This window comes from Filicampus tigris, chromosome 8 (assembly GCF_054856515.1).
Source record: "Filicampus tigris isolate MCC_2025a chromosome 8, RoL_Ftig_1.0, whole genome shotgun sequence".
NCBI lineage: Eukaryota > Metazoa > Chordata > Actinopteri > Syngnathiformes > Syngnathidae > Filicampus > Filicampus tigris.
In genome coordinates, this window is record NC_141224.1 from 20,265,216 (window position 1) to 20,492,557 (window position 227,342).

General features: G+C 40.7%; 4 protein-coding genes across 10 annotated transcripts in view; 3 read left to right on the forward strand and 1 right to left on the reverse strand.

The window, feature by feature from the left end:
• The first annotated feature begins 868 nt into the window (after positions 1-868).
• Positions 869-24,712, forward strand: LOC147144023 (uncharacterized). The gene is made up of 11 exons (XM_086038470.1): positions 869-1,018; positions 3,595-3,757; positions 3,882-3,953; positions 4,055-4,131; positions 4,650-4,750; positions 6,963-7,079; positions 7,635-7,709; positions 20,279-20,414; positions 21,868-21,950; positions 22,148-22,244; positions 22,360-24,712. Exons 1-11 carry the CDS (start codon positions 977-979, stop codon positions 22,525-22,527), a joined length of 1,131 nt encoding a protein of 376 aa, XP_085894596.1. The 5' UTR covers positions 869-976; the 3' UTR covers positions 22,528-24,712.
• Positions 24,713-24,714: 2 nt separating this feature from the next.
• Positions 24,715-148,268, reverse strand: zfpm2a (zinc finger protein, FOG family member 2a). Of its 4 annotated transcripts, none has more exons than XM_086038466.1 (8): positions 147,848-148,268; positions 113,538-113,696; positions 106,262-106,363; positions 88,068-88,192; positions 67,279-67,387; positions 29,451-29,657; positions 28,634-28,861; positions 24,715-28,338 (listed from the first exon to the last, which is right to left on the reverse strand). In XM_086038466.1, the coding sequence occupies exons 1-8, from the start codon at positions 147,885-147,887 to the stop codon at positions 25,751-25,753; spliced, it is 3,558 nt and encodes a 1,185-aa protein (XP_085894592.1). In that variant the 5' UTR covers positions 147,888-148,268; the 3' UTR covers positions 24,715-25,750. The 4 variants fall into 4 exon arrangements, with proteins under 4 accessions (XP_085894592.1, XP_085894591.1, XP_085894593.1 ...); XM_086038465.1 differs by having other exon boundaries at positions 67,279-67,390; XM_086038467.1 differs by lacking the exon at positions 147,848-148,268 and adding an exon at positions 137,094-137,268 and having other exon boundaries at positions 67,279-67,390.
• Positions 148,269-160,627: 12,359 nt separating this feature from the next.
• LOC147144025 (uncharacterized) lies at positions 160,628-200,575 on the forward strand. Its single transcript, XM_086037798.1, has 5 exons — positions 160,628-160,787; positions 193,376-193,606; positions 193,792-194,698; positions 194,809-195,320; positions 198,701-200,575. Exons 1-5 carry the CDS (start codon positions 160,628-160,630, stop codon positions 200,476-200,478), a joined length of 3,588 nt encoding a protein of 1,195 aa, XP_085893924.1. The 3' UTR covers positions 200,479-200,575.
• Positions 200,576-217,232: 16,657 nt separating this feature from the next.
• dpys (dihydropyrimidinase) overlaps positions 217,233-227,342 on the forward strand; it is a 14,502-nt gene continuing 4,392 nt past the window's right edge. The window contains exons 1-9 of one of the 4 annotated variants that reach the window (XM_086038340.1): positions 217,233-217,535; positions 217,903-217,988; positions 218,053-218,177; positions 220,271-220,429; positions 222,446-222,625; positions 223,716-223,905; positions 224,102-224,258; positions 224,739-224,880; positions 226,658-226,800. In XM_086038340.1, coding sequence (XP_085894466.1) covers positions 218,091-218,177; positions 220,271-220,429; positions 222,446-222,625; positions 223,716-223,905; positions 224,102-224,258; positions 224,739-224,880; positions 226,658-226,800 — 1,058 coding nt within the window. In that variant the 5' untranslated portion in view covers positions 217,233-217,535; positions 217,903-217,988; positions 218,053-218,090. Of the gene's footprint in view, positions 217,536-217,902; positions 218,178-219,007; positions 219,330-220,270; positions 220,430-222,445; positions 222,626-223,715; positions 223,906-224,101; positions 224,259-224,738; positions 224,881-226,657; positions 226,801-227,342 lie in introns of those variants that run through there. The other 3 variants (XM_086038339.1, XM_086038341.1, XM_086038342.1) reach the window with 3 other exon arrangements.

Sequence of the window (227,342 nt, forward strand, 5' to 3'; positions counted from 1 at the left end):
CTATTTGGTGCATCACACATGAATGCATAAAATAGATTTGGAGAGACTTTTTTCTTGGAACAGCTGTCTTGGCCACTATTAATGCACAAAGACAATTTGACTGGATGGGGCGGCAGTTTCTCATCTGTAAACGACTTGGGCTTTTTCAGCCAGAGTTCTGACAAATGTAAAAATGGCAACTAGTTGTGGGAGAGATGCAAGGCTGCTACCTGACTACTGATGAGGTGCCCTTGAGCAAGGCACTGTACCCACAACCCACAAGCTCAAAAGAGCAGAACCCTTTGTGCAATCTTTTCACTCTGACATCTCTCGTTGGATGCCTGCTGTGCGAAGTTGAATTCCCGCTTGAGGAATTACAATGAGTATAATAATAATAAAACGCAACTTCTAGTTGTCATTATATTCATAGTTATTCTGGAGGAGGACATTTTCCCTATCTGCAGTGACTCATGGCTAAATCCTTGTAAAGAATGAGAGCTGTTCAAGTTAATGGCATTTTTGCATGGTGATGATTCACGTTGTAGTCTACATAATGTTAACAATGCTGTTCTACAGTACTGCCTTTTCTGGCTCAAAGTAGCTTGAGTTTGTGGAATATAGCGACCCCCGAAGGCCAAAATGCCAACCTGTGTAATGTACTGTTTTCCTGAGCCTCAGTAAGGTAGGGAATATTAGCGTGAAAAGAGAAACTTACAGTATACGATACTAATGATAAAACTACTACTAAAATCCAATTTGTGATGTTTTTTTGCTATAGGTTTGCATTGAGTATTAATTTGCAAACAGCATATGATATTAATATCAACCAAATGGTTCATTTTCCGTTACTCGGCAACCAAGCAACGCATTGACTTGTGTTGCTTGTACATCGTCGGCTTCCGTCCCACAACCAGGAAACGACCGGTTCCTTACCACTACGACCAAGAACTCATTTTCTCCACTTCATTACCTGTGGTCTGTTATATTGCAAATCAAAATGAAGAGAAGACCTGAAGCTAAATCTGGTGCTGCTAGAAAGGTAATATCACGCAGAACCCAATTAGCCAAATACCTTCTAGAGTGGACGAGTGAACTTCTAAACGTCAGGAATCATATGATACCTATGTCGAAGCATGTGCAAATGTCATTTTACCGCCCCATACGGAAAAGTCAGACTAGAACAAAATACATGATACCAATGGTTATGAATGTGTCTTGAATTATGTGGATAGTTTTTAATTAATAGCTATTAATTTGGTAAACGGCCAGTAATGCAGTATCCACACTAATGTCAACGTGCACCTTTTTATTCCAGAAATATTCTGCCAACATTTTGAAGTATAATCTAGCTCTTGTCTTTCACAGGCAATTTCTTAAATCAAAATTACCTATTACATTAAAATTACATTTGCCGGTCATACTGTATCCAGAGTGTAGGCATACTCCTGTTAAAATAGTTTAATATACATCACTTGTATACTTTATTTTAAAATAACGTTGCCATCACCATGCATGTTGTTGGTTTTCAGGCAAATGCTTCTTGGAATTATGGTCAAACAGTTTATTCTTGATTTGTGTAGACCGTGATGATACCCACGTTGAGGCATTGGTGTTGACAACGTCATGCTTTGGGCATTGGTCAAGGTGGAGGAACAGGGTCATGAACAGTTAAAAAACTCAAGACTAATTTCAGCATGACAATGTTACCAATTATACACCTAAATTGTCAAAAGAAGGTCTGAAAAGAGGAACAACCTTTTGGAATGGCTTAACGGCAGCCGAGATCCTGCTGATGGATTTGGAGTGCTTTTGGAAGGGATATTGCAAAAATGTGGATGCCCTCTAGCCCCCATAAAAGAGTGATACAATTTAAATGAAAATAAATAAATAAAACTCTAATCTTCTGTATTAAACTATCCTGTTTAATGATTTCAGGTCCTTTGTCCGAAGTTAAATTGCAGCATTATTGGTAGGAATCTTTAGTGTTCTCATTGCGTTTTTTAAGTGGTACCTACCAGGATAGACCCGCTTTGGTCAAATTATCTAGAATGTCGAAGATATTGGACCTTTAGTGTCTACCAATGTGTCTTAAACATGTGAGTGAGTTGTTATAACTGGCCTAGCCTAGTTAGGGTAAACAGCACATAATGTGGAATGGTGGTCCACTTTTTCCCTACTTACAAGACCAAGGCAACATCAAATGCACTCCACAAGAGATGATTTATTTATAGATAATGTGTTGATCACATGATCGGTATTTGCTTGTCTGCTATGTTGGAGGTCCAGATAGGGAGGGTAAGGTAATATTGAAAAAAATAATTGAACAATCAACATAAGCTATGCAATATTGATATTTGACGAATTTTTACTTAAAAGGTGCAGTGTGTAAAATGCACTTGTCATCCAGTGGTGAACTAATAGAATACAAAGACCTTAGTTTGACACGGTGCATTTTGAAGCATCGTAGTGCACGTGCTACCACCAATTTTTTCAGCAGAGGTGCAAGCAAAAAGTCATCGCAAACAACTTGTAGTGTTTCCTCAAGCGACAGAAATCAGAGAATATATACCGGTAGTGTTAAGGTGCTGAATTTGGGCAGTTTTAATTTAAACATGTTTAACTAACTCTAAACGTATAATCAGTGACCAAAATATTTGTTCATTAATTGATCAATTGTAGTTCCGGTAAATGGTGAAATAAGACGTTGTCCTTCTCGCCTGTATTGTAAGGACCATTTGGATTGTTATCATTGCCAAGTTGAAAAGTCAGCATCTGTGATTTATGGGGTTGTGGTAATACCCATGGCATGGGTAACTTGCACATCTGTGAATGTGAAGGCACCAATATTGCTGAAAGATACATACAGGTTTTGGAGAAACATTGGCTGCCATTCAAACAATGTCTTTTTCAGGGACATCCCTGCCGAGACAATGCCAAGCCATATTTCGAACGTGTTAAAACAGTGTGGCTTCGTAGTAAACAAAAATGTGTGGCGCATTATGAAGTGCAAGATATGACAATGGAGACTTATGACTAAGGAGCAACACTTCAACAATTAGTTTCCTCAGTTCCAAAATTCTTATTGGGTGTTGTTAAAAGGAAGCGTGATGCAACACAGTGGTAAACTCAAATTGTCCCTGTGTTTTTGGAACATGTTGCAGGCATTAAATTCCAAATGGGTGAATATCCATCCAGCCATCCATTATCTGAGCTGCATAAACTACCACAAAAACAAATACAAACAGTAACAAGTATCAATTTGAACATTAAATATTTTTAATTAATTTCGTAATTGTTGTTAATTTTCATGTTAATGGGATGTCCGTAGCACGGAAACCATATTAACGTAAAAAAAAAAGAAAAAAATGGGCACATTTGTTTTTCACAGGACAGGGACGATCTTGTCTTTATCGTGTATTGAATTGACTATATCCACATTTTACAAATCCCAACATCACTAGATTTGGGGTTTGTAAGAACACAGGACTTGGTTATATTTTCGAATCATCTACATGATTACACCTAAGTGTTGTACTTAATGTGTTTCAACAAGTTATTCAACACTGACAGTGTTCAATTACTCCAACCCCCACCCCTCCCCCCTCTAAAATTTAGGAAGCAGAAGATGGACAACGCAGCAATGCTGAGGTCAAAAGCCAACTTTCTCACAGCTCATTGCTCATAAACATCGGGAAGTGTTTGCTTTTAATCATCATTATCCCTCCATTCCTCAACTATGCATCGCTGCAAAGAGAAGGACAGATGCTGCTGCCAAAAGGTTTTCAAAAAAATCCCCCCAATTCCTCCTCATTTGTAGTTTGCTTTGAGTTCCATCATATACAAATCCAGCCATCAAATCTCTCAGCATTTGTTTCATCTTTTTGGTTTGTGATCTTATCTAGAGGGCCAAATTGTTGACGTCGGCTTGGGTCAACGGATGCATCTGTTGTGTAAAGGACAGGGGAAACCAGTTGGTAATTGTTTTTGAATTAATAATACCAATCTGATACCATTTTATGGCATATGTCTGTATGTGGAATCCATGTGACATCAGGCTAACTCATCTCTCTTTTAGTTATACTAGATGCACCAACTGGAATGTCTTCAGACATTTGGTTTTATGTCCAAGAGAGCGTTGCTACATTAACAAAGGTGAGGAATTAATGGAGTATTGTTAAATTGATATCAGTTGTCATTTCATATAACAGGCATGTCCATTCCAACTGAATTCTTGAAATAAATATTCTAATTCAAAGTAAATCATGCGTTCACTTTGAGAGTGGGTTTACTTATTGTCATAAACTTGTTTTGTTTTTGTTCCAGAATTTTTTATTTTTTATTTTTTATTAGATGGCATTGCTATCATAGGATTGAATAAATTCACTGTGAAAATAGATATTTCGATAGAAGGAGCTACTATTTCTCAGGGCATGTTTTTTTCTTCCTTTTCTGTCGGGCCTCATAGGGAGGGTCCTCGCTGTGACTGCCTGATCGTCTCTGCTTCAATGAGCTCATTGCAGCAGAAATTTAGGGCTGACAGACTGCTCCATGTTATTTGTCTGAAATATGGTCAAAGTTAGGTCACAGGCTTGCTTGGTAGAATTTGATGACCTAGTTTTGAAGACTGCTGAAAAATCTACTTACCCATGTCTTCCTTGTACACTTTGTAGGTTTGTACCTATGACCGAATGGGGCTGGGATTTAGCAAGCGTCTGATGCAGAATGAAACCACAGGAACTGAGAAGGTTTGGGGGATTTCTACAACTGGACGGTGAGTATCTAAATTCTCCTTTGCAAGCAATGTGAATAAATCAATATCTACAATTTCAGATGGAAGATGGTTCATGTTCACAATGTTTGGACTTTTTATTGGGTCAAGTTATTATAGCAACCCTGAAGCAAACACAACAATTCTTGGTGGAAGGTTTTTTAAATTTTTGAATTTTGTAATAATTTAATGTACAGCACTGTGAACAAGTAATTGCCCTTCTCTCATTGCTGTTTTTTTTGTTTTGCATATTTATCACACTTCAATTTTTGGGTCATCAAGATCATTTTAATATCCCACAAAAAACGCCCAAGAAAATGCAAAGTCCAATTATTAAATGATGGTTTTATTTATGAAAGGAAAAATAAAATCCAAACCAATATGTCTCTCTATGAAAATATAATTTCCCCCCTTGATAAATCATGACTTTGCTTTTTTTCTCCACAGTTTTGGGAAGTCTGAATTCAAATTCACAGGCCTGTTTAAAGCCAGATTTGTTCATCAGAGTTAACTGTTATTTTTAAATTTTTGGAAATCTGAATTCAATTTCACAGATCTGATTACCACCAGATTTGTTGAATCAAGAAATCACTTCAGTGGTATGCATCAGACAAAGTGAATTAGGATACAAAATTGCAAAAAGAAACTCATGCCACAATTAAGGACGGATATGGATATTGACTTAATTCATCAAAACTACTACTCTTAACGATACTGCTCATCGATCCGGTGCCTTAACGATATTATTATCAGTACTTTTTTTGTTTAGAAAAAAATATTACAACTCACACTAATCGCAAATGCTTTATTTCAGTTATTCCTGCCAAGGGTGGCACAACCAATTGTTAGGATCAGGGGGCATTTACTTTTCACATAGGGCCAGAGAGGTTTGGATTTTTTTCATTTAAGAAATAAAATCATCTAAAAATGCATTTTACATTTACTTACTGACTGATCATCAAAAAAAAATCTGAATTAGAAAAGGGAGAAATACCTTTTCATGGCACCGTGTTGTGTTCTTTATCATTAGTTTATGGCAATCCATTTTTTTTATTTGGGCCTTGTGCTGAAACATACAGAAAAATACAGGACAGGACATCTATTTAAAAACACAGTCATAAAATGGGCAGGAGTGTCTAATGTGACAAATCAGTACATTTTCCTATCTAATACTGTTTGGCGCTCGATGCTCAATCATTTGGTCATGGCCACCGGAGCTCATTTGTTGATCTTTAAATCTGCCTATGGGTTGAGCACCAACAGCAGTCAGCAACCCTAGTTTACCTTGGCATTTGGCCCAACAAACAATTAATTTTCCAGGATTCAACATCTCAAGGGGTTTAATGACACCCTAACCTGAACCGTTGAGTGAGTTAGTCTTGTGAAACCTGACACCAAATGGGACACCCTGAGCTTGATGGATTACTGCGTTGTACCCAGAACAGAGATAAACTACCAGAGATAAGCTATTGCATCTCATCTAATAATTATTTCCTTGCTGTGGTATATTTGAGTTTATTTTGTTACCTTAATAATACAAGAATATGAAATGCAACATGAAATGTAACTGGTAATTGTACCTTTTATTTAGTTTAGTATTTTTAGGATCTCAAAGCTCATAGGCTACTTATATATATTGCACTCTGGAGTGGTGTTAATATACCTGTTCAAAAGATTGAGTGAAATTATATGAACTGTTTTCATATTTCCAATCGTCGCTCTTGGGTGGAATCTTCTCTCACATCTCTAAAACCTCTACTTTTCAAAGAAAAACCCTGCCAAAAAAACAAAACAAAAAACTGTCATATTGCTCGAGTTACCAAACACTAGTATGTGATCAAAGCTGGTATTATAACATACACTATTGATATTATAGACTGTGCCAATATCTACAAAACATCATCTAAACATCATCAAGTACCCAACAGAGTTAATAAATTTGCTTTCAAAGTACTTTTCTACTCTTAAAATTGGTTGGTAATTTGTAAAATGAATAAATACAGTAAACGACATGAGGAAACCGTCAGTATGGATTTGTGAAAAAATAAGAAATTGGCCGTATTTGGGCATTTAAGGTTTCTGCCCAACAGTGACGAAATGCATATGCAAGGTATTGCCTTGATTAACAAATCAACCTTCTAGTCCAGGATGCTTGTGATCTTATGTTATTTTTAACCACAGACATACTGTATGAGTTGTGTGTGTTGTCTTCAAGCATGGTGGATGACCTGCACCGACTGTTGCTGGCTGCTGAGATCAACATGCCGTTGATATTGGTTGGCTCGGAAATAGGCACACTCAACAGCAGGTTCTACAGTCACATACATAATGTGTAAGTTTCAAGATGGAAATTATCGATATTATGTAGAAGAATGCTTTAATCAATCCCACCAGGAATCTGCAGCAAAAAAGTGTTGATTCCGCGGAGAGCGATTATGATTTTCCGGAGAGAAAATCTTCATTCCACAGCTTGAAAGTTGATTTTCCGCGGGCATTAAAAAAAAGAACTAAAATGACCAGTTATAAAGAAAATGAATATATAATGAAGTAAGAATTATTTTAGGAAATTTGTAAAATGAAAACAGTGAAACACAGCAAAGGAGAAGTGCTCATGAATATAATTTAAACAGATATTTGACAATATTTCAGTGAAATAGGCCTTTTTTGTGCATAGAAAAAAAATCTAATCTTTTGAGTTCAGCTCATGAAAAATGGGAGCAAAACCCAAAAATTGTTTAGTAGAATTAAGGGGAACTCTGAGTCTGCACCTAAGATTTATAATTAAAGGAGAAACATCCTGTTTCATCTATTTAACTTTTGCAGATTACAATGACCTGGATGAAAATCGACATGGTTACACTTACATGTGTGTCCTCTTTGTTGTCAGGCAAGTGACAGACCTGGTGTTGATTGATCCTATACCAGAGGACATTTTTGAAGAGGAGCAGTGGAAAGACTACTGGTGAGTTTATTTCAATATATACCATGTAAATGTATGTTTTCAGCACATTGTAGTACATCAAGAGGTTTAAAGAAGAAACCACGAAGGGTTGTGGGAAAAGTGATTTTAAGTAAAGATTGAGATAAGAGGAAGAGACAGAATGGGGAGAGGAGCTCAAGGTCACTCAGCAGGTTTGAAGGACAGAAAAAAGTAGATACAAAGAAAGAGGCGGGGCTGAAGAGCAGAAAAAATAGTTATATCAAGAAAGAGGATTATGGGCAGGGGAGCTAGCTTTTCTCGAATCAACTTCCATACTCTTCCTTTATTAGCCTTTGTGGTAAGAATAGTTGATTATCTTTGCTGGGCGGACATCATTAGCTTGATTAAATGGAGACAAAAGAAAGTAATTTGCTATACTCAATCTTTTAGCGTGAAACAGATGAGTGGAGAGCAAGGGTTGTGATGTTAATACACACTGTATTAATGCATCATAAAACTGCTTCAATCCTGCATGTGAATATTACTTCATTCCATTTGGCTTGTCTTGGTTGTCTTTGTCACATCATTTATCTTAATAAAGTGTATGGGACACAATTTTTCCAAATGTTAATATTTTGTATTAAACAATATAATATCCATGCCACAGTAAACGGTTTCTCGAATTGACACAAATTTACCGTGTATTTCATGGATTTAGCATTATGCTTTGAAAATCTTCTGGACGGGGCAAAGCACCATGGCGAAATTGTGAGGAAGGCGGATACAATGTCATCGAGCCACATCGCTGACTTGTAGGCTGTGAAGTGTGCTCGTGGTTTTTCTTCTGATTCCGTTTAAAAAAAAAAAAATGTTTCTTATTCACTTGGATTATGCCGCCACGTAGTGTTACTGGGTTTTGTTTGAACCAACGGGAGGACAGCGTGATCCTGTTTCGGTTCCCCAAAGATGCTGTTTTACACGAAAAAGACAGAGACATGTAATGGCACCTGCTGGAAGCATCAATCGAAAGCCATTCAGAAAAGAGAAAGAAAAGAGGTAACAACTAAAATCTGGTAACAACACAGCCATCCCCACCCTACCGGTAGATGCCACCACCGCAACAGAGCCGCGATAAATCTAATCACAACATACAAATGAAAGTACTTGACTAAATCATGAGTACTAAATTGCACAGATGTATAACACATCATTATTATTTGTTGACATTTATTTTTCTGCATCAATGGATGCTATTACAGCAATAAAAACAATGTGAAATTGTATTTATATACATCAGTTTTCATTGTAGCCTTTGTAATGGGTGGAAATGCACTACTTATTTCGACACCATACAAGAAGAATTGTTTGATATATACGGGGGGTGCAAAAGTAGGTATACAATATTGAATGATTTTTTTTCGTTTCGTTTTCTTAGTAATCACAGTAAGTAGTGTATGAGTTATTTTTCTTTTTTTATAACTACCTACTTTTGCACCCCCTTGTATATTTACAGTAGATCTATTGCAATAATTTCAAGAGAAAAAATGTCATGGGGTATGCTGAACAGGTATGTTGATATTGCAGGAGCTGGGCTGTTTTGTTCAGAGAATGTAGAAGCTACAAAAGAAAATGAAAATAGTTGGTTAAACAATTGTTATATGATCACGAGTATGCACTAGAAATGGCTCTTTGAATAACCTGATGCACTGCTGACAAACTCCTTGTTGGGAAAGACACTGCTAACTATAATTTGACGCAAATAAAACCGTGACATTTCATACCCATTGTAGATTTCTATTATTATCCATACAAACAAGTAATTTACATGTACGGTATATACAAGACACTACTTAATAAAAAAAGTCCCCCTGTTGTTATGTTTATCACTTACATAACCTTTATAAAAATGGCAAAACACCAGTTTGTAGTTTGCTGTACTCTTTTACTGAACAGGTGCCAAACTACAATTTTTAATATCACTCCGCCGAGGCAACACACTGGGTGGTATCCTATAATGACAAAAAGTAGTCACCCTCACTCTACAATGGATTGTATGATTGCCTAGAGCAAATACATAACACCTGCCTACAAGCATAGTAATTAGCATTTGTACCACAAAAAAAAGAGGACAATGACACTCTCAATCAATAAAATGTTAGAAGGCGGTAAACCTCACTCCTCTTTCAATTTAAGATAGCTGGCAGTATAACACAATTGGACTGTGATCATCATGTCTACAAGATCGCTCAAATTACGAGGCACGTTTTGCGTGAATTTTCTGCATTAAACGCTACCCTGTCATTGGCTCTTTTTGTGCTGTGAGATTACTTTAATTAAACAATAAAAACGGAGCGACCAATACTTACAGACAGCCCATCATTGCCATCTTCAGAGTCTGGAGACGACCCCCGTTGGGGCGATGACACACATATGCACTGGGTCAAACTAGGTGGGGCGGCCAGGTCATGAAAATATTGCGTTTTCTCCATCTTTTTCAAAGACTTTTCATTACGCTTTTACAAAAGTAAACTTTGGAATCGTATTATTTGTACTTGTACTCTTTCTTCAAAAGGTTTTTAGGCCAACTTCATTTCGTGTCTCATACACTTTAATCTCATGGAACATGGATGTGAAAAGTACTCATTACACAGATGTTGTGATGTCAATTAAACACGGTTGATATAACACATGGGTGTCAAACTCATTTTTGTCGCATTGTAGGTACGGTTCCTCTCAGCGGGCCATTATAACTGTGGAACAATATAAGCGGGTTTGTGCGCCGTTACTCATTACTTGTGTGCAGATTATATCCGCATGACCCGAGTCTGATAAATAAATACCCCTGCAAATGTCATATTTACATGTGACCAAAAGTGGAGCAGCAGTATTTATAAGCTGTATGTGTCCAATTATGTTTTGATTAATATGCATCCATTGACATGAATAGTACATGGCGGTCCCGCCAGGATCCAATTACTGTATAGGGAGGCAATGTTAGAAGGAAATAAAGCAAAGACTTTATTTACGCAGACATTTCATCATTACTGTCCAATTTGCATGGTGGAGTTAAAAATGGAAACAGGAGTGGGATAAGCAGTAAAAAGATTCTAAGTAATGTAGTACAGATCTTTGCGTCACAGCATCACAGTGCCTTTGGCCTGGCATCAGCCAGCTTTATTTAATTCCTTTCTTTGTCTCTATAGCTCAGTGGAGTCTTCTTGTGGGTGTATATTTCTGTTCGGATATGGTTTTGTTTGCTGTTTGTCTCTATCCATAGATAAGGCGTGTATGCAATAGGGTGCAGGCCTGCACCTGAGAAGGAATCTGCGTAGACTAAATCAGTCTTGGAGAACTGGAGGATTTACACATTAAAGCTCTGTTCATTAACTGAGGCTCACTCACAAAATTAGTTTTGTTGCGTCCTACAAAATGAATCGCCACCATTTCCCAGAAATGGTATTTCTGTGTGTGGGTGTGCATTCGTGTGGGTTCACTTAAAAGGGGCAGCATTCTTATGTATAATTTTCTCAGCATGTTATTCATTTCCTTCCGGTCATGGATAATGCTTTTTGATGAGAAATAAGGCAGTGGATCTAGAATTGGAGATTAGTGCAAACCCCAGTGTGTGTCTTGACAAATTGCATTCGGGACAACACTGAGTGATTAGACTTAGTCAGTTATGTGGTAAATTTTTGTGCAGCAGAAGCCCTGGGGGCAGATGGGTTTTGATTTTGCTGCAGATTCCGTCATAGGATTGACCATTGCTCACAAAATCCTCACATGATCACAAACGGGATCCACAACCCTATCATCAACGCCTTTTCATCAGCTTCACTCCATCCCCTTTCCATCCTCCAGGTGTTTGTCCAGGTGTGTTGAGGAGGTGCGGCACACCTTGAAAGGCTGCAGTTGTTGCCCAGCGTGTCTGGGCTTTAACATATTCCCCTGTCCGATGCCCCCTCCCATTCCATATTTGAGTCGTTGGTGTTTCCTAGTGTTGGGCGATATGGAAAAAATATCACGATATAGGCTATTTCATGATAACGATATCCCATTATATATTTTTAGTTATTCTATAGAAAAATATACAGCATATAACTGATGACCTTTTCTCACGATATTTTAAAGCGACAAACTTTATGCTATAGCTTTTATTATATTATGAGAAATGCATTCAGTACTGGTGCTATGTAAAACTATCAAATGTAAACAGAAGCAAAAAGGCTAATGCTTCTGACAGAAATTGATTAAAAATGAAAAAAATAAATAACTACTGTAAGGTAACTTTGTGAACATTTATTGTGCAGATCTCAAAAGTCAAAATCAAAACTCTGGGCTGTATTGTGAAAACAAATCATATATGTACTCAATATACTGCATGCATCAATTTTCTCAATTGCTTATCCTCAGTATTAGTACTAAAGCCCGTTGCCATTCCAACCACCCACCGGTGGTTTTGCGGGTCGTGCACGCGGGACATTCACTAAATACTGAACAACTTCAAAGCATTCCTGGGCATGTTATGTATGGTTAGAAAACTGAGTTTCGGCAGATTCGAATGGTACCAAACATTGTAAGATACAATCATATCTGCAGGCTCGGCGAGCTTTTAAGTCAAAACAATGCTAACACACCAAAAATGTGCAACTCACCATTTCATCCTCAAATGTCCGACACAATTTCATAATCCATCATCAATGATCATATTAGATCCCGGCTCCGGCCTCCCTGTGTGGCGTTTGCATGTTCTCCCCGTGCCTGCGTGGGTTTTCCCCGGGAACTCCGGTTTCCTCCCACTTTCCAAAAACATGCATGGTAGGTTGATTGGACACTCTAAATTGCCCCAAGGTGTGATTGTGAGTGCGGATGGTTGTCTCTGTGTGCCCTGCGATTGGCTACCAATTCAGGGTGTCCCCCGCCTACTGCCCGAAGACAGCTGGGATAGGTAGTATAGTAGTATAGCTAGTATAGTATTCAACTAGCAGTAAGCATGTACTTAAATGTCTTTAACATTGTGGGAGCCACAGGCAGAATAACGTTTGCCACTGTGTTTAATTCACAATTCCCTGAAGTTTCTCTGTTATGTTAGGAGGCATTTTAAAAGTCGTTAGTTTTGTATTGATTTCTCCAAAACAAATTGATAACATTTAAAATTCAATGCTAATATAGTTTTCCTGATACAACAAAAATGACACAAATTGAGTTGATTGAAAAATAGACCATCCTGGCTGGATTATCCCTTTTTCTTGACAACAACCAAAATACAAGTTATTCCATAAATAGCTATGGGCTACCAAAAACGGTGCTTTTAGACATTCTACGTGTTTTTGTGTGTGTGTATCAGTTACTCACTTGACACCAGAAACCATCCATTAAAATGTACAAGAAATGAAGAAAAAATGGTGGTCCCTTAATTTTTTCCATGGCTGTGTATATATTCACATAACACATAAGGATAATTACAGTTGTTTTTACTGCTCCTTACCAATATACTGTAATTGGAGTTGGCCTTGTCCTTTCCCTGACTCACACAGGTTTCACAGCCCCCCCCATCTAGAAACAACCAGATGAGTCAGGAAATACACATAATTGTAGTCAGAGCCACACAAAGTTTAACAATTGCAGTTAGCATTCCTAATGAAGCTTGACTGTTGCAGCATGCATGTATTTACACCAGTTACAAGCTGTAACAATAATAATAATGGTCAATAGTGACGATAGATGAACGGCTGAGTCTTTATTTGGTTGTGGTGCAAGAAGGACACCTTGTGCTCATTAAAGGTATTACACATTTTCCTCCCTTAAAACACTTGTTTTTATCAAATATTTTTTTCGTCCTCGCTTCTCTGCTGTGTTCTCAGCCAAGTCTTCCATTCATTTCATAGATTCTGAATTATATTTTTGGACTATAATTGCTTTTGCACATGGGACGAGGGGTGTTGGATGGCCCAGGCAATGAGGTGTCAGAGACAGCAGGTGGGTGGGAGGATTCGTTGTTTTTGTTTCCTGCTCTGTGAATCATTTTGACTTGCTTTTTAAGTATGAAAGGTGCCAAGTAAAAAAATGATTGATTTCATAATTCATTCCTCTTATTAAAACGTTACAATTGACAGTTTCAAATCCTACAATTATGAATATACGGTAGTTAACTTTGTGCATTGTGCAATGACGAAGATTGTAATTTTAATTCTAAGTTAACTAGCTAATTAATGAATTTTTTGTTTCCTTTTGGATTGTTTGTGAAATAAATTCAATTGTGTAGTGCTTGATATCACATCAATAATGTAAATCCTCATATAATAGGCATGCTTCAAGTAACACCTTTCTAGTTCTTTAATGCTACACATTGTTTTTCTTAATACAAATTTATGACCGCTTCTAAGCCCTGCAATTTGTTGGCGACCAGTTCAGGGTGCTCTGGCCCAAAACTCAACTGGGATAGGCACTAGCATGCATGCAGCACTTGCGAGAATAAGCGGTTGAGAGAATGGATACATAGATGGACTGCTAAGAACTGAATGTATGGTGCAGCTCACCCATTACGTGTAGTTTTTTTTTGTCCACATAATAAAACGTCCTTCAGTGAGACAGTGATTCCCTTTTCCTTCCAAAAGACTTTGCAATAACCACTTTAGTATCACTCATGCATAATAGTTATTGATCCCATGTAATAGGCTATGTTTAAATGTTCTCTACTCATTGTAATAGTTGGCAGAGGCTCGTGTAATAGTTCGTGTTTTTTGCGCGAGCAGGCTCTCAGGTAATCGAGGCCCTGCATATGAAATGAGATGGTAATGAGGAGTGGGGTTGGGGGGGAGGGGGAAGGGAGGCTTATCACTACAGGGCCAAATTCCGACAGTGAATTGCGCAGTTGTAACAAAAGTAACAGAGCGTCCATTCAGCCTGCACTAATCCAGATGGGAAAGTCAAACAGCAGAAAGTCCACGGCACAAACTCATTTCATCACTTTATTAATTTAGATATTGCCTCCTCGGTCCTGTTGGGAGGGGAAAAAAGCCCATCTGAAATGACCAACAACGGCAAAGCGTTTGGCTCTACATTGCTCCCCCACTTCGTCTCCTCACGTTATCTGTTTAATTCATCCCGCCAATCTTGGCTGTCTTTACCCACTAAATTTCCCTTTGACACGCATGCCTTGCTTCGCATAATCCTCACTCCAGGGCAGAATTAAAAATGGGAGGGGGGAACATGAAGAAATTGGACAGGTGGCTGGAGAATCCTTGAAATAAGATTCAATGCCAGACCCTGGGATGATTGGACCAGATTTGAAATGGGGGGGCCGACAGAAGTTTTTCTTCCTTGTTATTTTTGGAATCAAGGGGTGAGAAAAGGGTGACAGGTGGAAAATGCTCAGCCACTTTAAACTCCCTTTAGAGTCAGGTCTAAATTGTACTGCCAGAATGACTTCAGGGAAAAACTGTGGCAAGGAAGATGAAAATGTCAACGTGTCATATTTCAGGGGTCTTATTCAAAAAGTTTTTCGGCAGTGAAAGATTGGAAATTACAGAAGTCAACTCGTTTCATTTCCTGCTTGTATGATTATTGAAATGATTGAGCGGGTTTGCTCCATCATGAATGGAACTGCTAAATTGTCTTCGGAAAAAGTTAGTTGCAGCAACTGAACGTCGGTTCTTTATCAGTCATATTTGATACATCTGTATTCTGTAAGAAACAAGTTCAATCCTATTTTACAAGTGGAGTGTTTGTGCTGCTGATAAGGACATGCCATGGATCAAACGTTAAAATCTATGCACCTGTCGAATGTTGTTCACTGTGGTGTATTTATTATTAACCCTTCAATAATTCAAACACAATCCGTTCTGACAAGCTGATTGACTTTTGTATTAATTATAGAAATAATAAAAGCTTAGCCTTTATGTGTGCATGTGAGTGAGTGCCAGCTAGTACAGCGGCAAGCAGCCTGACTGACAGAAGAGGCAACGAACGACCATTTATCAAGTCAGAAAAAACTATCATGTCCATTTTTTTCTCATCGAGCGATAAGTCATAATTATCGTGAGAGGCCTAATGTAAAGTTTATATTCAGACCAGCAGTGCAAATATTGTCACCAAATTTTGCACTCCGTACATGGGTGAATATCGAGAGCAGAATTTGCAGTTGACCTGAATTTGTCTTCGCCTGGCTTTGATGCTGGTTCAGTTCCCACTCAAAGTTTTGTAATTGTGAGAGTTAGCGGTTATCTGTCTCTATAAGTATATTTGCTCTGTGACTGACTCGCGAGCAGCCCAGGATTGTCTCATCTGTCACATTTAGAGAAAGTAGCAGTATACATTATAGAATAACAAATGCCATCACACTGCACGCACTGTTATGTCTGTCATAATACTTGTATGTATGTGTATATGTATATATATATATATATATACACACGCCAAACGGCCACGGCTCGGTGAAGTGTAGCTAATGTTGGTGAGTGACATTTTTGATCATTTCTTTTTAGTTTGGTCCCTGAAAGTATGTCTTTACATGAAAATGAAAAAAAATGTGTGCATGCCCATATGTGCAATGTTAAATTTGAGTGATTATTTCATATTTTGCATCTGTTACTGTATAGTTGCATTTATGGCTATGACTGTCTACTAGCCTCTCTAAGATTGAGGCATTGCAATTGCACATGAGGAAGCTGTGCCGTGATTGGTCGTTACCTGATCCCTGAGTAGTTGTGATGTCATTTTCAGTCGACAGAAGTGAAAAAATGGCCGCCCTTTGAGATGGCTAAAAAGTGGTGGATTTTGCTGTTTAACTCAGATTCCACAAATGCAATATTAATCAGAATGCTGTGTTTCTACTAGCGGGCCTGCTGGGAACATATTCTTGAAACGAAATATGTTTAGGTTGATTTTAATTTTAAAAAATTTAAAAAAAGGTCGCAATCGGCATTGGCCTCAAAAAATTAATATCGGTCCAGCGCTAGTTTATTTCTCTGAGATTGGCAGTCGATGCAGTCTTTTATACGCTATGCGTTGTCGCCGCCAGTCGTTTCTCCTGAGTAGAGTGGGCGTGTACAACCCCGAGGGGGCACTCACTTTAATAGTGAGTCATGATCCTACATCACAGCGGCGCCAAATTCAAATTCCCTTGTTTATGCACACTTTTGTCTTTCAAATTGTACTCGGCACAAAATTTACACGACACACAATATGTGAACTCCTGTGAAGCTTATATTGGGGGAAATCGTTTTTGATATATTTTCAGAGGTTGAAGTTTGGATAATGGATGGATGAAGTGGACGTGCATAGAGATGTGTATAAGACTTTTGATGACGATCGGTTGTAGTTTTCAGACATTTAACGACATTAAGCTTTTTTAGACTCCCTCGGCAGCCAGCCCGACAGCAAACTGGGCAGCGGCGAGCTGACCCACTGCATAAACATACCACCTATGACCCACTCACACCCACACACACACACACACACACACACACCCCATGTACCATCATATTTAACCGTGCAACCACTCACGTACAAGCGGTAAAATGCTATTTGGAGAGCGCAATTGTTTCCTCCTTCATAAATAGGCATAGAATTGTTAAAAACTTGGATCCAAAGTGTGGAAAGTCTGGCCCAGTTCAGGAATAAGACAGGGACTACTGTCCCCCGGTGCTTGGTGGATGATCTACGGTGTGTTGGCAGCATTTAGGGGCAGGCTGTGCTGCTTGGCACGGTGTTGGCGACAGAGAGCGCATGGCACTATTGACTGGGCTCCACCGGCTGAGACCAGCCAATTCAGAGCACCAGTGAGCTAAGACCGATTAGGTCTCCTGAGTTACAAAATTGCAGTGCTCTTCTTTCATCACCCAGAAAAAGAGGATTTTTCATTCCCCAGGCAAATGTTTTTTTTCCCTTTCAACTGAGAAACTTTTGCATTTTGGACTGAAAAACTCTTGTATGACTACTGCCTTCCCGTCAGAGAGACACTACCATGTCTCCTGTAATATTGCTTTGCGCGAATCACTCATACATGTTATGTTTCCGGTTTCTAATTACTTTTAACACTAGAGAGAAACAAACGACACAGACTGTCGCAGGATGGGTCAGTCTTAAAAAACTCATTTTTTCCATTCATCGGTACAGTTTTTAACTTCTAGCTTCAAAATTTGAATCAGAGTTGGTTGATTTATGGTTGATGGGTGATTTATGCTTTCATAGAAGTATTTTCAACAATGTCTTCACTTTTTTTGTAGCACATCAGGTTTTTGAGCTTTTCATTTTTTGTTTGACCTATACAAGCTTGCGCAATACGGATTCTACAATCCCTTGTAATTTATAGCTATGATGTTTCAGCAAAAAACGTCTGCCTGTTCCTGAACCTAAGCTTTAAATAATAAATAATTGATTAATCTGTTGATTGTTTTTCCAAATAAATTCCTTTGCTTTATTCAAAAACAGGACATTGTTTCCAGTCGACACTGCAGAACATTCACAAATTATTATTCAATTACTGGTTCGGTGCGTAACATCAGAAAACAGGCGAAAAGATTGATCATTGCTTTTCAAAGTAAAAGTGGATGTTTGTAAATGGATTATTTTGATTAAACACAAAAGGTAATTAGTCTGCTTTCATTGAGGACTGCATACATTTCAGAATATTTACTGTTGAAATTCTGAGGACTTGGACAATTTAAGTTGAACAATGGTTTCTAAATAATTAGCAATTGATTATCAAAATAGTTTATCAATTTGATAATTTTTTGTTGATACTGTATCAAGTATTTGTTGATTTATTAAATGTTGCAACTCCACTGTTTTTACAATTCGTATTTGAAGTGAAGCTAAAGCAAGCAACTAACAGACTAAACCTACTCATGCAATCTTCTTCAACCTGACAATTGATGTTTTGATAATTGCCCTGCAAAAAACAAACAAACAAACAAACAAACAAAACCGTAGGGATATCTTAAATAATATATGAATTCTTAAATTGATCATTGAGAATTCTATTGAATATGTGGATTTGATTGTAATCATGTCTTGAAGCAATTCTGAGTAAACAAACAAACAATCACACTCAAATATTCTTTTGAGCACAAAAAATAAACAGCAGTCCAATATGCTTTTTGCATATTGCTTATTGTGAACAACTAAATTCTAGAGGTCCCACGATTAATCAACAGTTAATCGATGAGCTGATTAATAGATTATTATTTCTGATAATCAATTGATTGTTTAGACACTTTAAATGTAATATTGTCCAAATGGTCAAAATGTCAGCTTCTCAACAGCAAATATCCTGTTCCTGTAATCCTCCATGAATGCAGACTGATTCATGCTATATAAATAAAACTGCCTTGCCTATCTTTCTGTTGAATCAAAATAAAACATTTGCTTTTATTTTGGAATACAACGACCAACATTTTGCTTATTTTCTGACATGTTACGAATCAAACCAGTAACCGAATCATTCATTTATGTTTGTTCATTTTCTGCATCAGCTTGAAATAATGTCATGATTTTGAATAAAAGGCTGCTAATCAAAACATGTTTGTTTTTTTCTCCGTCAATTAACTGACAAAATACTCTGCAGATGAATCAATTCTTAAAATAATCCTTAGCTGCCTTACAAATAACCAAAGTGAATTTTCATGCATGCAAGAAATGTAGTCAAAGTGACTACAGTGATGTATTTAATAGTGGTGGGACTAATTAAAACATTACCGGTAATTAATTTGTTACTTTGTAGTTAATTAATTTCAATTTTATAAGATATACATATTTGACATGATGAACATAAAAAAATTAAAAAAAAACATTTGCAACAGTCAATCAAAAGTTTATCATTTCTATCAGGCAACTACATTACACCAACCAATTAATGTAGTGCCATTTTTAACAAAGTGCAATAACAAGATGATATGATATCGAGCCGTATTTTGAGCCAACAATATTCAATGTGTGTACAATGCAAAGCTGAAAGTGAAAGCTAAAAGTTAAAAGCCTACACTTAGAATGAGGGGGTGAGCAAATCAGCCAATGACGGCTTTACACAAGCGCATTTCACTTCCGTTCTGACAGAGTGAACATCCTCCATCGTGATGAACACCAGAAAAAGTCGCTAGATATGTTGTTAGCTGCTGTTTTGTTTGAAGGGTCTGACATTCAACAACAGACTGAGAGTGAAAGAAGGGTGCAAACGATTCTGTAGCACTTGAGCTGGATGCCTTGCTCAAGGGCACCGTGACAATAGCCAGGAAGCAAACAAGCATCTCACTAACAACTTTTTTTTTTTTTTTTTTGTCCACAGCGGGTCTTGAACGCATGACCCTAAAGCGCTTCCCTTCTTCCAGGACCAAACCGAAGTCCTAACAAATCATATATATTATTTTTATTACAGATACACTTCTGCCACTCCCACTATGCTAAAGGTGGTTAAAACGAAAATTACAATTTGAAGCTGTATTGTAATATTTTTACCAGTAAACGTTTCATCCATGTTCATCAGATAAAAAAAACAAACATGTTTGCCAAAAACTTGTCTGTTCCAATACTGAGATTTGGAAATTTTCATGAGCTTCATGCAAACGTTCCAAGATTTTTATTTTTTTTATTTTTATTTTTTTTATGGTTTTAAGGTATGGTAAGCTGCTGCCATCCCTTCAAGCCAAGCAGTTTTCAGCAGCTTCCGGGCTGAGCCGCTTGCTGATTATCCTGGGAGCCATTGAACCAACTATCAAAGAAAATGTCTCAGAGGAGATCATCCAGAGGCAGGTCAGGCTAATGCACACTCTTGAACACACACTACAACACAAGCCACAGAAGAGCATTCCCCACAGGACATGATATTGATTATTCAAACTCAGGAAGAAAAGGCTGCAAAATAGATTACGGGGTGTTTTGGGAATGAATATGAAACTGAATGCCACATAAGTAGGAATGAATATGACACAGAACCGTGTCTTTGTCACCTCTACGTCGATTGTTTTTTGAGGTCTTTTTAGCCTAATCGAGGACAGGCAGGTGCGGTGTATTCAAGTGCTCCCATTCTGCCACAGGGTGGGGCTGTTGCAAGACTGATCGTTGCTTCGCCTCAGCAGCGGCTGATGCAAGGCAAGGGCCTTTTGTTTTCAAGCGCACAAAAAAAAAAAAAAAAAAAAAAAAGTGAATTTGGAGCGACGACAGTACCAGATGCCATTTTTAACAGCATGAGAATTGAACATGTTCCTGGAGACGCCACTAGCCACAAATGCAATGTCTCCTGATATGTTCTCGTTTAGTCAGCCGATGACATGTAGGCCTACCGTTTCTAAGGCAGTGGCAGTTAATAAACTGTCTTTGCTGGCAATGGCAAATTAGGTTTTATGCATGGGAAGGTTCGTATATTCAACTTGTTCAGAGAGCGGCTGCGTTTGCAAGACAAAAGCAGTGACATTTGCCCATTAATGAGTTCCTCAAGGCAATGCTTTCTGGTGTTAAACAGCAACAACCCTATATTAGCTTTTACTGTATGTTGTGCAGAGCAGAGCTACAACAATACAAACAAATATTAACATTTTTAAATGAACGTTGCTATGTGCCAACCATTCAACATCATTATTGTCTTTTCAAAGGAAGTGTTTATACTTCTCTTCCATTAGATAGGTGCAGTTGTACCACACACAATTTTTAGGTTACATTCAGTGGAATTACGGCAACTTGTGTATGGCATTTGTGAAATTTTCACAAGCATGCCACGTGATCAGCATTTTCGTCCACTGTCTATATGATGCAATGACGTCTGCTGGTGGGTGAAAATGAGCAGTTCGTTTCATCTCCTTGTTGCCTGCTGCCAGCCCCCCACCCACAAATTTGATGGCGGTTGCGATGTGGGACCTATTTCCGCTTTTCAAGTATTACAGTTGTTGCCAAGGAGATAAGGACATCATTGTGCTTGAATTTTCCAAGGACGAAGAAAAGGTTTTGTAGACAAGCCAGTGAAGGTTAGAATGTGTATACAAGCCGGCCCAACTCAGCCGAGCATGCAGTTCATATCTGAAGAGCATGTTCTTGTTCTGTAACTGTTGAACTGAACTGGAGCACAGTTGTTTACTGCGGCATTATTTATCACCAGATCTGATTGCATTCCATTTTTGGCGATGAGCTCTGCAATTTACAACTAAACATGGTCTGCCATTTTCAGTGGCTGTATGTTTATGATTTTTTTTTTTTTTCTTGTCTTCACTAGAAATACCTTTTAAGTAACCCTGCCCATCAGAGTAGTGCTGTGGATGAACATTACTTTCTGAACGAAAGTGCAGCTCAAGTAAGGTAAACTTTGTGAGAAAGACATTTCCTATTTTGTCAAGGTGAGGTGAAGTGAGAAAAAAAAACCTCATTCGCTGCCAGACATTTTTTCAGACCCTAATGTTTGAAAAAAGAATAAATTACTGAACTGTCAAAAGACAAATACACATGTCAATGGCAGTGAATGAGTTAAAAAAAATCATTGGCATTTGTTTTTAAAGGGACATTACACGATATAAGCCGCTCTCAAGCAGGACCTCAGTAAGCGTGATCACTGGAGATTCCTTTGACCAACAACTCCCAAATCACCTAAATCAAGTGAGTCTGTTGACTGGGAAATTCTGCGCTTCATTATACTGAATATTGTATGCTGAGATTCATGTTGGGACAATAATGCAAACCCGGTAATAATTTGTCTTGTTTCCTGTACCAGATGGTATCTAAGCTTCAAAAGAAGTTTCTGGAGGAGTCCTACCCATCAGTCGATCACATTCACATAAAAGGAGTCGACCGTCGAATGATCTACAAGAAGCCATCTGCCATCAGCCACCATCTCAGGAAGCTAGTCAGCCAGCGACAAGCCAAACAGCACAGCCAGTGACCCATGGCCAAGACAGAAATATAAAACATACCCGGGCAGAATCTGATATCAAATGTTGTAAATTACTCTGTAAAACATTCAAGATATCTTTTTTTCTTTTCCCTCCAGCATAATGTTGAGATTATCTGCAAAACCAGTGATGTTCGTCATGTAGTCAATTTTGCATTTATTTTTCGCAACAGTTGAGGAAAACTGGAGGGTATTCAAGCTTGATAAATTATTTGCTGTCTTGGATTCAAAAAATCTTGCAGCTTGTTATTCCAGGCACTCTTTACCTGATTGGCCAGTCCAAAAAATGAGCATTTTCTTCTTATCATTGCACTGCTCACCCTGATGTTGTGATTTCATGCAGTTGTCTTAACTCATTCACTGCCAGACATTTTCAGACCCTCTTTTACCCTAATGTTTGAAAAAAATTTAAAAAACATATCAATAAATTCCTGGGATTGAATGGCTGGACTGTGAAAAGACAAATGTCAATGGCAGTGAATGAGTTAATATACTTAAATGTAACGACCAAAGTATGTACAGTAGATCTATATTAAGTTGACACACCTGTGTTCAAATGCCAGGTTATGTTACAGAAAAAATGAGATGCAGACAATTCATTTCAAAACGTTTTCCATCTACAAGCTTTACAACAATGGAAAATAAAAATCTTTTCATGAGGGGAAGTTAAACCAACTACTGGGATAATTGCGGTTGCACAAATGTGCACACCCTCTTATAACTGGGGATGTGGCTATGTTCCAAATCAAGCAAATATATTCCAACTCATGTTAAATGAGGAGTCAACCCACACCTGTCACCATTTCAATTGCTGCCGATTAACCCCAAATAAAGTAAAGATGTTTAGTTGGCTTTTCCAGACATTTTTTGCAGTCACACCTTGCAGCGCAAGCCATGGTCCACAGAGAGCTTCCACAGCATGATGGGATCACAATTTTCAAAGGTATCAGTCAGCAGAAGGCTATGAAAGAATGTCCAAGGCGTTGGCCATGGAACACAGTGAAGACAGTCATCATCAAGAGGAGAAAAGATGGCACAACAGTGACAGAACATCCCTTCAGAATTAATGCTGCAGGAATTTCTGGCAAGTTCTGGCTGGTTCAGATGTCTGAGCTTACAAAAAAAAAAACACACTTGAAATCTCCCAAATGCATTTGGAAAAATGTCAAATGGTCCAATGAAACCAAGGTTGAAATGTAGGTCCATAATTACAATCCCCCACCCCTCCCCTCCCAGCGAAGAAAATATTTCAGGTCATGTGTTATGTATGCCAGCTAAGAACTGTGTGGTTGGAACGAAAACCTCACTTGTTGTGCTTTCTCATAAGGTTTTGAGACGCTCCCAGAATGTCTGCTTCTCTGTCAGCACTCTGCACTCCCAAGCCGGAGTGGGTTCAATCCCTGAGTAGGGGGGACGCCGCAACAGTAAAAATGTCCTCCCGATGGTCGACAAAATATTTTTGGGGGGGCATCAAAACTATTGGCCCCTGACATCGGCTGCGGCCTTAGTCAAGGTAGAGGGAATTAGAAACGGCGCAATTCCAAGTACCAGCCAGTGTTAGCCCAAAACCTGTTCTGTATTCTGCTAAAAAGCAAAACAACATGAGGAGAAGCCTGCTGGAACAGGTGAACCTTATTCGGGGTTAATCAGAGGCACTCTAAATGGTGACAGGTGGCTGATTTCTATTTAACATGAATTTGACTCTTTGGGTTGGCCAAATTCTAAACACAGCCACATCCCCACTTACAGTATAAGACGGTGTGCACACTTGCACAGCCACTTTGTCAGTTTTTTTTATACTTGTCCCTGTAAAAGACTTGAACAGATTATATACCGGTAGGTCATATGAATGGTGGAAGTTTTCAAATACTTTATATTGGTTTAATTTTATGATGTCACAAAACCTTGGCATTTGAAAAGGGGTAAGCAGACTTTTTATAACCACCGAATTCCTCATCATTTGCATTAGTTTCTTGAGTCAGATGGCAGCCAGACAGAGACTTTTGAGATGGAAAATCGAATTCAGTAATTTAACAGACAGAATTCCAGAATGAATATTGTGAATTTTTGTCCTGCAGTTCTTTTGTGTGCAAATTAAGCTGTAAATTGTGTTATTGCAAACAAAAGCTACATGGTTTACGTTTGTGATAAATAAAAAGCCGACATCAGTAGTTTATCCTGAGGATTTAAGTTTAATTATGACACCACATCAAAATAAAAATTTCCAACAGATTTGGAATTGAATTCCATCCATATACATGCATAGCAACAACATTTTAAGAAACATGTTCTCCCATTATCAGGACACTGGAATGATCATCAGTATTCCCACTGACACCCCACCCATGTTGTTTGTTAGCAATAAACATAATTCTTTTTTCCACCCGGTGGGGTTACAAATAATTATATGCACAGTCCCCATTTCATAATACTGCTTTCAGTAATGTTCCCTCATTTACAAAGTATTGCAGTGAGAGCAAATTTTCAAAAAGGGAGACCAAAGTGTATCATTGAACAGAAATACAAGTACTATACAAGAATGCTGCCATCCTTATGAAAACACCCACATCTGGTTTGAAGAAAAAAGACGGACAAACAGCCACATAGGAATGCAAAGCCATGTGTATATGCCAAAATGTGAAATGCAGGGTTGTGCCTGTCAGTCACCACCACGTGGTTAACAATTCATCAGTAGCAGTCTGCAATCGACATTTGGGGCATATACTGAATTTGCTACAGCAAATAAGAATACACAAGTGCCTCAGTAGCTATTTTTGTGTCTAAAATGCATCTCATTTTTGTATTGTCTATTGTTTCATTGAGCCTACATTACAATGTAAACAATGTGTGTGCTACACAAGAATGACTATACAATAACATTACAAACCACTCTGATATAAATTTCATTTGAATTTAAATTAAAGTCACGACTCGTCAATACTGATTGTAAAATAAATTAATGCGAAAGTGGCACCGATATAATTCTTGATTCGTTTTCTTCTCGTTTTCTTTTCCAACCAACGGTTTTTGCATGTTGAAGTCATAAAACGACAGGAGGAGCCTCTCTTGATTGTCCACGAGCAGTTCTTAGCACTGCGTGATGCACTATTCCAGACACAAACAGTGTACCAAAAGAAAATTAGGGAAAGAAAAAAAAAGGGCAAATATGGTGGGGATCGGGAGGAAAGAGGTTTGAGCGGAAGAATCCGTCTTCTCATTTCACATGCTCCGCGGCATGTGATGAACAGTAAAACTTCTTATGGGTAATAAAGTTTGACAGGTTGTTGAACTGGATATCGCAGAGGCGACAGTACTTGCTACTTCCGGAGCCATTCATCCCTTTATTGGCCGGGGGTGCCGCGTCCTCGTTTGGGGACTTGGAAGAAGGGGACATGTTCTCGTTGGAGTCTGCTGGGTTCTCCGCGGCCCACGTCGGTGAGGGATTAGCGGCTTGGCCATCTGGCTGGGGCTGGTTCTCCTGCTGCGGCGCCGTGCCCGAACGTTCTTCCGGCTTATGTCCCCCGTTGACAATGACCATGCCTCGGTTTTTGGGCAGCAGGGGGAGAGGCTCCTTGCCAGGATGAGGGCAGCCATTCGCGGCAGGCTGCTGGGTCGCTTCCCTCGCCGTTCCCGCCTCACCTCCGCTTCCTCCCCCGTTAACACTCTGCTCCTGCTCGCTGGCCTCTCCTCCCTGCATCACCGCTCCTCCGCTCGCATAGTCGGTGGGCTTGATCCCAAAATAGGGCGATATTTGCTCGGAACCTTTCATCTTCTTTATTGCTCCGGGATAAAGGCAATGGGGCAGATACATGTTCTTGTTGTCATCTTTTGATGGCATAAGCTGGGGTTCGGCAAAAGGCTTGAGACCTGGCGCGGGCCCCAAGTGAGGTGGGAACAGGCCTCCGTTCGGCACCATCGCCTTCCCGTTGGCATTTTTTTCACATTTGCCAGGGCTCTTATCGTAGGTCTCGCCAGTGTTGTCGTTGCCTTCGCTCTTCACATCCGGGAACATGCTAGCGTCCAGGCCGCCCGTCTCGTTATGTTGCTGCTGTTGATGTGGCTGCTGTGACTTCTGAGCGGCAGCGGCAGCGGCAGCCGCAGCCGCAGCGGTGGCTGGGCAAAAGTTCTGTTTGTGTGCCAAGTAGTTCTCCACTTTATTAAAACTTATTTTGCACACTGCACATTCGTGGTAGTCCAAGAGTCTTTTGGGAGAGCTACACGTCTTCTCAGAGAGTAGGGAACACTTTTTGCTGAGATCGATGGGGGCATCCAACTCTTGCGGCTCGGCTGTATTGCATTTGGGAGTCAAAATGGGTTTCGTGACAGTCAGGGAGGCCTCCAGGTGTTTCGGGACCATACCTGGAAAGATGTCGCAGCGGGGGTGGAAACGGTCGCCGAGGCCGTCCACGGCTTCTTGGGACGTACACGGATTCATAGGATGGACGCCGAGGAAACCCGGCTGCCCCATGGGGGGCCTTTGATGGTCGGGATCCGGGAGGCACAACTCATACATCTTTCTTCGCTTACGAGTTCTCATGTTCCTCTGCATGGAGGGCACTTTGTTGGTGGACATGCGCTTCATGGGCGGGTCATGACGAGTGGCGCAGTAGTACTGCTTGTGTACCATGTAGGTCTCATGGCGGCTGAAGGTGATGTTACAGGCGTCGCAGGTGGTCTTGCTCGGGTCGTTGTCGCTCTCGGCCAGACCGCCGCCGGGGCTTTTGCCCTCCGTCTGTTTGCCGTTGAGCCTGTCCTCGACCCCGGTCGGGGTCGAGACCTTCTTCGCCTGCCCCGAGAGGTCCTTATCGGGCCCTTTGGCTCCAGCGTTGATCATGTCCAAGACGCTGGAGTTCAGGCAGGCTGACTGCATGAGGTGAGCGTCGCCTTCGGCGGGGTGGCAGCCGCTCAGCATGCTGACAGACGTGTGGCCGCTGGTGGGACTCACTGACTCGGGGACCTTGTCAGAAAGCGCCGAGAAGTCAGGTGACTTTGCCATGTGTTGCCAGCGGCTGTTGCAGTAGTGCTTTTTGTGGACCAAGTAGTTGTCCAGGTTGCTGAAGGTGATATTGCATTCGAAACAGGTGGCCCCTTTGGGCATAAGAGGGCTGTAGATGACCGGCGGGTAGCTGTTCCCTCCGTGACGCAGTCTCCTGTGAACTAGCTCTGACATTTTAGCGAGGATCTCGGAAGCTTGCGGGACCACTGAAATGTCTTGGGAGAAAGCGAACTGAGACAGGAAAGGGCCCATGGGGAATGTCGGCATGTTATGCTGCACGGGGGACGAGGCCAGGCGGGGGCTGGAGGGCTCGGATTTGATCCTGGTGTAAGAAAAACTTGCTTTGCTGCCTGGGTGGGCGTCTCCCTTCTGAACGGACAGCACGGGCTTCTTCTCAGCCTTGTCAGCCTCTCCGTCTGTGCTGGTCTCCTTGTTGAGGGCCCCTTTGGGGCTCCCCAGCAGAGCATCCTTCCTGCTGGCTAGCTCGGTGCAGACCTGCTGCTGCTGCTGCTGCTGCTGCTGCTGCTGCTGCTGCTGCTGCTGGAGGCTTTCCTCGGACCCCCTGGGGGAATGCTCGGTGGCGTCGCCTTCCCTGTGAAGTTTGTTGCCATGTCCATGTAAGTCCTGATGCTGTAAGAGTTCCCTGTGGCTCTGAAAGCTGATATGGCAGTGATTGCATCTGAAGGCCGCCTGTGACAGGTGAGACATGATGTGATGCTGGAATGTAATAAGAGAATCTGCCGTGTAGTTACAGATTGTGCATTTCAAGCTGGTGCCAGGAGGGAGGCTCTCTTCCATTTTGACACCTGTGAAAGAGATAAAAGGGACAACCTCAGAATCTCGCCTCCCAGTTCTCCTTTCGAGCTAACGGTACAAACCATCAAACACTCATGTAGCATGCCAGGGATATCCCCGCGCACTTGATTTTTATTCGCCGAGGGAAATATTGTCAACGACGCTAGCCGACAGGAGGATAAGTATACGTATTCTTCAGTCCTGTGGCTTTCTCGCTTGCTCGAAATCGGGCATTAGCCATCTCTTCAAAATCAAAATCTCAAGTGACTCAAAATGGCTCGTCATTTCATTCTCCATGCGACTCACCGCTGTGTGAGGTGGTCAGGTGCATCTCCAGGGCTCTTGCCCCTGAAAAGCTCTTGTTGCATTGTGGGAAGGGGCACATGCTGGACGTCTGGTGGGGTCCAGTGTCATTGTCTTCAACAACCGTCTCGGGTTCCCTTTGCCGCCCGCTGCAGTAGTACATCAGATGGGCCTGTAGATTCCTCTCGCTGCGAAACCAGATCCCACAAGCTTTGCAGGGGAAGATGTCCTCTGGAGGGACACAAACAGGAAGGTCGTAGGCTACGCACTTGAAAAAGGTACGGCACAGGTAGGATGAACAAAAAGGCTGCGCTCAACACGCGCACTGTCCCGTGGCACGAAGGCTCCCTCCCATTTCGGCCGACAATAGCGCTTGGCAAAGCCCGTGTTCCAAAGCTTTTCCTGCAAAATTCGTAGCGGCCGCATTTTGCTGCACTGCTACCACTGGGTTTGTGCCCTTTCTCAAGGGCAAACAAGAACACTGGACCATCTGCTTACCTCCCCGTTGAGCTGAACCCAGATAGCCCTCGCTAAGTAAACAAACACACCATTTGCACCAGGCCTGTATTTTGCAATTAACACGTTAGTCCGATCCTCTGAGTGTTTACGTGAACCCGAAACTTGAAGGTCGTTTGGTTCTTATCTCCAATGCGGAGACTCATCTGGGTTAATCTACGCCTTGCGGAGACGACGCTCTTTGTTAAGCAGGCGACTATGGGCGAGCTCTGTGCGCGTGTAGAAGAGGAAGCGCCTGTTTTTGCGCGTGTGTGTCCTCTCATGGCGGCGCAGCGCGCGTGAACGATGGCGCACGGACACTTACTGTTGACAATTGCGGTGGGTAGGATGGAAGCCATTGCAGCCTGCTGCGGCAAGAGCTGGATGCTGTCCAGCAGCCTGGCCGGGTACATGCCCTCGCTCAAAGACATGTGGTTGACCGCCTGCAGACGTGAGTCAAAGTCAACTGCAAACGCCACTAGCTCTTCGCCCTCCATCATGTTCTTGGTGGTGGTGCACCACAGTTGGCCACCTGGACAAAACAGACAGGATGTTTCAGTGCTTGCTGTGCGAGCGGCTTGATTGCATGCACGTCGAGTCAATCCAGGCTTGAAGGTCAGGGCAGTTATGCAATGTTTCAGCAACTGTTGGTTTTATTGTGTGACATAAGATGACATAAGATGATCTTGTCTCATCTTTGTAGCTAATGGGGATCAGGCCAAGTCAGTGCCAGGATTCAGCAAATCAGGGACTGGCTAACACACAGCAAATGGGTAAACCGATGTCAATGTTATTGTTGCCGTCTCTACCTTGCGTCTTCAAAAGTTCCAAAAATCAATGTAGCAGAAGGTAGGCCTGTGCAATTAATCAAAATTCAATTACAATTACACTCCACGATTACAAAATTGGCATAATCGTAAAAAAAGGATGATTAATATGCATTTATATCCAACACACTATGCTAGGAAATCATACTTTTTTGCACCTTTTTAAAAATTTTATAGTAATTAATTTTGTACATTTTGTTTGTTCCAAAACGATCTTACTTACATTTATTTGTCTTTATATTTTTTCTTATGATGAAACATTTTCTTCTTTTCTACCAAAAAATAAATAAATGAATGATTGAATAATCGTAATTTCAATTATTACCAAAAATAATTGTGATTAAATATTTTTTTTCATAATCGAGCAGGCTTAGTAGAGGGCTATTTCATTAGGAGTTGCCCCGCCAAACTATTAATACCGCAATATTAATATACCATCAGAATAAATCGAACCAAGCTCAAAATCAGAATTGGGGAAAAAAAAATAAAAATCTGAGCTCCTCGCAAGAGCCAAGCACAATCAACCAGACAGGCTGTTTTCATTTAGAACACTGAAATAGGTCCTCCATATTATTTGATTGTGTTTTGGTAGTAGGCATTCATTTTAAAATCTTCTGAACGTATTCATTAAGTCATAAAGCAGGAGGGGGCTGGGGGTGAATGAGGGGAGGTAGAGGAAGAGAGCGAAGGCTTTAGCTTAGATAATATTTATCTCAGCACATGACAGGTTTTTCAGCTGCACTCCATTTTCCATTGAAGAGATTAAAGTTTTTAATATGACTATTTACCGAAATCTGGCTGGAGAGATAACAACAAACTATGATACGCTTGCGCTAAATGGCAGAATTAGGACATTGTTTCTGTGGAAAGCTGGACAATTAATTAAAGCACGCTGTTAGCTTTCAAAGATGTGCAAACATACCATCGCGGTGTCAGGCTGAGAGGGGACGTGACGTGAGCCCTAGCTGATGCGGAATAAAGAGAGTCCTGAGGAGAGGCGTGAAGGCGGGGGATGTCGGGGGGGGGGGGGGGAGCGTTGAGAAAGCCCTCACACATGTGTAACACTGATTACTCATGTTTACATAAACCCTATAAGACGCTCGGTTTAAAACCGCCCGTAAACAGCATGAAGGTGCTCTCAGTGAACACATTTCACTTCATCCAGGTGGATTTAATTTAGAAGAAGTGGCGGAACACCTCGGAAACCTGAGTTTCCAGCATTGTGCTATATCGATAAATCTTTATACCTTTCAAGAAGGTCTGGCCCCATTATTATTTTCATGCAAAATTGGAGGTTTCACATCCCGGCCTTGATTTAAACACTTCCTATCTGTAGCATTGAAAATTAGACCGTCACAAATGTGTCAAAGAAGCGAAATGGTATGAAGATATGCCACACCCATGTGTGCAGGCTTACTCCTTTTGAGTACGTGTGTGCATGTGTGTGTGTGTGTGTGTGTGTGTGTGCGCACGTCACACGTTTAAATAGCAATGCCTATCTGTCAGCCAATCGACTGTGATGAGACACACACTTCAGGGCGCTCCACTTCATCGTTTTGATTCTGTCATACCGCACACTGCCTGGAGAGGCCCTTTGAATTTTTATCTCCTAATTAAAATAACAAAACTCCTCTCTACTGTCTGCCCAAGTTACAATCAAGGTAGATACAAACGGCGACTGACAATGAAGGGGAATATATCACAGCCGTAGCCACAAAAGTTTCTCTCCTCTGTATGGATCTCTTTAGTTACACCATGCTCATACCTTACAAAGAGAATTATGAACAAGGTCCCGCGTGCTGCGATACAAATCAGTGTTTTTGGATCAATGGCTATCAAAGACACTGTAGACTCTCCTCGGTTAAAAGGAGGCAGATTATGCGGAGTGTGTAGAAATGTTTTACTGCTTTTGACAGCAGAATATGCAGTCAGATTGCATCGCTTCAGCCAAGGATGCGACAGATCCATCTGTTGTATGCACAAATGCTGGAAATAAGTATCAGAACTGGATGTACCACTTTTTCCTGACCTAAACAAAACACTAAAGCAGCATTCTGATGGTTTTGGTCGTTTGCAGTATGCAACGTGATGGAACTGCTGGATTAGGGTGTAAAGTTATACAAACCAAGCTATAATCATAGCTACAGTATATACTGTACCATATTTGACCATATTATGACCACTTGCATCTAGTATGAGATCCATTACAAAAGTGACAGTATTAAAAAAAATCAAAAATTATTAAACAATACAAAAGAATGATTTTCTTTAATATAATTATGGTGGTTGTACTTTGCAGTGGTGTCCAGCTTCATGGTAGATTTGGTTCAATAAGGAAAAAAGAAAAAATATTTACTTAAAGAAGAAGTCAACCCAAACATACTTTTTTTTTTTCCAGAACATGTTCTATGATCATTCTGATTAATATTGCGTTTGTGGAATATAAGTTAACAGCAAAATGCACCAGCTTTTAGCCATCTCGGGGAGCAGCCATTTTGTCACCTCTGTCGACTGCAGATGACATCAAAGTTGCTCAGGGCTCAGATAACGACCGATCGAACGATCACGGCTCACCTGATGTGATCTTGTGACAAAATGGCCGCCCCCTGAGCTAGCTAAAAACGTGTGGATTTCTCACATTCCACAAACGCATTATTAATCAGAATGCTGTGTTTAGTCTAGTGGGCCTGCATAGAACATATTCTGAAAAAAAATATGTTTGCGTTGACTTCGCTTTAACAATTTGGAGCCCAGTATGTATATTGATTAAAAAAAAATAGGATTGCCCACAGCCCGCCTGAAAGTTCTAGTGGAAGAAAAGCGTTCCATCAATGTGCAATATTGTTATTATGTGCTCCTGATACCTCGTTTCAAAAGATGACGATTTAAATCACAAAACCAGGTGAGCCGGCCATGATAATAGCGTCATTTGTGCCAATGAATGCATGAGGAGTCAGGTCAAGAGTGAGAGTGAAAGACCAAACGTAAGTCAAGAAACTGGGCGAAAAGGCTGGGAAAAGTGCAGCTTGCGATTTGCACTTGTTTGCCTGCTAACTGCCTGCACTGAGCTGCCTTTGTGCAGTAGCCAATGCAGTTGGAATGAAGGCTATTGTCTAAATCCTCCTGCAGAGCACCTGATAAAAGAATAAAGAACTATGACATATTCTAAAAACAATGGAGGAATTAAGGGGAGACAATAGGCCAGCTGCCTCATTAAAACAATCAAAACGGCATCCTGTACGTGGTCCAGATAATTAAAAACCACTGCTTCCTAAAGTCTCTCAATACCATATCCACCAGCTCACTGAGGCCCCGAGACTATAGCTCTGCTGGCGAAATGCCCTCTTCCCGTCTGCCTTTTGATTAATGCTTTATTTGAACACATAGTTGAAGATGAGCATATGAGAGAAAACCATGAAACACATTTAGAATGCAAACCCTTCCCCCCTCTGCAAGTACTTACAAACTAATCAAACGTCTCAGGATGAATCACTGGGGGCATGAGCCACAAGAGATTTCAAAGTGCAGACATCACAGGGCATTTTGTTTTAATTTCCTCAAGTTAAATGACTTTATAAGAAAACGCTTAAATGGAATAGAGTAGGTACAGTATCTACGGGGGAGGCAGGGCCAAGTGAGATACATGAGCCGGATGTTTTTATTTTTTGCTCCCCGCAAACAGCTCGGCGCCACCGTATCTTAATGAAGTCGCAAACAAATCTCATGCCTTGTGCAAAGCTGCGAGACAACAAAGCGGCAGAAATAACAGAAGGGCTCGGATAATTAAACTGGCCTGAAGACAGGTATTCAAATGTTGGTGTGTAAACAGCGCAACTCTTTTAATAGTTTAGCTGTAAAATGCGTAGTTAAGCACATCAGCACTTGCCTCGGCCATCTGTCCAAACACATTAACATTGCAGAGGCCATTATGGATCTGGAGTACAGTCGCACATATGACAGCGCGGCTTGAATGGAGCTCATGGGGAAGGGAACACAGGCCCGGGAATGCATCATATGTCATTTATAACAAGGTGATAGGGCTAGCACTTCTAAAATTTGCTAATGCACCTCAAGTTGCACCATTTGGAACGCCACCAACGTTTGGGAGGGAGAAATATGCCCCAAACATGATGAGACCTCGCAAGACCTCTCGGGAGGGAGAAATATGCCCAGAACATGATGAGACCTCGCAAGACCTCTCGGTTCAGTGAGGAGACAAGAACTGTTTTGGGGTTATTTTGAGAAAAGAGGACCAGAAATGACACAGCTAAGATCATATTTGGGGCACAAGTCAACTTTGACTGAAAAACACACTGAGCGTTCTTCAAAATTAAAGTCGAATGTTTTGGCATTAGTGGTTAACCTACTTTTAGTATGTTCAAATGACACTTCAAACAGTATATGAAATCAAAGTTTTATGACGGCGACAATTTGACCCTGGACCGGACTGTTTCCAAATCTGGACAGGGGCATAAGAAATTGTTCAATTGTTGAGAGGAAGAAAGGTTTCTAATGATTTTTAACGCTGTCTTTCTGAGCTTAATAAGGATTGTTAAAAGATTTTTCTTTGTGCTGGCTATCCAGGCGCGAGCAGCGAGCGGCGGCCATCCCTATTGGCTGAGCGCTAGCCTCTGGTCTTAATTGTGACGTGAAGCCAGTGGTGCCGAAAGCCGTAGTGAGGGCTGTAATTAAAGACCTTACTCTTCTTGTCTTCAAATCAGCTCCAACTCCTCCTGGTCAAATGGGAACACGCTTCACACACCTACGAATATCAAGTAGCCGCATGCCGTTAAATGCCAGGGTTTTCTTTTTTTTTCTTCCATTTGAAATAAAGCCTGATTAGAGGTCAAATAAATGTCCTGTGATTAATCACTAATGGATGGATGACTAATATCTGCATCTGCACCTGACAGCAGACGGTGCACTGACAAACTCTAAACAAATCCTCCTCATGAATACTGGTAAATATTTGGACTGTTTGTGGATGGCTCAGTTGCACACATTCGGGTGACTGGCCGCTGTCACGCCATCGTCACAGTCAGGGAAAGCGGAAAGGAAAGGGAGGCCGCTTAGAGCAAGACCAGGATGCCACTCACACACTTAAACTAGTTCACTGTTGTTGACGATGCACCAAAGTCAAATTTGCAGACCGGTATTTCACTAAGGCACTGACAGATTTCACTTTGTCCTTCCCAGGTTTAGGACGGCCACTAGGAGGCACTCTTCCCATGTTCAAGATACTGTGAATGGATGCGAGATGGACTCCACATGCCATAAGAGCAGTGTGCTTTTATATCTTTGCTTGTAGGGAAAGATCGTTGTCATCAGAACTGTATTTGGATCAAAAATCACCCTTCCGCACACAGTTCGGACCTGGAAATTACACATAAGTAAACTAAACTATATCCAAACACAAATGTATTTCTCATTGAAAAAATCTTACTAAATACCTGCAATTGCAAACTAGATCCATTCTGCCCATTTTAATTTGGATTCAACATTAAAGCATACACACACGCACACACATGCGCCCCAACCCACGCACACACAAGTATTACTATGATTAAATATGTTAACAGACGCGCAGCTTACCATGACTCCACCATTGCCCAGTCCAGACAAATTTTAGCATCAAGTCTTTTTGTCAGCTTGACAGCTAATGGATGGCCTTGAGCGAATGACACGCAGGCCACATTCCGCAAATTAAAAAGTCCCTTAGGGAGAGGAGACATACACATGCCTCGTTACAGTATAGACTCATAAGCATTTTACTTTATTGGAAAATGTCTGTCAATTCATTATTAATCATTGTTGAAGGCATTAAAAGAGGATAATAAAGCAGGGCTATGATTCAGCAAATGTTAAAATGAAATTTGACACTGAAATTCAAACACATTTCTCTGGCACGTCTCTGGAGATTTTCTGTACAGCGAGAATGACTCTGGCAGGGGTTGTCTGCCTGCTAATAGTCTTATAATAATTCTGAGGAAGAACATAACAGACGTGAATGTGAATCTATTTTGCTCTATTAGAGTGCAAACAACTCGAGAATTTCTAGTTTAATATGCCACGTAAAAATCTTTTTTTTTTTTTGCAATTATACATTTAATTGAAAAAGGAATATTTCACACTTTAAGCATCGTCAATTTACGACGATCTCAAGAGGAAACCTTTTAAGGATGCTACTCGCTGGATTTATTACAATTATTTTCTTGTTTTATTTTTCAAAGCAAATGAATTGTTCTCGCTGCACATGTGATAAAGTAAAGAGGGCAATTTAAACTTTGGGTTCAAATGGATTCTGTGCTGTCAGTCAGACAGTTACAGATTCCTACACTGCAAGCTGTTTCCTCTCTTTTGCGCTCTCTCTCTCTCTCTCTCTCTCTCTCTCTCGCTTTCTGTTACACGCACGCACACACACTGAGACAAAAACTGTTTAAGCAAAGCTGTGCCTGGCTCCTCCACCACACTGTGCTCTGCTTTCTTCTTTTTTTGGACAGGTTGGTCCCGTTGAGGACTCTATTAAGTATCCCTCTCTGCGGGTAGTTCTGCTCATGTCCTGGTTGTGGCTAGTCGACATGTGTTTACCGCGGCCCCTGCTGAGGCGGCAGGCTCGTCGCAAACCTGTCCAGACCAAGCCGCACTAATGGGACCAAAAGACCCCTTGTTGACAGGACACGATTTGATTGACTACCGATGCAGACGCCTCCTTTCCCTCCAGCTGTGGCCCCATACGAACACCCCCGCCCGCCTTATACATCACGACTCGGCAGAGAGCTTTTTTTTTTTTTTTTTTTGGAATTCTGGGAGAGTAGCAAAGCCACTGCCACGTGCCTCAGTGTCTTCTCCAACATGGCTCCGGCCCTACACCACATGGGCTGGCTGGCCATTCTGCGTGTGCGTGTGTGTGTGTGTGTGTGTGTGTGTTGGGGGCGGAGGGTGTATGTGTGGGGGTGTACGGTGGATGCCAGCCTAATGCAAATGCTCGCCGTTTAAAAACTGGGAGCCTCTCTCTTGCCTTGTCTCTCCCCTTTGGAGAGGTCTACTTTTGGCCTTCTGGTGCTGGCAGTTATTTTCTTACTCTCCAGAAGGACTGAGCCACAGAGATGCACCTGTCATCCACTTTGGAATTCAAACATTATTGTTCTAGTCGTGAAGATTGGAATTAGCACATTGAATGTGTTAATTTATGTTGATTTAGGCTTTAAAAAACATGTAAAACTGTTTCAATCCGATACATCGGCACGGTGTGTGTAATACATTGGGATGCCCTCTGTATCTGCCCTCACTGTATTTCAACATATTGCTTAGTATGTGATCATTAAAATGTTCTGTCATTTTGTGAGGAAAGGAAATAATGTGGGGCTAAAAGGCCTAATTGCGTCCATCACAGTGTGTCTCGATAGCTGCTGCATCGGGGAGCATACTCGCTGCCCCAGCTCATTGCCATTCAGTCGTCCTGGCAAGCCCCCACGCTGCCCCAGGTATCACCACGCGGCCATCTGGAGCCGACATCTGTCTCTCTATTGATCACAAGGGTTTAGCACTTGATCAAACAGACTGCGACAGGAAATTGCTCTTTTCCCCACAGAAAAGGCCAAACGCCTGCGTGAGGGTAATAGAGTGGAACTCCGATGCAGTAGCAGGGCAGCTAGCAGGCGGGCGGCCATGGCCGCGGCCACTGTGGATGTGTTCAAACCTAATGCATCATCACCAACATCCTGTTCGCAACCCCGGATCATTAATGCAATCGCAACCTACACTTTCAGGTCCTCTCCTGTACGGAGGTTCACAATATGAGTCCCATTTCGGAGCGCATAATGAACTGATCTGTGCTCCTATCAAGAGGATGACAGCAGCTGCTCGGCTTGACTATATATATAAATATATTAGACCTGGAACTAGACAAGACAAGAAAGTGAAGAAAACATGGTGGTCTCATAATTTTATACGTATATATATATATATATATATATATATATATATATATATATATATATATACACACACACCCACACCCACACACACACACACACACACGCACGCACACCCCCGCACAATCTATTCCGTGGGAGCATTCCTGCATTCCTATTTTTAATGATGAAAACAAATTAAGTGAATGATTTCAGTGCTAGACTGGCCTGAAATAAACCCAAGATGAACTAAGTTTGCCTCACCGGAGTGTTACCAGTGGAGTTCTACCCATTATCGATGCCTGAATGTTTACCGCACTCAGCAGTGGCTCTCTGCGCTCGGGCATGCTTTCCGGCAGCTCATTGTAACATCATGTTTAGCAAGTAGGGACAATTTCGTACTGAAGGTGACATTTATTCAGCATTGTAGAACATATTTAATTGTTGCCGCAGAAAGAAAGATATGTTTCCTGTTGCCTACAGTGGTGGGATTGTCCTTTGGAATATGATGCAAATTTGGGATGAAGAAACTAATTCCTTCCTTGCACCTCGGAACACTCCCTCCACCTCCTCCCCTCAATCCTCCGCCAGCCTCCATCCTCCCCAGACATGAGGATTCTGATTAATCGTGTGACCGCCCCTCGTTTTGCATTTTACACAATCTCACAGCGCCACGGTGAGATGTGCGAGGTGTTTCGCCACTTTTGGCAAGCTGAAAAGATGTAGCCCAAGGAAGAACCAGTCGAAAGTATACGGGAAAAAAAAAAATATGACCAGGGGACGTGATAAAAAATTATCAGCAAGTGTGTTTTCCTGTTTGGTTTTAATCTACATTTAATTAAATTCTTATCTGCTGTGTGCTTATGGCTGCATTTGAATGGCGAGGCTGCATTCATTATGAATGGTAAAATTGAACTTGGTACTTTGTGTGTGGCCCAATAAAGGAAGCGGGCTCTCATTGCAGTGGATGCACAAGCTCCGACAGACGTGCGGAAAAAATAAGTCAATTAAGATCGGTCTTTAAATGACTACTGTATCAAAACAAGAGGCGGGAGCAAGCTCCATAATAGAATCCCGCCAAGGGAGAAAACACATCTGACTGTTGTTAATAAACATCCCGCATCCAATTGTATTAGTATTAGCCTGTTTATGGAAGCAGCCCAGTTGATGCACAATCGATTCATTCAAGTCTCGTGATAGTTCCAAATCAATAGTAAAGGGGGAAAAAGGTCTATGAATACAGTGGTCAATGACAGTCGTCACCAAAGTCAATGGCAGAGGGTGGAGGAGATATGCGCAACACAGTAAAGTGATCAATTCACAGCAGTGGAAAAAATACGAAGCATTCATCTCCGACGTTCCGTAATGCTATTGACAAAAGACGGCTTATAAGAGGCAGGAGGCACTTGGCGAGCTAAGAACAATATCTCGTAGGCAGCACCCCCCGAAAAGCGTCGAAAAAGACCCTGAGCTGATACAACAAAGTTAGGCCGTGGCAAAATCCCTAAATCTTCCCGTTTGCTTATTCTGAGCAATGTAGGGAAGGGGGAAGCTCCCCGCTGCCTGCCCATGTTTACAGAGCCGTCTCATCTCTAGGCCTTGCTCATCCACGGCACTGACACACGGTGTCGACATGATTAGGGGTCCGCTTTTGCATAGAGCTCGGTGTGCCTGCGTGCGCGCGTGAGTGGTGTGGGGGCATAAAGGATCGGCAGATGAATGACTTTGAGGCGTCAGAGAAGGATCGCAGTCGATAATCGCTCCCGACTGCTGTGCTGCGGCGCATGGATCTGCTCTTTAAAATAATGTTGGCAGGCAAGCCCCTGTGTAGCTTTTCACATGCAGGTTATCGTCTGCATTTTATGTTTGCTGTTTAAATCTTAACAGGACACGGGTGAGCAAATATGTCTGGAGTCGGGCGAAGCGGACTGGAAATGTCATTGTGAGGGGTTACGATTAGCCGCTGCGGGCCCGGGAGATGAAACTCTTCAAAATGAATGGCATTCAGTCGCGCGACGTCGTATTTAACCTTTGCGGGCTGGATTTCCTTCGTATCGTCGAGCTGACCTCTCGTTATCCAGAGACTTTAACGCGCACGCCAGACAAATACAAAATCTCCCCAAGTAGATTTCAATACACACCACGACTGAGACACAGACACAGTGTGAGTACAGCGCGACATAAATTCCAATATCATAAATACTACTATCACACAAACAGAGAGGCCATAAAGTACTGCTGCCTGTGTCGGGGACTATAAACCTCTGGCGTTACTCATCGGGAATAAACACACATGCACAATTTACTGCGCTAGATCCCCTCTTTGTTTATCTTTTAAATAACCACAGTTTATCACCCCTCTGCATACGCAAATTGCATGCAATGTGTGTTGTTTTAACATTTGATATGCTGTCCAGAAGATTCATTCCTCGCGATGAATTCAATTGTCTTTGCAATATCCCGCTGCCATAGGCATCAGGCCCCATCACCTGTTCCTTATCACCGGCCATCCTGTTTGGGAGCTCTTGAAACGGTGCCACTGCATTGATGCTCCGCTAACAGCAGGTCTGTGAACTTCTCACGCTTGACGGCGGCGGCTGGGAATGACGCTAACAACTAATTAACATCATAAAGCATGTTTCAACGGATGGACGACACCCGCAACCTTCATTTGCACATGCTAAAATTACCGGTGCTTTTATTTCTGCAGATAACAAGGATTTGGAAAAATATGTTTCAATTTCTCTGTAGGATTGGTGCCACTAGGTCTCATTTCGTGTGTTGTGCCAAAAGTCGACAGGACAAAATAATAATTGTCAAAACAGAACAATTCCTAAAGCCCTTTCGCCCCCACCCCCTTTTCCTTTCGAAGAAGGTTTGCGTGAACCTTGAAAGAGTGCGCAGCCATTTACTGGGCCTGAAAGAACACATTCCATTTCTAATTTATATTTGAATATAAAATATTTCCAGGCATGCAGCAGACACGGACTTCCAGTTACTGGTCCGAATAACAAAGTGCTGCCTGTCAATCCGAGACACTTTGCTGGCTGGCTGAACTAAGCTGGTTTAGACTGACAAGACGGAGGAAGCTTCCCTCTCCGGAGTTTTCCACGAGTCCCCCGGCTCCTTGCCACTGAGCCTTGCAGCCTGAGAAGATGACCGTGATACCGTCAAGGGTCCCCGTTCTTTCAAAGTGTGCGTCAGAAAGCAGCGGGCAACTTTGGAGGGCGAGCCAGTAATACACTCGCCGCTCATTACAGAGCCACGTTAACGGCTAGAGTCGTAACACCGCTTTAATCTTCTCCAAATCATTCGAAATGTCAAGTCGGGGCCAGGGACTTCCTAGCCGACTGCTCCGATTGCTGAGCCCGCTCGCCCGATTTGCCGAGTTAGCCGTACGTTTGCTGCCAGATCCCCCGAAACGTTCAACCCTTTTGTTCTGACAGTCAATGCGACATTAACACAGCCTTTGAAATCGTCTCCATTCCCTTCCCCCCAAAAAGCCCCAAACCGCTAAATATGAAAACAGATGATACCCTTGCACTTGTACATAGGCCACCCATAGCTCCCCCTTCTTTTCCTTTGGCTCCCTTAATGAGACGCAACATCCCTGTCTCTCCGCTGAAGGATCCGCCGCATATTCTGTGTGATAGAGGGACTGCGGCTGTTTATTAATAATGAATTTGGATGTTTGCACGTGGAATGTTATCAGCTCGCACACAATCCCACCAATAGTTTGCCCTGATGGGGTAGCTGGGTTGCTCATTAGCAGAACATATTTAATCCAGAAGTTTCTTATCAAATGTCACACCTGCATCTCCAAATGGCATTTTCACATTCATTCGCCTGTATTTGGGAGATGAGGCTCCAAGGTGCTTTGCAGAGATTAAGAAGGAGAGAGAGTGCAAGCTTATTTTATCATTTAGCGGGTCTGGAAGGAATCCAAGGAGTTTTTGTCTTGTTGTTGTAATTAGAAAGCCTTTTAAGTGATAACGCCTGCAACGGAATATGAATACGTAGCGATCAGGCCAGTTCCCCCTCTCACTTCTCTTCTCTTCTCTTGGCTTTTTCGAAATTGTTGAATGCAGACTTTTTGTTCTATGTACAACGAGGATTAACTCGCAAGCGTCTGAAGTTTAATGAAAGACTTGAAAGTACACACTTTCGTGGCTCTCACTCTGACTCGACAAGGTTTCTTTCCCCTGCGTGGGAATGGACATGTGAAATGTTTCTTCTTAAACCGTAAGCAAAAACAATGGACTTGTTACATGATGTTTTAACTGGAAAATGGCATTCGCAATAACCAAACAAAGAGCCTTCCGTCCTTCGCTATTCAAATGCGATCTTTGATGAACAAAGGGCCCAAGATATTCAAAAAGTTCCTTTTCATGATCGAAAGTAGAGCAAGTATGCAGTCCCTCGCATTTAGCCCTCGCGTATATCCGGAAATGCGGCTTGCCATCTGGCCAGGTAAGTACAAAACTGAGAAGTATTGATCCAGTAATAGTGGTTCACGCTTTGACTCTGACACCTTAACCCTGCAGACATAATGTCATAGCCTCTTATCCTTTCCTCTTAACACAACCTGCCTATCTCCCACAGGCTGTCACCTCTCGTAATACGCTTCTCAAAAGCTCCCCTAAATCACAGAAATCATTGCACTTTCAGACATTATTTATTTTTCTTTCTGCCCTTAAAAGTGAATCATGATGTACAGTTCGGTTAAAGGTTGTTGCTTTGTCCCCGCCGTGCTCCCCGCCTCCCTCTTCCGCAAGCACTTTCCGTCAAGGTAATTCCATTTTATAACATTGGGAGAGCTTCTACACAGCAATTACTATGTTGGGTCTGTGTAATTGTGTAGGCTTACAGCGCATGACAAATATCGTCAAGCTAGACCCAGCACAGTGATCCCACGTGCATGCTGCTTTAGACATTTTCATTAATTGAAATCGTCACTGTGTAACCGTTCAGTACTACACTCTGGCAGGTATGAATGAAACCTGCGAGAGCTTAATTACTCTGCAGCTAAATATGCATTGTCGGAACCCCAAATGTCGAGCTTTATATCTGCTACAAATCACTAGTTGAATAAAGTGGGAGTGATAATTAGTGATCACAAAGCATCAAAATATTAATGAAAACTACAAGCATGAGTCTAAACGTTCTTGTCAAATACAAAAGGCTGTAAATGATCAGATATGTCGCAAACTTTTTGAGAGCAGCTAAGCCATTGCTGAAGAATGTCAAACGTTGACATTATATGCAAATTGAGTTTATTGTCTTGGAGGCAGTACAGATCCCGCCTTGGTTGGGCTGATGCAGCCCACAGCAAATTCTAAGCAAGGTTTTAAGCACAAGGGGTTCTAATTAGCTCTCCGAGGGCCGCAGTTAGTGGTGCACCTTTCACAAGAGCAGTTGGGAAGCTGAAGACTAACTTGGAGGGCTCCATATGTTGCCCGCGAGGCCTGAGAGACTAACGCTGATCCTGTGCGCATTTTGAGACACTCCCCCAAAATAGAACACATTTTCTGTCTCAAATGGAAAAAAAGGCTAAATCAATAACAGGAGACTCTGAGGGCCCTATTTTCGTTCCCAGCGCAAGTCAAGTGCAAAGCGCGGCCTATCTGTGCGCATGGTTGGAGTTTTCTTTCTTTTGATGTCTTGCTAACTTTGCACAAGTAGAATTGGGCGAAACGGGGCGTTTGCACAGTTGTGCCCGGCCCATCGTGGCGACATCCTACATATGCATTTAAATCAAGGTGGTCGAAATGCAGAAATAGGTATGTGCATGTAAATAGGAGGTAAAACTACAAGATCCCTCCTTGGAAATGATGTACGGCCGTACATGTGACATGGGCCACATTGCAGCACTAATCATGCATCCATGTGTGAACCCTACTTCCCTCACTTCTCCCATAGTGACGGTGGTGCTATGAAAATATTTTTAAAGGAAAGTCAACGCAAACATATTTTTTCAAGAATATGTTCTATGCAAGCCCACTAGTTGAAACACGGCATTCTGATAAATATTGCGTTTGTGGAATAAGTGTTAATCCACTTGTTTTCAGCCATCTCCGGGGGCGGCCATTTTGTCTTCTGTCGACTGAAAATGACATCACAACTGCTCACAACGACCAACTACTTCTCAGATTCAGAAAACAGGTCAGTAATCTCTCTCTCTCTCTCTCTCTCTCTCTCTCTCTCTCTCTCTCTCTATATATATATATATATATATATATATATATATATATATATATATATATATTACTGTTAACTCATTCACTGCCATTGACAAATTTACGTGTCTTTTTATATTTTTTTTCAATTTTTTTCAAACCTTAGGATAAAAGAGGGTCTGAAAATGTCTGGCAGTGAATGAGTTAATTAGTGTAATGAGACAAATTGTAATTAATGAAAAATGTATTACTGTAACCAACATATCTTAGTGGCTAAATAAAGTTCTTAAAAGGTAGTCAACCCAAACACATTTTTTTCCAGAATATGTTCTATGTAGGCCCATGAGTTGAAACAATGCATTCTGGTTAATATTGTGTTTGTTGAATGAGAAATCCACCCGTTTTTAGGTTTTTATCTAAAGAGGTGGCCATTTTGTCATTTCTGTCGACTGAAGATGACATTGACGTTGCTCAGGGCTCAGATAACGTCCAATCATGGCTCAGCTTCAGAAAGCAGATGAGCCGTGATTGGCCGTTATCTGAGCACTGAGCAACTGTGATGTTATTTTCAGTTGACAGCAAGTGGCAAAATGGCCTGCCCCCTGAAATGAACAAAAACTGTGGATTTTACTGCTTAACTCACATCCCACAAACAATATTAATCAAAATGCCTTGTCTCAACTCGCAGGCCTGCATAGCGCATATTCTGGAAAAAAATATGTTTGGGTTGACTTCCCCTTTAAAAAGCCGTAATTCATTTTTCTTGTTTTGGGAGCTTAAATCAAGAACGGTGTTTCATCCACAGTATAATGACAGGGGGCATACAGTAACAAAGTAGTGAGTCGACTCATTAGAGGAGCTGCATCCACATTGCTGACAGTTGCCCTTAAATTACTCATACAATTAATGAATCATTAAATGGTCATTGATGGTTTTCTTTTTTTAGACTGATTAATGCAATTATTTTTTTTCTGTGTCACATTGTCTCGCAACATCGGGGCAAAAACAAACCAATTAAAGATGAGCACAATATTTTGCACTAATTTACAATCTTGATGATTGTGCAGTCTAGTCTTTCTCTCTTTTTCTTTTTTTTCTTTACTGCTTCCACCTCTTCCCATCTTCCGTCATTATAGTCAAATTCTGCTTTTGACCCTGGAGCTGCCAAAAAATGATCCGCCTCATTAACTATCATGTCACTTGCTCTCTTCTTCAACTTATTGTCTCTTGCGCACTATCCAATCTTTCATCTTAAGCTTGGAGTAATTTAGGGCAACAATCACTACGTGCATGTCATTAGTCACAAATGAAGCGGTTAACCATAAAAGGACCGTGACGCTGATATCCGCTCTGTATTTTACAAGTGAGGGTAGATTGTTGTAAACCAGTGCAAAGACGGAACCTTATTACTGCGTAATTCTCTTCCCCTGCCCCGTCCTCATGACTCGAGGAAGACCACATGGAAAAATGTTCACATAGAAATGATTCTTTGTACAAATACTACAGATTACATAGGTGCAGTGATGCTCTCTTTACCTCTAAGATGTATTTGCTTTGAATACGTACATCCAATTGGGACATTTTACACAATTTCTATCGAGTCTACAAACATTAGTGGTCAAATCACAGTCTTGAGTAAATAGAAAGTAGGATAGGATGCGCGTCTAGATAAGAGAATAGCGTATTTGTTCAAACCAAGTCTTCGGCCTCTCGCCTTTCTTTTGTTCTCACATGAGGTTTCTTCTGTATCAAATGTTAAATCAAGGCATCACAGTTCACCATCCAATATTAGATTTTTGAACAAAGAATCACGCTCTACGTGCGCTACAGGCCGCGGCACCATCCCTCCTGGCTGTCGGCGACAACATAGCGGATTGGAGGTCTCCTGAATGCAGGCTGTTACCGGGGCTAAGGGAACTCTTGTAATGTGCACAACTGAATCCACCGAGCAGGCATAAGGGGATAAGTTGGAAGGGGAAGAAGACAGAGAACAAACCTGGCAGGCACGTTGAGGCCATGCCAGTCGTGCCTGCGCCACGCAGTGTGGCAGGAGGGCTGTGCCAGGAAATGTGGCAAGAGGAGGAAAGATCAAACAACAAGGGCTGCAGATCTCCACCAATCTGCTCTGTATTAATGCCAGAGCCAAGGAGCAGCTGAACCAGACGTGATCCTCAATGTGTGTGTCTGTATGACCATTTGCGGCTCACTGGATCAAATTAACAATGGCAAAACAGAGACAGAGGCTAATCTGTTAACTAGAAGGAAATTCCCATCCCCAAATTTGTTGTCTGAAACTTGGGAGTAACACACGAGTTGTTGCTGCTGTGAATGCGCACAATTGTTGACCGTTGTTGACATTTTGCATGTAGTCCTGGACAGCTGACATGCGGTAGTGTGGACGTGCCCGTCAGCTCCAGCAGGTTGCATCCTGCTCCAAAAATCGGATTCCATATAACTGCAATAAAGCAAGCAGACGGAAAATGAGCTCCACGCTGCCATCACTCCCTCCCAGACAGATGGCAAAATTTGTCAATATGCTTTCCAAAATTACACGGAAACCACATGTGTCTATGTCTATGTGTCCGTCTGCTTGTCTATCTGACTATCTATGCTTTCCATATCCTCACAGCCATCTTTGTCAGAGTCTTTGGACTGGAAAAGGGGCGGTGTGTGCTGCATTTGGGACGATGAAGAACGACGTTGATTGGAATGAAGGGCCAGAAGCAGCTTTTGAAGTCGAAGTTGGGATTCCACGGCAGAGGGTTGTTTTTCTTTTGTGTGTCGTGGGTTTGCATGGCACTGCATATGTATGGGATGGTGGTAGGTGGGACAAGAAATGAGTCTGTTGTATGGCAATGTATGATGAACAGCCCGCTATTTGGAGTGCATCTATAGAAGCCATTTTGTAGTGGCGGGTCCTTTGAGAAATGGGGGAAGAGAGCAAATGTTTGAGGAGCAGCTGCTGCAAATGCTGAAAATGCTCTCCCATTGGCTCGTGTATTTTGGGGAATGACACAGAGCATCTTACGACAATATTATCCCATATCCCTCCTTGTCTTTTTCAATAGAATCTTGAACCGCAGGCTGATAATGGTATCTCTGCTGATATACGTCTCTCTGCAGCAAAGCGGGAAAGGCCTGCTGTTTCGGAGAAATCTCTGCTCAAATCTTGTCGGAAGGAAATTGCGTGATACCTCGGCTATTCACAATGTGAGATAAAATTGTAGAAGTTGGCAGCATGACTATCTTGTCATGTAAATAATTCAATGGAGGATTCCTCTATCGGTTGTGGATCAAATAAAACACTTCTTACGCACAAACACAATATAGATTTCTGAGACACTTATTTAAAAGTAATAAAAAATGGAAAAATAGTAGCACACTCATCACACCGTTTTGGGGGATTTTTCAGGAAGTGCTGCAAGCTCATGCTGCAATGATTGGGATAAGTAAACAAAAAATACAGAAATCATTTCCAGTAGTTAAATGAATATATCATATTATTACTGGGATGAAAGTGGAAGTGCAGATGGCTGAATAGTCTGATTGTAGAATGAGCCATGCACAACACAGTGGCCAGAAAAATGTATGTCTACATTTGGAAGCTGCACTGTAGAATGATCACAACTACAGTCCACTGAGGAGGCTCAGTCTTTTCTGTCTTTGTGCCCCGCACGAGCAATTCTGCCCGGCTCCATGTTTTCAAATGGGAATGGATGGGGGAACGCTGAGCCCGTATGGGTGGGGTGGGGTGGGGAGGGGGGTGTGTGGGGGGGGGGGGGGGGTCTTGCGAAAAAGTCATTTTGGTGCTGAACTCTTCAGTTCCGGTCATGCTCCGTACCGACGCAAATTAAAACTTCCCCGGTAGGCTATGTAAATATGATGCCTACTGTGCTACGCTTTAATGAGCCATGATATGAAAGACATCTAAAACCAATGGAAAATAACTGTCCACTTAAAGGTGGGGTGGATCTGACAGGTGACTGGTAGAGGCAGCTTTAAGACAGGGTCGGGTGCGAGGGATGAGCAGCTGAGTGGTTGCATGATGACGAGGGCAGACCAGATCTGGCGTTCAGGAATAATTTTAGCTTGGAAGTTGCAAGCCTGGGGACAGTAACCAGTTTTCCACTCTCGGGTCTGTCAAAAAATTCTGGCTGGCAGCACTGGACAGAGGGAAGCGTCTATGTTCATTTTAAGGGTGTGGGCTGCTGTTTAGTGCAATTGAAAGGAGATAAAATTGAAAGGAAAATATTGTCTACTTTATATTAGAGCTGACTCTCAGAACCATAAAAATAACACACACACACCCCATTCAATTCTCTGATAACCTGTTTTCTAAAAACCATACACGGGTTAACTCATCAGAGAATCTGCTCTGTTATGCAGAATGTGTGAGTGCAACTGTGCAAGAAGGGCTTCACAAAAAGTGTCACCGACCGCGTCACAAAAACCACACCTGCACAAACCGATTCATCTAAAACATTCAGAGGAATATGAAGTCATTTGCAATATTAATGATTCCATAATCAACATTTCCTTACAGAGCCAGAGTCGGCAGTCCTGTCAATGCCCACATCAATTTTTAAGACCCACAGAAAAAAAAAAAATGCCCGAATAACCACCCGTCTTTCCTTTGCAGTATAAATTATGTCAAATGTTGGCTAACTATGTAATAGGCTGCTGATACAATGCAAATGTACCATGTGTGTTCTTCAGCATGTTGTTTCGAAACATCCTCTGTATCTAAGCATGAACGTCTAATTGGACAAATCCCTGTGTATGCATTACATTAATGAGGCTGATCATGTTTATTATTAAGATTATGGATTTATTTGTGCTCACGCAGGTGAATCACAAAGAAGATGGCAAAGGACTCTCAGCGAGAGGACACTAATTTTATACGTCACTCATACAAATGTGAACGAGCAAACAAATATGTACATTTACAATCTGCAGGCTATTTTATTGCTATTAGGTTTGCAAATCCAAGGTTATGCCGTTTCTAAGACTACCCTGTCGGCGATAAAAGGTAGAAACTGAAATCCTGGCTGGTGAGCGCCACTGTAGTCAGGCCATCTGACAGACTAAGGCCGAAACAGAGGAACAAGACAGTGGGGTGCCTCATGAATTTAGACTAAGTTGAGATTTGGCTGAACACATTCTCCAGTCAACTGTGAGCAGAAGAGAACTTTTGTTTCCTTTTGCAAGCTGTCCTTTCGTTCTTGTATTCGGCTCTGTGTCCTCAAATCACACATCTAAAGTAAAAGAGCAACAAAATATATAATAACAATAAAATATAGTACCAACAGAATTTTGTGTATCAAAAGGAATGGATAAAGTGATGCAAGAGGTTTGTTTTGAACAAATAAATAACCAGTTCAAAGGTGCAGTTTTGGGGTGTTTTGGAGCATTTGATTCAACCCTTATGACCATATTACTATACAGGTGAGATTTTTTTCATGATGAAAAACAGTGTCAAACCTGTGCATGTATGATCAGACTTTGTTTTTACAATTGTCACACTTTTCTTGGTCTGTGTGCTTATTTGTCAACTTTACAAATAAGAAAATGTTATTACATTTGAAACTTTACAAAGCATGAATAACACAGAAAAATGTGTAAAATTACAGTGGATGTCTGTTTATTCTTTGGCGATCTAGCAAACATCGCAATTTGGAGGGTTGCTCGGTAAAATGTTCTCTGGCCTAAACGATGCCGACAATGCAAGTGAACCTTTTTCCTTCATGTGCCACTGATCTTCTCACGAGACCTCTTTCACTGTCTCCAATTTCTTACGGCACAAACCGTTACCGTTGTGTACAATGGATAACTCCATTCAAAATCAATACAGTAAAAGAGTTTGGAACTGAGGAAATGAGAAAAAAACATTTGTACAGAAGCATGACTATTATTATGCCAGGTTACATGGCCATAGCGAAAGTAGCAAATTTCCGGTCATTCCATCTGTGCTGTGGCTTTACTGCATTGATGGAAGGGGGGGGGAAAAAAGAGAAAACCTTCATGGTAGCTGCTATGAGAAGATGCTGATAAATCTGTCTGACCAGTTTGGGTGTCTCTCTGTTCTGCTCTCCCAGCTCAGATAGCAGAGGCACTTTACAAGGAGCCATCTCTCGCCCTGGCAACTTTGTGTGACCTTGTAGGGCTGAATTAGACTGTAAAATTGATTCAGCTCCTGTAATAAAAGAGCATACACATTATCAGCATTCTAATTATAATTAATACAAGCAGCAGCCGAAGACCCATTATTTATGATAGTGGCTCATAGTAAGCAAACAATAATAATAATCAGCTGCGTATTTTTATTGATATGATGATGAACGACTTTCCCTCTTGCACACAAAACAACAATAGGATGTGGCTGATCGCACAAGTGCAGCTTATTTCATTGCCATTTCCTCTCACCCCATCGCCCCTCTTGCCTGCCATTCCTTCAACCTCCCCGGCTTGCTTCTTTCATTAGCATCACCTTAAGTCCCGAGCCGTTTCTCAGTTTGCATTCTTGTTCCTTCTTACGTCCTTGTGATCTTGTGAAATGTCATCAATCGTGGCCCAAGTCCTGTTCCAATTGAAAGTATGCATAATCCAAACACGCATGCACGCAATACCTATCTGCTAGTCATTCCAATTATAAAGAACCTAGCACTTTTAGGAAGTAAGTTCTTAAAGTCAACCAAACCATATTTTTTTCACAAACATGTCTTGTGCAGGCCCAATAGTTGAAACAAGGCATTCAGATACATATTGCATTTGTGGAATAAGAGTTTATCCATCCGTTTTTAGCCATGTCTGGGGGCGGCCATTTTGTCACTTCTGTCGACTGAAAATGACATCAGAGATGCTCAGGGCTCAGGTCACGACCAATCGCAGCTCACCAGTTTTCTGAAGCTGAGCCATGATTGGTTGTTATCTGAGCCCTGAGAAACTATAATGTGATATGTTTTTCAGTTGACAGAAGTGACAAAATGGCCGCCCCCTGAGATGGCTAAAAAGGGGTGGATTTTGCTGCTTAACTCATATTCCACAAACGTAATATTAATCAGAATGCCGTGTTTCAACTAGTGGGCCAACATAGAACATGTTCTTGAAAAAAAAAATGCTTGGGTTGTACTTTGCGAGTTCACAAAACCATACTCTGTGTACTTGATATTGATAAACGGCTCCTGAATCCAAGACTCATGACCGAGAGCGACGTCGGTCAGGTGACTGACCAGCAAAATAAATAAACAAATAAATCAATAAACACAACTAATAAATGATCATCATTTTCCTCCAAGTGGATGTCTGAGAGTCTTTTGAAAGAAAGCTCAGGTTCTTTACTAGATTAAAAGATAAGATTTTCTCCAAATAAAAGCAAATACCTTTGGCAGGCAATATGAGGTCACTACTGTATAACGTATCCCCCAAAAATATCGGACTTACTGAGCTTAAAAAACCATGTCGCCTCACAGTTGCAGTGTGTAAAATAGAAAGACTGCAACCCTTATATCTTGGTTATCGCTTATAATTAGGCGTTTATGTAGCTTATGCCATTTCCCATGTTTGATAATTATAGTCCATCCTGCCTAATTTTGCAGAGAGTCAGAAAAATGCTTATTTGTGCCTATCTTCCTTATTAATTCTCCTCACAAATCCTTGATTATTTTCCAATTCTATCCTCTGATATCTTTGGCACTGTTTGTTTCACTCGCTCAGTCTGCCTTCCCTCTCAATCGCCTGTTTTGTTTCCCATTTTAATGAACAGTTGGATTCTTTTATTTCTCTACAAGTGCTGGATTTGCCTTATCACCCTCCGTCCCTTTGAGGGTTGCCAATTGGTTTTATCCACGGTTGTATCATTTCTTAGGCTTCCTCTTTTTTTCTCCACAAAGAGAAAGAACCACTTCGTCAACATGCCTCTCCGGAGCCAGAGATTAAAAACCTCAACATCACCTACCTTCCAGCGCTACTCCCAACTGGTTTGTGTAAAACTCAATTAAACTTGTCCCCACTGAATTTCACATTACAGTACATTAAAAGGAAATTCTTCAAGCGTGATGACAAAGCCCACATGTAGCTTCGGAGCTGCTATTTAGAGCCCCGCAAAATGTTGGACTCTTCGGGGTTTTAGCCTCATGCTTAAAGGCGCTTTAGGACACAAAACAAAGAAAAAGGTTCACGAGAAAAAAACCCCTCTATGGTTTATTTATTTGTTTTGCAGACGCCGTGAAGTCAAAGCGCGTGCTTGACGGGCATCACAAACGCAATGAGGTTTCACTTTATCAATTAGATCCCACTGGTATCTTTTCATCATTAAAGGTAAACAGCTTTAAAAGAAACCGAGACATAATGGTGGTTGTCAACCATGTGACACTGTGCGAATCTTTGTGAAATGCAGATTTGAATCTTTAGAGATTTGTAGATTTGTGATCTGTATTTCAGAGCCCCTTTGAGTCAATAACAAATGACTCCGCTGCCTGCATACAATCCGTCTGGGTGAAAAGGCAGCGTTCAGTCAAGCGTCGCAGGTCGATGTGCGTGTTAACGTCATTCATATGTGATAATGTGCTTTCGACTACATGATAGAGAAGCTGAGTATCTGAGGAGGAGGATGGCACCCTTAAGAGGTTGCCTCTCTTTATATGAGGGGCTTCAAGTCTTTGTATTTTCTACTGAGTGGGAAAGAACAAACATGGTGAGGTTTTTTTTTTCTCTAATGCAGAACAGGAGGAAAAAAATAAGACTTGGCTTAGCTTCAGCCAGGTCTGCTTTACAAGATGACAATCCTTCCCTCCCCCTCACTCTTTTTCTTGTTCTTCCCGCGCGGTCGTCCCTCCCCAACAGCACAAGAATTTAAGGCTGGCTTTGAAGCTTCTCGGTGTTCTTCAACATTGTAAAATGTGCATGTTCTCGTCAGGCTGTCAGCCCCAGGAAGGTGTTTTCGTGCTGAGATTAGTGGACAAGGTGCAGTCTGTGTTTTTGGCCAAACATGCCCATGCTTTGACACAAGGGGGGACTCTGACTAGAACTGGGCAACACACCAAGATCACTCCCTCTTGTCTCCTTCTTCTTCTTCCTCCTCAATCCTCTCCAACACATGACATGTGTCACTGCCACAGATCTGCACTGGAAGATACAACCAGTTCAAGGTCAGGGCAAATCCCCAAAGCGGGGAAGAGAGACAGAGACATTAGGTAGACCCCCCCGCCCCCTTCTTTTTATACTGATGGACTATGTAAAATGTGAAATTTTCGCTTTGGTGAAGTGTGTTCATTTCCTTGTGCTGGATAATTGATTATATTTTATATATATATATATATATATGTATATGTGTGTGTGTGTGTGTGTACACAATAGCCAGTGACGAGGGTAATTATACACAGCTGGAGTCTATTACTGTTTCATATACCAACAGAGGAAAAGCAGGGTGCAGATCCTCTGGGACCATTATTTCCCCAATGACACAAAACCCAGGGTATCTGATATTTCAATTATTTCACATGGAAATATGCACAAAACGTTATCACGTATCCACATGCAATTTTCTACATCTGTCGTTGCAGCGCTTCAGTAAAAACTTCCCTGCAGGATTTCACCAACGTCCAAATAATAATCAGACCAAATGCAGTTCTGAATCCAGGTGAGCAAAGAAAGGAGGGAAGAAGGGGCACTGTGTAATTATTTGGCACTTACAATGTCCTACACTTCAGAGTTGGGAGTATGGTGAGCAGAAAATCTGTTTACTATGGAGCTGAGTTCCTCTCTCTTCTGTGTGGATGAAGCATTTGAATAATTCATAGAGAGTGCCATCGGCGTATGCAAAGGAAAAGTGTCGCAGAATATCTCACCAAAGATGGCATTCTCCATTATGTGCACTGTGCCCGGTTAGGCCCACCTGACATAAGGTAATTGGATAAAAGTCGCGATGCTGAATATGAGCAGGCTAAATAAACCAAAGACTTTGTGCTAATTGACTCAGAAGCAGCTACAGGAAAATAATTTATTGTCTCTATTGTATTTATCACCCACACCTCATTACTTTTTGTGTGCAGCTACAAGAAATAGTGGAATACATTTACTTATAACTTTGTGTTTAATATGCATGACCTCTCCCAAGTAGAACAAGGCATAAAAAATATAGCTCTTGAATTAGAACGCATTATTCTGATTGGGTTCGGCAAAGTTGTTTTTGTTGTCATTGTTGTACTTCTGGTGACAACTTGTCTCATTGGGATGTGGCTGACTGAAACAGTATGACATGTGCTTTACATATCAAAACGGCGGAGCCTTTCATTTAAAGAGGCTTCTTCTTCACAGAAAACATTAGTATTGACAGGTAAACCCCCGGAGAGTACATACGGTGGTCTAATTAGTCTGTCCCAGCGATACAGAGCTTCCACATCCCAACCAATGGGTAGAAGGAAGGAGAGTGAGCCAGCACTCGCGAGAGGGAGAAGGGACGGTGATGGATGTGTCAGCCACCTAACTGTAGAGAGCAGTCAGACGGTTGCTTAATTCCTGACATGAAATATTACCTGCAGCCCTCGACTGAGCAGACCTGCGTGGATGGCAGGAGAGATAGCCTCCATCCCTCCACCGGAGGAAACAAACAAACAAACAAACAAACAAAAGCTCCGAGACCCTTGACCTGACAAAGTGAGCGCAGCTGATAAGTTAGCGCACATTTTCCCCTCTTCTGCTTCTCACTCAATCGTGTCTTGTTGCCTTTTGGCCTCAGTTTCACCTTGTTACGTCCACGCTGTCCTATTAACGGTAATGCTTGACAACTTCCCATAGGTATTCTTTTGAATATTTGTCACCCTTAAAAGAAAAAGGGGAGTAACGGAGTCGACAATAAATCTTACTTTTGCCAGCTAAGGGCGTCTATCTCCCGAACAGAATAAAATTCAGTCCAAAACGCGGCTGCGCGCATTAGGTAGCTGTGGGTTTAAGCCTTGTCCGCCATGATCAAACCAGGATTTATGAAGCATCATAACTCCCGACAACATCCAGCGGCTTATTAATTTTATATATTTCTGTCCATTCCATGATATTCCAAGCCTTGACAGTCCCTCAAGATAAGCCAAAAGCGTTCTGACAGGATGGAGTGTGTATATATTTTTCACTGCTCTGCTGCTACCCTCCATTTGAATAGCTTTAAGAAGAAACCTGTGGTGTAATTTGTCTGTGCTTTTTGTCTTCACTTGCAACCTCCCGACATGTATGGGCTCTTAAATCAGACTTGGATTCCACTGAGACCCAAGGGCTCACCAAATAAGGACGAGGAATGAAGGTGAGAGGCCAATGTGTACATCTACAGTATAAGTTTGATTATTAGAAATGACTACTAAAGGAAAGAAACAAGGGAGAGATGGTGATTTGCTTGATCTGAATATCATGCTGATTAACAAGAGTGGAATTCTGAAGCTTGAGCAGTTAAAGAAATGAGAGAATGCCATACAATGGCTCCTCCTCCAATGATCACAGAAGTTCACATGAATAAATCTAATTAAAACAAACAATTACATTTTTCTCATCTTTGATTTTTCCTGACAACATACACTGATTGGTAGGGAAAAAAGTCTGATATTTCCAAGCATGAAGGTATGAGCTGAGCTCATTTGAACTCTTTGAAGTTATATCAAAATTATTACTGGGATGACATTTGAAATATAAGCCTCTCTTTTGCTGCCTTCACAAACACAATATAGAATGTGCCTATCATTGGTCAACATTAGAATTGTGAATTTAGGGGGAAATACCTTTGACTAATACAATTCAAGTTCAGCATTCATGTCTGCATACTACAGCATTCTCTCACGTTGTAAAATAAATACATGTTAGGACGACTAAATGGTCCATCTAGTTGTTTGTCTTTAGTCTATACTTTAAGTCAGCTCACCTGCAACCCTAATGAGGCGAAAACAGTATATATAAAACATGAACGGATGGATAGAAAAAAATGATCACCATTATACCCTGAATAGATTTAAACAATAATATTTGGGCTAAATTTGTCACGCTGATAAATGTATTAGGATAGTGACGCTTTAAGATGATGGGTGCCCCAAATGGAGAACCTGAAGGCCACAAGTGCGTGATGCTCCTCTGATTGTACATCCCTCAAATGTCCTGCCCTCCTCACTCCTCGCCGAGACGGCCTGTAAGTATGGCGTCCAGACCGACCAAATAACTGGCCCACAGTGGCTATCACACCCAGCAGTCTCTGACAAAGACCCTGGCCAGCCACGGTGACTGAAGCAAGCAGTGGTGAGGAAGCAAGCAGGATGTAATCTCTAGGAGCTGTTGATAAAGGGAAACGCACAGGGTTTGGGTCAAAGGGATTAAAATGGTGGAGGTGCTGGGTATGAGAAGGAGAGGGGCTGTGGAATCGCGGCGGGAGCAGCGGGCGAGCCACCCCATAACGGTGAGCAGTGTGGAGATTACAGGGGGAATGGTGCAAGGGGGATTCCGGTGAGGAGATGGAAAGAAATAACTCTACATGGCTGCGGTGGCCGCCATTCAACAGTATGCAGGCTTAGCATGCTCAGGGCATCAGGTAGCCGCGTGTTGCTGGTTAGGTGACGCTTGGATGCTGAAGGTGACAGTACAAGGTAAACCGCAGAGGAAGTTCTTCTGATTGCCTAAGTCACAGACTCACTCGAGAAGTTTGTTTCTGCTCTCGCTCCCCGCGTCACTGTGATTGTCTAAATATTGCCAATGCCATGAATAGAAATGACATTTTAAATTAAGAAGGCCAACCGCGCTGAGTGAAATCAAGCGGGGGATGTCGAAGGTTTTAACTGAGCCTTTCACGCCTATGCAAACCTCACATGGTTTGGATAGAGTTCTATCAGCGAAACATGTCATTCACCTCTCCGTGAAAATAGGCCAGATATGAGACTGAAACCTATCTCGCCAAGACCCAAATACTGTACCCACGGCTTCCATTTCACAGTCGGCGGTAGAGCGGAGTTCAAAAGTCTTACATCATTTTTCTTTCAAGAAGCCGTCCAAAGGCTCACATTCCAGTTACATTTGAAATTGAATAGACTTGTGTTTATAGCAGTCCGGCTCTCTTCTACTACTGTGGCCACTGGAGCGATGAAAGATTGGTTACTACTCACTGCTCAGAGGAGCACAAATGAAGTGGCTTTGACAGAGTTAAGAGAAAGACTGCATCAGCGCCCCACCATCTCTCTCTTTACCTCCCCACACACACGCACTTTTTTTCTTTCACTTCTCGCCTGCTGCTTCTTTTTGTCCGTCCCATCCTCCCTCTCCCGCTCCCTCTCTTGCTTCCCTTGGGCCTCCAGGATGGATGGCCCTGTCTGACCGGGGCGACACTGATGTCTGCTCTTCCACACTTCTCTACCTACAGCACGCCTGTCTTCCTTCTCACCGCTATGTCCACTCACATTCTCTTTCATGGAAAAGAGGCACCCATCCCTGTCAACTATTGACAACCGGGGTTCGGAACTACATGATAGATTGTTACTTCCACCAAGCAGGTTATGGTTTACTGCTGCTTTTTTTAAAATCAATTGCGAGAAGGGTTATACAAAAGCATAACATCAAATTCCACATAAGATTGTGGGAGATGGGAGAAATAATCAGGGCATATGCAGGGATTTACTGTACACTCTAAGTGTGAACAATTTGGTGTTGATCCAAATTAGGTTTGTTTGGCCTTGGCAGGGGTATGCACTTTACTGATTGCCATTCTATTTTTTTCATTATAATCAACAAGAAAGTCAAGCCCCAAAGGAGTTATACACATTTCCATCCATCCATTATCTGTACCGCTTATCCTCACAAGGGTCGCGGGGCGCGCTGGAGCCTATCCCAGCTGTCTTTGGGCAGTAGGCGAGGGACACCCTGAACTGGTTGCCAGCCAATCGCAGGGCACACAGAGACAAACATCCGCACTCACAATCACACCTAGGGGCAATTTAGAGTATCCAATCAACTTACCATGCATGTTTTTGGAATGTGGGAGGAAACCGGAGTGCCCGGAGAAAACCCACGCAGGCACGGGGAGAACATGCAAACTCCACACAGGGAGGCCGGAGCCGGGATCGAACCCGCAACCTCTGAACTGTGAGGCGGACGTGCTAACCAGTCGACCACCGTGCCGCCTATACACATTTCAATCTGTGAAATAGTGTGGATAACATAGCAGGCCAAGGCCGTAGTTAGCATGTTAATTTGGCGGATAAACTTATATTTGCTTGCCCAATAATAATATTCAGCCGCATGTGTTTTTTTTCTTTGAATTCACCAGCATGTTGATCTGTTCACCTGACAAATACACTTAGTGAACTCACAGCAAAGCGATGCAACCGGTTCTAGGCAGACTAAATTTGGTAGAGGTAAAACTATTACAGCAATAACGTCGTCCATTGAAGTAAGCAAAAATGATGCAGGCTAAAAACAAAATAATTGGATCGTACAGATTAAAGATGGCATGATTTTTTCTCCTTGGCTTTTTTGGACTATTTCAAAATGTTGGGGCATTTTTACAACACTGATTCCACAACAACAACACAACGGGTATTTTTAAGAGAAGGATGTGAGAGAACCTGTTCCAAACCTATGTACGACGACAGTGTCACCAATATAAAGCAGTGGTTAACCTATTTATACGCTCATGTTATATGTAAAAAAAAAAAGTAATAATTTGTTTGAAACACTTAGGCATCAAATATAGCCTGTACAGCTAAAAAAAACGCTTTAATGATGACCGTGTGATAGCGTTTTACACTCGAACAGATTTTATCTCTGAAAAAGATTGGAATCCAAACAAATCAGAGGTACGCCATTGCCAAGGCACAAATTGTGCTCGAGCAGAGACATGTATCATTATCGGATTCAAATAGTAGACGATACCTTCTTACAGGATTATTCAAATGTTACATACTGTACGCATCCAAAATAGTCGGGGCCTCCCTTCTCACCATTGCCATTTGTCACTGTGTTCACTGCTTTAACAGGGGTCCAATTGCTAAGATCCTTTGACCAGATCACCCGATAAACTGAGTCTCAGATAAGGTACTAATGTTAGAGGTGGCAGAGGGAATAAAAACAGTGATATCACACTGATACGCTTCTTTAAAGACTGTGGTGTTTTTCATGCAGGTGGCTGTACAATCAATAAAATGGATTAACTGCAAAGGTTATCAACAAGTTCTCCTGCATGAACACACTGGCGACCCCACAAAATGTGTTGAGCTATTTCTCGGAGGAAAATCTGATTATGATTTGCCCAACCCGAGGATTAATTTTCAGAGATATATGTTATCAAACGAAAAATGGAAGCTGTACGTGAACCTTAGATGTCTTGAATGTAACTGCTGCAACGCTATTCTCTTAACTGGCTCTCTCATATGAACAGTCTGCATGATATGAGCGCTGCATATGTTGCTCTTTCTCAGGTCCGTATGCCTGATCATCACCTGCCTGTTTCCCCACATTTGACTTAAATCAACCCCCACCCCACAGAGACTTAAACCATGTGCTTTGCCATCAGCATGACTGATCGGCGAAACACATTCACCCTAGTGAGTCTGCGATCACTTTCTCTATTTTTTGTACGCAAGGTCACAAAAATACACACTGTCACACAGCCATCCAACGCCCCTGCTGCTCCTTGCAAAAAAATAACCTAAAAAGCAGTTTGAATGTCGAGAGTGGCCCCTGTCTTTAGTGCTTTGTCTTTCATTAAAAAAGCATTGACACACATTCACAACATACAGTAGCCTTGCATGGGTGTCTGCGAGTGTGTGTGGGGGTGTGCGTGTGTGCGCGTGCGCGTGCGTGCGCATGGGGTCTGACCAATGGCATCCAACAGCAGGGCTTTATCCTAAAGCTCAGTGACAATGCTTTTCACACCTACTTACCACAGCAGAGATGGGGGCGGCGAGCTGGATCATAACCAGGCCTGAAAAGCAGGCTAAGGGCTTTTAGAAGATATACACTGAAGGAACTCTTTAATTACTGACTCAAGATCCCACAGTAGATTAAAAACCGAGCCGGGGCTCATTTTCATATCTGCAGGATTTTTCAATGAATATAAAAATGGTCATTGATTATGCCGTTAAGAGGAGGAAATATAAAGCACATATCATCACATTAACTTGTGGTGATTAATGTAATAAAATGTGATCTTTTACACCCCATCTGTAACGAACAGATTCAATACCAGAGAGACATGCTCCAAATATTAAGAAGCGGCTCCTCAAAATCCAGCTAACCACTTCACTGTTCAATGACAGAGAAAGTAATAAGAAAGTAAGGTAGTACATCCTAATGCAGACAGTGAGAGCAGTGTGAACATGGAGGGATGAGCAGCAACAAAACAATGACTAATACGTCCTTTTAACCTTTGTGTGTGTGTCTTTGCTGCCTTCCCTCTCAGGCACACAATGAGCCTTCCTGAATGATCAATACCAAAGCATTTCACATCATTGATTATACCATTATGGACACGTTAAATGTGTGACACACTCTCATGTGGGCACATTAACCACCGCAGCCAGGGAGAGCAAGGAGGAAGCTGCCTCTTCAACTGCCGTTTTTGTTCCCAGTATTTTTAACTTAAATGTGGTGCTTAAAGCGAGTGCAGCGCAGCCCAGGTACTTCACTCGGATGATTATAATGCCACGAGGGTGCAATGCATCACTCTTATTAGCCACACTGGAGCACAAAGGTATCATAATTAATGGCCGCAGCAGGATTGAACGCTGCCCTGACATGGAAAAGTGGGCCTACTTAAGCTCTACAAGGCATTTAAATATGCAGAGTGAATGGCACAACCCAAACCCTCCTGCTCGAAGGACAGCCCACGCTCATTAGCCCGACACCCTCAATGGCACTGATACAAGGGCGACTAGCTATTCTCGTGGACACACACACACACATACATGCGGACCACGAGCACATCCTCCAAAAATGCACGAGCACACACAGCGGTGAAAAAAAAAACAGTACGTTACTATCTATGAAAAAACAATTTAGCACTCATCAGCGCCCATCACTCCCTTTACATGCTCTCCCTCTATTGTTGTTTTTGTCTGGGGGTTTAGCCTGCGGCGAATGCAGATGGACATTTATGTGTCAGCAGCCATTATGCGAATTTTCAGTAATGGCGTCTAGTGTGTGTGTTTGTGGCGAATGTGGGTGCAGTGGCAGAGCATGTCGTCTGGTGCCTGCGCTATAGAGTCTAGCAGGGAAACAGCCTGCCTAGCGGGAGAACAATGCACATAAAAGGCTGCTGGGAGAAGCGTCTGGAGCTGACGGCTTTCACATGGCTCTGAATGGAGCAGCCACAAAGTGGGACTGTGTGCCTATGTACATGTAATATAGACCCAGGATGAAAAAAAAAAAAACACATGTAGGACTGTATTAATGAGGAGAGACAGGCACTGTTTAAATGTTATATTAAAGCCCTCTCTGATTGCTATTTCGTCCGGATTTTGCTATTCCACCTTCCGTCCCCTCCTTCTCCTGTGCCCCTTTTGTCTCCGTAAAGCCTGATTCCCAACTTCTCTATTACAAATATACAAGCTTCAGCTTCAGAGCCAACCACTCCTTTCCAAACAGCTCTGGATTGAGCCTGACCGCACCGAGTTATCGCATGGCTCAGTGCAATCAATTATTGTTGCAGCGGAATCATTAATAATTTCCTAATGAAAACGATTCTGTTGATCTCTCTTGTCTTTTAATTAAACATAATTAGTCGGCTGCTCTAAGCTGTGGTGGGGACTCCTTTAGGGTACAATTTTGTTTTAATACACCGATAATGAAATTTCGACATTGTGTCAGTTGTTTAGTTCTTATTCAGTCACGCCATTTTGCTATGTTCCAAGATAACAGATCATAAACCCTCGCAAGCCCCGTTCGCCGCAGTCTTTTTAAAAGAAGAGGGTTGAATGTTCGACTCTCACCAACAGAGTGCAACATGTTTAAGCTTTCATTCAAATGAGAATAAAGCAATGTAAACGGCTTCACACCAAACATTCAAGTGGGCATTTAGAGTATAGAAACAACGGGCAATTCCGCATGTGTCCACACAGGCCACGTTAGTTCATCTTATGCCTCAGAGGGCTTCGGTCGGCCAGCAGCGGTAATGAAACGGCGGCATAAAAAGGATCTGATTGTGAGGACTTAGTGACTATGAAATAATACAAAGACTCAGTGAGGAAGCTAATTCTTCTCTGTTCGGGCTTATGTAAAACATCCTAGTTACATTGGTCAATTTCTGTCTGAACAATGGGCTAAGTTGCTCTGGAGACTTGTGGGACATGGTGGATCTGAATGTGGCCTGACTTAAGAGGCTTACAGTTGAAAAGTTTCGATGACCTCTGAATAATGCCACATAATATGGCAGCGTTTCATGTGTATAGTTTCAGTGGGCGTAGATATCAGGTAACAATGGGGCAAGCACAATGACGGATCACGCAGTCAATGAATGAAACTCTTACCACTGTGGAATATGATGTTGTCTTCTTTCTGAATATGAATAGAATCTCATGTCAGTAGGTACTGAAACTTGAGGACCTTATAACACAAGCACTATTAGATGTTCGATTGCTTGCAGCAAAGCGCAATTGTCCATATAGATATGGCTGTGTGAACTTGGGTAACAGAAGGTCAGCAGTTCACGACTTAGGACCACGGTGTGGAATTTACACTGTAAATATTAAATATTAGCCAAATTGCACATATCATAGATGAAAATGAATGTGGTTCTTGGAGTTGAGTACGGTTAGTTAAGGAATGAATTCCCATGTGATAAAGAGCAGCATGAGCTACAATGTCATTTTGTGAGTCGGGGTAAGGAATAACCCCTGTCACATCCCGAACAGTTTGACGCAACAAAGAAAATCTTCCGATCAGGGTGCATATCCAGTACACTGTGCTTTTGTTCAACGGCTCCAATATTTTTTCAGTGACTTTATCAATCTGTTGTTTATCTGCAGAGAAAATTCCCAACTGGTCCCTATCTTTCTCTCCGGGTCCCTGTCTGTCATCCTGCCTCAGTCCTGGCGCTCCACTCTTACTGTAACACATAATTACTCTGCAGACTTTCTGCCTGTTTCTAGAACTTCTGTGCTTCAAAGAAATTGTCAGAGTGTGGAGAAGAGCATTGTGGGAGTTCCAGGTGGATTTCTTGATAATGAGAGCACAGTGGTAGAGTTGAGCGATTTAGTAATGGCTGGCTGCTAAGGCTCTTCATGGGAGTTTAATGTAAAACAAACAGGGCCACGGCGACGGCCTGAGAAAAGCAGATATTGCATTTGCCACAATGCCACTTCAGGGCTATTGCAGCCTCTTTTTTTTTTTTTTTTTACAAATGAAAATTAGTCACAAATAATTTATATTCATGAATTTGAGTCATTCCAATGCCTCCAGCCTTGAAGGTTTTTGCCTTCCACATTTTAGGGGCTGAAACTTTCCTATCGAAAAAATATCAAATAAGCTGCAACAAAGCAGAAGATTACCCATACATTCCATATACCTGCGTTTACTTCAGTAACATTATCAACACTGCATTGGTGTGGCCTTAATACTAATTCTGTACTTGATTTATAAACGGCATGTGAAGCACTGTGAATGTGAGAGACTTCTCAGGAGTCCTGCAATGGTGCAATAGTTCAGCACAGAGCATGAGAACATTTTACTCAATCTGCATTCAACCTGGTATTTTGAACCACAATTACGCTGTTATTCATTTTAAATACATAAAACCGACTAGGCTGCAAATTTTGCCCACTTCTGGTTAATTTCCCTAAATGACTAAATATTACCTGTAATTAAAAAAAAAAGAAGAAGAAGCCAAGTCAAAATACACTCAAAATGCTAGAGAAGGTACAACATAATTTTAACTCTTTAAAATTATACAAACCAACAAATAAATAAAACAATACCAATAAGCAGCAAAATCCTACTGGTTATTTTGTTACCCCATAAAGCTCATTTTTCACGGTGCCGATCACCAGGGACGCCCCATGGGGAACCTCACCTAACCATCCTCCTGGTTGTTCCACTCTCCGCTGCATACATTAGACATAAAACACTGCTGCTGCACAACTCACAAGATTCTTTCTGCTCGATGCCGGTCACTCTTACTGCCACTCCACGTATTTCGCTCACTTCTGCAAGTATCGGGGACAGATGATGAGCAGTCATATAAAGTGTAAAGCAGAAATCACAGGGCAGACTAGTGCACTGTAACCACTCAAACCAATCAACAGTCAGATACTCCCCCACAGATTCATACTGGCAGACATCCAAAGTGAACGGCTACTATCTTCGCAAGCAGCTATAAAGAGAGCCGAGACCACTGAAACGTGAGCCAAAACATATTCTGCAAGCATACTGTGCAGTGAGATATTCCCTGTTTTCCATAAGTAACACATCTCAAGGAGCAATGAAGCAGCCGACAGAGGGGAAGCCACACAGGGTAAAGATATAAACAATCTGGGCCCCAGCTTTTCAAGGTGGGAGGAAAGTTGCAGTTGGACTCCGAAGAGAGGAAGAGACGAGCCTTTAATCAACCCACACTACAGGGGTGACACTTTAACATTCCATTTCCCAAATTGTCGCCAAAAGACCAAAATCCTATATTAATTTCAATGTTTTGCTTTTTTTTTTTTTTTTCATTTCAGCCTCCCCTCTAGAGGCTGCACACACACGCGCGCGCACACACACATGCGCACATACTGCTTCTGTGATAGTACATATTCAACTTCTGTGACTAGATTTAAATTAATTCGTTGTATTCTGTTATCACATATCAGCGTTTAATGATTCGCTTGGAGGATTTCCCAATAATGAACTTAATACAGTACAATACAGAACAACTGTCACATGGGGATGTGCGGAGATGTCATTGTGTTTAATTTAATAAGGTCGAAATGAAAGTGATAAACAAAGCAACTGTGAGTGACACAGCTGAGTGTTAGTGTGTTGCATGTGAGGCTCATCATACATGTACTGCATGCTACGTCTGCTAGCTCATCTTTCATGTTTGAAGAGTGGCAGAGCAAATTGTCCAACTCAAACAAAAAAAAAAGTGGGAAATCCTGTTATTGCAGCCTCATTTTGTTTTATACAGTAAGACTGCAAGCATAAAGATTAGAAGATTTTAAAGAAGTACGTAATCTTCTTTAACAGCTTATCAAAACTTTAATGATCTGGTGATAAAGAGCACAAAGTTAAGTAGCCGGTTAAGAGGATAACTCCCCAGTGCAGTCTAGTGATTAGTAGATGAGAATTGGGAGACTGAAAATCCGGGTTGCAAATCCCACTCCTGCCATTTATTCACTTTGAGGCAGAAGACTCTCCATTTCAGCTTTGGGGGTATTGTCACGCGGTAATCATTTTTAAAGAGTGAGAAATGGAGTCTCTTCCCTTCACCTCGTGCAATCCTAAACACATATTTTAGTTTATGCACTCATTTTGTTTCTCTCATTTTAACACCCATCAAGACCCTATTACGGTTGCAAAAACCTCACACCTTTATTGGCTTTTAATAACACCCTCAGTGTCAGTGAGCTACAGAATTGAAGGCATCTCGTGTACAATGCGCAACAAGTTTTAGGGCTCTATTTTTGTAGATGGCGCATGCAGAAATGCTGTGCTTTTGTGCAAGGGAAAGCCTTGGGAATTTGGCGCCATGCTGGACGTTCCAACGCGGCAAGGGTGTGTACTTTGACAGCACGTCTGACATTTTGGCTGCTGAAAGTCGGCCTAAACGTACACCTTTTCATACCACGTCTAACGTTTGCTGCAAGGTAAATCACTGGCCTAATTCAATTGTGGTGAATTTGATCGAGGTGCAGGCAGACAGATACACGATCTCCGTGGACATGTGAAGTGGATGCCATTGTACTTCAGTCGTAAATATGACAACAGCGGGCATCAAACCCCCTGAATCACTGTAGAAATCAATTCATTGAACACAGTACTATTATTATTATTATTATTATTATTATTATAATTATTATCATTATTATTATTATCATTCTTCTTCTTCTTCTTATTATTATTATTATTATTATCGTTATCATATTTTTTTTAATGATCCCAATGGCTGGCACGCAGCTCTTGGTGGGGTGTGTGTGTGTGTGAGATAGATACACGATTGTATTGTAATGAGTCACCAGTGGTTATCACCTCCAGTTTATTCTGTATTTGAATGAGGGTATCCGCTTACGTTGTTTGTTGCCACACTGACAAAGAGCAGTGACAATGTTTCGGCCACTCATGGATTTCCGCTTCCTTTTCCGCACACAGATGTCTCCATGTGAGATGTGAGTGTGCCACATTTCAAGCAAATGAGAGGAGCTGCTTTGATTGGCAGCAAATGGAGTCGCCTGGGTTCACATCCACAATGGTGCAAACCGCCCTTTTTTATAGGCGTGCGTCTACGAAATTACTAACACGCTGTCTAACCTGCCTCTGTGTACATTTGCGCAGCTCATTCGCACGTTACGAAAATAGAGTCCCTGGTGCTGGTAGGCCTTCAAGCCTTTCACTGATGTCATAGTGAAAATTAATTTCTATAGGCTGACCAGATCCTTACCTTAATTGTTAATGGTTATGATTATTTTTTTACCTAAGCGCCACCCTCTACAAATATTCATAGAGATCAATTGATTTTTTGCACAACTCTATCTGTCGTACTAATTGCCATGTCAAACAACAAAGCACACAATGACCTTAGACTTTTGCACAGCACTGTGAAAGTCTTACTGCCTTATTGTATTTACCTGTACACAGAAAATGAACAAATGAAGCAGTGGCAGCCCCACCTCAATTGCTACATATTCTTTATCTCCTCTAAGACACAGTATAAAAAAAAAAAAGAGGCGGGGCATTAATTACAGTGGTGAAATCTAAAGACAATTAACTTTCCGTGTCAAGTGATGTTTCTCAGTTCTTAATCAGGGTTTTAATGAGATAAATTACTTACTGGATGAGAAAAACAGCTAGCGACTGAATGTGTAAATGTAACGTTGCGTGTGCTCGTCCTTGCGGCCGCGCTCCTCTGAATATTCGAGAGCGTGTGTGGCTCGGAGAAGCAAGGAGCGCAAAAGGGAGAAAGTACAAGAAGACCAGGGGACAGGCAGGTGGGAATTGAGTGGATGGAGGATCGTCTGTGTCTTAGCGGCGAAGCTGTGCTGTGTTGTGTTGCAGTGCGCAGAGATAACACGATTCAAGTGTTGCTTGCTTACCTTTGCTGTACACCACACAGTTGTTTTTGTTGTCCTCTGCTCCCTGCCAAGTCACATCCAGCAGCCACTTGGGGCCGGCGCTCAGCACCACCGGGACCGTGCTCTTCGTCTTCTGGAAGGGGACAGATAACAAATATTAATCATTTGCCTATTTGGGTGATTAGAGAAAGACCAATGATTTACGCGTCTGCTGCTCTGAATGGTCGGTCATAAACACATAATTTGAGAAACTATACAGCGAGCCCATCCCAATGCTTTTCTAAACAGTTATGGGATGTGTATATATTGGTCATGGCCCACTGACAAAAGGCCGCATGTGTGGTTGGGAAGGAGAGAAAAAATGGGCAAAAACAACATTGGATTGAATCAAAAAGAAGAATTGAGAATCAAGGACTCCGAAGTGATTTCAACGAGACTCTCTGGTTCCTCTGCAATGAAGAAAGTATGAAGAAAAAGGGAGATGACTTTCATAAAAGAGGGAAGGTAGTGTTCTGTGGTGAACCTTGGGCACGTTGTAGCACACTATCAGCAGGATCTCACTATTTCCAGAAACAAGTAGGGAAGAATTTAAAGAATCAGTATCTATTTCAAAGGGCGATTGAGGTTAGAGCTTTTATAATATGTTGAAAAATTATACTGAATGTGTAAAGTCATTTTTCTTCTTGGTCAGAGGTCAAATGTGTTGTTTTTTTTTTTTAGAAGAAAAAGAAAAGAGACAGATAGAGTACAACATCCTTTTAATAGGCTTGCGTGTGAAAGTGCCACAGTATGCGCTTGCCGCATTTATTCACCTATCATATGCTTCTTTTCCTCCAATGTTGCCTTTCTTTTAGAGCTTCGTGTAATGCCGTTGTTGAGTGTGTGCTAATGCACCTGAGTACACCAGTCTATTACTTCAAGGAAAACTGTCAGTATTTCAATGCCATTACTTTCCGACCCTGAGGCCCGTCTTTATTTGGGTGTAACAAAAATAGTAATGGCTTGCGAAAATGGGTTGGTGTGCAATCTCAACTCTGTCCATCTGCATAATGCAATGGAAAATAAACTAGTCTTTTCCCATGCTTTTTACTTATTTCTGAGCATGGCAACAACCTTCAAGGATGAATGCAAATGTCACTTGAGCATGTTAAAGGTCTGAATTGGCACAGATATGCACATAAGATGAGTGCTGTGCTGGGGCAGTGTGTCTGCACGCCCGCCCCCCCTCCTCCTCCTCAGCCCCCCTCCCATTTCTCTTTTCATGAACTCCATCTAGTCACAGGCTAGAGGACAAACTGATTTTTTTTTTTTTTTTTGAGCAAATGGTGACAAAATCTCACAGAGACAATGAAAATCTGTTTGTGACTTTGGCTGTAAATGTAAAACAAATACAGACTCCAAATGAAGATGTCATATTTATATATAATTCCCATGCAGTATATTCCTCTACAGAAACTACACCGCCAAAGTGATAAAAAACAGAGAGTAAATTGCGTGGTTGATACTCTTATTTCTTCTCTTGGCATCATCTTATCCCGCCTTGGCAGCAGATGAGAGAAAGACGACCTCTGTAATTTAAGTCATCCTGGATTTCACATTTCAAATTAGCCTCACAATAAAGTCCTCTATCTGGCTAACCTGAAAATCTCACACCCCTGTCAAAGAAGCAGAGCAGACTGGCCGATTGTTGCTAGGGCGACTATCTGAAATGGGAATCAGATTAACCCCTTCTTAGATCTCCAGACTGGAGCCATCTCTTATTCAGCAGCGAGAGGCCTTTCTGCCATCCCCCAGAGCCTTTGGGAATTTATGATATTCCAGCTGCTCTCCATGTAGCCAACATAGACTGAACACCAACCTAACTTGACTTCTTAGTCCTAGACATTGTCCTCACAACTCTTCCCATTTATTGCTTGAATTTTGTCACAGTGGGAATTACAAGTTACCGAGTGAACCGTCAATTCCAGTTTACTTTGCTTCACCCTTGTAGCAAACAAGTGATGACAGTTTCTTACTGCAGATTTACATAACTCATCCACAGTGACAAAAGTGTGCCTTGGAAGCATGCATGTAGCCGCCGCCACAAAGACAAAGAGATGCACAAGAGCAAGTGCGGGCAACATATTTAGGATTAAGATAGTGTGGCGTCACTGCAGGGAGGAGTGTTTGCAAATGCAAATGAAAACACTTGTACAACCGGATCAGTTGGCCTTAGTGGCTACTATGCACAGAAATGCAGATTGACAGGCAGAAAATTACAATTTGCCTGAAGCCAGGGAGAATATGTTGAACTGGTTTTATAGAAACAAACTCGCCCTGCATCCAGTATATATACATGTACAACACTGTATGTATTCACTAATGTTAACTAAACATGATGCAGGGGGTTGATATCATTTCTAATTACAAGCCAATAAAAAAAAAAACACTCGATAGATGATAGAGCCGGTACCGCTCTCGGCACACACACACACACACACACAGCCACGCAAACAAGTTGTGTGTTATAGTATATCCGCCTTCTGCCTTCACCTCAGTGGTTTCAATACTCTCTTGCTTTTTTCCTGAGCTCAGTTACCTATCCTCGTGTAAGAGATACAGCGACCCAAACAGTGTAGTCAGCGAGGAAGTGATTACAAACTGATGCTCCAAATTCGCTATAAAATGAAAATCAATATTTCCACAAGTTGCTGCAACATAAAAGATAACCTTCATTGATTTTTGGAGACTTAGGCGTCTGTGATAAAATCTAATATAAATTTTCAGCCACACGGATTTGGATCAGAGCGGAGCAGGGGTTGAACGATAAGTTCCGTGCACATCTCTCAGAGTTGGATTTTTTTCTTCCTCCCCCTTCCGTCTTCCAAGGCAGTGCTGCACTATTTATAATTGGCCCTGTGTGAGCAAAAGCTTCTATCAGGAATCTGCTCTAATTTTTATTACAGAGAAGCTAAAGCCTGTTCCAGATAATTTGGAAATTTCAGGGGAATTGTGATAGAGCTGATGGCACAGCCGGACTGACTCCAGAAAGGAGCTAACCTGTAATAGCCTCTGTGGCTGCACTGATTAAATGTTGCCATAGATGAAAGACCTGCCATCACCGCAATAAATTAACCAATCACACAAATCCCAAGTCGCTACTAATCCCTCCTTGATACCATGATCCTCTGATCAGCTGAAGGAGGAGGTAAAGAAGAAAGTGTCTTGTGACACTCAGCCTGCCTCTAACTCCCAGCTTGCCTGTGTAAACAACAAGCTAATGATATCACCGCTGACCATTTCGCCACCAGTGGCTGCTCTTAACCTGCTCCGTGGTCAGGGCAGGTGAAATCGATAGGAACCTTGGCGGGAATGATTATTTTCCTCATGCCTTTTTTCTTGCTCCCTCCACCAAGGTCACTGACTGGCACTGGATCCGTCTTCTGATCCCGGGGCTGAAGGATTTAGACAACTGAGAGATCAAAACCGCTCTGTCTCAATATCTCATGACATTCGTTGACTTTAAAGGGGACATATTAAGGAAGATGAACTTTTTCATTTCTTGTATACAAACAGTTGGGTCGCTGAGGTGCTTGTCCACCCATCAAGCGTGAAATTAATCTAGACTCCTCCCAAAAAGTTGTATGTGAGTGAACCGTTCTAAATTCCACCATGGTGATGTAACAGTACCACTAATTTACATATAAAAAACACACGCACAATGAGTTTCTCTGCCCATGATTTGGCAGCAAGGCTAAGCATAGATCCACCACTTTTAGGTCAGGACCAGACAACACTGTCTGAATCCATATATCAAATCCTAAAGGTAAGCAGAGCCGTATTTAGTATTATTGGATGCGCAGAAAAGCATTGGCTAACAGCAGCAGATTCAGGTAAGTGGAACATGCTTGGTTGCTCAGTTGATGACCCCACAAACACTAAAGGGGGTTGTGGTATTGTATTGAGTGATGTGTTTGCTGCATGTGCCACATGCACGGATCGTAAGGCTAATTATAGTATGTATCGTAGCATAGTTATATGCGCATATATGTTGCCTTGATGACTGGGGGGGGGGTTCCAGCATGTTGAGTAAAAAAAAGCGAAAAGTGCAAAAAAAAAAAAAAAACCACATGCAAGTCCCCGCATTGTTGTTCCCTTGTCAAGTCAACACTTTATAAGTATATGGTCAGATATCTCGTTTGTTCAGTGTGATATTCACGTATAATAATGTGTTTCCCCTTATTTCTATATCATTGCGTATTTATGTTTAACCGTGCACTGACAAAAATAAAGCTTCATTTGAAATGGATTATTTGCATTACATTTCATTTCAATGTGAAACATTACATGTGTTCACTAACGTTTCAGGTTACAAACAAGGTCACGGGACGAATTCAATTAGTCACCCAAGGTTCCAATGTATGTCAATAAGTCTTTAAACTTTCAGCTTTAATCAGCCACTCACGAGCCTTTTGGAATATGAAGCAAACCTGAAATGTTCTGCAAACAATAATTTGTATCAGTACAGTTGACTTTCTCATTTGACAAATGTCCTCAAGATTACATTAACAGCACAAATAAGAGAAACAAGCTTATAGAGACGACAGGTTTAGTTGTTTCCCACCGTGAGGAGTGAGGATAAAGGATTTGTACCTGTTTTACCAGCCAGTTTACAGCAGACAGCACATTCACACCTTGATAACGTCCATTGCAATTAGTTGTTCACCGCGATGAAACAAATTGCATGTGGTCAACTGGAAATTTCATTAAGAGAGATTTTCCTCTAGCCCTCGTTATCGCCGCACGTTTTAATATTTTCTTAGCCTCAAGGATGGATGGGTTGCAAGGGTCTTTTTTTCTTCTTTTCAAATAATTGGCCAAAGCTAACCTTGCAGCCTGTATCTCACTCCTATTCATGCTCCGAAAAAATGTGTATATGTTTTTGCGTAGTTAAGTGTGACAGAGTTTTCCTTTTTTTCTTGCTTCCACAAATAAGGTTCTCTGTCAACAACGGACACAAAATGGGAAATGCCTCATATAAATGGCCACGGTTACATCTGGCTGAGATGAAAAGATACCTACGTAATGCTTCAATTCCTTTTACACCCCCTCTCTCAGGCAATAGCATCTGCTGCTGGGAGACTAAATAACAGAAATATGCAGGAATTGCACACTAATTCCCTTTAGAGATAGATCTTGGCTGGTGCCCTGTCATAAATCAGAGAATTTCGATATGAAATGAGGCAAGCTGCTCTAATCATTTCTGCATTTCAAATTGGATCACTGGCTCAATCGCTTGGCTTTTAAACTGCTTGCCTAAGAGCAAATGTGAGGTGGGAGATAATGCAGCAGAAATCTCTGCCTGCTCTGTGCGGCAGTTAGTTTACTGCTTGAGTGCAAGAGAATGCTACCCCCACCCTTCCCTTGGCCCATCGTTCTCTTTTCAACTTTCTTAAATTGACTTTTCATTTTAAAATCGATTAAATTGAGAGAGTCGCTGCTGTTCCCAGAATCTTTGAAGGGACACACATGCTTTTGCGGTTGCTATCATGGCCGCGCTATAAGGAATAAATATTTTCCTCATTTAATTCACCTTTTATCCCACTGGCTGGACTGTAAGCATCAAAGTACAAATGCGGCATTAAGCTATTGCTTATTTCACCCTCACTGAAATGCTCACACGGGGTTGTATTTATGTTGACCATGGGTGGCAAGGCATGCTGTTCACTCTGCGGCAGACATACGGTACGGTAAGTGCTAATAAAGCAGACAAATGAGCGCTTACCCAAGATTTTGCTTACACAACAAGGACAAATCATCAACAGTCCATCTCAAAATTATTATTGTTATCCTTAAACATACAAGTAAATTCGACGGAATAAGGATTAATCGTAAATACACGAAGGTTAAATAAGATTAAGAATCTAGAGGGGATAGAAGTCTGTTTTTAAGAGGTGCTCTTCAAGAGTCAAAAAGCGGAATATTCAACATGCCTCCTTTCCTTTCTACCTCCACAACCACTTTCCTCGCCCTACCAAATGATTCTACAATACCCCAAACGTAGCGGCCCCATTTTCAATTCAACTTTACCAGCCAGTGCTGCTATGCAGATTTTTTTTCCCGCGAGATACTTGATTTGAAATGTTAAACAAGAGAGGTACATTTGTAATGCTTGTGCTGCAGGTCTTAATCATGGCTTGCAGGTACATGTTCAAACATGTACTTCTGCTCTATTGCTCTGGTCAGAGAGCATCCCCGTGGCTTCGCTACTCACTGTTAGAATTACAAGAAATTTCCCATTTGAATTCAATTGGTAAGGTTGTTTGATCTTTTGCATGTACTATATGTAAGGGCTGCCTGTCGGAGCAGGCAGGGAGAAGTTCTGTGAGGGGCCATAATAGGAAACTCGGAGCCAGTAATGTTCACGTGTATGGATATTAACGCTGTCCCTGGAGGCCACGGTGGCAGGTGACATATTCTCAAGACTGAACTGCGCTTTCCCTGTTGGGAATAAACATGTGGATATCCCCAGAGAGGATGAAAGGGAACTCAGGAGTCAATCAGTCAGTGAGGTCATAATAAATCCCCTGCCTCATAACTGCACACATCAGTCAGACGCTGTAAATATAGACAAAAATAAAATGGCGGGCATGATTCTGAAATAAAGTCCTTGACTTTAGATAAACCTCTCTGCCCCCCCTTTAGGTTTAATATTCTTTTGAACTCCCTTCTTTCTCTGGGTGACTCAGAAATTTCACGTTGTATTAGAATTGCATCCCTCTGTGTGTGCTTTTATATTTCAGGAGACTCTGTGAGCAGCCAGTCTCACTTTTTGATTCCTAAATTGGGTCCTACATCTACAGAATATCAATTAGATTTAACTGCGAAAATCCCTCAAAACAAAGAACTAAAACAGGTGGAATGCATTGCTAACGAATTTCTAGCAAATGCTGCAGATTCAGATTTCCGCATACCGCGTGATCATCTCCAGTATGCTGCAGCGTTTATATGGTCATCACTGGGTGCACTTTGAGGAAATTGCATCTTACTTAATCCACTGTAAAAGACCAACAATATTTACACTAAGTTAAGTAAATAAGATAAAGACCTTGCCCCTTACTAAATGCATTAGACGTGAACTCTCTTATCAGTGTCTCAGCACATGGGCTGTTAAAAGATTGGATCCTTGGGTTGAAAATGGTCTTTGTTACCCAATTAGTTTGCTGACAAGCCAGTGGTGTAATATTCTACTTTGACAGCCACATACTTATCCATCTAATGAGACTCAGCTGGACCACCAGGGAGTGAATGGAAACTTTCCAGACCGTAGTCTCCAGCAACCATCTTTTTTCTTATCTTCCATGATAATCTTCAGGTTATAAAAACCAGTACTTCAATAGAACTGAGTTGGTACCATCGATTGCAACCTTCTAGTTGCAAGATGACAGTCAGTGATTGGAAAGGTTTTAGAATAAAAATGAATTGTAGAAAATGACTTTATTGTCTTTGTTGCAAAATAATTGTTACCATATGTGGAGAAGTTAATTTTTTTAATGGATAGGTTAGGCTCCAGACACAGGTGAGGCAGGTGGGTATTTGTAGGTATATCTGCCTCAGGGTTGAGAGCTTCAAGGTTTAAATCTCAGATTGAGCCACTTATGCTTGGGTGTGTCGTCTTGAGGTGCTCTCGTTCAGTGTTTCCCAACCAGGGCTACGCGTACGGGAACACACTGCAGCTCAATTACATGTAGCACAGCCACGCCAAAATCACAACAACCACGTGTCAACTCAAGTGTCTCATTAAAGACGTTGACTAATGAAAAGAAAGTAAAATTGCTATAGTGGGTCTGATGTGATTCTTGTTCAGTGTTTTGATGGCTGTTTAAAGGAGACTTGTTCAAAGGAGCTCCAGTTTTTGTGGTAAATGTTGAGTTATATATAACAAAAAAATCCATGCTTCTGAGTGTAATTGAAGACTAATTTTCCATAGGTGTGTATTTGAGTGTGAAAGGCAGTTTATCTATCCTCCATGTGCCTTGTGATTGACTGGCAATCTGTTCAGGGGTATCGTGAGGAGGGGATAGACTCCAGCTCACCCGCAACACTACTGAGAACAACTGGTAAAGAAAATGGATGGATAGAGAAGATAAATTGTCAGGTACACCATGGATAGTTGACCAATAGTCTCAGGACTGTCAAAGACCAATTAATAGAAAATGCAGCACCTACTACAAATATAGTCAGGGGTGCACATAGGCGGTGTGCAGGTGCGCAGACAAAATAGGCAAATGCTTGATTGATTGCCTCGGTGCGCACTTACATTCCGAGCATATTGCAGAAACTGTGGGCAGGGCATTCTAGAGACAAACAGTCAAAGTCAGCAGTCCTAACGATTTGCTTCAAGTGTCAACTTCAGAATAAAAGACTACTAAAGCATCGATGTCCATGTACACTATTATTTGTTGGGCTTTTATTTTAAAGTTGTCATTGCTGCTCGTTGCATAATATGAGCAACCGTTATGGTGGCCGGCTTGACTTTGCTGGCTCTCAAGCAAATGGCTGCTAGACGTGAAGGGTGTCATAGTACAAGTCAGAGATGGGCAATTTATTTTTAAAAGCTGCCAAGAGAAAAACTGAAACTGTTGCTGAGGACCACAACAACATGCTAACTCAAGTGTGTTAAATGTGAATTTAATGTCTTTTTAAAAAAAATTTTTTTAGTATAAAGCAGTAAATTACATTGCCACTTGTGTCACCTTGGTATAGCGTGTTGTAATTAGACAAAAATATGAATAAAAACTGCTGGATACAATTATAGTCACTATTTAATCAACATTCACACACACAAAAAAAACATGGCTACAAGAGTGTCCATATTTTGTTCTATATTTCTAAAGTGTGCTGCCATTATGAGCACAAACCACTATTAGCCGTTCCCAGGTCTCCCAAATCATTACCAGGAGAAATTCCTCTCTTGCCACCACTGTGCAGGAAATAAGATTGATAGTGTTGGCACTATTCATTCTTTAAAACTAGTTGCTTGAATGGTCGGTCACTAAATACAGCGACAATATATGTAAGTTGGCAACAATGAAGTCAAATCGCTGCTCGTGTTCACTTGCACTGCTGACACACATGCACAGCAAAATAAAAGCAGTAGATACCTGACATTATAGTTTGACTTTCTAAAGGCTGCAAAGACTGCGGACGGGGCTGGTTGTGGCCCGAAGTTTATCCATGAGGACGAACAACAACCTCTGGTGCTCATCTGAGAACTACACCAGATTTTTGGTTTTCTCCCATGAGTATAGTACGTACATGTTTTCGTTCTGCCGCGTACTTAAAGTGAACCCGCACAGGCACATAAAGATCATGCCCACAGCACACAACTCTTACCGTGAGGTGAGCACTGCAACGCGGCACTGCCCACGAGAAGCGCTTTTCAAATGTAAACAATCAAGAATTATCTACAGCACTTGTCAAGGAAGTTGTTTTAACATATCACAAGAAAAGCCGTGATGGCGACAGACGGAACAGCAGCTGGCAGCGCTCAAACTCCTTTCATTGTTCTCTCGCTTTGCTTCTTTTACTTGCGCCGCTGCCTCCGTGGAGGTCTGCTGCGTATTGAGGTGTTGAATAATCATTCATTTGGACAGACATTGCATACTGTCCAATCGGGCAATGTGCGTGAAGGGAGCTGTAACTTTGATTGAGTTCAATAAAAAAATAGCCTCAACATTAGGTACACTTGGGCTCCCACAAAATTTGGTACAAACTATTTGTAAAGATCAGAATGCTTTTAATGGACACAGTATGTTTATCATCGGTTAGGTTAGGTAGACACTATCTGGTTTATTGAGTAGTGGTTGTAGTTATGCATATGGCTAGGTGTTTGAAATATTTTTTTACTACATTGTTCATTTAAAAAATGGAGGTCAGAATAGAAAGAAAAATACATTTCACTATGACAAAGTACACTTCATAAGGTGAATACTTTTTGTGAATACAGCTTGTACTGAGCTAATCATTAGCTTTTGCAAGTACACCTAATGTTGAGATTAGCGCATATCCAGTGTGCACGCAGATCATCTTTCAAACATATTTGTCACATGTCAACATCGTATCATACTTCTCCCTCTCTCTCTGACACACAAATACGCACACACACACACAAGCACAAACACACCCCCACACACATCCAAATCCCCAACATGATTCAATACATGAAATTAAACAGGGATGTGCGATCAGTGCAGGCAGTGGAGGCAGAGCCTCCCCCTCCACTGCATGTGAAGACTAAAAAACAATTCTTCTAATTGGCCAGAAAGGTGAGTGAAAGTTTGTCGAATTGCAATTTCATAGGTCCTCCTTCCTCTGTTTACATGTTAGCACCTCCCACCAGAAATTCCATCGAGGAGGTAGGAGATTTAAAGAGGAGCAAGGTGGGGGGAGGAAGAAATGTTTTGGGGAAATGACAAAATCGCTCCTCAATGTCGTCATTTGATGGAGACGTCTACTCAAGATGACGTCATGTCAATGACGCCCATCACAAATGCATCGTCTGTGTGCCAGAATTGTCACCACAAATGTTCACTCATGCTTTATGTTTCAAGTGGTATTAATTTAAAGTCAAATATCAACAATGTTATACTTTACAACTTTGTAGGAATGACGGCACGATTGGTCTCTTTTGTTTTTTCTTTAAAAAGAGAGATCAGCTATATTCTTTTGTCTTTCTTGCTATCACATTGTTGAATAATGAGGACATGATTGAAAAGCTTTAAAAACAAATATTGCAATTAAGATCAAAACTGGGATATAGACTAATCTATTTGGGTTCATATTTTTATGTCCGACTCCAGAGGAGTCAGTTCAGTCATGAACCACCGCACGTCACTGCGATGAAATATACTAATCAGGGCTCAAGACTGCAACCAATAGGCTCGCAAACGAAGGAAATTGTTCAGTGTGTGCTAGTTAAACAGTTCATCCGGTCACTCTAGCGTGAGTGAATGTTTTAACGCTCCCTCCTCAGTCTCACTGTTTGAAAGGTGGTTGAAAGTCGCCGCCTTTTTCACTACTTTAGCCAGTCTCCTCCTCCTGCACGCTCCCGTTGCAACGAAAGAGTGCTGTGTCCACATCGATGGATGCGTTTGGAAATATACTCTGAGCGCACTCTGCTACACTCCGACTGTTTGGAAACTCAGAGCGTTTTTCAAAAGGGACGTTCGGTTATTCAGAGTGCCACAAAGAAGAAGTGCCGGAGTGCGCGCTGGATTCTTCGTGGCCAACAGTAAAGATGGAAATAGTTCAAGCATGAGCTGCTGATTGGTTTATAAGACAAGATGCATTCGTAGCTTGCTTTGCCTATGCCCCTAGCGCGTTCTTTTCTGATGCTACCTCTTCCACTGCTGCTACTGCAGCAGCAAATATGGTCACGCTGCACCTCCCCAAAAAGAGATTTGAGCAAAAAGTTGGTCGCACCAGTGCTACCAGTGCAAAAGTTAGTTTCGTGTTGAACCCTGCCAATAATACCAATAATGTGGATGTTTGTGTCAACATCATCACAGTGAGTTACTATGAGTCCAAAATATATCAATGTACAGTATCTAACTGCGATCTACATCAGTTTCGTTCATTGAATTTTTGACAGGACAGCAAAATGGCAGGTTACATGAAGATCAGGACAACTATCGTTATAGCTCAAACATTGGCGCTCAGTCATAGTCTCCGGCTCTGATGAGCTGACTGGGTGCTTGACAGCTAATACATGGCACTGTGGGCATGATGAACTGCAGCCATGCAGAGACACTTACTTCAAACTAATAAAATAAATGATCTTTTTAACCCACAAGGGATCTGACTATCTGACAAAGCCACAACCTGCATCCCATTTGTGTCTGACACACACTGTAAAATATGACAAGAGCACTTGTCATAAGAGCACTAAACCAAGAATGATGTCACATGTTCATATACTGTATGAAGGACGGTGACCATTGAATAATAATAATAATAACAATAATAATAATAATAATAATAATAATAATAATAATATTAATAATAGCTTCAATTTAAATAGTATGTTTCAAGGGATGCAAGGACGATGACGGGGAAAGCATGCCAAATAATTACCATCGTAGCCATCTGAAGAGACCTCAGCCCTGATATTGGTTTAAACCCAAGGACTAATTGATGCACGCATTCACATAATAGTTCTCTGCCGAAAATTTGGGCCCATTATTTCATTAGATGAAACCACATTCTTGGTGCCAAAAATGTTGGTGTGCACCACAGAAATTCAAATCCTGTTAGTCCTGATAACGTCTGATGTTTGTCAACCAGATGGAGGAGTGTTTGACTGTTGCATGGGAAAGAAACACACCAACACAAATCAGTTCGTACTTCCACATTTTGATTTCTTTGAGCTTAACAGTTTCTCTGAATAGGAGTGTATATTTGTCGCTGTGTATACGGGTTTATGTCATTTGAGACTGCGTTCCATAGGTCCTATCCTGGGGTGCCTTCTTGCATATGTAATTGGGTGTTACTGTAAATAATTGCCTGAGCGTTTGCCAGTGTGATGATGATGGCAATGATTTGTGCCTTGTCTCACGTGTGAAAAAATGTGTAGAAAATGCGTGTATCTCTCTGTTTGTTTGTGTGCATCTGTTCATACGTGTGTGTGTGCGCGCGTGAGAGCGAGTGAGTGCATCTGCCCCATCCATACTCCACTCTCAAGTCCCACTGATTCTCCTTTCCAGCCATGTTGAATCCTCTTTTCCTTATCAGGCGAGCCCAGGCCTGCATCAGGCTCTCCTTGCTATGACAGAGGCTACAACAATAGGCCTGCGATACCGCTGCTTAGCGCTGCGTTTCGGAGGGGAAACCTGCCACGGGCGCAGATTAACTACAACACACACACGCACACAAAATAGATTGCAGCCAGCAAAACAAAACATTTTTCAGAATGCCTCCTCTTGATTAATGAAGCAATGACAAGAAGAAAAATATAATTTCTAAAACAGAAAAATCCGCCACCACTTGTTAAAGTTTAGGGGTAGCTAACAATAAACATATTGGATGGAGAGGGTGGGCAAAAAGGGGTGAGATAAATGGCTTGAGTGATGGGCTGAATAATTTCTAGAACATTTTTTGGGGGGGGGAGGGCGGTTACACATGCCCGTATTCCTACCCTTGTAGTGAATTGTACAATAACCACACTCCAATGGCTGACAGTCCCTACGTCTCTCTCTATCCCAGGAGAAAATTAGGACAGTATCTTGACATTTTTGCTCTTTTGTAGTTGACAAGCTAAAGCTCTCTGTTCACAACACACAAACACACACACTGATGCACTACCATGTCTGCCTTCACACATACTGTATGGCTGCCTAATATGGGCGTTCAGTTGTCATCTCTAAATATAAACTGATTTAAATAATATGCACGGATACAGAAAACGGAATGTTGAAATCCACAGTATTGTCGTAATGTAGTGACAAATCATTGTTATGAATATTAGGATCTATTTTTGACAAGCCACCAGCACATGCTGCTTGCATTAAGTGTGAATTGCTTTGATTTACATTTTAATTTCATCATAATTTACATTTACAAATTTACATCCATTTTACTGATGTGTAACGATTATATTAAGATAGCAGATGAGATATCAAGATTTTAATCGACAATTAAGCATGTCTCATGCATTTAATCGCTGTGTAATTTACTCTAAAAGGCCCTCAAAACACATCAGGACTGGAATTCTATAGAGTCATTACAGTGCACCTTGACTAAGCTCTTGTAATTAGCATTGGTAAGGCATTACAAGAGACAGCAACACCCTCATCAACACATTTACAACAGAGCTGGAAATCTGCCTCTCATTAATAGCTTGCCCCCAAATCAATTATTAACACCTACAACAGAAGCCAGACTCAAGCGGGCCAGGCCTCTTACTTCAGGCAAATCGTGGGCCACCTTCTCTTCCCAGTTCTGGCCAGTCGAGGTAATTATCGCTCTTAAAGACACCTGCTACTCAATAGCTTCGACCCAGACTGTTCATTTAGCTCCCCGATTGCAGACATTTATGTCCGAGTGTCACTATTAATTTGGGCTAATTTGGAGAGTGTGAAGGGCTGAGTGGAGGTGTTTTCTACGGCCCCGTGAATGTGCTTGTCTCTCACCTGCACCACGACCGCTGCTGTAATTGCACTCTAATGGTCTGATTGATCAGAGAGAGAAGTGAGGGATGAGACGGTTTTCTGGCAGCTCTATCAGTCAGACCAAACGGAGAGGAGGAGAAATAGAGATGGCATAGCAGCAATGCCAAATATTGTCTTTAATTCTTAAATAAAAGTTATGATATAGATATCAGTTGAAATTACGTAACGATTTCGATCATCTAAATCAGGGGTCACCAACTCCGGTCCTCGAGGGCACCTGTCTTGCAGGTTTTCAATCCCTCCCTGCTGTAACACACCTGTTAAAATAATCAGGATTGTTATCAGGCTTCTCAAGGGCTTGCTGATGAGCTGATCATTTTAACAGGTGCATTACAGCAGGGAGAGATTGAAAACCTGCAGGACAGGTGCCCTCGAGGACCGGAGTTCGTGACCCCTGATCTAAATCAATGGGAGGATCGCCGAACCCCTCCTCAATAACGCAATATCGATATTCCTATCCTATCCTATCAGAATTGTTGATACAAATTTTGTATTGGATGTTTCTGTGTGACAAATGACTATAAAATAGCGCCCAATTTAAAAAGTCTAAATTTGTAAAAAGATGTATATATATATATATATATATATATATATATATATATATATATATATATATATATATATATATATATATATATATATATATAAGATTGAGATTATTATTACTGTAAGACCTTTTATTGACAGTACAATCATCCTCACTACAGAGGTGCTTTTGAAGGCACAAATATATGATTTTATTTTAAATTACAAGTCATCATTTAGAGTGTTAGTTGCTGTTGTTGTTAATTGATTTTTTTTGCTTTATTTTGCGTCCCCAAATTTGAGTTCTGAGCAAGATATGCTTCTGTTAAGTGAAATTTAAAAAAAAAAAAAAAAGAAGAGCAACAGTCGCAAATTTAATTTTAGCCATTTATTGAACCGGGTAAAAAGTCAAAGACACAAATACAAACTGAGAAGTTCACAAGGAGCTACGGTAGACAAAACTCACGCCCACAGCAAATTCTTGATGTCACTCACTATGAAACCCATTTGTTTCTTTGCATTCTCTTTTATTATGTTTATTTTTTCAATACAATCCAGTGCTATTTATCTTTAGTTAAACCGTGGAAGAAAATGGTGGCATGGCAGTTAATTTCAATACATAGTATTGATTTGATGTAGGAGTAAACTATTTAGGAGTTATGTGCTTGGTCACAGAGAGAATCACACTTCCAAGGTACTATAGTATTTCTTGACTTAATCTATTTCCTTTGCTTTGAACACTCCATTATTACCATCAGCAGTGGCCAGCATTCCCATACCCAGGAAGCAGTTGGAGTAATTGGGTGCCTTGCTCAACAGTGTCAATCAAACTAAAATTATTATTGTTGCAAAGGAATATACAACCCTTTTGGATCACATTTGATTATGTACGTGAACCTAATAATGCATCGATAAAGATGCCCTTTGAATACAAAAGTCGAATCAATCACACATAACACAATGTGTGCAATGTGATGTCTGTAACAGCAGTGATTGTAATGCCAAGCTGAGCCTCTGAACTTTGCACACCAGCGACAGACAACCCATCAGCTGTGAAATCTGCTTTTCCTCTTTGATAAACAGTTGAAATCTGACCCTATCTTTGTCCTGCAGATAATCAGATTTACTGTTATGAATTTTATCTCTCAGTTTTGTTTTTCCTAATTCATCTCTTTTTTTCCCTGCCATGTTCTTGTTTCATTTTCACCTTTTCAAGCTTTAGGCTATGTCTTTTTTCAGGCTGGTTTGCACATTGCATGCAACACTCTGCACCTTGTTCTTGCTCAGCATCATCCATCACTCCGGTCTGGTCAGCCACTGAGGTCTGTCATCCGCTCGCAGGCTCCTACCCACTGCGTGTGTAACGAGAGGCTAGCTCTAGCTCAAGCACACATTTGCTGCCTCCAATGCTGCATTTACACTACGTTCCCCGCGGGCATGGCAGCCTTATTTCAGACCACCCTGGACAAAACCGGATGGATGTGAGACAACGCGTGGGGATGGGATGGGCAAACGTGAGAGGCCGTGATTGTCATTGTTGCCCGGTGAGATTTTTCAACAGTAAAAACAAAAAAAATGCCTGGCAGTCGCTGTGCTGATGAGAAACATAGTCAGTGATAGTAAAATATGCTGAATGCAACAAAACCTGGGAGCACTAAAAGGCCATCATTTTAGGAAGGTGACAATTTGTATTTTCAGGCATTTCACGGTCAATGTTCTGCAATGTTTGCTGCAGTTCTCGGTAAGGTTGGGTATATGGTAGCCATTTTTTCAGGTTCAATCACGACATGTTTGTGCATGTAACGGAGTGCTACATTTTACTGAGGTTTTGGAGGGTATGTTACATATAAAACTGCCCACACCAAGGTTATTATACTGTAGTTAACGAAAACGAACGGAAAAACTAAAACTGACCAAAAATTTTCATTAAAGAAATAAAATAAAAACAAAAATGCTTTTTAAAAAATTAAAACGGACTTTAAGTACATTTTACATTTCTAAAACTATCTTAAACTACCTATAATTATAGCGAAAATTTCCATCGTTTTTGTTTTTGTCCATTCATATAATTTATGAAATTTTGGGGTTCATTTTAAATGTATTTATTTCAATATTACTTGTCAGCCGCACATAAGAAGGAAGGTCGAACAGTCGTTTGGGAATTGTAATTTACGTTCCAAGACAATATTATTTTTATCTTGAAATCGACAAATACTCCATACATTAAAAAAATAATACTAATATTAATACTAATACATAACTAATAAAAATGCAAATCGAAGGAATTAAAAAAAAAAAAACTTGCTCTAAAAACTAATTAACACTAAAGCTAGTAGAGCGGAAAGTTTACAAGTGTTTGTGAAGGTAGCGAATGTTGATTTTTCTTGAGGGGTTGTTCAAGGTTGCAAACGTTCCCAAAGATATTCGCCAAACATTCGCAAACACTTTTAATGGTCGCAAACAGCTTTTCTTGTCGCCATCAAATGTTCAAAATTTCTCTTCTCAGCAGCCCCCTTCCCCAGATGCTCAGTCACAGATACCGTGATAGATTGAGATAGATAGATTTGAGAAAAGTTAGCATGAATCTCGGAGTGCACTATGTTTTGGGCAAATGGGGCTGCTGCGGCCGCCGCGATCCAGAGACGGGAAATCCAGGTCAGGTAAACGAGTTTGTTTACCTGCCAGATGAGTAGAAGCACCTGTGGCTAAAGCAAATCTGTTTTTTGCAGCACATTCAAATTTTAACTTGTACAATTTTTACTTTTATGCTGAGCAGAACTATTTTTGAGGCATTTTGTGTTTAAATTCATTTACTTTGGAATAATATAAGATATTATGTTAAAGTGGAAGTCAACCCAAACAAGAATATGTTCTATGCGCCTCCAGTAGTCTAAACTCGGCATTCTGATTAATATTACGTTTGTGGAATACAATTTAAGTCGCAAAATCCAACCGTTTTAGCCATCTCAGGGGGCGGCCATTTTGTCACTTCTGTCGACTGAAAATGACATCACAGTTGCTCAGGGTTCAAATAATGACCAGTTATGGCTCAGCTTCCAAAAACAAGTGAGCTGTGATAGGTCGTTACCTGAGCCGTGAGCAACTGTGATGTCATTTTGTTGACAGAAGTGACAAAATGGCCGCCCCCTGAGATGGCTAAAACGGTTTTGTTGACAGATAAAACAAAATGACCACCCACTGAGATGGCTAAAAACAGGTGGATTAACTCATATTCCACAAACGCAATATTAATCAGAATGCCTTGTTTCAACTAGTTGACCTGCACAGAGCATATTCTTGAAACAAAAAAAAGTCTGGGTTGACTTCCTTTTTAAAAAACATTTAGTTTTAGTACGTCTTGTTTGGCCCACAATCTAAGGTGTGGTTGAGTTTTGGTCCCCTGTGCAATTCAGTTTGACACCCCTGAAGATCACCATTTCTTAGATGAGCATAACGTATTGGAACGAACAGGCTTAACTAGTGGATAGTATCAAAACTGTGACCCATTAGCTATCCCAGTGTTTTACAGTACTTTATTAGGTTCCGTCTCCAAATTTTCACCACATGCTCTTTCTGTTATTGCTTGGTGTAGGACTTAATTCAGTCTCTGATTTAGTGGGTAAAATAAATGCTCTATAGTTTAGAGTCCGACCCTTTTTTCCACGTTTTTCCTGATGAACTCTTAATAAAAAACACAAGCCAGCTGTTTACCATTTTACAGTAGTTGCAATGTGGTCGAAACAAGACCCTTGTCATCCCAAAATACAACCATTGATGGATCGTTGTAAAAGAAGTCACATTAAACCTCGGTAAGCTCACTAAGACAATTCTGCAAGTTGTGCTGACCTAGCCTTAATGAGACATACTGAGGATCTGCTAACAGCCTGTATCCTTATGAGAAATGGAACTTAGGAAAAGAGGAGGGCAAGAAGCAGAGCACTGAAAGGGTCCCATGAGAGTCGCCACACCAGAGATCCTTAAAGGCAAGATGCCGAAGTTTCTTTCTTTGCTTTTAATTGCGGGGAAGGTTTGGCATATTCTGTAACCCCATGCAGCCAATTAAAGCGTATGACCAGAACTTGCCCACAAAATGATAGAATAGGATAAGGATCTGCAAGGTAGGGATGAATTCCTTGGAGGGCACTTAGCTAAGAACACATCACTCTTGCCAGGAGCAGGAATCAACAATTAACTGAAGCATTTTGTCCAGCAGGTTGGTGGTACTTTTTCAAGTTTGCACACAGTGATAAAAGACATCAATGTTATCTTTTGATAAGTGTTAGGGACTGCTGAAGTTTAGATTTGGACACCTTTCAGGGGAATTCATCTTTGTTTGGAAGTGCACTTGAGGTATTCGGTCAAATTCAAGAATAACTGACTTCAGCCTGAAACAGCCATATTTAAGAGCTATAACAGGGCTCAAGCTATTTCAAGACACCGAGGACTTCAAAACGACGAGAACAGCTTAGAAAACATTTGAAACTTCTCCGAAAATGGTTTAATAAAGTTGTCTTGTTATAGCAATCGGGGGAACAGAGCGGGTGGGAGGTGGTGAGACTCTGAGTCCTAAATCCTCATGGGTCGCCTTATGTGTCTTGCAAGGGGAATGTGGGACTGGTTACAGTTTTAATAGGAATTTGTTAATTACGCCAAATGTAGAACAGCGTATCAAACCCATGGAGGACTCTTTTCTCCAGCAGTGCAACAGGTCAACGCTCAGCTTGGCTGGATCTTGGAAACCAAAGATAGAAAGGCACCCAGTTCTGGGTCGAATACATTTTTCGAAATTGACTTGGCTTTAAGCGTTTCCACATGTATTGCAGATTTAATAGTTTCAATTGATGCACCTTCTCAAAAGAGGGAATTGCTTCTGCTTTGGTCTGCTGGCCTGAATTTTACAGAAGTCCAAATGAAGACCAAATGAAAACTTGAATTTCTTGGTATCCCTCTAAGATTCTAAGGACACATGCAAAAATAAACATTCTCAGAGAAGTTTTAAGTTAGTAATACATTTGTCTAGTTGTAGTTTCCAGCTGTGTTTCAAATAGTTTGGATATGGATTATTTCACTACACAAGAAGAGGGAAATACTTCTCAGTGATAGCCACATGCACGACATCCATCACTTACATATACTTATTTTTATGTCAAGATAGGCCAGTTGCACTTCGAAGAGAGGTCAACCCAAAACATTTCTTTACAATTATATGTTCTATACGTCTTCACTAGTCTAAACATCGCATTGTGATTAATATTACGTTTGTGGAATACAAGTTAAGTTGCAAAATCCAACCGTTTTTAGCCATCTCAGGGGGCGGCCATTTTATCACTTGCTGTCGGATGAAAATGACATCACAGTTGCTTAGGGCTCAGGTAACAACCAATCACAGCTCACCGGTTTTCTGAAGCTGAGACATGATTGGTCCTTACCTGAGGCCTGAGAAACTGTGATGTCATTTTCAGTCGACAACAAGTGGCAAAATGGCCCCACCCTGAGCTAAACAAAAATGGGTGGATTTTACTGCTTAACTCATATTCCATAAACACAATAATCAATATTCATAATCAGAATGCCGTGTTTAGACTAGTGCATAGAAGATTTTCTTGCAAAGAACATTCTTGGGTTGACTTCCACTTTAATGTAAAATGGTTAAAATGTTGTTTGTTATTCTAACTTTATAAATTCCCTTTATATTTTTTTTCAGTTTTTTATACAATTATGGATCCATACTACTAAAACATATTTTGTCTTCAACATTTCTAATACGATGTAGGTATGATCAGTACCACCATCAAAAACTAGAACCGAAACGGACTGCCCTCCCAACACTTAATTCAAATTAATTTATAAGATTGACTTTTACGTCCGTAAAATGAATAACTAAAGCAGTCAATGTCCAAATATTGTTTTCTACATTACCACTATAAAACCTTCACATAGATTTCAAAATCATTCTGTAATTGCATAATAGTGCATGTTCACCCCCTGCCCTCCAAATTCATTTCACGCCACTCTGACCCATGTTGAATCCCTGTTTCCTTTGATATGTAATTGAAATGTGATCTAACAGGAACATACCAGTGTGTTGTTCTCGGCACCCATCTCAATCTTCCCTTCGAAGGGTCCCCAAGTTGTTCCCACAGGCAGCTGCTGACGGCTGTGGATCCGGCGCTCGCCGTCTTTAAGGAATGCATCCAGCTCTCCTGAAAACACACAACAACCACAACAGTTAACCGCGCGGCTCAATTCCATCCAGGAGTTCCCCGGCAAATCACAGTGACGTTCAGTCAAACCTACATTTGCCATCATGTGATTGTCTCCAAGCCCTGCGGTATCAACATTTAAAGGTTAAAGCTAAAGCAGTTTGAAAATAGATAAACAAATTAAGCAAGCAGCCTTGGATGCATGGCGCAGTAACGTTACTTGAAAGGTGTATTCGGTTGAGATAATCTCTATGAGACATTGCAGGCGGCAGGCTGGATAGTGGCAGGACTATTTTTGTCATTCCAGGAAGGCAGGGCCCTCGTTAGTTTTTTACAGCGCTCCACTTAATTAACAGTGAAAGCGGATAGCACTGTTAGTACTACCGGTGCTCACCTCCCTGACACCCCCAGCTATCTTATCTCGAAGATTGAGTGTACATTTTAGGAATGGCGTTTAATCAAATAGTTATGATGAACTCCAAGTCAGCCTGCCGCACAGTGTACTGTGGCGGATGTTTCCCTGTGGGGCCACGTTTGTTTGTGTATTGTACAAAGAAAGAGAGAAGGCAGCTCACAACTGGGAAAACATTTGGTCTTCTCCTGGCAAACTCACTCATGAATCTGCAAACTGTGACAAGGTCGATAAACTCTGACCAAAAGTAGATGCAAGAAATACCCAAGTCTTTGTTAAGTTTTATTATTTAATTCATTAGATAAGATTTGAGAGATCAAGGATGAAACTTTTTTTTTTCCCACAACTTTAGATAAATCAAAATGTAACAACAAAGTAGCGATACAACAGTGCACTCCCTTACTTTCTGATTTAGTGTTATATTTAAGCAATATCGATGCTATGTGTGATTGCTAGAATTGTTATTTATACTGAAATGTACAGCCAGGCATTTTACAAACATTTCCGCCGTCCTTCTATCTGTCTTTTGTCCGGCCGGACCAAATAGTAATCGCCTTTAGGCCGGTCCGCCTATCAACAGGCTTCTGTTAGCGTTTCTGTCTACCAACTTTGACCAACTTCCACTCGCAATTGTAGAATTCAACTGACCACAGGCCAGTGTAAAAACTATGCCGGACACGCCCACTAGGCTGTTTAAAATGTGAAGTAGAGAATGTTTTGTTGTTGTGCTCCTGGACAGAAGGTTGGTGCACACCAGGCTGTAAAAGCTGCACTACAAGAATTAGATTGTATATTACCACGTCTACAAAGAAAAGGCTTTGCAATTGAATCACTGCTATGAATTAAATGTAAAGGAAATGGCCTCTAATGTAGCGTTGTCGCTAATCTGATATCATTTGAACTTTCCAACGGTTCTGGGCCACAATGGACTATTCAAGCCTTTAGTACTTTGTAAATACCAGATGCGTATCTACAGCGCACTATTGTATCTGCCTGGTCTGATGTTATTGAAAGTTACACTTTTATGCTTCCTACATCCAGAAAATAATCTGAACATCAAATCGCCTTCTTCGTTAACTGTGCTGATTCATCGGTCATGATCACTGCTATAATGGGGAAAACAATGCCACACATAATGGTCATTTGCTACACTCAGGCACAAAGGCTTTGTCTTTATATCTGCGAGAAAGTATGCATGCATCTACTTAAGCGATTTTTAAGTCATCTCTTCTTTTCTTCCTCCTCTTATGTCCCTGCTGCTGCAGTGGAAGGTGGGTATGCTCATTATGGAGAAATAATTAAACACTGGTGCACAGCTGGTCGTCATCACTGAGATCAACAGCCACCGCTTGATGCATTCTGTTTGTCCTCAGATAAGACCCGCGGCCTTTAACCGCTTGGATGCAAGTTGCTGTTTAGCGCCACTTGACACACAGCGCAGCCAACCTCCAGCCGGCTATTCCTTTTCTTTTCTTTGGTCTTTCCTGTCCCCCCCCTTTTTTTTGCTTATAGTGGGTAGTGAACAATGTTGGTGCAAGTCAGTGGGGGAGGCTGAGGTGGGGATTTAAGGGGCATTTTGTGTGGTTTGTGGTTCACCGTGTTTGGGTTCCAGTTGTGTGCATCTCACAACAAATGTTGCCTGAGGACCTCGGTGCACAGATGGCTGGTCACATCTGTTGCAGGTACTCGTGGACCCCACAAAAAACATCCATGGATGAATAATGAATTGCCTTCATGAACTGTCTGTATGTTCCATGTTCGCTTTTCTAGGTTTCATAAAGGCAAACAAGACAGATTGTGGACTCACTCTCCTGTCAACAGCGCCCAATGCTGTTGAGTCGTCTTATTCGAAAATACCCTTTAAAGAGGAAATCAACCCAATCATATTTTTGTTCTATGCAGGCCCACTAGTTGAAACAAGGCATTCTGATAAATATTTAGTTTGTGGAATAAGAGTTAATCCACCCGTTTTTAGCTATCTCTGGAGGCAACCATTTTGTCACTTTTGTCGACTGAAAATGACATCACAGTTGGTCAGGGCTCAGGTAATGACCAATCACGGCTGACCTGTTTTCTGAAGCTGAGCCATGACTGGTCGTTATCTGAGCCCTGAGCAACTTCAATGTCATCTTCAGTCGACAGAATTGACAAAATGGCCGCCACCTGAGCTAGCTAACAATGGGTGGATTCCTCATATTCCACAAACGCAATATCAACCAGAATGCCGTGTTTAGACTAGTGGTCCTGCATAGAACATATTTTGGAAAAAAATATGTTTGGGTTGACTTTTGGGCGACTTAATCCAGGTGTTAACTCTTCTCTTGATCCATCTTCCAAATGCCAAACATTTTGCCAATTAAAATAGAAAATAATGAGGCTTTAACTCCCAGCCAGCACATCCCTGCCACCTTCACCCTCGACACCTCCAACTCCACCTACCACTCACCCGTCGCCCACATACACACCCCACCGGACCTCCCTCGATAAGATCATCATCTGTCGTGAGACTCTGGGGCCTGTTCCTGCACTCCACAGATACTTGGCAGACCAATGAATGTCCCTTTGTGTGAAGAGATCCTCCTCAGATAGCACCCAAGATGCTCCATGCTGGCATCTGTTTGTTTTTGGGTGTCCTTTTTTTTTTATTGTGCTGCAGAATAGGATGGCTCCTCTCTCACTTCGGTTGCATAGGACTGAATACTAATAAGTTCCTTGATGGCAGAGTGCCAGCCTGCTATGGTTTAAAGCAGAAATGGTTGCAGACTATTTATACTTGGAGGCCATAAAAAATGTAGACTATCATTTATGATCTGTTTTTGTTTGTTTGTTGGTAATCATCTTCTTTTTCTTCAGTGGAAGGACTCTTTATATATGCTGTGTAAAGATGTTTGACTCCACAGCAAGTAAAATAATTCACTTCTTTTATTGTGAATTCTCGACATAATTTCTGACCTTGCGCAGTGGCCCTGCTAATAATTTGAGAAGACAACTTACTTAATCAAATTGCTCCTGCAGAACACTTTTTTTTTTTTTAGCAGTGGACCTGCTTGAGATATTTTGACATACACTTTATTAATTTTAACTTGTCTCATGAGTTCAAAGAACCAACTTGATGGTGGGAAAAATCCTTGTCACTGTAAAACACATCCACAAAAGGCTTTCCAACTCCATGGTAGCGGGTCTTGGTTAGACTACGGGAAAGGACAGATGTAATCATGAATACAAGACAGACACGTATATATATATATATATATATCCAGCTGTGGCTTTGAATTAAAGCTAATAAATGGCTGCTGCTCAAAGTTCAACTTGCGTGGGGCAATTGTGATGTTTCTAGTGAATCACAGTCATCTTCGCTGAAAGGCAGCACTGCAGAGACAGCCGATGGGCTATAAATTAATATACCACAAGAGAGGCATATGGGGTGAAATAGAATGCACTGTATCAGTTCAACGAGAGGTGTCACATCTTTATAGCAGATAGGCCTATGCGATATGAAATTTTACAGCTGAAGGAGAAATGTCACAGAGCTTTGATAAGAGAGCGATGAACTTTCTGCTTCCCCTACCCAAACTGCTATTATCGGGTCTCACTGAGCAAAATGCAACATTTATAACCCACAGCTCACACTATTATCTCTTGGGAGAGGCACTTGCTTTAAAACACCTCTCAGCCACCATGGAGTACATCTCCGCCTCCTCCTCCTCCTCACTCTCGGCACCCACCTCCATTATCCCCAAAAAGCCTAAAGGGTGCTGCTCCTGTCTCCGTTCCTTTTGAACAGCAGGAAGAAAGAGCTGATCGATTGTTCCCAGGCAGCAACATGATTCCGTTCACATGTGTGGCAAGAAAAAACAAAGAGGCGGTGCATTGTCCACTTCGGGTCAAACTTATTTACTGGCAATGTACAGTTAATGGGGAGCCTTAAAAAAAAAGGATTTAAAAAAAAAAGATTTTGCAGATTAGGGTTAACCAAGTACATGCAAATTGGGGGTGGATTACAAATGATATTTATATTTTTTCAATGGGAACTGCTTCGTTTGGTCGTCAGCAACCCAGCTGTGTGAGAATACAGACAGTAGCATAATGATAGCATTTGAAGAGAAATGGTTACTGTACATGGATTGTATATTAAAATCAAAGCAAGCAACCGGTGAATTTTTGGGTCGGGTCATTTGATTTGTCTGGGCTTATTTGTTGCGACGACAAATTAGTTAGTATCGTGGTGTCACCCAGTGTCACATTCATTGTAATGGTCAAGGTCATCCAAATACAGGCGAAGAACGCGGTTCAAATATTCAAATGATGGCTCTTCATTGAACTCAAACTTTTGTTGTCGCTGAACAGATGAATTACACCAGCTGCCAAGTAGCTGCTTCCATCAAAAACCTGGCAAAGTTAGCAGCCATACTGCTGACAACAATCTGCAAGACATCCATCGTTGGAGAAGAGCAGCAATTTCGGGTGATTGCATGTAAAGGGAGACAGAAAAACTGAAAGAATGATTGTCCTCACACAAAGATAGATCCCATATCGCCACCACCATCTAGAGGACACGCACCACTCCTGCTGCAATCCAATTCTTTTAAATGCTTTCCTCAAAATTTCCAACCCATCAAAAGGGCATTCCTCCACTTGTGAGTGTCAAGATGATTGAGAAATGGTTGGTCTGCTAACTTGGGATGAATTTTAAGGGGCAAGAGGAAGCTGCCATACTCTCAGTTTGTTCAGCATTTTCATAAATAAAATTTAAAACATTGCATGGCAAATGGTTAAACTTGGAAGCACTGTTTCCACCGAGTGGGCTGTTGTTCTTTTTGGAACGCATTCGATTGTGTTTCTATTGTAAAATACACTGTACATCACAGCGTACCCCACTCCAGCACTGCTCCATTTTTATGCCCACAAGGAAATCACACAGCTAAAATGACCAATGACATGACAAATATGCCGCGCTTGAGGGAAAAGTCTTCATCACAACAAGTGATTCATATGCTCCTAGTCTGCTCGGTTTATGTGGCGACTGGCTGCTGGTGTCATTTTTGTCTCACATCACCTCATGCAGGGCTCCTAAAGATTTTACATCACACAGTGTTGTACTATATTAGTGGTGCAATGATGATTTGCTTAATCGACGACTAATTGATTATCAAATTAATCCATAAATATTTTGATCATCTGTGAATCATCTAGAAACCTTGTTTCATTTAATGAATTCTAACCCTTGGAATTTCAGCCTCTCAACAGTAAATATCTGATTTCTGTCATAGTCTATAAAGGCATACTGATTATTTTTGGTTTTTCGAAAATAAGACATTTGTAAACTTCTGCTTTTACTTTGGAATACAATAATCATTTTTTTTCAGTGTTCTGACATGTTACAGATCAAACAAGATGCGGAATCATAATTTATGTGTCTGCATATTCTGCACTGTCAATTCAAGGAGCGACAAATTAAAACTGTTCAAAAAAAAATGTTCAAAATACAATTCATCGATTAATCGGCAGACAATCAGCTTTTACTTCATCCCAATCGAAACATGAAGCATGTGGTGACACTGTTTATTCAGCCACACAAACGGTTGATTTATTACGCGCGGCAATGGCGTGACGTCATCTTTAGTAAATGTCTTCGTGACGTGGCATCATTTTTAGTAGACGTCTCCATGAAATGAAGAGATCGAAAAGCGTCGCCTCATTTTCACAAAATATTTCAACCTCCTCCCACCTTGTTACTCTACCGATATGAGATGACAAGATGAGCCCCTGTTTTTGTACTTCCGTAAACACTGTACCACGTGACGTAGTTTTTTTTTCTGTGCACGTCACTCGACGTCAGGCATTGTGCGCATGCGTCTCACATCCTGGACGCGTTCACATTACAAGTTTCATTTGTAATGCTAAAATATTCAATGATACACCTTTAGTTTGAGACTGGAGCCAACACTGCATCGTGCCATTCTGTAGTTATATTGAGAATATAACTATTTTAAGTGGGCCTGAATTTCCTTCCAAGTCAATTACCAGGCTGTAAATTCCCCTGGGTAACGGGGAATTCTGTGTTTTTTTTTCCTGGGTGACCTAGTTGTCTTTTGTGAGTAGGTTTTAGTCGAAGCAGTTTGACAGCCAACAGATAAGATGGATTAAGCTTTTTTTTTTCATCCAGTTTTGATGTGAACAGCGTAAAAGCGGGTTAAATCATTGAGTTTCAGGAGTATTTTAAAATGCCTGGAGATAGTGTGATAAAGGAGCTAAACCTAAGACTTGGACTTGGAAGGTCAAGGTCGCAGCTTTAGAGAGCAGTTACCCCATGACAGGCCAGCTCCCCTCTCTCTCGGAGCGAGCTGAGCGCCATAGTCGAGCCAACCTCTCATCACTCCTAGAAAAGATACACGAAAGGAGTGAAACAAAATCCAGCTCCAGCTCAAAGAGCGGCGCACCCTCACCTTGTGTGGGTGCCAAAGTGTGCCTGAGAGAGGAAGAGCGCATTTTAGTCCCTGCTTGACGTGGTTTGTGCGCGTGCAGCAATGGGTGTGTGTGCCTGCCTAGCGTGTTTGTATACAGTCCTGTAAAAATTCACCCATGAGCAACTTGCTCCATAATTAGGTTTGGATTATTTGTGAGTGCTGCAATAAAACGGCAATTCATCTGTTGATATTAAACAGGAAATGAGCAACAAATTGAGCAGTGCCGTTTACAGAGCCAAGCGACGCCTCCTTCTTTTTTTTTTTTTTTTTTTTACACCTCCCCAAAACCTGATCTCAGGCGTGCATGGAAGTTGACAGCCATACAATCACATGACGCTACTCAGCCAATCTGTAATTCGTTTGAATTTTAAGCCGCACAGCGATGAAGCCTCTTGAGCAAAAAGAAAAGGTGAAGAGGCGGAAAACACAACAAACAAGTCAATGATGTTACACAGGGTCAAACTCCAACATGTTTACTTATCAGATGTCACATCAGGCCAACGCTGTGAGGTTTGTGCTCCGAAACCTTTCCACTGGGACATATTTAGACACATTTTGTGGACATCTTTTCCCTCACTGCTCCTCATGTCAGTGACAGGGGAGAGTAATCCTATACACAGGCTGCTATTGTGAAATGAGAAACTAGCCTCCTTCACTGCCAGAGACCAGATGCACCTCTCTCTCTCTCTCTCTCTCTCTCTCTCTCTCTCTCTCTCTCTCTCTGTCCTAATCTGTAAACGACTTAAAGGAGCCTTATCTCCGGGCTCTTCTGCTTCATTTCATGCTTGATTTACTTTAATTTGTCTGATAGGGCACAAGGATTTGGAAATGGCCCATCTTTCGGTGGAAAATGTTCTGATTTTTCTCTGGCATTGTTATATGTGGAGGTTTTTGACTTTTCTGCCCCGTCCCTCGCTTTCATTCCTCCATCTTCATCTCCCTCCCACTCACTCGCTTGCTTTCTCTTCTCCTCTTGCCACCTTTTTTCTGTGAAAGAGTGACTGGCTAGCGGGGGTCGTTCCAGCGCAACTGTCTGTTTGAGTGCATTTGGATTCAAACCAACACAGCAGTAACTTTTCCACAAGGTGCGATTTGTCTGATGGGCAACAGCAACACTCGAGTGATATTTGCCTTTCAGATCCACACTGGGCGCAGAGCAGCCGAGTGCTTCAAACCACAAAGATCTTATGTTTAAGTTAAGGGGCGACCGGCCCTCCACTTCACCAAGTGGGTGAACGGCTGGAGCTGATAATGTTGCTGCACAGTGTCGAACGCGGACAAGCGACATGCTTTTTTTTTTTTTTTTTTCACAGATGCCTCGAGTTTTTCTTTCTCCCGCAGAACTTCAATACTCGCACGGCTGCCTGACTGCTCTCGTCACCAAGACATTTTCTCACTTGTGCTGAATGACAGTACAGGAAGGGAGTTATGATTAGAGAAGCCCCAGATCCTGAATAATCTCCATCCCCTTCCATCAATGAGCAAGGCACGGAGGCAACTGAAAAAAAAAAAGGCACTGAAGGAGACATGGGGAAAAGAAAGATATGAGCTGTGTGTACAGAGATGTCAGACGGCTATGCCAGCTTCCTTTACCCACTCAAATCTAAATCCATACAGAGTGAACAGTCTGAATGAGGCTATTTTCAAATTATTAACATTTGAGATGAACAGGGGAAAAAAGGAGATTACAGACCCCATCGTGAATTCGAGGTAGGCACGCTTACGCGCTTTCGACACTCACTCGCAGACAAACCGCTGTGAAACGTCACTGCGTTCAAACATGACAAGAAACAAATGCTTTCACACACACACACACACACACACACACACGTGCGCACGGACACACATTCACCCGCACATAGGAAGAAGGATTGAAATTCATCGCACGGCCTGAATTTACTGAACGGCCGGGTCTGTACGTGGTGATAAATGGAGTGATGATCCGGCAACACGTCTTTATCCATGCTTTGCTTTAATTAACAGTAGCTTGTTTGTTGAAAAGATGATTAATATGCCAATGAAAACTGCATAATTGAATAGTGCAACACTGGCACAATCAGGGAGGAACATGCATTTTTTTATGAACTTTTGATTATTGTTATCATATACAATTATTGTGTATTTTAATCCCGATTGACAAGATGTTTCCGCCTCTTCCATTCTTAACACTAGGGGTACGAGAGCAGTCATTTAGACTGTTTTCAAGCTTTGATGTGTTATTATTCTGCATATATAGATAGAAGATGCTCCTGGCCTCTTGACTTTTTCTAATTCCGTATATCGTCGCTGTCCCGTGAAAAACCTTCATCTCCATTTTTTTCATTTGTCTTATTTTTACGTGAATGGTGTTTCTCCGTTACAGACATCGCATTAATGTGAAAATTTAAAAAGTTCCCAAAATTGGACATACGTGATCTTCACAGGACAGCGAAGGATGTATTTCATTACCATGGTGCAATTTTAAACAATATAAAATTAGTTCCGTGTCATTATTCCTTTAACTACAGCGTGCCAGTCAATTTAACTGTTCTACTTAATCTTACGCACAATCGTGCTGGGACGGTGCCGCCAGGTATCCATAGCAACCAGCAGCTGTATTGAGAAACACTGCTGGTCACCATGATCTATTAAAAAATAAATCTTACATAGTAGAGAAGGCAATACATCTGCTTCAAAATATTGACGAGTCGGAGGATGAATTGATGGTCTGACACAGAGCGAGTCCGGGTAAAAAAGTCCTCCTGCCCCCGGCCAAAAGGAGACGTGTCGCGTGTTATCTGTCGGATACGACAGTCATGACGTTGTTGGTAGCACATGCCAGACAGTCGAAATAAATCAAATAATGAGCCTATGTGGTGCTTGTTGACATAATTCCCCCATGGAAAAAAAGAGTTCCGGGGTGCGATCTGGATTTACTAACATTTACTTCCTCTTCTTCGAAATGAAGTGCTGTAAAGCTGTTTGCGACACGCGACTTCTTTCCTCTTGCTCCAAACCAGCCACACGACGCTCCACCAATTGTTTCTCATTCATTTATATGAGATAATTTACATTAAATTATACTCACAACAGAATTTTAATGAACAAAATACCTTTACTAGACATTTGAGCAGCGAGTAATAATCATTTTAATCGATGATGTGATTGCCAGAGCGCAACAAAGCGCAACCCGCCAAAATGACTGCTCTCATAGTTCTAATAGTATCAAAAATCCTGGTTATCCTCGTCAGTGGCGGAGCCAGAACGTGGCTAATGGGTGGGACTGGAAAAATCTGGGTGATCTTGAATATTTCTCTCACTGAGAACAATCATCCTGTCCCGACACATCGTATATTCAAATAAAATGACAAACGGAATAATATGAAGTTTAGATCTTCCTTAGACAACCACAATTATGCCATTCTTATTTTTCAATAAAATAAAACACAAGGCGCAAAAAAAAAATGTTTTATTTTTTTTTTCATGAATCTAACTGGGTGGGCAGTCTGTCAATCTGGGTGGGCCTGTGCCCACCCAGGCCCACCCATGGCTCCGCCCCTGCTCCTAGTGTAAAGAAGAGTATTGACCAGTAGGCTTTGCTGTGCGTTGCAATTGAGAGGCCTTTACATCAAAGAGCAGCAACTGATATCAATATCCATCAAGTCCATCGGCACGGGCATCAAATAGATGTGGTCTCGAGGGGACGGCTTTTGGGTTTTATTGATTGCACTGAATTGGAATGCTTTTCATTCATATAGTCAAATAGTGAAATATAACTAAAAACAAGCAAAGCAGTATCATGACACATGGAAATATTTGATAAAAGCCACACACATCCATGTGTGAAAAAAAATACAGACCAATTTCATTCTAATCTATTCTTTTAAAAGCCCCCCAAAAATTCAACATTTCCTCAACCAAGTAATTTTGAGAGGAGCAAAGTTTACCGAGTATGATTTCCCCTCGCTCAGCTTGCATTGTCTCCATGCGAACACTAAATAAACACATCAAATATTCAACCAATTAAAATGATACCTTTTGAATGTGTGCAGCCCAGAGTGCCTGCAAAGTACGCATTGCAGAACAACCACATTCAAAGAGCTAAAGAAAGATGCAAACGGTGACTGGCCCTCGGGGCAGAAACTGCACCGCCAGTCGCATTTGAAGCCAGCTTCGTATTTTGTGACAACCTACATTTTCTCTCGGAATTCTTTCGACTTGCTCAAGAGGAATCACAGCAAAAAGATAGTGCTGTATTGTGAGTTTTGACTTCTAAGTGGACATAATTTCAGTTGTTATGCAGACAAAAATGGTTGGGACTGAACTATCCTATTAAAGGCATTCTTACCAGGCTCCATCCCACACAACTGCATAAAACTCCAACTGAATGTGGTGACATCTTTCTTAGATGATAAGAACATTGATTGCATTTGGCCCTATTTTAGATTATATAACTAACAACCATGAAGTTCCTCCATAAAGCCTCTTAGTATTGCGGATCAGTGACTAAATTTGCATCAAGGCGATGCAGTACAGGAGCACAGTGATTTGTCTAATCTCTTGTTGCATATTTCATCATTATAATCACACAATGTGAACGCGTGTGCGGCTGCGGTAAACGAGTGCTCTTCCTCACACAGGTGATGCCTTCAACAACAAATACACATTGAGAATATTTGCGAAAAGCTGTTTCACTTTGATGACAACTCGTTATAAATCACTCAGTAGAGCAAGTTTTATAGAAGCTGATGACGGACTTTCATAATAAGCATCAGAAATCGGCGCCCATTCAAGTTTTGTCAGACTTGTCAGAAGATGTTTGAATAAACCCCTTTCAGTACAAGATAAAAACCTTTCTCTTCCCGGACAAAATTGCTGTGATGCACATCCAAATTTCTTGATTACAAGACGGTGCTGGCAAAAAAAAAAAGGGGGGGGGGGGGGCGTGTATGGGTTAGGTGGCGTCGTGCAGAGAAAGTTTCTAGTTTGCTGATATAACAGTCAAGTGTGTCTATAAGTCTACTTAAAAAGCTTAGGTATCAGTGGAGACAGCTGTGACACCCTCGTCTTACGATTCTGTCGAGACAGTACACTATCAAACCTTTCATACAGTTCCCAAGCTACATTTCTGGTGACAAAAGCTTTGCGAAAGCCTCCTGAAGGATTCATCTATATCCTAATATTTCCAATCCAATTTAAGTGGAGCAGCCAGAGTGGTCTGTGCACTAGTTTACCAATCTTTGCTTTCTAAGACTCCGTATGCTGAAGGCTTGAGGGGTTCAATCAATGGTGCTTTGATCTCGACTGGAACCATAATTATTTAACATTGTTACAAGGATTTCTCTAATCCATCCTACCATTAAATCCCTTTTACACCCTCATCTTCTGCAGCCTAATCTGCATCTGGGTGCTCCGTTTGTCTCTCTCCCTTCATTTCGGTGCATCCCTCTCTTCCTTGACTGCACCCGGACTTTAGAAAAGAGTTAAGTGCAGAGTTGGAAAGTGCCCTGTTTAGAATTTGCTACCTGACTGGACTGTTGCCGTGTGAGAATCGCAAGGCGTTTTGCTCTTTATCCTCTGCATCAAATTCACTTTGAGTTTCATCAGGTCAAATTGTAAAGACAACAAATTGCTTCAATTTGTTAGCGGAAATGTACCTCTAGTGTATACCGCGCTAGCCTTACGATTCAAGGATCAGTGGCAATATTTTCATTTTGATATTTTTTGATATTATTATTATTTTGATATTACATTTGATAACTCCACTAATAAACTACATTTTCTGATTAAGCCAAGTAAGGTTTTCTTACGCAAACAATAATAACAATACATCTGGGCTCAGGGATAATGCTAATTATTTGTGTTTAATTTACATGGACATTATAAATCCGATGTTAGCTGGATCTAGACAAGCAATGTTGAGTCTTTGCAATACAGGGGTGGAATAACATTTGATTTTTTTTTTTTTTTAATCGATACTAAGGTGATGATAATCGAGTCGACAAGTGCTTAAATCATTGTTTTCAATTTGTACAAGCCCAACCCCACACTTGTTCATCCAATCACATTCAGACACCCGCTCGTCCAATCATACTTGAAGTATGTAAAGTCGAAATTTGCATCAACACTAATTCATGTAACACAATTGTAGGGTCGCTACTTGCTACAATATCTAAAAACGATGTAGAGTTTAAAATAATAAGGAGGAGGGAATGCTTTTAAAAAATGTTTTGTAGCAAACATGTAGTAGTGTTACATGGATTGTTCCTAGAATTTTATAAGCTCTGACTGACTTTGAAACCTGAAGCTATCTGTGATTGTGGTTGGTGAGTGAGTGAGTGAGTGAGTGAGTGAGTGAGTGAGTGAGTGAGTGAGTGAGTGAGTGAGTGAGTGAGTGAGTGAGTGATTCAGGGTACGGGTGTGGGTGAACTGAATTTATGACTTTTGCGACAAAAATAGTTTTAAAATAAAGAGGTTATTGATCAACCACAGGTTGTCTTCGTTTCATTGTGTTCATTAAGTAGATGAAACATTGTCTGTAGTCAGTGTTACAGGAAGTAGTTTGGCCGGCTGACGTGAGGATTTAAGTCAGCTAGCATTAAGAAATGCCTTTTCAGACAGATGTGCATGCATGGAACTTGTGCCGTGCGGTTCTCAGGATGCATTGTGTCAAGCAATGCATGTTGAACTGTTGTCGCAATAAGGACATTAATCCTTATCGTTCATGTGTCTTATTCGATGAATGTGTCTCTTATTTAACTGTTGGTTTGCATTTTTGTTACTTTTTTTATATGAAGCTCTGGCTGTGAATGTGTGCCATAAAGTGACCACCCGGTTGTTTCCACTGTATGTTAAGCGAAGCTAGGCCAAGGGTAACCGGGAGATTTACTAGCTATTTCAGATGCTAAAGTGTTCTTTATGGTATTTGTTCAATGGCCTTTTTACACAGCAAGCAAAAACACCTCCTTTGACCTTGTGAGATTCATCACTGCTCCAATGATTTGGTTGGAAGCACCCATGCGGAGCCACCACCTGTTGCTTTTGGTGCAGCATCCATATTATTAATTCATAAACACGTGATCAGCGATCAATTGATTTAAAGATATAATCTCTAATTCCACGTGATATAGTTGATGTGACGATAAATCGACAAATCGGTCCAACCCCTACTTTGCAATCCATTAATATGAGACATTTCGAACTGTCTTTTCCATTACCTCAACAACATTAAGAGTTTCTATGTGAACTAGGGGAATTCGCAGTTCATCTGACTGATTGATGCACTAAGGTTTCATCCACTGGTTTACACTAGTGATCACTTTGAATTACAACAAAAGGTCCCACCGTCCTTTAGCAAATATTTGCGTGTCTTTGTTTCACCATGGCATAAATAGCTGCATGGGCAACCACAAACATTTGTTGAGCCACCTGCCAAAGTATCGTGGCCATCTGGTCCTCCTGCTCTGCTAGTATGACATATGTGCATTAAACCTGAAATGTTTTTGGAGGTGTGTGGGGTGCGTGGGCGTGCAGAAAGCGGATTGGCTACAGAGTATTCTGGATTGGATGGAGTCACAAATGAGGCTTTTTACATCTGAGTAAAGCTGTATTTTCAGCATGTGCACGTTTGATGTCTTGAAATGGAAGGAAGGCAGTGGGTGACAATGGATCTTCCATTTGTGTGTGTGGCTGTCAGATAGAATCCATTGGCTGACCCCTTGGCCAATGGCCAACTGGCAGCAGGAGCTGAGCAAGGTGGGCCATGCTGACGTCCGGCACAGCCAAGCGAAAAGATTTTTGGACAAAGTGGCCACATTGCTCCTGTTCCATTCTGTCACACTTGACTCTCATCTCGAACACCTTCTGCATGGCAACCAGAAAATAACTGATTTTTACTGAAGCGGCCTAGATGCAAGTAGACAATCCATTTGGTCACTCTTACCTATTGCATGAACTGAAACTTATTATCAAATGGGTATAAATTGTCATTATATTATCCTGTTATTGTCACTGATGAAGGACACAGCATCAATTTTGGGTTGCTACTGTCCAAAAAAAAAACACTTTGCCCATGCAGTCAGGAGAACATACAGTCGTTACTCATGCATTGGTGCTGCTCCCTACAATTAGACTTCTCTTTGAATTTTTTTTCATACACCGCAATGAATATTGAATTCTTTATTAACTCATTCTCAGCCAGACTTTTTCAGACCCTCTTTTCGCCTAACGTTTGAAAATATTTGAAAAAAATATAAATATTTTGCTGGGATTGAATGGCTGAACTGTGGGAAGACAAGTAAATTTGTCAATTTTTCTAGCATTGTCACCACAGATTCCAGCAAAATTTCTTCAAATTTCTTGCCTAGTCAAATATCCAACACCCTGACATACGATCACCACAATAGTTATTCCCATTTTTCTCACTGCCCTGGGCCTTCCACTGCAAGAGGGCTCTTTTACCACTTTATTTACATTCACAGATTTAATGTCGTCTTATTTTTCAATATGATTAGGGCAGGCTACGTTCCGACTCGCTGACTGTCTGTCTATGGGCCCTGCGATTGACTCGTGACATGTCCATGGTGTACCTCTCATCAAAAGGCAACTGGAATAGGCTCAAGTTCATAGAAGCAGACGCAGGATCTGCTCTTTTTCTTAGTTAAGTAATTTTTCACTATCGTATGGTCTAAAAAAGCTAAAGAAAAAGCAGAGGAAATGTGCAGAGTTAATCCATTGATATTCAATGAATTTAGTTGTCACAGGTTTTGCTGACGCCCCATGATGAGTCCCGATTTTTGCGAGAGGGAATGCTAATTCCTAGGCAAAAATATTTCAGAACTACTGCTCTCACAATCATGTAAAGAGGGTGTGGTTTACACGCAGAAGCACTTAGATAAGGCCGGGAACAAGTTCATTAGCAAAGTTCGCTAGTTGAAACACGCCTTTCCCAATTAGCCTCGAGGAGAGCAAGCGAAGGGGGATGAGAGACACCGAGACAGATTCCTATCGCCGCTCGTCCATGAAAATTACAAGAATAGCATGACATGCTATCTCCCAAATCAGCGGCTGATTACAAAAGTGCCATGACAAGAAATGAACACGAGACAGAAGATCAGCGTGCAGATTTGCTTGAGGACATACTTGTAAAGACAAGGGGAGAGAAAGGAAGCTCGCTGGGTGTTCCACATCAGAGACTCGGCACTCGGAACAACAGAGACAGCTATCAGATTAATATTGAGTCATCGTGCATGGTTCTCTGCTGCCGCAGACTGAGAACCAATCAGAGAACAAGGGCCAATCATGGACAGTCACTTGATATGTGCACAGTGGAGATGAAAAGCAGCGACTAAAAAAAAAAAAAAAAAGGGAGAAATGTTCAATTACAGGATGTGGATTGTAAAGGCTTTTGTTGTTACTCAGCAAAAGGGAAAGTGTACAGAGGTGTTTCAATAGAATCACCAAAGCAGGTGGGCATGTTCCGAGTTAACCCGCCTCATTAAAAGGCTTGTCTCTCTTTTTATGGAACGGCCATTACACATCCTATTCAGATGCACACGTGGAGTGATTAAAAATTATCTGTGGGTGATCATAATCACACCTGCTTTAACTTAAGCCAGCCACTAACAAAGAACTTTTTCAATGCGGAGCTATCTGAACATTTACAAAGAGATTAAAAGGTAGACAGTCACAAACTAAATAAATTTGCTTTAATCGCTTTGAACAGAAAGTCATGTCTTTTCAAATGGCCCTATCTGATTGTCTGATTTGCCTCTTTATTCAAATTATAACATGCCCATCTGACTTTTGCAGTACAATGGGAAAAATTAAAAAGGGAAATGACCTTTCATGGCAGCCTTGATGGCAGAGTGAATGGCATTATTATTATGCGGCAAGATTAATTTCTGCCGTTTCTGGGCTGCCCAATGAGAAAACAGAGGAAAGACAGGGTCAACTCACTCTTATGGTGGCATAAGCTTCGTATTTGTGGCAACATTGATTTAAACAGCATTATTTTTCAAGCCCCGCTGTCAAGATGAAGCTAGTGCAAGCAGGATGTATAAGAGCTGGACACAGCTATTTTTTTCCGGATGTAATACAGCAGAGATTAGGGCGGTGTGTGGAAGTCGACAAACCAAAGGCCGCTTGATAGCTGAGAACCACTCAGGCTGCGCTTTCGTAAAAACATGAAATGGGCAACACACACAACCTCCTCCGCAGTTCAACTGTGGAGAATATGCAAGCGACTAAATCTTATGTGTCTCTGCTGCCAGTCGAGCTGGGTGTTTCTGAGCCTCTAAGACTCGTTCTGACGGCTAAGTAGAAGGCAAGCGATAATTGCAGTCGGCCGTGCGTCTGACCATGCTACTGTACATCCATTCCTCCTTTTCAAAGTCATATTTTTCAGCTCAGCATTTCTCGGCCCAAACTGTCTTTTCTCTGCATGTGATGCCTTCTTTTTGTCATGGCCCCCATAGTTCTGAGCTGACCCCCTCAGCCCTGTCTCCTGACTGATCACAGTGATGGTTTATTACTGTCGTCCCGGCGCTCTTATCTTTAGCCAGCAATGCTCATTTCCTTCCCCAGATTTAAATGCAAATGTGAAATTTAATGATAAATGCATTATCTGATAGGTGTGATAACGCTGATTCACTGTCAGTATAAAATACACACCCCGGGGGGCTTTTAGCTAGCAAGCACAACTTGCCCAAATCCACTTTTTTCTCTCTCGCTCTATTCTTTTTTCGGTCTCTCTTGCTCGTTTTGCAAACGCCTGTACCTGCGATACATTATTGAGGTCATTTTGTACATTAAATGGAATCATGTTTTCAGCGTTCAGCAGTGCGTATGCAGGCCGTTCAATATATTATCCATCACTTTGATGTAGTCACCTTTGGTAGAATGGCAAAACACAATTTGTGCTTAGAAAAATACACATTTACAGGTAGACAGATCCTCTGCCTTTTATGGAGCTTGAAAAAAAGAAAGTGGAATGTTGCTTTTGAATAAAAAGTGCTGTACATGCTGGTAAATTCTAACTCACAGTTGTCTATGTAGCTTGTTGTTGACAGATTGAACCGCCATGGAATCGAAGACACAATGCTTCCTTAAGTTCCGAGCCCGATAACTTCAACTTCCTGGCATTCTAATCGCTGTATTATTCGTGTGAAATGCACTGCAAACTACTAATAACTTTAATAGCTAATAGCTTACTTGGGCCATCCCATTCATCCGGCCCCACTGAAGCACGCCGCGTCTTCTCAGCCTGGCCGTCCACTTCTGGTTCTCCTGCCTCTCGGTTGCCATCCTCCTCTCCTGAGAGAAGGGAAAAAAATCCAACAAAACTCATGTAACTAATACAAAGTGAGCAGCACAAATACGGTGGCGCACCGCATTGAAAATGACCATAAGTTAGAAACACCCCATAGATATTGCCAGAGACTGTACAGTAAAAACCTGACATGGTGTGACTGTGTGTATTTGTGAGTAGAAGGCAGTGTATGTACATTTGCACTTTAGCAGTATGCTCACAATGTCCAGCTGCACACTTTTATGTACCGTGAAAGGATTTCCCATGAATTCTTGCAGGAAAAGGAGGAAGTGCCATTAAACAGGAAGGAAAGCCATGTGCGGGGGAGAGGTGGCTATTTATTACCGTTTGATCTATTGTGGAGCGAGTGAGAATGTGTGTTATAGGATGTAGGGCTGATTTGCGGTCTTTGGATTCAGACAGACCGTGCTTAGGGATATTTGGGTATCTCGCTCCAGGAAGCAAGTGCTTAAAGCCCTTGTTAAATAGACACCACCTCCAAATGCACAGCAGTGACAGTGATGGGATTGCTTGCTGAGCAATCTTGGATGCATTTACTGAAAGAAAATTTGCATGTTTAGTTACAAGATGTCGTCAGGGGACGCAGAGCCTGCAGGAAGAATGAAAAATAGACAAATTATGATTTGATAAAATTAATTTGAATTTCAGTTCTCTGGTACAGTATGCGCTTCATTTGGATTTTCTTTTTACAATCTAATAATGTCCATGATTTTCAGGGTCCAAACTGCTGAATTTATTTCCCCTTCAAATGAATACATGCGGCTGCTTGCAGCCGCATCCTCAACTCCGATTGCGCAATTGCTCACTAGTTTGAGGAGGCTTTTGGTAAGTGCGTGTTTCTTGTGATTTACCTAATACTGTAAAAAAGCATGAGGTCAGGTCCTGTACTGTGCAGTATTGTGCCTCACTAAAAGGCACGTATGAGAGCACACCACCAGCTAACAATGCCTCACCATGAATATCGCCACACGTCACTGCTTAACTGCCTGCGATAAGAGTTTGCATGCAAAGTTTATGGGTACAAAATTACAGTAAATTAGTGCTTCGTATATGTCCCTAGTGGTGTGCTTTAAATAAATCAAATGGTGAACTGGGAGTGATCCTGCCAATATAGCTACCGTAATGTTTTTGTTAACAGGACACATGAGAATGTTTGTCTAGTTTAATATTGAGTCATTCTGCATGGTTCTCTGCTGCTGCAGACTGAGAACCAAGCAGAGAACAAGGGCCAATCATGTACAGAAAACCATTCACGCTCACATTCACTCTTACGGTTAATTTAGTCTTGAATTAAACTCAGAAACATGTTTTTTGAATGAGGGAGGATGCCGAAGTACCTGGAGAAAATTCACGCAAGCCCTGGGAAAGCATGCAAATTCTACACAGCAAGGCCAAAGCCCGATTTCAAACCCACAATCTCAGAGTTGACCTATGTGACCTATGTGCTAATCACTCATCCAACGTGCCACCACTTTTTTTTTTTTTAGTATAAGAAAACAGTCGCTATAAATTGATTGGGGCAAAAACATAAACCATAACCAAATTATATGGTTATTTAATAACAGAGCAAATAAGAGGAAGGAATCAAATTGAATACCATGCACTCTAAAACAGCCAGGTTAAAAATAACACAACTTTGGGTCAAAAATGGACCGATCCACCCAATTTTCTGGGTTGTTATTGCAGAAAACAACCCCAGAAATAGGTAGTTTTGTACAAAACAACCCAAAAAATTGGGCTGTTTTATACAAAACTACTCAAGAAGGTGGGTCGAATTGACCCAGTTAATGGATCATTCCATTTTTTTAACCAAGATTGTGTTATTTCTAACCCAACTGTTTTTAGAGTGTGCCTTGTCAGACAATGCTTCTTTCAAAGCCTTAAACATTATTTGCTCTGTTCTGAATTAAATTTACGTTTTCAAAATACGATAATACTATGGATCCATTAATGTTAATTGTTGGCTCCCACCAATGTCATGCAAATGCATTTGCACTCTTAAACCAAAACTGCAGCTGCTGAAAGTCTTCTTAAAGGACATCAATTGAGGTAATTTTTAAACAGGCACTTAAGCATCTTGCGCGAAATACTGCACTTTGCGCAATGAGTGAGTGTGGCTCTACAGTTTAGCAAACATGGCTCAAGGTGTGAAAAACTATAATTTTGATATTGGTAGTGAAATCTATAAAAAAAAACGGATGAAGGGAAAAAAAAACATCAATGCATCTGTATTTATAGCACCAAAACTGTTTGGTGCATGGGCAGGTGTTTGTTATCAATTTTCAAATGACAGCTGACACAAGACAACAATGTCCATCCTTGGTAAAGTTAATATTCCTATCAAACACAAACACACACACACACACACACACACGCACACGCACACACGCATGCACACCTAACAGAACACATTCACACATGTACACAATGATTGTTTAGACTTTTTGACATAGTTCAGTTCAAACAAGGAAACAACCACTGCCACAAGGATCAGTTGTCATCCTCCTACTTGAGTAAATGTTCAAGAGAGAAAAGTAAAATTGCACTGAAGTCTTCAGATATGTCCTACTTACAGCACATGAGGTCATTACGACCCAGTTTTGTTTATGTGAGTGTCTGGTTGGGCAAGCATCTCTCACCGCTCACTCCTTTACCCTCCCTGTATGGTATCAGAGAGCCCACTGAACGAAATTCCTCACTATTTATTGTTGGGACTGCAGAACTATTATGATAGTGATAACAAACGGCACATAGTAACAGTTCCTTCCAATAAAGCGGAATTTTGAAAAAAAAAAAAAAAAAAGCTCACGAGATAACATTAAAGGCACTACCTTGATCTCAGGCGAACATGTTAAGCCCTGTAACTAAATGTATTGGAAGTGTTTAATTACAGCCTGGGAAATGAAGCTACAAGATGATTCCTTAATTAAGGAGTGATTAAGGATTTTCTGCCTTCTATCGAACGCAGTTTGCAATGCATTTTAAACACAATCGTCCAGGCAGCCTCAGAGGGAACAATGTCACAGGGCTTTGATGAAGTTTCCTGCATAAATGTCATGAAGAAAAAGCAGAGCAGGAGAAGGATGTGCTGTGGCAGCAGTCCTTTGCTTACAGCACAGTAGCTGGGAACAGGCAGAAATATCATTTGATGGTATTGTCACCTCTCATTTATTGGAATAGTTTTATTGAGGCACTCAATTTTAATGACAGAGGTCGACACTAAGTAGTAAAGACAATGTCCAGTTTCATTATTTGAACTGAGACCCACTGAAGCCTTATCAAGGGAGACAGATTGTCAATGATCATCTTCTACTATTATTGCCTTCATCATAATTTACATCTGGCTTCCGTGCCTTTCTTTCCAGCGGAGAAACGTACCTAAGGTTGAGTGAGAGCGGGCTAACCAGAACACAAAGACGGTGAGTGAGGTGGCCTGCTGGTTGCAGGGTTGGCGGGTATGCATGAGGACCCCAGTGAGCTGTTCACATCAGTCCTATCGCCGCTTTATCAAAGGACAGCACTCGAGCCACATCACAGTCACACACGGTGCGACACGCATTCAGGTCAATAAGCTTATAGGCAATTTACACAAACAATTCCTCGAGCAAGGTAGCAACAAAGTCATATTGGCTTTTTCTGTGCCTTTTAGCATTGTCTCTGCTAAGGAAGCCCTTGAAAATGTCAATCCGTGTGTGAGCTGAAGGAGCTCAGAGCCCTCTAATCCTGACCACTGAGGCTAGAGACAGGGCACCATTTCAGCAATATTGAATATAAGCATTTTTAAAGTCTTCCTACATGGTCGTCCTTCATTACTAAATTCAACTTTTGATGCTTTGACCCTTTCGAAAGACATTTCAAGAACTGAGTCATGCGCAGTACGTTTCAGAATGTGATGTTAATGATGTTACCTTCCAAGGAGTAGTGGTAGTTAGTTGATAATGCATATTTAGTTGCTGATGGATATTATGCAGCAACAGATGACATTTTCCCCTTTTTCTCTAAAGTCAAGCATAGCTGTAAGATGTCTCTGCAGTCAGGAAAATAGGTTGAAATTGTTTTCAATTTGTGGCAGCGAGACCACTGCAGTGGAGGGAGGCTATTAGTGGAATGCTCTGCCACTGTCTCTTTAAATGCCAATAAATTCCCATCATTACAGAATCTGGCAGTTTTCCTCCTTGTCTGCAGCCTGGGTCTTTATCTCGCTCTGCCTCCGTCTCTGAGCGTGTAGATCTGGCCCAGTTAGATTGTCATACTTAACAAACATTAATGATTAATTTCCTCCACTGAGTCAAATGGGGCTAAAGGGATGACTTGATTCATCTTATCGCACCGCAAATTAGCATTTCCCCATATTCTCCTACATCAACTGTGCATTAAAATTCCACAATCGCCATTCTGGGCACTAGCAGCTGTGGCAAAAGAGCCAAGAAGACCTTCGGGTGTAGTGCTAGAGATTCGGATTGCTTCTGTGGAAAAAAGGCTTCTCTTTGATTCTGACACTCTGCGGGTCATTTGGTCAAGATGCGTAATTTTGCAATGAGTACTATGCAGTGGTTTTGTCTACAGTGATTGATTTTGAAAATTAACAGTTACGCATGTGGTACAAAAATGGGTACAAATCAAGGGTCAATATGATGTGTTTTAAAAAAGGCCACGTAGCTCTCAAGCTCATTTGTTGTCAGGCAGCAAATGGAAGGCACTTAAGGGAACATATTGTAGATGTACAGAGAGGGTAAATACAGCTGGGTCAAATGTTGTCATTTCAGTATGAAAGACGCCGCTCAGCATATATACAAATATTTCAATTTATAAATCATGGAGCATGAAGCTCAGAAACGGTTTGATGTAAAATGGATTGTGGCTCAGAAGCTAGGAAAAGGCAGGGTTATTATTATTATATTATTATATCATTTTTTCATTTTTCGCCCGACAGAAACCTTGGTAGGTAGTGATTCTATTGGCCCGAATTGTGTTCATTTGTGATTTTAGTCTCTGTGTCTGCTGTACACAAACCAGCAAGCTTGCCGCCATTCGCTGAACAGGTTCTGAAGCCAACCATTGCCTCATGTGGAGTGGTGTCTCCAAGCCTCAGCCCAAGATGGGACATGAAGGTGCTCCCTCCACTTATCTGGGGAGTCTCTTTTCTGCAAGGGTAAGGCAAATGGCTAAGGCTTTGGTGGCATTCAACTTCCTGACCTTTGCGCCTTTAAGCAGCTTTACTACTTCACCGCACTCTGATCAAAGTTAATAAGTGCTTCATATGTTAATGAAAATTGGTACTCTTCTTTGTGTTCCAACAGCTTTTTAATACCTATTATAGACTGAAACTTTTAATGGAGGTTTTAGGTCCCCCTGACAAGCCCATTTCATAGAGTGACTACACAGATACAAGGCTAAGCTAAGACCAGAGAGTCGCTGCTCAGTGGAGGAACCTTACACGGGAGACCTTATTCTCCAGAAAGCAGCACAAGATAAAGGCCATGGGATGAGTGGCTGCTTTAAAATCCACGTTCAAGTCCGCACAGGGCTAATTACAGCACGCCATCGCATTTGAGAGGGTTTAGTTAATCAAGGGGTCCCTTTTCCTCCTATAGTCAAGTAATAACACACTTAAACCATTTAATGCTGCCTCAAATGCGTCTTTCTTAATTCACGGCAGTTTCACACAAGTGGGGTAAATTTAAGCCCCACTGACATTAGTTTTAAATAGATCTAATTGAGAAAGGGATCATGGAGGCTACACCTGATGATGGCGTAAAACTTGCCATGATGAAAAAATACATGTGGATAAGGCATCACTTGGGTCTTAGGAGGCAAAAGAGACTTAGCCACTGGAAGTGCAGACAGAGAAGTAATAGTAAAATCTGGCATATAGCGCTTGTGTTTGACAAGGAACAGATTAATAATTTGCCTGTCACGTTTTACTTTTTACTCTGAACTTAGTTCACAAATACAGGACATGAAAATGAGATTTGAGGCCAAGTTTGGTCACGGTTTTACCCAAAACAAAGGGAAAAAAAATCACTGGCTATGACAAACTACTTTGAAGATATTCATAGGGAGAATATATATATATTTTTTCTCTTTTTTGCAGCGGTAGCAGCAGCCTCCAATGCGTTCGCCGGCATCTATATCATAGCTACCGGGCAATTACAAGCCTATATAACACACCGCTTTGAAGTTTAAGGACACATGGTGTCAGAGACAAAGGCTAAAAGCGGCGCGTTGTTGCTGGTAATTGCAATTTCTAAACAAATGTGCCGTTCAACTTTTCCCAGAGAACAAAAGGAAGACACTGATACAATTACTGGGGCATAGCCTACCTGAAACATGAAAGTTTCATTTTCCTTCTGTAATGTAATCCCACGAGGCACATCAGTTTAGAGGTGTGAAAAAAATAATTTCTAAACAATTTTCATTTGAAAGGAGAAACAAGGCCATTCATTCAAAGAACGGTGGCTTCATTAAAAACTCAAATATAGGGGGACACCTGGGGTAGCAAAGACATGCGACCTGGGGCTAAGAGGAGGTGGGTGGAGGGGTTGGAGGGGGGTTGTTATGAGGTTGGACAACTCTGTCATCTTCTCACTGTAACCTGGAGAAGACCACAAATTAGTTCATGTGATGGCACGGTGTGACCAAAATGAAACAAACACACAAAGAAGAAATCTAATTGAATTGGAGTTCAAAGAAGACTGGCGCCTGCCCGGCGAAGCTTTGCTCTTTCTAGTGTTGGACCTCCGAGCAGTAGCAGGTGCTGCTTCGTGGAGTCACAAGGCTTTAGCACCACCTCAAACGGAACTGCCACGCTCTCCAGTGCATTGGTGCACCCTAACACACCTTCACAGCACTATCAGGTTGCCAATCTCTCAGATCAAACCACTGCTCTTAGGTGGATTGTGGGAATGAAATATCAAAATGGATACATTTCCACTGTAGATAATGATGCTGGAAAAGTACAAGAAAAAAAGATTCATGCCAGGCTTGATTTGAACAGGACTTTTATTAAAAGCCTTTGGCATGCGTTACACTTATTTTTGATGTCTTGGCACAAGGGTTCCCCAGCATATTGTCAGGCATTAGGCATCAAAAAGAGCTCCGCACACGCCTTGTGGAGAATCATGGGGGTTTGGTTTCAAATAAGTAAACGAGCCTAACCTTTGTTGCAGAAGTACTCCATGTCCTCGCAGCTCATGTTCTCAGTATCAAACTCGGCAGGGAAGTTTTCTTCCACTGAGAACTCATCTTTGGCCAGGAGCTCGTTCTCCTCAGAGACACACTCCTCATCCTCTTCCTCCAGGCCATCCTCCAGAGGACCTGAGGGAACACATGCACACACACGCACGCACACATACACATTCACATGCCGATGTTAAGCAGTTTCATCAGATCCTTCAGGCTTTCAAGAAGTAAAAAAAAAAAAAAAAAAAGTCTGTCACTTTGTTTCATTTTCTTAACTAATACGAATGCAGATTCTATTCTGCGCAGTCTTTTGTTGGACTGTCAATAAAAAAACAGTATTCTCTTATAATTTCTGTAAGGAAATTGTAATGCAGCCAAGGTCACTGACGATGTTAATTACAGCCCTGGAAAAACAAAACGTCACGTAGAAAAAGAAAAAAAGTTCCTTTCCAGAGTTTTTATGCGGGAATCACCATGGGAGCAGGAATAAAAATACTTTTATTAATTTGTTAGCCTTATCACAAGGTACAATGTAGGTTTTCCATTTACATTCCATGCCTCCAGGTAATACACCAGCAATCTTAAAGCAGACACTTTTCTCTGTGATTAATAACCCCCCCATACTTCCTCCTCCTGCGCAGTATTATTTCTTTAAATCTAAATGATTTCAGAGTTTTGCTTGTAGCTGTACATCTATTTTGGAATTTGCATATTACCATTTTGCTTCAATCAAGGCCGTTGATGGAATTACTGTTTTGCAACCTGAATTGTATTAGCTGTGAAAAACATCTCACCCAGCCTTTGAATGTCATTAAGATAATCTCACACACTTTTCCTTCACACCACAACATATCTTCAGAGTTTGTATACCAAACACTCAGTGACTGAGAAGTTTGAAAGAGTACAGTTCAAGCAAGAAAACGGCATTATTAATTTTATTTTTTCCGAAAAATCCCTCTTGAGCTTAGAGTAATCGCCATTTTTATGTGTTGTCATTGCTCGCAGCCTTCAACATTTGGGCGCTGTATCAGTTTCTCCTTGTCACATAAGTTGACTTGCAGCCTCTTGTGCATCATTCTGAAGCTCAAACACAGAGCGCGAATATCCTCTCGACACCTTTCAATATGTTTCTTCTATTGTGGTGCAAGTGAATCCCTCAGCTATAATAAAGCAGTTATTTCAGTTGAGTTCAGCAACACTTGTGTGCCTCTCATATTTCTCTCAATCTGAGCCACAGAAGAGACACCCCCCCCATGATGTCCATAAACTGATTGCTCTTTTCATTAGTCCTATAAATGACTCCTTTGTAGAGGTCTACATCGGCAGCGGCCCTCGACATGAAAAGAATTAGCACACATCTCGAATAGACATTTCAGAAGTCGGAATGCCACGCTTAAATCAGGATGCAGTTTTATGATCGTATCGGATGCCTTCTGCTGATTCGCTGAGAAGTGAAGTGAAGCGTGATGTGACTCTAGTATCACTTAAGATGATACGGGGAGATAAACAAGGCAGTATCAAGGGGAGATTGTATGACTGGCATTAAATGCTCCCGCCAAGGCAATTGGAGACAGAAGGTGCAAGAAAGCAAGAAAATACATTTCGATAAACACACTCAACACATTCTATTACAAGCTGAATAAGAGCTGTGTGTACAGCAAAACTATTCTTCCTCGGTTGCGGACAAATACAGCGGCACTAGTGCTGCATACCGTAGAAAATGGACCCACAGTGTTGTGCGATAATAAGGGTGAAAAGAGATTAAAGATAACGTCATGGTCAATAAGACACAAAGATTAGGTAGATAAGATGAGATAGAATTGCACTTTAATAGACTCTGAATAAGGGCATCTCACTTCCCCTCTCGAAAAGATAAAAACTAAATGGAGCATTTTCAAATCGATAGAGATACCGGAGGCCTATCTGAATATGAAAAAAATAAAATAGGCTACTCCGTAACAGGCAAAGCAATTAAAGGGGCCAGATGGCAACTTCTTGCCAACTACGTAGATTAGTTAAGTTTGTTCATATTCTCACGTTTAGTTTATTATACAGTATTCATTGCATGGAGGGACCTGAAATTATTTCAGAGACAGCAATGATAAGAATAATGACTTTCTAAACGACTAGCACCACACTCCTAACTCATTTTCTGATAGTGGTGTCCCTGCTATATTTAGTTGTGTACTGTTTAAAATCCTGTCACATTCAGTGTGTGATCCATGCTTGTTTGGTGCATTTCTATAGGCTTCGCAGGCCACAACAACGGCTTCTGCTTCACCCACTTATCATGCCTCCTCTAGAGTTCAGTTGGCCAGTGACACCAAAGAGGGAGCTTTTGTTTTTCATTTTATCTAAGAAACAACACAATCAGTTTGCGATGGCTGGCATTATATCAGCCGAAATTTTAGAGGTTCTCCCAAATCAAACAGCAAAAAAAAAAATAAAAATCGTACATAATGCTTTCGACCGCACTTATTTACAACATTGCCATTTTATGAGTTACTTCAACCAGAAAAGCCAAAAATGCCACCATGAAAGGGACTATTGAAATAAAATATAAAATCAGTGTCCCTCATTCTTCCCCTTCTTCAAGGTTAGTGTTCTGATCTGTTTTTTTGCATACTCTCTGAACTGTATCATCCACATTCATCAGGCTTTCCTCTGCCTCTGACTTGGAAGAGGAAGTATCGGCCCTGTTCTAACAATCATGCAGCGGGCAGGAGCAGCCAATGTTAATAGAGACATTGGTCGCTGAATGCAGACTTGATCACAGTGGCTCTTTTGTTCGTGGCATGGCCTCTGTCTGATAGAGATCGCCCATGCAGAGTGGCGCTCCGGCATGGGCTATGCTAATGGCCCCACTGAGTTTATAAAATGGGGTGATACTCGCGGACCACATGATGGACAGAGGATTAATGAGTCACAGAGGAAGGGGATACTAGTAGAAGGAGGCAGTAGACAGAGGTTGTGGAATGAGCATATTTTTCAGGGGAAACGCTAAAGCAGCAAATGAGGAAAAAACATACACATATGGTATATGGCAACTTTGCAGGCGATGTGTAGGCCTACACTTTGACAAAAGAAGGCTGCTAAACAAAGTCATGTGTTGCATTGAGTGACTGCTAATTTCATGGCATACTTTTTCTCTCACCTGCAAGGTAGGCAGCTTTTGGCCAAGCTGTGATAGCTAAACCTCACATTATCAGAAGGCTTTAGAGTGTCATGTGTGTTTGAGCCTCCTCTACAGCACTCCAATTAGAGGTGAGGTAATTGAATCTGACAGAACAAAGCTATCGATCTTTATAAGCATTTGTCCTCCCATCTATACAAATTTAGATCGAAAGGTTCAGTTGAAAAGGTGCTTAAAAAAACACAATATCGCATCTGAGATTAAAATGGATGCAAAACATGTACCGGCATATACATATTGTTATGAGTCTGGTACACTTAAAAATATAAACATACTAGTCCCCACATTATGACCACTTGCACAATATAACAATATCCAAGAAACGTTTGGATAACGGTGGGATGGATGGAAAATGTTCACTTTTGATTATCAATCAAATGGGTATTGATTCAACTATATGTTCATTTAATGTGAGTGATTTGAGTTTTCAGTGGTCTAAACTACTTCAGTACATTGTATTGTAAACTGTGTCTAATATTTCAATTGCATTGGAGAGTCAAAACTATTGATACCAGCAATGATACAAAAAAGTTCATAACTGAAAACTACAAACACACTCATGAACATATTGTTGAATTAATTCCTCTCTGGCAGTGTCAAAACTGAACATTTTTATCTTTCTAAATGTGGAATGTGAAGTGGTGACGGCGTCAGTGAAATTCTGTCATTTGCCAGCGACAGACTCGGAAGACCGTCATCATCAGTCGTCATTATTTCAGGCTGGCCGGTCCGTCATTCTGTCAGAGCGTCATTGTTATTTAAATGTTTTTCCTTCATCTGTAAATTTCTTCACTGCTATTTTAGGACCGTCACAATTGTAATCATATTGTAATCATTTAGAAACAGTTTGGAAAACTTTACACATACCATATATATATATATGGTCCATTTATCGCCTACAGCCAGGTTACCCTTCCGTCGTCCGTCTATCCGCATTTTTGTCCGGCCGGGAAAAAAAGTAATCGCCTATAGGCTGGTCCGCCTATGTTTGCGACTACCAACGTCAACAAACTACCACTCGCGCAATCCCCCCCCCCCCCCGCCGCTGGGCCATATTCAAAATGAAAGACTGAATCACAGCGGCAAGGAAGCGGCTTGACTCAATGCATCTCTTTTCAGCACCTTCCAGGGCCTTTTTGGAGCTTTATGTACCTTTAAGGACCTCAGAAGCCTCACCGCATTTAAAGGATGAACATTTAGTCCGGCCCTCAGTCTCGTAACATTGGGAAAACGTCACTTCCTCTCACCTGTACCCTCACTCAAATTTGTCCCCCAAACAACAACAACTCAAACTAACAATACTATTGTTACAGAAACCTCACCTCACCTCCATTATATCGTCTACTCTTGCATAAGGGCTTGAGATCCGTGAGCAGGAAAAAAAGTGGAGGAGAAATGCAAGAAGAGACTTGGGGCCATATTCTCTGCTCAGCTCTAATGACCTTTGGGAAGCAGAGGGCTCCTCGGCCTTGGAGAAGACTTAGTATATATGTTACAGGGCTCAGGCCTCTAATTTAATCCTTGATCACCATAATGAAATAGATAGCATTTATGCTGCTCTTAATAGGTTAATATGTTACAGGAACCCCCCGGAGGAGTTCAACCATTCCCCATACGTCTGACATCTTGCAAAAAAGGCGCCTTTTCCTTAAGTGTTTCCTAGTTGTACACTCTGATCACAATACATGTGAAGGCAATGCTAAGTAAATGGCTGCTTATACTGTAGTAATTGTTTGAATATAAATGTGAGTGTGCTGGGATCGCATGTTCTCAAATTTACAGCCTGCTACTGTGAAGACGCTATTTAACTTGATTTTCCAGTTGCTAAGCAATCTAATTCCCATGATTAGAAATGGCTGCCTTACTAAATTCAGGCAACAATCAACAGTCAACAAACTGTTTGGAAACTCAGCAGCAAGGATTCTTGCCTGGAAATTGCGACAAAAAAATTAGTCGAGGGATGGTGGGGGATATTCTCTGGGGCAATGATTGTTAAATGTATTCGCATTCTTGTAAAACACACCAGTAGACTTCCTCACAGTTATCTGGAGAAATATCTACATAAAGTGAGTCAGGTGACATCATGTATTTAGCTGGCCTAAGATTATGTATATATTTGTGCATCATAGAGTGAAACGCCTTCCGTTTGATAGTGAGGCCTCTCTTAAATGAGAGCATGTGAAGGTGTTACCCAGATGTAGAAGGATATTATTTCAAAGAAATGGATGATCCGTCTCAAACAGTGTCTCAAAATTCTTTTTAGTATCGGACCCAACGTTGGATCCTGTCGTGTTTTCCGAGTTGCTAGGTTGACTGTTGCTGCGCCCAGTATGATCTATTGAAGGAGAATAACACAAGCTTGCTTCTTTATCCAGTGAATTGGAATTGGACTGGCTTGAAAACATGCTGGCATTTGACTATGCCATTAAAATGCTGGAGGCACCTCTGAGCGTGCCCGAAGGCTTTAGCAGATGCCAGGCAGTTTCTCTGTGGAGTTAGCTGGGTCCTGCTTCACTCTCCCGCCTCTACTTGTCTTTCTGCAATTTACACATACAAGAGTAAGAGGACTTGCTACATCGCTTGTGCCCTTAAAAGTCACAGAGATTGTAATTTAGTAATATGGACTTTGTTAATTCCTCCTTTAAAGGATTTCCCTTTGCAGAGGTGCCATCGTGCTGGCTGGATGATTTATTGCTATCATTCTGCTTTTTGTATGGAAATAAAAGTTAAGCATGTGCCGTACACCTAACACGACAGATGAAACAAAGCAGGTAAAATATATTTGGCTTTAATTACGGCTTTTTAAGTAAGCTTTTCACACAAACGTTGACTTTTAATGAAGCCATTGAGTGCAGCTCCTCCGGGGAGCTATCATGGTTAAGTGGGGGCATCCATCTTCCGCCATCAGCTCATCTGCAGACGAGTGCAGGCACTGTTGAAAGCACGCTCACCTCATCCTGGCTCACTTTATCTCCACTAAGTGTAGTCAGTTGGGCGATGCTAACAGTGGGGAAAAAATGTATTTGTTCACCAGCTGCGATTGTCCAGGGAATTTTTATCTTAATGATGGCGAGAGAATTATATGCCTATACGTAGTTGCTTTTAGTTTAGTTTTCTTTTTTGAGTGTGGGGGGGTCATAGGGGTGAGAAAGCATCAACGTCATTGTATTGTGTAATGAGGTTTAAAACTGTAATAGTAACATTAGTATAACCTACTTTAATGGAAATAGGGTTAAGTTAAGTGTATCAAATAATATAGATAAAACAATATTTTCCGTCAAGAAATTTCAAAGAAATTAATAAATCTATGATCCCAATTTCATTCCATTATGAAGGATGGGGCTTGTCTTGAGCAATACATTCTTCATTCATTTAATTCTAATTTGCCTCTGGTTCCTATTTCTACTATTGATAGTTCTACTTCTTAATACCTCGGATAAGGGGAGCAAATCATCGCAATAACTCAGTGGAGACTGTGAACTGCCGATATGATCTAAATATTACCACTGCCAAAAGAAGTGTGAAGTCTGATGAACATTTCAAAAGAACAATTCTTTATGGATCAGCTAAATCTTTTCCACTTTTTAATTAAAAGTAAAGAAAATAGAAGTTAATTATCCTGTTAAGATTAGCTGCTGGGCATCTTCCTGTAAATTGGTTCTAATTAAAAGGAAATTGTCAAATGACATTCAAAGCAAGCACTGTCCTTTAAAACAGAGAGTGAGATGGGCTTTTCTCTCTCCAACCCCCCACCGCACCCCTTTCCCACCCGCAGCCTCTCCTAATTCTTGATCTGGCCTTGTGAAACTTCTTGCTGGAAGATTATGACTGCGCCAGCGCTTCACACACGAACGCACACACACTCCCTGGATAGCAGGCTTGCCCCCATGCAATGGGTAAAATTCATAGTGAATTGAACTGAAGTGGTTATTGGAAATAAAGATGTCCTGATTTTAATTGAAAACGAATTCAACCAATATAGAAATTAATATCAGCATTTTTAGCAAGTACTACACAGATTACATTATTTTTCCCCCGTTAACTGTCACATTGTTTTTAAGAATTCTATACTATGTGATATTGACTTAAATTAAAATCAGAATGGATGGATAAATACCCACAACATTCATACATTCTCTGTAACATCAATCGGCATGCTTTGATGTTACCTTAACTTTTGTCATTTCTGAATTGAATTCATTCAACATTGTATTGGATGGAAACTGTCATGTCATGTCATCTTCCAAACCGCTTATCCTATATAGGGTCTCGGGGAGTTGCTGGAGCCTATCCCAGCCGTCAATGGGCGAAGGCAGACTACACCCCGAACTGGTCGCCAGCCAGTCGCAGGGCACACATAGACACTGTCACTGAGCGGGAATTGATCCCACGCTGCCCGCACACAACTCAGGCGTGTGTACCACTACACTATCAGCGGACTGCTGGATGGAAACTGTAAACGTGTAATTTTGACAAACATTGTCTAGTGTCTTGTGAACTCAGACTGAGTTGTGACAAACTGTTATCCAAACAATGTCCATGAATGTAAATACTGTACACTCAAAACAAATGGCTTTGGACATAATGACAAAATATTATTCTTGCAATACTATTCTGGCATCACATTACACACCATTAGGTAATATATGCCTCCATCTTTCACCAGTTACAGATGAGTTTAGAACCCTTTTGTTTGTTTGTTTCTATACCTTTTATCTGATTTCAAGAGGATTTCATCACTCCCGCTTCCATCCCATCCCAATACATTTCATCATAGAGAATTCCAGCAACAGCGAAACCCCTCGCTGGAGCCGCTCCATCTGCTGTGGCTAATGATGGTGCTGTCCGTGGCCTGGAGCATAACTGTATGCGGGAGATTTACACCCATAACCCCCTTGGGTCCTCAGAACTGCTCCTCTCTCTAAAACACCGTCACTCCATCAATTTCCATATGATAGCTGGAAGAGCCGGCAACAATGGGCCAGCAACAAAGACTTTTTGTATAACTGACAAGTACCTTTTTTAGTTGACATAACCTGCCGCGATGTCTGAGGAGTAGCACTGAGCACACCGGAAAGTGGATGACAGTTACAGCATTGAGACAGCAGCAATCATACCCGACTTTACTTGAAAAGACACTTGGTGATGAGCGTGACATGCAGCTAAGTGAGGAGGGTGGCTGTCTTTGCGATGCTCTAATTAGACTGATGGCAAAAGGAGGACATAAAGAATCATTACAAAAAAAACCTGTACAGAGCTGCCTTTCCTATTTAGTCTGTTTGTTTTGTTTAATCGATGTAATTGCTCTTCAATTTTGGTACAACAATAAAGCTCTGCGTGGAACTATCTATCCACTATGTCTTGATATATATTGCTTGCAACAAATGACATAAATATAGTGAGATGCAGGAACCATATGTGTGTCTGAGAGGGGCGAGATCACCGCTCCTCAGGGATTGAATGCTCATAGTAAATGGAAGTGGCACGGCTCTGACCTTTGAGCTGCAGCATATGAGTAAAGTGAAGGAACTGTCAAACTATTGCTTGAGAAATGACAATCCACTATGCCTGTCCCAAGTCTTGACATGGCATGCAAGTGGAGAGCAGTAACCTGCTGATCTCGACATTATAAATGATGGGATTATCATGACAACAAACTGCTGCCTGACACACTGCGTCTCCTTAAGAAACTCTGACTACCGCCAATGTTCCACACAGTGTTCCCAGCAATGTCACTTGGCTGGTTGGGCTTTTACTGTGTCAGAATTTTCTAAATAAAGCAATTCAATACATTTAGATTTGACACGATAACTTATGACGCTCAGTATCATCTTCTAGTTAGGACGTTTCTGCTGTTTCTGCCCTTAAAATTTGGCAACCGGGCAGCTGATATGCGCCTTCATTTACACCCATGTAATACTCAAGTCCACAGAGAATAAGTCATTTATAAAACCCAAATATCACAAGCAAATTACTAGTGCTCTGAGAAGAGAAATCTTGGGAGGAACAAAGACAGGCAGCCATAATTATTTCTTGGCGAGGCTAGCATGTCAATGGGCCACCGTCTTTCTGCTGGCCAGTCCCCTGGGCCTCACAGGCATCCAAATGATGTCCAAATTATTTTGTGTTCTATTACAGTATATGGTTACAAATATCATATTTACTGGTGGTGCATTATGACAATGTTGGTACAATCTTAGTGTTTACACCTGTCTGCATGAAGACGGCAAGGTTTTTAATACACAGTAATTTAGCAAATGTACAGTATGCATATGAGGTTGTTGGCAGAGATTTAAATTAGGTCAGAAATGGAATACATCAATCGCAACCCATATGTGCATCTTGTTTTTTTTTTCTTCCCCCGACCCCCCCTTCCACAGCCATCTTTGCTCAGAAGCTTGGCGATGAAGCAGCTTGAAGACTGCAGAAGTGTGATATGTGAAAATCACATTTGCAGATGAGCTTGAAACTCCTTTTTAATATTCAGATATCAGACATTCTGCACTGAAAAGCTCGCTAAGACGATTCGGGGAAGAAAAAGCAAGATCCGCGTCATTAAGGGAATCGTTGGAGGCTTGGTTTACATTTTACATATTTCACAAAAATGTACAACGAAGTAAAACATCACCAGTTATCGGTGATAACAATGCAAATTTTTGTCACGGAGCGCAGGAAGATTCTGTCAAAATCCAAAGTCGCTCAGTATTTTCCCCCCTCTATGGCTTAACACCCTCAGCTTATTGGGGCTTTGATTTCTTTCATTTTTCACTGAGAAGTCACGCAGGCTTGTGGAGTCAAAGACGGTAAAAGGTGTAAGGTACGTTTGCCATGAGGCATATAAACACGGGCCCTCATAGCTTGCCAATAGCGCATCAAACACACGAGCCCGTGGATGGATGGATGGAAGCCCGGCTGGCAACAAGGAAGCCTAAACAGCACCCGCTCTGCCGCAAAATTCATCGTCAACCAACGTTCACTTGTTTAAGTCAGCGCCACAAAGAAAAGCCGGTTTGATTACCTTTTCTAGCACCGGGAAGTTGGGAACAAAACCACGCCACTGCAGGGCGTTTTTCGTTTCTCATACCTCTTCCTCTAAGGGGCACAGTAGCACTTTGACAATCATTTTGTTGCTTTACAGCCCCTAAACCTATTCAGTGAACGACAGAATATAGCCTCTGCAATTCCCCTGACCGCCTTCATTTCACTGTGTTTTAGCCGTGTGCCAAATTTGTCTCGGTGCCATTTTAATTACAGCCAAGACAATCTTTATGATGGTATTCAGTAAAAACACCAATCTGCAAAAAAGGTGATAAGTAGAAACACCATCCAGCTTTGGTATCAGTAATAAACAGACACTTAATTGAATAATTTGACCTAAGAGGCTGATGTGAGGAAATGGCATGTTGATATATAAAATTACAGTATTTGGAATATTGAATACAGTTCAGTGTTTTGCATGACGCCCGCAAAACACAGTGGATTTGGCTGCTTGCCTGCCAACTTGCCAAGTGGGCTACAGGGTGAGTTTTTGCAGAACTGATAAGCCTTTGGTAGCCCACTAACACTCAGATGTATGTGTTCATTTTTGCCAGAGGAACGCTGGCTTAAGTCTATGTGCGCGCCTGTTTGTATGTACAAGGAGGGAGGGGAAGAGAGCCAAATGTGCCCGCGTCCACATGCAAATGTCCTGTGCCGCAAACATTCACACTCACCTATGAACACACACACGTAAAGAGGCTTTCTGCATAGTCTTCGAGACAATGATGCAAAACGACTTCTTGTTTTGGGTTAGCTGTCTCAGATTCAACACTGCATCAGGTTTTCTCAGAGCTCTTTAAAAAAAAAAAAAAAAAGCAAAAACCTTTATTCTTCGTCCTCCCTCGCACTCTTGCTCACTGTCCGTTCACAGTTCAACACCGGCCGGTTTGACTCCTAGCAATTTGGCAAAGGAGACAATTTGCAGATGCAGCAGTTATCAATCCAAACAGACACGCAATCCGGGTCCAATGTCACTTCTCCTCATTATGTTAATGGTTAATACATGCAAATGAAAACATTCAAGCAATTTGATTTCTTTGAAGATAGTTTGGCATATTGTCTTAGCCATAATGATTGTACACTTTTCTCCCTAGCTTCGATTTATGTGGGGCTAGTTTGTTCATTTTTATCAGCTCTGTGTTTATTTCTAGAGCTACTGGTAGGTGTTTTTCACCTTCCCCTCACTATTTAACTAATTACAATTCAGGTACCATAAGCAGATTTTTCACGCTATTGGTGTTTTTCTTAATTAAGAAACAAATGAATTCTCCCCAGCAAAATAGATGGAACAACGGGATAGGGTGCCAGAGGCCAGATGCGGCGCTACTTAATTAGAAGTCACCCCATTGTCTGAGGTTTTTAATGAAGCTCCAATCTAAATGGATATCAAAAAAGCTTCTAGTGCAGAAGAAAAAAAAACGTGCAGAGGATGGCCATTTAAAATAATAAGGAAATAAAGATAATGAAAGACAAAAGACATGTACTGGCAGCCCCTACTCCCACCTTCAGTTCATTGCAAGCAGTGCTCCCTTCACCTCTGGATGAGCCCTATTAAAGCGGCACCATCCCTCGCCTGCCCCACCTGCCTGAAGCCATGTCTAATGTTCTGCCAAACCAACATGGTCACACTCTTTTCAACTTCTCATCAAAGTGGAAGTTTCATTACCCTGTGGATGCTTATCAACTAACTGAGGCAGCCGTCGACTTCCTGTCTCGACTGGAAAAAGAGCTGAGGCGAGCTGAATCCATGTTTGTGATATCATTGTAATTTGTGATAGGCTGGTGTTTTGTTCTGGGAAGACCGACACAAACTTCCAATTAGCTGGAACAAATTGTCACCTCAGTGCAATATACACACTAGAAATGGTGGTAGACAAATCGGGTCGGACATGTGAAGCCCAATCATCAGCCTCAGTGATGCTGGCGTCCTGGCAAGCGAAGATGATAACATCGGGACTGCTTTGACTGAAATAAAAACCCATAGTATGCCCATATGTGCTGCCAACCTCATCAGTCCTTCTTCAGACAGCATGGCTTAGGAGCTCCCAAAGGATGGGCCAGTGCCCACTGATACAAGCCCAGCAACCATCTTGTCCATGCCAAGTATCCCTGCGCCCAGGGCCTGTGCCATCAATGCCATGACTTGTGCCAGAGTGGACCCCCACAGCCCCAACCCTCCCAGGAATCTATTTCAAAGGCTTTTTTTTTTTTTTTTTTTAATGGATCAGGTATACGGTGTGATTTTTCTTCCACTTTCTAATGTGCTGTGTGAAAGCCTGGTGGAGGCTAACATTGAACTGATTTTTAAAGACATCATTGATTTCAGATTGAAGAGATTGAAAGATAAATAGAGAAAAAATAATTACTGATACACTGATATTGATTCGGATGCCATTCGTAGATGATTGGGCACACCAATAGAGAGGAAGGTCTATCAAGATATATTAAGTGTCTGACTAGATGTGTTGAGATACAGTGAATTGGCTTTGTAGAGCAGTACCTGACACCATATTTTATTGCATGTACACATCGGGACAAAACTAACTATCTTTATTACACAGATGCATAATATTAAAAGAAAAACTGGGGTGGGGGCTAAAGTCATTTTTTACATCTATAATCATTAATTACCATAATCCTCTGGCTGTTCACTCATGTGGTTTCCTCATTTACATCATTACTTGTTTATTTATATCTTTGAATGAGATTAGAGGGGGAGATTACTAAACACAAGACACATGAATAGCATTCATTCTGGAGGATAATGTAAGTCTTTTGGTGATTTCTCAGCTCCTTTCAAATGTACCGGTGGAGTATTAGAACAATATAAGTGGATGTGCTCCATATAGTGTGACAACAATAATACAAAATCCTCAGGGAGTGAGCTGCCATGTAAACACTGCAGCTCAACACACACTTGCATGGTGTGTCCTCAAATGCAAGAGAAATTTGCTTGGATCCTGATGAGGGCACAGGAAAGCAGCAGTTCTGAGAAATTACAAGACCTTAATAGAGATGTGTGTGGTTAAGTATCTGCCCAAAGTGTTTTATTGTCCTCACTGTCTCTGGAAGCACTCTTGGGGAACATAAGCCATTAGTTGACAAGAACCACTATATCTGGTAATATGAGGCAAAATTGTGTATACAAATACTCTAAACTCATCCAGATGATAAATACAATTAGTAGCTAGGTACTAGGTTGGTACATGGGTAGGCAGTTTGGTACTTCATCCACCTACAAGGGAAATTCACTTGAATATAACTGAACGAACTGAAACAATAAAAAATGAACACTAAAGACAGACAGCGCTACGGAAAGGCTCCCACACTTACATCAGTGAGGTTGAACAAAGCATGCATGTGTGTGTGTATCCATCTCTTCATTCGCAGCAGCAAATAAATCCACGTTTATCGGCTTCCGCCTGCAGCCGGGGTACCCTTCCGCCTTTTTGACCAAATAGTAATTGCAGATAGGACAGTCCGCCTACCATTTTAAACGCGGGCTTCTGTTTACGTTTCCGTCTACAAACTTTGGCCAACTTCCACTTGACCCTGCCTCTCCTCCTCCCCCTCCCGCGGAGCGATATTTGAAAGGAGAGACTCGCCGTGGCATGGAAGCCTAACCGCAGCCAGACCAAATGTGTCTCCTTTTAGGAGCCTCGGCCGCAGCCAAAGGGAAACGGAAACCTTGCCGCGCCCATTGAAGCCTCATCACGAAAATAAATGGTAGACAATGACATAGACGGAAAAAATGGGCTATTTTGTTTTAAGGTTCTCGTCTATCGTTTATCGCCTACAAAATGGCCGTCCATCATAGGCGGATAGAAAGAGCGGTCTGTCACATAGGTGGAACGCCCAGCAACTCTGTGAGTGTATAATATATATATAGGCGATAAACGATAGACGAGAACCTTAAAACAAAATAGCCCATTTTTTCCGTCTATGTCATTGTCTACCATTTATATATATATATATATATATATATATATATATATATATATATATATATATATATATATATATATATATATATATATATATATATGCTGTCAAGCGATTACAATTCTTTAACTAATTCATCACAACATTTTCCATAATTAATCGCGATTAATCATACTTTTCAACTACAATTTTTTACAAATCTTGGAAACAATATTTATTTCAGTAAAATTTTGGAATTAATATGGAAAAAAATTAAAAGTATATTTTGATTCAAAGACTGTTCTAATAGCTTTCTTTGATCCTTGAATAAGATTATTTTCCTGTAAAATGCAACTGTTGAACGATACACCAAAGACATACAACTAAAATGGTATTTGAATTTGGCTATGTGAATTAAGTCAATTATTTCTCCAATGAGCCATCGAGCTACTTTTTAAAGTAAAACTACATAAAGTCCGTCTTTGTGACAGTAAATCTCCTCTAAATTAGGCTGCAAAGTGAGCAGAGGGAAGCTGCCACAGGAAGTAAATAGGTAAAACTGAGTTAACTGAGTACATTTTTTTTAATGTGTTATGAAATGTAAACTAATCTCCATAGTTAATTCTGTATACAATATCTTGACAGCTATGTTGCTAAGATGGTGGCAGAATTCAGAAACCTGTCATTCAGAAATACAGTACGTTATATGACTAATGAATGAAGCAGAACACAGAAATACAGAAACACAAACAGAAAATTGCTCAAATAACACATGCAAAAATAATGCATGTGTGTTTTGACGAATAAACTGCAAGGTGGATTTATTTGCCACTGCAAATGAAGAGACGGATCCAAGCAGTTGGCTAATTATTTATCCTGCTGGCTTTATAGCTCTCATTAATTTCCTCATTCGCTTTCTTTACCTTGCATTGGAAGTCTGAAGTCAACCTGCATCTGGTGCTGATAACGCTGGGGTCTCAACTGCCCCCTCTCAGCCTTCCCTCAAAACACTTCTACCAATGAAAAGAACCTTTCATATACATTTGCTCGATGATGACATTTGACATAGCACTTAATGTGCCCAATGCAAAAAGATGAAGAAAGAAAAATGTCTAGGTATACATTATTGTATAGTACAGTATACGTATAGTACAGCATACATATATTGTTAATATGTGGGGTGCATATGTCATTCCATGTTTCAATTCAAATCGAAGTGGAAGATCAATTAATGTTTTCTAATTTTCATTCGAAATAAAATGTTCAGCGGACACTGCGATTTTTCCTAGCCAATCAGTGGATGGAAGTAACGATAATGAAAACATAAGTTACTATATTGTATAAACTTCTGTGTATACTGGTAAATCCAACCGTACATCGATTCTCCGAATTAATAAATATTAGAAGTTTTGAAAAGGTTAATGAACCAAGACACCTCTGCAATGCTGAAATGTATTCCTCAAGTTGACAATTTATACAATTGAATTGGCTTCTGTATATAAACTTTGTATTTCTTATGTTAATGAGTGAAACAAAATAACTCTTAGATTGGAATTAATTTGAATTCAAGAGGTGCTTGGGATTTGTTAACTCTTCTGTCTGCCTTCATCATTGTCTCACTTGTCCTCTCCTACTGCCAGTCAGGGTGTGGACTGAAACTGGCCCAGTTTGGTGCATTCAAGAGATCGCACCCCAGCAGGTCTGAATTGAGGGTACCGGTATCTGCCATTTCCTAATGGCCCAATCTGGCTCACCACAACCAACATCACGCTTGGCCACTCTCTCCCTTTCCTCCACCTGTCCGTCACATTTACCCCATCACAACCATGGCGGCAAAAACCTTCACTTCCAACAAACGCACCGACAAACCAAACAACAAATTGTTACTATTTCTTCACGGCAGCGCACTGATAGAGGCTCCACACACTTTGCACTTTCAAACGCAGCCACCAGATGCAATGGGTGGAAATTGGTGCAAAGCAAATATTGTCAACTTGTGCTGACTTCAAACAACAGTCAGATGGCAGACACCAGCTCAGCAGTACCACTGCTGCTTTATGCAAAACGAGAAAGCACCTAAAAACTTATAATTAATAAGATAATTCTTATATTGCACTCTACGGGCGAACAAAACTAGATAGCTCCAAGAAAATGAAATAAAATAAATATATGTATAATGTATTATACACAAGGATTGACAATAAAATCCGCTAACCCACCAAATGCGGATGAATTTCATCAGGCCGGGGCAGAGGTGGGTAGTATCGCTACATTTACCGTTCCGTAACTTTTGGGATAATTGTACTTACAGAGTAGTGTTAATGCAATATACATTTTACTTTTATTTGATTATTTACAGTATGTTAAGAAGAAAAAGTACTTTCACGCCGCTACATTGAGTGAGAATCAGAATCACATTTATTGACCAAGTATGTAAAGCACACAAGGAATATGTCTCTGGTAGTTTGGTACAGTAGTATTGCAGTAACAAGCAACTAAACAAAATAAACTAAACAAAACAAATAAACTAAATAAACAAAGACAGGACATATACTGTAAGTATAGAAAGTCTTTCTACAATGTAAGGATACCATTGTGCGGTAATACCATCCAACGACAGCTGAGTTAGATTCTGCTCGCTACTTTTATTCATCAATCAATAATTGCTTGTTGAAATCAATTTGGTTTTGATTCATCACAACGACTTCCTCCTTGGGTGCGAATCACTAGTGATGTTTGCCTCCATTTCACCAATCAAATGACCTGTCAAAGTGGCTCGTAAATAGCGGAACGAGTGGCACACGACTCGTGTTTATATTTCAGATTATGAAAAACGATAGCTTTACCCTGCATTGCTTGTCCATATCTGCCCAAATGTGGAAATTTCAGCCCACTTCTAACTTGAAGACAAAACAGCTAGCGGCAAGTTGCAAATGTTTTATATTGCTATTTTGTCTGTGCTTATGCCAACATTAGCAACATTTTTTGGTCATAAGTAACTGTCAAACAGGCATCTTTTGAGCTAAATACTGCACTGTAGCCTCTTCTCTCTCTTACACTCGCTCTCACCCACACACACGCACACACACACCCTCACACACACAGTACGGTTGTTTTGCAAGTACCATTAAATTGAGCTACTAAATACTGTACTGTAAACCCATACTTGATCAATAATTAATTCTGGTTAACAAAGCAGCATGTGATTTGAATGCGATTGGTTACTTCTGAGCACCGACATCACATCACAAAACATTTAAACAGGGGTGTGTAAATTTTATATCTACTGAATCCTTGTCTTTGTGAGGCTTCTCTCTCTCTCTATCTCTCTCTCTCATTCCCACACCCACAAACAGAGTGATGCCTTCAAGAGCTTGGAAATAGCCATATTCAGTGCAAGAGAACATGACATTTTGGCCACAATGGCACAATCCCTCAACAGCATCACACAACAATAAAACACACATAACCCAGTTCATTACAGTACTGTATAGTCTGGAGGTTTTTGCTAGAAAAAAAAATAAACGCTAGCTAATCAAAAATAAAGGCTACTTAATGTACTACTACCTTTTCCGTCAATGCGAAAGCTAGGTTAATCTTATCATGGTTCAAATTGTCTTTTGTCCAGGGTGGATGAGGTAAAAGGCCTAAAAGTCAAAAGTACTTACAGAAACTCAAACAGGGCTGATGTTTTATAATACTCAGGCCAAAAGAAAAACATGTGTAGAATTTAAGAATAATATTTTCATATAACAGGAGCACAACCTCACAAACAATGTTATCAGGGCTGAAAATGTATAATAATGTCCTGGAAGGCTGAAACATATATGTACAGCAGTCTTCATTTGAGTGTGCATATATGGTTTACATTTAAAAAGCTTGTAAATCTAGTTCAAGTAAACTGAAGCATACCATAGTCAGCCTTAATCATATTCAACGTAACCCGCGTTTTGCAGAACGTCATGTGACCAAACCTGGAAATCAGGTCATAAGTGAAAAAACACGACTATAGAGAAAAAAAACAACTATTAATTGCTCATTAACTTTACCAGAGGAGGGGAAAAGTGATAGAGGACCCAAGCGGAAGGTAGTTGCGCATAAGCCCTATTTTCTAACAACAAAATCATGCCAAGTAAAAATGTTGAGTGGCTAGTAACTCCGGGAACCCACTAGCACAGTTGAGCAAAAAAGGTCATGTCAAGCCCTGAATATATATGTAAATGTACAGTATGTTTTCATATAATTTGATAAATAACTATGAGGACATATTTTTTTATGCTGCCTTGGTTTTACATGTGAAAATGCTGAGACAGCCACTCTTTAAAATCCTATTTACAAAAGGTTTTTAAAGATTTGAAGGCATTATAGTAAAGCCAATCCTCATTGACAGAGCAAATTGCGGTGGCCCACTGAAATACACTCCTTGAATAATGGTTGACATAAAAATGAATTCCGAATAAAACCATGTGAGTTGCACAACGTCTATGTGTTGCCCTTCAAACTCTGCAGATCCAAGTCCATAAAATATCTGAACTATTAATTAAAATCATTACACACTTGTCTTTATGCAATCGTGATAACAGTAAAGACATACAATTGTTCTGACGCATCTCAGAAATAATCATTTTTCTGTCTGCTATTGTGTGATTCAAAAATGACTGCCTCATCCTGGCATTCCATCTCACAGATCCCTCTGATGCATTGTAACATATTAATAAGGCTTATTCCAGTGGCATTAATGGTATAGGAAGCTTGAATGACAAAGATGGAGCATTTGTAAAATAACCCAAAAAATAAACACTTAATACATAGGAAAACATGTTGCAAATCATTAAACTTCATTTGGGGCCCATAATCGTCAAAACATTTTGGTATTTTACATTGTTTGGAAAAAATATGACTTTGTTTTTTTTCTAAGGAACAATTATTGAATTTGAATGCCAAAAACGGCCATTCTTCAAATACTCATATCAGTACAATGAATTGGTTTTCAAAATGAAAATGGAATCTAGTGGGGTATGTCTTAAACGTTTATTGACCTATAGACATATATAGGTACATATGTTCTCCCACGCTCCATTCAAGCAGAGAAAGTGTTCAACATTTAAAGTTAAACTAAAACATTTCACACAACATATTGTACGTACAGGTCAATGACCCAAAGTTAACTGGCAGAACTTGCCCCAGTTCTGTTTCAAGCTCAGGACAGTGAGGGTGATGGGGCTGGTCGGTCAAGATAAAGGAAATCCTGATGAAATGAACCATGAGGAAGCAGAGAGAGTTCTGCTCTCAATTGATGGAAGAAACCCAGGAGAGGTTAGATTGCTACAGTGTGGTATTGACCTGAGAAACGCACCTTATTGCTTGATGGCATAGACGTTTGATTTGACTGGTACCTACAGTGTGTGTGTGTGGGGCGTATGTGGGTGTGGGTGTGTGTGCGTGTGTATATATATATATATATATATATATATATATATAGAGAGAGAGAGAGAGAGTGAGAGAGATAGATAGCTAGATAGCTGGATAGATAGATAGATAGATAGATAGATAGATAGATAGATAGATAGATAGATAGATAGATAGATAGATAGATAGATAGATAGATAGATAGATAGAGAGACAGAGATGCCTAGATGCCTTGTAGACGATCAAACGAGCTTTCGGCTTTCAGAGATCGTGAACACATTAAACCACTTATATATAGCTATATCTATATCTATATCTATCTATCTTGAGTTAAAATACATATAATTAAAACATTTGTTGGCTTCTTTTAGGAGGTTTGATGGAATTTCCAACTAATTTTCAATAAGGAAAAAATTATTTCAGATAGATGCATCCATATATGAATGTGCGTTACAAGTGTAGGCACCGACTGAATTAAACTTGTATCGCAAGGACGCACTATAAAACAAATTGGAAAATCCAGTGGAGGAGTTGTAAAATTGTATGTTTTTAAAGTGCATTGGTTTACAATCCATACGCAAAAAAATACTTTGGATCTACTTAAACAATAAACAAAAATAAAACGATATGATAGCCGCTAAGAAAAATCCCATCCATCCATCCATTATCGATACCACTTATCCTCACAAGGGTCGTGGGGCGTGCTCGAGCCTATCCCAGCCGTCTTCGGGCAGTAGGCGGGGGACACCCTGAATTGGTTGCTAGCCAACCGCAGGGCACACAAAGACAAACAACGACTCGCACTCACAATCACACCTAGGGGCAATTTAGAGAGTTCAATCAACTTACCATGCATGTTTTTCGAATGTGGGAGGAAACCGGAGTACCCGGAGAAAACCCACGCAGGCACGGGGAGAATATGCAAACTCAAGAAAAATCCCTTCATATGTAATTAAAGTACAGTAATGATATCGCAATTCCACCCAAAAATTGGAAGAACCGTTAATGTTCCATTAGACAGTTGTAAAATAAAAATAAAATCACAAATATATTTTAACACTAAATGTGACTCAATGATGGATGAGCATTTTCGTTTGGTGTGTTTTCATTTGCAGTTTTCAGCTGAGTATACAATAATAACAGGGTCATCTATGACAGTGATATTTTAAATACTTCGGGTCAATGATGACTGACAATAAAAAGGGCTGCTCTCAAAATTCCTTGTTACATGATTGTAGCAGTGACACAAATCAGTATTTACCATTTCCACATCTGAGACATGCACTGTATCGCCACCATTGAGCAGGTCAATATACATCACTTCTCCAAGAAAGGATTATAGTGCTTATCTGAAATGATATTCAATAAAGTATGACCACAGAAATATGGAGTGGAGTGTTCCTGCTCAGGTCTGGCTTGTGCCGAGGAAAAAATAAACACTTTATTGGCGTTGCGATCCAAGTCAAGATTGCCTGTAGAAAAAGCTGTTAGGTGTCTGTTCTACTTCAACATTGTCCACTTTATTCTAAGGAGCAGATCACAGTGTTTTGTTTCCCACCAGCCATGGGAGTGGAACAGGATACCTTTATGAAATATATTGAGATTCTCCAGTAGCCGACACAGTTCAGTGCATGCATTTGCTTGGCCTATGTGTTTGCAGAACAAAAGTAACTAACATGACTTACTTTAATGCCCCACAATCCAAAATGCAAGTGAAGCATTGCTGGTGCTAATGTGATGCTATACACCCATATTATCACCGAGGTGCACAGAATGATACTACTCACTCATTTGTGCGGCCTAATTAGCTGCTGCAACTTGCCCACTATTGCACCATCCATTTCGAGTTCCTAGCAAAACGGCCAACATTAACTGCATGATGAAGTTAACTGAACAACTACCAGCATATTTAACTGAACTGTTCCGGAACCAACGCATACTGGCATCATGAAATATACAAAATTAATACAAATATAAATATACACTCACGTACACTGGAACCTACACGTGTGTTACTTAAAGTGGAAATCAACCCAAACACATTTTTTTCAAGAACATGTTCCCAGCAGGCCCACTTGTTCTGATTAATGTTGTGTTTGTGGAATATGAGTTAAGCAGCAAAATCCCCCCCTTTTTAGCCATCTCAGGGGGAGGCCATTTTGTCACTTCTGTCGACTGAAAATGATGTCACAACTGCTCAGGGGTCAGATAACGACCAATCATGGCTCAGCTTCAGAAAACAGGGCAGCCATGATTGTTCGTTACCTGAGCCCTGGCAAGAGATGGCTAAAAACGGGTGGATTAACTCTCATTCCACAAACGCAATATTTATCAGAATGCTTTGTTTCAACTAGTGGGCTTGCATAGAACATATTCTTGAAAAAATATGTTTGGGTTGACTTCCACTATAAGTAGTTGAGTAGCAGAGTAACTAGTTGAGTGCAGTCAGAGTGCTGACACAATTTTTGTAGAAATCAGAAGTGCAGTTTTTCCATAGCCCAAAACAATACAAACAGGACAATTCTGCTTGTCTTTGTGCATTCTGATTCGCAGTTGCTCCACCACACACACGCACACGCACCGCCCCCACACACACACCATTAACCCAGCAGTGCACAGTACTGTATAACTTTTCTTGTCAGGCATTTGATAAAGCCTTCAGTGAGTGTGGTTAGAGCACTTGGACTGAGGGTCTGATTAGAAGTGTGGGGTCTGTCAGGTCTGCCACACACACTGTAAGTACATGCTAATTAACTGATGTATGCAGGACCTCATCCATGTTGGAGGGGTATCAAAAAGCAATCAACACCCCATCCCTGATGAGCCACAGAGATTCACATTGTCTATGGAAAGATGATGTGTCGCTGGACCCCGACTCAGCTTTCCGAGCCATCATAATTCAGTGCAATCACAAGGTATTATGCATTCATCTTAACCCCAAAGCCACAAAGAAACAAAAAGAGTAGAGGAAATGTTGAGTTCATCATTTCCAAAGCAATCTGATGATTTTGACGGTTCGCTCTTGTGAAAAGGGCTACTGTGTAGTGGCGAAGATTTGACAATTTGACTGTGCGTGCCACAAAATAAATATTAAAAATAACATTGATGCACAAAAGAAACATGTTTTTATTTTTTATTCAAGGCCAGTGAGGCTTGGTATTATGTGGTCAGACTGCGTTGCATCATGGATGCATTTGCCATGGTAGGAGCTGGTAGACTATCTGTTGTGAATGTAAACAAGGTTTTGTAGTGACGGGTGCCACGTTAAAATGTAAGAAAGACAAGATGATTTCAATGAAAAATATTAGACCACAACGCAAGAGTGATATCTTGCAAAAATAAAATTTTAAACGGATTGAATTTGTACAAAATGCCAAATGTAGATGATGATGTGAGGGTCCTACACTCACACCATTCACAAGACAGGGGGAGATCATCATACACAACGGAGACAGTCGGTCCAGATTGCTGCACCACTTTTGATTTGGCAATTCGGACAGATCCAATCCATTTGCCAGATATTGGTCTCTTGCTTCGTGGTCTAAATTTTTCATGTAAATCCACTTCCCTTTCCCTTCTCAATAGCTAATCCACTAGCTCTTAACGGGGTACCAAACTGCACATTGCATTGCGGTTCCCAAAGTGTTCCGAAGCAATATTTGGTGTAGACAGTAATAGGCAAGGGTAAGATGATACTGTAGTTGGTTGGTCAGGGTTTTGTAAAAATTTGAATTTTAACAACAACAACAACAACAACAACAACAAAAAACACAAAATACTAACGAGGAAGAAGAAGAAGAAAAAAAAAGAAACATCCTAAATAGAAAAACTAGCATGTATCTGCTCTTTCATAATCTCATTTGACCTGAGGCCATACAACCAATTCATTTCAGCAAAGACCATAGGTGTTTTAGCTGCAAGCTCCAGCGGAGAGAGGCATGTCACACAAAGACCATCAGTTAGCAACGTACCGAAAGGGACTCTGTATCACCATCTTATCTTCAAAGGACTGGGCAGGGGCTCAGGGGAGCTGTGCCACCGCTTCGCATCGACACAGACACACACAGAGGGGGGATTTGGACCTGCTCGCAGGAACCGGAGATCTCTCGGCCAGCACCCAGGCCCGGACCCGCCTCCAACTTGCCCGCGGAGAACAGGCAGGGTTCCTGCACACGCGGCACAACATCAGTGAGCTCATCGCCCTCCCTCCTCTGCTTCATCTCTCGCACTCCCTCCCACTTTCTCCTCTGCAGCCCCCCCTTCACTGACTGGCTAGCCATTTGCTTCCTGGCTTCAGCTTGGTGGAGGGGATGGGATCTGAACTCAACTTAGACACAGAGTTTCCACATTTCACAGATGGCAGTGAGAGGCTTTGCATGGAGGTGAGGAAACAGCGAGAGGAGACCGAAAGAAAAAAGGGAGAGAGAGGAAGGCGCAGCACCGGCGCCGAAGCGAGGCCGATTTCACACCGTGGCAGAGTGCACTAAAGCAGGCCGCCGTTAATCCACTCACTGAGGGAAAGGCCTGGAGCTATTCCACCGCCCAACCGCCATCTCCATCCACAAAGCCATAAATGGTGCATTATACAAGCGGGCTTCAGAGACACTGTTGATATGCTGATAGGTGATGGACAAAGACCAAAGCAGCCACAGGAGCCAATCCGCGTACGCGACTGAAGGCTTTAGCGCCGGACAGAAGAGCCCGCACGTATTCAAGCATGATCTCTGTACCTGCTGAGGTGCAAACTGTCAGAGCGCTTAAATCTGCCTTGTATATCGAGGTTAGCTCAGGATCCCGTCTAAGTACAGTAATGGCAGTCAAGCATACTAACACTCCCACAAAGCAGCTTTTTCTCGCCCCCATCCCCACTGTGACTTCATATCTGTAAAGTTACCAAAAGTCTGAGAAGATGAGTCTTTGAACTTATGAAAGGCAATCATTACGAATGAAAGAAGACAGGAAATATATAAACATGAGGGAATTTAAATAAATTGCCACAAAGAAAATGACAGAGAGTTCAGCGAATTGTGTAACGATAAGACGGCGACCAGGCTGAGCCACAAAATGAGATGTTTTACATGAAGCGAGCAGCGGTCTAGATTAGAGCGCCATCCTGTTTGGACATGAAGCCAATTGGGTTACTATCACATGTAGAGAAAATTTGAAAGATAAGTGAGAACTATAAGAATTGTTCTAATCCAACTGTAACAAAGGCTGAAGTATATTGGCTTTTCCCCTAAGAGGCACTGTATGATAAGCATCTTTGATGAAAGAAGTTCATTAGTTGTGCACAGCGTAACGTAACATGCTGTATTATGAGCCTAAGCCAACCTACAGCGAGCGAGTCTCTCAATGGAGCCTCAAGCATTTAATGGACATCATTAGTTGAAAACATATAAGCGATAATTACAGTAATTACAAACCCACCCTGAGTCTTTGACAGGAACGCTGTCATATCGACCACTTCAAACAAACAAAGAGTTGTTGTCTCCGCACGTAAATGATGTCCAGTTCCATTGGGATGGGAAGATTAGAATTGGTATTGTTTGGCGCGCAATGGAGGCTACGTTTTGCACAATGAAAACTTGATTAAAAGAAGATTCACATTTGTTGCTTTTGCACAGCCACTTCATTACAAGTGAGACCTTGATGTTGAAAGCAGCTCCATACAAAGCTAATGGATGTGTCAGTTATGACCATGGACCCTCACAGGGGCCAGCGCTTTCTATGAAATATCAGGCAACACTTTGGGCACATGAGGCTCCACTTAAACGTTACAAAAAAGATCTAAACAGTGACAAAAGGCCAAATGTTGCATGGAAAAGAGACACTGAGGGTAAGAGGCGACCACAAAATACTTGTGTTTATTTACAATATGCATCCAATCATCTTTTGTCAGAATTCAATGCTGCTCTTTCTCCAAAACCACAGAACAACACTCAACTGCAGATCCCCCCAGCCACACACACACACACACACCCACGCACCCCCACACACACACACACACCCACACACACACACACACTTTGGCCTATGTGCTCCACAAACACATAATATGGGGGTGCCGTCTTATCAGATTCTGCTTACAATAACAGATCGCTTCAAGTCAAAGCTGTTGTTTAACTTACTCCATCCCTGGGAACATTCAGTTCAAACAAGTCAAGAGACATCTGCCAGTCGACTGCAGCTGATGATGTCAACGGGTCTCTGTTGGTACCAGATTCCTCCACCACTTTCAATCATTCCCTGTGAGATTACTGCAATAGGATATTACTGTACAAACTATGACCATGTGTCCTGCTGCCACAAAGCTTGGCAACATATTACAGTTTGTCAAAGCCAGCTATTGCCAGCGAGAGATAGATACAGAGAGGAGAGAAGCCATTGACCTTTGTGTCCTTCATATTTGCCTAGCTTCCCCTCAACCCCAATCTTGAGAGTGAAATCATCTGATCCCAAACTAACTGTCAACTGCCTTGTGATGGTGGCAAAGCCGGCGGACATCAATCAATCAGATTTTCTCCTCGTCTATCAGAGAAGGCTTTTTTTCCTCCTGTTTTTCTCAAGCTTATCGCCTGACCCTGTTTCTGAAGCTTGAAAAAAAACTTGATTATGGCCAAATGTATGTCTCGGAGATTCACAGCCACTTCCTGGACCGAGCACCGTATGTGATGATTGTAGCTTTTCAGTGTCTGCCACTTAATTCTGCTGTCATTCTGGAAATCGTGAGTTTGAGCCTATTATCCTTGGTTTTCAGGAATGCGTGAAGCGCAGATTAAAATCCAATCTGATACCATGAAACAAAAATTCCATTTTAGCTGGCTTACACTTGCTCGGTGTCAACAGTTTTCAGTAATTACTAGATAAGCATTCTCTGAAATGCACAAAGAAAATAGGATAATTCAGAAATAATAGTGACTGCTTTTCTCCCTGAATGTTTACTCACTTAGCCACTTAGCAAGGCCTGCTTTGAGATAATAAGTATCAGATGTGCACTTTGCATCATGTCAATACTTTTGTCACACACCCCGCCTTATCTGATCGTCACAAGTCATCAAAAATATAATCAATAGTTATCAACCAGTTTCGATTAGAACTGCATTACGACTAATTTTGCTGCAGCACTTTCTGCTCATCTCATGCAGAAAGATACGGGCCCCCGATCTTATGAGCTGTAAGCTGTGCAGTCAACAGCTTGAGTAGCTTTGAAATGGCGGAAATCAAAAGACAGCTTCTTGAAAGTATAAACATGTTTTGAAGTTTGTTTTATATTTTAAGCACATTTGACATAAATTGTTTATCTATTTACAAACCCTTGTCATTAGTTATTTTCCACTGAACTCTAGATGCTATGCATTTCATGCCATTCGTCTGGCAGAAAATGCTGATGTACAAATTGAACTGAAAGGCTTGTTGCTTTAATCCTCTGTTGCCACCTATGCCTTAACTATCCTTAGAGCTTGGTGCATTTCATCCAAATGTAAAGTTCTGCAATACGCTCTCACCCCGCCACCCCCCCGAAAAAAAAATGTAATTCCTGGAAAGCTACAGATTTGGCCCGAACAGCTATTAGGGTGTCACTCTGTGATGTGACAAGCTACTACACTTCTTTGGAAATGGTGTTCGCTAAATTATCCCCTTCATGACAGTTTGGACATGAATGCATTTTCTATTAATTACACTATATTGTGACAATGCCTTATAACAGAGTTATTTTTTCAGGAGTCTCTGTCCTTCGCATCATTCAAAATCCAGTGAAAACAAAAAAGCCTAGTATCTGTGTAATAGTGCTTTGATTGACTGAAATCACTCAAACAGAACTAATCACGTTGAGTCAAATTATTTTTAAATACATTGTGGAAAATTGCCAAACATAAACCTGAATATTTTTGTTAGTGACAATGTCTCAACCGTACTCTCATTGTGTGCAGATCTAAAACAATTGTGGCCCATAGAGAAGCGTGATGAAACCACCATACGTACAGTATTCACAATAGAGAACATCAAAAGCATTTGGTGGCATTAAAACAACTGCAATACCCCTCAACTCCTTAATTGTCCAATTGCTTCATTCCTAATCTATGTGCATCACCAAGGTGAAAGGAACAGCGCTAGTTAAATGAAAGAAGAATTCATGATGTGTGGCAGCCTCTCTTCTCAGCCTAGCTATTTCCTCTCTTGGCTGGGCGAGAGAATGTTAAATGAGGCAATTGTGTCCCGGAGGCAAGAAGAGGATGAAAAAAAGCAGGCATTGCCCCTGCTCCAACCCTAAGGAACATTCTGCAGCATGATGAGCTACATCCAAGTACCCTGGCCTGCCATTTTACCTAAATAGCTCAGAATGAAGCGTACTTGTGATGGAAACAGAGCACTTTGCTTGCAGTTACATTTGAAACACATTGAGACCTAGAATAATGGCATCAGAACCGCCATCAAAGCTAACATACAAGAGTCTTAGTTATTCCCAAAGACAGCATTATTCAAATATTAAGTTCAAATAATCATTTGTTTGATTGGGATTCTGAATATGAGAATGATTAGTCAAAGTGAAAAATAATAAGAGAATGCCATCCGAATTTGGTAAAATGATCAAAATCTGGGCTACGACATGCATTGCACACACATTGAATGTGAGTACAGGAATGCTAACACACATTTGCAGATGTACATACATATATATATACACATGGACAAATATTTTGATATTTTTTGATTGATATTATTATTATTTATTAGATATATATATATATATATATTATTATATATTTTTTTGATATTATGATATGAGTTTAAATATACTGGATGTCCAAATTCACATGTTTTTGAAGTTTTTGGAAAGGAAACTCTGGCTAAATAGTAGCGAAACCTGCTATGGCCAAGCCGCATCTCCCAATAATCAGTGGTAAAATGGTCTCCTGCAATTATCAATTTTCTTATAGGTATGTTTATCAATTTATCTCATGACGCAACAAGATGTTGCTACAGCGACTTTTTTTTAAATGTACCATGTGAAACATAACAACAATCAGTTCGACCGAGTAGGGTGCTGAGTAGGAACTTTAAATATTCTGTGGGTGTGTTTGCAGGAAACCGATCTCCCCTGCAGTCCCACACTGTCAGCTATAGCGACACACTCCACAGTGACACCTCTGATAATCAAAGCTTTGTCTGGGTCTTAAAAGGACGTACTTGAACAACAGCAAGACCAGAGGCTCTCTTTGCTTGTAATGGCCTTTGGACATCAATATTTAAATCTTACATCTCTGTTGTGATTAGAATGTTGCCTTTCTCCCCCACCCCCAGCCCCTGTCCTGGAACAACAAGGTGGGGGTAAAAGAAAGCCTAAATCAATGATCTTTGAGTCTAAACTAGATTCCTAAGCAGTTTGCCACTCTCAGCAGCAAGATAAGATAAACTCTCTTTGACCTTAGAGATGAAGTTGCCATGACAATCAGGGAGTCCACTTCTTTATTGATATTTTCCTGATGTAACAACAAATGGAACTAGATCCTGCGCTTGATAATGGTGATTAATTATTACCAATATTGATCCCTACAAGCAGGAGCCAAGGCTATTAACTTAAAGCAGGCTGAAAGTCATTGTTACCTAGGGGCTCAATAGGCATTCCTGATATCAAATCTGAATAAACAGAGAGCTACACAGTCAAGTCATAAAAAAAAAAAAAAACACAAAGTGACAATAAAATTATTAGAAGACGCTATTTACACAATATTATAAATCCATATGGCCTACATATTATTTATAAAATTGAAGGGTTTTTTAATATTAGGAGAGCAAGAGTACCAAAATAAAACAAACCCACACAATGATATCCTGGGCAAGCAGTTATTGGAATAATAACAGAAGAATCCAGGAAAGAGGATGATAAAGAGGAAACTGTGTGAGGAAGTGACCTACACCTTGGTTGCAACTCTGCCCACATATCATATCACTGTCTCGGCTTTGCAGGCTGCAGGGCCACCGAGGACAGGCACTGGCATTCCATCGGCTAGCAAGCACAGGACCATCTAACATGACACACGGCTCTTTTTAACATTAACAAAGCAAACAACAACATCTTTTCCCTATGGCTTCAGATATCAGCAGTTAAGATCAGTGCAAAAATATTCAGCATCAATTCTTAACTCTCTCTCCCTCTCTCTCTCTCTCTCTCTCTCTCTCTCTCTCTCTCTCTATACTAGATGTATATATATATATATATATATATATATATATATATATATATATATATATATATATATATATATATATATATATATATATATATATATATTACTTATATACTTATATCTAAAACTTGTTTTGCTGCAAAAGTAATGAGGCAATTGGGTATCCTTCAATATAAGACAAGGAAACAACACAAGCTGTTATTGTCAGGGAACAGATGTCAGTGTGAAAGTTGGCATTCAGCAACCATTCTGCTTCTGAAACAAATCAAGAAGAAAAACACGGGAGACACAAAATACTGTCACCTAATGAAAGACAGACCCTTAAACATACAGCGAGGGAGACACACGGACATTTTTTGATTTCCCACCCCCGAAACATGTGACAGACGCAGTTGCCAGTGTTTGTGGGCAAGGGTGAGAGGCAGCACGATGTAACTACTGCAGTACACAGCAATATCCGCAAGAACACTGTGCTTAGTTGTGAAAATCATGGGCATTATTCAAGATCCACCAAATAAATACTTCAACACAGCTCACAGCTCCAATCCACTCGGGCATATTCTTGTTGTATTGTACAGTACATGTGCTAATGTATTCAAGCGCGCGCGCACATGCACACACACACACACACACACACACACACACACACACACACACACACACACACACATACAGGATGTTGGCAGACAATTCAGTAAACACTTCTCTTATCCTTTACTACTGTAATCTGCCTCTGATAAATGCCCCTCAAAGATAGAAATGTCACCTCATATGATAACGGTTTGCTGTCGTTCCATAAGTGGCCATATGCAAAGGCTGGGCAGATTAACAGTGAAGCAAAGAAAATTGTTGAAAGAAAAGAATATATACTTGTATGTTTGGATTTGCTTTTGCTTCAACCTACAGGGACTACATTGTGTTTGTAGAAATAAAGGGAATCCAAATGAATGTACAGAATTTAAAAGTTAATTAGCAATTTACAATGGGGTACAAATAGCAAAAACCTCAAATTAATTTTCACTTCAAATATTGTTTGTAATCTACAAAATCAGGATGGCCCTTTTCAACTTTTCCATAGGGTACCATATGTAAAAAAAAAAAAATGACGAAGAACATGATTGCACACTGCAGTGGATTATCTTTTTGGATGTGAGATCACTATCACAAGAGTAGATGAAGCATAACGACAATATGCCATCGTGTTAAACCCTGGGAAATGCGGGCGCTGTACAACCGTACAGTTGAAGAGCAGTAATCACTACAGTACAGCTTGCTACTTCATTCTGATTGGATAATGTGAAGTAAAAGAAGCTGCACACATTCTCAGGTGGTCCATATAAAGATGACAACAGTTAAGGCTAAAGCACTAAGTCAGTTTAATAAGCACATTTGACACTAGATGTCTGAGCGTGGCCACAGAGGGCTGCTTCAATATGTTCCCATAAACACTAGGGGAGGCACACCCCCTACATCATCCAGATTCCACTTTATGCTGTGAAACTTTGGGGGGCAATTTTACAGAAAAATTACTCCGAGGGGCCTGGTTTCAATTCAGCCTGTTCATATCTTTCCTTCCTATTAAGCATCAAAATGTTCTCCTCTCAATTGCAATAGAGGTATGGACACCAGCAGCAGCTGGAAGAAGGGAGGGAGAGAAGGAGGATAGGGTGGGGGTGAGAAGCGAGGATGCAGAGAACTTGGTGGCATTCACACATCATATTACAGAAGCTAATCGCAATCCGCAGAGCATCAGCGATATTTTCATCACTCCTGTCCGGTCCGGCCAACCGGCCTAACAATCTGGGCAATTTATTGGCATATTGGCACGGGGTGATAAGGCTAAAAACAAGAGCAGCGAGCAGCTGGGCCAGGGAGATGAGCTGATAACATTGATATGTGCTCCCACACAAAACACCTCCACCACTATCTCCTTCTTCTATCAAACTCCTATTACAATAAAAAGTGTATGTGTTTTCTCTTTCCTCGAAAAGGGGTGGGTGATACAGAAACTGGGTTAAAAAAAAAAGAAATATATATATATATATATATATATATATATATATATATATATATATATATATATATATATATATATATATATACGTGTGTAGGTGTGTGCGCGCGTGTAATATTACACAGAAAAAAAACAAGGGGGAAAATACATAATTTATCACTGTATTATCGGGATATCCAGGCAGCCTAATCAAGAGTACTGAGTGACTATTTTTTGCCTTATCATCCAAAGTGGTGGAAACGGAGAAGGAATTATCAGGCAGCTGCAGATTGCTAGGCTGGAATTTTAATGGTAATAATCGGGTTTCTGATGGTATATCTTCCCTACTTATCTTTCCCATTATCTGCCCTTATCTCTCCAGTCATCGGAGCAAATTAATGGTGCTCTTTCAGCATTGCCTTTTTATCACCGCTCAGAGAGCACCCAAGGGGAAAGAATAAGCAAAATATTAAAATACTGCATAAATCACAATTTTAGATAACAGTCCAATGTATGCAGGAGCGGGTGGGGGTGGCAGCGCTGGTGGTGGGGGCACTGCGCCCAACAACCTTTTTGTCCTTTAGAATGACTGTCTCCGCTGACTTTCTATGCAGTGGCTTTTCCCCAGAGTTCCCGGGGTGGGAGAGAGGATCTAGGCTCCTCGTGACCTTTCTAGTGGCAACTCGGGCTTGATTATACAGCCGCACATGGGCTGCACATCAACATGATCTTACACATGACATATTAATTCGCACACAGCCAGGTCACAATGCTGCAACACAAATGTTAGACTTCCTCCGCTAGACAACAACATTTCGATGCTGCAATTGGATTGGCTCAAAGATGAGCAGGGCCATCATGTCATACGTGGTTGTGTGTATTGTACTTTACTAGATGTGTTATATGGCTTTGCTATGTTCAGCTAACAGTTTGAAAAAAAAAATCAATAAATACCACAAAACATTTTTCTCTTTTGGCCTTATGGAACTGAGAGTGAAATTCCAAATTGATGGAAGGCCCTGTTTGAATTGATATACAGTAATGAAAAAAGTTACAGTGAGTAAAAAAGTTTGAATGGGAAATATATTATCAGATAAAATGCAACAAAATTATTTATTATTGAAAATGTATTGTAAAAGTCCAAATTAGGGACTCATTTTAAAACAACTGATTTAATAAGATGGGTAAACATAAACATTTGGGAATTAAAAATGGCAAATAGAGTCCTTTGAGGCTCTATTTTGTGGTACAAAAATAATAAAAAGCTATTTAATACCTTGTCCAACGTGGAAAGTGTATGCAAATAAATGCTAACACACATGCGCTCCTTAAACAAGTGTTTTTCTCTTTAGTGCCTGTCTGTGTCTTTAGTCCCTCGCTCGAAATTGTTGTAATGGTGAAGAAGCAAATGTATCGTGAGTTGAAGACAAATTTTTAACAGTGGAATTTTGATGCTATGACCTCCAACTACGGTCCAAAGTGTGTCAACCTCCTGCAGCAGTGAAGTGCTGAAAGAAACACCAACACTACACATCCTTACTGAATACACACACACACACACCCCCACACACACACCTACACACACACACATCAGAATGCTGAATGTCGAAGAATGCTGATGTGTCAGTATGTGAGTATGACGGTTGAAATACTCCAAATTAGGTGAGTCAACAATAGAGTGGATTTATAAGTATTTATAAGTAAATATATACCGGTAGATAGATTGATCTGCCACTCTATAAATTCAAAGTGTAGGCCAGGGGTTCATGCCTTTACACACACACCATAAAAACAGAATTAAAAAAAAAACAGCAGTAAGGTAATCTACCCAATACTTAGTGACTTGTAACTAAAATATATGTTCATTATGCAGAGGGCACGAGTGTCAACACCTCTTTAATCAAGTACAGTTTTACGAAATAAAAAAATAATCAATTGTATCAACAATACATATGACATACATTACTGGAGATGTGCATCTGAAAATGTTGTCAAATACCATTCATTAAAAAAAATCTCTACAGTAAGACCTGTGTGTATCAAGTCAGGTACACACACCTGCATGTAAGGGTCAATGACTATGGTTTTATGTGTGTGTGCGTGTGTGCGTGTGAGTCAGACAATGTGAGGCAATTAAAGCATGTAATAGCACAATTCAATAGCAATTTGTATAGTATATTGAAACCATTGTTTTGTAACATTTTTGAGTACATGTATATATCCATTTTGGAATTGGCTACCCAAATGAGGATGCACATGCACACTGAACTGATGCACTGATGCAGGACACATACTTGAGGATGGAAACTAAATGAAAGTAGGAGCAAAGCGGCGGTACTCAGTCAGTATGCACCTTTGGTCAAACTTTGGAGTCACGGGGTGGCACCACGAGATTTTGGACCGGAACCCACCCCTTTAGAACCGACACAATTAAGTGCGAGGGGAGCGCGTTTACTGTCACATGAATGGCGAGAGTTGGGCGTTGAGCAAGCTCTACAAAGCAGAAATACAACACCCGAAGAAAAACAAAATCATAACTTACGTTTGATCTGCCTGGGGTTGCTCTGCTTCCTTCGGGACATGACTGCTGCGTGGCCAGTCAGTGAATCCAGGTGTAGTGTTGACAGAGCGATAGATTTTGCTTCATCCAAGCAGTTTTTTTTTTTTTTTTTTTCTCGTTTTTTTTCTGGAGGTAACTGAGAAGGGGAAAAGAAGAAAAAGCGGCTATATACTTCTTTTTCTTTCTTTTTTAACGTCTATCGTTCCGTCTGTCTTCGCTTTATCTTTCTGTCCTCCCTGGCTCTGGCTTTGGCTTTGCCCCTCTCTCTTTTCCCCACTCTCTCTTCCTCTCACATGCTCGCACGCTCTCTCTCTCTCTCTCTCTCTCTCGCTCACTCTCTCGCTCTGTCTCTCGCCCTCTCTTTCTCGCTTTCCTTTCGGTAATGAGGATACTGAGCTTTACGGCGTTCCGCGTGCTCTGACTGTGGAGGTGAAGGCGTTTCGCGCTTTTGTTTGAAGATTAGGTTTGTTCCTCATCGTCCACCGTAGCCATTGCTCTGTGAACTTGAGTAGATATGCAGTTGATAGTTTGTCATTAGACACTTGAAATTAGATAAGCATTTATTTATAACTAAAAACGCCAATCTGTCATATTACACTCAATTGCATAACAATAACAATAAACAATAATAATCATTTATTATTATTATTATTATTGTTATTATTATTGTTATTATTATTATTATTATTATTATTATTATTATTATTATTATTATTACTATTATTATTATTATGTGATTGGCTGGTGACCAATTCCAAGCCTCTTGCTCCATGTCAGCTGGGATTTGCTCCAGCACGCCTGTGGTGAGGGTAATTTTCACACAATAGATTAATATTAATAATAATAATAATAATAATAATAATAATAATAATAATAATAATAATAATTGTGCTATTAGACTTAGAATCCCAACATATCAGCAAATATACAGTGGTATGTTTCTATTCGCTAAATTCAAATTGCAATCCCGCCTTTTAATTGTTGTATTTGTTACTGCACACACAGGGAATTTGTAGACCTCCCACCCCCAATAAAATAAAATGAAATAAAATAAACGCCTAATACTGCATCATTATTTATATCACAAAGTTACAAGCTAAAATATTTGTGTTACATTTTGGCCACTTGTTCCTATAAAGAATGGACTCTCAGAGTTTGACCCAACCGATTTACATTTCATTGCAAATTGTGAATTCTGTACTTGCATCTTTCAATGAAAGAGATATGTAAATCGGTATGGAGGTATATTCCCAGACTGAGGATGTGCATTTTATTCAAACAATTGTAATTCATATTTAATAAGCGCCACTGCAAGTGATCAACAATTCTCTCAGACTATATAGAGTATGTCTCAAAAAATGTATTTAAAAAATACAAGGGGAGAAAGAACAGCCCTCTCAATATTCAGAGATGGATTCCCATGTTCTGAAAAGTTGCCCAAACTGGAAATCACTCTCTTCAATTAGCCTGTTGGACTGCAAAAGAAGACAAGCAAGTGGCCTGTGAAATTATCTCATAACCCAATTCCACAACTTTGGAATGGAGTCTAAAACTACGGAATAATTCATGTGACAGACGGTCAGCGGTGGTTCACCTCCATAAGAGCATCTGCTTTGCAAGCTTTCTCATCCTGTGCTCCCCCTCTATCCTCTGGTGGCTACAGTTTAAAGTAAAAGCTTTCTTTAATTCTCTCCATGCCACATAATGAGCCAAATGGCCGTGGCAGTCATGAACAGTAAATCATTGCTGTCAAAACTCTGAGAGTTGTTAAATGTTGAAGCATGCTCACTGTATGAATCGATATTTATAAATATATAAACAAGAATAATAATCAAGTTAACTATCATTCCTGGGTATATGACTGATAGGGTGATAGGTGTGAAAACCTTTCAAAATGACAGTTATTTTATGTACTTGCATAATTCGAAACACAATCTTTGAAACGGTTAAACATTGGACAGTCAATAGACCCATAAATAGCACACTGCCTATTGGTGATATTCATACTATTCCAGGCCCAAATCAATAATAATATTTGGTAGAAGCAAAAGCTTTTTGCATGAGAAGGGAGCAAATTTGCCATCTGAAGATTAATTTAACGCCACTCCTAAATCCTGTGACTGCAGCATGGTTGTTCTCCGCTGTTCCTGAGCCTCAGTGACTTGTTTGAAGCAGTGCGTGATTGACAGGTATGAATTTGCATCAGCGAGAGAGATTTTTTTTTTTTTTTGTCCTCACTGCTCAAACCAGATGGTTGTGATAATTAACATGATACTGTTTCCATCACAGGGGAAATCACTGACACAAGGTTGGTCATATTAATAGGTTAAGGTATACTGTATGCTGTTGGGATGTTGCACAGTGTAGCCACATAATCAGATTATTAGGGGAAAGGTTGATTTGATGTGCTAAATCATTTGATTACAACTGCCAAGTCACATCTGGGGACTGCTGCTCAGCGTCAGTGCAGGCAGGGAAGGTGTGTTGTCTGTGGCTGCATCATGCTCAGTATTTGACAAATACTTCAGTGGCTCACCTAGAGCTGCCTAATTGTGCCATGTTAGTATTTTCTGACAAATTTCGTATATCTACAGCAATGTGATTATTTACTTCACAATGACTGATTTCACAAAAAATACAGCTATATTTATTGACTCCATTGCACTTTCACAATGGATGTAAGTGACTAATAAAATTACACGGTTGATAGACAAGAGGAAACTTTTGTGGCTTAATTTACTTATGGTTAAATCGAGGGGAAAAATATTGTTGGTAAACTGTAATAGTTGGCGGGATCAAAGCTCTAATTGTTGTTAAATCAAATATTGCCATACATATAGAATTTTGGCTACAGTTAAGTCAATGCATCTCAGTGTTTGCTTAATGACAGAACACAAACGGTACGTTCTAAAGGGTTGAGTGCAAGGAGGAGGCCAGTAATTTTCATTACCAAGACACAATAGCAAAAGCTGTCCACCACTTTTTACTCTTAATTTCACGCTGACATTCTATTGTATGATAAATGATGACGCAAATATATTGACATGATGATGTTTCGAGTTACTGTCCATATTGGAGCCGACACGTCCTATCATAGACCCACAGTTGTTTGTTGACAAGCAACTTATTACTACTTAGGACTAGCTTAAAGCTTAAACAAAACAAAATAATAAATCATTTGTTTTCCTGGATTCATATTTAAAAAGCCTCTCCATTAAGTTGTATTATGACAAAGATACATTTGCAAAGGGTAGGTCTTACAGTATTTTCACTCTCTATTGACATTTCAACAACTCCACCAAATGCTAAAATTCATAAAGGTTAAAATGGTACCACTCTGTGTTAGTTTGTTCTGAATGAAACATATTACATACTCTCAACAGCATGCTCCCTCTTACACTGCATGCAAGTGAGCAGCTGTGCTGCATGTACAGCATGTATGTCACAGTGTTGGCCATGACAAATTACTAGGTTGATGTCTTTGAGGAGATCACACATGTCCGGTGGCAGTGGGAGTGACAGCTATCCCTTGGACAGGAACTCCATCCTTAAAGAGCCGCCTCAGCAGCTGAAGTTGGACAGCAGTGTTATGATTTTGCCTGCTGTGGTGACACCCTCTGGCTGTTGGGGATTGGTTTGTCTCCAAAGGAGTGAGTGTGTGCATATGTGTGCCTGTGTGTGTTAGTGTCGCATGTGCATGTGGGCCTGTGCCACCGGTCTCAAGAAATCCCCTTGCGTTATTTTACAACATTACTTTAATATGATGTATAGTTTCTAATCGTTATTTCAAATTGGAGTTGCTGTTGTCCTGACGCAGGTTGCGTTTGAGCCCATCCATCCAGCAGACCGGCAGCTCCTGCAGCAGCAAGCAAACAGATGTCTGAGAGAGTGCCCACTCTGCTGGCTAAGCTGCTAAAACCACCCGCGGGCCTGGAGGCCTCAGTGGCACTTCTTTCCAAGAGGCTTTATTCTCTACATCAGCGTCTAGCACCCACACACCCCCATCCCAACCCGCCATCTCTTTCCCAATATCATGTCTGCTACCACTAAAATAAATTGTTAATATTGAATACTGACAAAGACCACATTTGTATTTTTCAAAAATAACGACAATGCCTTTAATCCACCAAGTTTACACCAGAAGAATGCACTCAAGGAGCAACAATACAAAAAATAAGGTTGGCTGAACAGAGCATGTCCATCCCATTAGAAATGACGGTAACTCTGTAAATAAATGAAGGCGGAGGGAGAAAGAGACAGGGTAGCATATTCGAATACTACTAATCTCAGTTTCCTATTATGTGGTCAAATCTGAGATTGTAGCACCTCCAGGGGATAACAACTGCCTTTCAATGGATTAAATGACTAAATACCCTATTTCAGTTTCAAGGACGTAATTAGTTTAAATAACTGCTGCTCCATTAAGAGAGAAGAACGTTGATCAGACAGTTGAAAGTGGAGGAATGCAGCCTGTCACATAATAAGAACTCAAGTGAATGGTGGAACTGCCTCTTTTCTTAAAAGACACCCGATAAGAGAGCTGTAAATACTACTTTTAACTTCTCTTTTTTTGTCTTTCATAGTGTTGGGATCCTAAATTGAAAACTCGATCAAATTATACTGTAAACATTGGTTTAGTATTAGAAAGGGGAGGGACAGTCTAGCCCTGGAATTCAGGAACTCCTTCCAAGTTGGGCATTTTCACAATATTCTTCTTTGGCATTTCTTAATTTGTGCCTTGTGTTAGTTAAATTATTTCAATAAGCAAAATCAATTAATATTGCACTGCTCCAGTAGCATGCAGGACTTTGGACATGAGCAAAAATGTGTGCTACAATATGATGAGAGAATACACACTGCAAGCAGTGGGAGAGGGCGTTAGTCTGGGATGTGGCCTCAACGGCCCCATATAGCATGCTTGAGGGATTGAGGGATGCACACTAAAAATGAAAAGTAATTTATAGAAAATTATGTCATTTTAATTATGCTTCTGTCATTTATTGTCATAGAAAGTGTTGGATGAGCTCCTTTTCTAGTCAGACTTTGTCATCAATGTTAATAAGACTTACCGGTAATATTAAGAACGCTGATTTGCAGTTACTGGTTAATGATTTTTTTAAGATATTCACATTACTAGAAGTATATTCACACAACAATATGCTTAAACATCAAGTCTTGATTTCTGAGATATTGGAAAATAATTTTACGTGTGCATTCTACTTTTAAAGATGTATTCTACTTGGAATGGAAATACCAGTCATTATTTTCTTACAATATGTTTTTGTCATTTTTCTCATATATGTCGACATATGTTATAGCTGTTTTAACACTTTATCTACTCAAAGATAAACGACTGTTGTTTCCCCATTAGCTGCACACATCACCAGGCATTGGCGAAAATGCCCATGAAAGTTTTGTCGTGTAGCTAGCTCTATGGTAATTCCACCATCACCTTCCTCACTGTTGTCATATCACCTAGAGATTTATTTTGCCGTTGGAACAATACATTTGTTGGTTTAGATTTTTTTTTCTTTACATTAATATAGGCGTTTTTAAAATCCTGTTATTTTATATTGTGAATTTGTGAAAGGTCAAGTATATTACGGTATATATAGATTCTATATGCATTGTGAATCCATCCCATCCTGATCCCTATTCTCATATGCAAGACCCACACCAGAAAACACCATCGTAATAAAGTCTGTTGATGTATTTTATAAGTGTGTCTGCTGGTTTATTACATATGCAGAGGCATCAGTGCACAGTAAAATGGAAAAATGCAATGTATTCAGAGAAAGGCAGGCCGTAGACAGCTCAGAAAATAAATCTACATCTGCCAAGCTCCATGCAAACGGCACAGCCATCCTTAATGGTGAAACCATTGATGAAAACAGATAAACATTTTAAATATTCAGGCATTCCTTTCACCCAGTATCAAAAGCGTCCAGATGTGGGAAGCTGAAGTTGTTATCACAAAGCCAAAGACAGCCATTGAAAGGAATTCCTCTGAATTTTCAACCGTATAAAAGTATTTTATGGCATGCAAATAAATGGTAATTTTACACTAGAAATAAAAACATGCCATTAAACCCCATCATTTGGGACTAAAACTCCACAAACAGGAGACACTTTCAATTTGCTTTGCCTGTCTCCCTGTTAGATGCCTGCGATTGCCGCGAAATTAATCCATTTAACAATCTGTGGCTTAAATTTGGGGATTTACAGTTTTTTTTAGAATATCAATAAGTTCCAATTGAAGAGAGGATTCTTTTGCAATTCAGGCATGTGCAGGCGATAACGCCAGAGTTGGCATGAAGAGAGGCAAAGATGGATTAATTATGCAGAGAACATGGAAATTCTGCTTATCATCGCTTAGCAAAGGAGCCCAGCTCACATAATCAGAAAACGAGGATGAAAAAAATAACAATGCAATGGCACCTTCCAGCCCATCATCTACAAGTTAGATTTTTCCTGTAATTAAAAAGTAACATACAATTATATTCATATCTCATATGCAGACTTTGAGTGGCTGTATATTAAATAATTACAGTTAGATACAAGGGCGGAAGTGAAAATTCAAAAGAAAAAAAAGAGGTTGAAAAATATATACAGTATATTGTATCAGGTTATCGGTCCCCAAGGTTGTATTGAACCACTTACAAAGTGGAAACTATTTAATCATCTTTGGAAAGAAAACCAAATCATAGACAAAACAGAGATAGTAGAAGACAAATGAAGAGCTCAAATGCAAAAACAGACATCTCCATTTTTTGTGAGTTGCATAAAATGTGTTTTATTTTTATTTTTTGTAAAAAAAAAAAATCATTTATTTCTGGTGCAGGTTTAAGCTAATAATTTGTATTTAGGGTATTCTAAGTAAATGTATATTAAGCAATTTAGGGGCAAATTTGGGGAGAAGTCGGAAATCAAACTTTTAATTAAAAGGTCCATTTAAGGTGACTCTAAGAAAATAATTTTGGTTAAAAAAAACAGTCGAAATATTTTTACGTAACTATTAAATTACACTGAAATGGTATTATGCTTTATAAATACAAGTTAATAACAGGTGGGTGGATCAAAACTATTATTTCTTGAACAAACCCTTAACCTAAATTTAAGTTTGCCCTTAATTCTAACCCTTCAAAGGGAGAGAGACAAGTCACATTTATTCCGCAGAGTCAGTTATCTTCTACTTCCTGAAGATCCTGTCGACCTACTTGATTGCGACCAACATCGGCGAAGTATTCCTCGAAGAATCTGTGGACCTGATCACTAACACCAATCTCATTCATGTAGTGATAGGAATTGCGGATGTCTTTTTTGCCTCCCCTTGATTTTTTGGGGGCATGTTCTGTTTGTGCCTGCTGGTGATGCCATTTTCCTTCTGCTCACAATCTTGCCTGGCCAATTCTAGCCACACCTGATTACAATCATCCTTGTTTGGTATCTTCTGTAGATCCAGTCTCCAATGGGAAGGTGTCGCAGTCATGCTCAGTCTCTGCTTTGCTTATCGCAACACTTGCTGTAAGATCTAGCTTCGTACCTGTTGGATTTCAGTTTTGCCAGTTCCAGAAGTACTTCATCCGTCCATCCATCCATCCAATGTGTCCTGGATCACCCCAAGGACCTCCTCCTATTGGGATGTGTCCAGATCCCCTCACCAGGGAGTTGCCCAGGAGGCATCCTAAATAGATACCTGAGCTACCTGATCAGGCTCCTCAAGCCTGAGCCACTCCTGGATGACCAAGCTTCTCAACCTAGACATCCTGTATCCACAAGCTTTTAGTCATAACCCACAGCTCATGACCATATGTGAGGGTAGGAACGTAGATCGACCAATAAATCGAGAGCTTTGACTTTCGGCTAACCCCTACTTTGCCATGAAAGACCAATGAAGAGCCTGCATCACTGCAGAGGCAGCACCAATCTGCCTGTCAATCTCGCTTTCCATTCATCCCCCACTCGGAATTGGTATTGGTATTAAGAACTTCTGTGATTTCTTTTGTGATCCATTGTCGATCGATCTTGCAATGGCATATTTTTTTTGTTTCGTTTATCATTGCCTTCCTTTCACCGTGGCGCCGTCCACCTGTAGTTTGCAATTTAGCCTCATAGTGCAGAGGTCGTGAGTAGATGGTTAATTATGATTCATACTTTTCAGCTAGTTGACACACTGTGGGAGTAGACCAGGGATGGGCAACTGGTGACTCCCTGCGGGCTGCACTTTGAGTGGTTCTTTAATTAAATCCTACCCCCCAACCCCCCTCACCCCCAAAATGTATTTATTTACTTTTTTACAAAGTAAAATATTCTTCAGAAAACACAGCTAAACATTCTTGATATGGTCCGTACGGAGAATGAAAAAATCGGATAATAACCAAAAGTCAAATATCTGGTCTGGCCCCTGCGTGGTCCAAACATATTTCAGACAGCCCAAAAGCAAGTCAATGGTCACTCCTTATTCCCACTTTTACCACACCAGTCCTGAATGACCATGAATGCATAATGACGAACTGGTGCAACAACAACAAGGACAAATCATATGGTGTGGTGATGTTTTTCCCCTCTACATTATGTTGTCTGACTTTTATTTAGTAGTTAGGGTGAAGTTAAAACTATTCAGTAGGGCCAGTATGAGAAGTATAGAGGTAAGGAAAATTGTTCTATCAAATGAGATTTGTAGCTTTGAGTAAACTCTGCAGCATGTCAGCCGACTACGACTTTTTCAAAAGACCCCATGGAGCAAATCCCTTGAAACTTATTGGGTCATTCTTCTCATCCAAGATAGCTTTCCAGTCCACTTGCAGTTTGCCGGCCTTTCAGAATGTGCACCTGTTGCTAGAGCCTTGATTTTGCTTTTTGATCAGAGGGCACTCTGACAAAAGCTGTCGAGACGAGTCTGAAGAAGAAGAAGAGGCAAGAGAAAAGATCCTTATCGAATGTTCTCCACCGGACAATGAATTTTCACTCACCATTCAAATGTATCTGTGGAATGCTTGAGTGATTCATTACAGCAGATCCTGAAGTGTGACAATGGACCTCAGAAATGAGTGATGGTATCTTTTGGCTGATTTCATTTCCCTGATCCTCCTTATCCCTCTGGCCTGTGTACCTCTATTAATTAGAAAGTAGGGATTTCCACTCATCAACTGATGGGTTTCATGCTCTGCTCTGTCACAAATCTCCTGTCTATGCTATCTCTCATTTCCCAACCGATGACTCCTTTGGAACTGGAGCTGCAAGTCAGGGTGGCTTTGGTAAATCATAAATATTTATAAACCGATTAAGAAAGAATAGTAAAGTTAGAACACACTGGTTGATTACCCTTGAACAGTGCACTGGATGACACCCCAAGGAAATGGAATGTGTCCGAGTGTATCTGAATCCATGTTTTCTTTGTTTCTTTTTCTTTCAGTATTCTTGCAGTTTTACGAAAATGTTTTGTTCCACATTGGTTGGAATATAAAATGTTAATATACTTTCATTTTGAACTATTTTTAACCCATTTGGCATTTAAAATCAGTAATTTATCACATATATAATTAGCTACCAATTCCACTAGCAGCAGTCTTACATAGGATGGTGCAAACATAAGACACGCCCGTGACACAAATTTCTTTATCTCTAGCTTTAGCATCATCATCATGAGCAATACAAATTGAAATGAAATGAGCCCCAAATATGTAGACATATGATGAATGTACTATAATTGGGTTTTCAGATTCCAAACGTGCTTCCTTTTAAAGCTAGTGTGATAATTGTTAAAATTGCAATGTACTATAAATCCAAAACACTGCTGTTCAAGATTAAACTGTTATGCAGTGATTACAAATGTACTAGACACATTGGGCCCTATTTTTGTTTCCTCCGATAGTGTATCCGTGTGTGAACCACCTGCAATGCCCTCAACCCCCTTTCTACAATTATTTGTATTATTCTACAAGATTGTCTCATGCTGGTGTCATATGAATGAAATAGTATTACGTCCACCATGCATCAAATCTGTCTGCCTGCACCTCAATTAAAATTGAAATATAAAATAGAACACCTTTTAGTCAATGTGAAATTTAGTATACTTTTTGTCACCAAATTGCGAGATGCGCTGGGGGGTGCGGCAGGAACGCTAAGTGTGGCGTAGCGGGTCCACCAAATTCACACACACTATAAACTAGGCCATTGCCCAGGCACGAAAATGAAGATGCACCCGTTTTTACACCAAGCGCAGACTAATTTCTGTCACCAAATTAGCAGGTGCTTCATGAGCAAGGCTGTTTCGTGCACCGGTAAGCCCAGACATGTACAACACAGCCCAAAAAATGCTAGACAAGACTTGCGCTGACACGAAAATGTAGTTACGCTCGTTTTTACGTTGGCGCCAGTCTACCAACATAGGGCGCATAGAATAAATATATCGTATTAAGCATATACGCTTTATGTCGAGAAATTATTTGGTCAAACATTTTGCTGCCTGTGGTTACACACTTAGCCAGCAGGTGGTTTCAGATGCACATGAAGCTTTGAGAAATGAAACTCTTCTCGAACTAATTGGCTCAAGTGGCACGAGGCTTCATCTCACCTTCACTAGTTGACATGCAGCTCAAAGAGGTCTGACAACCTACCGTTCACTATAAAAAATGGTCGTGCAAATTTATTGCTTCTTATGTTTAGCAGATTCAGAAAACAGGTCAGCTGTGATTGGTCGTTGTGAGCAGTTGTGATGTCATTTTCAGTCGACAGAAGACAAAATGGCCGCCCCCACAGACGGCTAAAAACGAGTGGATTAACACTTATTCCACAAACGCAAAATGAATCAGAATGCCGTGCTTAAACTAGTGTGCCTGCTGGGAACAAGTTTCTTGAAAAAAACATGTTTGGGTTGACTTCCGCGTTAAGTTCAGTAAAAAAACGGTTTTATGTTTTATTTCTAATTAAAGAAATAACTGTATTCTTAAACATCACCTATAAAAATGCACTTCCAATTGAGTATTGGCAAAACTGGTTTTAAATTTTATGTTAAGTGGGGTTGCTGGCATCTGTTGACTGTAACCAAAAAAGTAACTTGTATTCTAACTTAGTTTCTTTTAAAATCAAGTAGTCAGTGAAGTAACTGAGTTACTTTTTCAAGCTAGGTGTGGCAACACTGAGAGTGATCATTTGTCAAATTAGATCTAGAGAAGTTCCCAAGGGACGGAGAGGTTCACTGAGGGTGACTACATAGATTATGTTTATGTATATTACATGATTGGGTCAAAAACAATTTCGGTCAAAAAGGGACCAACCCACATCTTGGGTCAATATGATCCAATTTGATTTCTTTGATCAAGAAATTGGGTTGTTTTGTACAAAAGTAAAAAACGACCAAATTTTGGGTCGTTTTGAAGTTCTAATTCACTCCCACATTATAGAAAGAAAATCCAACTATGCTGTATATACATAAGTACCGTAATGGAATTTCTGATGTACTAGTAGAACTGCATCATGATACGAGTAGTGTACACTGCTATGACTAGCTCTAGTCATACGAAATAACATCAGAATAGACAGCACACTGCATAACAGACAGAACAACTCTTGCTCAGGTTTTTAGGGACAGTCAACGCGTTGAAAAAAAGTGCTATGTATTATTAATGACACCCAGGAGAGCAGAAATGGCCAATTTCCCTGTTGTCTCTATGACTAGGAGGGTGCTTGGGGGTGAAGTCCTGCAATTAGCTGTTGTATGTGGGTGGCCATTTAAGGCGCCATCAACGCTTGTTACTTGCATGACTGTAGAGGAAATGAGAGTGAACCACCCCGACTAATTATCCTTCCTACCCCACTCCCTTCAATATTAAGACATTAATGTTGATTAGTCTTTCTAATTAGGTTATGCTTTTTGATACAACTTGTGTTTTTTCCTTCTGGCTTTTAAGTATGATAATCTCTTTTTTGCATATTTGCTAGCAAAGTTATGCCTTTGTAGTCACGCAAATTAGCTATTGCATACAAAATGGAGAGGTGCATATATATATATATATGAGCCATTCTACCGAAATGGTTGAAATTGCTGTCCCACAATGAAAATCTAATTTTAAAAAACAATAAAGTGTTGAGACCTTGCATATTTTAGTAATATCTTGTTATGATCTTTTTTACCACAAGGCATTAATTGAGATACTATTAAACTGAATGTATAAAAAGTCATCTTTTATATGTTACTTCCTATTGGGAGGTGGCTGTCCCAATCTCTAACTCCTAAATTTCAATTCATGAAAAAAAAATGTAGATTTTTGCCAACTTAAAAAATACTTTACTTTAATAGAACATTTATATAACATTTATATATATATATATATATATATATATATATATATATATATATATATATATATATATATATATATATATTATTGTATTCATGTATGCATATATCGACTGGAAGAAATGTGATATTTTTTAAAAGATTGTCTTTGGTGTGATGCTTGTCACCTAGATGAATTACGGTAGGTTTCTATGGTAGACCAGTGAGTCAACTTGGACACATTTACGGTAAATTAAACTAAAGGAAGCAGCTAACTCACAGCAGTTGTGCTTTCAAATAATAGCAACATGTGATATAGCAGCCCCTCTCCTTCTATGCAGCACACAGAGACATGACTCGGCAGAAAAAAAAACCTAGTCTGCTATAAGATTGACCTGGAGTAAATTATAGTGAGATTCTCTCAGAGATGACAGATGGAATCTGTCTGTTAGGGCTTGATGTGGAGCTGCAGGTGATACATGATGTGTGATAAGGTGATGATGTCACAGCCGCAGGTGCGTCATGAATACAGCACCACCCAACACCCCCACATCACCCCACCCGGCCCCAAAGATCCCTCCACTTTTGTAGAAAACGGCACTGCTCGGAGTGTCTCGCAGAATATCCTGGCCTCCATGGCTGGTAAATTTCTGGATATTCAATGACAAACAAGAAGTCATTTATAGTAAGTGTGAGAAAATTAAACTTAAACTCATGTTATCGCAAGGCACTTTACATCTATGGAACAGGTCTACAACTACACTCCTAAAACATTAAAGGAAACCACAGAGCTGGGCACATTTTTTGCCGGTCCGGCCGCGACCCTCCACCCTTGACTTGGGTACCATTCCGGCCGCGACCCTCCGGCCATATTCATAAACATTGTCGGCCCCCGACCCATTTCGCCCCCCCAAGCAAAAAAAAAAGAAAAAAAAGCGTCCGTGATTGACTTCGCTGCGGGAGGGACGCTAACGGCAGAGGCCTTTTAAGGATCATTAGCTGGCTAATTTACTATTCGAACACACTGTGGACACGCTTCAAATGCGCCAATAGTATTTACCCAACTGCGGGCTTATTTGCATTGTGAGCCCCGGGGTTGGATTTGTCGTATTGTATAATTATTTGGGTCCAATAATTATAGAGAAGAGTTGTAGAAGAAGTCGCAGAAGTCGTAGTCAAGTTACTTAATTATTTTGCACACTTACCCTCCTTCCCGGCCTTCAAAATAAAAGCATACCAGCAAACCACTATACACTGCAGGTTTGCTATGGCGTATTTCCGGAAGTAGTGAATGCCAGAAAAAGTGCATGAACTCCACCTTGATGTGCTAGCGTCTGAATATACTCGTGGACACAAATTGTTTTGAAACAAGTCGGGGGGCGTCGCTTCAAAAAGACAGCGACAGCAATGCATATCGTGCCTGCTACAACCATAAAGGGATGACTAGACGATGCATTTAATTTTATTGCAAAAACGATCTGGAAGGTGGCGGCAAAGGGGGAACGTGGGTGAGTAGATTGTTTACTTTGAGTGATGGGACTTTGCAGCAGCAGCAACGAGCTGCGTGGCTCATCCGTCTCCGTGTGGGAAACTGTATGTCATCGCAACATGTGAGACAGCAACGTGCGCACAAGCGTGTTTGTATTTCCTCATTGTCACATCACGTAACCCGCGCCTACCACCTTCAACTGGGGCATACCATTACAATAGGGGGCAATACCATACCGGGGGTAGAAAGAAGCCTAAAAAGAAGCCTTTCACCGAGTAGGCTGAGATGATTTTTGGCCGCCTCACGAGCACGTCACACGCATGAGTGGCGATTAGTGGGTCGGACTAAAATCAACTTCCGGCCATGCTTAGTCCAGCCATTTTAAAAAATATGTCACCCCCCTCCCCTCCGCCCCAAAAATGCGCATCCGGCCAGGGCCGGAGGGAACGACCGGTCCGGCCCAGGGACGGACTGCCGAGTTCTGGAAAACCAACCAAACCCTGCAAACAAGGAACAAGGAAGCAAATATGGGCACTTATTTTATAATTCTAGATTTAAAATTCATGTCAGAAATAAAAATACAGACTCATTTGTATTTTTAGGCTTGTTTTTGGTGGTATGTAGTAGTTTTAGAAACGCCTACCCTGCAAAATCTCATTTATATAATTATTTATTATCAAAGAAAAAGAGAACTGGTGCTACGATTCAACTGGTTTCACGATTAACCGGCTCCTGGTTCTAACTGTGGCTGTTTTAGTACTGATGTCATTTTTACATGCAAATCTATTTTATAAGTGCCAATGTTAAGATCATCCAAGTGTCCCTTTAAATGGTGACTTTTGGATGTGATTGATTCATTCAGTGTACATGCTTGTACTTATTATTACTTCCCCTCCTTAAAATATTTCCTTCTATCATTTTGAAAAATAATCATTGATATGATGATAAGAGGCGGCACGGTGGTCGACTGGTTAGCACGTCCGCCTCACAGTTCAGAGGTCGTGGGTTCGATCCCGGCCCCGGCCTCCCTGTGTGGAGTTTGCATGTTCTCCCCATGCCTGCGTGGGTTTCCTCCGGGTACTCCGTTTTCCTCCCACATTCCAAAAACATGCATGGTAAGTTGATTGGACTCTCTAAATTGCCCCTAGGTGTGATTGTGAGTGCGGATGTTTGTCTCTGTGTGCCCTGCGATTGGCTGGCAACCAATTCAGGGTGTCCCCCGCCCACTGCCTGAAGACAGCTGGGATAGGCTCCAGCACGCCCGCGACCCTTGTGAGGATAAGCGGTAGGGATAATGAATAAATGAATGATGATAAGATAAATTGGTGTTGGATGTGAGCAGGATGCCCTCTGTCCAAGCTATTTTTGTTGGTCAGAAATATGACCATATGTGATTTTAACAACGGTCTGTTTTGTAATTAGAACTAACAAATGTTCACTAAGTCAATAAGCTTTGCTCTGACTGGATCTCAACTCTCCCTAATTTAATATGGAAAACAGCTTTCTTTCTGATTTGTTAGTTCTTGATAAGCGGGCATCTTGTGGCCACTGTCTCTCTTCATTGTGTTGGCTCAGTGGAATTGAGCCAAGCAACAGTGCACACAGAGGCGGCCAGAGTCCCCTTGGAGGAAAAAATGTCCACCTCCGTGGCGACACCTGGTGACCTCCTGGCCGCCCAACGAGCAGTCTGATCGGGAATAAGCAGTGCAAACGAAGCCACGTTTACCGGCTGTTTCTCAACGTTTGATATACTCTGTTTGTTATTGTTGTTGTTGTTGTTCAATCCACAGGAGGAAGAAGACCATCTGACAGTCCTAAAATAGCTGTAATTTAGCGATGACGGAAGTGTGGTTAAAATAATGATGATGGAGTGACGGACTGATGATGACAGATTTAGTTGGCCTGAAATAATGACGGACTGACGATGATGGACAAGTGGCCCAGCTACTCCAGAATGGCGAATGACGGCTGGCAGAATTTACTAACACGCCCAACTGTGTGAATATTGAATCATGAACCTACATCACAACAGCCAAATTCAAATCTGCTTGTGTCTGCATGCCTTTGTCTTTCTAAGGCTATTGCATGCAAAGTGCAAAAGGCATACTGTAGAAGCTTAAAAATACATCACAAACTTATTTTGGACCATGCATAAACCAATGGTAAAACTGCATTATGATAAAAGGGGACCTTTCTTAATATTTTCCTAATTGAGCTATTACACGTTATATGTTACATGAATCGTGGAAAAGGTTTTGAAATGATTTATCTTGGTTTGATTTTTTTTTATGTCGCAAAAACCTGTTTGAACCAGGCACCTACTACTTGGGGGGAGATTGTTACTGTATTGATTGAGGTGGCATACATTGAAAGTAGAGAATGAATATGAACAGATAGAGGAAGAGAGAAGGGCTCAGTGCATCACAGGTCCCGCGGAAGCTAGGCCTATTGCATCTGAACTCAGGGCTGACCCAGGATGAGCCTGAGTCAGCTCTGACTATATACTTTATTAAAGGGGGGAAGGTTTTAAGCTAAGCCTGCTCTTGAGAGCAATGACAGTGTATGAAAAAATGGTCTACAAGGCAGTATGTCATTAATTTATCAGTTTATTGGGTACTCTAGAAAGTGATCATATGGTCATATTTGTTAATTTCATTTTAACCCTCTCCAGGCAGGTTTTGCAGATTCGCAACAACTATTTGCTAATCCCCTAATTAATACACATTCATAATATATGAGCCTGTTTTTACTCAGAAGTACTACTAAACTATTACTACAACCTAATTTGAGCCTGAGAGAATTAAGAGAGTGTGTTGGGGTCTGTGTACGGGGGAGCGCGTGCGTGTGTGTGTGTGTGTGCGCAGAGCTGGGCATTTTACTCTGAACCGTTTATCGCCTTCTGCCTGCAGCCGGGGTACCCTTCCGCCGTCCGTCTATCCGCCTTTTTGTCCGACCGGAGCAAATAGCAATCACCTACAAACTTATATATCATAACATATCATATCATATCATACCCATCCCCCCCCACGACCCATACCGACCCCCACACACACACATCGCCTACAAAATGGCCGTTGGTCATAGGCGGATAGAAGGACCGGTCCGTTACATAGGCGGAATGCCTGTGTGTGTGTCCATACGCGCGTATGTGTGTACACAAACACGCAAAGCAAAATGAGAATACTGGCTGGTAGATCCAGTTATCAGAAACTCACAGCTATACGCTCACACAGAGACTAACCAGCCATATTCCTGTTGTCCCTCACAAGGCCACACCCCTGAAAGGCATGCATACAACACTACAGCCATTGTGACTTTCAGCTTGTCGGAATGTACAGTAATTGCGCTACATACATGAAGCAATGTATTTCTTTACAAACTCTTTATACAGTGCTATTTCTTGTTTATTAAAAATACGTAACAAAACAATTTGGGTTTGTGTTTTTTGGGAGGCGTGAATTGAGTTACAAGTTTGATCACAGCGCAAATGAAACTCGGGTACCACTCTGCTTATAGCAACTCTCAGATATTCTTAATACAACATTATAACTAAAGAAGTGATAACAAAAAAAAACTGTGATTAACCTATGATTTGTGAAAAAGAAAAGTCAAGTCAAGTTTGTTAATAGCTGCTGTGTGCACTAGAATGGGATGGAGCGACTTTGGTTGGCAAGCCCTTGTGAACAAACAGGTACGTCTGTAGTTTTTGATAGGGACATCTTCACATTGCAGACAGTGAGTGGGGCTTGAATGGCTTATCATTTTGAAATGAGGAAAAGTAAATATATGTTGCTTGTCAATAATTATAAATGCCTTGCCTTTTGTTTTTCTACACAGCAGCTATATATGTTGTTGTCAACGTGCCATTTCAGGCTCAGCTGCATTTGCGAGATATAGCGAGTGGCCATGTTGTTTCCGCTGTATTGTGATATTGCAGCTTGGCACTCCTTTCATGTTAATGGATAAACACTGGCTAACAGTATACAATATATCAACTCTCAAGTTGTGTGTGTTTATACATAGAAATTCCTTTCATAAGGGCTACGACACCAGAGATTGTTTTAATGTTATTCAGTGCAGTAATGCTGGAATTCTATTAACTTCTATGATTGTGCACCAAAATGTGACAGAGGGCAAAATTCAACTAAATAGCTTTGAACGCCAGATACTTCTCATTAATTAAACCGGAGTCCAAGTTGTTTAATCAATATCAGAGCTCCAAACAGTGAAATCAAGAGCTCCTGGTCAGAGCGTGTGTACGTGCATGGATGTGAGTAATGTGCAGAAGTGTGCCCCTGTTGAAAGAAAAATACAAATACATTTGTCTGTTGCAATGCTACCAGTAGTACTCGCACATACAGTCTCACTAATTAACCCCCATGCTGACAATGTACTTAATTACTTTGAATTGTGATTTTTTTTTCCCCCCACCAAAAGGTTATTTTGCCTTTGAGATTGCAGAAATAATCTCACATGCCTCTAAGGTGTTGAGCTGCAAATACAACGGCTCAGTGAAACCATGGCATAAGCATCGAAGAGAACTCTGATTAAATAGAAGGAAATAGACGCAACAAGATTTGAATTTGTTCGATTATCATCCTGGCTCTGGGTTCTATGAAGCACGGAACCTCTCATCACTTTTACATTTCTCTCAACTCACTAAAAGACCAGACACTTGTCTGATGAAAAAAAAAAAAAAAAAAAAGGAAAATGTGCCAGCACAAAATGGGGTGGAATGAGCCTCTTATCGTCCACGTATCGTTTCCTTGTGCGGTGCAAAAACTGTAGGTTAATATTTAGTGCTATAAATTCAAGAAAATTTAGGCATGGAGGAAAGGACAACATTCATCCATCCTTTTCTTTTTTTTTTTTTTTTTTACTGCTTGTCGTCATTAGGGTCGTGGTTAACTGCAACCTATCCTGATTTTGGGTGAGAGGCGGGTATGCACTGGACTAATCGCCATATAGACAAACAACCAATCTCACTCACATTCACACCTGTGTACAGTTTAGCGTATTCAGTTAATCTGCACCGCAATTTTTGTCGGAGTACCCGAAGCAAACTGGAACATGCAAATTGCACATGGAGATGTTCAAGTAACGCGTACCTCCTGATTGTGAGGCAATCCTGCTATTTCACCTCCCTGCCCTGAAAGTGGTACATTTTATTGAAAATTAGTACTTGAACAAGCTTGTTTCTGCTAGAAACATTTGTTGTTATCTAAGACACAAAACAGAACAATGCAGTCAGGAACTCGGTAAGAATGACACAATTTGGTGCTAAATGACAGCTTGCATTTAAAGAACACATTGGTTTATCAGTGCTTATTTATGGAACAATACACTACGAATTAGTGCTAAAGCTCAGGAACATCAGCTAAATACAATTTCACTTGGTAATGACTTGGGATTGTCCACAGATAACAGCACACACCTGCACTCCCGCTCCCCTCTTAACATTATTCATCCCACACACACATGCACCCGCTCTTCCTGTTTGTTATTGGCAGTGAGGATAACACCTGCCTTTTCGCACTCAGTGGTCTTTTTAATTCATGGCTCAAACCCATTTAAAGACCTATTACAATTTGCTTAATTTCTGATGTCATTTCCACTCAGTAATTACAGTTCTCTCCCTCTTATTTATCAGGCGTTGTACCTGCAATGTAAAAATAATGCCTTGACACCACTTTTAATCAAAATAGTTTTTAATTTGACATCTTGGGCAGTCAAACAACATTGTCCCGGGGACGTAATGAGGATATATTTATCTACCTTCTTTCATTTTGCGGATATTGACAGGACATGTGGGACTTTTATGATAAGAAGCGGGACAGAATGTTTGAACACTGCATTCTAGTACTTCATAGTTACTGTGAATGGCTTTCAGTGAACTAAATTGTGTGGCTGAGATTGCAGTGTTAACAGTGTTGCCATGTTAAAACAGGATGCAGATGTGCCTAGAGGGTATGCAGGTAGGGAAGCAGTTCTTTCCGGAACACAACATGGATGAACATGCTTTTCCCTCACTTTTTTCACGTGTGTATATACTGTATATGTGTATATATATATATATATATCTATATATATATATATATATATATATATATATATATATATATATATATATATATATATATATATAGTGCAGCATATATGAGTACACCACCCTTGAAAAATTAAAGATTTTATTCAATATCTCAATGAAGATAAGGACAATTTCTCAAATTTGGAAAAAATATTTTTGTACAATACAGTATGTGTTTAACTCATAACATGAAAGTAAGGTTAAGAATATAATATATACATTACAAAATCTTAAATGCAAACTAATTAATACAGCCCACAACAAAAATGTCTATATCTAGTATTTTGTATGACCTCCATGACTTTTATGGACAGCAAAATGTCTGCTAGGCCTGGAAAGAACACGTTGTCTACTTATTTGTGCAACACGGTCTTTAATTAATTTGTTCAGAAAATGACTCTTTTTGTGTGTACAAATGAACAAACATTGTTTGATTTACACATATATATATATATATATATATATATATATATATATATATATATATATATATATATATATATGGAATATATGTGACAACTGTTTTCATCAGAGTGAATCTACTATTGGGAAGAAACAGATTTTTGGAAAGTTCTTCGGTCAGATTTTCTGCAAACAACCTGATCTATTTAATGTTGTAAAGATGACCATTTCTTTTCAGAAGCAAAGGAAAATGAATTGCGATGAGGGCCGAAAATTTGTTTTCATATTGGCTTTGTGAAGCAGGGTGCCAGAATGGAGTAGGACAGCTGTAGGGGAAGGCTGGCCGACCCGCTGCCGTCTGCCTCTTCCATGCCTAACTGCGCGAGTGTGGAACAAAAAAAGCCTCAAGGAATACTGGGCAAACACTGAGAACTCCTCACAGGGAGCTGCACTATTTCTTCAGCGTGTCACAGCCAACAAGATTCACACTTCCAACAATGTCTTCACTGCTGTTTCTTGCACTTTTTGCTCCTAGACATGATCAGGAAATCAGTCAGTGGCTTGCAAATATGGTCTCAACCACACTCACTGAGGTGCTGAAACTGCACTCAAACATTCTCCGTTAATGTGCTTCAACAGCTCGCAACAACAAATAAGGTCAAGCATGTTGTAAGTGATTCTGGCTTTTCTCAATCTGCGTGTGCTCTCACTGTACAAGACTGTCAAGGCTGAGCCAGGAGAGATGGGGGTGATAGTGCAGACGCAGGTAGGAACCATTTTCACACTCTACAATTACAGGAACTGTCATTACATTGCTCACTCTTACGCAAATACAGATAGACGAGGACCCCCCCCCCCCCCCCCCCCCGCCTAAAAAAATTATGCGCAGACTAGGAGGAGAAAGTGGCTCACTTCTGTTTGCTAAATTAATCGCTTCCTAAATGGCTCCAGGCCAGGCAAAGTTAACATTTGCAGTTTCAAAGGTTTTCAGCGCTTGCAATGAGCCATGAAATTACTGCATGCCGTCGAAAATGGCAGCTGATGAAAAGCCCAAGGACCAGGTCCCACAGGCAGAGAGAGCTTGGAAGTGAAATCTTAAGCACAAAGTCACATTTCTGATTTCGAATCATGGACAAATTCATGACGAAGTTCCCTCTACCGCAGCTCAGAGTCTGGGAGTGGATCATCTTTTTGCCGGATAAAGATGAAGATTGCGCTGAGAAAAAAATACAGCACGATCTTGTTTGTTTTTTCAAGGTGAGAGCAGCATCGCCTTAATGATGATGTTGAGGTGCTCAGCTGCAACCAAAATGGACTGACCCAAATTGCGTGATTAAATCAGGGTTGACTTAGCAGTTCTGCACTGCTTATCACCATCAGAATAATTAGGGTGAAGCCGTTTGGCTCAGCCTAGCGCAACCAGTTCACACCAACACACTAATACACCACTTCTCACATTTGCATATTGACTAAATTGCGCTACATCTGTTATAGGCAAGCAACTTTAACCTCAACACTCTCCGAAATTTTGCATTCTGGACGGATCATTGGACGATTAGGATTGGTTGAAACCAATTTTCTTGTCATATGATAGCACATTTTTCTGTTTTTGGCAAAAAAAAAAAACATACCTGAGATGAGCATGTATCACTGTGCTTGGGATCCCATCCCAGTTCCTTCCCCACATTGAAGAAACGTTGACCTATTTTCCATAGGGTTAGGGTTGGGAGAGCACTAACAATTTAGAAGCCATTTTTGAAATGAAGATCGAGTGACATAAATTAAATCCTATTTTAGGTGAAATCTGAAGATGATAACCTATTTATATACTGTATGTATATATATATATATATATATATATATATATATATATATATATATATATATATATATATATATATATATATATATCTTCATCATATTTGAATGTTGTATTCCTTTCATGTTATGTACCCACCATCAGAAATTCAATACGTGTATATAGGGTCAAATTTGGAGTGAAAGACAATTGCCCGGTGTTATTAAGATGAGATGAGATATTAATTAATTAATGAATGCATTACATTTTAGCGGTGAAATGTTAACTCTGGTAGTAGCCTCATTAATAAAGACCCCGTGGGGATTTCAGTGGCAACATCTCGGCAGCAACGTGCAGGTCCTGTAGCCATCTTAATGTTATGTAGATTGATGGTTGACAAAGCAATTAATCACAGAGGGGAACAACCATCTCCTCAGTGTGTGCAGCAGGAGCAGTACAGTTTCCCACTTGTTTTGTTTCATTTCAATTAGCAAAGAACATTTGATCACCGCTGTGTTAGAAGGAAAAAATAAGGAGTTTCATTGAAATCCGATTTGTAAGTCCAGGTTTCATCTCATGTGAGGAATTTAGGTGTGATGTCCCCCAACAACAAAGAATTCATCAGGATTCAATTGTACATCAACATGGGAAAAACATACAGAACATGAATAAACTAGTGCTGTCAAGCGATACATTTTTTAAACTAATTAATCGCAAAATTTTCCATAATTGATCGCGATTAATCGTATTTTTCAACTACAATTTTTTCCGACGCTTGGAACCGATATTTACTTGAGTAAAATCGTGGGAAAAAGTACAAGTATATTTTGATTCAAAGACTGTTCTAATAGCTTTGATCATTGAATATGATTACTTTCCTGTAAAATACAACTGTTGAAAGATACACCAAACACGTACAACTAATATGGTATTTGAATTTGGCTTTGCAAAGTGTGCAAATTATTTTGGAATTCTCCAATGAGCCATCAAGCAACTTTTTAAAGTCTGTCTAAAAGTCTGTCTTTGCGACAGTAACTCTCCTCTAAGTTTGGCAAAGCGAGAAGAGGTCAGCTGCCACAAGAAGCAAATAAATCGGAGTTATTTTTTTAATGCGTTATCAAATTTAAATTAATCTCCATAGTTAACACTTTGACTTTGACGGCAATAAACATAAATTAACATATGGACAAGTACAAGCAGTCTTTATTTCAGAAGCACATGCAGTAATTCTCTCATAAAGGAAAACCAATTACTTCGACCATAATAAGTTTTGTTCTACAGCACTGACACTCACAGCCTCACAGCATGTGAAAGCGTGTTAACATGAACACAACAATGGCGTGTTGAGTGGACAAAGGCCACGAGATTCCCCGTGCCACTCGAATACTGTTGTTTAAAGAATCTCCCTGAACTCAACCACCATTTCCTCTCCTTTCTCTCCTAATTGCCATCGCCTCTCCAGAAAGTCCTCTGTTGCTCCATCTGTCCCCTCAGCAACTGACAGAGATGCTCTAATCACCTCGCATGGCAGGCCTCACATGGGAGAAAACTACACAACCGCCATACTGTCTCAGATAAAGAGGCGCTACTGGATGCCAGCACCTCACAGGGGGTAAGCTATAAACACTGGCCGCAGCCTGGTATGGGATATGTTCAGTGATGTGCACTGAAATTGAGCCATTTCATGTTACAGATCACCAACAAAGCCCGAAAACAGTCTTGCCAAGTGGGGTATTTGTATTTGAGTATATGTGACATATGCTGGGTGCGTCTGCAGTCCATCAGTAGCTTACATCAAAATGGTCCTGAAAGGATGAAGCTCAGTTTTGGACAAAGGCTGCAGGTTTACATTAGGGAGTATATTGAAAGTGGGCATTGAGTATCACAGCAGGAGGGCCTTTGGAAGCAAAATATGTTTCAGTGTTCAAGAATATATAAAATAAATCTAATTCAGAGAGAGAGAAAGAGTGAGCGGGGTGCAGTGTATAATTAAAAAAAAAATCACTTGGCAATATTTAATCTTTTCAGGTGTGCCCTACAGCGATGCTAACCTTCCTCCATTTCATATTTTTCTTCTTAACCAGATTGACAAGTTCTGACTTCAATTTTGTTTTACCCCCTTCCTGATAACTTTCATGTGTTACCCTGTGGGCCACTCCAAGTTCTCACAAACTTTTCCCGACGCATAAAAAGAGGAACTTTCCGTTTTTGTCAGAAAGCTTTCTCATCTTGGCAGAGGAGCAGTTGAGGGATCTCTCAAATGATGACAGCCATCGTGAAAGGGCAGATAAGCCCGTGTGGCTTTGCCTCTGATTGTATGTTCATCTCATTCTGATCCAGCCGTGATTCTAAGCCCCTGTCTCGCAGTCCTCACTCTCCCAACCGTTGATCTTCTGCATGTCATTGAAATCGTCTTATAGCTGATCCAATAGACATGGGGGGGAAAGTGACTGTTTTTCACCCAACTTCAAGCTTGGCTCGTAAAATAAGTTCTGCCTTTTATTGTGTGATTCTCACTGACTGACCATTTAATTTTCATGGCTGATTTCCTCTTTACACGAGACTCTATCCCAGCCACAAACTGTAGGTTGCATTAAAATACAAAGTCCCACGTATTGGAAATGTTCCTAGAAGAAGCAAATATACTGGAAGGCTCAAGCAGCACTTGAATGACCCGCAAATCGCACATAGATGGCTGCCAAAATTACACTTAAGTAACACACAAACATGTTAAGAAAATAAGGTAGCTTTATGTGCATTTTTTTAATCTGAGCTTTCGTTTCGCTACACTACACAGTATTGAAATGAAAGCTCACATAGTTACAATAGTATAACAGAACGGTGGCCGATAGGGGCAAATGTGCTGCAAATGGCCAAACACTGCAAACAATATGTGTGTGTGAATGTTTGTCCGTCGCTATATGTGCCTTGGGATTGACTGACGAGATGTCGAGAGTAGGGATGAGTGGATCGAAAATATCGATATTCCGATCCAGAGTGCTCAATTTTAAGTATCGATCCTAAAACTAACGTATATATATTTATCAATCTATAATTAATAATTTATAATAATAATAATAATAATAATAATAATAATAATATATACTACTACTAATAGTAATAATCTATAATAATATTCTCTCACCGAATCAGTTGTGAATGGGAAATGACGGCACGGTCACTCACCGAATTGCTCATGAATGAGAAATGGCAGCACGTTCACTCATTGAATCGTTTGAGAACAGGAAGTTACCTCACTGACTCCTTTGTGAACGCCAATTGCGTGACAGTATGTTCAGTAAAGTGTGACACTGGCTGCTGATTTGGTCATTCACCAAGATTGACAATATCATAAGGCAAGAGGAGAAAAGACGTGCGGAGCTGCGAATGAAGAGATAAAAAAAATATTTTTTTGACTTCAGGTGGCCCTGCATCATGGCTATCAAAACATAATTTCTGAATTTAGTTCACCATTTGCCATGCAAAACACACTAGTAGTCAATGAAAAAAGCGACAGAGCAGGGCTTGGGGAGTGCCAACTCCCACACATCTCCCCCATGGGGAGTTCTGTTCACTGCTCACTAGAGTGTGCAGTGGGCGAGGAGCTCCTTTCACTTAACTTGACATTTTTAGTTGCGGTGTCTGTGGTGGTTCTTGTGTGGTGTCACATCTATGGCCCCTAAAGTATGCACTAGTGAACGCTGTGGGCCTTAAATGAGATCCCAAAGGGAGCACCAAGCTGAGCTAGTGTAGACGGAGAAGAGATGTATTATCTTAGCCACTAATGAACAATTGTGCAATTTCTATCAAAGGTAGGCCTGCCTTACAGTATCTCGTCTGAATACTGTCATGATAAAGCGGCCTTTAAAATTAGAGGAGCGTTGCAGGGGACTTGGGAGCAGAAGCTAGGAGCCGTCAAGAAGGGGCCACTGTGGTCAGGAGGAGTGCAAGAAAGGAACGCCTCTCAGCCTTTATCTATTTCCTGCTCCCTTCCCTTCCTACATTAATAATCTCTTAGAGCAGACAATCACGCACAGCCATGAGAGATAAAACACGGATGACAAAATATCAACTTCCTGCTACAAAACTCAAAGCCGTTATTAGAATATCAGGCACAGAGGATAATTAATTTCGACTTTAATTACTTCCACTGTTCCTGCAGATTAGATCACAGGTTTGAGATGGGTTATTAAAACAACTGGGGAAATCTGCCAACATAAAGTTAATTTTCTTCAACCTTGTCTCTTAACCTGCTTGTTGAGTGATGCAATTACATGTGTGTGGTGCAGACAAGGGTTGATAGGATGTAGATGAAAAAGACACTTGATCACTTTGGAAGCTGCAAGCTTTTTGCCAACGACACTTACAGATATCAAAAAGTCATCGGTACCATCCAATGGTGAGGTAATATTAGAGGTTTTAACCACAGAATATGAGGAGGGGCCAATGCAGATGATGACAGAAATGTCATATTCAGAAACATGTTTAGTTAAAAAACAAAACTGGGATTAATTGTGGAACCAAATGTATGCATTGTTTAAACATGTTTCATTCAACACAGATTTGTGAGTGTTCCCAATTTTGATGCAACGAAAAGACAATCATTTATCAACAATTTGTACAGCACCTAGCATCTTAGCCGGGTCAGTGGTGTCAAATAGGGTTGCCAACCGTGCTGTAAAATATGGATTCGATCCCTATTTGGTCATTAGCTGTCGTGTCCCGTATTGATACAATACTGGATGCGAGTTGTTCCGTATTTTCATTCATGTCCAAGCCAAATATCTGCCATACTCTTAATCTGACAATAGAGAGCAAACTACAACACAGGAAATACTCTGGCCAGCAAAATTGGCATGGCTGCCTGCTACTGTCACGGTTGCCTGGAGTGGAGACGTACTGTGGCGCTACTCACCATCGGGTATTTTTTTATTTTATTTTCTATTTTTTTTGGGGGGGGGCGACATATTTATCGGAAGGACATAATACAACGATACAACAATTTTGACATGTACTTTATCAGAAGACTCTAGTCCACTAATGATTCAAAAATTGGATATAAGGGGGCGGCACGGTGGGCGACTGGTTAGCACGTCCGCCTCACAGTTCAGAGGTCGTGGGTTCGATCCCGGCTCCGGCCTCCCTGTGTGGAGTTTGCATGTTCTCCCCGTGCCTGCTTGGGTTTTCTTCGGCATATTGTTTTTTTTTCTTCGGGTACTCCGGTTTCCTCCCACAGTCCAAAAACATGCATGGTAAGTTGATTGGACGCTCTAAATTGCCCCTGGGTGTGATTATGAGTGCGGATGTTTGTCTTTGTGTGCCCTGTGATTGGCTGGCAACCAATTCAGGGTGTCCCCCGCCTGCTGCCCGAAGACAGCTGGGATAGACTCCAGCACGCCCCGCGACCCTTGTGAGGATAAGCGGTATAGATAATGGATGGATGGATGGATATAAGTGTTTTTCACAGGACATCGACCATATCCAGGTGCTAGTTCTTACTTGTATGAAACTCAGAGCTCTGATGCCATCAGATTGAATTTTGCTCCTCAGCCATCAACTTGTGCACTACATAGACAATATGAATGACAATGAACAAATAATATTGCACTACATCATTAATTAAACATAGGTTGCCGGCTTCAAAATAGCGGACTTTTCCTGGGTAAATTTATGGTTAATTGATGGTTACCATTGAAATCTGATGTATTATAAATGGAATTTGTCCCAGTGTGGATTAGGGTTGGGCGGTATTACGCTAATAGTAGTATTATGGTGGAATGAGGAAACGGTAAAACGGTGTCAAAATTTTAAAACCGCCCAACGCAAGTGTGGGTAGGAGATAAGCAATTTCTAATAATTCACAAAATTCAAGCAATTTCGTATCGCAGTTTGAGAGGCAAAATTTAAATTTTGCTCATCATTAAAATATATTGAATAGCAAAGCTGAGAGTTTACCACCAAGACGTCCAAAAAGCTTTGGTGGGCTGCGGCACTCATGTCACCCTGCCGCGGGTAGTCGGAGGTTAAGGCGCAACTCGGTGCTACTTAGGCTGCTCCACTATAGGAGCGAATGGCTGATCTTAAAATCCATGCCACACAATAACCAGAGTGACAAAATGATAGGTTGAATGAGATAAGTCTAAAAAACAAAAGGGAAGTATGTATGTGTTTTTGCGTGTGCATGATTGTGTGTTGGGAGTGTGTTTAAAATCAGTTCAAGAACAGAGATAAACCCCAAGGATGATGTTATCTCCGGGATTGAAGAAAGCATTTCAGTAAGAGATTGGTCACAATCACTTAATCAGCCCAACTCCACCCTGCACTGTTCATGCCTTCCATCATATGCTATTTCCACTCACCCAAACAGTCAATTTTCCCTTGCGCGTGGGGGTGCGTGTGTGTGTGTGTGGGGCGGGGGGTGCGCGTGGGGTGTATTTGTGTGGTGGTGTGCATGTGTGTGTGTTCATCAGAATAAAAGGGCGACAGAATACAAAGATATGTCTGTCTCGGTATTGGGGGGCCTTGGAATACTGAGCCGCAACTCGCTAATGAGATGGTCAAAGAACAAGTAGAGTATATATTGAAAAAAAACATTGGATAGGGCTGTGTGTAGGGAGAAATAGATTCAATAATCAATAAAATAATTGGTGGAATGTAGAAATGCAATCAATGTGGCACAACGGCACATTTTGGGGGCAGGTACACAAAGGGACCAAATTGTTCATAACATATAGATAAAACACAGTAGGATATAGTTATTTTTAATAACACAATCAACAATATAATCAAATAAGCAGGCCACTGTAGCGACCGAAGTGAGATTTTATTTGGCGCATTCTAATTGCACAAACCAAAAGGAGCAACAACTTGAACTTTCTTCCAATTTTAATTTTTTTTATTCCCTGTGCTCTGGATAGCTTTGGTAATTTTGAAATGTTCGCACGGTGCTCTGGGGTCACATCAATAAATTTGCTCTGTTTACCATACATAGTTATTTTTAATAACCTGCAGGATTTTATTTAGCGCCCCCCCTCATCAACAATATATTCCCCATTGGGGATTAATTGCCATTGCCCTTAGTGCTGTCAATCGATTTAAATATTTAATTGTGATTAATCACATTTTTTCATAGTTAAGTTATAGTCGCACATTTTATTTATTGTAAAAAAATCCTTTGATTTTTCTGTCCCATTATTTTCTTGAATTTTCTGTCCCATTATTTTTCTTGAATTTTAATACCCTTGACATGAATAAGAGAATTGATTTTCTTATGCAAATAATTTATTAAAGGGGGGTAGTCAACCCAAACATATTTTTTTCAAGAATATGTTCTCTGCAAGGCAGCACGGTGTTCGACTGGTTAGCACGTCCGCCTCACAGTTCAGAGGTCGTGGGTTCGATCCCGGCTCCGGCCTCCCTGTGTGGGGTTTGCATGTTCCCCCCGTGCCTGCGTGGGTTTTCTCCGGGTACTCCGGTTTCCTCCCACATTTCCCAAATCATGCATGGTAAATTGATTGGACACTCTAAATTGCCCCTAGGTGTGATTATGAGTGCGGATGTTTGTCTCTGTGTGCCCTGCGATTGTCTGGCAACCAATTCAGGGTGTCCCCCGCCTACTGCCCGAAGACAGCTGGGATAGGCTCCAGCACTCCCCGCGACCCTTGTGAGGATAAACGGTACCGATAATGGATGGATGGATGTTCTCTGCAAGCCCACTAGTTGAAACAAGCCATTCTGATAAATATTGAGTTTGTGGAATAAGAGTTAATCCACCCATTTTTAGCCATCACGGGCGGCCATTTTGTCACGTCAGTTATTGTATTTAGATTAGTGTTGTTCTGACAGATATAGTTATTGCTTCTTCTGGTTGAGGGCGACTTGTTGCTCAAGTCATTTTTACGGATGTGACTTTTATTGCGCTCTGGCAATGACTTCATCAACTAAAAAGATTATTACTCGCTGCTTGAGTGTCTAATAAAGTTATTTTGCTCATTACAATTCTGTTGTGGGTGTCTTTTAAAGGGATGGTTGGGCCGGGATGGCCATGACGACCAAGAGCTCCTACTGGCAGAGTTCACAATATATTGTTTTCAACATCTATTATGGTGCATTGTTTGTATGCCGTAGATGCTACACTGCCCCCTATAGTATGGGAGAATATTGGCTAACAGCGGCAAGCCATACAGAGTGTAAATGCTGTCATAGTTGTGTTGGCCTGATTCCACATCTCTCATTTCTGTGTGAAAAGTACATGTGTCAAGCATAAACCAAGCTTAAGAAAGCATTTTTTTAAAGAGAGATTTGTCACTTTGTTTTGTCAGATACCTGTATTGTTGCTACCTATCAGCTAGTAAAGGTTTGTTGGAATAATTACAGTGCTTCATCATTGACAAGTCTACTCAATGAATGGAAATGTGCAAACTGTTTTGTACCTCCTAAAAAGTGGACATAATCGGAGAAATGACAACTAAGGTGGACCGAAAAGCGCTTTATAAGTCTAATGATAATAATAATAGTGTGGCACGCTATCCGACTGGTTAGCACATCCACCTAATATTACTACTACTACTACTACGAATTATTATTATTAATCATAATTATTATTATTAATAATAATAATAATAAGTATTTTTGTTGGTGTCATGTCGATACATATTTAAAATCCATTGTACCTCGCATCAATGGCATTGTAATGGGTAATGTAAACAAACAGGTAAACAGGTATAACATTACAGGAATAATAGCAATGTCTTACATTATTGCGTCGGAGCAGCAATAGTTACTTTTGTAAGATGTGATGTGAACTTGATTGTGAGGGGAATCTTTTTTGACTGATACTACTGGGATTACGCCACAGAATAAACTTGAGAGATTTGAAAGCATTTCATCCGCACCGAAGTCAAGTTGGAAGAGTGCAGCAAAGTTTGCAGTTCAGATTGTTATTGTTTACTCAGTTCCGCTTTGGCTGCCAATTTTTATTTGATGTTCTTAGTTTTTCTTCTTCCATTTTACCTGAGTCATGTTAAACATACTGTAGTTCATCAAAAGAAAAAAAAGGGTAGACACATGCATAGCCCTTTATAAGCTATTGTATTCAGTCAGCATTGCTGAACAGAAAAGCTTGTATTAAATGGACGATTCGCTCTCAACTTCCTTGTTAGTCCCATTACAATCCGAAGCGTTGTACTGTACTGTGCCCTCTTCCAAACAAGCTTATTTCTAAAAGCTGCTAAAGCTTAACTCAAATCCTCCGGATCTCAGTCCCTACTGAGATAACTCACAAAAACACTGGCCCGTAGCTTGATTTGGATGACACTCGTCCACCACACTCTGCAAAGACCATCTCCGTGCTCATTTGTGAAGCCTTTAGCTGTTCATGAGTTTGCGATTAGCAGCTCTTTGGTCTGGTGGCAGCTCACCAGTTGTAAATGTCAGCATGGACATAGCCCCCCCTCTGAGAGCCCTCGCTAACATGGCTCTAATGTACCGACCCCACATGCATAACGCATAACCGAGCTCACAGGCACAGGCGCCATAATGTTGCGTCTCACATAAAGACGCACATTACAAATTCCGTTAAAAAAAATAGGATAATCAGGCATGTGTAAACAGTCCAAATATTGGGTTAACTGAAAAAGAAAGTAATAGGTAATGTACATTGTAATTGTATCCATAATGGTGCATACAGTTCATTGCTTTAATTCATTAATGATATTAATGGTATATTTATCCTAATCAAATCAGTGATTGGTTGCGATATACATTTCATACTTATTTACATATTTGTATTTCACATTAATAATTGAGTGAGTGACACATCATTAGATTTATTTATCATTATTCTTATGTACATGATCTACAAGACTCTCTACAAGGTCTCGTGCTATTTCAGAGACACGCTTTCACTTTCATTTCCAGTTATGTACTTCCAGAGCTAGGCATTTTACCAAAATGTCTTAGTCCGTTTATCACCTGCAGCCGGGGTACCTTTACGCCGTGCATTTATTTGCCTTTTTTTAAACTGGCTTCCGTTTGCATTTCTGTCTACAAACTTCAACCGTCGATCAACTTGTACCCCAAAATAACCCTTGGAGTGGAATATGTGTTGCCTGTGTCAACACCTCCCTCCCTTTAGACTATCCATCCATCCATTATCGATACCGCTTATCGTGCTGGACCCTATCTCAGCTGTCTTCGGGCAGTAGGCGGGGGACACCCTGAACTGGTTGCCAGCCAATCGTAGGGCACACAGAGACAAACAAACATTCGCACTCACAATCACACCTAGGGGCAATTTAGCGTGTCCAATCAACTTACCATGCATGTTTTTGGAATGTGGGAGGAAACCGGAGTACCCGGAGAAAACCCATGCAGGCACGGGGACAACATGCAACCTCCACACAGGGAGGCCGGAGCCGGGATCGAACCCACGACCTCTGAACTGTGAGGCGGACGTGATACCGTGCCGCCCCCCCCCCCCCTTTAGACTAGTGCTTCTCAATTATTTTCTGTTACACCCCAACACTAGAGAGAAGAAAAAAATATATATATAATATAATATAATATAATATAGGGTGGCACGTAGTCGACTGGTTCGCACGTCTGGCTCACAGTTCAGAGGTCGTGGGTTCGATCCCGGCTCCGGCCTCCCTGTGTGGAGGTTGCATGTCCTCCCCGTGCCTGCGTGGGTTTTCTGCGGGTACTCCCGTTTCCTCCCACATTCCAAAAAAAACATGCATGGTAAGTTGATTGGACTAAATTGCCCCTAGGTGTGATTGTGAGTGCGGATGTTTGTCTCTGTGTGCCCTGTGATTGGCTGGCAACCAGTTCAGGGTGTCCCCCGCCTACTGCCCAAAGACAGCTGGGATAGGCTCCAGCACGCCCCGCGACCCTTGTGAGGAGAAGCGGTACAGATAATGGATGGATGGATAATATAATATAATATAATATAATATAATATAATATAATATAATATAATATAATATAATTTGGGCGGCACGGTGGTCGACTGGTTAGCACGTCCGCCTCACAGTTCAGAGGTCGTGGGTTCGATCCCGGCTCCGGCCTCCCTGTGTGGAGTTCGCATGTTCTCCCCGTGCCTGCGTGGGTTTCCTCCGGGTCCTCCGGTTTCCTCCCACATTCCAAAAACATGCATGGTAAGTTGATTGGACTGTCTAAATTGCCCCTAGGTGTGATTGTGAGTGCGGATGTTTGTCTCTGTGTGCCCTGCGATTGGCAACCAGTTCAGGGTGACCCCGCCTACTGCCCAAAGACAGCTGGGATAGGCTCCAGCACGCCCCGCGACCCTTGTGAGGAGAAGCGGTACAGATAATGGATCGATGGATAATATAATGTAATATGCGCCTCCCCAACTCTCCGCCTCAACTATAAATAGTATCATCTGTCTATAAAATTGTTATAAGTACACCTCTGCATAACATTGTGTCATCCCTGTTAAATATTTTTCCATGGTGTCTCTTAAGGGTTTGTTAACAGCACTTTATATCTGCTGTCCTGTGCTGTGTGTGCACATGCTCGGTGTAAAAACAAAAAAAACCCTACACATTAAAGCTAATACTCCCTGCATATACTCTCACAATGAGTATTACTGCCACCTACTGTAGTGGATGCGCAATTATACTTTATTCTAGTATGTCCAAAAACATGTTCCCTAGGGTCTCACACCTGCCCCATCTGGCATTGCACCGTACCCCCAAGGGGGCCCGCCCCATTATTTGAGAAGGACTTGAGAATTTGAGAACAGGATGGATGCTTGGTTTAGTTTGGTTAAAATTGTTTACTTGTTTTTTTTTTTTTTTTGTTTTGTTTTTTTTTTTAAAGGCGGCACGGTGGTCGACTGGTTAGCACGTCCGCCTCACAGTTCAGAGGTCGTGGGTTCGATCCCGGCTCCGGCCTCCCTGTGTGGAGTTTGCATGTTCTCCCCGTGCCTGCGTGGGTTTTCTCCGGGCACTCCGGTTTCCTCCCACATTCCAAAAACATGCATGGTAAGTTGATTGGATACTCTAAATTGCCCCTAGGTGTGATTGTGAGTGCGGATGTTTGTCTCTGTGTGCCCTGCGATTGGCTGGCAACCAGTTCAGGGTGTCCCCCGCCTACTGCCCAAAGACAGCTGGGATAGGCTCCAGCACGCCCCGCGACCCTTGTGAGGAGAAGCGGTACAGATAATGGATGGATGGATGGATGTTTTTTTTAAAGAGTCGCCATTGCTTTCATCCGATATCGTTACATAATTATTTTATGTATTTTATTCAGTGTAAGTGTGAATCACAATGAACAAGTCTTCTATTTCTATTTTAATGTGGTCAGACAAATTTGCAACATTTAAACAAAACTATCAAATGTGTATCATTGGCCATATGAACAATTATATAAGCTCAAATGAATAATTTACATTTAGTCACATGAAAAAACATGCAAAATAACACATTTAAATACAGTACACAAATGTGAAATTATCATTGTGCCTATTGCTGTGCATTGCTGTGGATTATTAAGAGATGGACAGAGACAGAAAGAAAGGGAGGAAATAATTAGGATTGAGAAACGTCTACACTAATGAGAGACGAATTTAACTGGGGTACTTTACTTGACCTCCAGTAAAAAAAAACAAAAAAAAAAACGTTACATTCATAATTACACTCTGAAATGCACCATGAAATTGTTATTGTGGAATATGCTTTTGAAATTGTTACCTCGCAACTGTTGCTTATGTCTCCCTGAAAATGAGATGCTGAGTCTCCTGTCCGACAACCACTGCCGTTCATGCAGATGAGCTCAGTTTCTTTTACTCCTTTCCCCTGAGTCTCTGTTCCTATGAATGCTGTGGAAAATAAAATAATACTCTGATAAAACGGAAATATTTTATGACAGTATGATAATCATTGCAAGCGTACGTGCCACTGATATGAGACTGTTGCAGATGGGGGACGAGAGGAAATAATCCTTTTTGTGGGCTTTAAAAAATGAATCTCAGTTGAATCACATCAGAGGGAAAAAAAAAACTCAAAGACAGTTCCAAGATGAGCCAACTCTAGGAGAAAATGACCTCCTCGTTTTGGTGATAAAGTTCTAGCCAAAATATGATATCAGCCTGCGACGTGACTCATTAGAAATGTGTGTATGGTGTGGAGGCAGCTTTCTCTATCTGCCGGTGCCTGGCTTGCTGACTGATAAGAGGCAAATGCAAATGTCCTGATAACAACTGAATGCAAATATTTATGATATGATATTCCCTGGGAATTATGTGTGGATAAAACAAAGTGTTTTATTTTCCTGTAGTCCTTTCAGGTTTGCCCAAAATGTTCTCTCTGTTTTCGGTCTTTTTTTACTTTTACAATTTCCATTTCTTCAAAATTGATTGGGCCTGCGTATTATGTTAAGCTATTTGTTTGCGGAGGATGGTAATTAGTTACTGTAATTACGGCGATGACAGTTGCTAAATTGTTTTTAAAGCATTACAGTGTGCCTGTGCCAGAAGATTGCAGTACTTATTTTAGGATTTAGGAATTTGCTGGAAACACTCCCACTCTAAGGCCAAAGTGGGAATTTTTGAACAACAAAGCAGCGGTTTTCTAAGCAAAGACATTTTTGAAAATGTCTGTTAATTTGCACTAATTGCTGGTTTGACTGTGTTGTGTAGTTTCTTGTCCAATCAGGGACTTGTTACTGATAGGATGTCTCGGGGGATCAGAATGCGCTTGAAATAGTTTAAATATGTTTGTTCACTGGGTACATTCACATAAGTCGTACTTTTTATGTTTACTGTCACCCAAGAAACAAAATGTTCTTCAAGGCACATTGTAATTATTGCTCCCACTGTAGCCTACGCACTCTTTCAAGTGTAGTCAACATTAATTAGCGTGGACACAGACAGTTGGGGGGCTGGGCTTTATATAAAGCAAAAACAGCAATTGTTTGAATCCACATGGACGGGGACTAGCAGAGATGGTTGACAATATTTGCAACATCAGAAACAAGCTCCCCTCTGGTTAAATGTAGATTGTACACGAACAGACTGCCTGTTCTCATCGAGCAATCCAAGAGATCTCAGGTTACAAACATTACCCACCCGGCAAGACGTAGAAAAGACGTAGAAAAGACGTACGTCACTTGTGTCGGTTGAAAAAACGTCCGAACTTGGTTGAAAAGTGAAAGGTGAAAAGATGTAATTTTCATGTCGTTGAAAAGACATCTTTGAAAAGCATGCGTGTGACATGGTCACGAGGACCACATTGGACCGGCTATAACACAACCCAGTTTTCAACTACTATTTTTGGACTAAATTTGGACCACATTGGATGGGCTGAAACAATAGCCAATTTTCAATGACTATTTTTGGACTAAAGTTGGACAACAATGAAGGGGATAAACAAAATCCAATTATTAACAACTATTTTTGGGCTAAATTTGGACTATGTTGGAGTGGCTATAACACAACCTAGTTTTCAACTACTATTTTTGTACTAAATTTGGACACATTTGGATGACCCAAACACAGCCCAATTTTATTATTTCTCGGCTAAATTAAGTCCAAGACGGACCGACCAGATTTAGCCCAAAATCCAACGACCAGAAGACGTGCTGGGTGGGTAACTTGTTTTGACATCAAAGAGATGCCAGAGATGGGCACTTGGGCAGATGGGCCACCATCTTCTCTCTGTTCTTATTCATGAAAATAATCCTCCGTCCTCGTCCTTTTATACCGCTTCCGTCCTTACATTTCTGTCCCGCCCCCCCCAAAAAAGTGTCCATGCATGACACTGTAGGAGAGAGGCTATAGGCAGAGGTTTCATAATACATAAACATTATTTACAGCTCATTAGCTGGCTAATTTCCTACTCACACCCACTTACCGGTTGGGAGTATTGTGAGTGGGTTGAATTGCTTACAACTGTTTAAGTGGCAGCCAAGGTAGCATTTAGCTGCCAACACAACCACCGTTGGTCACCAGACTACGGAGCCCGCCAGGGGACATCACGAGCATATTTAAGATTGCTTTGTAACGCAATACTTTGCATATCGTCGCTGACCTGTGAAAAACACTTATGTCGTAAAAAAATGAACGTGAACATTTTTTTAAAATCCAAAATTGGACATACGTGCTTTTCACAGGATAGCGACGATATACTGCAGTCATTGTTGCAAAATTTTACAATAATATTGCAGTAACCACAGCAAACGTAAACATGACTGTACCTGAAAAGGCCAAGATACTGCACATAGTTTTTGCTTGTGAATCCACTGTTATTTCATCATGATAAATTGTCTTTTTGGCCTATTTCTATATTGCACAGTATTTATTTTTAACCACATAACTATCAAAGGTAAGTATAATGTCAATCAGCAGCTGGAATGAATTAATTACCTTTCCATTCATTTACCAAGGGAAACATTACCTCAGTTTATGAACATTTTGGTTTGAGAATGGGGGTCACGGAACAAATTAAAGTCATAACCCAAAGACTGACTGTATAAGACAGTGTGTCACTTCATTATTTTCAGTAACATAATACACTTTTCATATCTTTGAGACAGAATTAAAAGGGGAAATACAAACAGGTAAGATATGAAGCACATTCACAATGACTTTTTTCCCCATACTTTAATATTTGGTCAAATGTTGAAATAACATCCATCCAAAGTGTATGACATCCATCCTTTTACCACTTGTCCTCATTTGCAAGAGAGTCTGAGTCTTGAGTTGAGTGCAGTGAGCAGAGAGAGTGCCATAAATACAAGCATCTCTGCAGTGCGATCCCTGTCTCTCTGTTGTTTGTCCGGTGACCAACTCCCACCATCGCTGTTAACAGACATCAGCATAGCAACTCCGACCATGTACCAACATCGCTTCAAGAATTTACTATATAAATCTGTGCATCCCCTGCGTCTCCCCAACACGTCACAAATTGGTTTCCAAAGGCTGCACTGCTGTGTGCTGAAGCCCGTCAGCAAATCGGCCTCGTGTGACAACAAGAGAGAGACAGAGGTTCGGAGGTGCTACTGTGTAACTACCTCCATTCGGCATTGTTTGGGAGGAAAAAAGCATCTACTGGTGAGTAAGGTAAATACGTTTAAAAAAAATAAATCTTTCTTTGCAAATATCCCACGTCATAATGTGGATATTGTAATATTGTTCTTATTTAGGTATGTATGACAGTGGTACAACAAACAAAGACATTGTGGTAAGAATATCTGCCCTCAAAGTCTTTATGATAACACCATTTTTGCAATGTGCCGTGGAGTGGTCCCACTGCTGGAGAACCCAAAGGGTAAGACAACTAGCTTCCTTTTCAAGTATTATGTTTTAATTGCATAATTGGATTTATTATTAACATAATCAAACACCGTGCATGTTGACTTTGGCATTCCCTGGTGTGCCGCACTGCTTTCCGAAATCTCATACGGGAAAGGGTGGTGAATGTACCTCGATATCCCATGAGTAGCCTTTTGTTTCTCTCGCTTCAGGTTTACCATCTAGTCTTTATGGAGATTGAACAGGGGTGTTGCTGGCCAGAAAGGCACAGGACCCTTACCACAGTGGTCCACAACCACTGGTCCGCAGCCTGGTACCAGTGTGTGGACCACTCGGTACTGGGCCACAGAGATATATTTTGAAAAATAAAACAAGCTCTGTAGTGGTGCATATGTGCCCCAACTGTACGCTATCACCACGGCAGGAATGTAACGAATGGTTGCCGGTCCATGAAATATCAGTCTTACTAAGTCCACTAGTTGAGACGTTAATGAATGTATGAATACATATTTATTATTATTATATTCTTCCACAAGTATGAACACTTTGAACACTACGACAAAAGCATAGCAAAGCTGTCACGACACCAGTCCTCAAACTGCATTGTGGGTGCACTCCAGGGAAATGTGTGTTTGGGTGCAGTGGTGCTACTGGCTTGGATGACTTCATGTATGTGGACAAACTTAGTAAAGTCTTAATTTCATTTGAAAGGAGTTGCTGTTGATATTGTCCCCCCAAAATTATAGCACCTTGAAGAAAAGAGCATGCTATATTTAGTTTTTCTGATGGCTAAGGGATTGCATCTGGCCTTTGCTTTCTCTGGGCACAAGGTAGGTCATGTCAGTTTGAGGTCATACTTCAGTCATAGTTCTGTAAACACGCAGGGATTCAAATTTCAACTGTTTTTATTTGAGGTGTTGTGTTTACTGTGTTTACTGTATTTACTGTAAACTTTAAAAACAAACACAAAACTGTGTTTTTTCCTGCCATAACACATACACACATAAAAAAAAAAAAACACAGTAAATTCCCTGAGAGATAAACAGGGAGGGAAAAAACTCAGTGTACATTATGTTGTCCCAGGGTTATTGCATGGTTGATTACATGTTCCACTATTGTAGCTCTGATGTCATTAGTAGTTCTATTTCTGACTCACCTCCCTCCTTCACCTTATTGTCCTCCTCCTACTCTTCCTCTTGCTTCTTCACCTCCACGTCTTCTTCCTCAGCCTCCTCTTATTCTCACTATTCTCACTCCTCCAACTCCCTCCATTGTACTCCACATCGACAGCTTATCACAGTAATACTGCTTGAGCTGATTGCAAAGTGAACTAATTATCAAACAGTTTTCTGCTATAAATCTGTGTAGTTGTTGCAACGAGTGTTTTGATCATATATATATACCAAAAATATAAAGGTTAGGTTAAGCGAGAACTCTATATTATTCCAAAAGATGGACTGGTGTGAAGAGTCAAAATTTTAGTCAAGGATTTCAGTAATCGTTCACGGTTGTCAATTTCAAGTATTCGGTGCCCCATAGGCCTGTAATAAATCCGTACTCTGAAGTCAAATAGATTTTGAAAAATATGCTAAGATTTCTGATTTCTTTAAATCAACGATCATAAGAAAATAACAATAAGAACATGAAGTGCATGCAGCAGGCGTCACATGAAGTAAATGGTCCATTCAAAAAATCTAAAGATGAATCGAAAGTGTTCCAATGAAGTGGCTAGCTTGACCAAGGAATCAAATTCGATGCAACAATGCAAAGAAAAAGGATGTGTAAGGTGTTTTGTAATTCTTAATTCTGACGAAAGCATGTCATAGACATGTTATCTAGATACCTGGGAATTCAATTGTGGAAAAAAATGCAAAACTTATTTTAAACTACACCTCATATGAGTCAGCAGCTTGATTGTGTGATTGTGGTTGTGCTGTTTCTCACACTGACTGAAGCCACAATTTTGTGATTGCAAGACACCAGCTCCTACACTAAGCCGTGGCCTTCCAACTCAGCAACTAGCTTATGCCTCGGCATCTTCATCAGGTTCAATGTCCTTCATTGGAGAAGAAGGAATGCAAATTACAACAGGCATGAAGAAATGTATATTTTCTTGATCAAAGGAAAACTTTGTTGTCATTATGCCAGACATAAAACATAATGCAGGTAGAGCAGAATACCCTCGCAGAAAATTGTGTAATAGATACTGAAATATCAGAGATAAAAATAGAATATTCTCAAAGTCAGGAGTCCCATCCGTACAAATTCCACCTCATATTTTAAGTGCTGTATATGAAAATTGAACACATTATACAGTAAACTGTAATGCAATACAGTACACTGTGCAATATACATGATGGAATAAAAATTCTACACTAAATTACACAATTGTTTTTAAAAATGCAGGAAAAAATAATAAACCATTATTTTTAGTTGGTCTTAGTTGTGAGGTACACATATACAAAACAATGGGGTGATTCTGTTGAATAATTACACATAACTAGGCAAGTCAACACATTCGGGCATTACTCACACATTCACACGCATGTATGTGCACACGCAAACTCACACACTCAGGCAAATTGTTCATTGATGCACCCGCTGGTTACCGGTGCTTCCTAATTAAGGCCAACTGCACACATAACAATCCAATAGCATTCCTCCTTTTTGAAATCCCTTGGAAATTACATAGGATTAAGGAAAGTTGCTTGCTAAAGTGGTGTGTATATCTGTAATTTAATTGCATTTGAGTCTATTAATTAATAAGGTACTCCCTTGAATAGTTCATGTATTAGTGCAATTAATTAACCTACTAGTCTTGATAAAGTTGCCGCAAAATCAAACATAAAAAGCCTTTCTTCTCAGATAAGTCTTTTAAAGGTATTGCTATTAGCACTGACGTTAATATACAGTCGTTAGAATAGAAAGATATACTGTACTTGTCGGTGCTACAGTGTAGTATTTAATTGGGACATAGCGGGAGAAAACAGAGATGACATCCTTAAACTAATGATGTTGTAATTATAGGAGCTCATTGTTTTATCATAAATGATTTGAGTGTGTCTTCTTTAGAGGGGACTTTTATTTTGCATTTATTTCAATTTATCTTCCTGGAAGTGTGCTAAACATTACACGATGATATTAGCATATAGTGGTTGACGATATTATCGCTTTTAAGATTGTGTCTGGTTTACACTCTTAAAATTACCAGACTCGTTTGAAACTTTGATTCGCTCATTTCCACTAAATTAAATCAGTTGATAAACGCATTTAAGGACTGTTATGTCTTGCATCATAGCCATAACGACAGTGTCACGCAGACAAACATAACAAGTAATAAATTATGCAATGAGACAAACAAGAGCGGCATTTTACATTCTTGGTATAGTGATTGTGTTTAAACAAATGTCATCTGAAGCATATTTAAGAAGAAATAGGACCGAAATAATCTGTTAGCTTTATTTTTATCTGGTATAAATCAACGGTTGGTGTTTTTAGCTGGGATTTTTATGCAGTGTGGATGTTGGCACTCAGTAAATTGGGTGCCAGGTTGTAAAGCATAAACATGTATCCAGAGCGTGTTACGTTAAACAAGACCAGCTATTATTTGCGCTGTCACATTACCTTGAATACAAATGACAGCATGACCTCAATTTTCTGCACAGGGTGAGTGAGTGGAAGAAACTAACACTTCAAGTGCTTTGCTTTTGCAAAGTGCTTGTTCGGTCACAGTTTCATTCCAATTAGAGAGGAAACATACATAATGTTTGATAAAGAATTGTCAAATAGGCCTCTCTCATATTGTTTGTTGATATGGATGGAATAAATAGAATACATACAATAAAAACAGGTTCATGCTTTAGTTAATGAGGTCTGGGCAGCAGAAATCTGGCAAAGCCACACATGCTGAACATTAATGTTTAACTTTAAATCAAATAATGAGTACTGAGTTCCTTGCTTAACAATTACAGCAAATTAGGTGCTTGCCACTCAGACCTTTCGGAAAACTCAATTCATTTTGACTCGGCATTAGCCCTTCTGCTCGGCTCTCCCCAGACAAGCAAGGATGTTCAGGGAGTCCACAGGGAATTAGGGAATATTTCCCTCCGCCTGTGATTCCCCCAGTGGGGATAGAGGTTGGAACTGTGTGACTTTGTATCTCATTTGTTCAGTTATGTAATTGGAGCACTGATAATCCTCTAGGACTGCAAGTTGTGCACCTTCGAAACAAGAGACAGAGTCGTCAACATGCAGGCAAGCACAGACTAAGCTGGTAATTGCTGCATGTACTATTATGAATTATAAGACATAGGCCTCTATTGTATTAGAGAGCATCTATTGTATTTCAAATACCTTTTAGAAAAAAGATTGTATTACACCTAACATTTGCCCAGAGCAATATATATCTATATAATCCTGCATATAATCAGAATCCCAGAGTTACAAATTCTACTGTAACATACGCCGCATGTCATAGAGGTACAAAAACTTCCATCCATCCATTTAAATATCGGCCAGCGGGGGGGGGGGGGGGGGTGCTATTGAAGTTTGCAGTCAGACTCACTGACGTAAGCCCGTTTAAAATCAGTGGTGGACCGGCCTATAGGCAGATACTATTTGTTTACCTCCCCTCCCCCGAAAAAAAAAGCAAATGACGGACGACGGAAGGGTACCCGCACTGCAGATGGATGACGAATAATGCATGCTCAATTTTTAATAAAATGCCCAGCTCTGGTTTTGAATATTATTCCAACAAAATAGCAGAGGTAGCATTTACTGTAAGAATCAAAAGTCCATTGCACAATTGAGACACTGCTGTGTTCCGATTTCGTTCACTGATTTCAACACTTGACCCTCTTCCTGAGGTCATTGGAGAGCATCAACTTTAACACTGCTGGGAGCATGGAAGACGGGAGGGCAGCAAAAGTGTCAGTATCATGCCGGGTGACTTGCTGTATAGCCACGAACAACATAACATCATTTAACCTTTACAACATGTGTATCGATCCATCTGGTTGTTATCATGCTGCGATCAGAGCGCAGCTCGGGTGGCTCAGCTTCAGGGGCTGGTTGAGTCTACCTCTCAATATAACGCGGACACAATGACATCTTTTTTCAGACTTTCTTTCCCCCATCCTTCATAGAAATACAAATCCTGTTACCATTGCAGAGGTACCATGCACACAAATGTAAGAGATAGATAGTATGTCTGGGATGACTTCCCCTTTAACAAAGTTTCAAACTCTTGATTTGGCCTGACCTAAGGTTTATGTTCTTGAAGATGTATGTTCTTTTATTTTCCATACTAATGGTGGTTTTCTGCACCTTCATTTGCTTGTTAGTCCTTATGCCTTTAACTGTGGGAAATGTTACTGGTGCTCTGGAAAAAATGACCCATAGATCGTTATGTTTCATTCAACCTGCCAATGAAGAAGAACTCGGGTCACAATTAAACTTCTTTCATGACAATTTAAAAGCAAGCTTGCTTGGTGCCTGAGTCTTGGCTCCCGTCTTCCTGTGTGGGATTTGCATGTTCTCTGCGTACTTGTGCAGGATTTCTCCAGCAACTCTAGCTTCATCCCACATTCTAAAACCAAGTTTGTTAAGTTAACTCAAGACTAAAAATTGTATTTAGGTGTGACTGTGGGGGGTGAATGGTCCATATGTGCACTGCGACTGGTTGATGACCACTCCATAGTTACTCCCACCAACTCTCGCCAAAGTCAATATAGAGAAAGGATGATTGGACATTTCTAAGCAAAAAATTAAGTCCAATAATTAAAATAATGCTACATGTTGACCGTGTAAATCAGCTTCATAGCAGAAATGGTCTCTTACCGCGCAGTGTTTCTTCTAGCATAGATATTAGATGATACTTTTAATTTCATAATGCATATTGTACAATAAATAGTAGAAAATGTTAATTATGCACACTATATAATTTTCTTGTCAAGCACCGCTTTTATCACTTTTGCTGTGAATGTGAGATATGTTGAATAGTGCTTTAATAGAGTTTTTAACTGTTGATCTAGAACAGAAAATTGGACATACATTCTAATTGAATACCTGGTTGAAAATGCACCTTGCACACCATTATAAATCATCTGGAATCAGTTTTCCTGAACTCCTCTCTCCCTCTCGCCCACTTTGTGAACACAGAGCAAGGCTTTTTCAGCCTCTGATAAGTGTTAATAAATTACCTGAATTTGAAAATTAATGGCTAGCTGCCTGCTTCAGGGAGATATCATTGTGCTTCATGAATATTTTGATTTTGTGATTAGATCAAAATGTGGTGAATTCCTAAACAGCCCCCTTGTACAGGCTCTCCTGATCATAAACTCTTTCCTTCTTAAAAAAAAAAAGAAAACATTCCATGCAAATGTGCTGATATGGAATAATTAGAATGAGTTTTGCCAGTATTTTTTTGCAGTAATATTTGCATGTCTTTAGATCTCGGCTGACTGATCTGCACCAAGCTGAGGGAAAATATGTTTTTGTGCAGCATACCCGTACCAATCCGCCCCCAACCCCACCTCCGTAAAAAAATTTACCTTGCCAGGCGAGATAATGGCTTATATTGTGATGTTAAAGAGGCTTGTATTTACAAAAAGAAACAAAGGCAAGGCATGTGCCAGCCCTGGAGAACATTGATTAGGCTCTTCCTGTCTCTTTCTATTCACACACTGTATCAGTGGCATTCCAGCTCCGTGTTCTGATGGGGATCAAATAGATTTCCACATTTTCTCACATTTACAGGTTTGAGAAGGTGAGGAAGGAAAAGTGTGAAAAGCTATGCGAAGACTGATGACATATAGGAATGTGTTGCCTCTGTTTATTTGTGTAAAATCTTCATACTTGTGCTACCATTAGTTTTAGAGCATTCACACCAAGAATATGCATTAATAAATGAATGAAATCCTCAAGTTATGACACAAGACGCATACAAGTATTTAATCAGGAGTTGGATTGGACACATTCAGTCGTATGGAGAGAATGGAGAGTTCCATATTTTGTCGTGTTACAACTCCAAGCTTGATAATAATAATAATAATAATAATAATAATAATAATAATAATAATAAGAATAAGAATAATGATAATATAAATTATTAGCACTCTCTCTACCTGTCTGAATCAAATCGCCCCTGTCAAAACCAAATTTGTCTCCTTCACTCACTCAGCCCCCTGGTTCACTCCGGAACTCCGCGTACTAAAAACCCGCAAGCGCCGGCTTGAAAGACTATACAACAAAACAGGTTTAACGGTCCATCACATTGCCTACACTGATCACCTTCAGCTTTACAAGACAGCCCTCAACTCCACCCGTTCTGCCTACTACTCCAACCTCATTTGCACCGATTCCAATAACCAAAAGGCACTCTTCTCCACCGTCAACAAACTCCTCAAACCCTGTGATAACATTTCTACCTTTTTCAACACTGAAATATGCAATTCATTCCTATCCTTCTGTCAAACTAAAGTCGATATCCTCCACTCCTCATTAACCACCACTCCCTCGTCCCCTCTCTTCCTACCTGCCTCTATCCCTCCTACCACTCCGCCCCTCTCTAAATTCACACCCGTCTCCTCTACCGAGCTCACCAAATTCATCTCTACAAGAAATCGTCAACCTGCATACTGGATCCCATTCCATCATCCCTTGTCAAGCACTGCTTTCCCACCATCTCTCACCTCATCACCACCATAGTTAACTCCTCCCTCAACTCTTCCTCTGTTCCCTCCTCACTCAAACTTGCTGCTGTTACCCCCATCATCAAAAAACACGGACTCAACCCTGACATCTTGAGCAACTTCCGACCCATCTCCAATCTCCCCTTCCTGTCCAAAATTATAGAACGTGCTGTCGCATCCCAAATTAAAACCCACCTTGACAATAACCAACTCTTTGAACAATTTCAATCTGGATTCCGCACACAACAAAGCACTGAAACCGCCCTCCTCAAAATCACCAACGACCTCCTCCTCTCCTCTGACTCCGGCCAACTCTCCATTCTCATCCTCCTCGACCTCACTGCCGCCTTTGACACCATCAACCACTCCATCCTACTCTCTCGCCTGCAATCTGTCAATATCACTGACAAAGTCCTCACCTGGCTTCACTCCTACCTCACACACAGGAAACAATTCATCCACATCAACAACTGCTCCTCTTCCACTGCCCCCTTGTCCCATAGTGTCCCCCAGGGTTCTGTGCTTGGTCCTCTTCTCTTCATCCTCTACCTTCTCCCCCTCGGTCAAACTATCCGTCACCACGGTCTCCGCTTTCACTGCTACGCCGATGAGGTCCAATTGTACATCTCCACTAAATCCATCACCTCTACTATCCACTCCACTCTGTCCAACTGTCTTTCTGATATTAAATCCAGGATGCAAACAAACTTTCTTTTCCTTAACTGCTCCAAATTCCACCTGCTGATAATTGGCCCTAACTCCCTCACACAGACTGCCTCCAACTTCAACCTTACTCTTGACAACTCCACCTTGTCCGCCTCCTCTCACTGCCGGGACCTTGGTGTCCTCTTTGACAATAATCTTTCTGTTGATCAACACATTACCCAAATCACCAAAACCGCTTCGCTTTCTTTCACCTCAGGAACATTTCTCGCATCCGAGCCTCACTTTCCTTCACTGCTGCTCAGACCCTCATCCATGCCTTCATCACCTCCCGCCTTGACTACCGTAATAGCATCCTCTACGGCACAAGCTCCAAACTCCTCAATAAATTACAATACATCCAGAATTCTGCCACCCGCCTTCTCACTCACACCCGTTCCCGTGATCATATCACTCCCATCCTTAAAAACCTCCACTGGCTCCCCGTTCCCCACCGCATCCAATTTAAACTCCTCCTACTCACCAACAAAGCCCTTCACAACCAGGCCCCCTTCTACCTCTCCGATCTTCTCCACTCATACATTCCTTCCCGCACCCTCCGCTCCTCAAATGCGAACCTCCTTGCCATCCCCCCGACCAAGTACAAAGCCTGGGGGGACCGAGCTTTCTCTGTTGCCGCCCCCACCCTCTGGAACTCCCTTCCACAACACATTCACAACTGCACAGACCTCATATCCTTCAAAACACTCAAGACTCACCTGTTCCGCCATGGTTTTTAACATCACTTAATCTTTGCTATTTTTTTCTTCTTCTTTTGGTTTTAACTGTTTTTGTTTTAAAAGCAGGTTTTATTTTCCTCACTTAATTTTGCTGTGAAGCATCTTTGAGTGATATAAAAAGCGCTATACAAATAAAATGTATTATTATTAACTGTATTTCATCGGAATTTCGCGTGATAGACCAACACAAAATGGCACATAATTGAGAAGAATCCTCTTTATTGTCATGACATAGTGTATACATGCTTGCATACATATTCACAAAATGTGACCTTTTTTTCAACCAATCACAGTCGTGAACACCGCAAACCACTCTAAAAAGAGTTGGGTTAAAAATAGCACAATCTTGGGTCAAAAAAGGACCGATCCACTACTTGGGTCAATTAAACCCAACTTTCTGGGTTGTTTTCTGCAAAAACAACTGCAAAAATTGGTAGTTTTATACAAAACAACACCAAAAACTGGACTGTTTTGTACAGAACAACGCAAGAAGGTGGGTCAAATTGACCCAGTTTGTAGATTGGTCCATTAGCGCCCAGGGAGCAGTTCAGGGACCAGTGTCTTGACATGGATACCACAGTGATCTTAACCACTTGAGTGCCCATAAAACATAATCCATGCATGGTTTTCAACATTTTTACAAATAAACCGTCTGAGAAGTGTGGTGCTTATCTCGGGGTGTTCTGGTTTACTCTAATATTTCAAAAATTTAAGACTTGAAATTTGTCATGAATGTGAGTTTGATTGTGAATGGTACAAAGTAATTTGTTTATATGTGTCCTGCTATTGGCTGGCAAGCCAGTCCAGGGTGAAGCCTGATTTTTAACTGACACTGGTTTTCTGAAGTGTTCCTGAGCACACGTGGCAATATCCCTTACACAATGAAGCTGTTTTTTTTTTTTAATGCATTGTTTCCTAAGGTATTGAAGATCATGGGCATTTAAGGTGCAGAAATTTCTCTTGATTATCTGAATCTTTTGATGACATCATGGACCGTAGATGATAACAACTCTGAATTCCTTGTAATTGTTTCCTGAGAAACATTCTTAAACTGTTGGCTCACATAGTTGTTCACAAAGTGGTGCTTTGCGTGTGAACAACTGAGCCTTTCTTTTTATACCAGGTCATGACACTCACCTGTTTCCAATTAATCTGTTCACCTGCACAATGTTCCAAACAGGTGTTTTTGAGCAGTCCTCAACTTTCAATTTTTGGTTGCCCTTCTATTGAAAACATTAAAAACATAATGCCTGCATCACTTTTATCCACTCCAATTATTTTTGAGGCAACTTAAGCTATATGATCTCATATTTACTCAAAACAATCTATTTTGTGATATGTGATTTTGGCGCTGCTGCAGTAGACAAATGCAGGATATTATGTGGTACAAGATGATGGCAGATTCTCAATGGGAAGTTTTGTGACTTCAGATCTTAGAGTAGTATTCTTTCAAACATACTTTGAAGCTGTGTGCTGTGCACTCATACAGTATGTGTGCGCCCGGCAGCTGCACGGGGCCCAAGGGACAGGCCTGTGTAGATTGGGTCTCCTTACTCCACAGCTCATTAGTGGAGAGTGAAAGGAATCCGCACAGATGGCTGTCAATGTTCACAAAAAAAAAAAAAAAGTCGGCTCCCAGAGATGTGTCAATTGAGGTTTAAGTTCCTTCTGCACATTTCTGTGACATTGCAGAATTCAAACAATATTTGTTTGAATTAGTCCACCCAAAAAGTACAAAACCCAAAAGCATCTGAAAATGTGTTTTCTAATGAACGCTCAGCCTACTGAACAGGAGCCTGCGCTTGTCAGTCATCACCATAAATTACTCTTACTCCTCTGACATTTTTTCAGTGCTACAGATGATGGGCTTGTCTGTTCAGCAGAATAGAGGACTGGAAATACGGCGGTGAACAATCTGGTGAGATCAATTAGATTGTTTACCTGTCAAAGTTGGAACGGAGGCCAGCAACTGTAACGGCTGCTCATAATTTTCACTCCAATCCTGTCACCAGCTCCTGTTACTGTTATTAATGCAATCGAATGTCCACAATTCCACTCCCAGCTGACTCTTGTTTACCAATCATATTTCTTCTTCTACTCATAAACGCTGCAATGACAATGTCACTACCATCACTTACAGGCCAATACCAGCTGCTCACAGTACCACCACCCTCACTAGCTCCCCCTGCAGGCCCTCATTATCATTACCACTATCGGACAATTTTCCCATTGAAACCATCACCGGCAGACGCTTCCCTTGCACACACAAACAACGTGGTTTTAACAGTGGTAATCTAGTATGTGTTAATACTGCTCATTCGTACCACCATGAGCGCACGTCCAGCACAATAATTAATCTGGCCGTGCTGAACGTGCGCTCCCTTTTAAACAAAACTTTTATCATAAACGACCTGATTTTAGACAATAATTTACATGGTATACTTTTGTCTGAGACATGGCTTGGTACAGATGCTCCAGTTGCTCTCAACGAGGCTTGCCCACCGAATTTTAACTTTTTATTTTCTACAAGGGATGGCAAAAGAGGAGGCAGGACTGCATCAATTTTTATTAATACTCTTTTATCAAAGGAGATCATTTTTAGCAGCTATTTATCGTTTGAACACCATGCCTTTGTTTTTAGCAGTCCCCCTATTCTCTGCATTACCGTCTATAGACCTCCCCATCATTCCACTTCTTTTATTACAGAATTTTCAGAATTCTTATCCATTTTATATTCCAGTTATAACAGAATATTAATAACTGGCGATTTTAATATACACATGGACAACATCTCGGACCCACTATCCAGAGATTTTTCAAACCTTTTAAACTGCTTGGATTTTAAACAGCACGTCTTGCAGCCAACTCACAACAGAGGACACACCCTGGATTTGGTTATAACCTATGGCTTGTCTGCTGGTGTGTCCTCTGTTGTTGACTTGGCAGTGTCAGACCACTACTGTGTCTATTTTAACATCGCCAGTTTTAACCATCTAGCAGTCCCGGTCAGAACAGTGAAGAAACGCTACCTATCTTCTGAGGTGGCAGCAAATTTTATCGAGATCTTAAAAAACACTCCTGCTGACATTTTACCTGCACCCTGTGATCTTATTGTTGACAATTTTAACCTACATCTTAAATCATCATTAGATTCAGTAGCTCCACTTTTAATTAAAACAACAAAAACAAAGACTGTACCCCCGTGGAGAAACAATGCTATCAAAATATCAAAGAGAAAATGCAGGAGTGCAGAGAGGAGGTGGAGAAAAAGTAAACTTACAGTACACTATGAAATTTTATGCGAACAACTGAAATCTTACAATAAAACAGTAAAACTGGCAAGATCTTCCTATTTCTCAAACCTCATTACAGCCAATAAAAACAACCCCAGGGTTCTCTTCTCCACCTTTGAACTTTTAACTAGTTCTGATTTTAATAAGTCCCCACAGAGACCAACAGATGCTCTCTGTGAGGACTTTGCAGACCACTTCAGAAGTAAAATCGATGACATAAGATCCAGTCTTTTAGCCCGTCAAAACACAAGTTTTAATAAACCCGGACAATCATATTTACATGAGGAAACACTGGAAAGTTTTGCCCTGGTTGATGCAAGGACACTTGTTCGAGTTTTCTCCCAGGTAAACCCAACAACCTGCCTTTTGGATCCAATTCCCACATTTCTTTTTAAGACATTTTATGGATTTTTTGAAGAACAAATTTTAAATATAGTCAATTGCTCTCTTCAGACAGGCGTCTTCCCAGCTGCCTTTAAAACGGCGGTGGTGAAGCCCCTTCTGAAGAAGAGCGGTTCTGACCCGAGCGTTTTTAATAACTACAGACCCGTATCCAACTTACCGTTTTTAAGTAAGATTTTAGAAAAACTGGTTTTCATCCAGTTGAATCATTTTTTAAATACAAATAATATTTTGGAGAAATATCAATCTGGTTTTAGGATGAACCACAGTACGGAGACTGCTCTTTTAAGGATCTTAAATGATATTAGGTGCACTGCAGACGTGAGAAAACTCACAGTCTTGGTGCTACTGGATCTAAGCGCTGCTTTTGATACAGTAGATCACCAAATTTTATTAAATAGACTTAAAAATCTAGTGGGCATCTCTGGTACTGTTTTTGACTGGTTTTATTCCTATCTCACAGACCGATATTTCTTTGTAAGTATGGATACTTGTTCCTCTAAAACTCATGAAATTAAATGTGGGGTTCCTCAAGGTTCGATTTTAGGCCCCTTACTTTTTAATCTTTATATGCTTCCCCTCGGGGATGTCATCAGGGGACACGGCATCAGCTTTCACAGCTATGCTGATGACACGCAGCTGTATATTGCCGTGTCTCCTGATGACACAGGACCCATTGATACCCTTTTAAATTGCATTTTAGATATCAAGTCATGGATGGCAGATAATTTCCTACAGCTCAATGAGGACAAGACTGAGGTCTTAGTTATCGGTCCCGAAGGTCAGAGAGAGAAGCTTTTACCAAAACTACACATTTTTAATCCCTCACACTGTGTGAAGAACCTTGGCGTCATTTTTGACTCTGAGCTCAGTTTTATTCCTCATATTAAAAATGTAACCAAGATTGGTTTTTATCACCTTAAGAATATCGCCAGAGTCCGCCCGTTTCTCTCTCAGGCTAACACGGAAGTGCTGATGCATGCCTTTATTTCCTGTCGTTTAGATTACTGTAATGCCCTGCTCTCTGGCCTCCCGAAAAAGAGCATTTCACCACTGCAACTACTGCAGAATTCAGCCGCTCGGGTGCTGACGAGAACCAGAGGGCGGGAGCACATTACGCCAGTTTTGAAATTGCTGCATTGGCTCCCTGTGTGTTTCAGGATCGATTTTAAAGTACTTTTATTAGTTTATAAATGTGTTAATGGTCTTGGGCCATCTTATTTATCTGATTTGCTTTTATCATACCAGCCCTCGCGGATCCTGAGGTCCTCTGGCGCCGGCCTTTTATTTATTCCAAGGGTGAGGACCAAAATGCATGGCGAGGCTGCATTCAGCCATTTTGGTCCTCACCTTTGGAATAGCCTGCCAGAGGATGTCAGGTCTGCAGAGACTGTTGATATTTTTAAGAGGAAGCTCAAGACACACCTTTTTAGTTTGGCTTTCAACAACTTTTAAATAATTTATCTTTTCTTTTGATTGAAGATAATTCTATGTTTTGCTTTGAATGTTTTAAAGCACTTTGAGTTGCATTTTTATGTATGAAAAGTGCTATATAAATAAAATGTGATTGATTGATTGATTGACTTACAACACAGCAGTACAGTATCTCCACACAACACGGGTTGAATTGAACTTGGCTTGCTCTCAGAATAATGCACACTGTACTTATATAGAAACGGTCTTGAATTTAGGAAATATCGAAACATGATACAGGCACTTCAAAACATTTAATGTTATGTTTTGACTTCAAGGCAATTACATATTTTAACAATTATAATTTTTCAAAGATTGTTGCGTACAAATTAGCCTAGGACATGATAGAATTTATCCAATGAACAGCAAAAAGAAAACATTTCAACAAACCGCAGCAGCACACAATGCATCAGATCCAGATGTGTATTGCACTGAGAGATATTTATTTAGCAATGCTGTTTACAATTGTGGCTGTAGTTTACACAGGACCTGCACAACATCATACAGTGATTATCATATGTGCATTTTGTGCCTCATGTCACTACACCTACCTAAGTGGCCACTGTGTATTGTGTGCACATTACAGTGTATAAAAGGAAGATTAGTCAATGTTTAGATGTATTTCCACTGGGCCAAAGTAACAACAGAACAGTGCACATCAAACTGATTTCTTAAGTTAGTAGGAGTGGAACTGACTCCAACATGGATTAAAAGTTGCTCGGTCCAGTGATGCTACTTTTCAGTAATTGTACATAACAGCAATGTGAACGTCACTTGAGCTGACCTACTTATGGGGCTCAGAAACTTTCTATCCTGCAGCCAAGTCTAAAAATAACCCCGTGGCCAGTTTTACATTCATCTCAATGGAAACCCTGACAGTTTTACAGAGTCCTGATAAGCAGCAGTGGTCTGTGACATCTTACACGCTCTTCACCTCGTTGTTAGAGTCACCTCCTGAAATTTGCAAATTGAATTGCCATAAATATGCAGTTTTAATGTGCATGTGAGAATACAGTTTCCTAATGAAGTGAAGATACTGTATACAAATTATGATTATATAAAAGTCTAAAACACCTCAGTACAGTTATAAGGAACATGCCTGTGAATATTCTCATTCATCCAGATCATTTTATTCTCAGGAGACTGAATCGATGGTAATTGAACTGTTGTGGTTGTTATAGAAGATGTTTGTCTCTCATCCGAGCAGGCTTCATCAGTTCATGCAACCATGCTTGCTTTGGTCTGCACCAGCCTAAATTGGTGGGGCAAGCCCAACTAATTTATGCTCCAAGTTGGAGACATGTCCCAACCATGAATGGTAGTGTATCATTTTCTGGAATGCAAAACGAAGCCGGTAAGGTGCCTTGCAGAGAGGCCTCTTTCGGTCAACAGGAGTCGTTGGGTAGAAACTCCCTTATTAATATTCCATTCAGTTATAAAAATGTAGGGGAGCTGCCTCAAACAGCCAAAAGAGGCCGTGTTTTGATTATTTGTAGGAGGCAAAAACATTGAGCCTCTTTGGAAAGGATGAAATGACGGCAATGTATTTAGGGGATGGATGGTGTCGTAAGCCATCTACTCTCTTGAGAAAGATGGTCTTTCCACCTTCCCGTAGATGGCCTCCCTCACTCCTTACGAGAATATGTTCATTTTTGTCTTCAAAAGAGTGTTTCTTCTCTTTGAGGTGCAAGTAGGCAGCTGAGTCTTGACCTGCTTGGGTAGTCCAACTGTGTTGCGCCATGCACCTGTTCAGTTCTTGCTTGGTTTTCCCAATACATGTACAGTATATGTTCATTTCTCACTGCACTTGACCGCATACACCAGAATACTTTACTGAGCATAGGGTGTCTGTTCTTTGGCAGAGGTGGGCATTCCGTCAGACTGTCTGACCAGTCCGTCAGGCCGTCACTAACGGACGCCCATTTTGCTAATGATTGACATCTATTAAAATAGACAGACTGACAAATGACACAAGTGCGTTTTCATCAATCAATGTAATTGTCGCTAACCACGTCCGTCAGAGATGGTCCGTCAGTCCGTCATAGGCGGACGCCCGTTTTACTAATATTTTTTGGGGGGACAGACTGACGGCCCAACGGACTTCTGTCGGACTAACTGAGGGACTTAAATGACGTACTGACAGACGGATTGACGGACTGATGATTACTATTCAGTTCGTCACGAAAAATGACAGACTGATGAATGATGAATGGTGGACGGACCAGCAAAGTTTTGTAAAAAGCCCACCACTGGTCTCTGAGGTGGACCAGCCGATGGCTCAGGGTATTACCAGGTTTTAAGATTTAATGTTGCGTTGACAATCTTTCTGAATTTCTCAGACAAACCTGAGACATGAACGATTCCATTCACGGTTTTGGTGTCCCTCCAACTATGATCATAAGTACTGTAGTCGGGGCAGCATGCCTCAGTGGTAGAGTGGTCGTTCCCCAACCCGGAGGTTGTGGGATGGATCGCTGGCCATTGTGACCATGCCGAAGTATCCTTGAGCAAGATACTGAACCCCCAGTTGCTCCTGATGCTGTGTCATCAGTAGGTAATGAGGCACAGTGTGAAGCGCTTTGAGTACCAAAGGTATAGAAAAGCACCATACAAGTGACAGTCCATTTAGCATCCATTTAGTTGGGTTTTCGACACACCATCTCAGGCGGATCCGTCCTCACCGAGGTGATGAAGCCTGCCTGGATAAGAGGCAAAACGTCTTCTAGGAAGAACAGAACAGTTGCGATCGATTCAACGCCCTGAGAAAGTGAGTAGGAACATTTTCTCTTTTAGTCACGGTTGTGTTTCTCATGAGCAGTCGCAGTGATGTTGCACCTCTGTGATCATTTACTGTGAGTCGCAGTAAAATTATTGTGGAAATATGTTTGTCTCATGTCCAGGCATGTTTTTGCGATGGCTTTTCTCCCCACATCCATTTCTTTTTGTGCGTGCCATTGTATAGGCATCCTCTCTTGTAGTATGCATGGCTTCTTTAAGATGTTTGGGAATTAGAAGCTTTTCATATATCTTGGTGGGACTCTATTAGTCTGAATCAAAGAGGACAGCATTCCATGTGGAGCTACACAATAGTGTGACAGCTTGCGTTTTGTCAAATAAATAACAAATCCGCCACAAGCTTCGCCAGCCAATGCAAAAGTAATGAGAGGATAATAGATAGATGGATGTCTTCTGTTTGGGCTTTTTCTTTAAATAGTGTGAGTTTGATTCTAATAATTACAATAATGATTATCACCTCATCTTTAATCATCTATATTTATAAAACTATGTTTGTTTGTTGAACAGAATGCAATTAGGACCAAAACGTGTCTATGAATATTGCCTGTGAGTAGAAAACACAGATTTTTTTTCATTTTGTTTATGTTGTTTTTCTTCTTCATAAAATCTGCGGTCTACTTCCCTCCCCCTTGCGACTTCCTCTCCTCTAGTGTTCCTTCTCTCAGAGCATCTTGGGAGCATTGAGCTCAGACAGCAGGATTAGTCAAGGATCCATCTTGAGACGCAGATAATGTTTTGCACACAGACTTCCATTCCCTCCACTGCAGCTTCTGCGGCACTGATTAGAACTCCAAACTCTACCAGAAATGGCTATTTGTTCTTAAGCTGTATTTTGCCTGCCTGTGTTGTGCTGCTTTTGTCAGCCATCCTTCTAATTCAGTGCAATAACATGTTACTAGTAGGTCAAGACAAAGGAAGCAGCCAGCATTTGCTGGTCTCACAGTGGACTGACAGCAACATGGAAGAGCCACAGGGCTGTTTAAATATGCTCTCGGGCCCCCTCGCATTTGCTAAATGGCTGCAAGTGGGTCGCACTGCTACAAGTTTTTTTTTCCCCTCTAAGATTCAATTATTCATATTATATCTATTGGGGGCTTTGTTTGAGTTCAGAACAGTATAAGAGCAGGAAAGTTCAATGGAGAGTTTGTTATATCATTTTACTGCAGCGTATGTAGAGGATTGTGTGCAACCTGCCTGTCAATGTGATTGACAGGTGATTGGAGGGGTTGTTTTGGGAGGTTTACACACACATGCGCGCACACACACAAACACACTTGCAAAGGATGCACTGACAGTCACAAAGGTACACTGTACAAATAATTTATTTGGTCACTCTCGTGTCGAGATATACCACTGGCAATTGCTGTTAAAATTATTTGCGTTCAAAAATAGAATATAATAGAAACATGCCCCAAAACAATCTCTTGTATAACATCACATATTTCTGCACCTCATTATTTGAGGTGAAGCAGCAATGATAAAACACACAATAAAGACAAAAAAAAAAAAAAATGGGTCTGGCCTGACACTGAACACTGAAAAGGCTGTTTAGTACCAATTTAAAGCTCACAATTACTGAAATCAAACAAGCTGACATTTAAATATTAATAAGTCTCCACTTACGCACATGAAACTATTACATGTTTTGTGTGATTGTCAAGAGGGGTGAAAAGCGCTTCAGTTTCAAACACACACAATGCACCACTGAGGCAGAGCCTGCGCAAATTTAATTTAGAGACAGTCTCTCCTTCGGCTTTTAAGACACTGAAGTGACTGTTCTTCGTTGCGTTGTAAAAAAGAAGCCCATTATCAAAGCATTAAGATATGATTAAACTGACATTTTCTTAAGGAAAACAAAAAGAGGTGGAAATAAAAAGGAAGGCGAGAACGACATACCGCAGATCTTATCAGTAGAGAGGTGGGAGGGGTTGAGGGGGCGGCATAGAGGCTGCTCTCTGAAGGAGCTTATTATAGTGCAAGTTTAGAAGACAAGTACAGTGGTGTACTGATCACAGGTATGCACACCAAACGCACCTGTGAGATTTCACTATCATTCATAGTGTCACTCAGTGCTGAGGCCCCCCCGATCGCAGCTTGTGCAAGGCCACACTACAAAAAATGTCCAGCTTCAGAAACCATTTTTACAAACATAGATTTATCGGCTCAAACAAAGTTGCACGAGGGCACGATGCCCTTCTCTGCAATGTTTTTCGTCAAACAATTCTACTCACTAACCAAGCTAAAAATCAAGTGTTTTTCCAAACATTATAATATTTGTAAGTGTTAATTGACTTTGTTGGGGAGATATTCATTGAACGTTATGTTTGTCATTGTGGTTAGCAGAAGTGTAGAATTGCACTGCATCATGATGAGCCTTTTTAACAACTTGGGAATCTTATTTATCTACATTTGAGTGCCAAAATGTAAGAGACCCTCAATATGATGCAATAACATATTGTCTCATTATTGTTTATCTTCAGATACATTTTTGATGTACCTATGGCAGTGGCTCCCAACCAGTTTGCTGTGAAAAAGTATCATGAATTAGCATATTAAAAGTAATAGCACAAATGTGAAAACAAAATCTAAGATACTGTATATTTGCTATAAATTATTTAAGTGGAAACATCATGAAAGCATAACCATTATTGCAGTCTTTTTAAATTATTCATTTCAGATACGTCATGTGTCCCTAAGTTTTCATTGATGTGAAATCAAATAAAAGATTTGTTGTTTTTTTAATGTGGGACCTCAAAAAATAAAAAATGTACTGTACTGTACCTGTATTTCTGCTAAAGCATTGAAAAGTATATCAAAGCAAAAAGTTGGCTGTGTGACTGAACACCATACTTTACATACAGTGTTGCGGGGAGCTGCCTAGCTCCTCATTTCCTTTTATGGTCCCCACACAATCAAAATAAAGCATATAGCAGAGCGAGTGCAGATACATGCAGGAATGCATGAAGCTGCTGACTGAATGTAGGTATTCCCAGCATGTGATGTGAAATGGGTACAATTTTTGTTTTAAATTTCAAGCAGAGCCAAAAGCATTCTGGCAGTGATTGTGGTCTGGCCACGGACACAATTATACAGCAAAGATATCTGACCAATAAAACCTAACTATGAATTATGCTGTTGAACATTTCATTAGTTATGTCTGAATTTCGGTTGTAATTTTCCCATGGCAGTAATCACCTCTCGAATGTTTTTTAATATTTTCGGGTCTCGGGCTGCCTTACAGGGAAGAATTTTTTCCATGGATCCCCTGATAATCCTAACACCAGTTAAACATAACTATCATGTGTCTTCCTAAAAGCAATTGGAGTGGGAAAAGTGTCCTATTTTGAAGGGTAAAAAAGTTGCAATGTTACAATAACAAATTCACATTTTTAGAGGAGAAAAAAGTTGTAATGAGAACAAAGTTGTATTTTTTATAGGAAAAAAGGTGCAATCTTTACAAGAACAAAGACATATTTTGTCAGATGACAAGTTGTAATCTTATGAGAAAAAAAACGTTTTTGTACAGACATAGGGACCTAATTTCGTAGGCAGGCACCTGTGACACTCGTTATAAAAATGCGCCATTTGAGAGCCGGGGCAAGTGTAGTCTAGCGTGACCACAGTGTCCCTCACTTGGCGTTTCGGCGCACGGAGCTGCTGCACTCCCGACGCACCTGATAATTTTGTAACAGAAAGCATCACCATTTTCGTGCCGAGGCAAGTGTAGGTCAGTGTTTTTGTGAATTTGGAAGACCGCGCTGCGTGTCGCTAGGTGTTCCACCAGACCAAGGGCATTTTCTATTAATCTGCCCTGGTGCACCTGCCAATTTGGTATGAAAAAGTAGACAAAATTTTAGCTCAAAGCAGGTGGTGTAACACAATTTTGGTGGACTTGATCGAGACGCAGGCAGGAGATTTGGCGCTCCATGGATCTGAGGTGGATATCATCGTATTTCATTCATAAATATGACAACAGCATGGGACAGTTGATCTGAACACATTGTAGAAATCAATTAATTGAACAAATTATAAGAATTATCATTATGTGATATCATTATCACAATTTTAATAGCATCACCCTGACCACACGGCACAACTATTGGGTGTGGGGGTGGGTCACACGCAGATGTACAGTTGTTTACCGGTATTAACACACGTTGCACGGGCCAATTATCCCTCTCGTAGCCCAGTGAGTCTATTTCTTCTTCTGCAATGTTTAGACTGCGCTGATTTTAATGCAAATGAGGGAATCTGCTACGATTGGCTGGAATCGGCTACGTTCCATTCCACAAAGGCAAACAACTGTGCAAATGCCTCCTTATGACCATTTCTACACAGCAAATTTTGTAGAGTACATTTTATTCTAAGAAGATATATGTATATTTGATTCCAGAAAAATTGGAGCAATATTTACTTGGAAGAAAAACTAGTAGCGTTGTAACGAAAACCACAACCTTCAGGTTGGGAGACGGCCAAACTACCACCTGGGTTATGCCACTTCTGTGATTTAGTAAGTCACTGGTGTCAGGTGGAGCAATTTGGGGTATTTGTTGTCTCTGTTTGGAGACAGCAGCAACTTACACTCTAAAAACAGTTGGGTTAAAAATAACACAATTTTGGGTAAAAAATTGACCGATAAACAAATTGGGTCAATTCGACCCACGTTCTTGTATGGTTTTGTACAAAACAGACCATTTTTGGTGTTGTTTTTCACAAAACAACCCATTTTTTGAGTTGTTTTCTGCAAAAACAACCAAGAAAGTTGGGTCATATTGACCCAAGTTGTGTATCGGTCCATTTTTAACCTAAAATTGTGTTCTTTTTAACCCAACTGTTTTTAGAGTGTACCAACTCAAAGTAGGCGCAGCATGCCTCACGTGGTAGGGTGGCCATCTCCCAACCTGGAGGTTGTGGGTTTGTTCCTGAGCTATTGAATGACTTTTTTTTTAAATAAACTAAGCAATTAAGCAAGTAAAACTTACTCAAAAAATCTCCCCGTAAAATGTACTTAGAATTTCTGAGTGAAAAAAACTTTACTTGTTTTTTTTTTATTAGTAAATATTATATAATATAAACAAGTAAATATTGCTCCAATTTCTTTTTTTATGTGAAAAATGTAATCTGACAATTTTTCTCTCAATTTTTACTCTGTTTTGCCTGAGACCAAATGTAGTCTTGTTAGAGTAAAAACTCCTCTATGGCATTTACTGTGTACCTGTGCAAAGGAAAATACCGAAAGCAAGAAAATTCCACCCATGCGCACAGTTAGACTCCGCTTTGCATTCGTCTTTCGCTGGGCACGAAAATAGGGCCCAAATTAATATCAAAGTTTCAATGTCCTATTTTAACAAGTTGATTAAAAAATACAACTTCATTCTCATAAAATGCACACTTTATTCTGGAAAAGATGTATTTATTTTCAGAAGCAATATTCCCAAAAATATGCCTGTTGTCCTTGAAAAAAAGCACCATATTCCTGTAATAATACACCTGTTCTTAAAAAAAAAAAAACATATTGATGGATGTCAGATTTATGTACAATGTCACAATCATATTAGAGCATGTAATTGGTACAGAGCAAAGTAAGAGTACTTTAAATTGTTTTTTATGCTATTTTTTTTGGTGCCTTGTGAAAGTACGCACTTTTTAAAATAATAAAATACAACATAAAATGCAAATTATTTTGAGGACCCCAAGAGGTCCCCTGACCCTAGTTTGAGAACCACTACTCTAAAAGACATCCTCCTCCCAACTTGGATGAAGTTCTGCCACCTGCAGGAAATTACCCATATTTCAACAGCATAACTTTTTTTTAAATGGCAAAGGTCTTGAGTGCTAGTATGACCTTATTTGTGATGTTGATGATTTAGATCTGTGCTATCCAAGAGAACATTTTAAATTGAATCTTTCCGCTGTACACTTGATGTGCATCCAGTGGCATGTTGCAAGCAACTTTCTGTCAAAAGATGTGAAATGAGATATCAGAGGCACATTTTGATTTATAGTCTGGTCAAGATGGTCTTTCTTCTGTGTGAGCTGCTTGATACTTGCCGACTCACTTGGTGATAATTATACCGTCTTCTTTGTCTCGCAGAGTTCACCTAATTTCTTCGATATATTTCACTCATCCTAGAGGATGGTCTCATCTGAGGTCAGCTCTGAATAGTGGAGGTGAATCAGTGATCAACAAACACATCTTCCCTTCCCAGTGAAATGATTTAATAAATGAATCAGCGGGCGGAGTGGAGTAGCACAGTGTTGCATTGTTACAAATTTCCACAGTCCTGACACACTCATGCTGAGTTAATAAATCTGACCTCTGCTTAATTAGAATAACAGAACATCCTCCACTGAAGAAAAAAAAAAATCAGCATGAGATTTTTTCCAACTAATCGCTAATTAAGATTATACATAAAGAAAAAAAACATGTCAATTAAGATGCAAAATTTGGGTAAGGGGGAACCTCCATGTGGAGCTTTGAAAATGTCTGGCTGCAGACAAAAAAAGGATTCACCGTGAGTCACCCGGCAGAAAATCGAACATACCGCTTTATACCACACAATTTTCTAAATACAGTGCTTTGCTTCTTTAATTGCTAATTTGGTAGCATTGCTCTTTTGACCGAATGAGGTGAACGGGGCCAGAAACACAGCCACAACATCATAATTGTGCTGTAATAACTGTGGCTCCGCTCTAGTCTTCAATCTTGGCCCCTGCTGCTGTGAGGGCTGTAATTCTGCAGCAAGGAGTGTTAAGAGGATATCATTATCATGTGTTTTCACCAGTAAGCTGCAGATTTAGTTAAATATAGTCGCATTTTTGTTTCCTCTCCTTTTCAGTTTTGCATTAAAGCTGGGTCAAGCCGACCCCTCCCATGGCAATTCTTTGCAAACAGAGCTGCCAAAGCGCCTCTTCAGCCACAAATGTAGCCAATATCGATGCCATGCTCGAAACTGATTGAAAGGAGACTTACATGTTTCAAAGCATGCTGGGAACTGGGGGCCAGGCGAAAGCCCAAAGTATTAAAGCAGAGATAGTCACCAGTACAGTATGCTATAAAAAGGCAATATAGCAATATATGCCCTCATGTCGCAGCGTGTACACTCTATAGTGTCCTATAAAGTAGTCCTTTTTTCAATTCTAATATTGCTATTTCAAAAACAAAAATAGTATATTTATTTTCAAGTGAAATATATATATATATATATATATATATATATATATATATATATATATATATATATATATATATATATATATGGTATGATTAATGAAATGTCATATATTTGTTATTTGTAAGAAGATGGAGATGAAGAAGAAAATTCACACAAATCCCCAAAGAGTCCCATTGTCAATTGAATATACTGTTTGCTTCTACATCTGCAAGCATAATAGAAATTCTGTGGTGCCATGTTGAGCTGCACACTTTGTTTGCATATTTATTCAGCTGTCTTATCTATCAGTGCAGATCATCAGATGAGATAAATTAGCAACATGAGGGAATAATGGAACATGTTGAGAGGCTGCCACATGATACAAGTGCAGTCCCGCATATTCTGGAAAACACCGGCAACGTAGTAAAACAACAGCAACAAAAACAATAGTCTCTAAAGGCTTGAAGTTCTATATGAAGTGCAGATGGTAATGTTAGTGATAAAGCTGCTGTGAATTTATTTCAAATTATGAAAAGTTGCAAGTGCAACAAAACGTCTGAAAAAGCTACTTTAGCACAATGTTGGCAACTCCTCAGAAAGTTGTTAACAATGTAATCAAATAGGACACACGTTTTAAGTAACGCCATGGAAAAAACATCAATAAAAAAAGTTTCTCTAGGGGTTTAAATGCTCACTGAGATGAACAGCAACTTTTGAGTTAAATTTCTTACTCTGCACAATGACTCCACAGCCACAAATTTGGGTCCACTTACAAGACTCACATGCAATGCCAATGCTAAGCAAAATTGTGCTTTAACAACATAATAATGGCCACTTATGATAATGATCAATACTATCCACTGCGACCAAAACCTTTACTACTACAAAGGTATTCTGTTTTGATTTAACACATTTATTAATTGTGATTATAATTTGCAGTGAGGTAGATTTGCACCTCATAATAGTGATGGTCCATTTTTATAATGGTCATCCTTCTTCACCTTAAGAGAGGGGCAAAACAATTAAAATACTTATCATATTATGCAACGCATAATATACCAAGAAGTAAATACAGTGTTGCACTAAAAAGAAAAAACAAAGAAAAAAAAAATCATACTACATATTGTCTATTTAAAGACTGAAAACAATTGTTGTGGTTGTATGTTGTGTATTATTCCAGCAATTCCTATACACTCTTATGCAGGTAGCACACTTGCAAATCATATTTTTATTTCTATTTTTTAAAATATTTAAATGACTTCTCTCATAAAAGCAACAATGGTAGAATACAAGCCGGATGCTGTAAATCCAGTGAGCACCCTCGGTGGAAAAGGCTCATGGAGAAAGTAAAGTCCGTGACATTTTGTGAAAGAAGCCTCTACTCTAAGGTTGCGCTGTTGATACATCTTATGAAAAACCAAATTAATCATTATCAGGGGACTGGGGAGACTCGAAAATGTCCCCTTTTGATTGACACTGGATACATGCAAATAGCAATCGCTTTTTAAACAGCATCCTGCTTGTACTTGTTGAAAACATTCTGACCTTTTATTTCACCACGGCAACACTTAGAAGACATTCATCTTACACGCGAGGGTATCATGGAGCTCGGCGTGTCATCTATTCCTCAAATGCATGTACACCCACTCTGCGAGGACACGAGGACAGGACAGTTAATTGAACAATATTGAGGTGGTAACGGCAGGCGTGAGGAGGAAACTCTGCTCAATGGTGCCATCTAGTGTACCTTTTAATCATAGCCAGGACTTGCGCCCCAGTAATGTTTCCTGCTACCGCAGAGGAAGTTCGGATAACAATTATCTGTTTTATTTGCATTAATGTGATTACTCTGCGTGCAGATTCATCTGCAATTATAAAGAGCAGCATTAAAACACTAATTAATTAACTCAATTGTGACAAGATAGATTAATTCTAGACAAACATGAGATTCCAGCAAGTAAATGAGCTCTGGAGTGCCGATGCATGTGGGAGTGCTGCTGCAGAAGTCATTTTGATTATCTGCAGACACATGTAGTTGCAAATCTTTTAATTAACAAAGACACTATGTGGGTTACTCGGGCGGCCATCCTGCTTATTACTTGTTCTGCATGAGAATTTGGACAGTTTGAAAAAGAATGAGTTTGAGACAGTGATTGAGAGGCATCTCAATTGTAAATGATCCCCATCGCTTTGTTAAAGGCACAGAGGTTGTTTGTATTTCTTGAGTGTGCGTGTGTTTGCAACAAAAATGGGCTTTGACATGCGAAGCCATCACACAAAAAGAGACAACCAAATTAGGATTTCAACAAAGCAGGTGGTCAAATAAATCATCCGTTCACGTGTTGGACTGACGCCATTGTTGCAGAACAATTACTGCCAATCAACATTCAAGAGGTGCTATTAAAAATGTTGTTCCTGATGTTATCACAATGTAAAAATGCATAATTGGGCATCCAGTAACGTCATATGGTTTGTCTGTATATATATATATATATATATATATATATATATATATATATATATATATATACGTGTGTGTGTGTGTGTGAGGAGGTGATTGACTTATTTGTTAGTTTATTGATTTTTTTACATCTGTAATTAGAAATACATTTCAGATCTTTATCTAAACCCCTGCACTCGATTTAAGTTTAATGAATCAAAGCTTCCTTTTTGTTCATTGTGCGCTGCATCTGCATATGCCAAAATTAAACTTAATCAGAGATAGCATTAATACTTCAGAGATGTAATGCCGTTTTTAATTGGATAGAAGCCCATTATTTTCAATACAGAAGGAGCAGTGAGGCACATAAAGCTCTTGAATATTTTTGCCAGTCATGTTTAACAGCACAATGGTTTGGCACAGCAATGAACTTGCCTAGCAAAATCATCATCAAACTTCACGCAAAACATCTGCTCCCTACATGAGATGTATTTCCATTTTTGTGTGTTTCGTGGCTGCTTTGTGAGGCTTGAGCTGCAACAAAATGACATGTTTTGAAGTGGATGTCGCTTCTCTGCAGTGTCAGAAGGCATTATGTCACTTTTGCAGGCTATACCTTCTCACTGTTTATTCAAATACTATAAAAAGATGACATTTAACTTTAAATTATTCATACGTAACCTTGAATTTTAAACGTAAAAATTCAAACAGCAATCCACCACCATACATTTCATAAATAATATAATTTTATGAGATGCTTTCAGTAATCATATAAATTCAGTATTGTTGAGATAAAATTCCGACACAAGCGCCTTGATATTAATCAATAGAAATATTACGCGTGATATTTCCTAATAAATACAGTGGGCTGCACCACAAATTAAATAATGGGTGGATGAGAGCTCGTTGGACTGTCTGAAGCCTGAGGAGAACAATGCCATCTGGTGGTCAATCGGAGGTAATGTAATCCGTAACAATTCACGGTATGAATATCAAGAATCAAGGCCCAATTTGTGTTGCTCTAATATACACATCCATAGTGCATATAATACACACACCAGAACATATCCACTGAGACAATCATAATTTTAAATGTGCAAATTATTCAATCAAAAATGTTGTGTTATCTGTCACCCAATATAGAACAACCATTACCATTCATATTTTTCATTGTGGTATAAAATGCATGCCAGTAACAATCACGCCATTGCTATTGTTAAGAAAATGCACTCTCATGTCATGTGTTTATTTTAAATTGCCCGCAAATTTTATCCGGTGGTGACCTTGCGGATGATGCGTGTCTTCAACTAAAGGTTTCCAGTAGGCTATTCACAAATGCAATGACATTTTTTCTTTTTGTTGCGGCAACAGCTGTCGTGCATGTGCGTGTGTTTTCACCCTTGGGGGTGCAACTAATGAATCTAAGTGACTTGAGTCTTTGCTGACTGGCTGTTTTTCGGCCGGTGTGTACTGTGTGTAGAGAGAGTCTATAAGAATGACCCCATTTGAGACAAAAGTAAACACTAAATCATGTCAAAGGTACAATGCAGATCATCTGATGATTTATGATTATTTTTTTAAAGGGTTGTTTCTTCTGATTTCCCTTCTACCTCAAAGTGACAGCTTTATAATGATGAGTGTCGGCAGTATGCTCATGAAAGGATACATTGTTTTTCATAACCAGTTCAGATGAGGACAAATAATGTGCATATTGATGTTGAAATGAGTAACACAAACTGATACAAATTCTGATCTGAAAATATGTTAACGGAAAAAAAAATCATCACTGTAGCTCAATGCTAATTGACCTGAGTGTCTTACGTGTGTTGCCCTTCCACTGCAACAACTGAGCACACTCAGAGCCATGTTCGGTGCTCACTAACTTTGAGTTTATAATGCTGCAGGAGGAAATGAAACGATAACACGTGTGCCTGTTTCTAAATCCAGCGGAATCATAACTTTTCTCTTTCAGCAACACAACACAGATACTTTTGAGGAGATGCCATTGCTGCCTCATTGCTTTTTCACTCCCTCTGATTACTCCTCTCATCTTATGTAAATCCTCTTAAGTCACATGTTATTGTTTATTGCGACTGTGAAGGTTAGGTGTTCCTAAGCCCCGTGCGTGCGCTTATCTCGCCAGCGCATGCATCTTTGTCTCTCCAATGTGTGTTGCTTTGCTAATACACTAATGGATGAGGAAAGTTGTCTCTCTTGATGCGGCGCAGACAACCAATCTACTGCAGTAAAAAGCTAATCTCTCCCATTGGCTAACAACTCCTCATGAAAGGGAGGCAGACGCATGCAGCTGGGATATCTCAGCATTATCAGGACCATATTGTTAGGGGGGATTTTAAAAGAATGTCACATTATGAACACAAGTAAAACAGACAAGTGCAGTTTTAGGCCACTTTGCTCGCCTGACACAGTGGACTCAAGTTATATTTAGCTCGGCAAAATGATAAACCCTTTTTTTTTATTGAGCTCATCATCATCATCATCAGATGCTACTCTCATTAGAAGAATTGACCATATTTACACTTTCAAACTGCAGGCCGAATGATATCTGAACTCTCTCAGGGTCTGTGCGGATAGATTACAGACTTTACTTGTACCCACAAATTAATCCAGGACATTAAATCATATCCTTATGGAATGAATAAAGTCATCTGAATTATACTCTCACTCACCACATTAAAACTGCATGCATTTAAATTGATATTTTCGGGAAGGTATCGATTTACTAATGTTTCTCATGTACATGCAGTGGTGTAGAGTTGGACTGTATTATCCAGATACAAATTTCTAATGCCAAAATAAGGAAAACGTATGAGAAGGGCTTTCTGTATGATACAGTGCTGTCCTTCACCAATACAAACAACAATCACAGGATTCATTGGTAAACTCTTATAGGATTACCTCATCTGAACTGCCCATTGTTTACATTGTCAATGCAAATATACTGATACACCTGTGCCGAATGAATTGGTCAGTGGGAGAACATTTGGGGATTTTCTTGGACTTTGTAGATGTATCATAAAAAGTAGGGTAATTGCTTTTGTCACACTATCGTTTGATCCAATTATGACATTGTGATGATTCCCTTCACTTGCAGCAAGAACAAAGTCACCAAATACCTGGAGTGTTATGTGGATGTACATATTTGTAGTCAAACTGCACATCCTGGGGATTTATTAGGCGACTATTGGGTGGGGGGACAGATTGAAGGAATGAAAAGCTGCTTAATATGGCAATGACACCCATACTGAATGTGAAAGGCATTTCTTGAAGCAAATGATTGTTTGCGTGCCAGAAATGATAACTTGAACTGCTTGCAGTAAAAATCAGATTGAACCGTTCCCCATTTGGCTGGATTAAGTGATAGCAAATTGCAGAAACACAGTGTGCTGTCTGCAGATACCAAAATCATCGGAGTCGCTGCCAAGAAGGTGGATCAATCTTTCCAATATTCCCAGAAAAAAAAGGAAATCACTCCCAGTTTTGTGGACCTGCACAGTTGGTAACATTTTGGGCTGGTGTTTTTTTAGATTTATGAGCTAAAAAAAAAAAAAAAAAAAAAAAGTATAATATAATAAAGACAACATTCACAAAGTTAGTGTATTGAGGATTGAGCCCACTTTTCTGTGATTGTATTTTGATGAGTCTTTACATTTCAGGCAAGCTGTTGGACCATTCGAAACTATTTAAGAGGAAAGTACAGAGTTGTATAGATTTAAGTTTAGGTTCGTAATTGTAATGAGTCCAGAGCTGAAATGTGCGATACACGCTTACATTCAGTGAAATACAAACTTATGGCTTCACGGATCTTGCTATTGTTGACTACAACTGAAGTTTTTTGGGCAAATCACTTTTACACGGCAACACATTGAAGGTGAAATCTGATTTGACAAATTAACAAACAAAACACACTCACATAGACACACGTATAAATGACACATATGCATATAAATGACTGGAAGCTACGCAGCCAAGACGCAAAGTATGAAATGAAGGTAACAGACTGTTGGAAATCAATTCATCTAAGTTGTAAATAGGTCAGTGCTTCTGATAGTGTTTTAGCGTGCAGAGAAGGCCCTGATTGCATGCCATTGAGAGAATGTTTTTTGTGATAACACCTACCTATGATGACGCAGTCAGTATATTAATCATATTTACAGTAGATATTTGTTGCAAAAACACTTCTTGACTGTCAACATAAAACAATCGAATGGAACACAAATGACTATGTATGATTTCTTGCAATAATTTTGTTTTTTTATTTCATTTTATTTTGAAGGCGGAGCTTTTATTTTGGATTTCTGTCATTATCAAAATTGTGAACGGACTCCCAGCAAGAAATATGAAAACTACGACCAACTTCTGTCCCAGCAATAGTTAGATAAGTTACACGTTTAACAAATATGGAATATCTTTTCTTCTCATTATGTGTTTTGTACTGTGTACTAAAGTTCGTTAGGCTTCTAAAGTAAACGGAACATGTTGTTTGCACAATGTTTTCGCAGACGCTGTACATCTGTCCACAGCCGCCAGTCATATTAATAACAATGATTGCATTGTCATTGCCATCCAATCTCTTTCCAAGGGGAGCAGAACACGTTCCCAAAGTCTTGCCCATCTTTCACTGCAAAGTAGGCTAATTTTACAAAAAATTTACCTGATATTTGTGTGTTACATAAACGTCGAAACCAAGCCAATGTTTTGGAACGGTGATCTGGCTCCCTCTAGTGGCTGATTTATCTATAAGATGTACTTGAGGCCTGCTTAATGTGGTTCTTGGGACTTTAATGTTGCATAAAGTCAACGCAAACGGTGTGTGCAACTGCAACCTATAACTATTGGACAAATAGGACAGTTTCTTGAGTTCATGGCCACGGGAGCTGTAAGGACAAGCATATTTGTTGGTGTTCTGTGAACTTTGGAACAGACACTACCTGTTACTTATTAAACGCCATTGTGACTTTCCACTCTGAAAACCGTCTCCCTGCATTCTCATAGACATTCATCACTTGCACAGCAGGATGGCGGAGCCCCGTGGGATCCTGATAAAAGGAGGCAAAGTTGTGAATGAAGACTTCTCTGTGGTCAGTGACGTCTATATTGAAAATGGGAAAATAGTGGACGTTGGACTGAATCTTCACATTCCAGAGGGAGTGAGAATTATTGATGCTAGTGATAAACTGGTGATGCCGGGTGGAATCGACACACACACACACATGGAGCTGGCGTTCATGGGCACCAAGGCTGTGGATGACTTCCATATTGGAACTCAGGTAAAACACACACAAACACACACACTTTGCAATCTGATAGCTTTCTAACAGCACATTCACGTCATATAACTACACTGAAAAAAGTGCTGTATTCACTCAATTTTATTTGGTTAAGTGGTTGCCTATATATATACATCCATCCATTATCCGAACCGCTTATCCTCAGAAGGGTCGTGGGCGTGCTGGAGCCTATCCCAGCTGTCATCGGGCAGTAGGCGGGGTACACCCTGAATTGGTTGCCAGCCAATTGCAGGGTCCACAAAGCCAAACAAAAGTACACAATCACAATCACACTTAGGGGCAATTTAGAGTGATCACCAACCTACCATGCATGTTTTTGGAATGTGGGAGGAAACCGGAGTACCCAGAGAAAACCCACGCAGGCACGGGGAGAACATGCAAACTCCACACAGGAAGGCCGGATCCGTAATCGAACCTCTGCACTGTGAGGCGGACGTGCTAACCAGTCGCACTCTTTTGGAATTTGATACCTGCGACACATTCCAGAAGAGCCGGCAGCAAAAGACTTGCAAAGTCCAAAACTATCCCATGCACTATCCAGCAAGAAAAAAAAAAAGGCTACAGTGTTTACAGTGTTTCCTCACTTTTCACGGGATGGGTGATACATATCCACGAGGTGGTGGTTGACTTTAAAAACATTTTTTTGGATTTTTAATTTTTAATTGTATTTTAGGGGGGCGGGGGCGATTTACGTCTAGGCATTACAAATACCCCTACATGGTTCCATCCCTTCTAAACACTTAATAAATTATCTTTTAAAAGGCAAAATGAAGAATAAATAGGTCGCTTGCGTGCCGCTCAGAGCAAGGCATTCTGGGAAGTCTTTTTTTTTCTACCGCAGCCGTCTTAGGTGGTTACACACATGCTGCACGCACGCACACGCAGCGGTTATTATTGATCATCAGCTAGTTTTATTATGGCATTTTCAAAGTATTTTGACATCTTGCCACCACAATACCGGCAGAAAGTTACTCTGTGTTGAGGATGCTGTCCAAGGCTGATTTTTCAGTGGAGAATGCTTGGCCAAGTCTGTCTCATCCCGACTTCGTTTACTAACCGGTGTTGACGACATGCTCTGTACCACACTGTCAGATGAAACCTTACAAATCACCGGAGGCTTACAATTATTCTGTAAGTAGATGAATACAAAGCGGAAACTTCAAAATCTTCAAAATCAAAAAAGCAGTTTTTGTTGTTGTATGGCTAAGTAAGCCGCCTGGTGTTGTTAATGTCGTACAGCTGCCGATATTCCGACATGTGTTAGGACAGTAATGACACAGTGACGTAACGTGTCATAGTGTTATTGTATGTTGACCTAATACCTCTTTATTTGGTGCTAAAAAAATATTTTGTCCAAAACGAAAAATGCTATTTTGGGTTATTTTTGGTGCCTGTGAGTTAGAATTTTGCATTGGTCTGATTGCGCCAGGTAGTGGCCGGCATAGCGGCATACTGGCCACGACTGAACAAGCCAACATTAATGTTGAACCCTGCTCAGGCTCCTCTTGATGGATTTGGTGTCATTGTATTTTCCTGTCAATCAACTGCAGTCTGCTGACTGGCTTTTATGATATGACCCTCATGCAACATTTAAAAGAAAGTTATAGATTCTTGTTGTGTAGAGTGGACGATTTAAAAAATTGTATAGGCATGAATTTCATTAGATTTTTTTTTTTTTTTTTCATTTGTTTAAGTTGTGTTTTTCTTATTGTTGACTCTAACTGTAATATATAAAATGGTGAGATTCTGTATTTTATATTTTTATGAGTATATTCTATAAAACCATGTAAAGCACTTTGAGTGCTATATAAAGAAAAAATAACTTACAGTACTTACTTACTTAACTCTCTGATTGGAGGTTAGTGTACCTTGACTGATGCCGTGACTAGATATGTATTTTTACAAAACTAAATGCCAGTGTTAAGTTCACTGATATTGTAACACTTTCTGGCATCAGTGGATGGAGAAGCAAATGTCCTTGAAGGTGTTGCTTCAGCCAACCTTCAATCAGTTGATTTTGTGTCAAGGTGACAACACCTTTCAGCGGTTAATCTTTAACTATACCTCACCAGGCTGCCGTAGCAGGAGGGACAACAATGATCGTGGACTTTGTCATCCCCCAAAAAGGCAAGTCTCTTCTGGAGGCCATTAACTCTTGGCGCAAGACGGCGGACAGCAAAGTGTGCTGTGACTACTCACTGCATGTCGCCGTCACATGGTGGAGTGACCAGGTGAATGGATCGCCCTTGCTAACTCATATAAATAAATAAATAAATAATCTATTACTTTTTCTGAGTTCAGTCTATTTCGATTAGCCAGTTTTATACATTGATGACTACGTATATAAAGCCCTATTTGTCTTATGTTAAGTCTCTTCAGATGTTTAGTTCAACATCTATATCAATGTCAATGTCATAACTCTTGAGGTTATTTTGACTTATAGTAAAAGATAAACTAGTTGGACAGATGACAGTATAGTCCCCCCAAAAATTCCTTTCTGAAACTGACCGCTCCACGTAATGCATACCTGTCAAGTTTTACGCTTTTGGCGTAATTTGTACAGGTGGGAACACCTTTTCAAACATGTACGCCGTACATCGTCGGGAAGCGCCTCCCAGCTGTTGCGCGTTGTCAAAAGGGGTAGCACCCATCAGTTTGTCCTCCTCCATCCATCCATTTTCTTGACCCCTTGTTCTCATTAGGTAGAACCCTAATGAGAAGCAGAGATAGGTACACCCACGACTAGTCTTTAGCTAAATGCAGGCATTCAGAGTCATACCAATGTACTTTAGTACAGGGGCGGAGCCAGAACGTGGTTAATGGGTGGGGCTAGAAAAATCAGGGTGGGCCTGACTATTTCTCTCACTGAGCACAATCCTCCTGTGCCGACACATCACATATTCAAATAAAACGACAAACTGAATAATATGAAGTTCGGATATTCCTTAGACAACCACAATTATGCCATTTTTAATATTCAATAAAATAAAAAACACAACGACACACTACAGTGGTACCTCTACTTATGAACGTCTCTTCATACGAAATTTTCAAGTTACGAAACGCCTCAACAGGAAAATATTGCCTCTTGTTACGAAAGAAATTTCCAGATACGAAAGGTAAAAAGAGAGTATGGGCTGCGACTCGCAGCTCCGGAGTTTCCTGAACGCAACATACTCATAGCTACTCTGCCATTAGCTATTACCTAGCATCTTACTGGCATCCCATTGGCTAAGAGGGACTTCAACCGTATGTGTCTATGTGTGTAGATAGACAGGTAGATAGATAGATAGATATGTGATAGATATGTCTATGCAGCGTCCTCGTTATTCGCCCCTCGGGCCATGGGGTGTTCCGATAGTTTAACGTGAATTAGAAACGAGGAAAAGAAAAAAAGAAGAAAATGTTGTTTTTTTTGTCCATACAAACAAAGCAAGAGATGATAAAAAGGTATGAAAAGGGGATGCGTTTGGTTGATCTCGCCAAAGAATATGACCATAATGTATCGACAGTCGGCACGTTATTAAATCAGTTCTTTACAAAACGCCAGGCAAAAAACACTTCTGAGAGAGAACATGAACCAAAGAGGGCAAAAAGCGATGTGGACAGCAATTAAAAGGTAAACGACCATCATTTTTTTTCTTTACTCTATTCTTTGTTTTTTTTTTCATTATGCATAACTCTCATTTATTGTACAATAATCTAAATCTGTAACTTGTATTTGTTACATGTTTTGATGCATTTTTATGCTTATAAAACATTTATGTCTGAATATTGGGGGGGTTGGAACGGATTAGGGCATTTACATGGAAAACGTGTCTCTACTTACAACATTTTCTACTTAAGAAATTTTTTCCAGAACCAATTAATTTCATTAGTAGAGGTACCACTGTAATTCAAAAATAATTCAATAATAATGTAATAACATTTAAAAGTTTTTTTTTTTTTTTTTCATGAATCCTACTGGGTAGGCAGTCTGTCGATCTGGGTGGGCCTGTGCCCACCCAGGCCCACTCATGGCTCCGCCCCTGCTTTAGTGCGTTCAATTTACCTAACATTCATGGTTTTGGAATGTGGGGACAATCTAAAGTGTCCGGAAAAAAACCCACACAAGCAGATGAAAAACCTGCAAACACAACACATACAATATGTGTAAGTTAATTGAATATTTTCGGACCGTCAAGAACGCATCATACGTACCTTCAGAACTATAACAATGAGATCATTGCAATTTTTCTCCTTCCTAGGTCAAAAAAGAAATGGAGATTATCGCCAAAGAGAGAGGAGTCAATTCCTTTAAGATGTTTATGGCATATAAAGATCTGTACATGCTGCAGGATTCTGAACTTTATGCTGCCTTTGCCCAATGTAAGACCATTGGCGCAATAGCTCAAGTGCATGCTGAGAATGGAGACCTGATTGCTGAGGTTGGTGGGTCAAATTAAATACGGACATATACACACACGTCACACACAAACGCACTTGCACAAAACAGAGAGCAGAGAAAAAGCAGAGGTGGGCACTCCATCAGACTGACGGACTGGTCGGTCAGTCCGTCGCTGATGGACTCCCGTTTTGCTGATGATTGACGGATGACGGGACACTTTTTAAAAATGATGGACTAAGCAGAGGTAGAAGTAGATTTTCGTCCGTCAGCGTAATTGCCATTAACCGCATCCGTCAGTCCGTCACTGACAGACGCTGACGTTTTCTGGGGGGACCGACTAACGGACAAATGGACTACTGATGGACTAACTGATGGACTTAACTGACAGGCTGACTGACAGACTGATGGACTGACCGACTGACAGTTACAATTTGGTTCAGCACGAAAAATGACGGACGAGTACCCAGGCGGCTGACGGATGATGAGTGACCGACCAGCAAAATTTAGTAAAATGCCCACCTCCTTCTATTACCACTGTATAAAATCTTTGCAAAGTGTACAGTTATGTCATCTTCCTAAAGTAATGGCCCAAGTCTTTTTTTTCAGAAAACACAAACAATTAACCAAATACTGATTATACTACAGTATATTTATTAATATTTTCATCGAAGGCTGTTTAGCTTCTGTAAGTATGCAGCTGACGTTAGCAGAGGTGGTTGTTATCATGAGGAGGTGTTTAAGGCAAAAAGTAATGTTTTTTTGTCAAAATATGACTTATATAATTTTAATTAGGTGGTGATTAGCTGGTTTATCTATTCATACAGTTGCTATGACGAGAAACACCACTAGAGGGCAGCAGATCTTTAAAAAAAAGTGCAGCTTGCAATGTGGCTCTTCACTGCTTATTATTGAGGTTTTCTGGAAGCTCATGTTCTTAATGCTTATTTTATAATTAATATGCTTCTTAATGCTTATTTTGTTATTAATAATTATTCCACCCTTTTGTGTAAGATATGTGTTGGGTCAGTTGAGTTAAAGATATTGTGGCACTCTGTGCAGTTGTTCTCCAACCATCACTATCACCTTACTTTGTCGCTCTCTGCTCCATCACAACACACTCGACACAACAGGGGGCTAAGAAGATGTTGTCCATGGGCGTCAGAGGGCCCGAGGGTCATGAACTGTGTCGGCCAGAGGAAGTCGAGGCTGAGGCCACCCAAAGAGCCATCACCATTGCCAGTGCTGTCAACTGCCCTCTGTATGTGGTCCATGTCATGAGCAAATCTGCAGCCAAGGTGGTGTCCAATGCACGCAGAGATGGTGGGTGAGGGATGCTCAATTGATGTGTGAGGGAATGCTACAATTCCCTTACATTGATGTTTTTAAAAGTACTGAATACTTCCATGTGATATTTGACATCTCACGAGGAAATATTACAAAACAGTCCCACTCTTCTACATTGAATGATGCCGATATTGTTTAGTTAAGCTGAAGTAAAGCTTTCATGTCCGACCAGGGCGGGTGGTGTTTGGGGAGCCCATAGCAGCTGGACTGGGAACTGACGGGACACACTACTGGCACAAGGATTGGGCCCATGCGGCTTCCTTTGTCATGGGTCCTCCACTAAGACCTGACCCCAGCACCCCCGGGTACCTCATGGACCTGCTGGCCAAGTAGGTGGCTTGCGTGGGTTTCCACTACATAATCCACATTCCAAAATATACATGTCATCTTAATTTAAGGTGCAGTTTTCCCTCAGGTAATAGTGTGAGCATGAGTGGTTGTGGGTGGCAAACAATCCAAGTTGGTCCCAGCCTCTCACCTGCAAACCAAATAAGGACAAATAATATAAAACAAATTGTTTGATGGATGCTGTCAAAGCTATATGTTGGCAAAACAACCAAATACCTGAGTATGGGGTTTTGCGTGTATCCAGGTTGAAACACAATTCCGTGTGTATGTGGTTGGAATAACACTATTACTGAAACATCATAAAGGGAAAATCAATACAATGATTAGAACAATGAATGTATAGTAACTAATACAATTTCCATTCCAAGAGAGACATCATCAAGATCTGCTTATTTGAATTATTTCCTTATTATTCGACACTTTTATTCTGTCATTCATTCATAATTTTATCCCCTAAATAGTGATGACCTCAGTGTGACGGGGACCGACAACTGTACCTTCTCAGTTTGTCAGAAAGCTCTCGGAAAAGACGACTTCACCAAGATCCCCAACGGGGTGAACGGCGTGGAGGACAGGATGTCCGTCGTTTGGGAGAAAGGAGTGGTATGTCCTCATCACATGCCCATACTTGCACATACTTACTTTTATCCTCAGGGTATAGCACAAGGATCACATTTTTTTCTTTAACCTCTGATATTCACCTTTTCCATATCACTAAAAAACGTGAAGCTGCACTCTCTCGTGATTCAATGTATTTTTTCTCAACCGACAATTTGTATGCACGATTTATACAAAATGTTAATTATAGGAGAGCCAATCATCAGAGAAAAGACGTGTTGATTTGACATATTTACACAGATGGAGAATTTACATGATTTTACTTGACTATGACCCCCATACCACTAAAACTACTCATTGTATGAATCTCTGAATTTTTCTCCTCTCAAATTAAACCATGTTAGGTACAAACTCCAATTCCAATGAAGTTGGGACATTGTGTAAAATATAAATAGCAACAGAATATACAGTAATGATTTGCAAATCCTTTTCAATCTACGTTCATAAACTACAAAGGCAAGATATTTAGTTGGGCTGGGACAATACACTTTTGTTCAAATCCGATACGGAAACCCGATACTTGGGTTGCGAGCCGAAACGTATTGATACATCCATCCATCCATCCATCCATCCATCCATCCATCCATCCATCCATCCATCCATTATCTATACCGCTTATCCTCACAAAGGTCGCGGGGAAAAACGGGTGGATTAACTCTTATTCCACAAATGCAATATTTATCAGTGTGCCTTGTTTCAACAAGTGGGCTTGCATAGAACATCCGACATCCATTATCGATACCACTTATCCTCACAAGGGTCGCGGGGCGTGCCGGAGCCTATCCCAGCTGTCTTCGGGCAGTAGGCGGGGGACACCCTGAATTGGTTGCCAGCCAATCGCAGGGCACACAGAGACAAACAAACATCGGCACTCACGATCACACCTAGGGGCAATTAAAAGTGCCCAATCAACCTACCATGCATGTTTTTGGAATGTGGGAGGAAACCGGAGTACCCGGAGAAAACCCACGCAGGCACAGGGAGAACATGCCTGCAAACTCCACACAGGAAGGCCGGAGCCGTAATCGAACCTCTGCACTGTGAGGCGGACGTGCTAACCAGTCGCACTCTTTTGGAATTTGATACCTGCGACACATTCCAGAAGAGCCGGCAGCAAAAGACTTGGAAAGTTTGAGTAAAACATTAAAAAAAATAATTGAAAAAAACCCCAAAAACACCGGTTTGGAACATTCCGCAGGTAAACTGGTTTTAATTGGAAACAGGGTGTCATGATGTGGATGGCTCAGCTGTTCACTATAGCTGCACTCATGTATATATATATATATATATATATATATATTTTTTTTTTTTTTTTGTGAACGTGCCAAGATGTTGGAAACTGCAATTTGGCAACCTTGCAGTACAGCAATCACCAATATCATTTTGTGTTTGTCCACTTGGGTACTGTAAAGCATGAGATGAGCATACTGTATGTCCTTTAAGATTCATTGTGGTCTCCTACAACCATGGATTTCTTTTATTTGATTACCTGTATAGATAGCACTTGCAATTTTTCAACAGCTATTGCATTAATCGCAGTTGCAACTGAGCATTTGTGGCGCTCTGTTTCTCTGGAGAGTAAACAGAGATCGACATATCAATCCATAGAACTGACAGTGCTTTTTCTCAGTGTAGATTTATTTTGCAGAGCTTTCAAATCACACATTGCCCCACACTGGTTTCTGTCTGTTAATTGCATACAGTGCTATCAGCTGTGCTCTCTCACTCAAACTGGCTTATTTGTGCATTTCTAACTTCCCAGCACAGCGGCAAAATGGATGAGAATCGATTTGTAGCTGTCACCAGCAGCAACGCAGCGAAAATCTTCAACTTCTACCCGCAAAAAGGCCGCATAGCCAAGAACTCAGATGCTGATGTGGTTATTTGGGATCCCAAGTCGTCAAGGTGAGTGGCCCACTTAGGCCATTCAGTATTCCACTGATGACTTATTCACATGGAACCTCATCCCATTTTCTTATTCAGGACTGTGATTAAGGGCTATATAAATACATATGACTTGACTTAGAGAAGTCAGTGCAAAAGCCCTTTTCAGGAAGTGATTCAGAATTCTGTCTTTGCCTTTTGGAAAAATTTGACAGCCGCGTGTTGCAGCGTAGACACCCGAATGAGCCTTTAAACAAACACCAGTCTATTTTTTCCCCAAGAGCAACACAAACAATACCATGAATATTGCTATGTTCCAATGTGCTAATTAACATCAAAATCCAACGGATCTGACGTCAGGACAAAGGACGAATTTAATCTGAGTTTGGGATTCTTTCCGCCCATGTCCTCCTCAACAAATCCTGACAAGAGGTCTCTTCATATGGAACAGGTTGGGAGCCAGCACACACACGCTTATGTAATCCAAGATGAGACTGTGCTGTTCTGCTTGGAAGAGAATCTGGGCTGAGCCCCTGAGGGAGGGCGCTATGCACTGACGTGAA

Bases quoted from the DNA above. Each gene is read 5' to 3' on its own strand.
- LOC147144023 (XM_086038470.1), top strand. From the start codon at position 977: ATGAAGAGAAGACCTGAAGCTAAATCTGGTGCTGCTAGAAAG. The intron at 4,132-4,649 runs GTGAGGAATTAA...TACACTTTGTAG, and splicing joins GCGTTGCTACATTAACAAAG to GTTTGTACCTATGACCGAAT. The intron at 21,951-22,147 runs GTAAACTTTGTG...TTGTTTTTAAAG, and splicing joins GAAAGTGCAGCTCAAGTAAG to GGACATTACACGATATAAGC.
- zfpm2a (XM_086038465.1), bottom strand. From the start codon at position 147,887: ATGTCCCGAAGGAAGCAGAGCAACCCCAGGCAGATCAAAC. The intron at 113,697-147,847 runs GTAAGTTATGAT...GTGTTCCCTCAG, and splicing joins CAACCCCAGGCAGATCAAAC to GTCCTCTGGAGGATGGCCTG. The intron at 67,391-88,067 runs GTATGTTCCTGT...GTCCCCTTCCAG, and splicing joins GTGCCGAGAACAACACACTG to AAGACGAAGAGCACGGTCCC.
- LOC147144025 (XM_086037798.1), top strand. From the start codon at position 160,628: ATGTGTGATAAGGTGATGATGTCACAGCCGCAGGTGCGTCATGAATAC. The intron at 160,788-193,375 runs GTAAATTTCTGG...TCACTCACTCAG, and splicing joins TATCCTGGCCTCCATGGCTG to CCCCCTGGTTCACTCCGGAA. The intron at 195,321-198,700 runs GTTTTTAACATC...ACCTCATTACAG, and splicing joins GACTCACCTGTTCCGCCATG to CCAATAAAAACAACCCCAGG.